The sequence below is a fragment of the Varroa destructor genome, unplaced genomic scaffold (genome assembly GCF_002443255.2).
Source record: "Varroa destructor unplaced genomic scaffold, Vdes_3.0 BEIS01000003.1, whole genome shotgun sequence".
Taxonomy (NCBI): Eukaryota; Metazoa; Arthropoda; class Arachnida; order Mesostigmata; family Varroidae; genus Varroa; species Varroa destructor.
The window spans coordinates 1,407,745-1,683,557 of NW_019211456.1; the positions used below are offsets into that span (position 1 = coordinate 1,407,745).

General features: G+C 40.3%; 7 protein-coding genes and 7 long non-coding RNA genes across 44 annotated transcripts in view; 7 read left to right on the top strand and 7 right to left on the bottom strand.

Moving 5' to 3' along the window:
- The window catches only part of LOC111248384 (prestin-like), a 50,954-nt gene extending 46,840 nt beyond the window's left edge, over positions 1 to 4,114 (top strand). Inside the window, exons 16-20 of the mRNA XM_086984318.1 lie at positions 1 to 445; positions 992 to 2,948; positions 3,290 to 3,382; positions 3,480 to 3,643; positions 3,953 to 4,114. The exon at positions 1 to 445 is cut by the window's left edge and continues 2,459 nt beyond it. The gene's annotated coding sequence lies outside the window, so the exon portion shown is untranslated. The remainder of the gene's footprint in view (positions 446 to 991; positions 2,949 to 3,289; positions 3,383 to 3,479; positions 3,644 to 3,952) is intronic.
- LOC147756366 (uncharacterized) overlaps positions 1 to 10,782 on the bottom strand; it is a 15,678-nt gene extending 4,896 nt beyond the window's left edge. The window contains exon 1 of the long non-coding RNA XR_015324323.1: positions 10,676 to 10,782. This is a non-coding gene — a long non-coding RNA (uncharacterized LOC147756366). The remainder of the gene's footprint in view (positions 1 to 10,675) is intronic.
- Positions 4,769 to 10,437, bottom strand: LOC147756367 (uncharacterized). The gene is made up of 2 exons (XR_015324330.1): positions 10,281 to 10,437; positions 4,769 to 5,389 (listed from the first exon to the last, which is right to left on the bottom strand). It is a non-coding gene; the product is annotated as an uncharacterized LOC147756367 (long non-coding RNA).
- LOC147756368 (uncharacterized) lies at positions 9,377 to 15,739 on the top strand. Of its 5 annotated transcripts, none has more exons than XR_015324321.1 (3): positions 9,377 to 9,581; positions 13,102 to 13,323; positions 14,324 to 15,739. It is a non-coding gene; the product is annotated as an uncharacterized LOC147756368 (long non-coding RNA). The 5 variants fall into 5 exon arrangements; XR_015324318.1 differs by having other exon boundaries at positions 9,422 to 9,581; positions 13,102 to 13,235; positions 14,314 to 14,622; XR_015324320.1 differs by having other exon boundaries at positions 9,424 to 9,581; positions 13,102 to 13,235; positions 14,324 to 14,622.
- A 38,115-nt stretch (positions 15,740 to 53,854) lies between these two features.
- LOC147756369 (uncharacterized) lies at positions 53,855 to 109,270 on the bottom strand. 3 transcript variants are annotated; one of them, XR_015324837.1, is made up of 4 exons: positions 109,018 to 109,270; positions 97,286 to 97,387; positions 55,050 to 55,098; positions 53,855 to 54,793 (listed from the first exon to the last, which is right to left on the bottom strand). It is a non-coding gene; the product is annotated as an uncharacterized LOC147756369 (long non-coding RNA). The 3 variants fall into 3 exon arrangements; XR_015324836.1 differs by lacking the exon at positions 109,018 to 109,270 and having other exon boundaries at positions 97,286 to 97,528; XR_015324835.1 differs by lacking the exons at positions 97,286 to 97,387; positions 109,018 to 109,270 and adding an exon at positions 56,304 to 56,770.
- Positions 56,968 to 92,758, top strand: LOC111247336 (uncharacterized). Its single transcript, XM_022798133.2, has 5 exons — positions 56,968 to 57,459; positions 57,583 to 57,876; positions 77,709 to 77,810; positions 86,606 to 86,882; positions 87,689 to 92,758. The coding sequence occupies exons 3-5, from the start codon at positions 77,709 to 77,711 to the stop codon at positions 90,865 to 90,867; spliced, it is 3,558 nt and encodes a 1,185-aa protein (XP_022653868.1). The 5' UTR covers positions 56,968 to 57,459; positions 57,583 to 57,876; the 3' UTR covers positions 90,868 to 92,758.
- Positions 109,271 to 118,408: 9,138 nt separating the features above from the next.
- On the bottom strand, positions 118,409 to 122,295 carry LOC111247905 (uncharacterized). 2 transcript variants are annotated; one of them, XR_015324834.1, is made up of 4 exons: positions 122,092 to 122,295; positions 121,047 to 121,216; positions 119,441 to 119,499; positions 118,409 to 118,839 (listed from the first exon to the last, which is right to left on the bottom strand). It is a non-coding gene; the product is annotated as an uncharacterized LOC111247905 (long non-coding RNA). The 2 variants fall into 2 exon arrangements; XR_002672309.2 differs by lacking the exon at positions 119,441 to 119,499.
- Positions 122,296 to 122,313: 18 nt separating this feature from the next.
- On the top strand, positions 122,314 to 129,145 carry ash2 (Set1/Ash2 histone methyltransferase complex subunit ash2). Of its 4 annotated transcripts, none has more exons than XM_086985013.1 (16): positions 122,314 to 122,476; positions 123,047 to 123,168; positions 123,684 to 123,786; positions 124,096 to 124,183; positions 124,440 to 124,551; positions 124,698 to 124,782; positions 125,008 to 125,110; positions 125,572 to 125,736; positions 125,841 to 125,936; positions 126,163 to 126,366; positions 126,495 to 126,571; positions 126,759 to 126,885; positions 127,049 to 127,210; positions 127,474 to 127,611; positions 127,720 to 127,893; positions 128,221 to 129,145. In XM_086985013.1, the coding sequence occupies exons 2-16, from the start codon at positions 123,102 to 123,104 to the stop codon at positions 128,323 to 128,325; spliced, it is 1,806 nt and encodes a 601-aa protein (XP_086841139.1). In that variant the 5' UTR covers positions 122,314 to 122,476; positions 123,047 to 123,101; the 3' UTR covers positions 128,326 to 129,145. The 4 variants fall into 4 exon arrangements, with proteins under 4 accessions (XP_086841139.1, XP_022655173.1, XP_086841140.1 ...); XM_022799438.2 differs by having other exon boundaries at positions 122,317 to 122,476; positions 127,474 to 127,596; XM_086985014.1 differs by lacking the exons at positions 122,314 to 122,476; positions 123,047 to 123,168 and adding an exon at positions 123,331 to 123,349.
- A 119-nt stretch (positions 129,146 to 129,264) lies between these two features.
- LOC111247234 (uncharacterized) lies at positions 129,265 to 137,703 on the top strand. Of its 2 annotated transcripts, none has more exons than XM_086985016.1 (5): positions 129,265 to 135,052; positions 135,404 to 135,539; positions 136,216 to 136,418; positions 136,567 to 136,738; positions 137,072 to 137,703. In XM_086985016.1, the coding sequence occupies exons 2-5, from the start codon at positions 135,443 to 135,445 to the stop codon at positions 137,113 to 137,115; spliced, it is 516 nt and encodes a 171-aa protein (XP_086841142.1). In that variant the 5' UTR covers positions 129,265 to 135,052; positions 135,404 to 135,442; the 3' UTR covers positions 137,116 to 137,703. The 2 variants fall into 2 exon arrangements, with proteins under 2 accessions (XP_086841142.1, XP_022653646.1); XM_022797911.2 differs by having other exon boundaries at positions 129,265 to 133,892; positions 137,072 to 137,702.
- Positions 137,704 to 145,062: 7,359 nt separating this feature from the next.
- On the bottom strand, positions 145,063 to 149,715 carry LOC147756370 (uncharacterized). Of its 4 annotated transcripts, XR_015324833.1 has the most exons (5): positions 149,638 to 149,697; positions 147,774 to 147,873; positions 147,498 to 147,532; positions 146,150 to 146,693; positions 145,063 to 146,037 (listed from the first exon to the last, which is right to left on the bottom strand). It is a non-coding gene; the product is annotated as an uncharacterized LOC147756370 (long non-coding RNA). The 4 variants fall into 4 exon arrangements; XR_015324831.1 differs by having other exon boundaries at positions 145,063 to 146,693; positions 147,774 to 147,853; positions 149,638 to 149,715; XR_015324829.1 differs by having other exon boundaries at positions 145,063 to 146,693.
- Positions 146,593 to 161,079, top strand: LOC111246904 (putative extracellular sulfatase Sulf-1 homolog). Its single transcript, XM_022797275.2, has 10 exons — positions 146,593 to 146,733; positions 153,605 to 153,964; positions 154,255 to 154,476; positions 155,634 to 155,822; positions 156,023 to 156,099; positions 156,245 to 156,482; positions 156,704 to 156,905; positions 157,278 to 158,509; positions 158,733 to 158,968; positions 159,096 to 161,079. Exons 2-10 carry the CDS (start codon positions 153,725 to 153,727, stop codon positions 159,580 to 159,582), a joined length of 3,123 nt encoding a protein of 1,040 aa, XP_022653010.1. The 5' UTR covers positions 146,593 to 146,733; positions 153,605 to 153,724; the 3' UTR covers positions 159,583 to 161,079.
- A 297-nt stretch (positions 161,080 to 161,376) lies between these two features.
- On the bottom strand, positions 161,377 to 166,902 carry LOC147756371 (uncharacterized). 2 transcript variants are annotated; one of them, XR_015324828.1, is made up of 3 exons: positions 165,138 to 166,902; positions 162,376 to 162,462; positions 161,377 to 161,998 (listed from the first exon to the last, which is right to left on the bottom strand). XR_015324828.1 is itself a non-coding variant. In XM_086985017.1 (3 exons), exons 1-3 carry the CDS (start codon positions 163,605 to 163,607, stop codon positions 161,752 to 161,754), a joined length of 348 nt encoding a protein of 115 aa, XP_086841143.1. In that variant the 5' UTR covers positions 163,608 to 164,393; the 3' UTR covers positions 161,377 to 161,751. The 2 variants fall into 2 exon arrangements, 1 of the variants encoding a protein (XP_086841143.1); XM_086985017.1 differs by lacking the exon at positions 165,138 to 166,902 and adding an exon at positions 163,594 to 164,393.
- Positions 166,903 to 167,264: 362 nt separating this feature from the next.
- LOC111246428 (uncharacterized) lies at positions 167,265 to 225,913 on the top strand. Of its 16 annotated transcripts, XM_022795992.2 has the most exons (19): positions 167,265 to 169,578; positions 172,215 to 172,418; positions 189,606 to 190,059; positions 203,391 to 203,756; positions 204,143 to 204,461; positions 206,051 to 206,267; positions 208,796 to 209,057; positions 209,325 to 209,459; positions 211,296 to 211,446; positions 212,689 to 212,866; positions 212,975 to 213,281; positions 214,175 to 214,717; positions 214,889 to 215,408; positions 216,225 to 216,319; positions 216,646 to 216,804; positions 217,202 to 217,445; positions 217,663 to 217,845; positions 221,360 to 221,961; positions 222,203 to 225,913. In XM_022795992.2, the coding sequence occupies exons 3-19, from the start codon at positions 189,607 to 189,609 to the stop codon at positions 222,401 to 222,403; spliced, it is 4,935 nt and encodes a 1,644-aa protein (XP_022651727.1). In that variant the 5' UTR covers positions 167,265 to 169,578; positions 172,215 to 172,418; position 189,606; the 3' UTR covers positions 222,404 to 225,913. The 16 variants fall into 16 exon arrangements, 14 of the variants coding, with proteins under 14 accessions (XP_022651727.1, XP_022651726.1, XP_086841136.1 ...); XM_022795991.2 differs by lacking the exon at positions 172,215 to 172,418; XR_002671668.2 differs by lacking the exons at positions 167,265 to 169,578; positions 172,215 to 172,418; positions 221,360 to 221,961 and adding exons at positions 179,088 to 179,440; positions 220,460 to 220,921 and having other exon boundaries at positions 222,203 to 222,341.
- Positions 225,914 to 266,482: 40,569 nt separating this feature from the next.
- LOC147756372 (uncharacterized) overlaps positions 266,483 to 275,813 on the bottom strand; it is a 10,487-nt gene continuing 1,156 nt past the window's right edge. Inside the window, exons 1-3 of the long non-coding RNA XR_015324492.1 lie at positions 275,724 to 275,813; positions 269,205 to 269,399; positions 266,483 to 268,992 (exon numbers count right to left, since the gene is read on the bottom strand). The exon at positions 275,724 to 275,813 is cut by the window's right edge and continues 1,156 nt beyond it. This is a non-coding gene — a long non-coding RNA (uncharacterized LOC147756372). The remainder of the gene's footprint in view (positions 268,993 to 269,204; positions 269,400 to 275,723) is intronic.

Genomic DNA, 275,813 nt, shown 5'->3' on the forward strand with positions numbered 1-275,813 from the left:
AATGCACAGACTAAAAGGCTACCATTTTTCTGCTGTCGAGTACAGCTGGCACTAGTTAGTTTGTTAATTTGATTGACAATTTTGCCTCCCGCGATAAGATAACGGATCGAGTTTTTGAGACAACGAAGATACTCATTTTCAATGGAATAAGGTGCTTTATCGGTAAACAACAGGCCCACTTTGCGTGTGCGCTTAACTACTAACTAACACTACACGGTCAACCCAGCGAGCTAGAAACACCTCTGGAAGGTTGATATAAAAGGTGATCACATCTTCTCCTTATCTGATAACGACTCATTTCACCGATGACAATTCCGTTCCTGACATGGCTGTTGCCGTTCTCACCGATCCCCCTTAACAATTTTACCCTGGCTTTCGTGTTTACTGTCATCAGCTGTTTTTGGTGTCGTTTCCAAGTTAAAGAGATCTCCGTTAACCAAAAAAGGTAAAATCGTATCAACCAATTTTATGTTAAAGACTTAGAACCCTATCAATATACCCGTTTCAGTACCACAGCATGGCACACACAGATCTCATGTGGTGAAATTAGATAGTGCGACGCAATGAATTCTAGCAAAATGCTCCATTATTTCTCAATCGATAGCCGATTACTTTTCGAAGTACGAAGACACTGAGCATCTTGGGTTTTAACGATCTAAAATACAAGGATACTATTCAACTCATCAGCCGGGCTATTAAGTGTGGTTTTATGGATAAAAAATTAGTAGGGTTCGACCCAGTTTTTGTGTATATATACATACATGATCAATCGTGTGATTAAATGTATCTATCTATGGGTTTGATAAGAAAATTGCTGAAAAGCATGAAATTTTCTAAAAAATTCTCGAGTACTTTTCCCAGTTCAAATATTAGACTATGTAAACGACCGAAATTAGCTTCGTCTATTCATCAGTTGTCGCCTGTACAATAGTGCGCTTTAGGCTAATAGAAAAGGGATATTACCCGGTTTGTTGTTGGCTGATTGTTTCAGACTTCTGAAATTGCTGCAAAACAGGAATTCAATGGAGAAACCTGCACAGGGTTATTCACCTACTACCTCGCGGAACAGGAACCCATAAACAACTGGACAATAAACTTACCAATAAATAAACCATTTAGTCATTGAGTTAATAAAGTTAAACAAAAAAAATAGAACTTCAGTCATAGCCGAAACGACCGCATCTATTGAATGATAGGGACAATTTCTGTGAAGGCTGGGACGCCTCCTTCGATTTCAACAAGTTGTTCTGCGTTATCTTCTCCATATGGATCCTATACGAGGTACGGCGTCGAAGATGCATTTCTACAGGGAATCTAAGCGGGTGTTTTTTTGCCGCAATTCTCCGATCAAATAAGAAAATCGACAAAAGCAGATGATTAAATTTGGCCTACTACTTACTTTTCAAAGCTCTCAGGTTGATTTGTATAGTCTACTGGATGAGGATCTGAAGTATATGTAGTATATGTCCAGCTGGATTTTCGCGTGCCTGTGAGATAGTACAGTTTCAAAACCAGACGCAAGCACGTAAAATTTGTTGTTGAAAGCCAGCCAGCTGTGTAAAGCAGTACCTAATGTCGATAGTGGATGTAAAATTAATTATTTAGGCACCCATTTGCCAGCTTCGCTTGTCAGGACTTCTATAGCGATAAAAAGCGATTTAAGTTGGGGTTTCTCACAAAAAAAGTGGCCAGCTAGTGCCATCTCAAAGCTAGAGAAGCGACACCCTTGTTTACCAAACGCCAACCCCCCATCTTTCCAATGATGATAATACAACAAACAGCTTTCGCGTAACATTGATTGTTGGTAGGCATCTACGAGAACAACGCAAGCAATGAAAAAATAAATCGTTCTTGAAGCCCAAATGGAGTATCCGTGTTGTACTGGGCATCTCAGGCGCTAGTAACGCAAGTTTGTCGAATTTATTTGAAATATTTAGGAGATTGCCAGCGTTCATAACTGACCGGTGTCCTATGCTTGACGCAATGAAATTTGTCGATAGAGATAGTCCTTTAGTTGGATTGTTATTTTTTCGAGCATTCGAAATTATGCTGCCTTTGCTTTGTACCGAAAAAGTAGAAGCTCGATAAGGTGCATCATCATCATACTACAAATATGCAAAGCTATTGCTAAATCAAACCAAAAAAAAATCATAGCAATATTGTAGCGTACTTCATAATAATATATAGAAAATAATAATAATAGAAAATAAGGTATCGAGTCCGACTGGGTTGTTTGTCGCTAGGTGTAAAATGAAGATTGAACACAACGGAAAGCTCAGCGTTTTTGCGTGCGTAGAGCGAGACCAGCCACAGCTGCGTACATGCCAAAGCTAACACAGATAAAATGGATCAGCCCGGTGTGCCGTGTATCGTAATTCTGTCCTATTCGATTTGATACGCAATAGCAATTGTCACGGAACCAACCCATAGCGGCTAGCAACCTATTATGTACTCCAATATGGCATAATGCAGACTGTCACATCCAACTTGATCTATCGAAAACTGCATAAAATGTTATAGGGTGCAAATGCATACACTAAGCGCCATGCCGAGATTCTAAAGCTCGTTGAATAATAAACAATCGTTTCTGTTTCTCCATTGCGTTCCCTAGTAAGCGTCAAGAGATTCGTATATCTAAACGCTACGTATATAGCAAAAACTTCTTGTGACCTTGCTAGTGTCACCTTATTGGAAATTCAGAATTACAAGTCAACCACTCAGCTGGCATCAGACACAAAAAACGTCTGGTCGGAAATGATCTACCGACGTGCGTCTTCAGATTTTTCTCTAACAATATGTTCATCTTATCCTACGAACCGCTTGGTCGAGTCTATATATTGAGTGCATATGCCGATGTGGCTCTATTACGAGCAACTGTAATGCGCTACCCGTTTGTACCATGAAGTTTTTGGTCTTGTCCTTTAGTATTGTTCTTGCTGTGGCACAGTGTAAGTAGTGAAATTTTTTTCAAAATATACTAGTAAGTGAAAACAGGCAGGATATAGTGGCGCACTCCCAAAACGGATATCTTTTACCAAATATAGGTTCAGTTTACAAAAATCCATCTCGATGTATACTGAGATGTAGCATCGCTGCCTGACGCAATAGAAAAAAAGCACGTTTTGTAGCGAAACTTCATTTTTCAATTTCAACATGTGTGAGTGTTAGTTTGCTTTCTGGGCCTCTTTGACCCTATGCTGCGTAATCCAGTCGATGATCGAACGAAGGAATACCGTGTTTCTTTACTATAATAACGATTCATTGATGCATTGAATAACAAATGTTTAAGGCGAAGATGACGCCCGGACAGCTGACCAGGCTTATGTTCGGTTCAGGGACCTAACCAACGTGACGAGCTCACACAGGCCTGAAGCCGTGACTAGTAAGTTGAAACTTTTAGTCAGCTTCTTTAACATTTCAACAGCCCGTAGTCGAATCGTGAACAGTGATTTAAGGGTAATATATTGATATATATGTAGGTGAATCGATAGGGACTACAACAGGTGGTCCAGCACCTCGTTGCAACGGACACAAGTTCCTCAAAGAAGACGGATGTAATGATATTTGCTACCGCAAATATGAGTCTGGCAACCGTACTGTCGAACATGTTTACTCCGAGTTTGTTGAGAACAGGCCTTGCCAGGTACGGTAATGATTTATAGATTCAATATTTTAATTTTGCTCTAATGCTACGTACATCTAAACATATGTATTTTTATCTAGTTCTCATAAACAACTCGAACTACGTAAATATTTATCTGTAAAGCAACGACAGTAATTTCAACGCTGAAAATGATGAACGTGCTGGAAAAAGATGCAAATAAGATATCCTTAGCCATGTGTCTTCACTGATAGCTCAATCCAGAAGCATCAACATTACCTTAGTATCATTATTGAACCTTTACGTGACTTTTCTAGATATCTTCCATTTTTTTATGATCTTGTTCATTAGATTCGCAGCGGATGGTGGAGTTTCTTCTCGTCCCGTCCTGGAGTCTGTACGGTTACCGTCATCAAGGTCGGGACGCGCGAAGCCCAAGTGAAGGGCTGCACGGCAAGGTTGTCATAACCAACTCGTAAACGATGAATAAATCGAAATTGCATCATTCTCATATTGAAGTCCATATTCATTTTTAATGAAGTAACAAAGGTTCTACAGTAGCGAAATGAACTGTCTTTCATACCGATGTTTACTATCTCTATATATATATGTATACTATCTCTACTCTAAATCAGCGGTTTGATTTTTCTAGTAGTTAGTATATACAGGCCATGAGACTGGACGAACAATCGGCTGTTCGGTGGGCACCTCGGTGTAGCTACCAGTCTTTTGCTTCGAGTACGTTTGTTTTTAGATAAGATTTATTTATGTGGCAGTATGAGACACGGCTTGGATTTCGTCGGTTAGGCTGTTGCAAGATTTCAACAATGGCACAAATAAAGCCCTTCTTCCCAAATTGTGAGCCTCCAGCAGACTGCGTAGACGTACTGCATAGGTACAAGCTCTTGTCTAAATGATAATTATTGTCAGCGCTGGATGACTTGCAGGTTTCAGACCCTTAGATTGACATTGTAGCTATCAACCTACTTTCAGTTAACTCACTAGGAAGCAACAAGATCAAAGGATCAAGCTTTCTTTCATAAAATTTCTGTCCGGATTACAGACCCTGATATTGGAAATGAAAGACTGGATTTCTCTAAAGTAAAGAGTAATGCGATGGCTGCTAACCTGTCCAGGGAGGGGATAACTTGAACAAGTCAAAGTAAATTATATTTATGATAGTTTTATAGAATGCTCGATTTATTTGAACGAACTTTTGTAGGGTTGACGAGCTGACGTCCAGATGCTAGGTCTAAGATATGAGACAGTAAATAAACCGATGGCGAATAACAGACACAGCAGCATATTGTGTTTAAGTTGCGAGGAACACGAGCGTCTTGAGGCTTCACGAATCCCCAATGTATTGTAGCGTAGAAGATGACCTAGAGCATGCGTTATGGCCCTTAATCTCATTCTCGTGAGTCCAGCCTCTTAGCCGTTCTGCGCCGTGGCGACAGTTCGTAGATGATCTCCGATCAATGAGGCAGTGTATTTTCTCAAATTTAGAATTTTTCTTTGTTTTCGACGAAGACCCGATTACGCCGGAATTATTTGTGGGGAGACGTTCGATGCATCTCTGTGACATCCGTTCGTAATTTTATGGGCTCGGAAAAGTAACAAAGAAGAAATGCTCGATACGATGCGATTTAGCAATGATACAGGTTATAGATCCTAGGATGCACACCTTCAATAAGCTAGCCTCTGACCGATCGACTGGCTCTTCAAACTTTTCATGATAACTACTGACCGTGGGGCGTAGCATGAGCTATACGAAGAACGCTGCAATGCCTAAAATCAAAGGACAATAAATCCTAATGTTACTTACTAATGAATTCAGATTATTATGTCGACACTTGCTCGCTCATACAGATAAAACCGGTCCATCTTAATATATCTTAGTTGCGGTACCCGTTGTTAATTTGTTGAACCTATTTTACAGCTAGGAAAATTATTTAATTCAGTGTAAATATTCGTCTATGCCGTATCATCTAGTGATCATATATCTGTAATCGGTAGTCGTCTAACAAATGCGAATTATTCGAACAAGTATCATTCAGTCCTTGATTTGTCCTTGAGAGCAGTAATAGGGCCATGAGGTGACTCGTATCGATTTACAATAAAACTTGTCCTGCAGTACTGCAATTTCCTAGAAAGCTTTTTGCCAAAAGTTAGTATTAATCTGCGCACATCGCTTTTTGACTGTATGATAATCTTATCTCATTGGCATCTTTAGGAAACTATTAAAATTTTATAGGACCGACTCGAAATGCATTTGATGACTTTTTTCATGGACACACAGCGCGCGTGCATAATGAATGTACTCTGCTCACCTCTGGTCATAAATCTTGATAAACATGTCAACCACACTGCTCCTGTCGTGGTTTCTATACAAGTAGTACTAGAAATGGCCACAAATAGGAGGACGCAAATTCTAGGAACTTGTTTTTAAAACAGCGGATAAAGCCGGACTCCTTTTACTAATTGCTAGCCGCTTCACGAACGTATTTGTTCGAAACCGATACCACTGGAGGAAAGCCCGTTTCAAGGACGATATAAATAAATTTGCAACTATGGGGGAACATTGTGCTTGCCGGAAATTAAGCGAAGATCGCCAATGAGTCAATTGCTTCAGGTGCAGCCAACCCGCGCTAAGACTGAAGACTTTTTGTTGCTTGAAGGCGAAGAAAAACACTATTGCCAATTGTGACTCGTGAGATTTTGGCATTAACAAAAACATTTCTGATAAGTACTGTTCGCCTTTAAAGCAATTTATACATATTTGCATCCGGTAGGTAAATGGTCGAGGTACAACTGAGGGAAATCTGAACACGTCATAGGACTAAGCTGAGGACTTAGCAAGATGTTCGAAACTCACTTTTAACACGCGTCCTGACATAGTGAACAAAAATGTACGGAGGACTCGCGCAAGATGCGATATTTCCGAAGAATTCAGTGTGCTCACGCTCATATCTAAATTAAGCGAGGAAGTTGATGTCAAGATTATTGAGAAACTGCAAAAAACTTGATTTGATAAATAAGGCCAACAAGGACAAGGTAATCTATTAATTGAAATACCGGGACGACCATCTTGACGGCCAACTTCGGAAGAACGCCAGCAAGAAAAAAAGTGAATATATCTACTAGAAATATTTTCTATCACAACATTTGTGCATCTGAAGCTTTACGTAAAAACAATATCTGTGAAGTGGGCTTCTTTAACTTGCTTCCTGGTAATTATTCGTCTCACCCAGTTTTTAGCCATTTTTTAGTACATCTAGTCCTGTTTCTGAAATTTATTTTCGGTGGCACAGACTTAAATTCGCGCATTGGTTTGGTGCACCTTTATTTCCTCATACCCTTTTAGATGGAAACTGAGGGGAATTAAATCATATGATCCATTATCTTTTTCCCATATGCTGATGAACTCCGAATAGGCATCACTCTATAGAATGGAGTGAGCGGGAATTTGCATATCGGATTTTCTACGAACGGCAATGCGTCGCGTAAGGGGTGCAGGAATGAAAGTTTCAATTAGCAAAGTCTAAGCTTCTCCGATGAGCGCTGTTCCCGTACAACTCGACCTTCGCTCGGGGAAAGCAATCGGGACCACATTCACTCTTTCCTCTATACTCGCGATCGTCGCTCGCCGCACTCAGTCCATGACATGCTTCATGTAGGTTAAAACTGTTTGCAGGAACGACCACCCGGACGTGTTTGGAAACACACAATGAATTCATTTGTTGCAACATTTAAGTTAGGACGTTGCATCCTTGATAAGTGAGAAAACCTTCATTACTTACGTTCCAATCCAATCTATAAAAGTATTCGTTGACGTTTAAAGCTAATATCAATATCTAAGTAATGCATTACTAGTAAAAATGTAAGAAATGGGTACTTTGTGTAAGTAATACACCGCAGTACTTCCTGTTGCATTCAACATGTACCTCTTTTGTGGCCACGCTAAGGCTATTGAATTGAGTAAGTTTGAACGTTACTGATTACACCTAGCGAAGTCATTTGGCTCCGATGGTAATTCGCTCACAAAACTTTACCATACCGGAAGCGCTCCCACAAACCAGCCTGAGAAAGTTTTTGTACATGGAGCCTTTATTTCTACTGATTTTGCTGTACCTACCCTTGCTGAAGATTTATCTGAACCGTATGCACGAAAAGATGCGCCTGAAATAGGCGCATACTGTCCTATATCAGTACTGCAATTCGCTGATCCGCATTTTGGGAGATGATAAGACTAACCAATAATAACCAGCTTATCAGGATACAATCCTAATACCAAAATGGAAAATCAGGCCTGCTTTTGGATTGGTTTACTTATTATAAGTTGTTGAATGGGGAATTGAATGGATGCAGCACAAATTTCATTCGTGGCTCTTCGATGAAAAATTAAAAAAAAACGATTTCTAAGTACTACCCCGAACAGTATACTAAAGAGATCACTTAGAAACTCTGCTCCGTCAATGAACTTAGGTAATGCAGTTTGAGGACAAACGATAACTTAGCACGAGACCGGTTCTTGGTTTTTCGTTGTAATCGGACTACATGCACGCGTAGGACTCAACTACAAAGTCTTTAATATACTCCTTTTTTTTTTTTTTGATGATTTTCAAAATTCTTCTGTATAGATGTTTGTGTACAGCCAAGCTGTAGAAGTGTAAATGTCTCGATGCGATAGACGGTTCTTATGTTATTGCTCATCGTAATGGTCTACATATATACATACTTCCTGTTGTAAGCTCCAATGGCTATTTTATTTATCAAATAAGGATTTAAATTACCAAAGGTTCTTGACCGTCAGGATCGCTGACACATCATGGAGCATTAGAACTAAAAAAAGAAATCATCAGTATCCAAATTTAGTGAATTGCAACGCTATGGCAAGAATATCTATCCAGATAGGTGTGAAGGGCAGCTTTAACAAGAAGTATTTCTTCTTATTAACAGAATTACACAGAAAAAGTAGTTTGTTTGAGAATTAGAAAGATCGCTTCAGAACTAAGCATGTAAATAATTATATATTTTCAGGCCGAACGCCTTACTAGCTGAAAACTTAGCGTCCTTCATGAAGGCAAATTATGAGATTCAAAAACATCGCTTCAGAAATCTTCGTGTTTCTCGAGCACGATTCAGGCTATTGACCGTGCGCTTGTTTGTATGCTGGAATGTATCATTGTATCTGCATCTCTTCTATGCCGCGATTTCGGCTGCTGTACCCGCAAACGTGATGCACTAATTGGCAAAAAGGGAACCTCGTAAGATCAATGCTTTGTGTTAATTTTATCGCTCAAGTAATATAAAGATTGATATCGGCGCTTGTGTAGTGATTGTTTATCCGAAGTATATTCTCGCTAGTTTACATTTGTGTTTTTCAGCCTTTCGCTAGCAAGGAAGCGTTTTGGCTTATCTTTTCTCGTTAGTCTAGCATTGTAATATCACTGTATAAAGTCCCTTCAAGTAAAAAAAACAATTAAAAAAAATAAGCAGCATATATATATATATATATATATATGTAGTAGACAATCAAATACGTACATATTCTTTCGCATGTGATCAAGTTCGAAATCAGATAGTGTGCACTTTACATCAGCTAAAAAAATTTAAAAGACTAATTAATACTGAAAGTGAAATAATAGGGATGAACATCTAGTAAATAAATTTTATTTGATGCCATGTAATTAGGCCATCTCTTATCATATCAGAGATTTTGTATCACGCGATCTTTTATATTCTTTTACAGAATAGAAATGAACATGCGTTGATAACTCGCGGGCCTTAAATGATGAATGCATGTTAAATAACAACCGCAAACTTGCACACCTACGAGTGTCTCTGTAAAATAAACAACAAATGCTGCTCGGGTGCTGTAGAAACGTGGTACGAGCTGTCAACAAAAGACAGTATGACGCTACGGGCGAAACGAATGGATGTGATGCAACCGGAACATAGAACCCAATTCGGTGTCACCGTAAGTGCTCAGACTCAGCTAAATACTAATAGAGCCCTGCCTTTGGTCTTTGTTATGACAAAAGTATTGATGCACATTTGCCCATAGGACTAGGAATAAGGGCTCTGCTCAGTAAGTATAATGCATCGCACTGAAACCAGTGAATAGTGCTAATAGTAGTTAGAGAAATCTAAAGCAATTCAAAGTTGCGTATGCTTATTTATCTCTACGCCTGCGCGTGTATTATGTGTAAATATTATAAATACAGGAATGGAAAAGTGATTTATAGTAGTACATACGTTGAAGACATAACTTAGCATATAAAACGACTCATATACCATATGAGTCGGCTCTAAAATTCGGTAATAAAGAAAGAAATGGCCGTATATGCCTGCCCGATCTTCGCAATTCAGTGCTGAAATATTTTGACAATTCCGTAAACATGCAAAGGCAGAATGCCGATTTCACATGATTATTGAAGGGAAACCATATGAAGTCCCATGTCGATGATATGTGTAGCTTCTTCGGTCCATTGACGAATAAATGTATCGCTTCACGTTTTGAAATATCGTCTGCATGTCGTTTTTTATCAGTCATTAAATTTAGTGAAAACAAAATATTACATAAATAAGGACTTTGTATTTAATTAAGCCTACGCTGCTATCCTAAACGTTTGAACGCGCATTAATTTCGAATACCATAATTGCTAAATATATTCACCCGTTTCTGTCGTAGCCTGTCCAAGTTGCATAAATACGAATAAGATAGTCATTACACAATAAATATTAAGTCACAGATTTGATTCTCTCGTGGCCTAACATTAATCTATAATACGTACACATCATAGGGGCAAGATTAGTTCACATAACAGTTCGAATTTTTGGACGAACGGAGAAATTTTGAAATTATTCTAAGTAACCGCTTCGTGTTTATACCGCGTGTTTTGTAAATTGTGCTAACAATGGTAGATGATGGTACATTTTCAAAAAGAGCTTTCTTGTGTGTAATTGTTGTTGACAATCTTCATTTAGTTATTCTGACTAGAATATGCTTAATCTACGAGCATATGGATCACCTATCTATAATATATAAATAGAACAATTATGATAACTTACCAAGCTCCTGTTCAATCATTGTAAGCACCAACCGCGGTGTCGAGCACACATCTGGCAACAGCCAATGACAGATAGGGAACACACGCCCACGACACGCACATACGTATGTATAATGTGGTGCGTAGGCGTCTCCGATCATTAATTACATTCGCTACAATGTCATACGCTGTAATGATTTGTCGTTTCGCTAAAGTCAATCAGCAATGACATCTCACGTGGGCCCTTTTAGCTATTATTATACTCGTTTCTAGTTCCTTGTTTCTGTCTTTTGACGATGTTAATGATCGTAGATTTATTTGATATTCATGATTGTTTTCTTTCTGCTATACCCTACCATTTTGTGGTTATTGAATGATCGAAAGGCCACACGTATTAGGCTGAGACTATCCCAGAAGAATCTGTACAAACTAATCGCAGACACGGTCTACAAACTAGTAAGAAAAAAGTTTGCAAGTCAGTCATTCCAAACAGTATATGTCGCTTGTGATTATATATTTCGAAGAAGGAGCTTGTATGTTACGTGCATGGCAGCGATAACGGTAGACCGTTTACGTGCATAAATTAATTAATGAAAGCCAATATTCGTGTAGGGTTTCGAGTGGCAGTGTAAAACTCTGTGAAGCGTACCGTGATTCACGTACGTCACTCCTAAGACTTTCTTACGATTCTCAAAATATGCTTAGTCCTTAATTATACCCACCAGTATATAATCACCCTTATCGAATTACTTGCTACATTCTATGCTGCATTGGCAACCGTTTCGAATAATTTTATAAAATACTATTAGATTTCCTGCTAATTAACTTCATGTATAAGCTTTTAATGCATAGAGGTCACGTATTTTATCATTCAGCTCTGATCTTTCTACCTGGCTATCCTCCCTGATCGTGTTTACTCAGATAGATGCAAAGACGGCGCGGCAAATATGGCCTTGTCGTCTCATGTAACAGCTCAATAAGCAGGCACTATTACGGTTTACAACTGGAGCAATTTACGGTTTACATGGCAAATGGATGAAAGTGTATATTGTACCGACAAAGTGCATTGTTTTTAAGAAACTTCATGGGTACAGATGCGAAATTCTTTATTTTTCTATATATATATATATATATATATATATATATATTATAGGTCAAACTGCTTTTGAAATGTGTTTTAAAGTCGTAAGATCCATTTAATAAAGAGCACACAAAAGCTATTAACGTCTTTTGCAGTTGTGGACCTACAAATAAATAATGATGCTTCACGTTCTCAAGACGGTTTTCACCCTCTTCATCATACGCATTTAACTTTAGCAATAATACTACTACTACTACTACTACTACTACTTTACAGCACAAACTAGAGTAGACTATCATTCGAAGAAAAATACCTATTTCTAATCTTTATATATATATATATATATATATATATATGGGGTGAAGTATCTATGATGAATGAGATCTATGGTGAATGTGGGCTCTTCTGCACAGTCACTTCTAAAACTGTGCTCAGAATACAGTGGATATTTATACGAAATTTTTCGCATGACCTAGGAGTGTCATTCTTAACAGTTATGTGTATTTGAAATAACCCTAATTAATCCCGATTATAGTTTTAATTCGGTACTTAAAGCGCTAACCCATCTTCTTAAAAATATCCTTTCTTTAATCAGCAAATAACTTTTTAGTAGTAACCATGAGCCCAGCGATGTTGTTACGGGTAAGCTTGGGCAAATGCTCCTCATACGGAAAATTTCAGCGGAATTAAAATTGGGGCCGATCGCAAACCAAAATTCCCAAAGATGCAAGGGCTCAAAATGAAGAGCTCAAAAAAATGTAGAAGGACGTAACGAGCCTAACGTAGGCTATCCGTCGAAGCTTATCAGGACAGTCAATTCGACTGTTGATATTCTCCTTTATAAAATGACCGTCAATTATTGTATGAAAAATGCTCCTATGGACCATTTTCACGCATTTTTAAGCCTTTTAAAGCTGAAATCTACTAAGGGTCTTTTCGTTTGATTCGAGCAACTCTTCGAATAATATAGACCATCGATTGCGGGCAATGGTCTCAGTGCGGAAAGACTAAATAACGAAATGGCGTTTTTTTGTTTTGTTCTAAGAAAAACTAATTTTTTGTCTGTACCAAGAGTAATGAATGGATGGATGGATGAATACTTGCTGCAATAAACAACCCGCTAAAGTTGGTTCGAATTTAAATATAAAGTCAGTTGTTATTCAGTCGATTTGCATTAGCATCTGAATAAATCTATAAAAGCAGCATAAAAGATGGCGGAGCTTCGACTGATTTCGTCTTCTGTTTTGGCTATGCGATACATTTCTGGGATCATTATAATCAATGAAATGATTACGTTGTTTTTTTGTAGAAGCTATCTTATTCTGTTGCTTATCTTTTAACAGCGAGTATTGCGTTTCGTTTTTCAGCGTCAACTTGAATCTGTAATGATAAGTGGAGATAAGCTGGAAACGAGTATAACCATTGCCCTACATACAACAACGCAAGAGAGTGGCAAATGATGCCATGCAAGACTAACTCAAAGCGGGAATCACGGTGAACGGTGATTGTGTTAAATAAGCGTAATCGTTATGAACGACACTGCTAGAACAACTTCGAAAAGAAGATGGAGCCTTAGTCCGTGACAATAAGTTAGGATTTAGAAGTACATCTATATTGATAGATAGACAGTAGTGTTTCGTATCTTACAATGGGTACTCAGCCTTTAGGTTTCCACTACGAGCACCCGTGATAGTTTAGCGAGTAACGTATTTACCCGCTAATCATATTGAATACTTGAATTATCGTATGCTGCAGCCAATCTTCTCGTCGGGCCATACCGTACGTAAGGCCCGATTCGGAAGCAGCCGAACGAATCTTTCATTAACAATTCAACCGTTCTAATGGCATACTCAAGCGAAATTATGCTAATTTTCAGTGTAGAAAAACAGGACAAAAGGTAGGCTTATAATACCTATACGACGTATGTCCTTCGCTGCTTCCGATTTTATGAAATACCTCCTGGTTTTTGGAATTCATGCGAACGGCGTTGCCAGGTCCACAGCAGTGAACGTTAAGCAATTATTGCTGAAAATTTGTTGACACTGTTCCAATCAAATTAAAAAAGTGAGCTTTTTTTGAAGTCAAGATAGTATCAAGGGATGGGCAGACGAAATTTCCGAAAGCCGGTACCGTAGTCAAGTGCCAAACGTAAAGGTATTGCCGGGTTGACGCAATTAATAATAGGGTTATTTTAATTTAGTGAATTTAAAATTGGATTCTACTGATATTCTGGATGGACACGATCTGACGGTCATAGGCGGTCCATTGTTGATAGTGTTTTAAGTTCGTATTTCACTAAGTAAAAAACTTGCTCTTCTTCCATGTGCAAGATAATTTGAGCATTGCCAAGCGTTTACCAAGGTCTTAATTATTAATTAACGTTTTAATTTATTCAAACAGCTATCCCTTTGCAGTATATTGGTTAAATTTTAGCTAGTAAGACGCTGCTGACCTTTGGTTTTGAATCTTGGAAAACGATGTTCTCCGACTTAACAAAAAAAAAAAAAAAAAAAACCAAAAAACATCATAGTTTTTTTACATAGTATTAAGTAAAAGAATTACTAATGTTATTGATCCAGTACGTTTCAGATAACACTACTCTGCGGGAGCATGACGTTTCCAGTTCCAGAAGTGCTGAAGAACAGCTTCGAGCTAGATGACTGCGGTCTTCTAGGCAAGTGCGTCCTGTAAAAGGAAAAGTCCTAACATGAAAAACATGCATCATACCTTAGGATATCAAAGAAGAATCGACGATATAGCTGAAGGTATGCACGTAGATGCCGAAATTTGGCTCGCTTTAACCGTGATTTTCAGGCCATACTGACATCTGCATGATCATTAAAGTGACCGATCTTTAAAACAAATAAACTGAACGTAGACCTTTGGAATGTCGGATGTAATAATGTTTAGATATGTGAACCTTTGAAAAAAATGCAAACGAACATATGGGTCACTAGTGATAGATTTAGTATAAATAGCCGGCCCATAGAAAGCGTATCGAAACATGTACCCTGTTTGCCCCCATACCCCTCACAATTGCGGGGACAAACGTGCGTAGTAGCAACATCTCGCCTGATTAAGTTTTTGGGTATGTTATCAGATCTAAAAACTGCATCTGTGTTCAATCAGGGTATGGAGAAATTAGATTAGAATTAGTATGAAAAACCGTCTCTCGCTTTATAGTCACCTCATGTTTGTGTTTGTATCACTATATGTTAGTATAGAAAAACAATCGGCCGGAAATACTGCTATCGGATGAAGCAAAATTCCTCTCAGAAAGATCATAAGTGGCACAGTATGACAAACTGAAGATCTAAGTTTACGTCCATGGCATGAGCAAGATCATAATGAGGCACAAGCTAATCGCAAGACTAAGGCAATCCAGCTTAACTAGGTTTAGCGCGGTGGACGAAAGAAAAAAAAGTTTGTATAAACAAAATCTTCAATTAGTAAGCTTCAACTTTATATACACAATTCGGCGAAACCGATTACGTGCCAGCTATTTAATAATAACTATTGACTAACTCGTTTTGAGACTGCGTGTGCCAATCTGATCCTGACCCGGAAGGCTACTCAAGCCCGACAGGATAAGCCCACATCTCAGAAATGTCGATTACAAAGCACGACGTTAATTAGTGCTTAAACCAGTAACAAATTTTCCTTGATGATAATTGTCATACGGAATCAAATACGGTATGTCTAACACTAGTCAAAGCGTATCCTTTTTTTGCTTTTCCCATCATCGAAAAAAGTCGATTTTGAACCGCAGACAGAAATTCCGACTTTTCGAACATTCTCCCAATAGCTTAATAGCACACCTAACTCTTCATCTAGGCTATACAGTAAGCCTAGTCATCACTGCTGAATATTGATAAACTATGATGAAAAGTAGGACGATCCTTAATAGTTATTTTGCTTGTACTCTCAGCCGCTAAACCCTGGACCCTGTATGCTCATATTTTGATTCAGAACCTATTCAAATTCCAAATAAAAGCTTTTAAACAATCCCTCTTTGTCTTAAGTTACTATTTGTTAAAAATTGAAATTACTGTTCTAATTTCTGCTGGCAGCTTGCTTAACCCAGCTGATATTTCATTTGAGAAGACGCACCTGATTACGACGCCGTCATTGACAGTCACTATTCAGCGTTCCAGATACGTCAAAGTAGAGAGCAATATAGTGGTCCAAATGTAAAGATTTCTATTTACAGGAATACAATACTGGGAACAATATTGCGTACCCTATGGAAGCTAGCTTAGTTCGGCTAACACAACGAAGTTTTTTTACAGTACGTTATTAAGACATCAGGTTATAATTGTTTTTGCATGCAAAGTATAATTTTGTAGAATTTATAGCCGCTTAAGGAGAAGATTGCATCCTGCGACCCAGACCGAGATAAGAAGATTTGTACGTATAAAGACGAACCTATAATCGACAGTGTATTTCAACCTACCTAAGCTAGTCAGTGCCAGATACTCCTCAGATAAGGATCAGGACATGTTTGTCAATAACTGTAGTTCGGGAGAAACAACCCGTAACTGGGGACAGAACCGAGCCCTGAAATGTTCCCTTAGTAACAGCGTTTGAACTAGCCGCGCGAAATTAACTCACCAAAGTCGCATAGTAACTTACGTGCTGAATATCTAATTCGCTTTTTGCTCGCTCTGCCGTAAGTTCAATTCGATAAATATATACACAGTTATTTAGAACGTCATTGATTACAGTAGTTTACTAGCAGCGATTTCGTGCGGAGTGATATTAGTCGTTAACGAGTTATTCGGTCGTCGACAAACCACCTTATCGAAGCATGATTAGTAAGAAAGCGTAATATACATGATATGGTAATAAGTGAGCAATTATTCGTTTATAAATGGGCCTGAAGACATGATAAAAGTAAACCTGGCACAGGACATTTCTATATCAGGGCAGCTGGCTTCGCCTGCAGTGCATAGTTTTTGGGGAATTTAAATGCTTCAGAAAGATCGGCTGGCGACCAACGAACAAACAATATGATATTTTGTTTATGATATTAACTTAATGTCTTTTTTCATGGACAAAGAGCGTAGAGTTTTTACGGTTTCGTTAAGTTAGACGTCTGTTGTAGATGGGCTTATCTGATTGCGGAAAGCTTCAAATCTAGTGAGATTATAAAAAGGGTTAATCTGCCATAGTTAGACACAAATTGTCCTTTTCTGCTGATCAGTTTTAGCTTGATGTTTGCCTTTAGGATGCCCTTCATTCATCTTATAAGCCAGATTTCAGTAGGGCTGTGGTCGCATACTGCCTGCTGTACTTATCGTCAAACTCTTATTCCTAGTTGCCGCAAATACCTTTAGTAATATGTCAGATTCTCCATCTAGAAGTTCTCCATCTAGAAATTCACCATATCAACTTATACGACACTGTTCACAACAAACCTCTGATGCGTATGATCAACTTGAACTATAATAAAAAAGTTCGATCGTAATCTGGAACCTGTAGGATCATCCTGCAGTAGACATTTTTGTAGTCCATCCAATTATAGCGTGCGTAATGTACGCTACGGAGAGTTAGTTAAGTGATGATTGTATGTTCGAACGAAGTTATTATGATTATGGAAATAGCTCGAAAAAAAATCGGTCCCCATAATGATCCTCCAAACGGGCTCCTTAATTCTAGCCGTACGCTAGCTATATATGTACTTGATCTTCAGTAGTAGAGCTTGCACTCGGCTCCAGATCAGTTGTAACTGTTGTCAATTACTTGATAAAAAAAAAAAGTGATAAATAATTTTTTGTGTAAGAAAGATTAGTGGCTAGTGTTCAAAAGAACACTGAACGCCAAATCCCGATTTGTTTCTTCAGCGATCAGTTTTGTCAATAAGCTTATAACCAATGTTCGGCGATGTCAACTTTCTCTAATGCGATCGTGTATTTTAATGTGAGTAAGTTTAACTTCCAGCTCTAAGATAGGTTCCTGTCATACGCGATTGCCTTATTCGCACCATAAAACACTATTACTATTAAAAATACTGAAAGTTCGGACTAAAAAGCAATTCTCACTATACGATCGCCATTATGAGAAACAAAAGCCATACGGTCGTTCCATCTACAAGTTTTAACACTGTTTGTATGTATTTACTTAGGTACCCCTCAACGAAGATAGACGAGGCACTGTCTGCGTTTGGTTGAATACGATTTGCTCAACTGAAAAAAAGTTTGTATTGTATATTTTTTCCCCAGCGAACCACTGTTCGCCACGTCTGATACATATACACATCCTTATTGGTTTTTGAGTGGCACACACGTTGTGAAGCACGCCATATAACGCGTACGTAGTTATAATGTGACGATCTGAGCTGCTCAGTACCATAGCTCCAGCTTCACAGAGCTCCATATTTAGTTTTGCGCGAGACGTTGCCCTAGGTTTTCGACGACTAGAAATGTCAAGTGATGGAATCCAAGAATACGTTCAACAGAGGCTGTTTTGAGGTGACTTAGTCGACCCAAGATTGACAGAAGAGAGAGAGATCCCTGATGGTGGACAACGCTACCATTGCCCTGGAGTTTATTTCTTGGTGACGTGCGACGGAAAACCCCTATCGTCGGAAAATGTGGCCGGAGATAGGGGAACTCTTTTACATAAATGAGGGGCAATCTTGCGATAAACAACACGTTTTTGGAGGCAATCCGCCACCTCTTCTCAAAGTCCGTCGTCACAGTTCCACAGTTAAATTGAGCTCTACTGAAGCTACATACACCCTAGCTAAAACCTGCTGAACTTGGAAACGGCCACCTTCATAGTTTACAAGGTCGTCAACGAACACGACTATCTTTACGAGGTTTCTGAGGCTGAGGTTATACCTTTGTATCGAACCCATGATTATGAGAAGTGTGCCACGCCATTACTAATACTTATCTCCATTATAAACTTTACAATCTCTTTGAAGGCTCCATCCTCCATTAGCAGTTCCTGGGTGTCGGATATTAAGCACAGTCTTACATGCCATTATGGTTGATCGGTTATATCGAAAGCCGTGTTGCTCGTCCGGGATCATACTGACGGTTTCCAGACACAGAGTTGGTCTCCTTACCAGGGCGGCGAGCAGTTTGTGGCAAGCAGTCTTCTATACAATACCATGTCAAGAGACTGGCTAATGAGGGTTTCTTTTACCTTTAAGAACGATTGGGACTTAAGATATAGGAAGGTATAGTACTAATAATTGGGCGGGATTAAACAGCGCGATTTAGCAAAGGGCCTTCTTTAGATGCCCGTTCTGCCGCTTGATTAAAATGCACATCTAAGCAAGCCGAACGGTGTCTATCATTAAGAAATAAGCTCCAATATGGTCTCTCTCCTCATGACCATCTGCTACGAAGCGAGCGAGATAACAGTAGCGTTCAGCTTCACGAATCAAGTATATTTCTACCTGTCTAAGCTAACTTCGTCGTTGCGAGGTTCAGGTCTCTCTGTACGCAATCTTCAAATGGACTAGTCTTCATCAGCTCGACAAGCTGGTGGTTCGACAGGTACTAAGGACAAAGCAAAACAAAAAAAAAGCTTATTGCATTTAGCAACGTAATAGTGTAATGAAGTATTTTTTTTTTTTAATTCTATCTATTGCTTTTCAAATTCGTAAACACATCCGTTAGTCTCTTTGCTTATTGCCAAATATGTGTATACGCGCCTAAGTAAACAGATCCATAACTCCGACTATGTACTTGTTCGACTCTTCAATTTGGCTAGTACGTGTCACCAGTGAACGGTAGGAAGTGAAGGAATAGCAGTTGAAGCAAACTGTCGAAGCTCTATTTCTATTTAGAACAAAAAGCGCAATAAGCAAAAAAAAAGAAAAGATTTCAAATTAATTTGAAGTCATTTTTGTCTTATATCATACGAATTTCGGATCGTAATAGCGTCAGGATTGAAAATGATGGGTACCAAAATTGTGAGCTGCCAGCCCCAAGCTCAAAATCAGCTCACCGTAATAACCAGATAACCCGTTTTTAAATCATGAGCAATTTTTGTTTTATAGTGATTATGTAATAACGTTAAAGTGGCTTGCATCTATGATATATCCATTTTCCGGCGCAGCCCTGCTAGAGCCCGTCGGCAATAATTTACTACACGCTATGACGGCAAAAAACTCTTTTCAATGAAATAAAAATCGAGCATCGACCTGTTTTGAAGATGCGCCGTTTGCAGCCACCACGATCGGTGCACTTGGCTCGTAGCAGGACAAGAAAGGCTCGTGATACCTGAAGGTTCTCCCCAACTCCCTCCTGAAGTACCCCATAAGTTTTGGGTCTAGCCACGATCAAGTAACATTTAGCTGGTACATTCGCTGTCCCAGTTTAGATGTCGAAAATCTGTAGGTGTCGCACCTCTCAATACTAAGCATTAGTTTTCCTGAATTGATGATGGACTAACAATACACCGAACGAACCGCTGAAGGAATGAGTACAGAAAATATCGACATTTAAATAATCGTAGTCGCAATACTCAGTGCTAGCTTTATTATCGAAAGAGTAAGACTATAGGCTATACGACACAGAAGCCTAGGGATGCTGGGTTCATGAATGAAGCTCAGTTGGCAAACGGAAAAAGAGTCTTGAGAGCTTTGTCGCCACCTCCTTTCCAAATAAAAGCAGCGTCGGCAGCGTAAAGAATCGTGTTAAAAATAGCCATTGCCCCTGCAGCTATAGCATAGCCTCGGCCACGGCAATGAACAAGAGTGGCAAGCGTGCCACATAAATATAAGAAAACGGCAATTACGTGAAAGACGAGACCTATCGGCGAGTTAACGTATTGCTCCGATGCCGGCCGTACGAGAACAGCGATGAAGTGCACCGAGGTAAAAACGAGAAAAGAGAAGGAAGTCATTTCTAGGAACGATGCGGACTCACATAGGCATTCTTCCCCCCCGGCTAAGATAATCAATATGATAATGAGCGCAAGAAACATTTCACCCATTTTTAACCCTGCACTGATGGTGCGAAGGTACGCAGTGTTACATCCGCACCTTTCTGCTGCGTTTAGCTCGTTCATAGACCCCCGCTGGTTTTTTTTAACGAGCAAAAGTTTTTACATAAGAACAGGACAACTGATGGGGAGGTCCAAAGAGCCGTGGCGAGAGGTCAGACGTCTTGTTTGTGCGTGAACGAGTACAGAAATTCCGTGTAAAGTCAATTGGCTGGATGATTATTCATCGGATGCGATTTGCATCGGGAGCGGTCAATCCAATATCAGCTTAGCAAAAACGGGTACGCAGACGCTCGAGTCTGTTTACTTACTATGACGCAGAAGAAATACACCGTCGTGGCTCAGATTTGGCTTCATGGTGCAAAATGCCATGTTGTATACTACAGATTGGAGAATGAGGTCATTTGCTAATGTAAACGCGCCCAGATACATTGTCTTGCCATCCACACGTGTCCTATTGAATTGTTTGTGCTGTCATCGTCCTCCTCTCCGCCAAAATGTAATTCCGATAGGCACGTTTTGTTGCAAAAAGGGAAGAGCCCTTGTTCGCTAGGCCTGAGTGGGCCTGATCAGTACAGGTGTCCTGCAAAAGTTAACACAATGACTTTTGCTAACACAATCAGTCTGTGTGAAGCATACCGAGCACATAGATGGCCGCTGTCACTACGTCAGCTTTCGAGTCGCTGCCAAGCTACATGTACTATAATAATAATAATAATAATGGTGGTAAATGCTGAACGACAAGCACCACTTCATTTCCCCTTCAATCAGCTTAGGCCGCAACTGATGTTTCAGGCAGATTTCGTATAATGCACATAGACAGCAAGAATGATTTGATATAGTTAAACTTTTATGAATTTTCTAGTGTCATCATTAGCATCAATGATCTGTACCCTTTTACAGCCTCAAAACATTCTACTATGTTGAGTCTCTTTCTCGTAGTTCTACCGGGTAAGGATGGTCCAATTATCCAATAATCGCGGCCTTTAACAATTTTACAAATATGGTCTGTTCTTACATGGTAGAGAAAAAGAGTGCATCATAAGATCCATACAGTTGCACATTAGTACTTGTCATCCGAAGACATGTTTAGTAATCGATCATATATCGCCTGTGTTTGCGCACGAGATTTTACATTATTTATTTTGAGTCGTCTATTAACATTTGAAATGATCGCTTGATCTGCGACTTCGATGAAGGCCGATTGTTTTACGGATAGGACATGAACTAATAGAAGCACAAAAGATCGCGAAAACTGGGCTTCGCAGCCATTGTTGGACTATTTGCAATTGTATTCTTTGTAATCACATCACAATTTGATATGGGCTTCATGTGAATTGGAATCGAACATGCACGAAAGCGGAGATTCATGTTAACGAACTTGCCAAAGCCATCATTTTTTCGTGCCTGTTAAGGCTGCACACAGAGATCTATCGAATCGGTCACACCACTCAAAAAAGGCCCTTGAAAAGTTGGATTCTACACAGTTTTCCGAACGTTGGCTCCGAGCAAAGGGTGTCATCTTAATGTACTAATAGGTTGATTAAAGCTATCTTTACTTAAATACCACTTTAAACCCTAGTTTAGACATACCTTATCCGGAAATCTGAGTCAAATGCAGGTGGATCGTGTTATCCTACGGTTCGGTATGTGGTCCTTATTTTAGGAACAACATTTTTTTGTCTTGTAGAATGGGCTCCAATCGAGTTTCATTGCCGGCTAACTTCCTCCTGTCAACAACTATGATCAATTACGTCGTCCGTACTTGCGTTAACCGTTTATTGCAGATGCTCGCTATGTTGAGAGTTTCGATCAGCTACAATCGAAAAGCGTGAATGCATTATCACGAAAATCGTTAAACAATAATCCTCAACGTTTACTAGAAAAGCAGCTCGGAATAAGATGATGTCAGATTAGGGATTGGTGTCGTCTGCTTTTGTAAAGCGCTTCGCGGAGAAGTTAAGTTGGCCGGCCAGTTTTCTCCCCTGAAATATTTGCCCTACATTACTCTGGAATCGAACTACGTAAAAGCACTTCCTGGTTTTTTAATATTTCCCGCGCGATTGACCGAACCGCTTTACCTCCGTAAAATTTACATCCGTTCGAAATTATGCATCGAGAGCACGGTGCCCCTATAAACGTCCAACTGGTCGTCGGTCTCAACAAGTGATAATTATAGGGAACGGTTGCTGGACGTATAGCCACTGAACCGATAATACGTCCATAACAAACATAAATGTAAGTGATTTTAATACGTTCACTTATATTTGACACAGCTACAAGGTGGCTACAATTCACCTTGCCTGTATTTAACACCTCTATAGGTCATACGGATAGCTATACGACATACAGCATCTAACGTGTGTTGATTCCTCCCAAGAACCTATAGCAAAACAAAGTAACACCGCTTTCCAGCTTTGAAAAACCTGTCAGATGTTTTATGTCTTTTCGTTTGCAAATTTATTAGTAAGCACGATAGACTCGACGTCCGTTATGCCGCGATTTTTATATATCACTATCACGTCAACCAAGTATATTACAGTGGTCATAAAGCCCAATAATCCGATTCCAATACCAACCACTGTGCCAACAGCTCCTGATTGAACGATTGTGCCAAGGAATCCGCAGAAGTAGAAGATGACCGCCACGATATGATAGATGAGATTCAACGAAGTGTTCATATACTTTTCTGCAGACGGTCGTATCAGCACGGCTATAAAGTGCACCGATGTGTAAACAAGGAACGTAAATGACGTTAAGTGCAAGAATCGGGCGGAAGAAATCGTGCATGAGTCGTTCCAGGCCGTCAGAAGCAACGATACTATGAAGCCGAGAAGCATCTCTGCCATCTTTAGCCATGCGCTAAGAGTGCTAAGATACTTTGTGCTACCTTTACCTCCAGCGGGTGCAACGATCATCATAACGTTAAAATCAATAGTGAGAAACAATTAATTGTAATCGGCAATTAAGCAGCTTCGTGCACTGCGAGCACAATCGGAACTATATGGTAGACACTGCGAGGGCATGCCATTCTTTACTTTCGGTTGAGCAACGCCGTTCTCTTTGGTGCGCGCTGTTTTGGGGGGGGGCACCATATTAACTCATGAGCCGCGCAGACGAACTTCCTTACGGTATGACCTACATCGACTTTTGCGTTGGGTGAAAATTTGCTTGTCATCAAAAATGTTTCGATGATACTCACCCGTGCCTTCAGCGCTTAGTCTTCTTTACAACCAGCTGAAGTTGATTTATCTGGTTTAGAAAGTAAGGGTTTGTTTTACCTGTCCGCAGAGCAAAGTTGCTTTAAGGCAAATGCAATGAGAATAGGTCTACATCATGGCCCACTTACTCTTATTGTTCTGTGCGTGCCTCTTTCATCTTTTTCGATAACTACCAAGCCTACTCGCCGACGACCTTCACAGAGAAGCCGTGGGCCTATTGACTTTTGGGAAAAATTCAACCCTTACGAGTGTATAACTTCGTTGTAGCCTACTATATTGCTCTGCTGCACGGATCCGATCCAAATTTGCGAATCGTAATCAACGTTTCCCCAAACTCTATCTACTCAAAGTCGATATTTGAAGTTTTACGTTTGGCACCCCATCAGACGCATTCGAATCAGGTGTCTTTAAACAAAGCACCCATTAAGCTATCACGCCTATCAGATACTTGCCCTTATATGTTCAGGGAGTTGCATAACGACATGTGTCTTAAATGGGCAAATGCATACAATGTTTATATACGTGTGTGAACAATGTAACCGAATTCATTTGTATTAGTTTTGGAGTAATGCAAAGCCCATATGGCAATCTACATAATCAATTTAGGCGTCATTTAACTTTTGTTTTCGATTATACGTTTATGGGGTACACCGTCGCCCATCGAGAAGCTTTTGGAACATGTGGGTGTGTGGATACGACGTATAGGTTGACACAGCTTGCCCCAACCTGAGGCAAACGTGCTATTAATTTCATGCCAGGATGTATTGCACGTTGCGCTGTTCCATCGGATTTCAGTGATCTTTGCCCCCGTGATAGATTAGTGCGTAACGTTTCTGCCTGCAATTTCCTTTGGGACTCGTTGTCCTTCGGGTTCGAATCCGGGCGTATACACAGGGCGCCAGCCGGTCATCTGTCAGATGGCATATCTAATAGCTCGAAATAGGGAGGTTATCTAGTTTATTAGTGTGGTGGAAAACAAAAGAGGACCATTTGTTGACATATAAAATTTACCTTACGCAAATATGGCGTCATCGCAACGGTTATATTGAACATACCCAAAATAATTGCTGTTTGCAATTTTTGGCCGTGATGAAGTAGAAAAACTGACTTACGTACTTATCTTGTCTGCGACAATAGTGGATGACGGATCAAAACAGAGTAGTTGTCATCGCCCGACCTATACAGAAATGCAGGGGAGCGTCCATAAAAGGGTGTTTCGTATCTTGGAACCTCGCTGCCATATTTTCTTTTTTGCGCTACTCTTTCGTCGAAACACAGAAATCTGTTCAAAAAAATAAAAGAAAAACCATGTTGGCGTGATTTGCCAATTGGTTCGGACGTACTTAATCGCTCGTTCGACAAGCCTTACATTTTCGCAGTGTTAAGTGTAGTGTATGTATCCTTCTAACGTCCCTAACAATCCCCAATTGGGTAAGAAGCGGACAAGCAGGTGCTGGTGATTTTAGGATGTTTCGGACAAAGGGGCTTAGGTTCTTTCCAGTACAGTGTTGGACCGTAAAAACTACAAAGGCCAAGCCTGCCGAACTCACACTACAAATACAAATCAACTTCCTTTTCATAAAAAAAAAAAACGACGATTTCCCTGATTTTAGCCCTCGCTCCTGTCGTTCATCCATATATATCCATATGCATATATAGACCACAAAAGGCATGAACAAACTTAGGGACGAACTCTAAATTTGTAGTTGAAACACATGTACAATCTACCAATCCTTTACAGTCAAGCAAGCATGTGCAGAAAATGTTTATTTGAATAAGTAAACTATTCTGCTATCATGGAAAGAAAAAGTGATTTAGCACAGCTGTGTATAATTACAAGATGCGGCGTATAAATTGGGCCGAACCTTGGCGGGTTATTCATCGCAACCGGCATGCGTTCATTCGCCGTTGTTGGTACTAGAGAAAGCCTACTTCTAGAACAAAGTACCGAATTTGCCATAATGAAAAAACATTGCGTCGTTTTTGCAATTTGAAAGAAAGGAAGCGGTTATCGAAGATCTCCGCGTTGATGAAGATGGCCTTTTTTGGCCGAAATGGACGGTTGACGTTGTTGGGCGACTTTTCGAGTTTAAGGAAGATTTCCGTGAGATCCTCAACGAGTTTTATGATACAAAAAGCTCAAAAAAACAATTAAATGAAATGGCTCAAACAGCCATTTTTGATATACCTAGATTTTTTTATATAGGCTATAACGGCCGTTTTGAAGAGGAAAATATTAGGAAAGAGCTTGAGACGTCTCGAGTTTTTTGAACCATTGCAGTTTTGAGACTTTTGATCTACTGTGAGCCCAATTTCCTTGAATTTTTACAGATTGTATATTTGAACGACATTATTAAAGACATTGTATTTACTAGAATCGGTCGACGTACGATTATTATTCTTTCAAAATGACTTATGTCCCGAATAGGGGTTTTAATTGTGGTTATAATACATAAACGTGATCGTCAGGAACAACATCTCTAGTACCTGTAAAAAGCTTGTCAGTATATCTGCTTTTAGTTAATCGATATATTTCAGCATGAGAAATGAGTCTTTAGTTGCGGTACCCTGTACAATTGGTCGGATTTAAAATCCACAGGATCTCATTCGCGTTGGTAAATAAGCTGATCGTTTCCTTAAGCTGATAAGCTGAGCGTTCGTTTTGATTTGTGCCTATACGTTACATTATTTATTACGATATTTACCGAGTTTATTACCGTTATTATAGGTTATTTAAAATTAATGTATACGTTACGTTAATATAAGCTGCCAGATGCTTTCAAATAAAAAACAAAAGTTAAGCTAGTCTTACGTTAGCCTAGCTCAGCCTAGTCTTGCCAGAGACTACACTTGTACGTTTCATCCTATTTTCGTGTAGTTCGACGTCCGTTTCACACTTCCTTGATTCAGGACTCTGTTTTTCATATAGCTTCAAAAAATCAGCCTGTTCCTTTAGATTAGGTGAGCTGGAAGCGCGGATTTAACCAGGATACTTGCGTTCGTGGAGGGTTGCTCTATCCGATGTAAGCAACGGTCTACGAATAGGTTTGCAAGATGTTACGGCAGAGGTCGCCGTGATGATAAAGGGCCTATCTTTTCGCTCCATACAATGACTTTTTGTGAGACATTTTCTCTCAGGATTTCTTCATCCCGATGAGTAACAGTATTGAAATTGAGCCATAATTATTCAGTGGTGTGCGATCGTAATCTGTTCTGTTTATTTCGACATTAAATTTTAATCGAAAACAGAGATTACTTTAAAGCACTGTTTTTTGTCAATGCAAACCTGATACACACTATTGAGTTTATCCCTTGACGATCTGCTTATTTTTGCACGTTTACATGAACTTACTGGCTGGCAACTTCTTACGTACCCCAAATATATCAGAGTCTATTGAATTGGACATATTTCCCGCGTTGACTTGGTGTATATATATACACATATTGAATAGAGAAAACAGTATTGACGGTTTTTCTAGCTAAATTGCTCTAAGGTAACATGTCTCAGCTAATATGAATCGTATCGGGTCGGGTCGGGTCGGGTCGGGTCGGGTCGGCGCTAGTGTCATTTGAAAGCTGATTTGACAGCAGTAGATGGACATGATAAAATTGTTAAAATCTCTTCATTTAGACAGTAAATCTCCTTGAAGACAAATGTATTTTTTGCGAAAACCTACTATAGTTTACAATTTGATTATAATAGAAGTATAAATGCTGGCCAGGCTCATAAAAAAATATCTGCTGTTTACGCTTAAAATGCGTTATTAGAAGAAGTGGCCTAAAAATGATCTTGTCACTTCTAGCTCCGATGTAAAGGGCGCTCTTAATAATAATAATAATAGTAGACTAAGAATGAAGCAAGCTGATGAAATTATTGGTAAAATTGACCAAGACCAACACTTCAGTGCACCACGACACCGCCAAGTCGTTTGAAGAAGGCTGGTTACAAGAGCCAGCGCGACGTTTGGGTGCCACACGAATCTATGCCACATAATTTACTCGATCTTACTTCTATCTGCGAAACTCTGCCGAACGCAACGAAATCGAAGGCTCATGAAAAGTCAATGTGCTAAAAAAGATCATAGCCAGTGTGAGGGAAAGCTTTACAATTTGGTAAAGCCCTAACGAATGCCTACGAGGAAAACTTGGTGTGTTTGGCGGGATCGGAAAGGAATCGTGCTTTATGAGTTCCTATTCCTCTTAAAGACTATTAAAAACTAACAAGACTATAATTATCAATTGGAAAAAATCGACCGGTATCGGTAAGCAAAAAAGGTGTCGTTGCCTACCACGATAATGCCAGACCATGTGCAGCTAGACGGCAGAAGTTAATAAAAACTTGAATGAAATATGTGAATGCATCGAATCTTCTACCATCGGACTATCATGCGCCTCTTTGTTGATAGTGTTAATTTAGCTTTAATAGAAAGATGCAGAAGTCATTTGCTACATGTTTCGTCTATATGTAAGTTCTATAGGTGACTGATGTTGTTACCAGAAAAATGACGGACGGTTACCGATCAGTGGTACATGTTCCGTTTAGCAATACTGCTTTCAGGTATAGATGATGTTTGCTTCAATGCTGATCGAAAGACAGTGGATACGTCTCCGGCTCCCTCGATATATAGATGAAATTTCGTAGTCTGGACTATGTATACGCATTGTACAATTTCGCTGATATGCTATTGTAGAGATTATAAAATGTCACCTCGAGCGCACGTTCCTATGCGGAGAACATTTTCCTCAAGAGACGTCGGTCTTGTCAGTTTAGTAACCACAACGTCCGCACCCCTGTTGGTTAGAATATCAAACAGACACAAACACGAAGGTACAACCCCTTTGGGAAATGGAACAAAGAAAAGATTTAGAGATAACGCTTTATTAGATACCTAATTAAGAGATTAATTAGTGTCTTTGTTACTTGTCAGACATTATTTTTTCATAAATAAGATTGTGATCCTTTTGATTTTTTATGGCTTTTTTATTTTGTAGCTATTTTAAATGCGGCTCTCATTTTGAAGTGTGATTGTTATCTTCATACAAATAGATTCTGTTGAACTATTAGTTAGAAGAATGTAATCTTTTAATAGTCCCTATGGAAAGACGTCATTTACGGTACAATCGTCTGTGTTACTCAGCTTCGAAGGGAATATGCTTTTATCGCTCGAGCTGGCTGATATTTGTGTTTTTATTGTTATTATTATCGTTGCGGTCGTAGGTGAACTCATGCGACCGCAACATGTCGCATGAAAAATGTGCCTTTCAGGTGCCTTTCAACACCTGAAAGGCACATACCGCTTCGTATGTGCCTTTCAGGTGTTGAATTTTTGTGGTGAAGTTGATTCCAGTTATGTCGAAAGAGGACAATACACACAAATCTAGAAAGTGCCTAGACCACCTCTTTATTGTTTCAACGAATGGTCCTTAAAGTGGTATCGTACTATCCTAGACAAGCACAACGCAAATTACTGTATCGATATAGGTCCAAACGCTCATCGAAATTATATTTACTACTACTATTATTATTATTACTCGTTTAGGCCATTTAGCGAGAAGCTAGTAATTTGCTTATCTGGGAAATATGTTTTTGTACTTCCTGGCTAGACGGACCAGCATATAATTGGAGTCACGTGTGAAACACGCCAGGCAAACGAATGTGACAGAAAATGTAACATTAGATAGCACGTACAGCATGAATCACCTCGTTCAACGGAAAAATGTATACACGCCAGCTAAGATTTACATAACCCCCTAGATATACCACCTTTGAAGAATTCACTACTCGCTACGGCGGGACACAAGAGAAACGAATGAGTGAATTAAGTCATCCCGCCGAGGAGATTCTTCGCCTAAGTCAGCTTCTGGATGGCATGTTTTTGATGCGTTTTGGTGTTATTGTTACTGCAATGGCCGCTGTCTTCAATTATCTCGCTGTTCTCATCGCTACTCGTCGGTGCTCACGTCTGTATAACTGATATATCAAAATGAAGCTAGAGATCGCTCGGCATTTTTCAGCTCTACATTATCACTGAATAGATATTAGTATTTGAACGGCTCAATTATTATCTGTAAACAATTTGATCCAATTCAATGCCAAACAAACAGAAAGAAGAGTCCCTGTTTATTTGACAGAGTTGAGGTATACGTAAACATGCGTCTGCCCCATCTGTACGTGTGCTCACAGCCTAGAGACGATCGTCGATCAATTTAGGCCCACTCGTCAAATCTACGTAAGGCTATCTTGATGCTACCCTTGCTATATTTATTCAGGAAGCAAATATCTTTTCCTGCACACTTTTACCTACCGAGTAATCGACTGTGGCGCAAATTAATTTCGATCAAACTCGATAATATAAACTAAAGCAAATTATAATCTCCGGTCTAGTAAGAACAAGTACGTAGCGATGTCCCTCCATTATTTGTTGTAGTAATGATTTTGTTGAACACTAATAAAGGTGAGCTCTGCTTTCGTTTAGAACTGTCCCATTAATATGTCCGTAAAGATAATAGAATTAAAATTTCCGTGATGAACGGCCGATATGGGGTCCTATGGCGGCAAGCAAACGGCATTGCCGTTACTACTGTTGTTATAGTTTCCCCGTATATATGTGAAGGGCGCTAGTCTTCGTCCCTTCAAAATTCACGGACAATTCATTTAGCCATCTATCCCTACCGTGGCTAGATCAACTGCGAGTGAAAATGATTTGTCCTGGAGCAACGGTCGCAGCAGCATAGGCTTTTAGCTCAACGTAAGAAGCACTCTCATCCCCTCTGTTACGTGCGACCACAATGACCCCAATGAAATCGCAGCGAATCTTCCACTGTCGATGCTTGCAACCGTATGACGGAGCGCATAATTGTCACAAATGACCCCCATTAACAAGTTTTTGTGAATTACGTTGTTCAGACGATCCGGTCGTGTTCGTCCACCCGAGCGGCGTCGACGATACCGACTGGAACCGACCGCTATAGACCGCGCGTTACGACATGCGCGTCCTCGTGCGAGCTTCCCAGAGACCTCTGAACGAAGACACAGATAACCCTACAACAAATCGCTATATTATTATTTCAGCTGTCGGTATATATATATATATATATATATATAACAATGTCGTTCTATATACACATCGTAAGGGAGATGAGTTTTCCCAAACGCAAAATAACGAACGCCATAATGCTTTCGTAGCGAATGTTTAATTTTTCTTTATAAAATAATTGATATTGGTGTTATAGACTCTAACACGAATACCAGTAGCTTCGAAGTCTGGTCGAAACTTGGCAGATAGCTCCGGATACTTTTATGGAAGGACCGACGTATGTAGAATTTAAACTGAAGACCAATATAATTAAATATTAATCTGATGCGTTTTGTTGATCCGATATTTGCTAGACGTTTTAGTCTAGTTCGGATCGAGTAACTGCTAAGTACACACTCACCTGTGTGGTCACGAAGCGCACCAACTTGCATGGGAGTCTATACAGACGCTTTGAACTCTTTCACCTAAAGTACTTCCTAGACATCGTGTACACGTAGTAAATACGTAAAAGATCTCGCCAGATTAGGTGTGTATAGGTTAATTTTTTCAGAGAGTCATCTTGAAGGCGTTGAAGAATCGGTATATAGACGTGGGCAAATCTACGAAAAGGCATCACGTCAGAACTCAGTCCCTATCTTTTACCTGCGCTCAGTTGTTTTATTAGCTGTTGTTGCCATTTTTAGCCTTCCTGGATAACACTGAGAACGTTGCTTTTCGCTATAAATTAGCATTGGCAAAATGCGGAAAGATCGTTGATCGAGGGTGATGAAAAGCACCCTTTATACTTTACATTTTACCGTCTGTAAGATGACACAATGGTAAAAAGTAATTGAGCTATTTCGTAGATTTAAGGACTTTTACCTTGATCTAGAAAGGAGTATCTTCTGTGTCGTTGCAAAATAAAGGATCAGATTTGAAAGGAACACGTGGTTTTACATAATCGCTGAGAATGATTAGCCGTTACAATCTGCTGATATCCTGCTGTCTCCTTACGAAATGTTAACTTAAGCCACAGAAGTGATTCGAAATAAACGTAAATTGCTAAAGTTAATTTTTTCAAACTTGAAATACGGATATGTTTTCATTGAACGCATCGTCTGCGATGTTAGTAATGTTTTGCACCGATTACATGACATGTTATTGAGCAGAGCTAGGTCTGGATAAAGTACACCGGTGATGGTACACTCGCAGAAGCTTTCTACTGTACCCCGTCACAAACGCGTGCCTCAAACTTAGCGAATACTTTCCGCTGTTGCTATATAATTTTCAGGCACAACTATTAGGATCATTTCCAACTAGGATTGCGCCGGACAAAATTTATATGCAATCCTGGAAACCTACTTTTGCATGTTTTTACTTTTTACAGACAAAAAAAGCCAAAGCTTTTCACCTCTAGGTGTGATTTAGATATCGTATTAATTCGAGGAAATTATTGAAGAAGCCTTACCATGGATGGCCTATCAACAACACTCGAGCAGACATGGATTTTTGCAGACGTATCGAGATTAGATCCTAAAGGTCCGACGATAGCGTACTTAAATGAAAGTTAGCCATCGGTTTTCGCTATTCCCAAAAGTATGCTGTGCAAAGGAGTATCACGCTATTCTGCCCGGACAACTATTTAAGGCTGAAAAAAAAACACGTATAATTAGAAGATTTCCCTACACAAAAAATAATAATGTATAAGTACATAATAATATAAGATTTTTGGGTATAGTTTACTTTTCCCATGTCGCTCGGAAAACTTGCAAGGCCGACTTCGTCAATTGCTTGTTTCTATACCTATTGAACGCAATTCAGGCAAAGGAGGGACGAAAGCTTGCTCTCCACATCTAATAAAAACAAGCCCGAATGACTGCTGATTTTTCTCGCATTCGTATCTTTACGTATGATATGCTCGCCTAAATACAGAAGGAAAACAAAGGTAGGCCTGCAGGTTAACCGAAACTAGGGTAATTATTTATAAACAATGCTGATAGAGACTGTTGTTTTTCGTCATCGTTATTTTTATGTTACTATTGTAATCGATGACGACGTTGCAGATCGGCCACTTAGTCACAAAGTAAATATTCAAAATGGCTAACTTCATTTTTACGCACATACACTATATTTTTGGTTGTGATCTCCTTCTCTCGCAATGTGTCTCGTTGATATCGTTCACACGTTACAGACATATAGGCCGCTCAAATATTTTACTAGGTTTGTTCTCGCATGTCTTATTTTCAAGATCTTGTTACGGAATAAGATACATAAGTATCTGATGAAGTTCAAATGGTCAAGAGTCAGGAAGTTCCGCGCCATCATAAGACTATATACACATTCTAGCGGTCGCTATTGGTTTAACTTTTAAATATAACGACGTCCCTCCTTTCTAACTATAGATCTCCTTTTCTCCAACATAAGTCGGCTTTAGTCTGTTACCTAAGCTTACACACACCCTTTTTCAAGAGCTTTGCCCCTCTGCACGGATCGAAATCACGCATTCCTAACCTAAGAGTGAACATGTATCCATACTTACTTAAATGAATTACCTTCCATTGAAAGCTTCTCAATAGACGCCTAGTTACAGATTACTTTAACATAGCTTATATACTGCTTCCTAACGCGAACCAGCGACGGCATAACGTCGTACGCCAAATAAAAGAGATCAAATTATATAGACCCCCAATGCAAGGAGTATTATTAATTTGAGGACGTCTTGTACAACCAAAGCTTCATTGGATTTCCAGGTTTGTTTGTCAATTGATTTAAGATTTTCTCAGTCAAGTCAGACGATTTACTCAGTTTAAACAAACTAAAGTCAAGAACTGGCAAAATAGATGGTAGCACTTCAAGTAAACTTTGGCGTAAAAGCCAAGCCCCTCTATGTAGATATATCAAGCGAAAAGTGTTTTTGAAGCGTATTATATAGTCGACCGCAATAGTACCGATTGCGAGTCAACTGTAAATACAATTATACAATCGTCTTAGCTCATCACGTATATCGGTTATGGGCAGAAATGCGCTCAAACAAACTCAAAAAAAAATACCTGAAAGCCATCATCCACACATTGGCCGCTGTATATTTTCTATAAAATGAAAACATTAGAAGCCTTAAAAGCATGATACTGTTATTAGTACCAATTACTTAGGGTTTTTTTTTTTGTTTATATTGTCCCGATTCGGCCATGAGCTTGACGTACTGCGTTCGGTTGTTGTGTACTTAATGCAAGAACGTATTGAATATACAGATGTATCAAAGGACAATAATGGGGTCGTATATAGCAGTTGAACACTCAATTAATCAAAGATTTTCTGCGTCATCAGTAATGACTTTATCCGTTAGTCCATATAAACAAACTGCTACCTATTGCGGGAGCTTCGGCGAATAGGATAGTGCAGTCAGACCTCGACCGGTTTTTAGCTATCCGTCTGCTTGTCCATTTGTAATGACACTGATGTTTTCCCCTCGAGCGATCTATAGGGAAAAGATTTAATTGTAGGTGGCACGACTGGAAGTAGTATTGAAGGCTCCGGTGACGGGGATGGTGGGGACGAGCAATGATTCACTGCTCCATAATAAGATCGAGGAAATAGCATCCGCTGTATCTGATCGCGTCGGGCAGCTTGCTTTTTTGCCGCGTTTTTGGTTATCCGTCTACGACAGCTAACAGAAATTGACTTTATCACTACCTCGTTACCCTGGCGGATTTCCGTACAAGGTAACATTGCTCGCATCATATAACTTCGAATCGCATACCTCATAGGTTGTCCATAGCGATTGATAGTTAAGTTACTTGGCGAAGAAAAAAGTTAGCCACGTAATCCAGGATCGGCGTCTAATCTCAATTGAATATTTTTCCGCTAATTACGTCATTGTATGTATGTATGTATGTATGTATGTATTTGAAAAAAACGATAGCTGTTGACCAAATTCTATGCATTCACCTCGGAGTGAGTACAACTATAACTAATTAAAGGGATTTTCCAAATGTCTCAACAAATAGAGAGCAATAAACGACGTGATATTCTCCCGTATCTAGGGCGTTTACGTGGGCGACTAGCTTCGCGGAAACCTAGTTTCGTGCAGATCGTATGATGGAAGCCATGCACGACAGCACGACTTGCGACATACACATTTCCTTACTTAGTTGACATCTTTCCACGCACGAAAGAAGATAGAGGTACATGCGAGGTAGTACAACTCCATTATGTAGCTAAAAATGAATTAAGTCTAGTCATAAAGGGGGGAACACCTGCTCCAAAGCTGTGTCTTTAGATTGTTTTCGTATCGTTGGTGTAAAGAAATTGCACTTCCCAAGCGTTCAACTAATGTAATGTACTCTATTATAGAAGACTAGAAGTCTGACCAACCGTAAAATAAACATGTTTTTATACACGTTGTTTGTATGCGTATAGCCAGTTGTTATCCGTGCCGTCGGTATGCAGACGCCGTCCCTGAGTTGTTTAAAGCGTCCCCTTATATATTGGCGTTATTCCGTGTTTTAGGTCCCCTACTTGAATCGTTAGCTATTACTTCAGAGTGGTGACTTTTAGCGCTACTGCTTATAATGTCTAATAATTGAGCTATAGCACAGATGGCTAGGTGCAGCTTCATGTCCTATGAAACTAGGCGGGCATAATGTCATGACCACGGTGCTTTGTATCTCGGGCGGCTCAATAACAATCGTGAATAAGAATAGTTACTTTTCTTACAATATAAACTTATACATACATATGTAAACAATTTGCAATCCCAAAGCTGACGTAACTACAAAGTCCAATGTAAAAATTGTTCGTTTTTACTTCTGTAGATCAGAGGGTTTCTTGAAATATCGAAATAACTGAATAGGTAAATGCTGTTATCAGCGTCAATTGCGGTAACAACACAGATTCTAAACATGAATCGAGACGTACTTTGCGTCGATATACTAGGCGCGTTGGAACAGTGTAGCTCGACAGATTTCATCTTCTCCTGATCAGCTTTGTTTGGGACAAAGATCAACGTACAAATCCTCACCCATTGGTCGGGTTTAACCCAATTCGTTGCGGAGTCTACGTAACGGCGCTTGTTTATGCTCGTTACTACTCTTCTACTGCAATTTGTTAAACATCTTTTAGATAAGTTCCCATGTGAAATCTATGATCATCATATTATACGTTACGCTTTGGATCATTGATTACAGAAAAGATGTAACCAACTGTGACCTAAGTAAAGCCACTTTTTTTCTATCGATTTCTGATTATCGTTGAGCGATATTATGAGACACTGCGAACGTTCGAAGGATGTTTTTATTTAAAAGGATCAACCGTACAAAGATTAATTGCTTTTGGCATCAAGTATCTTCAATTGAAAATTAAAATTTATCATATCGCAATATTTCCTATGATGAGTAACTTTGGAACTACCTATCGGTATTCATACCCGTTCATCGTTGAGCAAAAGTCACTTCCTTTCTAAGCTTCTTCGAAAGCCTGGCTACCGTGACGGATCGTTTCCCGCGCACCCACATTCTGTTTCGGCGTGAGCATTAAGGAACGAATTTTCCAATAGATTTATCTCTTATGTAGCGCAACATACGTCAGCCGCACACATGTACGTAATAGTTACACGACTTTTTACGTATGTATAGCCTAAGGGAAGCCCTACAACTCGGAAATTATCTCAGAAAATATAATATGGAAACAGTAATCAATTACAAAATCCCTCATCGAAAGAACAAAACCGCTCGAACTACGATCACTGTTTTCTATAGTACATTTGTCGCCGTCATCGAGGATTGCGTTCACATATTGTTCTATTGTTTTATATGCATCTTGCTGATACATGTGGACTGTGTACTAAATGTTGCAATATATATGTAAGTGTTTATTATACTTCAGCCGGAGGTAAAGAATTCATGCCCCCACACACAACTGGAAGCCGTACATGCTGGGTCCGTATTAATCGCCAAAGGCCAGAGCTGGAAGTTCCACAATGGCTGTTATACATGTCGTGTCAACATTCGAGCTATCGACGATGACTGAAGGCTAAAATATGTAGTGGTGGCAAACACATTCACTGTTTCGGCAACTCGATGTGTGAAAATCAACGGCATTGAAGTTGTATTGAAGGCTTGTTGAACTATTTTTGGTTGAGTTGATCGGGTAGGTACTTTAGGAACATCGAGCAACACTAGCGAGTTTCGCTGATGTGTTCGGGGGGTTTAAAGCAGAAGGTCATAGTGTTCGAACACCAAACAGCGCGCTATTAGGAAACCCAAAAAGCCGGTTCGGCAAAGGATCAATTTAGCCCAGACGCCAGGCTAATCCATTGCTGAACGATAGTAGCTAATTTTAAGCTTCTTCCACAGAATTGGGTTTTTTTTTATTATTTTTGATCATAGTACGTACCGTTATGATCTACAATCTTCTGCTGTTTGGGTAGGAACGTATTTATCGAGCTGCTGTGGAAATTTAGGGTACGAAAGTTTAGGAGATCTTAAAACGAAATTTCGACATCATATATTGAGGCTTGCTTAATTCTCCTATTAAGAAAAAGCAGAATCTGAACAAAATGGTAATCTGTAATAGCAATGTCTGCCGATTATGGTGGAACACAGAAAGTTTTCAGCGAAAACTCCTGCATTTATGCCACTTTTATTCTTGCTATGTGAAATCTAAGCGTTTTAGGACTGATTTATTTCTGCTCGTTAGCGCTGCAAAATGTTCATTGTGCCTTTCAGCTGTTGACAATCTACTACGTTAGCCATCAGTAACGGAATTACACCTCATGAAGCTGTGATCACCTCTACTAAAAGTCGCATCGACATTATGGTATTGCAGCTATACATTTTCTTAGAGCGATGTCCCGCTGGTTCATCCACCGATCTATGACAGCCCGCTATTATCGTAGAAGGTCTATTTTGGTCAGAAGTTACAGTTCGGTATATGAATAGGTAACTGTAGTAGCGTGAGCGCAAGGAAAGAGCAGGGATCTACGTTTCTATTCTTGATGCTCGCTTAAATAATGCAGCAACCCCTGTATTTATCCCCTTTTTTCACCTTTGAGCGAGGTAAACAACTGGAACTTTTACATACACCAAACCTCAATGCTCGCCTCACCGCAGCTCTCAGCTGTTCATTATTAATTTCCACAGGCAGTCTTCCATGAAATCTATTTTCGAATACAAAATTTCCGTCCTGGAGTTTGTTAGAGTAAAAACTCACGGTGGCCGTACTAGTAAAACGTTCCGGAGCTACAGTGGTGGAGACAGTTTGCTATATGGACCCATATTTGATGACCATTAGAACATGCTGTTTTTCAGTGCCTCACTACAATGACTTGTTTGCTAGAAGACCGAGTGACGGTATCCGAGTGAACCGTCTCAGACTTCGAAGAGTACCGAGGAGGGGCATCTCAGACTCAAGAGACGGTCGCAAAATATTGCCCCGTAATAAAATGGCGCCATTTCGAAATAGGAGACTGATGTTTGCCATGTTTTATACGAAACGATGTAAAAAAAGGTCTTCTTCTTTATATTCTCCTGCTTCTTATTTCAGTTATTGGCGGGACACGTGAGTAGCGGGCGCGTAATCAACATAAAATGGCTAGAATGTCAATAGCTTCTATTCTAGTATACCGATACATACCGACTGTATGCATATTTGAATGAACCCGTAACCATCAAGGGAAGCAGCCTTGTTCCATGCTGGCTACTAAACAGAATACAGCATATCTAAACCACTAGTGCTTTAAGCTATTCTCTCGACCTAAGTTCGTGTGATTACGCTGCTTTCCACGCCCTAGAAGAAACGACTGCTAGCTAAGACCACTATTGACTTATTTCGAACAAACATATAAAAACCTGCTGTCAGAGCGCTGGGACATGCGTATAGAAATTAAGGAGGGTACATCATTCTCGTCCAAGTAGCTCAAAGGTAGCCCAACATATACAGGTAGAGCGGCTTAAATTAGGAAATCGACTCAATTTTTTCTGAAGTTGCATTTGAACGAATCCTTTATGCGCTAGGCGTGTTAGTTCTGACGGCCATGCTTGTTCGATACACCCTCCGTTTCGGCTTAAGATCTACATAAATCTATCACAAATAGTCTGAAACTTTTCGCAATGGTACGAAGGTTTGCTTGTCAGCAGGAGTAGGTAGGCCATGTAGTTGTTGGACCCATATACAATAATGTGGGCTATACTGCGGCCGCGTATGATCACACGACCATACGGAGACATACTCAAGAGTTTCAAGTAGACAATTCAATATTTGTCAGCTGGCCGTCAATTCTAAAGAATTCATGGCCGTGTTTAAGATAATTTATCTATCCACGATCGTACAATTAACTGATGGTTGTGCCCTTTCGGAAAGGCTACTGAGTCACGACGCCTTCAACATTAGATACCATACTCAAAACATGGACAGTGGGCTCTCTAGCCATTAGATGTACTGACTAATTTGTGAACAATCGTTCCTGAGGCATCGATGAAAATCCAAGACGAAGCACTGTTCAATACGTGAGAAGACAGGAGAACACACGTCTCGTGAGACTCCTTCAAAGCCTGGCGTTTATGGTAAATGACGTATACCAGAGATCTGACTTATCTAGTCATACATGAGAGATGCACTTGTCAACAGCGTCGATCATCTGCAGAATCTTCACTATTTTTTCTTGTCGTGAATTTTCGATACTGTTACTTGTAGTAGATTTGCTGCGATGCTGGATACTGTCGATTTTCGTTGCTTTCAAAAAAAAAAAAAATGTAAGTTAATTGTCCCGATGCAGCATGCTCAGATATGAACATTTCTTCATTTTCGTTTAATGATGCTAAAGTGTTTGTGTGTGTGTGTGTACTGGAAAGGTTTTGTACTCAAATCGACGGCACATACCGCTAACTTAGCTGTGACATATCAGTGAAAAGTAAAACAAGTCGCAAAGAAGCTATATAACAACGAGCGAATAGATGAAAACGAAGTGAATCGTAAAAGAAAAGCCATTGAAATATATTGTTGAGTAAAGCCAGTATTAAAAACTGTTTTGGAATAAAGGAAAAGCTGGATTTATCATCTCTACAGAGCGATGAAAATATGTTTAAGCGAAGCATAACAATTGGCGCGTAGCTGGGAAGTTATAAACAGAAACGATAACCAATTAACTATTAGTCCTATAGATTACGCCCATGTAACGTCAAAAAGGGGCTTAAGTTATGCATCACATGCATAGGGCAACCGCGAATCTTTGTGCTGTTAAGTTTAATGTCAGTGAGGCATTAATTAATGTTTTTTTTTTTTATCTTTGCAAATAACATATCACGAATACATACTTTGTAAGTAGAAGAGCTAATTAGTTTTATTTGTCAAATGCTCATTAAGCGTACGTCAAAAAACAGCTCCGATATAATGCGGTTCGATAAATCGATATTGAAAAATACCCTCATACCAGCGAAAGCCATTTCCAGTATTATCCAGTCCTATTTCTGGCCTAATTATGCTTACAGAACAAAAAATGCCGGCACAAACTCTTCTATTACAACTATCGCTGACTGACCACAATGTTGGTACGTAACAAAGAACAGAGATATAGCCATCTGCTATACAATCTTGTTGTGTTTTCTTTATTGAGGTGCTTGACAAACGATTTTTTTTAAAAATTTGCATTGGGTTAGGTGGTTTACGAACTTTCAAACGTTATGGCGCCAAATGAATTGTTGATTGTCGGACTCATTCGAAATATAACAGATTGCAGGGTTTGATTTAGTCTTTAGTTGCTTTGCGTGTCGTCCGTATTTTCCAAGTTTGTTTTTGAATAAGTGCAAAGGTCAACCTAGACTCAATCATTGATCCTTCGCATACAAAAGGCGTTTAGCGTAAAATTATTTTGGTTTTACTACATTGTGACCATTGAAGTAGCGTCTATGATTTCAGTTTTATAAGTGCCTACCTTAACAGGTCGGGCATCGTTCTGAGCTCTCATTTTAGCTGCGGGAGTATTTACATCCTCACTGGGGGTACTCATCGAACCTTCCCATTTAGCTGTCTAACTAACTGTGTATGACATCGAGACCCAACAATTTGCAATGCTCCTTGAACTCATCAGCTGTAGGATAGAATTAACTTTTGAACACCATGGTCTTCGCATGCCAAAACAAACGAAAATACGTCTTGAAGAACATTTGGTAATTATGACTGTAGATGCGTTCATTACATACACTTCATTTGGCCAGTTACAATCATAATCGACGAGAATGTTCTATCCTAGAATGGTTTAGCAAAATCGGTGTGTAATCTCTCAAGAGCAACCTTGCAAATGAGCCAAGGTCGTGCGGGCGCCGTTTAAGGCTTTTCGCTGTATTTGCGCTCAGCTGCGGAAAAGACGGTCGATATCTCGATAGATACATAATCATACGCTCTTGTGCACCAGGATACGTCTGACGCAGTTTTTTCTGGATTGTTTGACAACATTCTGCAGGAATGACAACCCGCTTACTCTTTAGTGGGCATTTATTTCTTTCATTGAGTGATTCGAATCGCATGGTAAGCTGGCAGGCAATTTATTAAGCCATCTGCCGATTGGAACTATCCAGAAAATTTGTTATGGATACTTAATGCTGAAAGTGTTGCATCAGTATTCGAGTATATCCAATCGGCTAGAGAAAGCCATTTTTATGTCTTCTTCGGAATTAACGAAGTGAGGCATCAGCTTCTTCGAGCTTCGTGGTTTGTTTATACTTCATTTGAAAGTCATAATGTAATAACGTTGTAGACTCTCCGCTGTATACATTAAGACGTTCTTCTACCTCCGAAAAAAAAGTCTAATGATGACCCAATTCTGTATATGAACTTCCTGAGCCGTCACTAATACAAATGTCTTCTTTCTTTGATCAAAAACTTCCTCAGTGTCATCTAATCAATTGTACGAAATCACAGCACCAAGATTGCGCTGGTAAGCATCGATTACAAAACCCTTTATACTCGTGGGTACATTCGAGCGGGAATCGAAGACTTCTTGCGTCTCACTTAGACTCCTCTGACATCGTCCTCTTCTATAAATAATTATCTAGCTGCCAACCCTTTTAATGTTCGATTGCCTGCTTTCTACTTTAACCAATGAGCCTAGATCTCATTTTTGTGTGCAGAAAGAACCATTTGTACAAAGCGATTTTTAGGTTCTAATTTTCAGTACTGTTCCTCTCTTGCCTTTACCGTCATCAAGGTAACCGTAAGCATCTTCCATAGCTGACATGACTGTTTCTTAGTTGTTGCAATTTAATGGACGCAGGTTTCACACCGTACAGTACCTATCGTACTAACTGCCTTCGTCTAAAATACTTCTTTACTGAATCCGCTTTCGAGAAGCATCGACTGTCGGTAAATTCTGGGAGTATGTCGTCAGTAGACAATAAAGTTCATAAAGTATCATTTAGGTTTATTGAAAAATTGGCGCAACGTCTCACGATAGTTTCTTTACGAATCGGTGCTGGCCACTCGGTAACACGGCTTAGGACACCGTAGAAGTTCGTTCACCTTTAACCCATAAAGGAACATGAAGTACAGAATGTGTCTTAATAAAACCCAGGTGTTCACTAAGAAAATAAAACGGTCATTTTCTGTAGATGTTCTGCTAATCACATTGCTGGCCACCGTGACCATGCTGCTGAGCATTGAACTGGGAGGTTGGATATCACCCGCAAAGATCCGTTAATTCCAGGCCTCGAAAAAAAGTTCAAGCACAATTTTGAGACCACTTTACCCATGATATGCCCTAAAGATTCTCCTGATTGTTAGCAACGAAACAATCGCCGCGGTGTATCTCCTCCAAGTTCTCGAAGAGATATTCGAGGTTTCCAATAGCAGTTGCCTTGAGCCGTAGTGCGGATCTCATTAGAGACAGTCAACGTCTTCAGACCGTCTTAGAATCGTTTGGACACACTCAGTTTTGTCCTCTAACCCTCCTTCTATCACGCCCGGGAACCTGCATTCATGCAATTGCATTTTCGGCGGCAATTGGATGTTTAGGATTGTGCATAGGAATATGTAATCTAGGTCATGAGTCTAGAATTCGAGTTTTAGAAGCATTTGATTGCGCATTTATAAATCGAACGAGCCTCCTCTTCAGCAAATACGCGAGGACGGGCCTGATATGCATAAATGTGGTTCTTCAAGGTTTCGTTCGTTTCAGAACTCTTAGAATCTGAGACACTTATTTATCCTCCTCATTTTCAGACTTAGTTAGATCATATATCCAAAATGTCACTGATTTCGGCAATATTGTCGACAACTTTGCAATATTTGCTGTACATCAATCTGCTGTCCTCACTCTTCTGTACTCCCATATAATTCTATCGACCACGTCTTAAAGATATGCTCTACTGCCGAGTCGTCCATGGCATTGCGTTCTTGGGAGTAATCCAAACGGGAGTACATATTGCTCACAATCAGTTTTGTAGGCAAGATTCTCGCCTCCTTCCATCGTTCGCTGCCAATAGTTTCTACGCTTACCTTATCGTCTCGTAGATATGCGTGCGTAACCTACACTCTCACGAAGCAGGTTTCGAAGAGTCTTTGTTCTCATTTTGTCTGGGCTCATTTTCTCTTGCAGACTCAAAAGGGTTTTTGTCGTCAGTTCAGAGTAATTTAAAGAAGGACTTCGTTTTAATTTTGGACTAGATCAGTATTGCAACATTTCTTTCAATGGTCTGCTTTCATTAATTTTTCCAGCAGTATTATGCATTTGTCTTCACTTTTCCTTTCACTTCTTAACATATTTAATTATTTTTGACGGAAACTTTTGAGGCCAGGCATTAAAGAGCTTGCTCTGGCGACCAGGCTTCTTTTTTTTAGATACTCTCGTTCGATCGCCAACGTATTTTCTGTGTTCAAAATCCTTACACTCTCACTGAATACAAAGGATAATTTTATTCGGGCAGGATCTGGTTTAATTCTCGGAGCTACTTTTTTCTCTCGTTTACATTGATGTGAAAACACCACTTACTGCTCCGTTATAAATCCGTCTAGAAGCCCGTTACTGGCTTCCTATTAGCCGCTGTTTGATAAGAGGCTGTGGGTGGGTAAGAAGCCGTGTTTCCACATGCGCTTCTCCCAGTGTAGACTACCTGAATCATTTTTAACTCACGACCAATTCTAGTGGAGTACATCCTTTAGGCCCAAGATCCGTCCAAACAACTCCGAGTAGTCCTCTCGACTATAGAGCCCCGCTGTACACGGCACGACTGCCTCGATCTGTTACGGCACGTTTTGACTTTGGAGGACGGAGGAGGGAAAGGAAATCTTAGAAGAGAGAGGAGCATTATTTATGGTCCAATCTAATACCCTAGAGGATTTTCACTTACCTTATTACTACTTCAAGTTGATTAGTGGATATTGAATTATCGTCAGTCCGCATCACAACTCCTCGTGTATTCTCGGAGTTTCTGTCCGACTAGTTCCTCGTATTACATGTTTATTACATTATTATATTTACCCGTGATCTTGTTTTTAAGGCCAAACATTGTACCATCTAGATCAGTATTTATCAGTCTATTTTTCAAAAATAGGTCAGTTTCTTAGTTAGGGAATCTAAGTCGCCGAAAGTTTTTTGTCGAACCGAGTGTATAAGCAAATATATTAATTATCGCTAATTGTCCGAAACGTGTGTCTCGATTGATGAGGAATACCGTTTATGAGTACCAATAGATACAGACTTGTAGCTCGAGCTCAATCAATTTACCGCCAAACTGAGGACGTGGCATCCACTACTCCGCTCGAGTAGACCAGATCTGTTCTAACAATAAAGGTCCTTGAAGCTGGCCAGCACTTCGAAAGTTGCAGCAAAAAGTACATCATTCGCTTGTCGCTCTTAAGCATTGCTAATTCCCCAAAAGAGAACTTCAAATCCGTTCAAAAGCCTGTCGTTATCAATGGTGTACGAACGAGCAGATACGACCGTGCCCCATAAGACCGCATCACGCCCGAAGCGGTCTGCTTCTAATGCTATTCCAGGAGAGCAAAGCGTTTTTCATGCAAAAAGCCCGAAAGCATCAATAACACCGTTTTGTGCGCGAAAGAAAGAGGTTATTAGCATCACAATATCTATGCTGCTCCAATCTACATATATTTAGCACTTAATTTCTAATGTAGTTGCTAACAATTAATAGTGATAACGGCTTTCTTGTCGAAAATCACTGATCATCGGCTAGGGACCTACAGCGCCATTCTGGGGTCAGCCACGGTGCTACTTTCAATTTTCATTCGACTTACGTAGTTTTTCGAGTACCATGAGTTGGTAATATGAATTTTCATCCATATCTTCATGCATATAAAAAATAGACAAAAAGAAAGCACTCTTAGGCTTCGATCATGGACGGCTGGCGCGAGAGGCACTCTTGTGTTCGATAAGAACTTGTTCTTCATTCAGTTTAAGTGAAATGCTACTTCTTAGCTTTGAAACAATCAACATTTGCAACGAGTGCTACCCGATATTTAACATCGGGTAACATGTTATGGAAGCTTTGTTTCCATAACATGACCAATAGTGAGCTTATTTGACTTGAGATAGCCGTGAAAACGTAATAGTTCCATCTATTACAGAAAAAAAACGCTAAATGGAAGATTTCAGGTCAGAAATCTTAAACGTCATTTACGTCACAGTGTTATCCTGGGGAAACACCACTCCCGTGGTGTTTCCCGTGTAATCGGAGCTACCCTGAAAAACATTGTTAACTTCCCAGGCCGTAGTGTCGTTCGCAAGTTGTCTCACCAATGCTATCGTCCCTATAGACCTTCGAGTCCGTATTGGGGGTGTGTGTGTGCGGGTGTGCGTGTGCGCGTGTGCGTGTGTGTGCGTGCGCGTGTGTGTGCGTGCGCGTGTGTGTGTGTGCGTGTGTGTGTGTGTGTGTGTGTGTGTGTGTGTGTGTGTGTGTGTGTGTGTGTGTGTGTGTGTGTGTGTGTGTGTGTGTGTGTGTGTGTGTGTGTGTGTGTGTGTGTGTGTGTGTGTGTGCCACTGCGCCCGCTGCAGTACGATCGGAGCTGCTAGCGGTTGCGGATGGAACAGTATCATCGGCAAGCACTCAAATACATGTTAAAATCGTGTAGAGGTGTTGTTTGATACTACTTTAGAGTTATCGGGTTAACTGTATAAGTTATTCATAACAAATACTTCAATGACGGCACAATATGGCTGCGGGAGATCCTGATGACAGGTATGAGACAACTACGCAAGCCTCAGCATATTAGAATAGCGAAGTAACGTCACTTAACACACTTAATATTTTTTTAAACCATAAATACGTCCGGGTAGAACACTGGTTTCAGCATTTATGCAACGGTTTCAAACAGCTAAAAATTACGTCAGATTATCTTTGTGACAGATAGATGGCTTTCTCATTCAGGCCTTCCTGGATGAATGGCGGCCTCTGTCTTGATTCGGCTGTCAATGTAAAGAACAAGTTTTGAAATTCAAAAAAAAGGCTACATTTATTCCTCAGACACAAACTTGGCCTGCTTAACATGAATGTCTTGGCAGAGAGGAACAGTCTTAGACGAAGATGTGGAAATAGATGCACAAAAAAAATTCACACCGAGATGCTTCTATTGCATTGCAAATTAAGCAGAGAGCATAGCTAGACTCCTTTTGTGTAACTCGCAAATGGGATTATACATCAACAGACATGACCGTTAATTGTTCAGTGCTTAGCCTCACTTTCATTGTTTAGGAAGCATTTGAAGTAGTCGGCGATATCGATCGACTGCTAAATCGGGATATCGATCTCAGTCCTGAAGGTGACTCCGACTTCGTAGGCGAAGTTTCTGGATGTGCAATCGACTGTCTCGTTGGAGCAGTCTCTGATTTCACTGCGGGCTTTGCCATGGCATCGAATGCTTCGATCTTCGCTTCCTGCTTAATCCTGCCAATCAGTAGCCCTGCAAGGACAACCGTCATCACCTCAAAAATGATTGAGCCAAAAGCTATCGTGCCCATTAAAGTCGTATTGTGGCTAAACCAGCTATTGATGGCTACCGTACATCCCTCTAGATATAACTCTTCCTGCTTTCCTTTCTTGCATAAGTACTTGTAGCTCTGTAAGTTGAACTTATCATAATCTTCTATACTGTTCGCGCCGCAACATCTGAGCCTCGACTGAATAACGCTCAACACGGTTAAGCACATCAAACCTGCTTCATTCCCATACTGTTTATCTGCTGTAGCCAGCAACCCGTTCATTAGGTCGTCCGCAACCTTGGCCAGTACCTTTTTATTTGTAAAAATCCATAAGAGACCGATAGGGACTACTTCGGCCATGACCAGAAGTACCATTAGGATCATATAGGACACGAGCACCAGACGGGCTCCAAAGCATACCCCATAGAAGCCCCATAAAATCACGAATACAACAAGGCAGCTTATTATAAGAACGAGGATTGCAGTGGTATTAATTAACGAGAGTTCATCCCTGATCTGCGCTTGACCTAACTTCGTACTGATGAACATGACTGCTCCCGCACCGCAGGCAACTGCGACGGCGATCACTATGATGAGCGAACTCAGCAAAAAAAACCAGTACAGCAGATAGCAGTTGTAACAATTCATTCTGGCAGTAACTTGGCAAACATTGGTCCGATAGCGCACCTAGCAATCTCGCTATCGTTGCTGTTTTATTTTCGCCAACTAAATAAAATTTTAGGCAATACTTCTGTGACGGAGGCCGTGTCAGTACCCACAGGATGCTCGATAATAGAAACGATTACGAGTCGCACGCGTGATATTTACTCAAACCCCCTAAGCGAAGTCGCTGCAGGTAAAGACGTAATTGCCTTAGTACACGGTTGCCAATATGCAAGTACCTCGTCTAGCCTATTCGTTCGATATTTCTTCGACAAGGTCCATTAAATATGATGTATTCAAAACGTACCAGATAATAGTGGAAGTTTATGTGAGTTTAGACACCATGTCATCTAAGCCAAACAAAGACAGCAAAGTAATACATAAGGAAGTCTTAGCGTATCAATTTCTTCGGTATTACAGCACCTGCATTCTGATCGAGCTATTCTACTGCTCGTCGGTTTAACGCTTCGTCGTTTCCTCATTGAAGTAGCGGCCTGAGTAGACTTAGTGCGTCGCGGCCTAAGGCTGGCTGACTGGCTGGCCGGCTGGCTATTGTCTGGGTATATCTAAAATGGCGTCAAAATAGATGTATACCAATCGCCACTGGCCATTGAAGGCGCTGTTCGTATGGATTAATTTCTACTGTGTACTGAATAGCATTGGTATTTCGCTGCATATCATTGTATTCGTTAGCACTGATAGGGCCAGCGAACGCGACCCCTCTCCTAGAGAATGACCTATAGTTCTACCGATTTAGAATGAGAATGGACGGTAGAATCCACCTTAAATACAAATATAATATTTTTCATAGTGTACCGCCACGCTTGGCACAACGCGTGTCTTAATCTAACCCGCTCAATAAACTTGAAGAAGAAGAACACGTTTCATGAGAACATACCTCCACTACAAAAAATGTCTTCACATTGATGCCTAAGCTCTTAATAGAAAAGGTCGCTTTGGGTCTTATACGGTAACGCTGTACGTCTGCTTGATGTCGTGATATACACAGCCTGCCTCAATGAGTATATATGAATTGGCCGTTTTTATAGATAGAATATTTTAACGGGAGTTATAGAGACGGCGGCGTAGCGGTTCATTATCTGACAGTTTGCAACATGATGAGCTCGACTTTCTTTCCGCTTGCCACATTTTAATCCAAGATGTGCATATACAAATAAAGTCTCACGGTTTCCCGACTCGTTTAGGTCCTTTAAGATATAAGACAGGAAAGGTACACTAAACAGTTGAGCCGTGGCAGAATCTAGGGTAGCTAATGCTGCGCAGCGTACAAAAACCGTGATAAAGCTATACAGAAATTAGTGAATATTCGTATAGCTACAACGGCAGTGGCCAATACACGAACATGGTTATTCGGTTCACTCACATATATATATATATATATATATAGGCTTGTGTAGTTCTGTGCCACACAGCATTCTCTTCCATCAGATTACTTTTAACTTTACCTTTTCAATGCAAAGGCAGCAAACATGGGAGCACATGGGCATATCTTATATAGAGCTATTGATCTTTCTCTGTTTGCTCGTTTCGATATTAAGTGCACGTAAATACGTGTATCTGTCGTACTGGTTTGCGTATGAATGTGGTGTCCGAATTGAGTGAAACACACCCATTTATCAGTCCATCGATGTTCCTGCTGATCCGTGAGGAGCACCACTAACCGGCGGTAGTCATGCTCTGCTCGACAGCGGATAACCCCGCAGATTAGTATGTCACAGACGAGCTGCGTGCTGCCCTTTTCATATTTATTTTATAACACCGTACCACTCGCTAGTCCTAGCAGCGGCAAAACAAGAGGGGGCGTAAGAACAGGCTGTGGACTGCGACTGGCTGGCCCTAGTAGACAAATGGCACAGGCCGCCTTATCGCTTTGCTCGTTTCTGACGCCGTTGTAATAACGGTTCTCGTAGTGATCGTTGCGGGGGTCGCCGGTTCTCGGACTGCTGCTACGACAACGGTTACGACACTCCGGGACGCGATTCCCGCACCGTTGTCGCCATCAGCGAGTAAAGATGCTGGCAAATGGATCTATGAATGATGTGCTTATTACCAGTATCTGAGCGCGTCAAAAATGCCAAAATTTCAGCGAGGGCCACTCTATGTATAAGCGATAGATATTGTATTCTGTAGCATAGCAGTATTATGCGCCTAAATATGCAACATTATACTGAAATATACCACCCGACCAAGTTGTAGCGCAATAATTAAAGTCTAGAAATCGGCTATTTGTGTCTTTGCGAATCATACCACCTTTTACGTCCAGTGATGGTAACTGCATGAACTATTGCCTACAGGTTAGGTAGAGAGACAGTGTGGCAAGTAGAAGGGCCATCGTTAACCTGCAGCTGTGTGTTGTGAAGACTCATTTGAAGTTACTCCGTTGCTTTGTGGAGGCTTTGTATGCCAGTCTGTTATATTCAAATAGCGACCAGTCTCGCGTACGCCTAGAGCAGACGATGGATTGAGTAACTGCGCGATCCGGACCCAGGCCACCTGTATCGTCACTACTAGTGGCTTTTGTTTAGCTGTTCTTTCCGCCATTCCCGCGCTGAGAAGAGTAGCCACGGCTATCAGTATTACCTATTCTGCGGCCGCACTCACTAAATCACGTCGCAGTTGTTATGTAACAGCCTCAATCTCTATGCCCCTGTATCCCTTCCGGCAGTGAAGATTTCCGAACCCGTCTTAAAAGTCTCCACGGCAGTAACTGTCCTTACTCTTTTCTGTTGCTATTTAGTTTCCTGCTACCGCTGCCATTACAGCTAGCTAGGAAGGTCCAGCTTTACTATATGCAGCTTAGGTCGCTGCTTACCCTGCTGCTATGTCAAAGGTCCATAGCCTGGTTGGAAGTTCCAGTGCTCTCACGTATTATGCTAACGGCTTTACTGTTCAAACCAAGTTTTCCCTTGCGGCAAATCTTACCGCTCGTGCTATTGCTTCAGTTTCTGTGTACGCCATTTCTTATAACACGAGACTAGCTTCTCCCATATATTCTATGCCCGTTACAGCGTTCACCGCCGCTCCTACATCACGAACATATTCAACCCTATACGTTCACCGTTAGCATTCATAATCGGTCTATTTAACGCTTTCAGTTACCAGCGTCCGTACCATCCATGGACCCACCTACTTCATTCCTGTCGGTGTACTCAAGTAAATACGTTAAGATCGCGATAAGAAACGCCAAAACATTGCAGTAGCTATAATGTGAGCCTGAATGAAGTGAGCGAAGGTCTCCAAATCCCTTACTTATGTGTACCGTCTAAATGGCGAATAGACTACAGCCATAACTAGAATTCTTATGGCTTGTATCTCCAAACATTAAATAAACGAACCGCGCCGCAATATCATTATCATAGACGCTGCTGGAATGAATCTGCCATTTCAGTTAGGACTGATTTACCTACAGTCTAGCAGGACATAACAGGTACAACAAGTATTCGTTGCGAAAAATTATTTCATTAGCAGAATTTGGCAGTGGCGTTAACGTTGCACCGGTGCTGCTATTCTTCTGTAACAGGCTGCGACGTTTAGTTCATAAGAAATGCGATATCAAATGAATGAGTAAAGATTCTGGACGGTCAAAAAATTAGAAAAATAAAAATGTTTTTCTAACCAAACGAGATAATATTTTTCGATAAAAGTATCTGACACGAAGCATGCACACTTTAAGCTCTAGGGGGTACAATATGATATCGAACTAGTTAACATGAAATCGACGTATTCGACACAAAGCCAAACGGTACCTCAGAAGAGACTGCGTTTCGTTGGTTGACATCATTGCACTCCCTGAAACCTAACCTAAGACAGGCACGAGTTTAGCAGACTAATAAACATTGTTTTATAGTAGCTCATATCTGTGGTCGGCGCTATGCTTTCATATAGCTCCCAAGTTATAAGATATGAAGTCGTGAACTGCATATTAAATGATAGTGAGGACTTCATAATCAAGTTAACCTATGATGTAAGTTAATTTGAGATAAACACTATCTCTATCTGTTAACTTGTACATTGACTGTATTCTGTCAGGGGCCTACACACCGAAGTTTTAAACTGAAATATCCTACGGTATTTTACGGCGCTTGAAGGGGTCAAAAGTTATCTCAGTTAACTATTTCCATCTACTCTGATGATAATGCACACATAATAGTGCTAATTAGTGAATAAAAAAACGTTACGACTAGCTGAGCGTAGAGCGAACGACAGCCCAACGCTCGTTGTTAATAACAGCGACAAGCCGACTTGTTGCATGATAGTCGAACGATTAGACGGCATCGCTGGAATTGATCCTCTACTAGGCAAGAGACGAGGTGGCTAGAGGAATTCGTGCACCTCATTTAGAATCGCAGCAGTCGGCTGAACTGGCAATAACAAAAGCGTCGCTATTTACGGCGACGTCCAAAATGGACGGCCTCGAGAGTTCTAAGACTGATTCCGTGTCGTCCGAACGATTCGTTCGCTTCTACAGGAGAAACAGACATCGAGGTCGGCTTTTTTCAAGAACCTCATCACAACCCCAGAATCGATTCGTAGACGAAGTTAGTTGGAGTGGTCCAAAACATTGCCAAAATCACACCTAACAGAGACAGAGTACTCGTTGCTATTCCAAAAGGATACATTCAACAAGCGGTTTTTGCAATTTGCAGTTGCCTAGGCAAATTATACGAGGCATACGTTAAGCGTCGTGGCAGCCTGTCAAGCCGTGGTAATGTATCCGCTGACCTGTATGCCTGTGATCAAAATTTTACTTTAGCGTATCGATCCTCACGCAACAATTAGCTAGGCCACAGTGGGCGGCGGTCATACGGTGGTTGCATGAAGGATTTATTGGTTCACTTCCAACTTCCTATTGTGACGATTAGCGATATCACAGACAAAACCTCAAGAGTACTGCTTCACGTAGACTACAACCTAGACGAAGAACGACAACCCGCTTCCAACAATGTAAGGTAAAATCTCAATCTTAATAAAAGTATTACCGACGATACGGTAGTAGCTGTACGAACTCTCACGGTGCGCATACGTATCCGTAGGCACCTAAATAGCTCCGAAACAAATACAACAAACGCGTCGGTCTGCCTTGAGTTTTTGGTCCTTTCGTCTCTGCCTTTGCCATTACCTTTCTCAACTTTTTCACTCTGTTGATGACCCCCCGCGGGGGAAATTGTCGGCGGGTATGTGACACACGCCGATCTTCTGCTGGCGTGCGTTCCGTGAAGAAAAGGTAAACAAGGGTAAGATAAGGTAAAAACATTTAGCCACACTATAATGTTGTATAATAAGAAAGTATATCGACAGCAAAACAAACCTATGGAGGCCGAGGTCGACTTCAGGTAACCGATAAATACAGATTTTAAGGTTGGATAGCTTAAATGAGGTGATGGGATTGTAGCGGCGGCGATGATATCATATAGGAAAACCGTATTCCTGATTTTCATCCTAAATATCACGCATTTGAGAACCATTAGACTAAATCTAGCGCGTATAGTAGGTATGAATTGTACATTCGCTAGTATAATCAAATGAATATTTTTTGATTGACGGATGCTACCACCGGCATCGGTTACTTGTTTTCTTCAAATTTAGCTAAATATCCATAATAAGCTATATTTCTCAACGCGATATATGTATATTGTCTGAAAAGGTTCTATCATTTTTTAACTAATTAATTATCTACTAAGTAATTAAAAATCCGTTTACGTTCTTGTAGGCCTAAACGTAGTTCCAATGCTAAAGGAATTACTGGAAGGTGTCACACAACGTCGTGGCAAGGGTTGACTATCTAAGCGTGCCTATAGCTGACTATAGGTTGTGTACATCTATTTAAAAGTGAGGGAAACACGTAACAGTGCAATCATCGTACGTCTCGCTTGAGTTATGTCTGCCAGTTTGCGCCTTAAAAATTACGAGATATTTTTGTCTAGGCGTCTCGCCATTGTTCGGCCTGCGGCCGAAAAGTCTATGTGGTACAACAACTTAACAACCTCAGGCCCAATAGTAAAGAAGATTTGTTACATTTAAAGGGAAAACTTTCAAAAGTGATTGGTTCGACAAAAGACACATATTGAAAAGTTAATGTTTGACTTGAAAGTGATTTTTTTCCGCACTGAATTAAATATAAATGTGTTTGCTGATAACCTAGTAACACTCGTGCACTGGGACTAATTTCTAAAGTATTATAGTACGAACTAATCCCTATACACGGGCAGCTGATAAAGCTGTCAAAACAAACACGAAATACGTTAACAGCGTTAGTTTATGGTCCCACCACAGGGAAGGACAACTTTTGCAAGGATATTCTAATAGAGCTACGTAATCATAAAAAACATCGATTTTTTAAGATAGGCTTTATTGGATTACGAATAGAAGAGTACAAATCCAATCAGCAGTCCCGCCAATAATCATGCTATCGCTAAGAGTATACTTAAGATTCCCTGCCGGGAGACACTAAAGGTACGATCAGTATAGATACACGCGAGCATATCTATCCTATGTAGGCGGATTCACGGAAGCGTTCGTCAACAGGTACGGTAAAACGCTTTAACTCTGCTTTTTGTACGCTGTGTCTTTGTCTATCCTTCAGGCTCAGTATCGTGCCAAATTCAATTATGGGCTAGTGGTACGAAATCTCTAGGCAGAAAGAGTTGCGAAAATGCTTTCTTCCTATGTTCCCCTCCCGTGCGCATACTTGATCTATTAAAGATTTTTATGATCTCAAAAAAAATAATGGCGTCACAATAAACGGATGGTAAACAAATTAAAAAACATACGCGTATTCTCAACGTACCAATCTGGAGCATAATCAGATTCCGATTCGGAATTTAGTATTCTTCAAAGAGATTTCCTCTTAAATAACTGAGGCATACTCGAGAACATTTAGAAAATCAGGTGACAATTAAATACCGGGGTTCTCATAAATTGTGAACTTAGTTAAGATTTTTTTTGCTCTGGGCTGCTAGGTAAGTCCTTCACTAAATCAGCTCCTACCTAGTTATTTCTTTACTTAACATTGAATGTATCTGATGGATCTTGTATTCATACTACAAATGCTAGACCCAAGAGCTGCTGATGAAGTGTACCAGTTAGCAAATTGAGCAATAAAGCAAATGGAGTCGCTCTTCAAGGATTATCGCAGGTTTAACGTACGACCACGATGTCGCCTGGTGATGGCACCTTCGATGCTAGTCGCAACCTCGTACACCCGACAGGCAGAAGGACGCCGACGCATCTGAACAAGCAATTTTCAATGCCGCTTTTTGAGCAGCGTAAACATAATATACAGGTAAGTGAGTTAGATATTGAAATGAAAATAAGTAGAACATTTTTTTACTTTAAAACGTGGATCCGGAAAAAAATGTACGTATTACATGGCTTGGATGGCTACGGGCTTAGGCAGAGCAAAGACCTTATGCTGAATGCATCACTTTGAGCCAGGTGGAGCAGAACTACCCTAGCTCACTACGATACACCCAACTCTGATTTCTCAATTGATTTCGAAAGGAACTTACCATAGATCAGCCTGCTGGACTCGTTTGTCTGTCAGTTTCATAATGGAACCTGTGAGAATATTGCACGCCATGAACATGATGTCTATTGGACTGACCGAAATCGCCAGCTCCCCTCTCCTACATTAGTTTACGATGTTGAAAGTCTATTTAGAAAGCTCAATTAAACTTAGCTGTACCTACTGTATGTCGTTTATATATAGTTTTTGTTGCAGGCTCGAAAATTTGTCCCTTAGCCTCTTCTTATCAGCTCAATAGAAAACTTCTATAGTTCATTTCAGTGAATACAAATGCATGTTCCTGTATAAAATAGAGAAAATTTTTATTACCTATGTAAGCGTTTAATTAGCATCTCAATTTACCAATCTGTTTGCTTTATAATATTATATGTATGCGGTTAAAAATATAGTGGCCTAACGCTATAACACCACGTTGTCCACATCGTATATTGATAAATACGATATATAAGGTAATATCGTGGTGTCATTCTGATTGGTCTTTTCTATTACGAAGCAATGCTGCTAGATACTGTTAGTATCATTACGGTGATAATCGTAAAATAACAAACCGTATTACAGATTTCACTCTGTTGCCATTATCGATACCGTCATTGTAAGCGCGTATCTGAAGTGCGCTATATATGATGGCTTATGGCGGCGGGTTGAATACGGCCATCATTTGTGAAGACGTTTATAATGGCAGTAAGAGCTGGGTTGCTTTAGCGTTGACGGCTTATGTACCAGAGACAGACCCATTCATGTGAAAACCCACAAGAGCTGCCTAGGCGATGCTTAGTTAAGACTGCAGGACCGGACGTAAAAGCTCGAGACATTTGTCGCTAAAGCGCATGACGTAACTAACGGTTTTAGCGGCTCCTGCGGGCAAACCACAGTTTCCGAATGAATTTGCAAAAAAAAGTATGTACAAAGTTACCTGCCAAGGCCATCAACGCTTCTCAGCTCGTCATCAGCAATGGTTTGTGAAGAAAAATACAGATACAGGCCAATACATATAATTTACTGAAGACTTTTACTAACTCGATTAAGATTACTTTAGAAGATCAATGGTGACGATATATTATATCCCTTTGAGATCAGTAATTATTCTGTAAAAATTGGTTTCTTTAGTTCACTTTTCAAAACACTCACATTCTATCTATGAGTAGAATCGATGAGCGCTTCAAGTGGCGATAAGTAGCGAAACGTTTACTATACATTCAGGTTGACGATAGAGATTAGTCTGTTTATAGTTACTCACCTAGGTTCGAAAAAAATTGTTATCTGTATAACATTCGATCGTTTACGTTCATTGACTAGATGTGTGCAGAGTCAATGTCTTAGGAATCGATCGCCGTTGGCCTCCAAGTATTTTTCTGAAACGGTCTTGCTGCTTTCATTGCCTTCTGCGCATCTTTCCCCTCACGACTGTGGTCGTCGTTTCGTTGGCCGCATCAGAGGCTGTCCGACCTGAGCAGCAATTGGCCGAAACGGCTCCGTTTTTCAGGAAGGAACAGCAGCGGCTCTCAGCATTTCGTCTCCGCACACCGGACGCTTCTGGCGTTGCTAACGGAGTCAGCTATCAAATCGTCGTTAACTATCGGGTTAGATGGCGCTGTCGTCGGCAAGTGGCGCGAACTGTTGTACAGCTCACGCCAGGGTGAGCGGGTTACCTCTGTCGCCAGTGCAAGGAACAGCAGCAGCGGACGGCAAAGACGAAGGGATGCCTGTTCGTCGTGGCACGTAACGCTGCTGCTGTCGGCCGAGCTGTTGTTGTTGGCGTTCTCCTGACGAATGGACAACAACAACAATGCAGGCAAGGGCTGGCACTGGCTTCTTTTCAAGGCCGGCCCTTCCCGTCGTGGCGCAGAAAACTCGCTCCTGGGGTGACCTGCACTTGCCCGCTTTAAACATCAACGCTTCTCAAACACAAACGATAAAGTAGTCAGCGAATGGACAGCTATTGTTCGACATGAACATCAGCATCTGGGAAAGCGCGCACTGACGTATAAAGTATTGTTGCAACTGTCTTGCTACTGATGCCCGGCGCGTTTTCAATTTATGCGAATGCTGAGTACGAACCCTCTGTCCCAGAGTTCGATTGTTTCATAAGCAACGCCGCCAACTGTACAGCCAACCTAAATGCCCTTTAAATCTTACGATTGCAATCGAACAGCGCTCAGGTCCCTAGGATCGTACACAGGAGGGCATAGGACGGACGGCAGTTAACTGCATCAAACAGAGCCGACCACAATGCGATTTTGAGGGATCACAAAAAGGGTTTCGTGCTGCAGCCTCTCATCAGTGACTGATGAAGTGGCCTGCGTCCTAATGAGTTCCCCAAATTGAGACAAAGGATTAGTACTATTGGCATAGTTACGGTTGCAGAAAATCTAAGGCACTGCCTACCTCAGCCTGTAAGTGCTTACTTTTATACAATGGTATCTCTAAGCTTCTCACCTTTACAGAGATTTAAAGAAGTCCTACTTTTAAATATCTATTAATTCTAATAAATTCCAATACGTAATTATTGCCGCCAGACCAAAAGTGCAACCAGGAAAGCTTCCTTCGGAATACCTCTCAGTGAAACATGGACTGAAGTAATACCGCCGCGATGATCTTACCTTTTGTGGACACTTTGTCCTATTAAGAGGACGTACAACGGGCGATCTTGTGCATGTCAATCGGCGCTTTATATTGCAAAAGAGAGCCTTTCTGGCGGAAATTGGAAATCAGAGGACTGAACCTGTTATCGCTACTGTGCAGTGTGTCTGTGTTAGGCGTTGCTGGATTCTTACGAGATTTTATTTACTCAGGATTCAATAGCGCAGAAGGTAAGTTCAAGGAGTATCTTTAAAAAATCCACATATAAACATATCTAAAAAATGTCCCTGTACAGGAGCCGAAATTCGTGTTTTTTCTGTTGAATGTATAGGTGCTTTTGAGATCTATCTGTATTTAGGATAGGATTTGAGACTGTTCACTAGGACATGGTCGTTCCAGCTTTTAGCAGGTCATGAAGAACTGGAAAATCCAGCGGGTGTCCTAATTTAAGTTCCACATTGAAACGCTACCAGCCGGTTGCGCAAAATTCGTATTCGATAAAAGATCTACTATAGAAAGCATCTGAGCCGTTGATTTGAAAAGTGGCTGGAAAAAATTTCGAAGTGGAAGATGTGTCTCGTGGGAGGCTCTATAAAAAGACGAATAACGTATTGTGCTGGAGCTTCTAAATGGAAGCCTTTCCATGTCAAAGCCTGCGGGTTATTAAAGAAACAGGGTAAACATATTGGACAATGTGTGTCCCATGATCTAATTGCTTTTCTACGATAACCGCACATGATTCTGTCAATGGGTAGATGCAACGATGGCAATAGAACATCATTTAGAATAGTTTGGTCACTTGGTGGTCTAGTGCAGCTCTTATCCATTGCAGCCCTATGATTCCCAGTCGGGCACTCACAATCATTGAACGAGGCAATAACTAATTTAATAGAGAATCGCTCATGTTACGTGGAGAACGTTGATTTTTACACCTCTGGTAGAAGTGCAGCAGATAAGGTTGAAGGCTCCCGGTAATCCACCATACTCACCAGACATTACTCCTATAAATTACCATTTTTTTCAGAAGTTGCCATAATCGCTTAACAGAAAAATTGTCTAAACATAAAATCGAGGTTTGACTTCCGTACGATAGACGCCTACAGCAACAAAGTTACCATCCAAAGGCCAGAAGGTCATAGATAATAACAACAGTAGATATTTTAACATAAAAAGGGGTTGAAACGTTAGAGTTTGAACACCTTCCATAAGATAGTAATCATCTCAACATAAAAAACAAACTCGTATTGTAATTACAAAAAAATCAAATCTATACTCGAGGCATTTTAATTTCTCAAAAAATCACACCTTTTTGAAAAGATACTACCATTGTTATGAATAAAGATAAAATAAACCAACTTAATAACATACTAATATCTTCTAAAGTATGTTAACGCTGTAAACAATCAGAGACATCCTGAGTGTCCTGAAAAATTAGGCGCACTCAAAGTCGGCCGGTACGATGCCAAACGTGGGCAAATTAAGAGGAAAAGCGTTCAAGTCTATTTCAATATGCGCTGTCACTGCAAGAACAAGATTTGCCGAATCTGGCCTAAAAAACGATTCAAATCTATTAATAGCTTTAGCTCACAAAAGCTAGCAAAATCTATTATTTATCTTTCACTTAGAAAAGCACTCGTTTCCATTTAAAATAAATGAACTTTGACCCTTTCCTACAATCCCCAACAGTTAACGTATTGCCCGTTAATCTTAGGTACACATCGTAATCTATGTCAAAGCCCAGACGCACGGTTCGTTTCGGGCTGGGAGCCAATCGTCTGATAGAATGCCTAATAGTAACGTAAAACTCGAAACGTAGAGGCCCTTCAATATTAAAGCCCTTTGTATCCAAAGTATGCCAATCCCGACGGCAAACTACTGAAATTGTAAGGTATGTTCTTACAATTTCAATAGTAAAGAGATTAACTTACGCTTTCAATTTTTTCTTATATTTCAAGAGATAATAAAAAGCAAGCTTGTGCTATTCTAATAAACTGATCAAACTAAGGCCACTACAGCTTTACCAAGAAAAACATTCGTCGTATGGTCGTTTGAAAATTGTTTTACATAGCATCGGTTCGTCAGTACTTCAATTAACCTACTAATCTTCACCATATATACATGTATATATATATATATATACATGTATATATATATATATATACATGTATATATATATATATATACATGTATATATATATATATATATGTGCCAATTAACGCTTCGTATGTTTGCGTTTCTTCATTTCGTACGTTTATAAAGCGTATTACTGATCTAAATGTAGTTACGATGTGCAGCATTCTTCTAGAACTCTTCGTTGTTACTTTTTTATAGAAAATCCCAATGTTGACATTAACTATTTCCGTACCTCTTCAATGATTGTATTAGCAATCTGCTGTCGACGGTGAAGAAAGATCCAGACGTACATTTTCGGCAGAAAGATTTGATTGTTTTGTTCAGAGATCGAAGATGCGCCGCAGGCAGTTTCTTCCAATGTAACTGGATGCCATAGAATCCAACTATGGTGTTATCTTGACCAGAAAAAGCCTTAGTGCCGTTTTCGTTGAAAAACTATATCGATCTTCAATAAATGCAGCAGGCACGAGGCCTTCACATACACCGAACGATTTCGTGCTTAGCACCTCCTCACATATGGACATCTGCTCCTGTCTTTGAAGGTATAGTTATTTTTTGCAAAGCCTTTGCTGATCGATCGCCGTGGCCAATTTTAATCGTTTTAGCCTCTTGTGTGTTAATTTCCAGGCCAACATTTGTGACCCAAGCCCTAATAGTACAATTTGATGAAATCGACTACCGCTATACCGTTCAATGTTATCCGCGTACATAATGCTTTTGACTTGTTGTGGGATTATTAATAAATTTCTATTAAGCCAAAAAATAGTAATAACAATAATGGACTTAGATTGTTCCCTTGAATAGTTTCCCTATTTGTTAGGGTAAAAGACCGCTGCCATTATATCATAGTATTGTTATGAGATCTAGTATTTTCGCCAAGACTCTGTGGCCACTTAGCTTTTCGAGTAGCTGAGTTCCCGAACCGAATCTGAAGGCATAAACATACCTTCAAAAGTGATATTTCAACGCCATTTAAGGATGCCGAGCAAGCCGACATCATGGTGGAGCGTTACGCGTGCACTGCTTTTCTTATGATCGACGAGCGAATGTACTAGACAATTACTTTAACGGTGAAGTTTAGTTTATACTATAACTCTTAACTTAATTTATGTATATTCAACTTTCGCTTCATCGAAACCGGCTTAGCTCCTAGCTGGCGTTGAAGAGCTGCAGAACAATTAAATGAACCTTGCTACGTAAACATTATCTCATCTGGCAAGTTTACGTACGTAAGCATAATAATGGGGTGATAGAGATGGTTGACCATTTAGATTTTCTCCGTGTACTTTATCATCGCTGATACTTGAAAACTTTTCCTTCCTAATTAGTTAGGTTTTTTTTAGATGTCCAAAACGTTATTTTTAGGTACCATCGTAGGAGTTTATCTATATAAAGTGGCACATCTAAATTTCTCCCTGACTTGCATCTCTTACGAAAGGAGTGTATTTAAACAAAAACAGATACTTCGACAAAGTGTTTTGCATGCACCAGTAGAGTTATTGTTAACAGTCACACACGACCATTGTAAACGCGATTACATCTTCAGTTCACTACCTACTTACTAGTTATTTTTAAGTTCTTAAGAAGTTTTTTTAAACTATTTTAATACATTTTCAAGCTCTTTTTAGCATTTAAAGGTTATTAAAGATCTTTCAGTTTGCCTGATGGAAATATGGTGCGCATTTTTCAGGAGAACAAAAACGGTTTTCGGTCCTGACAGGGATTTGTTTAAGAAAAAAAAACATTCGATAGTAACAGTTCTTCGTTAAAATTGCAACCACGAAACGGTATTTTCCGTCGCAGGGAAAAAGGAAGAACTCGTTTTTTTCTAGTGTGATAAACAGCGCTCCAAGATATGTCCCAAATGTCATTTTGTATATATATGTATATATTGTAAAGATGCTTATCGCGACCATTAATATCATATATCATAATCCCAAGGTAAATGCGGTACCAAAAAGCATTATGAAAATTACTGGCAATAATGTAGATCGTTGATTTCGGGCAGGAACGTTTTGATAGGGTTTTTCCAATGTTTAGTAAATATAAAGCTAAGTCGAATGAACCGTAGTAGCAGTTTGTTATTTTGGCAGCTGCAGCAGATCGAATCCTGGACGCCAGTCAGACAACAGTGTTTGCCGCTCATTATGAACGAGGCTAGAGCGCCGATCGACTTTTGACAAACGCATAAATGCCGCTAACTGGGAAGCAGACCCTACGCTCGAAGCTCTCGTTGCCTGCCTGTACGCGGACATCATGATCATATCTGCTCCAGCGCCGGTCCTTCCACACGGCAGCTAAAATGCTCGGCGTTCGATAGATGGTCTCTACTATTGTCTTCGCATGTCTAGCAGAATCGACAAACTTGTTGCTGACTTTTCGAACGGCCATGGGGCAGACGGCGTTCAGCAACGTTAGCATAGTTCTAGACAGAGCTGTTTGAGGGCTTCCCATAAGATTATACGTTCTGGTCAACGTGAAAGACTTTGTTGCGGCTGTTGTAGTCCAAGATTACGGACAGCTCCATTGTACGCCACTTTCGCCAGGACCTGGAACCGCGTTAGAGAAACTAAAAAGAAAAGGGGCATTGGGGCTTACATTAGCCCCCATTTGAGTGATGCCACTTTTCCAAGGCCTAGTACTGTGCAGCGATCTGGGCCGTCGAGTGTACCGCTCGTACAAAGCGGCCTCCTTGAATTAGAGAAGGCTCAAAAAGCGCGGAACTTTCGCCTAGGCAAGATAATAGCTAAAATTGAAGAAGAATCCCGCATTCAAACGTATGTGTTCAGCAGTAGCCCGGTCTACCGGGTCCACATTGGACGAGCTCCACATTCCATCGCCTCAGATGAAAAAACCAGAAGAAGACGGCGGGGCGTTTCGAAACCGCAAGACGTTGCAACGCCTTCTTTCTAGAGGGCAAGCTTGCAATGCGGATTCGGAAGATGCTGGTCCGGTGTGAGGTCTGCTAGCGGTGTAACCGTGACTCAGGGAAACGTGATGTCCTCACCCGGTGCCAACTCTGGAACGCCCCTTTTATAGGGTTGCGGTAGACTTCGTGGGCCCCTCAAAATCTCAGCCGATAAAGCTAACCGATACTAAAATGTGCAATTTTAGTGATGGTCGATTACTGTGCCAGCCTTATCCAGCTCGTGCCGGTCCGAGAGGCGGTTGTCGTGATCTGGGTGACGAAATCACATCGAACACGTTAAGACGGCTCTAGGATACCGACAGTGCAAAACGCTGGTCGAGCGTGTGATCCGAGTTGTCTTAGAAGGGCTAAAAGCGAACAGACTTTACGGGTTTCTACAACAAAACAGTTGTATATCACTAACAAATACAGTGAATGGACAACCTTTGATCATCTGTTCATCAATTCAAATGTTGCAAATGAGCAAAAAAAAATCCAGTGTACACGTCTTATCGGAAACGTTTCGTTGGTTTTATTCGAGGTATTACTGGAATAGGTTCCTAAAGTTGCAATGAAAAAAAGAGCCAGTTTAACGTGGACGATTAATCTAAAATGTTAATGATGTATATTTATTTTTCTCATTTGTTGATGAATGTACGCAGTATTTGACGTATCGACAAATCCCACCTGGACCACTTTGTACACTTATATATCTGTTGCATCCTACAGCGCCATATCGGCCCGTAACTGTGAGTGAGTTTGAATGTACTACATAATAGTTAACGAGCTCAACGACAAAAACACTGGAGATTGTGTAACTCATTGTAATATATATATATATATATATATCGTATAGTGTTTATGCGACAGCAGAAGAAAAACCAATCTTATGAAGAAGTTCTGGAAGCTGGAATCACACAAAAGTGAACTAGTCACCGAGCCGGGTCGTTCGCAGCCGAACCAGTTCCTTGGGTACTTCTGTTCTTATGCCATACTATCAAATCTGTCAAGGTTCGCCCATTAAGTAGTAACAATCGCTCCAATGGTACCTGCTGCATCGCAAAGAAGACTCTAACAGTGATGTAACCGATAATAGCGAGTTTAACTTCATTCAAGTTCATCTATACAAGCCTTATAAAACGAACGAAGTCAATTATTCTTAGTACTAGCGCTACGGGCGACGCTATTCACATGTGAGCTTTCATTGAAACACGGCCTCCTCAATTTCTATATGCGGCTCATCGTCGACACCGAAGAATAACGAGGAACTTGGCAGCTACGGTATGTTTGGTCTTTTTTTTTTTACTGCTGCTGGTGCTGCTAATCAATCAGCCCCGCAGAGCAGACGAAACAGCAATCACAATAACAACAAAAATAAAAACGTTCCTTCATCACGACATTGTCAAGCACACTAAGACATATTCTCACATAAATGGGCTTGCACTATTACATTAAGCATCCTTATTTTTACTGTTGTTGTTGTTGATGATGCTGTGTGCAACATCTGTTGCGCAATGCAGAGCGGCGACAATCGCAGCGGTCAGCAACAACAAAACAGGAAAGATACGACGACGACGACGACGACATTTGGCAAAGGCACACGCAGCGGCAGGATAGTGGGCAACGGGCGGTTACGGTAGCGCTATGCTACGACTCTAACCGATAAAGACGACATAAAGGCCACGTCTTTGGCCAGAAGATAAAAGCAACTGTTTTATTTTATGTCGCTGCTTATAAAGCTTTCATCTACTATTCCGTTCGTCCATTATTTATTGGTTTGCCTCTGTCGATTTTTTGTATAATATTACGTGCGATACGCCCTCTGATGCGGTGTGCCGCAGCATCATCGACCGACGGGGGTTACTTACTATGACTTTACTATTATCTCATACGTTACACGTTAACGCAATTTAGTGACGCACATGTGTCGAGTGTGCATGAACTGGGGGAAGAATATTCTGTATTACGGTAGTAGCTGTGCAAACGAACATTATCGAATAGCTTCTTGCCATTTAATTGTTGGGACTGTTTACACAACCAAAATGTTTTTTAGACGACTTTACCTTTAAACGGCTATTGACACACATTCAGATGGGTATCATGGCCATAAGCACGAAAAAAAAAATGTAAAAGCATAGCATAGTACAATACTTAATAGCAGGGAATCAATGTAGGGGTTCAAATCGAATTTTCCATTGCTTGGGGTCTAGATGGAGAAGTATGATTCAACGCTTCCGGCTAGAAAACGCCATATCTTATGTGGAAGCACAGCATTACGTATACGAAAGCTTCAGCAATTGTACATGTACCTAACTACATACTTAGAAGTAGTTAGGCCTAAAGAACGATGTTTAGATCGAGGGCGGGTAGAAAAATGTAAGCAAAGCTTAACTAATTCAATATTAATGACTAGATCCGAATGCATGGAAGATCCGTTAGTTGTCAAATGTTGCGTAATTTGCAGACGACAAAAGTAAGCCGTTCAGGTGTAGCCAGTCATGCTTATGTTAAGCAAGGTGTTAATGGGTTTCGTAATGAACTTCCCGATTCACGCTAGGACTCTGAAAAGACCTCATGCGTAACCGTCACTTCGTAGTAAATCTTAAGCAGACCTGGGCTCCATATCTAAATTGGGGCAACGGTAATTAAACGATTCATACTGGCTGGAAAAATCCGGTGCATTCGGTGTTGGATCCAATCGTATAGACTCACGCGTATGTCAACGCGCGGATATAGAACTGCTAAGACAAAAACGAAATCTCTGCAACTTATGTGAATATACCAGCAACGATCATATTTTCTAACGGATTTTTCAATAGGAACTTACGAGTAATGAGCAATCATCGTTCACAGAATGTGAGAATCTATGGTAAGATCATTCCCTTTTTTCTACTCTATGATAGCCCCTTTTGAGGAAACGAAGTTACAGAACGATCACTTTCGATTGTCGCAAAGGGGACGGAAGATCGACAATAAATGAACTATACCACCAACAGGCTCCACGCCTTTAGACCTGGCACTATAATATTGCACGAACCTTTTGAATCTTATTATTCAATATATTTTATAATATTTCGAGTCCAGCTGATTGATTAAAAATGAAAAAATATACGGCATAGTGATGCACGACGCAGTGTGCGTGCGTAACGTCTGTTAACTCTGAGTAAATGGTAGCCTACGGATAAGCCATATAGTTGGATCCACTTTGTAGCACAATGTGGCAAAGTTCTCGTACGTTCATTTGAAAGCTTCACCTTTGAATGCGACTGCTAGCTAGAACAGTGTTACTAAAGCTATTAGTAAGCTTGACGTCTAGGGACGACGCGCCTAAAAAAACAGCTTGTAGTTACGAATGGCAAATAACTTGCATTTGAGTAGGCACAACTTGAGCCGTATTTGAAGACACGGGTCTGTTGTCTCAAGGACTGTACTCGTCCTAGAATAATTTACGGGTGCTCTTTTACGTCTTCATGATTAGTGTTCTTGTGTCCAGATTACAGTATGCCTCAAAGAAGCACAAGCAAGACATAATCTTACAGCATGGCGTCTTTTAGGAAGCGTCCGAGCTGCTTTTTTGCGCTGTTATTATGATTTACTGATCGTGTAGCAGCAGTAGTAACCGCAAACAGAGGTAAAATTGGAAAAAGATTAAAACAGCACAAATACAATTGCTTCACCATCCTGCTCTTGAAATATGTTACGCCAAACATACTTATTCAGCCAAAAATTTTTTTCCAATTCAGCTTTTTTCATACATGTATATTGTACAAGAAATTTCTAAATAGAAGCAATCACTAAGTTGCTTACTTAAAGTCGCTGACTCGGCTGATAACATTCTGGGGTAACTGGCGTTCCCCCTAAGCTCATTTTACGTACTATGTCCGGTCAACATCAATTTGAAACATCCCAAAGATGAACTTTTAAACTTTTCTGCCTTACGCAGAACGAATGTGTACATGCGGAAATAGTGTACACGTCATCATATGTATACATGATGAGTTCAATTCTAATAGATTGCTTATATATGGATATTTACAACAGTTGTTGCTGAGGCACGGGGCTGTTGCACAAGAAACATTTGTGATGATCTAGGCCGATGTGCCTAGACGGTGTTATTTTCGAGCTGTATGATTCTGCGCGACAAAGGAGAGAAAAACGAAAACGTGTTGTAAATCTTAAACAAGACTATATTGTTGTGAAGCATGTACAAAGAATCATTCAAAGATTCAATGAAACCGCAGGATTTACGTGACCGCGAGGCTTTCGAAGATCGGCAGGCGAAAGATGCGTAATTTGTGTTGGTTAGATTTGAATAAAACGTGTATTTGGCGTACGACGTAGATTGAAATAGTTCAGAAGCCAAAAACTACAGAATCCTATAATCTACAAGAGCTTCTAAGGGTAAACGTTTGCAAAGGTTAAATATTAACTTTAATAATAATAAATAATAGAAAGAATAATAAATTAAAGATAAGATTGCTCATGCCTTTACTTAATTGCTAAAGGGCATGGCAACTGAAAAAAACAGCATCACAAAAACATTTTGCCACCATACTTTGTCATTTGCTGTTAAATTTAGAGGAGCTTCCAATGGAACCAAACATCGAAATTACTCAATTAATCAAGCCTCCTATTGTAGAGTTTTAATTAAAAAACTCACCATAAAATTATAGAAGCAGGTGCACACAGATTTCTAGAAAAGAACTCCATCTGAAGACTTTAGTGGACCGACTGTTATTATGACGCCACCACTAGCCGCTTTCCTTCTGGTAAACGTTATCTTTCACGTTCTTCTTTAACCCACTTCTGCGTTTAGAAAATATTGCATATAGGATATTTAAATTAAGTTGTTTAAATAAAATAGGTATGAATACTTATTTATAAGCTACATAACGTGTGAAATAACATGTTGTACACGTGCCGTCAATCCGCACTTTATGGGCTCGTAGATCCCCGTCACGTGCGTCCTATCCATTATAAGTGCGACTTGCTTCGATCACGAATCTCTGTCAAAACCTGCATCGGTCCCAAGTCCTTAAGCAGAAAATTCCCGGAGCGTAAGTAAAGCGATATTGCTTTACCTAGGCCTATTGATATACCGCTCAAACGTAACGCACAATAAAGAAATCCTGCAAACTCCAATCTAGGGCTAGCGATAGACAAAGATCACAAACATCTACGGGACCTCAAGCAATGAAAAAAAACTTGTTCTTTCGAAAGTAGTTCTTGTTTTGTGCGTCAAAATTCTACACTAATAACAAATGTTTTTTTAATAAATACCCCAGTTCATTGTGAGTCTTCTGCTTTGCCTCGTGAAAATCTTAGAAATTATATTTCGACAGCCCCATGAAGACGAGTAAAGATTATTTACTGAAGGCCTTATCAACACTAACATTGATCGTCGATTGCAGGCAATGAAGGCAAATTTATATTCGTCTGGCATAAACGCTTGACGTAAATAGCAAATCTTGTTGATACTCCGTAAATTAACCTCCTACCTCTTCCATAATGAGTTCTAGGGAAAGGTGACTCTCTTCTGGTACCGATGATATTGAACGAGCGGGTATTCGATACGACAAACAGGCCGTGAAAATAGGCCCTGATTTCTGCATATTTACTTCTGGCGTTATTAAAATTAGACCAGTCTGCATAAATATACGTTACACACGCGTCACTAGTTGACATAGGCTACTTGACATGCTATAGAATCAATACGGCGGTCGAATAGACTGTATAATTATATAACAGACAAGGTTGTGATACAGTAATTGAAGTCAACGATAATTACTTCACCAGGTCATGAAGCGTTTGCCGTTGTAGCAAGTTTTGTATCCTAGTTATAGAATGGCAGTGTTATAATTCTTTTAATATACCATATCAATAACCGATAATAGAAATACTCTTAATATACAATCTAAAGTAATTAATGCAACATGACTGAGTCACGGTCATGCATCTTGGTTTGACCTCTCGACACAGATGTCGATGCATTTCTGGGCGTTATTGCCTTTAATCCGATTTTCATTTGCCAAAAGCCGTAAGTTACTAAAGCCGTAAGTTTTAAAGTACTTGTTGACCTAACTGTGTTGATGTGGCACTCACAGCTAAAACTTCTGAAACGCGGTCGATCCATGCCTTCGATCACTCAATTGGCATACCATTATGCCGGAGTAGATAAATTGAATTGTTCTTTTTTCAATATTTATATTCGAGCTTTGTAACATTCATTCGAAAGGTATATTGATAACTGAACTCAGCTGATACAGATTGACCTATCTCGAAAGCTTCAGATAGGTTTAAACAGGCCGTCGATAGGCTGACTGACCAACCACTCTCACGTTTCGTGACCTAGAATAGGTTTTCTTAGATAAAGAAACCAAGACGAAGAAAAAAAAAGTTACATTTTAAGTCCAACTAGGCGAGATGAAACTGAAATAATATAATACAGAGAAATCTGAAAACAAAGAGTTGTTGCCCATCGTACTGTATTGTATCTACGAAAAAGTGATTGCGGGTTTGCTAAGGGCAGCTTGTCAACGGTGACTGAAATCTAAGCTAAGTTCTTGTGTTTTCCAGTATGTACTCTATGTATACCCTACGGCTGCTTCCACGGCTGTCAGACATTAAGAGACCGGCATGTGTTAGCTATGGAGAAAACGATACAACTATAATTCTACTTTTGTTACTAAGTTTTCCGGCCACACTTTGTTGCAGCTGTTTCGTACCCTACGGGCAAAATCTACCTATGAACAACAAACGAAGCTATGCAAGTTACACAGAAAAGACATTGTTTATAGGGGTAGGCTCGTATTCTAGCTTTTCGATCCGCCGTAATAATGAGAAGTATATTGGGATGAAATCCGCAGCTAGAAGCTGCTGCTGATTATTATTACGATACGACGACGAAAGCAAGACACAAGACGACACGCCCACGTACACAAAGCTTGATATTGCACAAAAAAAAACGAGCTGCTGATGCCGCTGCCCCCGCCGGGGTGGCATCGTAAGTAGCTTCATGGTATACCGATCGGTTTTATACTTTATGTACATGTTTATACCAGCAACGTGTATGTGTGTTGTTCCCGTTACACGTCGACCTGTTCGACAAGCAGACGAACGAACGAACGAACGAACGAATGAGAAAGTGAATTTGTTTGTTTGCGAAGCTTTCATTTCTGCCCATAGAATCATTGTCGTATCGTTATCATCATAGGTCCTTCTCGTTGATGGCTAGATCTTGCTTTGTTTCGCTATCATACACTAGATGCCAACCACATAGCCACTGATTGGCTACGATTTATTATGAATACATAAATTCTATTATCAAACTATATCGGGTCAGACTGCGGTCGTACAGAGAATTAAACGATGTAAAATTTTGCCTTAAGGTTCGTGGCTTGTTTTCATTCAGGTGCAGATGTACTCTATGGGTGATTGATCTAAATGCCCAAAATCAGTCAGGTAAACTACTTAACAGAATCGAAAAACCCAGTGTCTGATAGTTCAGAGCAATCGACCCCCTATTTTACAACATATAGTGTGTTTTTAAACATTTTTAATAAGGTAAACTTGAACAAAGCAATTTTGGAAATGAAGTTTTGCGGCATACCCCCCCCTTTTACCGAAATATTGTATTCGTTCAATTCCATTTATGTGTTGCTACAGCGAAACCCGTACGTTAAGTGCCTTTTCAATCAATGGCCCGAGTGAAGTTAACAAAAATTGTAACATCTGATATTTCCGAAGGCATATTGTACCGAGCGATTTAAAGCTGCCGTCAAAGTACGAGCCAAAACATGAAAAGAAACTTATCGGGACCGATATCGCCTTTCAGCGTTCATGATAATATCATCTGCAATGAATTGTGGCTCTATGAAATTTTCATCAAATTTTACGTTTGTCTTTAAATCATAAAGCTTTGCAAAACTTTTCTGTCAGCTAAAGTTTCTATATGTTTTTTTTTTGTAGGCCTTGCAAATTCGACCGAAAGTCGTCCCGAAGTTAGAGCCAATAAAAAGCTATGAACAGAAACGAAAAACAGTGGTTTGAACCCCGATTTTTGTGAAAATAAGTTGAACAATATTATTGTACCACGGGCGAAGGATCTTGCAAGTTTTACTTTGAGCGAGTGCGGCTTTACGAATCGAATGGTATATTTATAGTGATATCAAAAAAAGTATTAGTCGTTATCTACTTTGGCTACAGTTGGAGAACAATATAGCCTAGAGTCAAAAACAATATAGCCGAGAAATAAAAGTAGAAAATTGCGCATTGAAATTTGGCTCGATAGCATCTTTTCATGGACTTTTTATTGGTACGTAAAGATACAGTTTTTTCAGGATAAAGATCAGTCGCTGAAAGGAACTCCTAATAAGTTAAGACCGTGTGTTAAGGCTGTTCGTGCTGAGTGGGTCGTTTACATTGAACCCGTGATAGCTCAATGGATAACGTATTGGCCTGCCAATGTTTGAGACGTGTTGTGGTCCGGGTTTGAATCGAGGCGTAACAAACAAATCTTGTGTCATGCTGGCATCCAGCCGCCTGTTCGAATACGTAATGGTGACGCCGAACGTAAAACTCTAAACAATTAAAAGCATTCACCGAACTATCTACGAAGCGCAATCACGGTTTTACGGCAAGAAACGGCATCGAAGTTCGAAAGTTGAAATGGCAGTTACCTGGAATAAACAGTTTGTCCTAGACTGACATTAGATTTTTTTTGGCTGGGCTTTTTTTCTTTTCACTAAAGTCAAAAAAATCTCGTAAAAAATGAACTGAGTTTTCGAATGAAATATTTCTCAACAAACTCAACAAACAAGACAACAAAACTGTCTGATTTTTTTGTCCGATGCTAAAATTCATATGATCCGAACTAATACTTCGAGAGAAATTTAGCAGAGAGCAATTATATTTAAGTTTTTTTTTCGGGATTCACAGTAATATCAAGGTGCTATAGTTTCAAGAGCAGTTTTTTTCATTTTATTACAAGAATAATAAAATACTCAGTGATGTTACGGATTGCTCGCGCACACAGACATTAGTCATCAGTCTTATCGCTCAGAGGTAATACCACTGTATCAGTTCTTCGTACGATAAGCAGTGAGCATGCCTTGAAAGTATGGCCTAAAGCATGTCTCTCAGCATTGGGCAGGAAACTCAAGAAGAAGGACTCACTTCAACGAATGACGAACAAACATAGCTATTAGAAGCCAGCGTTTGAGTGCAGGCGCGTGTTAGGGTGAAACGTACGTCATACAAAGACAGATAGGCCCGTCACCGTAAATCGCAAACGTGATTGTAGCCATAGGAACAGGGTGGTCGTGACAGGGAATGCTTGTTTATTTGTTCAAGAAGTATTTATCTATCTATCTATCTATCTATATAGGGTCAACTCTGGATCGTCCGGCGACGAAACACGGAGGCGATAGCCTTGTGTCAGCTAGATTTTCTTCATAGGACTACGATGATTATCATCGGTGTGATTATCTTTACTACTATTACAACTAGACTGCTCTTTATTTTCATGGTTTTCTTCCATTCTCTGATTTTGTATTATTCGTATAATAACATTTATTGCTGAAATTTTTACGTAGTTTTATTACGTAATGGTTGTATCATTGGTACGTCGCTTTTTGCAATTGGCGCTGCTATAATAATGTGCGTTGGTGTACAAACATGGCACCCACACTTCTAATCACTATTCCGCTATTGTCGCAATATAATTGTTGTTTGCCTGCCAGAACGCTGTGAAGTTGTCCGGCTATCTCCCTCAGAGACAAAACGCAGTGAAATAATCGCAGGATTATTCTATAGAACAGATAACCTATAGGCTGGCATTAATAATTAACACAATGTCGCGAAATTGTTAAATGGGTCCCAATTAGACCAGCGCTCCATGTAGTTAAAGAGCAAATTCTTGCGTATTAACCGTTTTATACGCGGTGCCTGAACAACGAGTCAAAGTTCAACATAAAAAGTAAACTTCTTTCGCGATACTACCGTCACATGGACGGCCCTTATTCGACAGACCTCGGAGTTACTTGGAACTCTAGAAGGATTTTCTCCGATTTATTTGAATTACGCTAAAAAAAAGAACAACACTTGACGGAAATGCAGAAGGGGCAACACATTTGATAAATAGACGACTATATTTCCAGCCGGAATCGTAGACGGTTTCGGGAGTCACAACGACGATTACTGGTCTATTTTGTCTACGCTGGCCCTCAGCTGCCCCCTGCCGCAAGAAGGAACAGCTCGCTTTTTCGGAAGAGCTTTTCCTCAAAATAAGGTTACATGGTTTGACCGCATCCTACTCCTAAAAGGCTCTGAAGCCACTGGTACTTCATTTTTGTTACAATCGATGCCGTTGGAACATCGATTCGTGAGCAAGGCATTATGTAACAATATCCCTACGTCCTGGTAAATGTCATGTCTTCAAAAACAGTCCGCGTTTCGACTGCGTCTCGTGGGCCGTACTCAGAAGTGCTTACATGCGTTAGCTAAATAGTACAAAAGCGGCTCTTCAAGTAACGACACTAGAAAGATTTCCTTTTTTCTTACGGAGCTTAGAAAAGCTGGCATGCAATCCATTTTTGAGTTGTCATCGTCATCGTCAAATGAGGCCTTTCTAAAGATCAAAAGAAACCATTGATGATGAGGCATCTTTATTGCAACAGAGACAAATGCTAACAAGACTACACAAAATTGCCAGCTTATATTTGTAGACATCACTAGTCGCAGCCGTCTTCCATTATGTACGGTAGAGACAAATGATTCATTGGCCACGCAACTATGATAAAGGAAGCTTTGAAAGTTAATATCAATAATGAGAATAGTACTACTCGAGTGCATGCGATAAGGGCGCGCTCATTTCTTGAATCGGTGCATAGATATACCTAAACATCTCACCAACACTCACTCGATAATGAGAAACTTACCGTATGTAGATACAGTAATGATATTATCATGAAGAGAAAGTGAAATGTACCTCTGTAAACGGTGCCCAAAGAATTAGCTATTCTTTATTAGAATTTGATGGGAGCTCTGCGCCTCCCTGTACCCCGTAGTGGCCCTCCTGTCGCGATCCCCTTCCACTATGTAAAATGTGAAAATCTTACTGTGGCAATGTAATGCATTCGATGTTTCAGAGCCTCATTACCATCGTTACATGCACATATATACTGGACTCATGCTGATAGACTTATAAGTGCGCACATGGATGTTATTTACATATACTACAACACACTATAAACACTAGTCACAACAGAGACTAGTCAACGACATCTCAAGGAAGCACTGAAAAAATGAGCGGATCGATTTAATACGCAGACCCGACGGTGACGGATAATCGATAACGAACGACTGCTTATTTATCGTCAGGTGAAACTTCTTGTACTTTCGTTACTAAGTTATGTTACACATTCGGCAAATCTGCAAACAGAGAAAGGAAGCGCCGGATATAAGTGGACTAGGAGATGGCCCACTCGACCTATTGTGGTAGGACGTGATTGGCCCGAACGATCTTCAAGGCTGAGCCTTATGAGCTTAATCGTTGCTTTTCATAAAAAGCAAGTGTTACTTAATATGGCTGAGATCCTTAATAGTTTGTAGGAGTTATGCGAACATTACCCGATGAGCTGGGATCGGCATTCAGTATTTGAATAGTGTGTCTTATTGACTGACTCTGTCGCCGGAGGGGCTGGGTGTTGCCCGAGGAAGCCAAAAAGGCGCATTGAGCAAAAAGCAACCACCTTTTGCTATCCTGACATTAAAACAATGTCCTATTCGATATTCGGTATGAATCCGCCGACGCAACTAGCGAACTAACTTTGCCAGTCTCTGGATACGCGATTCTGCCCACAGAGGTTAAGGACGGCAAAAAACAATGCCGATTTCATTAGAAGGGCGTCGTACTGCGACGTAGCAAGCAACCGTCACGCTGTCGACGGCCATCTTCAATTTAAGTGTGTACAAAGCGGCGAAGTTTTTTTGGGTGGGGCACGCATTTTGTGGCGTTCCTCATAGGGGGGTGCTGCGCACCGCCTACCAGCCAGCTGAATCTATTCATTTTAGTAATATTTTAAGGTTTCCGTAGATAAAGGAATAGTAAGCGTCTCATTTATAATACCAAGGTTTATTGTTTTGACGATGTCATTCAGCACGCATGGGTTATTGACACTTCGTGTCTACCTATCAGCTGCAATTTTAAGTAGTCACATTTATCTATTACTCGTTTGTAAATGTTTGTAACTGTATTTTCTGTCCGATCAGCGTAATTTACGATAGATTATCTTGGATTTCGATCAGTGCGGTTTACCAACAGATTACTAAGACAGGTAGAATCTGAATAATCCTTGAAGGGTCGTTATGGGTACAGGTGCTATGCTGTGTACACAGCAAAGGCACTGATCAATCGGTCATCATAATTTATTTAATATATAATTTAATAAAAAGCTAAATCATAAAATCTGACCGCAGATGGCAAGTAAAACTAGCCAAGTTAACAGCTCTAGTTGAAGTTCCGAATCTCATCAAATTGAAAATAGTGAGACCTAGCAAACATAGTCACTCACAGCAGCTACAGCCGTACTTAAGATGACAAGCTGCGGCTTATTGTACGTAAAATCCAGAATGTCAAATAGGATTTTCTTTGAAAACTTTGATACACGCACAGCGAAGCTGAAGACACATGCGTTTCTTACTTTTACCACCTCAATCAAGATACCCATAGAGCCCTTTATTATTACTTAGTGTGAAGGCGTTGATTACTAAAAAGCTTATTGTTTTTATAGGAAAAAGGCTGTTTCAGCGGGGAAAGGGGGCTATCGAGTGCATTACGCGAACTATAACGTGACATGGCTTACTTGTCCATGCAGTGATCTACCAATAAACTTAATAGTGAGCTTAGCATGGCGTGTATCGGTGTCCATTGCGTTTACAGAGAACATATTTCGTTCACTACGCAGCGCAATTAAAAATTCACGTCTCTAGACCATTTTTGGCTGGGAACTAACGATTGATCTCGTTATAGACGTTTAAACTATTAAATAAGCAGTAAGACTGCCATGTCCAAGGGACTCCATTACATTCGCTAGTTGTTTCCGCATCGAAGAGGGAAAAGAGTCGTAATTTAATTGGCTACAGTGAAGAACTTCCGCCCATTAGCAATATCGGTAAGCCGAGATAATGAAATAGAGAAAAAAATATGGTAATAATAATAAAAATAAGATGCAATGGTCCGATGGAGATAAGCATCGACATTTTAATAGGGCAATCTAAAATGTATAATTTATAATATTCCGACTCGATTCAGCCAACGCAGCTTGGGGAGAGGGGTACGAGGTGGGGGGTCGAAACGCTCACAGGTGGTCCGTCTGATGATCTTCGTCACTTCTACACGTGCTGTTACAACAGGTTATGACCGCGCAACGTACCACCACTGGTTTATTCTACTGTGAACGTTAACAAGTGAAGGCGTCAATAACCGCTTATCGACAGCTCAGAAAACGTTGAAGGAACAATTATGTGACTACCTACGAAAATAAAAAAAAACTTCCTGCTCTTTTATTGATTCCATATACGCTCCTGGTTGTATTATATAGTACATTTGAAAGTGGAAAGTTTGATAGCAGTGAGCGAAACGTAGTGAGTGCGGTTAGGGTCGAACCGTTCGTTATTCAATGAAACAACGACAGGTACAAAAGAAGATAAATGTGTCAACTGATTTTAACATTGAAAGTATAAAACGACTTTCGAATCCTCGTACAAATGTATTTCAATATAGCGTTCAGCAAGGGAGATTTGATTTTGCAACTCCCATATGCGCCAAGTAATACAGATATATCTATCTATCTCATTGCGATGGTCCACTTTAGCGTAAGACGAGCAAGATATGTCGATTACTGTGATGATCGAGCTGCTCATCAAAAAAAGCAGTTTTTTTACCATCATTTTTCCATGAACTAACGAGTTTTGAGCGGTTTAGCACTGCCAGGCATATTCCGTCGCTATTTATTTAATGCGTATGGCAACAGGAGTATCTTACCTGCAGCTCTTAATATCTTCTAATACATACAAAGTTATATTTATTAGTAATTATACAGAACTGGTCATCTAATTGTCGGCAGATAATGTTAAGAATAAACAGTTGTGATTTAATCTATGGAAATAATTGTGCGTTTTGACGATGATTTTATCTTCCGCATTTTAGCGTATATACGATGCCAAGTAGCTACTATATCTACCCAAACATTGCCACTACTTGGAGCTGGTTCGTCTCACCGATGATGTGAAGAATGGTCGTAGGAGTGCTGTGACGTTTCGTGCGAAAGGACAATTCATAATGGAAGGTTTCCATGAGTTTTTTTTTTGCCTGGCACTAGGTCATTATCATTTCCTTTTCCTTGGTCCTTATTTTAAGCCGTTTGCTCCTGCTTAAATCAGTTTCATGCGATCCGTGTAGACATGAAACTGTCGGCAGTAAATAGATGATGCGACATTTTCAAATAAATTTCGTACAATTGCCCTCTGGCTAATTAATCAATGAGTCTACCATGACTTAGTAATTAACAGAGGCCATATTGCCGCGGTAGGTCGACCAGGCAGGTCGATTCCGATATGACCTGATTCCGAACCGAAAAAGTCGTACGGTTCGTTACCCGTTCGTCATACTCAAATACATCAAATAATAAACACAGCGAGCCCAACAATTTACTTTCACAGTTAGTTTCGCGGGTACTAAGATATCCTCATATTTATATATTTCATGCTAAAGTTGGTAACGTGGGGCCTTGATCAGCAGAAATGAATAGCAGAATGTACACGTACAAATTGCAACCTGCAATTTTTTAAAGCTACTTTTTCGAAAATGCCACAAAGTTATATTGGCGGTAATCTCATCTTTACTCAATTGTTTACCTCTAATTTTCGATATCTGATTTGAACATTATTGTTCTACGCATAGATCCGTTTGGACTATTCGTTTGTAATCCGGTAATAATATAAAATTTATTTTGTTTCAGATGAGATTAAAACTATTGTTGTTACTGCTTTACGTGAAAACATCATTAGCGGATGACATTCAAAGCTTACCGCCAACAGCAACAGGGAAAGAAGGAAAAAAGGTAATATTTTGTATGCTCCTCGACATAACAAATCCTGTATCCATGTCAGTGGAATGCGCTTTACGCTTTAATCATAATATACATATATATATATATATATATAGACAATACGTTTATATGCTCCGCCTGAGCAACTCTGTGTTAATGGTGTTGACTGCGTACTTTAAAAAATTTCACCACAGACTTCTATTGAATTGTTTGTTATATAACAGATTACTTGACATCTTAACTGTAACGTAATCTTTTTATTAAAAAATAAATGAATCGCTTATTGCAAATTGCTAGGTATTTTTTTTCTTTTCATTTTTGTCCAACCCTCAAAGCACTATTCAAATTCGATCCTCGGATCAGCGATTTTTTGTTCCTTTTCCCCGAAACGCTTTCCCTTCACACTCCTCTTACGTTTCAAAAATCAGAACTGGGGAAAACAAAAAAAAAAAGGGTTGGATCTGGTAAATACGAGACTCAAGGCCGAGCTTTTGCTTCTGCCTAAAAGCTGCTGTAAGGGTACTGAAATATATTCCGGCACGCTGTCCTAATGGAGGATCCAGGACTTGTTAAGCTACAGTTCTGGTCTCTTGCATCAGACACAGCCGTGTCATCTTTTTAGAGCTTCTTGATAGTACTTTTTGGTAACCATGGAGCTGGACAGCGTGCATGCTGATAGGGTAACCCTCGATAGTCAAAGGAAGCCGAGAGGAGCACCTTTATTTTAAACTCGGATCGTGTAGCTTCCTTTGTTGAGGTCCGCTTTTGAACCGATACTGGAAGAATGAGGTCTCGGTCGCCTCATCATTGCGTCCCTTGCGTCCACGTCTGGTCAATCGTGATGACGTGTTCAAGCGAGTTTAGCCTCTCTAGAAGTGTCTGAACATTTTTCCCTGACACTGTTCTTCACGGGCATTCAGTTGTTTTGGCATTAGCTTTACCATAAGCCGTTTGGCGTTAACGACAGGCCAAAATGATATGACAAAGCCAATTGAGGTCCGTTATGACTATTTAGCGGTTGACACACAACTGTGCGCGATCACATCTGTGTCACAGTCTTTCTAATGGATGCGGACGTACTCGATGCACTCCTGTCCGTTTTCGAAGTGTTTGAACTAGCTACCTTACTCAGTGTTTAGTTTCTTTACACGTAGAACTTCCAACCTATCCAGCTATAAAACGGTCTGAACATTTCGACAAGTTTTGTTTCACAATAGTTACGCGGTTATTCGCTCACACTGATTCGTCCCTATGCATATTTCATTAACAACACTTTTCGTTAACTTAATTGAATTATTAATTATAAAAGTTCGTCTCAATAAGGTGATGTCACAATGGGCACAGATGTTCGGGAGGAGCCCTGGGCCTGGTAAATGTTCAGGCGTTCTTATCATTTTCATAAAACGTACGCACGTACGTCGATGTAGACTGTTTGTTTCGCTTTCAAGTTTCATATTAACATCGCCGGTCCGTTTGATTTTGTTGCTACTCAGAAAATCACGGTGTACGTATGTACATAAAAATGTGTGTCTAAGCTATCGAAAGCGGTGTGTTAAGCACACAAACAACACAGATCGCTTTTCAGAATTTTCCTGAATCGTACGTAATTTCGAAATGCCACGAGAAAGTTTGCCAGGAAATATTTTTTCTGTAGAATCACGGAAATCTGAGGCTCAAAAAGTTGTATTGGTTATGTCAGCAAATGTAAAACGAATAAAGTATGCGCAGTCCGGCATTTGTCACAGTGGCGTTTGGGTGGGGTAAAGCAGATATTGAAGCAGACCGATCCAAGGTGACGGAAGATTGCCGTAACGGAAGTATAAGCGATACTCGGACCGGTCACCGGACGTTACGGGGCGATGCATCCAGCGAGGCCGAGAATCAAATCATTGTCTAATTTTCGTCGAAGTCAGAAAAAGGTCGCTCGAAGATACGAAGAAATACAATTGAACGAAAAAAAAAAACATTTCTGACCCTGTGGTCTTATTTCTGATATAGGATGTGCCGTTTAAAGTGGTCTTCATCCTGTAGTTACGTATTGTGTCTCTATAGTATCGAAATTCTATCCTTAGCCGCTAGATACATTCTGTGAATCAACGTACAATACGTAAAAATGCTGTAAATCGAGGAGATAGGTTATGTCGCTGATAACAGCCGCAGTTCCTATGTTTCAAAGCCATGCTCCTAAATCCTGTATGTATGTTATTCATCACACTGATACATTGATATCTCTTTGATTGATTGATACGGCCAAGTTGACCGTGGCCAATATCTGATACGTTAGATTTCTTCGAAAAAGATTGGAAAAATGAAAGCTTATTTTATCGTACTTTATATCCATCGATTTAAGGTATGCGAAGCCAAGATAATGAGCAATCGCATATAAATAGCGAGGAGTCGTAGGTAAAATATCTTTTCCAGCCGCCGCTTGATGCAATTGCTCGCTACTGCTATTCTCCATTGTTTACGCGTCTTCGAGTAGCGTCATAAAGGATATTTTGCAGTGGCTCGTGCTGCATGTATTGTATACGTGGTGGAAATTAGTGCGGTCTGTACGTGGGCAATCGTATGTCGTTTAACCTCGATCATAACGTTTGCTCAGATGTGCATGTGCGTGCACTGAGGCGAAGAGGAACGGACTGACGAAAGCGGCACTGAGAAGTTCCAGTTTGGCGTACGAAGATTCAACGCAACGACAGAATTTCATTCGTAGATACGAAACGATCATGGCACTCATTCACTGATTCATCTACACCTAAGAAACCTATTTATTGTCACTTTTTAGAAAATAGAATTTCATTTTTTACTAATTCTTCGTGAAGAGCGTTACGGCTTATCCGTGAAATAGACACTTCGATAGAACATCTAATGATATAGTCCTATTTAATACAAATAGCTGTGGCATGTATGAATGAGCATTAGTCAGTAGAAGAGTCATAGTTTCCCTGACGAACAGTTTCCAGCAGTAAGCAAAACTTGCAATTTCAGCGTAGTCGCCGATACTATAGTCCACTTTAGTGCCTATATAGCACCTTATTTTATATTATATATATATATCTGGATATGCTTATATGGGGTCGAGTATTTCAAGTGAAGGCTTAATTTCAGTTCAATGTCTGAAGTATTCAGTCGCAAGTGAAAACAAGTACAACATTGGAGCGCAGTAGTCGGTACCTATAATAGTGATAATAACTTACGCTATGTAGCGTCTTTATATAATAAATCACACTGCACCATATCTGCTAAATCGGTTACAAGACCTGATGAATGAACAACAACGAAGATGGCAGTTTTCGGTGTGTTACAGGTATGATGTCCACAAAGACACTCCATCATCGGAGCACACGCAGAAATTACTAATCACTAAGATACTGGACCATTTTAGGCGATAACCCAAAATAAAATCGTACCCAAAAGTACAATCAACGTATGCTAGAAATTTTGATACGATTAAAAAATGATAATAATTCTAATCAATTTTTCTCTAATCTGCAAAATCTCTTTCAAAGCCGGGCTCGGTATGGTTTTTTTGGCCGAAGTTTGTTTCGTGATCTTGACCCCTGTTGCGATGCACATATAATAGCTGATCGCTAGAGAATTCTTTACCATAATAGCCGGGACTATTTCAACAAAGTCGACTTCATACTTCGGAAGCGTGTGGCAGCACGTAGCAAGGAGTTCGTCATTCACCCAGAAGCCATAATAAAAATGCGTTCACGTCAAGCATTTTAGTTCGACGGTCTCTTGCAGCCATTGAAGGGAGGGTAGGCTAAGTCAAGTGAGCTCGTACAATACATATCAGACCGGCCAGTCGGTCTTTGTTGATGATTTTCTGATAACGAAAAATTTTCTGGACTATTCCCCACTTCTAGGACCTTCTAGCTCATGTTCCAAGACGATTTTCTTGGTGTGTCTTCGGGCGTTGATTTTCGTCTGGACGTACAGCAAATATATGCCTATTATATACTACTATTGAATAAATTGCCCAGGATATATATCAGCCGCCTGTGGTGCCGCTAATGGTTCCCTATACATACATAGCCAGGCGTACCGTATATCACTCGAATTGGTATAGCGATTAGCTTATAGGCCTCCCGAATGATGGTGCAATCTCATCTGACGGTTCTAACCGTTATCATATATCGCCTGGTCGCCGTCATATATACATGTCCAGCTGTGAGGGTTATCCTACTACTTCTGCAGTCCTAGCTGCGTTTAGAATAACCGTTAATTCCCGTTTCTAAGGGCAAAAACCTAACAAATAAAAGTACGCCTTATTTTTCATAGAAATATTAAGTCATATCCATATACCTAACCAGCTACAATCTCGCCTTGAAGAGCAACTTTTTCATCACACCCTCATGGGATTTTATGAAACACGTCCTTAGAACGATATTCGAACGCACGTTATCGGTGGCCCTGCAAAGGCCGAGATGATCCCCGACGTGTCTAAAGCCTTTGAGCGCCTTAATCCAACTGCTATCGTACAGCCTACCGTAGATTCTCTAACAATAGATATTTTATTGATTTAATTTATATAATACCGGACCGTTACCAATACTTCCGCTAACCTGCTCATAACACTAAAAAGAAAGTTTATTTCTTCCTCTCTCTAAGTGTTTTGACACTGAATAATCATCTCTCCGCCCTCTCGCTTTAGGTAACCGTTCATTACAGTCTAGCCGCTTTATTTATATTTGCAGTATAATTTCTCTTGGCAACCCTACATCGCTCGTTTTCTTTCTAGGTGTCTGCGTGTAATTTTGGTTCTCTCCAAGCCTTTGATTTTTCTTTTCAAATTATGCTACGTGAACGGTTCTACTGTTTCTTTTCCTTGGGGTTTTCACACCATTATTTGCTACCATGAATCACATAACATTAGGAACAGGATGCTATATGCTGTATCAGAATCTTATTATGATGTGTTTTTGAACTGACCCCAGTCCGCGAATTAGCGAAAGCAAATAACAAAAAAACTATAACTTAAATCCTGTTTATTTGCCTGAAGCCATATAGGATCATGTTGTCGTTAATAGTTGCGCTATAATAAACAGTGCAATAACTATGACCCTTTATTCAATATACATGCTTTTGACCTGGCATGAAAGAAGCGGACTATTAGCCATTTACGTCAAATTTAAGACGCAATTTACCTATTGACAAATGAAGAACTTTGAAGGAAGAACTTGAATGAAGGATTATACACTATGTTTACACGATATTGAGAATAGTGAAGGAAGGTATCATTTCCGGTAATATCAATAGGTCCGTTATATTATTTTTAGCCTCAGAGTTCTGCAAATCTTACTCGAAGCTTCAATTCTCCGAATAGAAACTCACACACGCCATTAATCAGCGTAAATCATCTGTTCATCGTGGCTGCGCTTTAAAAAGCGTGTTGCCGTCAGCATCATCGACATCTATGTCTTGCCGTTGTTTCAAATATCGGTAGGTCTTGAATGAAAGAAAAGTTGGCCGCTGTTCTAGAAGACTACACAGTAGTGGTAAACGAATCGTGCAGCTTTGCTAGAGGTAATGTATAGACGTTTTTACTAACACAAAAGATAGTAAAAAGATATGCTTGTTTCTATTTGAAGCTTTGTAGGGCAGTGTAAGGCCCTTCTCCTCCTACTGCACAGGTGAACGGACGAATGATGGCCGCCGTCAACAAGGGGTGGCCCATGCAATGGGCAATTCTTTTTTGGCTCTTATAATACATAGAAAAATGAATTTTCCTCCTAAGACACAGCCTGCACAACCGTCCATGGTGCGTGTATTGTACTGCTTACTTACACTTCTACCAATGCGAATCCAAAACAATAATACAAATAAGGCGAAGCATTCTACCGGAACTCAACTCGGCTGATGGAAAAGAAGATAGCACCTATTTAAGTCTCAGGTTGACCACACATTAGACGAAGATACAGCAGCAGCCGCATCAGACGCAATTGTCAAATATTACGTGTGCTATGACTGCCAGAGATACAGGACTAAACATTGAAACGTTGTCATCTTATATATAACGTGCTGGATAGAATGCACAGGCTGATGATCATCGTAATGCCAATGATAGCAATACTGAGTGACAATGTAGTTACCGCGCCTTCACGACACGCCGGGCACAGCCGCACCAAACAACTTCTCCACAACAATGTACGTCATCTTCGCCGCATAAGCTGGCTCGGTTTAGACGTAGGTATGCATTAGCTGTCTTAACTCATAGAAAAACACAGTCTATTTCAACATGGATGAAACAGACCACTTTGTAATAATGCATCCATATGATTGAAATATCTATGCTGTTGGCGTCGCGCTACACTTATGCGTTAGGTCGGAGGCATGGCCTGTAGCGAAGACTGCCCTTGTTTCGCCTCGCAGAAGGAGCGGCGAGGTACATCGTTCTCTTGTAAATAGAAGGATTCGGAACTACACAGTTTGGCTTTTGTCGAAAGTAAGTTCGAACTTTAATATAGCTCAGGCTTTCAATCGTATACATGCTCTCGTATCACTGTATAACGAAATGTGCATTTGACTGATCGATTGAGGTGCCCATGTTTTTTTTGTTAAGAACTGTCCCTCAAATCAATCGATCGATCAGGTTATCAGCAGATGTCACTTCGAGATGCTGATATTTATTCGTATTTATTTTTACACATAACTGCCCGAAATTTATAAAGCTCTATTTATATATGTACACCAGCAATAACTTAATCTGATAGTCACTATAACGGTTAAAGAAGCGGCGATAATCATCCCATAACAACAGCATCAACGAGAAAAAGGCACCGCGTGCAAAGCATTGTGGCCGTTGTTACAAAAAATCCGCCAAGATATAGCCTATATCGGTCGGATACAAGTCATCGAAAAAGACCGATTTCAGAATGAACCCTAGAATTGAACAGATGGACAAGCATCACCCGTGGTGATAAATCTATTAACGACAGGGATAGATATGACTTCTTTTGTTTAAGCTGATGCGTTCCCAGATGCGGTACATGCGTCATGTCCTTTGGCCACAGCCATTATTTTATATTCTGAAGTGAAAGAAGGTAGGGAAGTAACAATGGCTAAAGCAACAGCCGCCGACGACAATTACGAGAAGACGACCAAATATATGAACTAGTAGAATTATTTATTATAATAATTGCACGTATACTGGGGCCACTAGTGCCCTTGTAATACGGTGGACCAGACAACGACACTGAAATGAAACGGAGACAAAATCACAGCAACATACATTGTAAGAGTAGCCTCGAAACTCTGATGAGCCCTGTATTCGGTCCATCCATTTTCTCTGTTCTGTATTATGTTTCTTATCAAAAATAATTGTTGGCCATCACTTTTTTAGACTGCTTATATGAAGTACATATTTTTTGTGATTAAAAAGCAAATTGCTTTGTTACTAAAAAGCAGACCACCTTCATTCCTACTCCCTACACATTGAAACTTACTTTTCGATGATACTCACAGCCCAAAGAGAATTCAATGGCGGAGTAATTTTCGCTCCTTTATTTGATGACTTAAGGCCTCAGTTATACAATGTTATTAAGTCAATAAGTCTAGTCTAGAATGATGGTTCGCATTGCGAAGCTTAAACTAACTCTCCTTAATTTTCCAAGGGAGGATTCGACGGTCGAAAAAAACGTTTCCTTCGATTGCATCTTCGGGACTTCTATTGTCAAGTATCCGTTCGATTGCACCTTCTTTAGCCCCATTCTATCACCCCTCGCTTACATGACTGCGTTCCGTTAAATTAATTCTCCCATTCTTTTTTTATAAGCACTCATATTTTAAACAGTTATCGTCGAACTGCTAAAGTTAGTATTTTTGCAATTTTTCTGTCTACCTGTTCCGTCAGGGCCTGTTACAAGAGCATGTTGATTGAATTAAAATTTAGAAATTCTGTCACTGGTACCTTTGTAAGGTTTAGAACCTCTTAGAGCCCATGCTGTTGCAATAAACAGTACAGTTCCTATGATTTAGTAACAGTCGGTTTTTGAATACATTATGGGTACATTTTTACGGGTTACTAGGCAATATATAGTCAATTTTAATAGGGCATTAAGTCGTTACAAGCTGATCCGGCTGTCTCAGCAGTTTCTCAGCAGCCTACCATTTGTGTCTCCATATGTAATTTCTTTCACTCTATGGTTTCTCGGAGAGGGATATGCCGGATAACGGGATATGCTTGGCCTATATAGTGATTTAAGCTGTGCAACGTGTAACACACCATACACATTTCTAACTGTCTTGGAGTCAATTCACGAAAAAATAATTTTTTACTCAATTCCCGATTTTTTTTTTGTAAAATGAGTAGTAATTTTAGAACACGGTACATGTGAAATGCCAATATTGGCCGATAGGGCCCTTAGACTCCAAGCTCTGCCTACGTGAAAAGCCTTCTCGATTTCGGCAACGCGCTCTCGTCCTCCGGGTCATCTCTTCGATGGTATTTACACTACAAGCTCCGTTCTTGAAGCGGTTGGTGATTCATGTACTTTGCTTTCGCTTAAGGCCTTTTTACCTAGTGTCTTCGCTGAATTTCTACAACGTTGTGGCCTTCGAGAAACAAAAACTTGATCACTAAACGTTGATTTTCGAGACTAAAACATGTAATTGCTTCCGAACTCATTTCGTCTAAGGTATTTTCAATCAGTTTTCACTTACAAGATTAAAGTGTTCACCAGCCACATTCCGTCTGCTAACGGCGCGTAGTTCAAAAGTTATTCAGTATCAAGGTTTATCGGATTTATCCGTAACAGCCTAGTAGAATCGACTGACAAAGTGATTTTTTCATATTTCAACAGAAAATTGTTAGGAACCGGCCAGAAACACTTCCTGCTGCCTCTGCACCATCACCTGTAAATGGTGATAACTACAATTTTGGCTATGAAATCGGAGATGGAGATAAGTCGCACAAGTTTCACAAAGAAGTTGGCGATGGAAACGGACGAAAAATTGGCTCTTACGGATTCACTGATGCCGACGGCCGCCAGCGCGTTGTCCAATACGTTGCTGATGAAAATGGGTTTCGTGTACAAATCAAAACGAACGAACCCGGTACTAACTCGCATCAGACTGCAGGTAAATTATTGAATTAGGCGTGAGAAGAGATCATTCGTACAAGTTTCTTATAGCGGTAATGCAACAGCTTGCTTATTAATTGAATAGATAGCACGGAAGCGATTTGAGCGTAGACACATGTTGACCTTTCAGCAGAGTGATAGTTCCTAGATAACGTCTGCTTACTGGAAAATAATAGATTAAGCAACAGCCTTTAACCACCAAAATTTATAGGCGCAAGTTAAAATGAGTGCGTTCAGCAAAGTTTCTATATAGTCCATCTCTGATCCTTAGTCATATTTTCCAACACTGAGTATGGACGTTCACTTTCCTGAATACTCACGAGACATATTTTTGGTTAAGTTCGATCATGGATATACTCGAAGGTAATAATCAATGAATGCCCCTCACAATCACAACGCAATCAAGACGATCAAAAGAGAGGTTATTATTATTTTATAAAATTGTCCCTTTTGCGCCGAAGGCAGTACTACGTTTCTAACTTCTAAACTATCATCTATGTTATGTTTGATATTTCATCGCTAATGTTAGCTTTGAACTAACTGTTACTTATGTGCTCTGATAAAGCACTAATCTGAGCTCTCAAGTAGCCAGCCACCAAGTGATGCAACAGGGATAACTTTAATATGAAAGTATTCCACAGGCAAATAAACAATCAAAACACATACTAGATTAGATGCTTTGATTTGCAGCCATAATTAAGTTATTAGGACTCATTCAAAAAACATTGTTAGAGGTTGATGAAATTCAATTGATATTCGCCATGAATTAAATCAAACCTGTCACAATTTTCATTTTGTTTGCAGCTTCACTTGTGCAAAAACGGCCAACGATCGTACTCCTCGATGACAAGGATTCGCCTATGACTCTTCCTGTCAAGACTTCAGTGAAGCTACGCGAGCCTTCAGTGAAGCTTAAGGGCTCTCTGTTTACAGCGTCGTCCTTTCATGCACCTGTGTTACCGAACGGCCCGGTGAGGATGTATGAAACAGGAAAATCAGTTTACTTTTCAAGCCCGGCTTCTCAAAGTATTGAGTACAAGCCACATCCAAAGGCTATTCAGATCGGGCCTCTTCTTAATATAATCGGAACTCCAATCACAATGCCGATGCAAAGCCCGATTCTTCCTTTGGGGCCAGTGAAGGTGGCACGCTATGATCCAACAGGACCTTTGGTGGTACCACTGAAGTATCAAGCACCCATCCCGATTCCTAACAACTACCTGGAACAAACACCTTTAACTGTCGTACAGCACTCTTCGCCAACCTTCGAACCGCTGCGAATTAGCTCCACTAAGAAGCAGTCCGAAGGTCACCCGTCAATAATCCGCAAAGAGAACTTTCAAGCTAATTCCCCCAAATTTGACCCCTCAAAATTTAACATTCTTTCTTCTATGTATCAAACTACGCTTCTACCAAATGGTCCAAAAATGTATGATGGGCCTGTACATGCATACGTTCGAGCACCTCTTAAAAGCCCGCCGCCCAATCGATTGATTTATGATGATCCACCGAAAAAGTCACTGCCACGAAGAAAAGTCCTTCGCAAAAAAAAACTAAACCTAAACTCTGATGAAGGTCTCCAGACCACGGAAAACGGACTGGAATTAAGTCAGACCATTCGTGATCAATCTACTGTTTTTTACGTACCTGCAGAACACGCTCCTCCCGTAAGGCGAAGATTGGCGAAACCAATCTTTAAAAAGAAGCGCCAGCCTCTTCAGCATGGCGATGGAACACCGGCAAGGGAACTTAACTCACCACTCACTGGTTCTAAACCTGTTGTATACGACGATCCAGTTGGTGATCTTAAACCAGTGCCGCTATTCGAAGGCTCGTCAGTTACTGGGTTTCTACCCCCACCAGGAAAGCTGGCTGGTCCTTCTGAAGCCTACAAGCTAGTTCGGCCACCAAAAACTGCATCTCCAGAGCCTAGCCCTCTTAGCCAACCGGTGGTGCATTCCGTAGTGGCAGTCCAGGCTTCCCTTCATGACCAAGCTACGCCTGTAGCTCCGCCACGTCGGACGCCAACTGCTGTTGTTGTCCATAAGCCCACCCCTCAATTATCACCAAGTGGTTCTCAGACTGGTTTAATAGGTCAGAGTTACCCGTCAGCGCCGTCTCATTTACAACCTAAACCTCTTTACCAAACACGTCTTAAACAGCCCGCAACGCCTCAGTTTCAATCCGTTCTTCAAGCAACTCCAGGCACGGAAACCCTGAAGATTCCCTTATATCCCAAGCTGACTGAGATTGAACGGGCTGCGGCATTGAAGCTTGCTCAGCAACCGCTTCATATCCAACTACCTTTGAAAGAGGTGCCATTGCAAGCAATCGATCAGCAGAGGCGTCCGGAGTTAAAAATCGTGCCTCAACAGCGAGAATTTCCTCGACACCACGTAGAACCTGAAACTATTCACGACGCACCAGCACCTAACCTTGGATATTATCGCCAGTCAGAACCCGTACAGTTTCCTCAAGCTAGCTCTCCTTCAGGTCTTCCGCAAACTCCTTTGCAAGAATATTTCGCTAAGCAAGCGCCAACATTTCTCCAAAATCAAGAGGCAATCGTTAGCAAATTCACCAATACAGCTCTGACTGTCCCAGCGCCACGTTTTGAACAGTACAAGACTACGGAGGCTAGTTTTAAACATGCCGAGGCCAACGTACATCATCAGCCCCAACATGACCGCCACCACCAAGCGCCACTTTATACGAGACCCCCGCAAGTATCGCAACAACTCCCTAGCGGCCATGCAGCATTTATTCCTACACAGTTAGCTTCGCAGCATTTACATAGCCAGTCAGCGCTTCAAATTGCAGCTCGCGTACATCCTAGACCCCATATCGCTTACCATCAAGGAACATCCCCAGACAACATCCAGGGACCCTCGCCTCAAGCTTCACTGTCTCCAGAAACGTTTAATGATCCTCCAACTGCGGTCCCTCCCCCTTCGCTGCAACCCTTTTCCCTAACCAATCAAGGACCAGGCGTCTTCCAAGAGCCACAAACTCTTCAGGATGCGCCACCTTCCAATCATCAACAGCGTTCTCCTTCTATCGTTCCACCTTCGCAGCCACCACATATTCACACCACTCCAGAGCGCTATGCGAAATCTCCTCAAATTCCGCAATCGCCATTTCCAGCAGCTCCAGTTTCCTCTACACAACATGCACCCTCACATCCATCGCAACACCTTCCTTCGCAGGTTCTTCCCCCACACTACCAACAGCCACCTGTGGCCACGTTTCAGCCACAGCATCAGACTCAACAGCACCCACCCACTCAGTTACTTCAAACAACCCCGCAGCACCTGTCGGCTCCGCAGCAGGTTGCAAGAGCCCATGGCCTACAAGAGGAACATTCGCAGACGCTACAGACACCGCTGACTCAACAATTGTCGCATACTTCTTTACAGCATTTGCAAGGCGGTGCGCCGAGCTTGCAGCATTTACTTCCACCCAACTTGCAGCAACCTCTACAGGCCCTGAACATTGGCTCTCAACAACACCTGCTAACCCATGGTCGATCATCGCAATACCAAGTTCTCGCCCAACCTATTCCGCAGCATATCGAAACGCGTTCGCCTCCCCAGTTTCGGTCTATCCCACAAACTCAATTGTTTCATTCAACCCCTTCACCATCAGCGGTGTCGCAACTCGGACCACATGTAATTCGGTCGACCCAGTTGCAACATCAACCAGCTCAACTTCTTCAGTCACAGCCCCTTCTTCACCCCCAGCTGCAGGAGCAGCCAGTGCAGTTCAGACCACTACCCCTGCACTTCGAAGCTCAGCAAGGGCACATCTCGCTACAGCCGCAGGCGTCTTCGCAAGAGGACGTCGTCAAGACGACGAATACGCAGGCTCTTCAAGCATCCGTGGGTGATTTTCAAGCTCAAACCTTTGTCGCTGAGCCATCACGAAGACCGAAATCGTTGGCAGATCATTCTCCATTCGAGTATATCAAAAAGTCTTCTAGATAGAATAAAATGCTGATGACCCTCATTCATGCTAATCAATTAATCGACAATTCAATCACACCTTTACACCATTTGCCATAGCCGTGGTATAATACTGCACCGCAGAAGGCAAATGTAATAGATACATAATAGATGGCGACAATGACCTAATACGAAGTCGACGACGCTAATAGACCTGCGACGTATAACGCTCATTAGGCTGAGGCCTCATTAACGAGCTAAATCTATCTATTATACAAATACCTACGTAGAACATCTATGTATAGTAGCTCTATAGATTAGATAAAATACAGAATGTCAATCAGGCCAAGAGCGCCTCCAGTTTTGCCTAACTTTTCACTTGTATTTACGAAACGTCAGATTTACTCTACTTCACAAGTATAGCTCTACCTTTTCTAGACCAGCTGAAGGACTGACCGCTAGATAAACTATTGAGGAAAAGGGTAAATACATTGGTTAATTAGGACACCGACCGTTCCATTTGTAACACTGCAAGTATACTAGCCGCTCGAAAATTATTTATTTACCAACGTTATGCGGCGACCATACAAACGGCTTTTTTGGTTTTTATGAAATTGTCACGCGATGGTCTGAGTGGTTTTCGACCAGCAGGGAGGTCAATGGCCGTCTGCTGCCATGCGATATCTAGTCCGGTTGCCGTTTATCGAACGATGAAGATACTACCATCTGACAAAGTATCACTCCTTGTTTCGACGAGCTGAACACCATAAGCATTGTCGTAAAGCGTTACAACTTTTTAGGGGTCCGCTGCCATGTGCATAACGCTTAGAATAGATCACGCTTCCGATCAAATCGTTCGTTGCTGAGGCGCTGATGGCACAACATCAGACTGCGTGTAGATATTCCCTTTTGACTAGCCAGCAGAAAGGTACAACCATTCCGAAGCCTTCAATGAGAGCTTAATTGCTGCTTTCCACCAGGCAGTCAGTCATCCTTTGAACGTGCCCCGATAGTCGGAACCCACAATGCCGATTAAGTGCCGATAATTTGTGATTTTGTCATCGATCGACGGCCAAGTAGCCGAACGGAGGGACACTAGGGAGTTAGTGAACTCGACACACCCATGCGATGACCGCCATTGTCAACGAACCCGTCTCTGGTTATCGACTATTATTACGTCCGGGTGACGCTCCTAATGGAGAGGTTATGCCTGAGCTAGGAACTTCATTGATCCATAAACGCCGAGAAATTCGGACCGCAGTGACATCATCGCCGATTACTTTAGGTGCTTTCAGGAAAAAAGCGAGGCGTTCGAACGAAGTTACATTGAGCGATCTGGAATATACAATGCGTGGAACGGTGGTGCCGAAATTCGCGTTCTAGGTAGATTCATAAGCCAGATAGATCTATTGGAACATGCTTTTATAGTCGTACAAGCCAGTAGCTGTCATCAGGTCCAGTACCGCACACAGTGACAACAATGGAAAACAAACATTTAAAAAAACATCCTTGGCCATGATGTGGTCATAATCGCTATTCATCGATCAACAGCGCCACTCAACATAAGCCTTAAACGCAACGCCTATGAACCATCAGCCTAAGTATATGCCACCTGCTTACGCCACACTGACCAATCAATCGAAAGCGTAACGGTACGTATGTTGGCGATGTCAACTGTCATCACTTCCTGTGAACCGTAGATGATTTGTCTGCTATCACTGCGGTGCGCGTTCGACAGTTACCCGTCCATCGTTTTCGAACACATTTTATCAACACTCTATACAGACAGGTCGGCAGACAATAGGACAGACGATGGTACACTTAATGATAAAGCATCTTTATGTACGATGGTATCAATGAAGAGTCTCAGCAGTGCCAACGGCTCATTCACATTTAAAGGTTAAATAAAGCGTATCTTGAATATATCTCTCAACGCCATGGTTTATTTAGTTCTCTCCTATCTCGTTTCGGCTTCGTGGGTGAACATTCTCCTCGAGCTGATTTTTCGGTTACTGAAAAGTTTTAACTATACTAAGTAAACAGATGCTTTGAGCAGCAAAAATGCTAATCGCAGTCGATAGTAGCAGAGACAATGCCATCAAATAAAGCTTAACTAGTAGTTAACTTACTTCCGATCTGCTTGGGACAATCGAACTTACACAAAGTTAAAGCTTGGAAGCGGTTCTCACTGAACAGTACCCTAGCTTAGCTTTAATCAATCGTATTCTACCGAGACCCCAATATGGCTTTTGTGCCCAGTACATGAGACGGCTTTTCGAGCCAACGCTTTCTTTCGAAACCGTAAACGAGCCAGCGCCACGTACATTTAGAACTAAAAGACTATTTCTCGCTTTATTTTTTTATGGAGTTGCCACTTGAGACCAGCAATCGTTTCGTTCAAATGTCCCTCTTATATATATATATATATATATACTTATATATATATGGCTCCCATGAGTAGAGGAACAGGTGTAGGTAGTATTATTGCGTTATAGTGAGAACGATCAGATGCGACCTTGAGCATGTAGAAGCAAGTTTTAATATATTCAAAAGCTTCCGTACAGAATCCAAGAACCATTATCGAACAAATTCACTTGACCCCCCGAAATTTATCGCCCCCCACGCCTAAACTCTCTGTTCTTGTAAGGTTCTGCTCACAGTAGTATACAGTAATTTCTCGTCTTGCCTTTCGTCCTTTTTTTACCTTTCCAACATGTATATATATATATATATATATGTATGTATATACATATATATGTTGAAAGCGAAGTGACAAAATAAATGTTACCGATTAAAAAAATCGTAAAAATGTTGATAAATACACCTATATATATATATATATATATATATATATATATATAGCTTGTATTTTACTGAGAACAGTGTTGATTATAAGCAGATAAATAAATATATCCGTAACTATATTGTTTGTTGTTTTTTATATTATGAAATCAAACATTCGTTCGAATTTGAAACAATGCTGAGTAATAATATTAACTAATATATTTATGCTTATTAGTACTATATTGATGCGCGGAACGTTCAAGCGGTGGCCATCAATAAGGGTCGAACCGAAGGATTTCGACAAAGGTGGTAAAGCTTTCGTCTAGCCCTTGAAGAGGGCTATACGCTAATAGCCCTAGCAAAAAATGGGTATGTGCGGAGCACTCGTAGATCGTTGAACCCATTTTTTTTTCTAATTCGGCATACTTCTCATTCAGTATGATGCGTTTGTAGTGTGGCGCCATGCTGCAGTATTGCTATGGATGAACTAGGTGGCTAGCTAGATGAGTAAAACGCTTACTCCCTCCTTTTGATATATTTATGCGCTGTTAAGGAAAGTGCCCTTTTATAGTACTGTCAATGTTATCGAGAAAACAAAATACCCATTAATAGCAATGCACAGTGTACATTTCATCTATAACTGTGTGATATTATCGTGCTGATCTGGGTAAGGCTTCTAGCGGTCCGGAGGCAGTGATCTTTCATGACGACAGCGGCATTATGTCACCGATGCCTGGCCTGTGGTACGCTACGTGTTCGGCCGATATAGAACAGGAAAACTAGCGACAAAAGCGACCATGGCAGACTAAACTGGAGGTATGACGGTGCCCATTGTGCTACTGTTTTAACTGTTGCCTGCAAAGACAACAGTCTGACATCTGCTTTCATAACCTTCTGCATGCATCAGCAGCACGTGCGGCATCGCCACAGGCCTTCTCCCCTTTCAAACGTCTTCTTCTTCGTGGCCGTTGTCGTCCTCTTGTTCCAAGAACATTATTATCCTCATCCTTATCGTCGTTCTATTGTTGTTACTGCACAGAAGATGACAATCTTGTTGTTTTTCGTTAAAATATTGTACTGTTATCATCAGAGTCTGTGTGGCGAATTGTTAATTACTAGCCTTGTCCAAATTATGATACCGCGTCAGCAAATATGTGTACCGTTTACACCGTTACTCGCTGGTTCCGCTCGCCGTCGTTCGGCCGCCACTGCTGCTGCTGTCGTAGTCATCATCATTGTCGCCATTGAAAGCTGCTGACCCGATGACCGACCCCTGATGTCGGCGGGGCCTCGGGATGAAATGTTGGCACTTCATCCCACTGCTGTTCGTCCAGCACAAGTGTAATGTAAGGGTAGAGGAAAGCGGGCGGCACAAACAGGAATTCATAGATGAAATGCGGCCGGGGATGCGACTACAACTCATGAAGCGTTGTATTGAGTTAAGGCTAGACCATATACACGTATACGTGGCTTGGCGGGTATCTGTCGAAGTTGGTGCGTTATGATGTGGATATTACTATATATGTTGAGCCTACATTCACCAAGGAGAAGGGATCTGGTACCGTCAACTGGCAGTTACGTAGCAACGCACGATTATTCTGTTCTTCTGTTTTTACGTTTGACGCCTGTGCGACGAGCGGTCGCCATGGTCCATCTCTGGCACTTGAACGTGGCAGACTACTTTAGATTAAAAGCGGCGTGCTAGGAGCTTCTTTGGTGGAATGTATTTTTATCGATCTTCTCTGTGCTACCGTAGCTTCTGTTTAAGGTTGCTTCCTTTAGCTCTGCTCACACACTGGCACTGGCATTTTCATGCTTAGCATATTATCGATCCTTAACTGCACGTAAAAAACACGGGTCTGTAAATTATCTAACTAACTAACTAAGCAGTAAAATGGTTTACGTATCCAATGGCTGGATGAGACGAAATCACTGACTGACTATGATTCCACCCAAGTGACGGAAGGTCACAGAGGGGATGTTGGCCTCACATCAGGAGATCTAAAACAGCGAGCTGCTAGCGCGAATATTATTTCGATGTATCTAGAAGAGGGCCAAAGAAGGTGTACCATGTCCCGCTGAGGGCATATGACTGGGTACAGGTTATGAATGCTGGCAGATCCCTAAATTTATTGCAGCACAGTTCTGTGCTGTGCTATATATCTACATGGTCTATCCTACAGTCCACGATTTCCCTGAGACACTTGTTACTGAATACAAAAGAGTCACTACAAAGGTACATCCGCATCTTTGGCAGATAGACTTGCTTGCTTGTGTGCTTAGCATATGTAGTTTGGATAGCGCTTTATCATCGTAAATTATTAAATGTGACACAAACCTAGCTGCTTATTCATTTTCTTCGTTCAGTGATGCCATATCGAAACAGATAGGCAAACTGCTCGCTTTGCAGGGTCGTTTGAGCTTGACTCAACTGTAGATTTACGCGTGGCTCACACTCTATGAGCCGTAGAAAGCCTCTTTGATGTTTATTATCTAACTTTATTCAATGCATGGTAGGTTCGTTTTCGTAACCGTATCGCAGGTTACGATACCAACCTTGTTCCGAGTGATATAAGCTAGCCTCTAAATTTTCTCGACATTTTAAGCCGGAAAGAAATTAAGTTTCCCAACGAGACAGCTGGACGATTTGACGGTTATTACCAGCGGCGGCTCGAACAAGATATTTCTGTAAATTGGAAAGATCTTCTCCTCAAATTATATTCGACTCAAAAAAGCTGGCTGCCCGAATGCTTGTGTGCCTCACAATTTCAAGGAGTGTTTTTGTTTACTAAAATAAACACAATCTTGTGCTATAAGCATTTCTAAAGATGGGAATGTGTTAAATCTTAGCAGCGTTCCTCGTTCGAGCCCGAAGTCAACTTGTGATGAAACGGGTGCCCATATAACGGACAGGTTTTCGGCAACATTCTACGAAAACAAGCGCTCAATGACAAGTTCATTCGATTCTTATGGATCGAGCAGGATCGGATGAGCCAGAATATCCTATGAGAGCTCGTCAAAAAGACGGCATAAGCTAGCTCCGTTATATAGAGCATTCAAAGCGCAGCAACTTCAGCCGCGTTCAGCGTCGAAACCTTCCAGTTCTTTTTTCTGCTATTGACAGATAGCAGCCGCTAACCACTGAACATACGCAATATCACAAAGTATTGATAGATAAACTTCGTCCAGTATCAATACACATTATATAGATTTCACATTAAGATTCATTGTAGCATAGTTCCTGTTTTCTATAGCTAGTGCAGTGAAACGAAGTTGATTATGTCTGGGCTTAAACTAAGCAGTTCATAATGGCCAACGAGTATATGATCTGGTGTACGTACATACGTCTGCCAGTTATCATTTCGCTTTTAGAACATATCTTTCTATTTGTAATCAGGGCTAGTTTTTGGTGTAAACGGTGGCCTTTTTAACTGCTGTCATTACGGGTCCTTATAATTGCTTGAACCTTAGCATCCTAAACATTAGTTCATTCTTTCATCCGAATCGTAATGGCATTCTATTGTTGCGAGGGCTGCTGGTACCCCGATACCCCAGAATAGGGCGGACGCCATTCGTTCATCTATAGAATCAGCTAGCGCTCAGTAGCAGCCCGTCACTTGGATAGAGAGATATAATATGCATAGTGACTGTCTGGCACTAACGCTTTTTTACGTACCGTTTAAGTACAGGCAGACTGATCAAGGTGGCAGCCGTTGATTCGCGTAAAACTACCGGAGCGAAGCAAACCAGCTACGTAGCGACGTCGCAAAATGGGAGTCTGTGAACGAACGTAACAGACGTTCGAATGATCATACTTACAGTATTACTAACAATTTGGCGAGGCCTGTGATTGTTATTAAGTGATTATGTGGCACGATTTCAACCACTGACCGCTAACGAACCGGTAGGACAATTCGTTTAATATTTATATGAAAATTCAAAAATACAAAAGAGAAACGTATTTTTGGAGAGGGGGAGGGGAGAGAGTGGGAAAACTGCATCATATTCTCACACTATATATAGCCCGACAGTTTGGACGTCATTCGTGTGTAATATATATGTGCGCGTAACATTAATTTTTAGCTTCGTGTATGAGCTCGAAGACAGCGGAACGTGAATCTAAAGTTAACAGATCCTAGCTCACATTCGTCGTGGTCGGTAGGGGAGTCAAGGTCACTTTGTGTCCTTGTGCCACACCGCAACTTGAAATACGACGAGTTTTCCATCCAACATCGAGATTATGATGATGAAACTCGTAATTGCAAGGTCAAAGGTGTTGTTACTATTGATGGCGGCTATCGTGGTACGATGTGGCCGACAAGAGAAACTCCCAACTGCCGGTCTCTGTGCGACTCGATTTCTGGGACTCGACCTTTACTTGCTTGATTTAGCCGGCATCTACTAGATACGGCCCAGACATTAAGACTACTTCACAACGCCCGCACTATATGTATATGTCGTAACGACGATGCCGTTTAAAGAACTATTAAATGGTGGAAGGACTTCAAAGCTATTGGGTTTAAAATCTGTTTGATTTCTTTGTTTACATTTTCGTCAGGAAGATCATGTTTAGTATCTCTATTTGGCTAGCTATATTGAACGTTTGACTGAATACCGATATATCTCAATTTTAAGATTATCTTTCGGTTTATTATTCGAAAATATTAGGCGTAAGCTGGATTGCAAAACTATTTTAATAGTTATCTTTTGTTAATCTATGTGTTATTCCACTTTGATTTCAATGCGGGTTCGCTCATGTATCAATGAAGCTCCGGTTCGGCCCGATACCTCCATTGAATTTTTATTAGAAAGCTGTGTTGACTTACAATATGAATTTCAACTTAATTTAGCAAAGTGTCAGTTGGAAACTCTGAAAGCGGCAATGTACGAAGGTAACTTCGTCGATTTTCCAAATGACTGGTAGCGATTTTTTGTAGAAGTTGGTTTTACAAATGGAACTAAGCGTATGTTACTTAGAAGCGATAGCAGGGACGGGGGAGTTGACGATAAATAAAGTCTACATCTTCGGAGGTATTTCTAGGAGCTTTCAGGAGAACATCGAAAGTGACTTTTATCTATTTTTTTTTTTCTGGGCGTTCTCAATAGCAGTAGCTAGTAACTAATTTGGTATGAATAGACAACTTATAATGACCTATATTATGAGTTTTTGTCGCAGGGCTTAAAATGATTGGGAAGTACAACAAGTTTCAATAACACTGCGTGACAGCATCCTGCGCAAGAAATCAGACCTCACACTCCGTGTGTTTTACATGACGATGATGCCTCTAGTACAACACGAAGTTTTTTTTTTATCAAATTTTGGATCACCGTTTGTCGTTTTATTGTACGCCTGGGACATTCGTTCGAGCTGAGCCTTTATGACCCAGCATTATCTGCAGAGCATAAAAAAATCGCAAATCAAAAACGCTGTTCGCGCTTTGAGACATCAAAAAGAAAACCCAAAGGCTTCTATTACGGTGAACGCGTCGAAATCGGAATTATGATGGACCAATTAACGCGTCAACTACTGGCGACGCCGAGTTCTACCCTTCTGTGAGTAATAAAATTTCTCAGTAGCGCTAAGTTTAACGTTTGGTACACCTTTGCCGTTTTTATAGCAGCATATAATTTCTGGCTTGGTAGTATATGGATTTGACCGCTAGACGAATCGGACTGTAGCTTCTCAACGGGTTGCTAATAAAACCCCATCATAGCAAAAAAGTTATACTGCTAGATATTGAGATCTTCTGCTGTTTAGGTACTGTCGGATTTGCCGTTACTATTTCCGTTTCGAGAGAAAAAAAGTGATTTTCGGCCCAATATATAATAAGTAGTAACAACAATATAATAAGTCAAGACACATTGATATGGTAACACGAATGCTACCAATAATACCCACCATCACCAATAGGATAGACACAGAATAGTAGATGGACGCAAAGAATACGTAACTATACGCCTGCCCATCAAAAATTTAACCATGCCCCAGCATCTCGTTAAGTTTATTACTGTGTGTTCAGGCATAACTTAACAGAACTGTCAACAGACACAAAATTTTTTACAATATTCAGCGCACACATATTCATCTACGTAGCGTTTGCTATTCGCAGACGCTCCCAGCTGGACTTGAATCACAATATCCTCATACGCACGCCGTGGGGCAAATACGTACCCTTTCTCGGCAATATTTATTTTTTCATTTAAGTAATGAACTGATTTTTAAGTCAGTTGCCACGACTAAGTTTGTCGTCTTTTCACACGTGAATGGATTTTTCCTTGATTTCTTAAATTTGTAATTTTTGTTGTTGGGACGTAGTCAGATGCTACGGGCTTCAGACTATAGCTGGTCAATACAATTTCCCTAAAGCCGTAACGATGTTGACGAGTTAACGAGTACGTACAACGATAGAGACAAATCAATGATCGTCATAAGCTGGAAGAATGACTCTATAAGACAAATAAAAAGCTCTACTCTTTTCATATCGAGACGACTTTGACCCTTTGCTTTACCTTAGGGCAGATTACAGTGCGCTATTTTATGGCGTTACTTCATCCGCTTACGTAAGTGTGCTTCCTCATACGCTTTCTACATGTATGGCGTAAAGACGCTGTTACATATACGCTCGTACTTGCAGGTTAAATATGGTAAACGAAGGTACCCTTGTCGTTATCTACATTCATTCGGTCCTGGCCAGAGTTGTACGAAGGAATATCTCTAATTAACATTGAACAAAACCGATTTTTAAACAGTAGCGTCTTGAAAGGCTACTCCGAACAGAACGCACGCAAGTCACAAAAGCGTTCTAAAAGATCTGATTAAAAGATGTTTAAACAACTGATTTTTTTTTTCTTATTGATAAAAAAACGTATCGTGTATATGACAATCCCGTTACCAAATAGGCTGCCTGTCAAAAAAAAACACTCGCTTCTGCTGGTTCTAGTATTAACGCCTAGAATATAAACAGTCGTACTTGGCACATTCGAGACATTTGGAAAAAAATGGATATTCCCACTTGGCTCGTAGAAGCCTTTCTAACAAGCTGCTGCCAATTATGGTCATGAGATACGTGATGCTTTATTTTATCCGAAGACTTCTAATGTCAAATAATTCTTTTATCATCTATACATAGTTATAAACAGAAATAAGTGCATAACATTTTCCTTAAGGTCGAGAATTTACCCCCTATTTTCGAAAAATCGGGAGTTCTGAATAATATGAACAATGGATAACGTCGTTATCGTCTAAATAGGTCTTGTCGCTTTGGCGGTACTAAATTGAATTTTTATTTGACTAGCAGACGACAGAAGAAGCGTTGATTAATGGTTACAGTACAATCGATGACGATACGTGCCTTTGCGCGTAGAATGAACAAATGAACGCAACTGTAATGTTTTCTGTTCGCTGTACACATCGCCAATGGCAGTAAAGCGTATAACGTATTGATACGTGCTCAGATTTACATGCGTCCCTATTTAAAAGTATAGAAGACGCTTGTTACCTTAAGTATGTCATGCATCGATCGAACATGCCCCTCTTCTATATACATACATATATATGTATGGCCAGAATCCATAAGCGACCGTTTCCTAGATTCAGTAAGTTGCTTCTGGCTACGAAGAGACAGGCTTACGTACCGGTCCAGGCGGTCAGCAGCGGCCATAGCAATAGCACATGAAGCATGTAAGTAGTAGTGTACAGTTCTCTTGCCGACATTACAACTCTGTTGCTGTATCGGTAAGTGACGACGTCGAGTTCAAGGGGATTTTGTATCTTTACGTTTCGTGCATACGGAAAGCCAATAGTCGTATTATACGCATGCGAATAAAAGATGCGCCGTTTATATCGTGGAGTAGGCGGCGGTCCGGAATGAGTCAAGCAGTTGAACGAAAGCCACAGATCGATCCGTAGTTCAACTGCGACTATTTAGGAGAAGCGAAGAACGCCTAGGCGATGGTGTCGATCGTCCTAACTCTGGCTGCAAACCCAAGTACAGCCGTAACAATGATCTCGTATGTGGCTTAGGCCTTGAAAGTTGCTAGACCTCGACAGATGAGTCGACTGTTTTTTATTTTTGTCCTCGTAGAGGCAATCGTCCTTCTCGAGAAGTTGTTAATAAGAAGCGGGCCGCTGGAAATTTCAAGGTCCCATGGCATTGTTTATAAGCCATCTTACGTGGCACGAATTAACTGCGTACGGTGACAACTTGTCTCATTTAGTCATGGCAAATTTAAGTTATTTTAAATGTCTGGATCGAATGGTAACGAAATGCGCTGATTTTATTAAAATATATGGTTATTTTTTTATATTTGAGTATAAGTTGAAGGCCTCCTTAGGTACCTGCTGGTAAGGCCAAATTCACCTTCGCGCTTTCGGAGTGTGTCGGAAATATCTATAATAAACGCTCATGAATATTGCACTTAGCAGACCAGGTCTAGCCGTAGGGCAACTTAAATCCACGCAACTAACACGCTTCAAGTTATTTCTTCTTAATAAACAAATAATTATATTGTATCGTAATAAATACAGAGACGAGGAGCTACTGAAATTCAGGCATTGTATTGAGAAAGTATCTATCGCCGGTATATTCACTGGGTCAATTTAAATACAATGCTTTAAAAAGGAAAAAACGATACGATTGCCAGAAACGGCCAAGCCATTGTCTTATGTTGTTTTATAGCGCAAGTTGTCTTCAAGGCCTCTTTGTCGACGTTTTTGGTCACAAATAGTGAAAGCTATTGTCGTCAGCTGCCCTAATTGCTACCCGGAACGTATCGTACTCTAAATATATAAGTGCAGCTCACGGCGTGGAAGTTCGGCAAGCAATGTTCACTTGTCAATAGAGATAGATACTGCCTTCTCGAGAAGGTGTTGACCGTTTTCTAACTAGATTGCTTTAAAAGGTAACATAGGTCGCATTAGGTCGGCGTCGGAGATTTTAAGGTATGTACTAACATCGTTGAAATGCCTTTATTACGAGGGTAAGTAAAATTTATGATTTATGATAACATTTATATAATTTAAATATTTAAAAGCACAAATGCTGCGTAGGCCTGTGAAAAAAAACACTCGTGGCTTCTACGACCAAAATGCGCTAGCGGAAAAACCGTCCGAAAGACAATTCTGAAAATTTCGATGTAGGAAACGCTCATTATAGCGGTCGACCAGTTGGCCAAGAAGCTAAACACTTTTGAACCATTTGAAAAAACTGGCTACAAAAAAAGAGTGCCACATTGGTCAAGTCATGTTAACCCTAGCCATTTCTAAAGTAGTTGATCATGGATGACCAAAAGGACATTAAATGTAACAAAAATATGGACCAAATACTTCACAATCGGTAGCCAAAAGAGGTGACTCGTTGTACTTTATGGGATTGGAACTGAAAAATTCGTACATTATGAGTTGCCAATGCATTGCAATATGATTGATTAGGGCCAGCAATGAAGAAGATTACAACAAGCCATTGGGAAAGATCGACCGCAACTAGGGTGGCCATCGTTTTCCACCGGGACAATGCCCCCCCCCCCCCCCCACAAAAACTGAGCGAACTTTGGCATGACATTTTAAAGCTATTACCTGTTTCGATCTCTGCATAATTTTCTTAATAGTGTTCATTTAGTTGTAATGTACGGATGCAAAAATCATAATCTTGTTCCCGAAAACGTTGTACTCTGATGCGATTATAGTATTGCCAAAAATAGTATATATAATATAGTTTAGTAATATTATGTTATATGTTTTTCCTTTTCACCAAAAAAAAAACACCTAAAACTAACTAGTAAACAAAAAATCTAATACTAACAGACATACGCCGCCCTTGACGCTAAGCGACCGCCTTGTACATTATACCCGAATAAAGGCACACTAGAAAAAATTAAGGATGCAAGAGGTTTGAAACCGTACTCAGTAATTAGGCTATGTGCCGATGAACGCCAATACTGTGCGGTGTTGCCAGGAGGGAAGGATGGACATGCTAGAATATTCAATTGAATGAATTAGAAGAAAGATATCAAAAAAAAAGCGTAATTTATGCTTATTACCACAATCAGGTAGTCAGAGATCCCAAGCAAGTCAAATGCTATTTAGGCCTTTGATTGTGGTATTCACACTTAAAAATTAATCTAATACGTAGTACAGGTAGTCGCAAAACTAGATAGTGATGACCTGTGTCAATCTTAACTTTGTATCCTTAATTATATGTGTTCTGCAAATCTGCGATAGTAACAATCTGCTATTGTGCCTGTTACTCCATATAACGTTTATATATATAACGCACTAAGTAATAACGTAATGCAGGTTGGCCAGCTAATAAAAATATTGATAGTTCTACAAGCGTTCATTTAGGCCCATGTCAGAAGTGTGGTCAGTTAAACACTCCTACCACAGCTGTCAACGAAAGCGTTGGCAGCTTTCGAAGTATTTACTAGGGTTGTATTAGATGAAGCGATTTGTTGGCTTTAAAATTGTGGTGCTGGCAGGTAAATTTGTAACGGACCGTCAAGGTGAAATGGCTCGACACGGGCGACGCCGTATATAGCCTAGTTTCTCTCTGCATGCCGTTTTGTAATATATGAATTCAGCATGAAAAGTTAGAACTCACAATTGAACGCAACACTTGAATGCATTCTATTCTAATTGAACATTGCACAGCGACCCGGTGGGCGGTAGCTGGGCCTGTGGGCGATGACTGAACTCAGCACTTACTGGATCATACGCTGTTTTTGTTCACTGTTAGTCGATAACGTTACACCGCACGAGGCGACGCCGTCCATACAGCCAAAAGCAAAAGAAACGCCACCACGCATTATCGACTAGCAGCAGAACGATTCCTTTAGGCGCAATTCCGGTCAACAATGGAAAAAATAGCTATAAATGATTAGGTTGAATTAAAAAGGGGCGGTGCTATGAGGAGAGGTAGCTCTGCCTCGTCTATCGGGCCTTCGTCGTTAGATGGCCTCGTTAGGTCGACGCAGTCGAAGCACATTAGTGATCGTTTCCTACATGTTTACCAGGATTTCCCACTGTACAAGACCGCTGCAGAGCCCCGAAACGCAATCATGGTCTGTTCGGAATCTCTGGCCTTAGCTATGTCCTACAGAGTTAAGCATAGCCCTTGCTGCTCTCAAGAGAAGACACATTTTTTCGACCCTCACAACGAACCAGGCTTTTAAATTTTCGTAAAGTTCCATACATTCACAACGTCTAACAATGGGCTCATTTCTAAAACTAACCTTCTTGCTTAGTTAACAGGTTGTTTGCTATCTTGGGCCTTTAACTACATTGCATGGCCGGCCAGGGCTGTGTCCATCTGCCGTGTCCGGGATTTCATGTTTAAGCTGAGCAAGCTTTTTCGACCAGCACTTCTAACTACCCCTGTGCACGATAAAGTGGAGGGCTAAAAGAATAACATAAAAAAAGCTAACATTTTGTTATCTATACAGCATACAACAACTCACTTCTAGGGGTTTACTTACACACGATCCCATATGGTCTCTGGTCATATTAATACGAGGTTAGTAGCCTCGTAAATATGGGCTCTGAAACATTGCTCCTGAGACCACTTTATCCGCATATGATTGTTTGTTGATTACACGTAGAAACTTAATACGGCTTACGGTAATTATCTATATATTACTCATTGGCCGTTACGCTAATCGTAAGTTAATCATTATACCGCACTATATAATAACGGTGATAATTTCCATCAGCAATAGTCTAAATAGCCACATAGATCTCCAGTCTGCGTTGCCACATGTCAACTGAAAGCTAGTTTGAGTACCAGAATTGAATTCGTCTTAACCATCCGGCTCCTTATAAAAACTGTGTTCGCCATGTTTTTAGATGTATGCCTTCTATACCGCAGCGAAACTGTTATTAGAAACGAATCATCCTGGTACATTTATCTATGACACACAGCGAAGTTCTCGACCAAGCCACCGACATATAGACTGATCGAGCCCCCTTTACTGGATGTGCTTGCTACTGTGTGTCACTCATCAGTTACTTATCTGCTGTTGTTGCGGTAGATCAGGGCAAGGTACACTATCTATACCACCCGCAATACACTTAACAACACAGAAACGGGTTATTATTATTTGACTGTCATTCCGTTTTAGTAAGCTGGCCAGTTGTTGCTCATTGCTTGTTTCACAGAATCATCAGGTCGGTCTCAGATAGCCGTTGAATGCGACAACTTAAACTTTTGCTGGTGACTAGCGATTTTTGAGACAGGGCAGATGTTGCCTGTTCATTGATTCGGTCGAGTCGCCGTTGCTACGGCTAGCTTTTTCCCCGCTGTAGGTAACTGCAGTGTGAAACTTCTTCTTTTTGCGCAATGGTAACTACTGTATCTATATAGAGACGAAGGAGTCTATAATGGCCTTACACAGCTAACGTAGCAATGAGTAAAATCGCTTTTGGTAGCAAGATCTGTTGCAGAGCTTTCGTGTGTATCGACGAAAAATCGCACCTGGCCTCTACCTGTACTCGAATTCGTTTATTTGAAGAAAGATTTGCTACACCCCGTTTAGTTCTACGGACCCGATTTTGGGGAAGAGACTTTCAAAGTTTGAGAAGGCTTCTCTCTGGAAAACTCAGATCATTTGCTACAGGCGATTTAGATATGGCGGATTTGTTCATCGAAGAATAAAGATTTGATCGGTGCGTACGTTGCTGTCGCTATAAGTTGAACCCCTTTCACCTTGAACGACTAGCGTCCAAGCACGAAATCCATTGTGGTTCCTATTTAACTTCCATTTATCTGCGTGATTCCGGACCTCGGATTTGTTAGGAAGGCGATTTCTGATAGGTTAGGCTTCGTCTAAGAAAACCAGAACGTGATCGTACTGTTCGGCAACATATTGTACAGATTAATACTAATCATAATAATACGAAAGCCTTAAACGCATTACCGAACCCCCTATTCACTTAGTCACCCCATCGGCTGACTGATGCGACCCCCAGCGACTGATTCAGCTTGTTTCACATAGCCGCGTCCTGAAGCGCCTAAACAACTGCGCTACAACCATTATCGCTATCTGTACTGGTTGACATGATTTCTGCGAAAGACTCACGCACAAGTCGCACTTTTCTGAAGGCTACGTGCTACTATCGAATATTAGACAAGCGATTTTAATGCTTGTTACCATGAGAGCCGATGATGATGATGGTAAACAGCGTCTACGACAGGACGGCGACTATATTGGTCTTCCACATAGACACCCACTGTGGGTACAAATGTGATCACCATGTGTGAACTGTAATCGTCTATGGTTTAGCTATAAACGATCCCAAAGATTACAATTGCTTTTATATAGAAGCGAAAATTGTACTGCGTACGATTTTCGAAGGAAAGAAACAAAGCGATATTTGTATTTCAGGCTAAGTTAGCAAGTTTCATCAATTTTATCATCATTTGTTGTTCGAATCGGTGCACTAGAATCATTTCAGCCAATAAATCAACGAAGGAAGATATGATTTCCTTTACAGAACGCAAGCATCTTCACTAGTTTATGGTTGAAAGAGGGACTTTGAAGGAAATACTATACCGGACAACCGGCTCATACGCTTTAAATGCCCAGAGTTATGATTAGATGCTTCAGGTGCATCCTGGCTTTGCTATTTCCCGCAAAAAAAGTACACATCTCTGTGAGTGCGCAACGATCGTGTGTTTGTTCACTAGACATAGGAATGCCTGAGCTGGGTTAGGGACCCAGTACAAAAGCGCGCCGGTCAGCTAGTTGAGAAACGCGAGGATAAATCCGTCGTTTGAAGCGCTGCTTAACTGAGGAACGGACATCACAGATTCGAGAACTGCTGAAGCGACCGCGTAACCTTAACGTGATTCTGTATACGTTGCCTTTGCCGGGACCCATCTCTTAATTACGACTATTTTGTTTAGATTCGACTAATCTTCACAGATTCATAGACATATTTAAGCATAATTGTAAGCTGAGAAGATATGCATACCGATGAAGTGAGCCGTTGACGCTTTTCAAATGCTCCTCAATAAAGACAATCAATCGAAATGAGTTAGGTCTAATATTTACAAAAGTTTCTTTCATGTAATTGGCGCGATCAAATTGAATTATCTTAGTCACTTTTTTGCCTGCTACATTACATAGAACAGGTCAGAAAATCGAAACGAGGTGAGAACGGGAAAATGGCCGATCAGGCCGATTTATAGCGTCTATGCAGCAATATAAAATTACCGTAAAGCGCTGTAGCACGTAACGGAACCGGTTCCGAGAATACAGAGTACATAGCAAGAGATACTTCCTCAATCTGGGCCCTATTTCTCGACAGCAAAGGCATACTTATGGGTCGACCACAAACATCGCGATCCAGAACGTTATAACGATACGCAATTGTAGGTATATACAATTGTAACAATGATCACAGTAGCAGAAGTGACAACGACAACCATAATCAAGATAAACTACCATACCTGTATGACATATTGGCGGTAAATTCTGAAACAGCGCGGCTGCACGGTGACGCTCTAACGTTCTACTACTTATCTATATAATCAGCCAACGAAGTGGTAACAAGATAAAACAGGTTGGATTTAAGAAGGACAAAAAAAAATAAGGACACCGACGTATTATGCAAACGGGAAGTAAAATAATCCTGAGACGTCGTGCGGAAGCAGAGTTCTTGAAAGAATCATCGATAGTTCATGAATGAACGGTTCGACAAGATGTGCTGATACAAATACTTTTTCCACTCTCATAGTTTAGACTGTCCTTCGAAATATGCCCAGCTTCGCTCGATTATCACCAATATATATAAATTAAATATGTATAAATAACACCAATATATATATAAATTAAATCACCGATATAAAATTAATAATAATATGGGGCAGGGCAAAGTAATTAAAATCAAACGAACGAAACACATTTTACGTTAATGCGTACATACATGTTATTATGTTATTATGCAAAAATAAATTGATCCCATTACATACCACTTGATTAAGTGGCGTTAGTATATTGAATAGTGTTGCCTTCTACAAAGGCAAAAAAATTGCATGCATCCGATCCGTATGCGCTACAAAGTCAATTGTCCTACTATTTGCTTTGGTAATACTGCCTTACGATAGATAAATAGCCTTTCACTAAAAAAAAAAAATAGAGACATTAGCTACTTTATTTAATCTGATATGATTGAAAATTATATAACTGATCATACCAATCATAGTGAATACAGGGCGCATGTCCATTTTTTTAATAATAAGAGTGCTAGTAGAAACATAACACGTGGCCTTTGCCTCAAAACCGGATAGTCAATTTGTCGGTCTACAGGAACCTAGGCGTCCAATGACATTTCGTGGTTACTGCACACGATGTGTTACTCAGACGCTGGGGAGCTTGACCTCTCAGGCACTTACGTTTGCAGACTCTGCTCACCTGTAAGTCCTCGAAATAAATTCGACCGCACCAGAAATAGTCGCGGACACTCCTATAGCCGCATTCGAAGTACGCATGGCTTACCTTCGAAGTAACTATTGAATTAAACCATAGACAGAAAGGGTAAATCTTCACCTGGAGCAGCGGCCAGCAAAATTCTCCCCACCACCAGCCCGATGACAAACCAATCGCTGTAAGCAATGGAAGTCTTTCTTGAGCAATGAAATTCTTTCTTTCTTTTAACGTTATCGTACCCCTGATAAGATTATCCTAGCTGTTAAGGATCATTGGTGACGGTTGTAACGTTTAGTGGTTTATGCATTAGGTGGTACGAGGGAAAACGGTAAAATGTGCAGGGATCGCGGGCGTAAAGACGACTCCAACTTTGGAAGAAAGCAATGGCCCAGCCGATACGTCAGCTTAACAGGGAGACAATTGCAACCAACACCCCAGTTAGACATAAGTTCTATATTATGCCAATTCCCAAAAACTGATTTCTAGTAATAACGTTCTGCTCAGCTTGACGTACGTTTCCCAAATACGAATTCTATTCTGTGTGGACGGTTGAGCTTATATTGGTATGTAAAGGTAGCAATTGTAAGCCCCACGCTCCATTGGATTCCCTCTTCGTTTTCTATGTACATTTTAATTAGTCAACTTGGTAGACTTTTCGTAATTATTGCATTGGCCGAGCTGTAGTGTCGATCGCGATCGTGTAACTTAATATTCGACCCTCCCTTAACGACTCTGCTATTCAAAAGTGCCCAATTTCCAGAGAGAAGTATATGATTGTAGAAATATTTCTACACCAGAAAAAAAGCCATGTCACTGTTTATTGATTTATTATAACTTGATCTCTAGCTCTAGCCGAATCAACCCCCCTATGTAGGCATTGTTGTGATTCAGTAGTTCATGCATGTAAACACTCGTACACACACATATATATATATATATATATATATATATATATATATATATATATATATATGTGTTTTGAATGAAATTTTTCATTATTGTGTATTGTGCACCACAAAAGAGTGAAGGCTTTGCGGTAAATTTTCGGTTGGCTACTCAACTGCGACGAACGTTTTGGCGTAGTTATCCAGATATCGTAGCTTTTCTCCTTTTTAAGTTTAGCTACACCGTTGATCTCCCATATCTTGATGAGATATAGGATTGGCTTTTATATATTCTAGAATTTTTGTGGATAGCGTAAAGGACTTATTTGTAGCACGCACACCCACACAGATATACGCAAAAGTAATACCTCCGTTTTTTTCGTATGCTTTCATGTCTGAAGTAGTGATTCGAAGTTATTCGTACATTATACCGATACATATCTTATACGGAAAACTTTGGGGCTCGGTTTGCTCTGCAAATCCCTAGTGCACGAGAAAGTTGTCTTGCTAAGGAGTGTGGCTACATTTTTGTAAAAAACTAAAACACCTTCGCAACCTGAAATAAGAAACAAACTAACTTATTAAAAATATCTAAATATAAACTATCTGTGCAGTAAAAAACGCTATGTTATTCGAGCACAGTTATCATTTTTTACCGAATTATGTTTGACCGCTAGTAGAAAGTATCGAACGTAATGTCGAGTATTATTATTATTATTCTTACCCAAATGAATTGGTGCCAAAATTCTAATCAGGAAGGAAAAGCCATTCTACGAAATTAACTATATTTTCCTTATTAAATAGGGTTCTAAATTTTTCGTGGATTTGCGTTAGAAATTTATCAGTGCTTTATCCTATTAGAAGTAAAGTTTAAATTCGTTCCCGAACTTACCGTTAAACGAAATTTCTCGAAGAAAGCTTTTCAAATCACTCAAAATCTAATGAGCGTTCAGATTCTATCATGAGGACGCGCATTCTATAAACGTGCTCAATAACAAACGGAAGAAGCTTTTTAACACACGACTGTGTGTACTTGATTTTCTACTGACATTTCCATTGTATCTCTTCAGCAACCTTTGTTTAGAGCGAAAAGACAAGCTGAGATCTGTGCCCGACGCCCGCTGAAATAGTAATGTAATATGACTAGCACAGAACGTTTACCGAATCCAACAGATTTCTTTGGTGCAGATAATATTAATCAAGGTGAAAAGTCCGCTAAGAGGAAGCATGTTTAGCTACGCGTCTTTTAGAACGCGTATGCAAACTATGGTTACAAGCTAAGTTTAGCATAGTTAGCTCGGAAACTGTGGCAAAAGCTTTTTCTAGCGATCTTCATAGAAGTTAACAAGACGACCATGTCTTAGAGGTCTAGAGTGGATCCGTTGTACTAGTCTAGGTATTAACATAAGAATGGTGAGTTTAGGCGAAGAAGAACATAAACAACTAGCTTTCAAATGAATAGATTATATTAGTGGTGATCTCGGGACACATAGCGGTGGCAAAGTGCATCTTCATAGATTTGTAAATACGCAGTCATCATATAGCATCGGCGATCTGAAGCATGGGAAAAAGAAGACGATCATTTTGAACATAACTCAAAATAGAAATTATATACAATTCTCCAGCCGTTCTCAGATAATAAAATACAACAGTGGACAAGGAAAATGATTTCTCTTTAATCAGGAAAGTCGCGCCTCAGTCGCAAGTAGGGATAGCATCGTTGCTTACAATTCTGATATGACAAGACTTTCGCTCATTTGGCCGTATGGGAAACAATAAATATCATGGCAACCGTTCAGCTGTGATGCTATGAACAAATAATGAAATTTCAAACTATTTTATATTGACGAGATAGAGCTTATCACTTGTTTGATTACCGATGTTGATCTTCGATTCCAGGGCAATAATATTTATGCTACAACAACCGTAGAACATTGAGCGCAATCCGCCAGGTATTTGCTAAATCTTTTTAATGATCGAATCTGCTGTATTCCGCAGTAGAAGAGAAAAACGAGAAACGTAGAAACGAAAAAAAGATAGCTTTTACTATGCAAATAATTAGGAAATTAGGAAAATTAGGAAAAAACAAGACAGATTTGTGTCTACTAGAGCTGCAATAACCCGCTGCTAATAAGTACGTATACACTGTGCAAGACTCTTTAATCAGTATCCCTCAACATGACCTGCAACAAGGAAATGGTTTATTCTGCACAAGTAAACTTTATAAAATAGGCTGCAATTAGAATACTTTAAACTCTACGCAGGAACAATTTAGAAATACATCTAACCTTGACGATCGAAACAAACCGCATAGTCAGCAGTAGCTGAACGTTCTACTCAGTTATGCGTTAGATCCTAAACCGGATTACCCAGTTTTGCCCTGTAGACCCTATTCTCTGTTCTTCCTGCAGCACATGCATTCAATAGACTGAACGATCGTTTACCGGACATCGTTTTCTATACAACAAATGTCCGTGTTCCAAAAGGATGTGTCAAGTCACCGACCATCGAATTAGCAGAGTTCGAACACTTCGACAGATCAAACACCTACATATGTCCGATCAATGTTGATGTGAGCTGATGACCTAAATAGTTACCCAGTTTGGGGGCATCATTGGAATACATGAACGAAACTATTCGTACTAATTACTCCGCGAATGATCAGTCTGCAGCTAAATGGCTTTCTTAACGATCGAGCAATGTACCACGAGAACATGTTGTTCAGTAATCCGTGCATGCAAATATGTGCTTTGTGGATATATTTAATAAAACGTATGTCACGATATGGCTCAACTGATGCTTGTTGCATCCAAATGAGAGATTATCTTTTTTTTTTACGGTTGTAGCTGTTTTCACTGCCAATCTAGTCACCGCAACGGTAAAAAAGACATAGAGGGTATGTTGAATCTAAATTTTTTTCCTTGATAACACATTAACAATGATGAGCGCAAGTCTGTTAGGCGAAACTCGAAAGCTCCGTCATCTAACTTTTTGCCAATCAGCTATTGTTCGTCGCTTCGCTATTATTGTTTTGAATCCTTTTCGTGTTATCCTTTGATAAAAAACAAAAAAGAACTTCATAACTTTCCTTCTGATCGTAGCTTTTACTTTCGTTCGTTTACCATCAATTTTTTTTTAATAACTTTACACATTTTATCTTGTTTGTATTATTGTTTGGCATGAATTAAAAAGAAATAGTATTCTCTTTTGCTTATTTTTTCTATTAGATTTTAATATTTCATCACTTAGCAATGTTTTTACATTGTTTCAGTGTTATATTGTTTCACTCAGGACGGATTCTCTAGAAAGCCACGCTCCTACCTTCGACGTGTCATGGATTTTTACAGTTTGACGTTGACCATGCCGAGTCAGATGCAAATCTTGCAATTCAAATTAAGATTCAACAATTATGTAAATGGTGGTACTCTAAAAAATAATCTTTACGATAGTTTAGTATTACGTTGATTTTAAGTTCCCGCGGTTTTTTCAAAAATTGCCTTTCTCACTTCCCCTATTTATTGTTTACTTCTGATACACGGCTCGAAAGCGCTCTTCCAGCTCTATTATGACGGTCTTGTGTTGTAGTTGCTGCCTGAAACAATCCAAATTCGATCCAGCGAAACGAACTCCATTTTGCACATTTTCTATACTATGCACATGCATGTTGAGGCCAAAACGTGCGAAAATAACCAGAAATTTTACGCGCCTATTTGATTCAGCGGACTTTGCATTTACAAACCTTTTTCGATCACTGATAAGTGGAATTATTAAACGTATATCGGACAATGACCAGGGAATTAGCATCTGGCAGAATGAATTACTCGACAAAAGTCCTAAAATGTCTGCCGAGAGGAAACACCCAAGCTGGTTGAAAAATAGGTATAAATAGTAAAGAATGATGGCAAATACTTAATAAATTTGTTACTAGGATTAGAACCATTTAACAACAGGCATTATATACCTGTATGTCGCAGCTGGAATTGAGGTGGCGTAATATTTTACGCATCACCAATGCATCACTTGAGGCTGATATCTCAGGTTTTATTAGTTTTATCTATAGAACTAGCATTTACGATTATGCATTAATGATCCTTGGTCCTATATATATCAGCACTGCCTAGCCGAAAACGAATGATGATGGTTCATGGCTTTACAGGAAAAACTAGGTACTTGATTATATGCTTTACTATCATTAGCTGTTTGTAGATGACATCCCTTGACAGTTTTGGCTGTTCGTTTTCGTTTTCTGTCGCATCTCAGCAGCAGACGAACATTAATCTATATGTACGTGGCACCAGCGCGCAGCCTTTTCTACGAAATAGCTTTAGGTCAACCTATTAACCAGTTAATTAATATGTACCATTTTAGGCCGGTAAATTTAATGTTACAGTGAAAGTCTTCTCGTCTTAACAATGCTCTAAAATGGAGGTAGAGCGCATAGATCTATACCATGTTATCTACAGATCATTGGTGCACTTAAATAGGGAATTGTCTTCTTTCTCGCAGACTGCTTTCAAGTACGATACATAGATGGCGATAATTTTATTAAATAACGACACGTAACGTTACACCTGACTGAAGCGCCTATTATGGCTAAAGAAGATTCTAATATAATTTTACGAAGCATTTTGCAAAAACTAAGCTGTCGATGTTAGGAGACTATATATTTATCCCATTTATTTAAAAAACAGCAATTTAATTAGTGCGTCATTTCTTTTTAGGCAAGAAGAGATCGGTAGACTATTCAGGAGGCCAAAAGGCACCCTGTTGCTTTGCAATGAAGTATTTTCGCACAAGCTACAAGAATAGCTAAAAAGTTTCGTCTTTTAGACGGAGCCGTTTGAAGAGTGTCAACAATTTTTTGATTTGTAGATGCTTAATATATGTTTTTTTCACGCCAGATCGTTAGGGTATTTGACGAACCTTAACAGCACCTTTTAGTGCCTATGACACTCGAACTATTAGCCCAGTTAAAAGTAGTAAATGGTTTCTTTAGTGGTTAGAGCTAAATAGATCCACAGTTCGTATATTTTCACGAGGACATGTAAAAGGGAACAGTTAAAAATAATCAGTTTCATGCTAGGCTTGTTGCACTTGGTATAGAATCTGGATTAGGATGTTAAATTATATCCTTCTTCCAGCTTTCGAGTTGCGGACCAATATCGGGTTTTTTCTTTATTTACCAGTTCACTTAATAAAGCTAGCTAGAGGTCAGCGATTTAGGCTATCCACATTTGTTAGCGTTAAGTTCGTTACCGCTGATTTAGCTAAGCATTTCTATTGTCTACTGAAAACTGAAACTGACGAGGTACCCACTAATATCAGTTCCATAAAAATTCCAGATGTTTAAATGGTGACTACTTCATTTTGACCGAAGTGCACCGAGTCGTTAGGGCGCTAGTGTACATTTTAACTGCGAGCGTATTAGAAACTTCCGGCGTCCTCGATGTGGCTTTATTGGCGAACAACACCTTCGATCTTTTCTTGCTAAAGTCTGCAACCTAAAAACATTGGATTGTAAGTTCTCACGACGTGTTTCACAGAGAAAGTCTGTTCGAACGGCGCGGACTTTGCACAAAATTTCAACACAGTATAGCGGGCCGTAGACAACACTGGGTTAGAATACCACTGGCAATTAATATCTGCTATCGGACTTTTTGAGGATAATGACTGCGAAAACGAGCTTCAAGTCACGAGCACGAACAGAAGACTACTGACACTCAATCTCTAATACAAGCTTCTAGTGGGTAGGTTAAAACTGTCAAATTCGTCATTAGATTTATTGTCTCTATTGTACCTACGGTTTGAGATTCCATACAGTGCTCCATGGGTTAATTTCTCACGAACGACAGCGCTTACTTTTCCGTTTGCACGTCGTTTCTAGCCTTTCCACTGCTCATGCCAAAAGCGGCTTTCTTAGTTCCCCTATCGGTCTTAAATCTCATTCGAAAGTCTAGGATCACCAGCCATCCCGATATGGTGAGTCAGCTGGTGTTTTCGATCTATTAAATACTTCATGTTATTTAATTGACTGTATTCTATAAGAAATTATTAATTCTATAACAAATATTGGGAGTCACATTTCAGTTCCTTTTTGTAAGTTATGTCTGTTTTGTTTGCCCCAACTTCTTCAGTGAACCATTATCATTCAACTCAGTTTCGCAGTTTAATACAATAATAATAGTAGTAATTGTGCAGTGAAGCCCCTGCGGTTATCGGGAAAAATCTACGATCATTTAGCGATCGGAGTAGCCCAAAGTGCCCTCGAAATGAATAGCCGTTGCTCTAAAACCCTTACATTACCGACACTACAACCTTGGTAATGATTACCCGTCTGATCATGCAACAGAAGTTTCTTAAGGAGGCTTTTGGCTAAAACCAAATTTTTTCACTACGCGATCGACCACTGCGTAAAAGCAAGCTAACCTCTACGCAACGCTTCGATAAGCGATTAACAAGTGCATAACTAGTGCAAAGGGGGCTCGCACAAGAGGTCTTCATCTAAACGAAAACACCAGTCGAATAAATGAAGGGCGGCTCCAGTCTACGACTTCGGTGGGAAGTGGTATCATTTGGCGTTTCTCAATGAAGGAATATTTTGGTAAACAGAGTACAGGAAAATACCGAATCGTATTTACTATTTATCTAAAATCACGATTGCGCGCCCGCTAAAAAATCACTTCTAATGGCAAATCACTATTTAAAGCGTTTTGATGACTTAATTGGGCAGTTGCACTATTGTTGCCTTTCATGCTCTACGAGCGCCAAGATACATTTAAAGAAGATCTTAGACATATTGGCAAACAATATTAACAGATAACAGAAGCCTTTACATAGTCAATGTATTGTACGTTTACCATTTTGTTATACCAAGAAGAGATGCCATCGGCATTCCGGCATATTGTGTGCCACAAATTTTAAGTCTCTCTGTCTGGCCGACGGTTGTCAAAGACTGTTTGCGATTTCATATTGCGGCCGAAAACTGAAAATAGGACATGCCCACGGTGAACTGTGGTAAGCTCACGCGAAGCAAATAAACAAAGGTTTATTAGTGAATTGAAGATCGGATCGCCGAACTGGAGTGCTACGACCAATGATGAGAATGGATCACCTTTGTTACGAAGCTTTTGAAATAAGTTGTCAAACCTGAACCGAATTATGTAATTCGTAGGCATATAGAATGCTAACCGAACTCAGGCTCGCCGTTATAAATGACCTCTAGTTAATTCTCTAAACATTTATCGTTTGCCAGACATGGTCAGTCAATTCGTTTGTCCTTAGACAGTTCATATAAATTGTACAGCATTGTTAGTACCATCAGCGTTGTTGACGTCATAATAGCTCTGCCAAAAGATATGTATTTGCTTATGCACCATACTCAATGTTTTCCTTAAGATTTCAGTAACTTCATAGATGGAGGGAGTAAGCTTACGGAGGAATGATAGCAGATTTCAGCAATATCCGTTGACTCGCAGTTTTATTCTATCATAATCAGTCACGAGCGAAATTTATGACCGCGCGAACCAGCCAGCTTTAGGCTGGAAATGGCGTTAACTAGCGGAACATTTGTACAAAGGACCACGTAAGGCTATTGTATTTTCACAGTTGTACTATAGTCGAAAGCGCTATTACTGCTGTGTTAATGAAGATCCGCAATGGCTACAGTCGAAGGGGGGCGACCGCAGGCCTACTATTAAGTGCAGGTGCACCGTGAACGGATGGCTTAAACTTATTGAAATAGTGTTTCGTTTAGTCATACTGTTGCTTTTGTATTCTGCGTGTATGGATGCGTTTACGTATGGTCGTATTTCTTGTGAACGATGATGACGTTGATTTCTGTATCCGTCATTTTTTCGTCATGTGCTGCTCAAGCGTTTCTTACCTCAGTGATGTATATATATATCAAAGCGCTCGCTACAATTCTCTATGCTAGCGACCCGGCTGCGAAAGTAGCTCTGGCCATTGCCGCCGAAGTAATGGGCTTTATAGTGCATGTATTTTACGGAATTGATGCCTTGTTTGAATTCAAAGGCGAAGCTGTTTAGGATCAGCTTTACAAGTTCGTATCACATTTCTAGTGAGCAGACAGGAAGTTTTAACACACCATCCGTGGCTTCCGTATACTGCCCATCGCAAGAAACTCGGTTGGCATTGGCTTTCGACGACGTCCCACATATGAACGCAATAGGATATTATTATTGTCATTGTCTTATCTGCTAAAGTCGATTGCGTTTTATATGAAATACATTCTTTGTGTTCGAATTTTATAAAAGTATCAACCAATTCCCACATGTCGCAATGGTTTTTACTCAATGCGTTTAAGATCTCAGCGATTGAAATGTGTTTTACTTTATTCATTCATTGTAAAATGAGTGTTTATGTCAATATTTCTTTTCGGATACTGCTTTCGTTTGTTATCACTCGAATTATAATAAAACGCTGTGTTCCTCAACAAACTGAAAAGCTAAAAGCATCTGAAAACACTTTTGAAGTCAATGACTGGCTTACATGCTTTATTCTTTTTTTTTAAGCTTATTTAGCCATAATTAGTGAATAGGTCATGTTATAAGCATAAGTTACGTTTGCCACCAGGTTCAGTTCTGAAAGCCTTTTGTAGCTGATTATCTCCATTGCGGGTACTTTGCTTGCTGTGTCTAACAGCAAAGCCATATGTAGCACAAAAGCAACGATGTAGAAACTGATTTTTTTCTAAAATTATTCACCCCACTGATCTCACCGTATACACATGAAAGTGGTACAATTGCAAATGTAACTTTCGAAATAGCTTCGAATATCGTGTAAACAACGAGATATGATATAAACGCATGTTGTTGCATCTTGAACCTGTCACGTTTCAGCACGATGGCGTTGCAACAAGATACTGCAGCGTTGGCGCTTGGTATTTGCTCTCTTTCCGTTTCGCCTGTGTAAGAGAAAGAGCAATATCTTATCGACGAGCGGCTGAAATTGACCATCGGTACAGAACACCTAAGATCAGGGAAGAAAGAATAGGCTAACTCTATCTTTGGTTATAGGACATCACTTTAAATTACACGTAGTTATGCAGCCTTCGTGGTGGACGTGTAGTTAACAAAAGTGACCGTACTCAGTGCATTCGAATAAAAAATGGCCTTTCAATAGAAAATAGCATATACGGATGCAAATTATAAGTCGACGTGCACTACCAATTACAAAGCTTTTTACCTATCTTCTTAAACTATCGCCTTTTAAATGGCTGTGGACGCTATAAAAGAAGCCCTGTATAAGAAATTCTGTTCTGAAATCGTTTTTTCACGGGGCCCTACATATATGTGACAAATTGCGGTTAGCCGTGTGCGTTGGCTTATAAATAATGAGATATTATCATCAATTGAAGTGGGCCGTCGGAGTTCGTTGTCGCTTTGAATTTTCTACTTTGTCTTAATCATAGTTAAGCCTCGAGACACAAGATATTATCACGGCTATTACTCCAAGAATAGATGATGGGGGCGACGTTATAACGTTAAGATTAGACATCTATTTACCGTGAACGGGTGCTTCAAAGCTGGCCAAATAATATCCAGTCCTAGAGCTCTTGCTGATTCTGTTGATACAAGCAGCATATTATTATATTGTGATCTAGGGTAGAGGAAATATGTCGTTCATTTTTTTCTTAATGATGTTATTGATGCTGATCTGCGTCCGCCTATCGACTGGCTATGGATTTCTTGGATCAACCATGTACACAAATAATTATTGCATACTAAGATTTCCTTTTTATTTAATAGGCTCAATCAATGTTTTTTTTTTTATTGTGGATCCTCGCTATGATATATTGTTACTTTTACAACCGTCAGGGCTGCAAGGGCTCATCAAAAGGCGGCCATTCGCGATAATGATTTTTTTTTGGTTAATCGTTTTGTATCGTTACGGTCATTACAGGACGAGACTCTATCCATCCGCCCAAAACGCTTCTGCATAACGACGACTGTGATCATCTAAATGGCTTTTTAACGCACAGCAATGAAATTGAACAAAAAAACGTGAAAATTTACCCAAAAGTACTGTAAAAAGAGAACTAGTAAAGAAAAAGAAGTGAATGGTCCTGAAGAAAAAAAAAAACTCTTGTATATCAGATACAGGACTTCGATAGGCACTTTCAAAATCCTTGTTTTGTTAACCAAATTCAGTTACCTAGCTGAATTCGTTCTTATCAAGTTACATCAGCGATTACGGTTTTTAACAGTTTTATGGAAGGAACAGTGTCTCTTACGCAAGACCATTGACGCTTCATAAAATTTAAGAGTAGCAGGGCGATTTAGGACTTGGTCTGCAGGTCAAATGAAGTTAAAGTAGACACGCACTGCTGAGAAGTAGCAGCAATCAAAACGTTTTATTAAAAGTGGGATCGTAATTATTTTTCCTCTCCAAAACGGCGCTTAATTTTTCTATCGAAAACAATTCTAATAAATTTTCGAGCATTTTAAATCTAAATCTCATTGAAAATGTTATGGTTTGCCTCACGAAAATCTTGGTCGGATTGTGCGGAGGTTGTGTGGAAGTGGCAAAAGGATAGACCGTTCGAGTTCGAGACCAACAACTTGCTATCTCAGTGCATAAACGCGCCGCATAACAATAGTTAGCCAACAAACGATATAATAGCAACTCAAGAATAATAAAGGAAATTCATGTGTTTATAAAACATCGTAGATAAAAGGGGACTGTATAAATAAAAACAACGATCCCGCTAGCTTATCTTTACTACTCAACCAATATCACGGCCCCACGCAGTAAAAAAAAGAAACATTGGTAAATCAAACACAGAGAAATATGCAGTGAAATTTAGTGGGGTAGATAGAGTAACCCACATTTTAGCTAGCTTTCTTTGATAACTGGGTCAACTAGCTACCTTGGGGGAAACGTAATGGTGAAGTCGGTGCGGTATGCCTCAGTCGGGATAAACCCATACAGAAGCTGCGTACGATGACATAGACACTGAGCGAGACATTTTGTTTGCGAGTTTTGAAGCCACTGTATATCCAAGTTTTTGTTAATTCGCTAAGAAACACATAATATTAATTAACTTTCCGGAAGAAACCTACCATATTCTGGAGACTAATCTTACAGTAAGTTTATAGAACCGGCTTATACCTTATATAGAAAATGTTGATGTTGTCGATGACTTCTTTTATAGTCACCATCTGACAGCCTCTATTTGGCTTGGTCCTTGATTATAGTTGCCATCATTAAAACAGTACTTCCGTTCCATTTCATGCCTTTTCTAAAACCCCTCTCTGTAGACTGATTCTGGAAACTTCTAGCTGCACATCAGCGTTATCGCATTAGTTATGCATTAGGGGATTTATTTTACTACAATATGTTATCAAATAAAAGAAGATTTTTAAAATACCGTTACACAAGAGATAAACCCAGTTTAAAAGTGATCAGTTGCATCGAGTTACCCTGCACACGTTTACTTACTGATTCCTCTTTAAAGTTATAATGGCCAAATGTGCTCATTCTAGCGTAATTTAAATTCCCATGCGGGAGTTATAAATCAGTTTCATTAAATTAAGGGCAACTCCAAAAAAAGCCACAGCTAGATATTAAATAACCTGTTGCACCTACAGTGCCAGACACGCATCTTCGAAAGTATAAGATAAATAGATAAAGTGTGTACTAGTTTACAATATATACCGTATTTCTTCTGAGGCCAATAGCATGTGTTTGCAATAAACCCACTCAATTTCACCTCACCGATAATTATAACAGCTATTGGTATGACAAAAATGTGAAAACGTGGGGAACGATTAGACCTATGGAAAAGTTTAGTCTACTCTATCAGATATGAAATTTAGGTTTAAGAACAATTAGTTTCTAAGTACAACGCGAGATATGATTATTTACAATATACAATTACAAATAGTGCAATACAAATAAAAGAAGGGAATTTATCCAATCAAAAAATAAATGTTAAAATTATTTACACAGTATTCTTACATAACATAATATTTAAAGTACTCATATGCTACATAGTCTTTATTGTTTTGTTGTTTCATGTTTGTCGTATCCCATGACCAACCGTCGGTGCCTGAACTGCCTCAAATTGTTAGCTGTGGAGTTTCTTTACTACGGCAGCTATGGGATACACGCATTCGGTCTCGTAACCATGCAACCTCCAAAAGTGTGTCCTTACTTTGGCATTGTTGGCATACTCTCCTCATTGCAACTCCAGGCTGCACGTAGTCTACTTTCTTTTTTTTTGATGAAATAAAGACGCGAATTATACAATATAGGTTTGCGATATCACCTTCGTTAACCCCTTAGACATGGGCGTTCTTCGTCGATCCAGCCGCATCACCGTTTGTCTGGCGATTGTTTACATCACCACGGGTATCCTAATTCTTTCTGATCGCATAAGTTCGCTTTCATTTGGGTTTCGCCGGCTAAAATAACAAACTTTTTTAGAGAATAATCGCTGATAAACAAGTGTTCAAATCCAGTTAAGTGCCAGTGTGGTTTTGCATAGCGCTCCTGGTATGACATTCGTGTTCCATGGTGCTGCTTGTGAAAATAATAAGGTAATGTTACATAGAACTTTTTTTTAAATGGAAGAGCACTCAACCTTAGAGACTAGTGCCCGGTACGTTTTGTTTACTTTAAGCTGAAGTGCATTGACTATTTGGCATGTTGCTGCTATACCATAAATCGCAGATTTCGCCATGCCAGAAGTCGCATCGTTAATCAAAACAGGATAAGTCTCTCTTTCTATCCGTCAAGCAAGATATGAACCATAATAAATTGACCTTCAGAAATATTACCACAATTTAAGAATAATATGCGTCGCGGTCTGTGAAATAAATAGACGTGGATACAATTTGTCGTCGCTCAACTAGATTGATATCGAAATACAAATTATGTAGGTAATTACGATAACTGTGGGCTAAACTTAAACTGCATTGTAGGATTCACGTGTCTATTGGTTCTTTTTTTTATAATAATGACTACAGATTTATACTTTATTTCCCTATTAAAAGTAAGATAACCGCTGTCAGTAGCTAAGACGATACCAAGAGAGTAGTATGACAGTAAATTCTTTATTATCTCCAAACAATAATTTTCTCTTTTTTTTTTTGCGATCTTTATTGCAGTATTGCCAGTGAGTTTACTCGGTATTAGATTGAGCATTATTATTATTATTTACTTATGGACGGGTCCAAAGGCAGTGAAGCAAATGATTCGCAGAATGGCGTATCCTCCGCTGCACCTACAGGTAGGTTTTCGTTGAATCTTTACGTATATGTGTTTTCGTATGCGCCTTTTCAAAACATTTACAAGTACCCGCCAAGACATACACATAAGATACATGCGTTGCTATAGCAATGCGCCAAATATATAGTTTTTCATTTACACAAGCTAGTAGTACGTGTCGTTCGGATGGCCGCAGCAAGCATGTAACCATATTTAAGCGAGTTTGATGCGACAAACGGCTATGACTGTCTTTATTGAGTGAATTTGAACTAAAAAATTAAAGAAATTAAAAGAAACAAACAATTGAGGAGACAATTTGCTGAGGTCTCCACCGTTCGATTGTGTCATTTCCAATACCCCCTTTGAAGTGTATAATATAGCAAAACGCCACGTAGCAAATTATGAACTGTTCGTAAGCAAGTCTGAGTAAAAAAACTCGGACTTGATTTTTGAGATGGCAAAAAAATCGAGCACGTTCTAATGGAAGTTGGATAACTATACATCCAAATCAAATAAATAAAGTATGTTCTATTGCAGGAGTAGCTACCAATCGGGATGACGTGGTCACAGAGGAAGGATCCAGCACAGAATCGGATGCCGAGAGGCTTATTAAAGAGGCTGCGCAGACACTGGGAGCCAGGTAGATTATACGAAGCGCTATTATTAGGATAGATTAATGCAACTGCGAACAAAAATTATTAAGTAGATTCTGGTTCATATGGATGCGATTTTCCTATAAAGGTACAAATACAGTTTTGAAGACCACATCTGTCTAGTTTTACGTTTGATGACTAGGTTCCTAGTCTGGAAAAAAAACAATCAGAAATCGTTGTTTCAAACATGGTAATACAAGACATACGTTCAATACAGATAATAAGTTAAGTATAGAAAATCAGCGTATGCTCTCCCTTTGTAACTAGCCAGACGCGCTTTGCTTTATTCGTTCCAGGCAGACGAACCAGTGTTATTGTGGAGGAGAACGAATTCTAGGAAAATTTGAAATGCAATGCGTCGGATGCTATCGCTGGTTTCATGAGGTTGGTACCACCAAAATTATTTTTGTTTTATTTTACTAATTTTTATACTTGAATAGATGATTTTTGCTGACCTGCCTTATTGATTCGCCTTAAGCTCTGATTTACTTTTACAGGTGATATTTAGATATTTTCTATAAAACACGATATCATAAACTATTTCGTAAGATAAAAGAATCAAACAAAAAAATCTTACACAAAACCTTTAACTTGGAATTTTTTATTTGTGTCCATTGGTGTTTGTGCTACAACATTGCAGGCCTGTCTAGATGTGACAATACCCGCCACGCTTCCGTTCACAATCAACTATGCGTTTATTTGCAAAACATGCAATCCCGCCGGAGTAGAGAATTTTCAAAAAAAACAGCCCGGTTAGATATGGTTTTCGAAATGCAAAGTTTCAATTCAAGCGAAAATTACTCTAAGTTCATATCCTGATGACTATGTGAACTATCTATTGATTCGGAATTAAGAAGGCAAGTTTACTGAAACGATACATAATGTACGTATATTGCAGGTTTTAGGGAAATGTGCATAACGGCAGTGGCTAGCCTGCAATTTCGATCGCGCGAAGACGGTACAAATAAGAACATGTTTTCCAGGTAACCTTATTTAGAAACTTCTTTCTGTATTTAGACTACAGTCAACAGACAGACAGTACCGTAAAGCCTCAGTCTTTGCACAAGAGAAACACGTTAGAAGTTGGTTGGACGTTGATTAACGTCCGCAGATTTAGATTGTCTTTGACGATCTCTTGCCATTTATTAGGATGCGCACTACCACGCGTATGTAGTTTCTTATGTGGCTACTCATTGTCGCCTTTTTAGGGATAAGGAGATTATTCCATGGATTGATCGTAACTGGGAGAATCTCACTTCTGTGCCGCGGAGAATTAAACAGACCTGGCACTCCACCATTCTCAAAACAATGGTAAATACTCAATAAACATAACTGAACTATCTTATAAAAATGTTGCTTAGTGATAAGGGCTGTCAATTCTATAGCAATTGATTGTCCATCTAGTGTATAATTTATGCCGTAACGAACAAGACTTATCTGTCTAATATCAGCACACATTGTTAGTATGAATGATGTTATTGCGGAAATCAATTATCATATAGTCTATCGAATTTCATGTTTTGCAGATGTTCACGAAGGATTCAGTCATTATCGAGTCTTTCACATTTTGTTTCTAAGATCTCCGTTCAAAAGACTAAGAATTACTGAATAGTATTAAATGTAGCTCTATAGGTATAACGTTATGATAATTCATATTAATCATGACAATAATAATTCTAGGGATACAATTGAACTAACAATGTTCGACTTTTTGATTTGACGATTTTGCATTTTATCTGTGCTATTCGCTCATTTCCTTTTTCTTCTCTCAGCAAAGAGAGGTGTCCGTTTTCCTGAACCAGGATGACGTGTATTTTGGCTTGGTGGACAGCGACCTGTTCCGCCTAATGCCTCCGTATGATTCACAGTCGAAACTTCAACTTCTCAGGACACAAGATCAACAGATTGCACAGGCAGCAGCTGCTCAACAACAACAGGTTTTATTATTAATAGCACTACTGTAAGTATTATCAATGCATTTGTCTGATTTCGAGAATCTATCTGAAAGTCAATCATATAACATTGTACATTTCTGCTTCAGTCTCAGGCAGGCGCAGGTGGAGCGACTGGACCAGCAAAAAGAGGCCCAAAAAGGAAGCTGCCTGATGGACAAGGGCCTCAGTCTAACTATGGGAGGGTAAGCAAACTGTATACCGCCGAAATCAGTATTGGCATAAATTATGAGATTAGAAAGCAATTTTAATTAGCTTCGGACACATATACACTAATTGATTCTGGTGAATAATTATACATTTCCTTTTAGATGTTTCAGTCTGATGTGTATAGTGACATTGGGGTCAAACACCCTCACAAATATCCAGATACTTGAAATTCACTGGCGTCTCTGTTTTTCTTGACTTCAGAGTAAAGTCAAGTCGGATTTAGTTATGCCACGCCTTCCACCTGGGGGTTATCCTTTAGAACATCCATTTAATAAGGACGGATTTCATTATTTCCTCGCGGAACCCGACCCTCACGCGCCGTTTCGACAAGAGTTTGATGATAGTGTTGACTGGGCTGGAAAACCCATTCCTGGATGGCTCTATAGAAAGCTTGAGCCTGAAAAAGCAAGTATCTTTTTCTAAAAAAAGAGTCTGATAATAGAAATCAAGAATTACGCTTTGGTGAGCCTTTTTTGTCGAAATAAAGCATTATTCATTGACTAATGACTCTTAGTGGCTCTTCACTTCTTCAGGTCCTTTTAGCTATGCATGATCGAGCGCCTCAACTGAAGATATCCGAGGATCGACTGTCGATCACTGGTGAAAAAGGGTAATGTTTCTGTTTTAACTGAAGTTTGCAAGCGCCGGTATAACTTCTTGGAGAAAATAACGCTTGGCCAATTCAGCTAATGATACAACTTAGTATTGTATAGCGAATTCTGTTTAAAAAAGCTATATCTTTGTACACACACTTGATCTTTATTCAACATAGCTGCAATCACTGTTCCCTTTCACAGATACTCTATGGTTCGTGCTACACATGGTGTCTGTTCGGGCTCTTGGTATTTTGAAGCCATCATTCAGGAGATGCCGGATAACTCGGCGTCACGCATTGGGTGGGCTATGCCATCAGCTAATTTACAGGTGCGTTTTGATAAGAATTTTAATAAGATACAACTCGTAATTTTGTTTATTATGTTAAATTTCTGAACAAAGTATGTTTTGAAGCCTGCTTTTTGACGCAGCTAAATAAATAGAACTTTTATTTTAAAATTATTTCGCTCTCTAATACAATCATTAATTACAGGCACCCCTGGGCTATGACAAATTCGGATTCTCATGGCGTAGTCGCAAAGGCACGAAGTTCCACCAGTCGATCGGAAAGCATTTCAGTGACACCGGCTACGGCAGAGGGGATGTCATTGGTTGCCTCATACAGCTCCCAGGCCCTACACATCCTAACGACCTGGTATGTTATAACAGGAAGAGTGTCGCATGCGATGTTTTACTATATTTTACAAAGACATCTGCTTTTTATGGGATACATTTTTAAGCTCTCATATTAATGTTGTGTGTATATGCAAACAACGTCTATATATATTTCAACAAAATATTATTCAAACTTATAAATTGATGACGTCGGGCATGTTAGATGTGCATTTTAGTTTAGTCTTTATCTCGGTCCAGTGTACTTCGGATTTCGTTTATGTTGAATTTGCATTAACGTCACAGGTGAAGCTTCCAACAACTCTGAAGGATCGACCACTGGTTAAATTCAAGCAGTACCTTTACTACGAAGAAGCAGATAAACCACAGCAGGCGGCGAAAACTCTCGAGCCTGTTAAGGATGCTAAGGTCGGCGTTTATATGGTATTATAGCATATTTGATGATTGTTCAAGTATGAATGTAGAATGTTGCTGTCTCCGCCTAAGCATGGTTTCTAATACTGAACTGCGAGGTATTTTGCTGAACTTCAGGTTATGTTTTTTCGTAATGGCCGTTTGGAGGGTGTGGCATACGAAGACATTTTCGGCGGCATATACTACCCAGCGGTGTCGATCTACAAAAATGCAACAATTCGAATGAACTTCGGACCACGATTCCGACATTCACCCCGTGGTCTGCAGGCTAGCTCTGCGAAATACCGTCCGGTCAGTGGTTGCTTATTATTTTGTCCGGCTTGTTCTAGATCCGGCGCTTAACTTAAAAAAATGTTAACTTTTGCTTTAAATATTAACAAACATATGACAATGGGCCACATTATCCATTTCTATTGACATTTTAGTTGTTTGTCATCCTATTAGCTGAAAATCCTGAAAGACTTTAACAATAACATTCTAACTGTAATCGAGAGACACGCAGTCGGATGTTAACTACTTCAGTCCTAGGAGAGCAATTGCGCTTACGTTTTATTCGATAGATAAACAAATAATTGGTAAGGAATTAATTGACAAAGGCTATTTCAATGTTTATCACAGATGTCCGACGCAGTTCATCAAAATATGGTTGAACAAACGATGGCAGACATTATCTACCTGGTTGAAAACGAGCAACACTTCAAGGTGGAAGCACTCAATTTCTAGTCGCCTCTGGAGGCAATAAATCGTGCTCTCGTTTACTCATTGATATCAGAGTGACTTGTTTTTCAGGTGAACCGTTCCATCATCAAAAATGAATCACGACAAATTAAGTAATATAAAGAGTGTATGTTTTTCCCAAAAAGTGGAAAAAAGATTCAAGAACTCTGACCATTACGTACCTGTCGAGTGTTCCATATAGCGATACATTTGCGTAAACTCGGGAACAAAACCAACAAGAACTTTGATGTCATCTAACATCATTACCCCCTGTTTATCACTGTGTCATTATGTATATTAAATAATTATCTCCTTCTGCCTAATAAAACCTCTTCTAGCCACGTGACATTCAGCAATGAACCCGTTGATGGCGCAGATCCGTGTGGGACGGATCTCGCAAGTGGTATTATTGCAAACTAAAATTGATATCTATCATTTGTTTGTGAGTTAATAGTAATGTTTTGTGAAGTTAGAAATGATGTTACATCAACGCGAAACGCGCGAGAGCATCTTGTTTATAATATAAATAACTGCAAATAGTTTGTACCATTTGGTACGTTCGGACTGTGTGCCCGCTGTTAAGCCAAAAACATTTTCGAATCGATAAATGGTCAAAGCTAACGTGGCTGTGGCGCCACATGTACGTGCTGCTTAAATATTTTTTGTTCAGGCTATTGAATACTTTTGCCGCTTTTATAGGAAATGAATAAATATCGACAAAAGCGCACTTTTTCCACTATGGGAACTAACCATGTAAAGACCAAATAGTGTAAATTGATGAAATTTAATAAAGGACAAATGGATAGATATTATTATGCAGAACGAATTGATTTACATTCATTTAACTCAATATTCTCTAATCTTATAGTAGTATTGCCTGCAGTTCTTTTGAAATAACAAGTTTGTTGAAATGTTACACTGGAACCGTCATTATTATTAATTTGAAGCTCGGATTATCGTCATCCTCATACTTGACAGCTATACGAAAGAAATAAATCGTGCTCGCGTAGTGCACCCTCAGCTCAGCTTAGCTCAGCTCATCATAACAACGCTTCATATCATTGTTGTAATGATGGGAAAGCAACAACTTTTTTCGAGTAGCAATTTATTTAGTTGCCATTGAACTTCCGCTTTTGAAATCTAAACTTACTTAAGCTTACCTATTTGAAGTTTCTTTTGAAGTTTACTGGAAATAAGTGAATCTTAGGTTCGGTATCAGTCTTAGAGGGTAGTAGAAACCGATATAAAAACAGACATATTTATTATGAAACGACGTGGTCTGAATGACTCTATGGGATCAATATGCAGAGAAATGAGCACTGACGCGCAAATGATGCAGACAGCGATAATTAATTAAGTGCATGCAGTCACCGTTTAAGGTAAAATTAAAAAGAAGGAAATTAAAGGAAATTAAAAAGGGTATCGGAAAGAAATCATATAGAACGCTGCAAGAAAATAGTTAATGCTTTTCTGCCAGTCTTTATCACGAGATAATATAACAGTGAACGGGACGCACGCTTCCGTGCGCATGAATAGCCAGGATCGGATTAAAATCGAAGTGAACTCAGTAGGAAATCTCGAACAGGCCCTATGCAATGCAACAGAGAAATCATACTGCTTATAAACGCGCTTCTTAATATACGTAGGATCATTTTGAGGTGCTCCCTCAGTTTAGCAAATATGAAATCATAGTTTTTTTTTTTAAATAATCAGAAAGCTGTGCTGTTTATCGAGTGCAATCTAGTAAGTGGTCTCCAAGGGCGCCAATGACAATAACTGAAAATGAAACGAGAAGCTTATACGCAGAATATGAAATATAGACACTTATTGAATGGGCGCAAACTCCAGATAGGTTAGGCTAAATGTATCAGTAGAAACCTTGACAGCTTTGAAAGCCATTTGTAGAAGCTCTCATGTACTTTATCAGGTTTTCATTGGAAATGATTCGGATGTTACCTAGCTCATCAGTCAATAATGGGAGGGCTGCCGCGTTGACTAATTTGAACTATCTTTCTTCACAACCCAACCACCGTGTCTTATCGCATAGTGCACTAAAACCGTAACCGGGATCACAAGAAAAATCTACTGTTGATTGAAAGGCCTCCAGCATCTAGCACCATCTTACAGACGGAAGTAATATGTAGATTGATTTTCATATTATTGGCTATAACAAATTGATAGTGCCCAATAGGCAAGATCGGAAGGTAATCGCATCGGTAAGAACGACAAAAAGGTGATGAAATAGATAAACAGGCTTCAACTCACAATTGTTAAAAGAATAAGGACATACGTTAACGTTTTTATAGAATACTTTTTGGACATCGTAGCGGTGAGTGGTAAAATCGCGCGGAGCTTTAACAAACTATAGAAGATACTGTCATACCCTTTGATCATGCTATCTGCATATTAGTGCTTAGATCAAGTATCGAACTGGAACGGAGCATAAACTGAGTTGTAAACTGATGACAGAGCGAAACAGTGTTGAGTACGATCTTCGTGACAAGATATTTTGAGTTTGGCGCCTGCTGGTGTTGAAAAGTTCTGATCATAATGACTTGGAATTGATGGAGGTTGAAGTCGCAAATTATTCGATTACTTTGAAAGAGTAACAAAAACGTAAACAGACGTCACCAGTATCAACAAACCCATCTCTAGCGGATGCGTAAAAATGGGTAAAAGCTCAAAGGAAGCGAACCTGAATAATTTATTCGCAATAACGTCTATAATATCTAGATAAGATCTACAAAACGTTTTTGGTAAGTTTCAAAATAGCACGAATCAAAATTGTTTTACGTAACTTTACACAGTAGAAGTTTGCCCTCACGCTGGATAGTACGGAATCTGTACGTATTAGCGTGGCTGCACTACATAAAGTGTCACGCAAGCAATAGCATTTGTTATTAAGCAAAGAACACGCGGTGTTTCAATAGAAAATAAATGTGATACTTGAATATGGTAAATCTCTGAATGGGTGAAAAACTGGTGAAGGTGTGTAGGGACGTAGACAAACACTCCAGTAACAATCCGAATAGCAATAGGAAAAGGTAAATGTAGTCATCATAGAGTTATTTCGCCTACTCGGTCATGCAGAATAGTTTGTATGGAGCCATTTTGGCAGGTCATTGAAGTGATTCTAAACAGCTAGACCACTGTAAAAGGGATAGCTGAAGTTCAGCTGAAAAAACTGGGAAAACGTTTTTCTGGTACTAAGCATAACCATAATACATTGGAGCTTCGCTATATTTCACGTGAAACGTTTTAGAACTGAAGTATATATAAAGAAGTGATCTGCTGCCCTTTGGGCAATTTTGATCAGTCTAATTAAATTTTATGAACAATTTGATCTCTAAAGAACAAATGTGGTTGGACCCTACGGTTGCTCGGTACACTAAAGTAATCTTAAGTCGCCCAGACATTACTGCAACAAACTCCGTTGCAATCTTCGTCGAACTTCTTAAGGAGCATTTGTCGATGAAACATCCGGAACGGTAGTTAAAAGCAAGTGCTCACTGCTTCAAACCGCGTCAAAATTCTCATCAGACAGTAGTAACATTATTACAGAAACTACTAGTGAAAGGAGAAGTCTAAATCCTGATTTAACTGTGGTGGGCGTATAGGGAGCGAAAAAAAAAAGTCGACCTGTTACCCGAAATCAACGGTCAAAGCATTGCAGCTCTGAGAGCTATCGCAGAGGATTGCCTCTGGTAGCAACCTGATGGAATTATTTCGATCTACATCGCGAGTGAGTCTTTGGGTAATGCCCATGTAGTAGCTAATGTGTTGGATCACTTGAACAGTCGCTATAGCCTGGTACTTTCAATGAGGACACTTTAATGCCGTTTCGTGTGGTGCTTTAAGCGTGAGAATTGTAAGAAGAGAAGCGCAAGAATCGTCCACGTTATACTGTAGTGGTAACATGTTTGCCTACCAGATTTAAAAACATCTGTTGGTTTGAATTCAACATCGGGTGCACTTGGTTTTATGCTGAGAGCCACCTGTCTAAGACAAGCTTTAACGGCAGCGCAGAACTTGAACTTAAAGACATTCCGTGGAGAAAATGACGATCTCCTCCTCCATTTAATTTGCTTGTTGCTGATTAGGCAATAATATGTTGGGTAATCTTTGAAGAACATGTATTTTCCCCGTGTAAGTAAATACATGGGGAGGCAAATATTTTTTATTAATCGTAATAAAATATAAAGCTGCCACTGAGAAGGGAGACGGTACAAAATGTTCAGAAAGGGTATATACATATTCAGTTTTTGAAGGAGACATGATATCTACCCATTATGATGTTCTCGTTTAATTGCCGATGAAATAATAACCACTTATGATCCGTACTACATGGCACTGAAGGCACCCGTTGAGCAATTTTTACCCGAGTTTATTTCATTCGAACTTCTTCACAAATAGCAAAATGCCATATATCATATGCCGTTGTGAACCTTTCTGTCATTACGCTGGTTACTGCTTATTGTGTTATTGGTGTTGCTGTGAGAAAGAAGACTGCGAATGCGTGAAGCACATTAAATGACATTATCATTGTCGATTGCATCAGTAGTTATTTACAGGACAATTACTTTTCACTTGCGAGCCTCGCTTGGACGAATAGTGTTCCTTTTCTTTTAGGACCACTGAACCCAGTGACAATAATAATTTACGAATCCTCCAACGACGATAGCAACAACGGCATCCGCTTCAACGGTTATAACAGAACCCAATAAAGGATCCGTTACCGCAGACAAGTCACAAGTTCCTTTATAAACTGACCCGTAGAATAATATATACCTATATGAAGTATCTAGGCGTCTGTAATGTTTGTGAGTTACAACTGCTAAGTTGAGTTATTGGTTGGCACAATGTGTCATGATAGGCACCAAAGCTACGTCAGCTTCAGTTCCGATGATGACGACATCGAAATGAAGGCAATAATATTAATATAGGATTTTTTTCGTTCTCGTCTTGCAGAGCAATCAGGTCGCCGTATAGAGTTATCTTTTCGATGATTGGACCATGCTGACTGTGTCGACTATAGCAAATGCCTGGGTGTGGTCTTCTGAAGGAATGACAGACACGCCTTGACGTTGTAGGCACTCAAGCGACTCTATGGTGACAACACCGGCCAACACCCACTCCGTATTTCTCCTTAACAGCTGATCATTACCTTTCGGCTTTTAGTCCTATAGGGGAATGGGCTAACAAGAAAGGAGCAAATAGGAAATCGCTTTAAAAGACATTCATGAGGCGTTCACTGTGGCACATCGTTATATCCCCTGATAGTCGTCCACTACGCTGAGCTTCACTGTTCTTAGAGAACACAGTCACCATAGCTAAATAACCAGAAGTGTTTGTTAAACGTTTTGTTCACCTGTGATAACCAAGCGATCCGTGAGTCTTACTATAAGAAGAAGAAGCTCTAGTTGACTCAAGGAGTTTAAATGTCGTGTTCTCGTTAAAAGTGTCGGGAAAACTACTTGCGTGTACAGTGCTTACAAAAATCTTTCGTCATGAATTTTTTTCAAATTTTCGCGCTTATCCTTATTACATTTATGGCCTCGATGTCCGCCTCTCAGGTACTTAGATTTACTAGGATTCTCCAGGTAGTCCTATTAACTATGCACGTAAAATCCTTTTAAGGCATTCATTGCTCTTGATTAAAGCGTATAATAATCTATTAGTCCAATTTATGGACGCCTAGGTAACTCACTTGATCAGATAATAAAGCCTGTAATGAAGCCAATGCTATACAGTAGCTGGGATCACACAACGCACAAATGTTACTTTTTAGTGCGACATGCCCACTGCAAAATTAAATCGAAGTGTCGAAATATTTGCCAGGTAAAAGCAAGATAATAATGAGCAACAATAAACCTGAGCGGTGTAGTTCCAATCCTCAACTCTGCACCAAAACATGAGAATCCACTACTATAGCACTATAGTAGTACACAATATTCTATATTCCGTTTTAGCAGGTTCGGTATTGCCAAGATCAATATCTAAGAATTGTCGGGATATGCGCCCATTATTGAACATTATTTTGCAGCTTTCTACTTTTTTATTGGAGAGAGAAAATTGTCTTTTCGTAGAAAGTTCGCAACTAAGATATGAATCGGAATAAAATGCATGGTATTTATTTTCTGGCAGGATTTAGAGCCAGATCCCCCTTCTCCCTTATATACGTTTTAGCGTACAAAAACCTTTTGTCCATAGAATTCAAATACAAAATAAATGAGACCTGCACTATTGTTTGGGCGACGAGAAGCGAACGTTAAAAAGATACGAAGCCGTCAAGAAAAAAAAAGTAAAGGTAGATGATTCTAGTTTACTAGTATGGTCCATTGCGTGTAAATACATGTAATATCAACTTTAATCCATTATTCCAAGAGTTGCTTAATTGTCCTCCATTAGTGCGATCATAAATAAAACGACCTGTAAATGCTGGGCCCATTCATTAATCGGATTTTTTCGCTTTGCGCTTTTACATGGATCGAGTGAGCGTTATTTACAAATGTATGGAATATACGCTCCATCATTCATCTTATCGCTATTAGAACTGCCTGTCATGTATTCTGTTTTACTTTGTACAGATTCATGCTACTCTAAGAACAGGTAATGTCAACAAATTACGATCAGTTAAATCTCATGAGCTTTAGATCTGAGCGTGACACATCAATTAAAGACGATTTCTCCCCTCCAACATTCGAAACTCAACGAGGCAACATCTCTCCAAAATGTTAAGTTACTATAGCTATTGTAGCTTAAACAAAGAGCCCACAGTTTTTCTGAAATATCTTCATATGATTCTTTGATACATCATGAACTCGCAATTACAATAGTATAGTTGATAGAACATCGTCATCAGTATCACCATACTCATTTACTTACCTACGAACCTATTTCGGGCTGTATCATGCAGTGTCTATATGTGTGCGCACAGATATGCGCTTATGATATATAACAATGTAATAACTAGATAAGCTATGCTGCGTTGATTTGCTGCTTCTCTATGGCTGTATTATTGGCGTATGTATTGCTGCATTATGTAACAATGCAACCCGATGGGTTCGACGACGTGACTTTTCAGGCCTCTGCAACGACACCTGTAGTCCTTCAGGCGCTCGAGATGCTAAAAGGCGCTGACGAAGTCGTAGGACGAATGGCTCGACTGGGCGGCTTAGGTGGCGGACTCACCATTCTCCTGCCCATTTTCCTCTGTATCGGTAGAATAGTTGTTGGTAGCTAAATTGATACGAATCTATAATGTATAACCTTTCCTGCCTCTCTGAGGTGGAGTCAAATCACGTGAAACCCAGTACAACTTTCTTTAAACATTAAGATTACAGTAATAAGCTATTCGCTTATGTTCGATCTGATTCGATGCAGTGTGGACGATTTGTGCGTATATACTGTATATACATTCTAAGTTCTCGTTAGGAAGGGTTATACATTTGTCTCGGAACCACCTGCCAGTGCCAAGCTAGCTAATGTCAAGCAAAATATATTTTACGCCTAAATCACGCAGTTCCGTCTGACTACGCGATGATACCAATCGATCGACGATATATGTGATGTTAGGCGTGACGTGACATCTTCAAACCATTAGTAAAAAGAAATTACGTTGAATGAGCCACTGCTCTAAGTGTATGAACTTTATACGTCCCATTATAATAGATTTGCATTCTACAGTTGTTAGTTTATCTTTAATGTTTTTCCGTTACACTAACACAACTTACTTTTCATAACTTTGTGACAAATGTGAAAAATCTAGAAAATGTTTCAACTTTTACGTATTTATATGAATAGCTTAAAAATGTTTAAGTAATGCAAACGCAACGGTTGGTTCGATATTGTATCGCTTGCACAACCATTCTAATTGGTTGCTATATATGATTGCAGGTTTTTTTGCGTTTATTATCCCGTTTTTTGCTATTCTGTTTCTCGGTGCTGGTGGCGGTCAGGGATGGGGAGGTGCAGCAGGATTGTATCCAGCTGGACGGAAGGTCGCCGATATGTTCGTGCCGGGTTTGCCACTGACGAATGAACAGCTAGTGCAAGCAATGACATTCCTTGATAAAGCTTTCATCGAATTTGGTTCAAAGGTTAATATGCTAGGTCTTTAGGATATTAAGATTTCGTTTGCGGTACAAGACTAATATAGTTGTAAAATGATTAAATACGATCGGAATTGCGTTCGAAGCACTTGGTATTGGAAATCAATAGTGAAATGAATTGGTTTCTCTTCTCCAGGTGCTTACATCTTCGCTGAAGCCTGCTAGCAGCGCTAAAGCCCGCGGTACTATGAAGAAGAAGTCTGGTAATATCCAGCCGAAGTTTGCTGATAACAGCTTGCAGGGCTTTGATCGGGGGCAAGTATCACCCCCAGCACATTATTCCACGACGACTTCGTCAACCTCTACAGGTACTCGGCCGGAAATGCGTACAGTTGAATAGGCTATTCCAAAATACGATGTCGCCTGCCTCTGAAAACTTTTTATTTTCGTTCATGCACTAGAGTAAATCAAATCACTATGCTCTGCATATCCGCCTTCGCATCCTTGAACGGCAAAAACAGCGTTACAATGTGAAATTTTACAGAATGAAACATAAGCGAGTACATTAAAATAAACATCATTTTCCGTGCTATTACGCATATTTACTCACTCTTTATGCTCTTCACGCATATTTACTAGCTACTAGTACCAAAACGGTAGAAGCAATTACTGTATAATATATAACGTATTGTCGTTATAAGGAGGGAATCCCAACCAGAGTAAGGTAGCGGGAAAGTCGCTGTAACAGCTCCTCGACTGTTGATCGTACCAGAAGGAACTACCTAACGCGGATTAGAGGCAGCTATACATAAAAAGAAAATACGGCAAACGCCTCTTTACGTCTGAATAGAAAAAAGTGGCTTACTCAACAAACAGTCGACCGGATGACAGCAGCATAAAAACAGCCGACAGAGAAGTAAATGCTTGGAAACAGTACACAAGAGAGCATAGGCTGAAAAGTTCTTAGCCATGTTTGCCCAAAAAAGAATAAAGGCTACAACTATATCAACAAATAGGTGTGGAAATGCGAAAATCGTTTAATGGCTGCTCAAAAAATGCTGATACTATGGTTAACAATAAACAGAAATACGAGCAATAAAATGTTTTCAATTTGGCCGCGTTTCTAGGAGGAAAAGTTGCCCCCCTAAAAACGCGTAGGGCCTTGGCTAACTTCTGTCAATTTCTTTCTGAACTCGTTATATTGATATTGCTTTGAACTGAAGTGTTCTTGATTTTTATACAAAACGTGCAGCGATGAGGAGATCCAAACAGTTGTTCAAAAGTGTTATTCGTTAAGGGTTTTTTAGGTAGCTTTCAAATCCAGATAACAAAATAAGCGCAACTTTTCATATAAAAATATCTGCTCGCTTAGTGGTTGATGATCGCAGAAATCGGTGACTGATCATAATCATCAATCTTTGCGACGTACTTCCATCAATAATAACACAATAGTACGATATAGAGTAAATTAGAAGGAGGATGGTTGCTACTTTGGCAACATTAACATTTATATCCATTAACATTTCAAACGAGTTTTGATTTTACACTGAAAATTCAGTGTAATTTTTTCACTAGTTGAGTATTCACATTATTTGTAGAATCCAGTGATATTTTCATATTTAAGTCCATACAATTAAAGTACAAAGAAGATAACAATCACCCACTTACACGAACTGACCAATACTATATACACCAATACAATATGCTACCATTGCTTAACCTTTTTGACTTGTCTTGATTGTTTTATATTAGGTTTAGGCATATTAACTTACTACTGTACTTAACTAAGAAAGAGAAACAGAAGAACAAGAAAGTCTACGCTTTAGTTATGTATCTGTTGAGAAATGGACTAAACCACAATCGCCAAATTTGAATTTAAATAAAGTATGGCAATTAATTAAGGTACTTGGATTGTTTTAAGATTCCTCATAAATTTTTTATTGATTGAATATTGCAACATTAGCTCTCTTTTAACCTCGTGGGTCAATAATTTCCCATAATGTTGTACAACTGTACTTTTTTATTACATAGAAATGTCCAACCCTTTCAACAATTGTTTTCGCAAATGAAGATTCGTTAGTTTACAGTTGAACGTAATTTACAGCTCTTTCAACACTATCAATTGAACAGCATCATAAGGTCTTAATCTACTACTCTAATAGTTGAATGAAGTGTTCTCATTAGATCAACATCAGCTAACTGATACACTGTTTTCCTTAAACCTTAAATGATCTCCGAACAATTTCCGTAACGACTGCCAGAGGGTATATATATATGTATAAGCCAACCTACCTCATATATATATAGTCGTCGATAACATTTTTGTTTTATATGTACTCGAAGTAACATTGGCCCATGCAGTACCTAACTCATATAATGCAACCCAATGTGATGACACCGTTTTGAGATAGGTAAGACTACCGCGGAACGATAAGCTAGTTATTTAGCTTGTTTATTGGTTAATAAAAAATCAATGAAACCGATCTTTTCGTAGTTGTCTCGTACATCCCAATCTTTTTCACGACAGAATTCAGTAACACGAATCGCACCTAATTTCTAACCCGTGAACATATCCAGAATTTTTAAAAATTAATAGTATTGATCTTTCATACCAACTTGCGTTGCTGCAACAAAATGAGATAGCTAATATAAGCCCTGTCATAGTATATATTTCGTTTTCGCTCGCTTTCAATCTCGCCGTCCATCCGAATTTCATATAAAGCCCTACGCACACCAAAGATTTTGCATGAACATAGCAATATTCTTTCCGTTCACAATGCAGTAATGAAGCAAAAAGTGAGTGTTTACACTCAAAAACGTGAAGGCACTTGCGATACGGGCAGTATATATACATTTATATATACGTCGATCGTAAAGAGCAAAGTTTGATGGGCTGTTTGTCGTCGCGTACATGCACTCATCTGCTATTTGTAATATCAGCCAGTTTTTTTTAGAACAAAACAACGCAGTTGTGATGGTGAAAAATAATACGGTATTTTCAAAATTCAACGAAGATTACCTATTATGCAATGTTTTTATACGACACGCGCCTCTCACTAACATTAAAAGCTTATTTTTCCCCGAAATCGACGGTCGACCGTTTTTAAGCCTAAAGCAATTATTTTTTATATTTTAAATAATATTACTAATATGCGCTATTTCGATCTATGACCTTATATAATTTTTCAGGGGACACCGCAACCCTAACTAAATTGACACTATCAAAAGATATAACAAGAACCGAAATAGATTATAATCTGACAGTGCAAGATCCGAACTACACGGCGAATCCATTAACATATCTTATCCAAGTTCTATTAGTCTTTACCAGGTACGTAAGCATGTATGTGTCTGGCAACCTTTTGGTAAAAAGCAATGCCATTCCTGTCTGGTGACTGCGGTCGACTTTTCATTGAATTATTTGTTGCAGTCTCTTTAGTTGTTGACAATAAAGGTCTGAATCAACCGTTTTTCCAGGTGCCAGTAACGCATAACCTCCGATGGTAGAGCGCACACTATTGTGTAACCTGTTGTAAGTTATTTTTCGTATATTCTTGCGAAATCCAGACATCGACATGACAAGATTTATTGGAAGATGTTTAGGACTGCTTGGTGGTATATGTCCTTGGCATCGTCATGACTGCTCACAGATGGGTCAACTTTGACAACACACATTCGTAGTTAGTCGACCACTATGGGGAATATCTTTCTTTGAGTTTTGTTTAACATTGTATGTACATTAAAGCACACTTACATTGATTCATATATTATTGATTTATCTGGTTCTATGGAGAGCATATCACTGAATTTTATTGTAACGAAAATTCGTAGAAATGTATTAAAACGCTGAATATTCGGATGAAACAGTGTTTATTATCATTTATCATAAGCAGGTTAAGATTGCTAGAATGAGATTTTGGTTATTAACGACCCTTATTGTTACATGTTTTGAGCTCTAACACACGTATGTTAAATAGTGTAGCTAGAGATTTCACGTTGGATATGCTGTATTTTAGATTGGTGATTTTAAATAACCTTACTGGGGCTGCAACAAAAAAAAGATTTGAAATCATGTTAGACATTTGTGATAAGAAAAAAAAATCTGAATCAATATATACCTGTAAACAAAGTACTAGTAAAAATTAGGATTTACTCTAAGTGTTCATTGTTACAATGTTTCAAGTAACCTGAAATAATCGAAGACGTAATACTGAATAGAATCAACTCTAAGTCAAACCTATATCAAGAGTACGACGAAATAGGTATCCAGATTTCCGGAAGGTTAAAACATGTAGGGGCTGTCAATATTCTTTTCAGCTGAGCAAATTACAGTAGCAAACTCGATAAGTAATACTTTTTCATGGAGAGTCGCTAGGCAATCATTTAGCTTACGGTAAAGCCTTCGATTGTGCACTAGATAGCTGGTTAGAACTTGGCTATACAAGTATGGTTTCGTTCAAGTGCAAGGAAATTTAATAATTAGGTAAAAAGAAACAATAATTTTCTGACGACTGGATAAGGATAACATAAAAAGCATTTTGAATTGGCTAGAAAGGTCTAATTAAGTAGTTCTGATATATGTGTACAGCATATTGAATAGAACGAAGAACTACTTGTTCTTCAAATAACGCCGAAATCTGGCCGCTTAAGAAATTTCGGAACTCTTCCTTAGAGAGGTTGGTGCTCGGAAGTCGACAATCTTTCACTATAAAAGAATACTAAACATTTATAAATCTGCTACTCTAGGCTAGTTTCGCACAGTTTGGAAGAGACGAATTTAGGTTATTTATATGAACAAGTAGGAGCACGAAAAAATAAAAAGGTATACGAGTTTACATATACACTGAACTTTGTGTATTCGATCTACTACAAATGTTTATCACTATTACATAATGAATGGGTGTGGATTTATTACGGAGCTAGGTCCGTCGAATTAGTATACTAAGACTGACTTCGGCTAAATATAATTCATGACTCAATCAGCCCTAAAAATCATACGGCCTTAAAGACTTCAATGACCGTACTGCAAGAACAAACTCCATTAGCGACAGGTAACCAGCTTTCCTGACCTGATACATACTAAGGACAAAAACCGGTAACAACAGAGGCGTAAAATAACAATAGGAAGCGGCTGCGTACTTTCAACTATCCAGGAAATACAGTTGCGATATAGAACATGAGTACACATCAGGGTGCTTTCTAGCAAATATCGTGGTTTTCGAGATGAGTTCGCGCTTTAAAGAAGCATTCGAGTACCTGCTACTGTAGTACGATAGAATGTTTTTTAGCCTCAAAAGTGAAGAGACAAAGAAGAGTTGTCATAAATGCCAAGCTGGAAATTGTCTGAAATTTCTGCATGTGTGTGCGTGGAAAAGGAAACGGTGGACCATGTTGACAGGGTAAAAGCAAAGCGGTGCTGGTAGGACAAGGAAAGAAACGTAAACCAGCAAAGATAATGGTCGCACTAGTAGCGTCAAATACAATACCAACTATAAAACATCTTCCGTCTTTTCGCGACCGTTGTCTCCTGGACAGATTCCTAATGACGCGAGAAAATGGAGGCATCTAACGTGCCTTATTTTTTCGGGACCAACCCTTTCATTTCGATGGGCACAGGAACCACGTAACACCGCTCAGGGCACAACTCATCGCGTATGCTAGGTCTCTACCGGTTCTACCCGGCCAAAGCCCATGCGTTCAAGCCAATGACTTTGTAGTAGGTGTTAAGCAACGCTTCAAACGGAATCAGTCTCTCAAACAAACAGATGTAGAACACGCAAAAAACGTTTAGATAGATGACAGGTTCAACGCATATACTACTGATCAAATCCTGAAGTAATAGCATTATGATAGTAGTCGACGAAGCGGCAGAAAAGCCTAAAGAAAACATCGCCTTTTGTCATCAAATTGAGCAATTTAATGCGTCATAAACCAGAGATAAACAATTTTTGAAAATTGAGAACAGTTGGCCGATGCAGAAACAGAAGAACATTGATTTCGTGTGAAAAACGTTGATTAAAACGTTACTCCTGTATTTAGCGCCCTCGGTGTATATGAATTCCAAATAAGAGCTTATTTCGTTACTTCAATTCAGCTGTAGTACGAGCCAGCTGAAGGCCTAATCTTGGCTAAAGGTGGCGCTGTCAACTGCAGACTTAACACAGGTACATGTTTTTTCTTACAGAAATGCATAAAACCAAAAGTGTTTTAGTTGAAACGTTTAACGGTTAATAACACTCTTAGTTTTAGAAAATATAAAACAATCTGCTGAGTTTAGCGATTGGTGAACAATAAGGTGAAAGGATGAAATAAGGGGAATAAGCAACTATTTTCATTTCTAAATAATTTACTCGCCACTGATAAATAATAACAAGTTTATGTTTTGAACAGATTAGCAGGACACCTAGTATCTCGTCAAAACTTTATGATATTAGTACGCACTGTCTCAATGAAGATTATCAATCAATTCAAGAGGGACTAAAAACAAAACCTTGAGAGAATTTTCTGATAGCTTTTTGACACTTATCAATTACATATCGTTATAACTCTATTTGTTTAGAATCTGCTAGAAGCAGTCTCCTTGTAGTACTGAGAATAGAGTTGAAGATGCTTTCGGCACAATAAAATAAAAATATTCAAAATTATTAACATTGTAGAGTCTATTACAAAATAAGGCTTGCTCAAATATTCGAGTTTGATTTGAGCTCTGTTACAATCATAATTATTATTAGTATTATTATGATTATTACCACGGGTCCGTTGAGTATCAAACACGGAAACCTCTTTTACAGACAGAATTCTAATCAATGATCTAGTGATAGGTAATCTAAAAAAGCAGTTTAATAGTGATCTTTGAGTTGCTCCGTAAGTAGTTAGCGATGTTTTGATTTTGGTCTTTATGTAAAATAGTAGAAATAGGCCAGCTGTTGTTTTCGGCTTGAAATATGCGAGGACTTATGCTCTTAGAATATGAAACAGGTGCTTTATAAACAACGACGCGGTTTTGTTAGTGTATAACATTTAGAGTATGGAAAGATAATAATAATAATAATGAGATATACAATGACAAGTTGTTATTGATTTTGAGAACTCATACGTTCAAAAAGGAGACCACTGTTGTTAGTTGTTATTACCATAGTGTTTGGCTGGCACTGACGAGCGAAAGTACCATCATCGAGGAGAACAGGGTCGTGTGTAACGATATTTTTAAGATACACGTGCGTTGCGTGCAAGACTATGCCACTATGTCAGACTAGCTTATGTGATTTTTCTGAAAATAGTAGCCATTGTATAATAACTCTTTCAATCGAACCCTTAGCGTTGTGCATGACGCCAATTGTTCTTCATTTAATAACTCCACCAAGCCGATGCCAAGCATCATAGATTCGCGCATTTACTGACACATTCTAAGAATGAAGAGGTAATGGGGGAGAGAGTAGAGCCGAAAGACGTCGGACAGATCTATAATCGTTTGTACGTCTATCCAAATATTTTTGTCGGTATTAATATTATAGGTAAAACTCTGCGGAAGAATATTTTTTTAAACACATTGCATTGGCTGTGAGTGACGTGCTTGTTGCGAAGATTTTCTTTTAGATGAAGAGCTTGGCATTAGAATCTATCTTTCGTTATACGACTCCATATGATGTCCTAGATGCCCTTAAATGAACTGACTAAAAGTAACAGTAAAGTTAATGCCCTGTTACATTTGGCAACAATGGACGAATATCAACGTCATTAACTCTCTTTTCCACGACGAGCCTTCCAATCTACTATTTACTGCAAGAGACTTTTAAAAGCCGTAATAGCTTAGGAGAAGCTGCGAATACACAAGGTTTGCCAACAGAATAGTTAGCTAGATAACCAAGGAAAGCGCCCTGCCGTTGTCAAACAGGATACGTATAAAAGATCATTCGCCGCGAGAATGCTTACATTATATTATAATTGCCTTATAAATGGTATAATTATAGTACGTATCCTATAATGAGAGCAGTGTATTACCGCATGTCACATATCGAGGTAATATTTGTACACGAATAAAAGATATAGTATCAATAATTCATTTACAATATTATTGGCAACATCGTTTCATTTATATCCATATTATATGTGCTATATGCGATGCTGCCTATGCGTAAAAGATGCAGTTGTACAAAAAAGTTTTGCTTTCAAGGGAATTCACATATACTTAGGGATTTAACAATACACAAATTGCATTATTTGGACTTGTTTTATGGTATTTACGTATCAAGAGATTTCTATAAATCAACGTAAGTACCAAAACGAAGAGTATTAACAAACAATTTCCAATATATACGTCAGAATGGTTAATTTATGATGGCTCGGGACAAAGTCTGTGTTCAACAATAATTCGACTCTTTAAATAATTGGTTCATCTTTATCTTCTAAGTTGAGGAATCGCACGTCTATGTGGTATTCACACACGAGCTGAGTGAATTGGCTTCCGCTACACCCACGTTTAAGAGGCTTGATGCACTGCATGATCACAGTGGCGGTCGGATCGACAGAATAACGTGCATAATCTCTGAAGGCGAAACGTGTAGATGATGCTATTAGAAGGATTTTAAAGAGTTTAGCTGAGTGCAGGATCCATTGCGTGGTCACATAATTTACCGCCGTTCACGACTACAAGCTGTCGTGCCTAAAATAATAATTCAATAATGCACAAAGACTTGTTTACACTTTTCTTTAAGAATTTTATTGTAAAAATTTCTTTATTTCTCTTGTAAAAATCACTATTATCTTTGCGTTTATTAATCAACTTAATAACTAATTCTACTTTCTGAATAGAGCTCCATACAGAACTACTAAGCATCGTATGACTATCTCGGAGAATATGAACATTTTCGAATATTTTCTCATATTGCTTCGATTTTGTTCGTCACACCTTATCTCTAAGTGTCAGTCTCACAGCTTGTCTCGTTCAGTGAATGATGATTTGTTTGATCGTTACCATTTTTATGGTCAGCTGTAATCTTGTGCGAGGTACACAAGCAACAAGTCATGGCCATCCCGTACCCTCGTTATCTTCGTGAAAATGGCGGATAATCGTATACCACGCACCTTCAAAAGTCTGATATTGGGCATTTTTATTTCTCATCCTAGAAACGCTTATTATCTTCTTCTCAATAAAAACAGATCAGATGATTAATTACCCGTTACTTAAATATAATATTAAGCGTAGTAAAAAAAAGTCACTAATTTAAAAGCGGAAATTTTTGCCCCGCTTTATATAGTTATAAAATAGTCTATAATAGACTTATTTCTAGGGGATAGTATATATGCACCTGTCCTTGGGCAATGACTTAATACAAAGTGATCGTTAATTCGAATCATAACGGTGTTTGCTTTCTGTCTGCCTAATTAACTTTAGTTCACAAGCTCTAATTTATGAACACTTCTTCGTACACGACCTGGCTGCATAGATCATGTTTGCCGCGCATCTTTCAGCATGATCATATCCCTGTCGTTAGGCCCTCTCCACCTGATGTGACGTTGCCCTCTCCACAGTTAGGGGCTCGGGGCAGGGAAAATCGCGCCTCGGGCTACCAGCATAACAGGCGCAGGCCATCAGCAAACAGCCTCAGCCGACCGAACAATCATATCATAGCTGCACGAACCAAGATGGCTGCCCCCACCACCAGCCCTGCGGCAGTTCAAGCATCAGATTCAGGAGCAGAAACACGGAATCAGAATCGGTCAGATAGGTGGTGCTACTGTTGCTGCATACAGACAAAGCGAGACACAAGCATACGTACACTTAGCGCAACCGGAGACTGCCTTTACAACGGTCATAGGCCCTCTACACACTGACTTCACTAGCCACAACCACTCCACCAAACGTTGGTAGTCTAAACAGGATAATAATAGTGATCTTGGGTTTGCAAATTCATATATTGGGCACATAAGCAGTAGAACGAACCGTCACTAGTATAGTTGGCGATTACGACGTGCATAGTATTCTAGATATTAGAGATTTTGCGAACATTTCAAGTCTTTTAGAGCATTTTGAGCCACTGTACGAGAGCAAGCACAGACGTATTTAGCCAAACCCTGCCACCAGATAGAATGATTTTGAGAAAAGCTGGCTTGGTAAACCTGCTTATTCGATTTACATAATTACCGCAGGCTGTTGGAAAGAGCGATTGTGAAGTGCAGTCGTCCGAGATGCTGTGGTACAAGACGGTGTGATTTTTGCGTTTTGTGTACCCTCAAGAATATAATTTGACATCATCATCGAACACCATATCGTGCACCTGAATGTGAAGTGCTTCGTGATGGCTCGAATTCTAAGTCTGCAATCTGTACGAAAGAAAAATTATTTACACAAGTTACGATCCTGGTTAGTAACTTTTTTGTACCTAATATTAAACAGGCCGTATATAGGTTTTGAATAGCTAGTTTTTCCATGTGTCTTAAAAAACAGCTATATATTCAAAATGACCACACAATTTAGCCTTAGCATGTTCTTTGCTCCATTAGAGTGAAGACATTTATCCTTATTGGTACTATATCTTGCTTTGTCCTAATATAGGTGGATGATAAACTACTGCTCTAACAAAACTGCGTTCCTACTATGAAACAATGCTGTAAGGGATGGTCTTTTGTTGGCTACACCAAGGCATTGCTCCTATTTCTGTTTTCAATAAATTACTAATATTTACTTTAGATAGATAATTTTAAGGAAAAAGTATCTTTCTACACTTTCTGTTACATTGCTAACGAAAAAAAGTTTACCTAAGCTAATACAGCTGATGTTCCTCACGTAAAGTGTACTAATTTGCGTGAGAAAACGTTACATCATAAATTGATATGCATGCCTCTAGTCATGGGCTAAATCTACGCATCCTGACATGATACTAAAAGCTAGACCGGATGATCTGTATGAAGTGCCGCTTAAATTTAAATCGAAAATTTTTAAAACGAAAATTAAAATTTATAAAGACCTACGGCCCATAATATTGTATGGATTTAAGAGACTTTGTGCTTGCGCAGATCAGTGCTACATATCACTCAGTCAGCTTCGAAGTATGAGGGAATCCCTTGTATAACGGGTTAGAGTTCTCTAGTATGCAATACCAGGGTAATTCAGAAGGCTCAACTCACCATCTTAGCTTGGAAGAACGCCGATGTTCATTCACCTGTGGTTTCATGTCACAGTGTTATATCTTAAGATTGAAAACAATGTCAATAACATTGACATATTTCTATATTTTTTGTTTTTGTCGTCACAATGTTTTGTATAATCATTTAGAGTGTGGAAGGGCTTTTATAAATATATACGTGTATGTCCAATGTGCTCAGAATTAGATAATTTTTTTTCATTTTTACAATAAATTTGAATATAGGTTTGTTGCCGAACTAATTAAATTGGCACATTACCTCTTTATTGATTCCTCGAGCGCCCTATATTTAGATGAACCGCAGCCGAGTAGGTGGTTCCGAAAGCAACGTAATGGTTACTTGAAATACAAATACGGAGCTGTCGCGCAAGTGAATTATCAAAAATATGTACATAAACCACATACGGAAATAGACTTTTTCTTGTGCTTCGTCTCTACAATTGTATCCAAGTAGAAACAAATATTTCAATGAAGATGCGCTAAAAGTGTCATTTCTGACGGTCATCTCTGTTCAATATGACTGCCATGAACCGCGATTATGACTTCGATTCGCGACTTGAACGACACAGTAGTCGTTTTCAAATATTCTTTCAGTATCCCGTAAATAACTGCATGTTCACAACAACTGACAAGCATTAACTTGCTAATATCTCTTAAAGACTTAGAAAATATTTAGTTCAGTGACTGAGCGATATTCAAGTTTAGTTTGATAGCGGGCCAGAAGTTCCAAAACTTAGAGATTCAAAAGAGCAATGAAGTCCAAAAGGTGCAAAAAAGCATAAAAAAACTAACCATTGAATATTTTCTGGATGACCCCATGGAGAACTGTTCCCGATATCCAACAATTATTACAATAATCTACTTTTAAAGGGATGAAATAATTCACGTATCGAGGGACTAACCTTATTTGGGTGCAGACACTGTTGTGATCTTTCTAACAATCGTACCCAGAGTATTTCGAGATTATCGTAACTGTATTCATGTTCAGGCATGCCCTCAGTCTTAAAAATCAAATGATGTAACCCGTGTACAGGGTGTCTTTTTATTATACGTATTGATTTGTTCGGTTTACCCCTTCCATCGATCATATAAATCACCGGTCACCGGTATATTTTTTTTTCTCGATTTTTTTCTGATTTTTTGTTTTAACATGTGTGTCTCAGCTTGTGGCAGTACGAATATTAGACAGAGATCTTTGACGAGAAATGGTGGCTCAGCCAGAAAATATATCGTGTGCCGTCTTGTGTAGTCCTAACGCTTGCATTAGAAAATTCAATTCGGTCTGTTGCAAGGTTCGTGAAGCTGAGCTTCTCCGAGATAACAGGACCTCCGCGAGCGACAGGCGCTGCTACCTTTAAATCGGAAAATTCTCCTGGCACTACTAGTGACAGTTATTGGAGTTTTTTTATTAGAACTGTAGGAGGCTATTTGAATCACAATCCGCTGCTGTTCCGAGGTACATGAATGGGAGTGAAGTGGTTCACCGTTTAGTCGAGAGGTGCGTTTTCTAGCGAGTTTTTTTTTGGTCTACACGTCATTTGCCTCTATTTTCGCTTCGTACGTCGATCTCAACCTCAGTTTAACTAAGATAGTTACACAAGCGAAGCAAGGTTACTGAAAACTATGGTCGAACTGCTAAGAATACAATGGGAAAATTTCAACCAGATGATTTTAGTGGAAAAGTAACACCGCGACGGGGTGACGGGCTAAGAATAGGTGCAACGAATTCGAACTTAGGTTTGAGGTGAAATTGGCAAAAGTACCCTTAGTAGTGCGCAGCGTGAGTAGAAAACAGAAGAAACCGCCTTTTAACTACAAATAACTATGAGTAAATCACATGGTGCATTTTATTGCACAGAGATCGAATTGTGCCTCCTAATATTTATGACAGAAAGTATTTAAAAGCAATTGACGCTCAAGTGCATGATCAACAGCGGAAAATAGAGTTAAGGAAAGCTCTAACTTTAGGAGAAAGGAATCAACCTGGTCTAATTAAATAGCGATTGTCATTGGATAATTATCTTGAATTTTTTAAGACATAACCTTTGGTAGAGCAAAGTCAACTGTAGAATGTCATGATCGTTGAAAACTCGTTAAGAGAATAATTTCTGTTAGAACAGTACCTGGCACAGAAATCGTTGTGAGGCTGCCGAAGTCGCTTACTAGCGTTACCCGGCTCTCCGATTGTGACAAAGGCTTTTATTATGCGCGTTTTTTATCATTTGCTGGTGCTTTTAATTATGTTTTCCTTGCCATGCCTTTCCTAAAGCGGATCATTTGTCTAGAGTGGTTAAAACGGATGCCATTAAATCTTCAAAAAACGCGAAAGCCCTACGATACTCAGCAGGAGTGAGGAGTGTGATGTACATAGATCTACTTAGAAAGTCCATGTTCCAAATATTTACAGAAGGCCGTAGAAGCTTCGGTATATTCGTCCATTGCAAAAATATAAAACTGACAATATCCAGATGCCAGTTAAATTTTCGTATACATACACGATAACTTGCAAAAGATTGTCGGCTGGAAATTAAAGAGCTAGCTAGCTAGCTAGCTATGCAGCAGCACTTACATACAGATAACTATGCATAATCCGAAAATTTACATCGTCTTTATGCACTGTTTGTTTAGTTATCCGCTTATGTGATGAGTCATATTTGGTACGATGGCAATTATATGTACGGGCTGCATGAAGCCAAGTAGCTCCGAAGAAAGCTCGGCGCCAACCGCGATATTATTGGAGTCACGTTGTTTTACCTTCCCTATTGAGGAGATGAATTTATGTGAGCACTTATCTGGATCTTCGCGTGAAACGGAAATCCAAGAAAGGTTTTTGATCAATTCATTTTTGGGCTATACGCAGAGCAGATTTGTATAGCATGCGCTTAAGGTCCTTTGAGGTGTCGTTTTAGGTAAGGCCACTAATTCAATGCCCTGTAATATGGACAATGCAGCAAAGTATTTGATAAATATTTAAAAAATAACAAAAGCATTAAAAGTAGTACTACGAACGGGCAGCGGAATGCATCGTTAGTGTAATGCTCAAGTTCTAACTTGAAGCGGACGCTGTAATGATAACAAGATACTTTACTCTTTTAATCATGAAAATAACGAATTCACTAGACATGTACCGATACCTATCTCTTAGGAACAGAACAAAATCAGCACCACTTAGAACCAAAAAGCCATTATCACATATCATATCGTTCGGTATTCGTGCTATCGAGACATATTTATCTATTGCCTTTTATATAATTTATGTTTTCCAATCGATAGTATTGGAGAGTTTATAAATTCGTTAATATTTAATTTGTGCTTGACAGAAGATAAAATCACGTCTCCTGTGTCTGGATCAAAAACAGAAGAGACAGAAAAGAAAGTAGCTTAAGGCAAGAACCCTATAAGTGAAGGAAACAAGTTTTTTCGAAAGAGCTGCGCATCTGTAAAGGTTAAGATGTAATAATCAATTTATTTTTTGGGTGCCTAAAGTACTTTACCGTAACGCATCTAAAAAATTGATATGCATATAAGCTATGCAACACGATCTCATTTTTGTTGGGCAGGATCCACTCTTGTACCATATCTAGTTGCCTTCGATAAACATTATGTCGCTGTTTGCCCAATAAGCCCGTGGATGGTGAGGTATTAAACGTACTTTGAATAACTTTCTCAACCAATTTTCTTCTTATAAAGCTTACATATAGTCAATACTTTATTATAATATTGAGCCATTGACAGCTATGCAAGTGGTCGGTAACTATCAATATTCAACTCAACAGCTTTTCAAAAATAGGTGCAAAGGTAGATTGCCTAAAGAATTTGGATACAATATCGGCTTTGTACGATCTACAAGATAAAAATATATAAAATATTTTAAAATATATAAAAGTTCCGATATTGAAAATCTTACGTTTTTAAAATAAAATATGGGAGTTGTAAAAATGAAGTTTAATCACGCTTATTTGTTTGTCATGAAACTGCTTGATTTTTTTTTTCATCCAAAAACGAACAACGTTGAGCCTGACCTGGGAAAAGGGGAATAGGTGGATGATGCTTCTATGGAAAGTACAAAAATTGCTTATAAGGAAGTTTTAAATTTTTTTGTTTCTTTATAATTAGCGGTTATGCTAATTTTAAATTACTATACTATATTAGCGGTGATTTTGTCATCGGCCTAATCGCTTCCCATTCTCTTCAACGTTCATTTGCATAGTAAAAAAAGATTAAGAATATATAATGGCTCGAGAGCTTATTTTTGTGACGTATCTTGAGTGCTTTTACTTTATTTTTTTTATCCATGACCATACTCAAAAAGTTTGTTACTATGAGGACAAGTGTAGCCTACCTGTCAATGAAACCGCCTACAAGACTCACAATGTTACTGTATATATCGCGGAATAATTTACAAAGATAATGGGCGAAGGCGAGAAGTTCCGCCTTTGGGTTTGCCTTACGTCGTGTTTAGTAATCCGCTTTCCATCCACCGTCATTTCTGTCTGCTGTCATATTTATACCTAGAGCATTTTATATACGAATAATGTTTTCTGATTTGATTAAACCGGTATCAAGATCGATAATAGTTAAATATTCTGTTATGTTCTAGATAGAAGTTAGTGAGAGGTCAATTATAGGGCCGGTTTGATCTTTGCTAAATCTTCAGATTTTCTGCTCGCGAATTGATTATATAAAATCTAGTTAACCCTGCTGGGTTACTATAAAAACATTTGTTATAAACTAGTATAAACACATCAATCTGCAAAAAGAAAAGTTTATTTCTCATTGGAATTTTGAAAATATAGTCGACCAATGGTTTCTGAGGATGTGCGTCAAATGTGACAGATCTTTGCATTAGTATCATTAGCTTTTTCGCTATACTAATTGATTTTTTTTACAAAAATGCGTACAATAACCCCTTCCCTGTAGGTGCGTGCTTACTAGGAACTTCGTATCGACCGTTGCGTATTACGACTTATCGTAGACACTTCCTCCCAAGTATGCCTCCGCTGCTATTACCACGTCAATATTATGTATAAATCTGAAAGCATTCAGTGAATTATAGGAGCTCCTATTGGCAACTAAGCGCATAATTGTAAATATGCATTTTAAAAGCTATTAGAGTTTTGAAAAATTTGGACTAGGTTATTTAGACTTGAACGTTAGGTGAGATAAGGTCACGAGTAATTGGACAACGAAGAGCCATTCTCGTCGCTATATTTCCTCTTTGATAATTGCTTATTTGAAACAGAAAAATATTCATTTTACCGCGAGGTTCTTTCTTGTCCATGACAGTGAGTTTCCTTTTCTCACACAACTATCATAATATATAGTTATGAAGTAGGTTCACGTCTCGCATTAAAATGAAGTGCAAAAAAACCATGAGCAATTAGTATTTCCTTTTTTGCTCAATGTCCACCGATTTCCGTCCGTATTTTAGATCTCAAAGTCATACTCTTACTGCTGATAAAGTGAAGCTACGTCTCAATCTGTTTAAAGAGACTTCCTACGATGACTATCTCACAAACAAGCAACTTAAATTTGCAGAAATAGACGTAAACATTTTAGTGCCGGAGTAATAGAAACTCTCAAAGGACGGCCACGTGGTGACGAAATACACAGTGCACGGTTTTCACCATAAATTATGCACTAGCGTCTTGCACTAGCACTATGAATTTAACTGGCGCGCGGTAGACGTTTCGCTACCTTCGAGCTTACCTTCAGCATCAAGTGCCGGTCCATTGAAAGTAAAGCCCAGTCTGGGTCAATGCGCTGCCCCCTAAGCGGCTTCGTCTTTTACATGTCATAATTTCTCGTTTTCATCTTTATGGTGGTTTTATATTTAATCAACTGAAAACGCAAGCCACACCTCAACTTTCTCTCCTATACGCTACAAAAGTGATCAGCAAATTGCGTTGTGCCCTAGAAGAGAAAACCATCACCGCCCACGTGGTCAAATGTAGGGTTGACCGTAATAATCGAGTATACCTTTAATGAAAGACGGAGCAATCTACGTTCTCGCACGTATGTATCGCTCCAATTACGCTGGCTAGAGTCAAAGTGCACTACTAATACTATACTACTTACGATGTTTCATAGATGGCTGTAACTCATATCGGATGTAGCTTGACGTGAGTGGATTGGGTACTGATTAGTGACCAGTACAGAGCGTTATCGACGGCATCTCAAGTATCGACAAACAGAAAATATCGAGAGCAGATGTGTGAACAGATGTGGTTTAATGCGCCGAAGCTTACCACGAGAAGCTCGTGCCGAAGTATGTGGGAACTCGTGAACTATATTAATAACAACGGATTTTTGTTATATCGGAGGCTCTCAATCCGTTTAATGGCCCAGTGTACGTCCTCTATCGGAATTTTGTTTATTCTGATCGGATTAGCAATAATACTACCAGGAGGACACAGCGCGCCGAAAAGAAAACACCCACATGGAGGAAAGGTAAAAATTAATAGACATGATTCTTGCAACAGATATTTTGTTACAGAGTGAAGGCCAAGTAGGCTTAGGGCTGGCAGCAAATTCGCGGTAAAAATACAAGTAAAAAAAACATGAGCATTTGTTATTAAGGCATTATTTTATTCCATTCGAAATAATAATAATCTTATTATGGTACTATGCACTTGAATGAGATTTCTACAGTCTTAGCAAAAAATTGGCAGAGTTTGTAGTGTACTGAATTTACCACTACTAAAAGCCCTCTCATCGTCTTTTTGTTTATTCTATTCAAGCCTAATATTATTCTGATTGTCACGGACGATCAGGATATCGAACTCGGCTCAATGAATTTCATGCCGCACGTTCGACGTCACCTGGAGCGTGAAGGTGCATATTTTCCTCATGCGTACGTGACTACTCCAATGTGTTGTCCATCACGTAGCAGTCTCCTTACTGGACTTTACGTTCATAATCATAACGTCTATACTAATAATAGAAATTGTAGCTCCCCACAGGTGAGTTCGTCTATTTACAGATCAGGCTATTTTATTAAAGATTTGTTCCTGTTGCTACGACGGATTTGAATAAAACGTTGTATCTACGTTTACAGTACTTCAACTACAACTGCTTAGTGAAATTTAGTGTTTGAAAATTCGGCATTGGATATAGCGTAAAAGATCACGCAACTCACATCTCATAGACCCGCATATTTAAAATTATGATAATTCACTATCCAGTGATGTCATCGGCTTAAATGTGTCCACTTCTTATTTCGAAACTCTTGCAGTTGCTGACGTTCAACCAAATATATGTATATATGTAGGGTGTGTAGAAAATAGCCAACCAAGTTTTTTTTCTGTGTCTATAAACAAGCAAAGGCTGGCATAAATAGATCAGCGTACGCGGTCTGTCACGATGGAAAAAGCTACGATTCGGAGAAGTGTTTATTGTTCGTAAAAACTTTATAAACCTTTTTAGGAGAGCCCATTACATTGGCGCCCTGCATGTTTCATGATAACCTTTAGTTTCAGCAAATGGGAATCTTTCTGCTAACGTTCCCAGCCCAGCGTTAACATGGAGTGCCCGCCCAGATCCTGTAATTTGACCTTTCTCAATTATATATATATAGTCTATAAAAGAATATCTAAAGCAGTTCAGGATTATAAGTATTAAATTTAAGAAGTATTTGGTTAAATTGACGATAACTATTATCGAGCTGTGATCTTAAGTTACGCGAAAAAATTGAGTTATGTAAGCGGTCAGTGGGAGGGCATTTAGTTCACAGTTTTCCATATGTCGTGTAGATTAAACCCCTTCGACTGAGAGTGAAAATAAGCAAAAAAGCACGAATTATGGTGGCTGACAATTTCGTACGTACTTAAAAAAAGATAGCCATTTTTATGATTATATGAAGAAGAGACAAAGAGTGACGTTTGGATCGGCCACCTGTCGAATAGGTTATGACAAATGTTATTGTTAATAATTCAAAAATGTTGTGTTGGCGTAAAGGCAAAAAAGATCGATAATGCGTGCATCTTCCGACCTAACGATACACATTTGACAACGCATAACGATAAAGATAACGTAAATTTTAATCCGGTTTTTAGGTAGATTCTCATTTTGTTATTTAAGGATGTGGTTGAAAAGGGTAACTGTTTTCTCGTTATGACAGTGGCAAAGAGCTTTCGAACCGCGAACATTCGCTGCGGTTTTGCAAAAGTCTGGTTATCAAACGGGCTACTTCGGCAAGTACCTCAACGAATACAATGGCAATCACGTTCCTGTCGGATGGAAGGAATGGTTAGGACTTGTCAGAAATTCAAGGTTCTATAACTACACTGTCAGTGTCAATGGGAATAAGGTTAGTTAATACACGATTTATAAAATATCCGTATTATCAATCTATCAGCGAACCAATCTATCAGTTAGAAGTACGTGTAAGTAAATGTACGTTGGCTTTCTCTACAGATGTGGAAAAATTCTGACTGATCCAAAAGTTATGCCAGTAGAATGTACATATGATTAACATATCATATTATTTTGTATGGAACGTTGCAAAAGGTGAAACATGGTGACTCATATCAGCGAGATTATCTGCCCGACCTTATAACTAATCAGTCACTCTCGTTCCTTCGAAGGTTAGTACATAGGCACCATAACTAATCAGAACTAATAAGAGGTAAATAGATAACAATCAAACTTAATCTAGTCACGAAGGTTCATAAAGGTCACGATGATGATGCCTTTGCTAAAAAAAATAGGCTAATTCTCCCTTTATTGTAGGTCAAAGCAGTTTTATCCGAACAAACCAGTGCTCATGGTGATGGCCTTTCCCGGACCTCACGGACCTGAGGATTCAGCGCCTCAGTACCAACATCTCTTCCTTAATGAAACCAATCATCGAACACCTTCTTGGAATCATGCTCCCAACTATGATAAACAATGGATCCTGCGGCATACGGGCAAGATGCAGAACGTTCATATAAAGTTTACGGATATTCTTAACACAAAACGACTGCAGGTTGGTCAGTGATTTGTCCTGCCAGCGTATTCGAAATTAGAAATAATCCTTAGAATCTATTTTTGTTTGTATGTGGTTATAAGCACGTTTTTTCGCTTGACCTCTTGTAAACACTAAATCGAAAATAGTAAGATACAAACATTAGTCGAACACCTTGTGCTTTCCCGGTAAAACGTACGTATATTATTATTATGTGACTATTATAGAATTCCTTCTTTCAGACCCTACAAACAGTGGACGAGTCTGTAAATCGAGTCATAGAAGAGTTACGTAAGCTCAAGGAATTGGACGACACGTTTATCATATATACGTCTGATCACGGCTATCACCTAGGGCAGTTTGGACTAGTAAAAGGAAAAGCGATGCCGTTCGAATTCGACGTGCGAGTACCTTTCTACGTTCGTGGACCAAAAATCTCTAGAGGTACGCAAACGAATGGACGCTGTTTTCAGTTGTTCCTAACTAAGAATCTTATAGCTGCGCTCGCAGCTTATAGCTGCGCTGATCAGCTGTTCAAAGTCAGTTTTTTAAAAAAGAAAAGTATTTTTTAAGAAAAGATCCCACATATCGCTTATGCACCTATCTATCAGATTTGTAACTATACTGTATTATACAGTAGATACCTACAATCTCTCAGTTGCGACTCCGTAAGCCGTAGCAACGAGTTAGAAACAACATTGGCAAAGATGATATTGGGAGGGGAATGAACGTGCGATCTCGACCATTTTTCTAATTGATTCATAGAAGAAACATACCGAATACGTATTAATCTGGTTCATCTGAATACGTTCGCAGGTATTCAAGTTCCAGAACTAATCGCTAACATTGATATCGCACCGACACTTCTAGAGATCGCAGGCGTCCCGGCCGACGTGTCCATGGATGGCAAGTCAATTCTGCCGCTGCTCATGCAGAAGATGGGGCGACGAGTAACCACCTGGAGGGATTCTCTCCTAATTGAAAAGGGGAAAATCAGCTCTCGGGAGCGCGAGTCATTTTCATTGCGGTCAGTCGAGAGTGCAGGCTTTAACAACAGTGAAGCCAGTTCAAATTCATGGACTGCTATAGATTCCGCCAAACCCTTGCCTATCATCCGGTGCTACCCTGACGGTAAGTTCCCTTCCCCGTGCAGACCTGGACAGAGATTCGAATGCGTCCGACGGACCGGTTTGGGTGCGGCCGACGAACAGCAGTGGACGCTACTTCGATGTGGTCGCCTCAATAGGAGCCGCAAACAACGCTGTCGCTGCAAAAGCAACGGTCGCAACCATAAGAATTTCTCGATTGAAGGCGGCGGCCGAAATAAATTTATTATGGATGACGATCTCCGTCGCTTCCGTAGTGGTAGTGATAGTAGTCGTAGCATTAACTTTCGGCGAGCGGTGGCCACATACCGTCGTCAGTTGTCACGAAACCGTAGGGAGTACCTAATGCAGCGGATGTCGTTGATTCATGGCCCCCCAAGTGCCAGGCTGGGTTTCAGTGGCGAAATTCTCGAGGACGAAACACTGTTAGGCACTACCGGCGATGGCACCAAGGAGCTGGTAAACTGTGTAAAGTTCTCGAACAATCAATCGGTCATCTGCCTCGGAAGTAACGACGAAGCTTACAGAGATCCGCGCCTATGGGAGCAAAAAAAGGAACGCGTTGACGTCCTGATAAATAGGTTTCGCCAAAAACTCAACCAACTCAAGGGGCTACGGACAACGCTCCGACGCTATCGGCCCCCGGGCGTCAAAGGATCATCATCGGGAGCCAGCAGCAGCAGTCAAAGACATGTCAATCCATCGGACAATTATAATAATCATAATACCAAGAACGGCGGTACCGGCCAAGTCTATAACGCAGACGTCGACGATTTTGATTTGGACGATTTGGATAATACTAATGGGAGGTGTTTTTGTCGAGATCGTTCAAAAAAGAAAAGGCAACGAAAAAAAGATAAATTTGCCAATACATCATGCAGTGCGATCGGTCAAGACATTGATAAGATGAATTGCTTCAGCCATGATAATGACCATTGGAAGGTGTGTACTACCTATTTAACTTTATCGCGTAAAACAACGAAGCAGAAAAACATATTCTGAGCAACTTGATTAGACGCTCCTACGGAGCACCCATTCACGCACGAATCTTCTCCAGGGATATAAACATATTTCATCCTTCTCTAAAGATTGCTGGGTGTATTTTATTAGATAACATCATTAAAAGATGTATTCAACCGTTGGTCGTTATCCATTGATTTTTCAGACACCCCCGCTGTGGACAGATGGTCCTTTCTGTTTTTGTCAAAATGCCAACAACAACACATTCTGGTGCGTGCGGACAGTAAATCGAACGCACAATTTCCTCTACTGCGAGTTCATCACCGGATTCGCCAGCTTCTATGATTTACGTACTGATCCCTATCAATTACGGAATACTATCGACCAAGTTCCCCGTCGTGATCTAGAGCAAATGCGTACGTCTTTAAAACGTCTTAGGAGGTAATTCTATTATCTTCATTTCATTCATCTCAGTATTTCGACCAAGATAACATTGTCGTACCCATAGATGTACATCGACCTTCGGTAATCACAACTAAGCTACTAATGAGTGAATTGTTTATTACAGGTGTAACGGTGCTAGAGAGTGCACCGTACGATATCGGCCACCAAAAACTGCGCAGTCGATACACAACGCTGATTCATATTCCGATGTATCACTGCCCAGAAGTTACACTGGACTACGAGGTCCCCATTACCCTTCGTATCATCATTCTGCGCCGTACCTCAATATCAAAAACAATTCCGCCAATAACAACCCAAACGGCAGTGCTTACAATATCACCATAACTACTTGGGATAATCTGCTTCGAAGAAACATTAATAGCTTTTCCCACGAACAACAGGACGACACCAAAAATTACCACCATCGCCGTCCTAACCGTGATGACAATAAAAACCTTGCTGATTATAATTATTATACTGGCAACAACAACGACGACGACGACGACGATGACGACGACGACGACAGCAACAACAACAACAATAACAACAGCAGCAGCAGCGACAACGAAAGTAATGACGCTGGCGGCAGCGATGTGGAAAATGGAGCGTGACGATGGCGCGACCTAAAGGTTACTAGTGAGAGTAGTTTCACAAACAGGCACCGTCGTTATCGACGCGACCCTCGTTCTTCCGTTCAAATTACATCCAAATATATATAGTAGCTTAATACTCAGCCGTCGCAAGAAACAGCGGTGAGATCAGCTGCTGCCAGTTTGAACGCCATCCAGCCAAATTAGTCAGACATCGTCTATTTCGCGTAGCGCCTTCAACGGAACGCGAGTACTAATCTATCATCGTTATAATGCGCTAGTAATCGAAGGTCCGACGTAAATTTTTAACGCCAAATAATCAAACTGCGTATCAATCGGCACGATTCATTCAAAGTAGTGCAAAGTGGCATTCACGTAGTTTTGAAAAAGCGCGCTCAACCAAATATTACACAGTCATATTACTGTAATACTGCCTCAGTAGAGAGGCCGCATTCAGGGCGAATTAAGTGGTAAAAAGAATTGATTCGTACAACGATCTTCAGTGGAAACACGCGAGTGATACCACACACAAACATCAGCACAGCAGTAGAAAATTAGAAAATGGAAACTCGATCTTGGCATAGTCGTGTACTAACGTTTATCCACCTTGATGTCAACGACCTATACCCTCATATTCACAGGTATATGATATACTCGCGTTCAAATGCACGTTAGATGTAAATGGACCCCTTGTGATCGCTTTTAACATGTAGATAATGTTCATTGTTTCATTGGAACAACACATAAAATGAAAAAAAAAAACTAAAATCAATGATCCCAGTTGGGAAAGTACACGGTACAGAGATATAGACATAGTCCTACACAGAGGTACGTTGCAAGCCTTATTCAATTCAAGTGTTACACAGAGGTACGTTGCAAGCCTTATTCAATTCAAGTGTATACGATGTATATTACAGTGTAAATTTAGGAATTTAGATTTAAAAAAATAGCTTTTTTTTTTAATTTTAGATTAGCTACTTTTCTCTCAATAAATCACTACTGGATATTTCGGAACATAATGGTATTGTAAAATGCAGTTGTATACGGACACAATAGATATATCCGCATGTTTTAGAAAAGCATCATTTTGTCTGTGATTAATTACGCTGTTCTGTTCGATGTCGTTTGCCATAATAACCGTTAGTAAGGTGTGTATGTGTGTGTGTGTGGTGTTTTTGTGTGTGTGTATGATATATCAAAATAGCCCACTCAAAATAGCAAGAAAAGCCGCGCCCAGCCAGATATAAAATCATAGTCACAGTACTTTATTGTTAGTACTCCGTAATTGAGCGTGCATTGACCCGTTCGTTTATTATTAATTACTTAGAATTGTTTACAAAGGCTCTTCTTATTTAAGACACATGCCTGTTCTAATATTTGTTTATACGTACATAATTGAAAAATATTTTTCCCAAAAATGTTAAAATTGTCCGTACTCTGATTCAGCGTACATGTATGGAGGCTGAGTTTATTCAGCTATGCTAATTATTGTGCATATAAATAAAACATTATGTTTAATACAGTGATCTCTTTGTAGTATAAGCTTTAATATAAGCTTCAAGAAAACTTACGTTTTCTTGAAAGAATCTTACGAAGTAAATTCATTCTGATTTTAAATTTAATTAAACAGTGCAATTCGGTTACGCAGCTAATTGTACAATTTAATATATATGTACTGTACATATAGTAGGTACAGCGTCGTCGCGAAGACAATAAACAATAATAACTCTGAAAGTGCGACAATCTTTTTACTTTTTATTATTAAACCATCTAGTCTAAAATGTTACAAAATCCTACGTTAATAGTAGACAGCAAGCGACATCGGGTCTAGATGGGATATATTTATGTATTAAAAAAGTTTCGAATTTGATACCTCTTGTTTGATACAAATGAATCGAAAAGAGGAGTGCCACTTTAAATGTGTCTGTCTACGCATAGGCTCTTCTCGTTGGTGTAGACATCGGTGTCGTTGGAACACGCATGCATGTACAAAATATAGCTTCTTTAACGGCTGATCTAACATGGCTAAATTAGACAGTCTTCTGGAGGAATCTCTCGCTTTTCTGCTGTGCAGGCAGAGGCCGAGGGCCTCCGGACACCTGCCACGAAGAAGTTGGGACCTATAAATGCGTAAGCCGAGGCAGGAAACGCAAACGAAGGTTCACCTTATCCTAGCGTGCGTCTTTCTTGTTACAAGGTCAGTGTTGAAATACTAATTGAATTAGGTCTGGAGTTCACTGCCATATGGTAGAAGCATACGAGAGTAGCTCGTTCAACCTGAAGTTGTCCGATATCAGATGTAATCACCATCAGTCCTGAAAGAAAGACCAACAGTAAATATTTTCGCTGCCTGCTACTTCGGTGTCGGTCCATATCCGCAGACACTGCGATGCTGTTGTTATATTTGGCATCGCCATTGTCGTCCTCTGAGCGTTCTCTTGAATTTAGACAAAATTAACAAAAAAAAAAGAAAAGGAGAATACGAGCAAATGTAACGCGTATCAATGTACACAGTAAAGTGGTCCCATATGTCGCTGTTAATCAACCTGAAGCCTTTTTTATCAGGTGTGAATTGTGACTTTGAACGGCGATGTGGATCGTGACGGGCTATAAAATTTGCGAAAGACAAAAGGTGTCCATCGTTTTGCAGAATAATGGAACTTAATTAAACGTTTCTTGGATATATCAGATATTTGTTGATTCATTGATTGGAAAACATCGTAAAGGTTTTGGAAAGTATCGGAAAGTGGGGTAGCCGTCCTCCCCCCTCAGGGGGATTTAGCTTGACTATATCAAAAGATCGAGCAGTGTTACCTTGATGGCAGAATGCAACGTATCCGTTCTACAACTTGACATATGTGCAGCGTTGACAAATTGTTGCTTAGTGCGGAAATTATGACGCTGTAATACATACAACATTTTAACAGTCTTATTAGTGTCATCTAGATATTATGAAACTGAATAGTAAACAGCACTCTACATGTGTACTAGTATAAAGACAAACCACTTGAGTTAACTTCGTAACACTTGTCCTGGTCTGAAGATGGACGGCAAAACATGATGTGTTCAAGGCGCAGTCGACAAAATATGGACATGTCCGAACTAAAGGTTGACGTTGGGTTCAAACAGATCGATATTCTACCGTTTATCGCTATCGGAAACACGCTGACTATTCTCAGAATGATTGCGCAAGTTCTAGAGGACGTTCCGCTCAGGTTATGATCGAAATGAATGATTCTCAAATGCCTCTTTGAAAGAAAAAATCGACACCATAATATGGTCGAACATGACTAGCGTTGCTACTGCAACCAAAACGTTAACGATGAGTGTAAGCGAGATTGGCCGAGTGCGATAAAGAAAGGTCAAGATCGTAACATTTAGTGATGATCTCTCTAGAGAGTACCCCCAAGTAGAGCTCAGCCGTATGCTCGACAAGGTCATCTCAAGAAAATTGACCCGGAATTTTTTGCCACTAATCTTATGGTCGACGGGAAGAAACCATACAGGAAGAACGGGTTGTCCGCTACGCTGTGCATGACGTTCACCATCTGGGGTGTAGTGAGCCACTGTGCCATGAGGTACACGAAGTTGTTTGATGAGGAGGCCCCTGTGAGCGACACCACGTAAACGCATTTTCAAACACGCCTTGCTTAACTAGTGAAGCGCAGGGAAGAAGAGCGGAATTGTAGCGTCCTGTGCTATGTACTTTTATTAAAAGCTTATATCTTTATGTTGTCAAGATGCCTGACAGAAATGAAAATACACAAATGTTAATATTACAGAGATGACGCACATATACGATTTATTTATTCTAGTTCCTCTTTATATAGCAAGAAGGGAATAGTATATTATAGCAATCGGTGGCGCGAGATATGTGTATTTTTTAACACACAGCCCAGGAGAATCCACGTTCTGAGTTAGTTTTCCTTACAAAATGCCAAACCGTTAGGCCTACCTACCTACCTACCTGAATACTAGAAAAGGTTTGCTACGGCTAGATTCTTATGGCGATCATCTACATCATACTCATACCGTCCTTGGAACATTGCGGCTCTTAACTTGTTCGCTCGAACCGAATGTCTATCCTCTGCTGAGTACCCCGATGAGCCTTGGGCGTACGTACTTCGAAATTTTCTGCGGCCGACCGCTATTCTCACAAAGTCTTTAGATGGAGATAAACGAAAGGGGAGAATGCGCGTTTAGGGGTGTTGTGAATAACATCAAAGGCAACGCCACAGTTAAGTACTTTACGAATTCGTCACACAAACACGATCTTTTTCTGAATGCCTTTCAGTAACGTTTTACACTTAAGCGGAAGCCTGATACACTGCGGTAGAAACGTAATTTCCCACGTGAGGTGTTTATTTTTGTAGAAACCGCTCGAGTAAATGAGCCTCGAACTTACATTGCCTTGCCACCCGTAGCGAAACCTAACTTGAACTTAGCAGAAGTCTAGGAACGATCCCGAACATACACTTATACGACTGGTCGTAGATACCTGCTGCTGACTCGAGAGCCCCTATCGATCGCTCAGGCCTCGAGTTGTTAAAGAAATGGTAGCTTCTACAGCAGCACGACTTTTTCCATACTTCGTCAAACATTCCATCACAGACCTGCAGCATGAGCGACCACTCCATCCACCCCTGGTTTGATTAGTCTTTTGACAACTCGGGCTTCACTACCTTGTCATTGCCGCATTACTTCTAAGACACGCTTTACACCTCGTTCGAAATACCAAGAGCTTTCTTTGTACATTATTCGTACACGCCATAACTCAGCATAGGAAGCTATTCTTTGTTCTGATGTATACTATATCGGTATACATGAACGGACTGATTTAAATACATAGTATTATAATAAATATATATATAAATGCACCGAATATAGAATTCGAATCTTATATATTTTATCTCCATCCTAACGAAGAAGTGTTTTCCATTAGCGTCCTTTAGTGCGCGTATGGTGTTCTTTAAAACACATCTCATATGGATTAGAGGTAACTTGAGGAAAGAAACTCCATATATCTGTGGGTTGATGAATGCTGATCCACCAGGAAAACTTCGCACTTCTCTCAGCAGAAGAAATTGCCACACTTTCATTACCCTATAAATTTTCGCCCCTATTCGCACATTGAATGTTTGAGTTTTGTGTCCTGTACATAGGCCATTAGGCATCGCTTCAGACGACTGGCTTTGAGCGTGTGACGAAGTGAGTTTATGCTTGGATTCGAACCTGGATGACCATCACGTGTAAATCAGCGCTTTATATTGCGCTAAAATGTTTGCCTAATATTACCGTCTTCATTATTGTTACACACCACGCCTCACTATTTCGCCTTTTCGTACTTTAAACAAATGTGTGATTTTATGTGCGTTTAAAAGTTTTTGTATGAACAGCGTATTTGTGTGTGTGGCAGAGTTTCATTCTAGTAGGCCTTTAAGTTTAAAGTCGAGGTTATACAAGATATATAAAATAACGTAATATCGATTGTGCTGTGAATGAACTAATACATGGAGGTCATCCCATTCACTTTGGGACGATTAAAAAATTTTGGCACTACCTCTACTTAAACTCACCAAATAAATGAAACACAATGCGGATTACATAGTTCTTGAATAGTCACACGGGCCTGAAATAAGGCATGGTGATATAAAATTAGTAGCCGTTTTTGTCCGCAGGTACGATATTCACACGCTGAGACCTGATTGCAACTGGCTATGCAACTCTGACCACGGTTGGAAAATTCGCACTTATTTTTATAATAATAATAATAGATGTAATATAAGGTTGTTGTATGATGACTTTTTAGACCTTCTTCAAGACTTACTTGTTTTATATTCAATTAAGGCATGCACAGGCATTATTTATTACCTCCCGCCACTTAAACAGTGACATATTTATCCCTCTATTGTAGATGTCCAGACTATCTAGTCTCGAAAATAAATTTCGACATTAAGTTGAGATGCAATTTTTTTATTAAGAGACAACAAGAAGTGAGCAGTGGGTACAATGTGAGTACAGTTGAAGGCGGAGAGTCTCCAATTTTTAGCGCCGCTTTCGTCAAGCGTTGTAGATAGAACTTTTGGAAAATGCTAATTTAAGTAAACTAGTCGAACGGCTTGGTAGCCGTTGACAGATTCGTAAAAAGCTTATACCATAGGGTTTTTTTAGACTCTACAAAATGGGTGCAAAGTCGAATATGGAGAAGAAAAAGCTCAACTTTTCATTTGATTTTTTCTGCTTGAATGGTTCGTAATTCATAATAAATAAACTCAGTTAATTTTCACGGAAGGCAGTTTTTCTCCCAAAAATAAGGATGTACTGTGAATTTAGACAACGGGGTACAGGCACATATAAAGCAAGTTAGCTATTTGCGAGCACAAAAAGCCGTTTGAAGGTCGAAAGCTTAGCATGATCATATGTATGGTGGAGATATTTTACTAGTGATTGGCAGATCTCTGAAAAACAAGTGCAAAGCCTGCCGATCGATAGATTTCGGCGAACTGCATAAACATGCAATGCATATCTTCATATGTAAATTAGGTATATTTTAGTGAAAAACCTTATTAATCGTATTGGTCTATTTATGTAATAATGAAGTAAAAATGCGCTTCGAGCTAGTTTCAACTCTTTTTTTTTGTAATACGAATCGCATGCTTTCATATTAGAACAGATTGATTAATTAATTTCTAAAGGGTGACAGATTAAGTGCGCTAAGTGACTGTAACGGTATAACTGTTCGTGAACACGATAGTTTTTTTCATTTTACATTAACAACATTAAAAACGTCGGACCAAGCTCGCGAGTCCGTCTAGTGCGTTTTCATTAAATTCTAGTTGCTGCGTGGCGGTAATTCGTGATCTATATAATTTGAGTACAGACAATGGGGACTGCTTATCAAACAATTTCTAGCATTCGAAATTTTTCACTGGTGCACAAATTTTGGGTGAGTGGCTTGTTGGCTTCTCGCCAGTCAGTCAGTCAGTCAGTCAGCCAGGTAGCCAGCCGGCGGTGCGACAGCCGTTGAGATTAAGCGGTCACGGGTCCGCCGGCCGGTGAGAGAGTGGAGCCAGAAGCAGCGGAGCTGTTGTTTGTGCCGACTGGTGGCTATGCTCGTGGAGGCTTGCGGAGAGAATCTGTGGCGGAGAGACGAAGTCGGCGGATGAATGGATGAATTCAGCTGTTTACGGCGAAGGGGAAAGGATGAGAGGACACTCGGAACAGTAACAGCAGCAGCAGCAGCAGCCAGAGAGGTACGACGACAACGAGAAAGAGAAAAGGAAAACAATCCTTTCCCCCTTTTTTTCGATTGTTTGGCATGAAAGTGTGCGTTTCTAGTTGGTTCGGCGCTCTACCAGTCAAGCCTCGGTCCAGCGATCAGCCTGCGCTTCTGCGTAGACTCTGCAGCGTCAGCTACGGACTGGAGCAATTAGTGTGTCTGTCAGTATCGGCAACAGCAGGCGGCTGTTGGTTGGCGGCGGCGGCGGCAGCTGCGACGACGTCCAAGTGGGTAGTTGGCTGCCGCTGCCACGTTTGAATAGCGGTAGTGGCAGAGAAGGAAGTAAGCAGTCCTGCTCGCTCGTTCAATTCCTCTTGCCGTTTCTGTCGTCGTTCCCTTTGTGTTGTTTATATATATGAAGCGAGTTTGTGTTCTATTGCTACTGCACGGCGGTTGGTTGTTGAATTTCGGACTGGCAGGGGAGGGAGTCGCGGGCGGGTGAAATGTCGTCGGCTCTATTGGCGCTTGAGAGCGGTGCTGCTGCTAGTTGTCTTGGAGCTTTAGCTACTGCAGTCATCGTCCGTAACCGGGACAGGCTGGTTAGTTACATCAAGCAGGCCGCACGAAGCCTAGACATAGCAACATCCAAGAACAATCTGGCCAACGAACGCCGAATAAAGGGAAGCACTAGTAATACTGCTACTACTAACAGCATTGGCTGGCGGAACTCCGCTGGTCGCTTGTGCGACGACAGTAGCAGCAGTGACAGTTGTTGAATAGACACGGCGGACAGACAAACGGGCAGACCGGTGGTGGTCAGGCCGTTGGTGTCGTTGTCGCCGTCACTGCTGGCCGTGGCCATCTTAACTTACGCTAGACAGACCGCCATCGTAACTGTGGTCGCTGCTAGTTCTCCTGCAACGGGAGCTCTGCGGGGCGGAGTTCAGTAGCGTTCAGTGCTGTGGTCCGATTACTGGCTGACTAATCGTTAGCCAGCACGGGACCTACGTACCGAATATAGGCGGCACGACAAAGACGGAACTGAAAGGTCGCTGAGTGTTGTTATTGTTGTTGTTGTTGTTATTGTTGTTGTTGTTGTTGTCGTCGTCATTTCGAACTCATCTCTTTTTGATCGGCGGCCGCTGTTTTCTGCTGTCGTACTATGCACAGGTGCGATTGCGTGATGTGGACAGTAAGTAACTAGAGTGAAGTAGGCACAAAGCAGTGACGGCTACGACGAGCTAGACAAGGGTAGGGAGATACTGAAATAGCAGAAATGCGGAAGGAGTGAAAGCTACGCTTAGCAGGGAAAGCACAGACTCTGTGTGTGTTCAGTTTGCAGTGGTGTGTAGTTCAGCTGCCGTAAAGAGACTGAGTGAGAAGTACTCGTTACTTGTGGCGACGTTGCCGTCGTTGTACTAGAGTATTGCGCTTGGATGCCTCAGTAAAGTGCTGCAGACACCCAGTAAATGATTTATGCTGCGCAAAAACCGACTGCTGCTGCTGCCGTTGCTCTACTCCGTGGCCTCCGCCTTAGACAGAAATAATCCCGTTTAGCATTAAGCCAGACCGCTTGGATCATCGCGAACATCACTAATTCGCGCCCTAGAAGCAACAGCTAGACGCATTATCGGTTAAACGACTGAACTTGGCACAGAGCCTGTAAGTGCCGCAAATTCTATCCGTTGTTCATAGTGGTCGATTAGTGAATCAGGAATCGAACAGAAAACAGCATCGCTGATCGTATTCTTCCCAAAGGACATGCGTCTGCCCTCCATCCAGCAAAAGCGGGAGCCGCTATAGTTCTAATTCTGCTAGCGTTCAAATATGAGGTATAACGTACACAGTGAGGTGAGGTGATATACTAGGATGTTAGCATTCGAGATTTAATATCGAATTGAGAACGCGCCGATTCGACTCGTCCACTGTAGCCAGGACAGTGGAGCGCAGGAGTCGTACGCAGCACCAAATCGAGACCACACTGCCCCTCTCTCACCGTTGCCTCCTCCCTCTTCAAGACGGAGCAGCACCGATAACTTCAGGAAGATTCATCGAAAACAGTGTATTAGCGAATGGAATACGAATAAGAAAAAGGGTCGTATATCCATCCTACTGCGGAATCTCTGCCAGTCAATAGTGATTGCACGACAATTGCTTGTTCAAGTAGTGGCCAAGGAGCATAAACGCAAAAAAAGAATTGCTACTAGCAACGAATTGCTACATTTGCATGTAGCGGTGTACGTAACAGCTAGCCAGATGGGCATAGTACCGTAAGGGAATAGATTTGTCATTTAAACAGCGCTGAACAACGAGATCTGATTCATCGTCACTTATGCCATATCGTTGCCATTTCTGAGATAACCTTATATTCTACAGCAGCCGGTCTCAAATATCTCAGCGAAATCACACGAAACGAAGATAGACCAGTGGTTAAAAAAGTAACAACGAGAAATAACTTTCCTGTAGTACATGCGTACTTCGTTCTATAACAGGAGCGTATAAAAATATATTTCACCTGTATAATATAACGTTCATATATAGAATGAAATTAGCCATACCTCGACGTTCTTAGTGAAAGTTAACAGTAGAAAAACGTAATAAAAAGCAGTGATCTGCCATCGTCATCATCATCTTTATTCGATGAGAAAATGGCCAGTAACAAGGAGGAAAATCGCTAACCGAAGGAACGACATGCAACGCTCCAGTTCGTGTTTAGGAAGCAACCGATTGAAGCTGTTATTGCTACAAAATTAAGTGTAACACTGTAGATGACTCTGTAAACGTTGCTGCGAAATACCGTAAGTATCCTATAAAGTGTACACCTAGAATAAGGTTCCATTTAGCTCTTTAATTAGGTACGGACTATACTCGAGCCTTGGTTAAAGGGAGTTGCTGCCATGTTGCTTGCTGGGCCTGACATGTCTAAGGATCAAAGTGCTGTTCGCACTCTTAGACAGTCGCTGGCCAATTACTTATAGCCATTCGGTAGCAATTTGGTAGTCTCAATGTCTAGTCCTCTACAGCGCTTTATTCCAGAGATATCTTGATAGAATAGCGAAATAAATACAATCAACTTAGGCGGTCGCTTGTCGCTATCCAGCCTGTTAATGTTCATTCTTCTTACCTCTTTCATTTACTCAATGAGTTGCTTGCTTTCACAATTTTATCTGCCGCTCATATAGCAGAGCCCCCTAGTCATGGACATGCATATACATACATGCACATAGAAGCTATGTATTGTATGAAGCAACAAAGTGCCTAGTTGATCTCTGTGACTATATGAAGTACAATGCCGAACAATTAATTCACTCAGCAGATTTGTTTGGTACCACCTCGATTACTTACCTAAATCTTCCGCTGTAATTATGCCCTTGCGTCAAATCCGAGCCAAATGTTGAGAACTTGCCAATAAGTAAGTATATACAATACTATTATACACTCTTTTTTCAACATAGTTGACCTGCTGCCGAAGTGAGATCTCTATATTGTACTCGCTGTTTAAGACTTAGCTCAGGATGACCATTGATGAAAAGACTTACAACATTACGCGAATCCGATCCGTATTTCCAGATTCGGATATGTTTTTACCGTACTAATAGTCCATCTCAGCTTTATCATTACACGAGTTATAGATATTCCAAAAAAATTTGATGGCGTACGATATGGTAGGCAAGGTTTATCTATTTGGCTTATTATTGTCTCACCTAAGGAATTATTTAGATGTATTAACAATACTGTACAGCCTATCATGATATAATCGGAGCGGTTGGTTCAGTCAGCTCAAAACTATATAAAAGATGGGATGGCGATGCGTTTGCAAATTGAACACGTACTGGTCTGCGTTCGTAACTGCACGTAGATACACTGTGTTTGACGCTGAAAGATAGACGTAACAGCAGTACCGATCGTAAGACATCTATTTGAAACAGTTGACAAAAGAGAAAACAGATGTTATTTTGTTGTTGTTGTTGTTGTTGTGTAGTCGCAAAACCATCTAAAGTTCGTAAAAATGTCCGTCTGTATCTATAGTCAAGTCATTCAACCTGCCTTTATAGATAGCAAAGCTATTTAATTTCACTAAGAATCTTTTTTGGGTTAGGAAAATTTTAAATCTCAAATATTGTTGGAATTTACTTAAGTAAGTAGCAGTAAGTAGATTGTTTGACTCGAAAAGGCAGCCAAACCTCGTGCTAACCCCTGGGTTTTGGCGAGAAAAGAAGTATTGAGTGGTTTTAAGCGAAAATTGAAGCAAAAATTTTAAAATAATATACTGAACTAAATACGCGTCGGCCTGATGAATGAGTGTTTGCCATTTTCTGCTGACACCATAATCTCATCACTACAGAACTTCTGTGACAAGTGAATTTTGTATCTCTTCATTGAAACTCAACTTATACCATTAAAGGAGTTCTCCAGAGATCGAAACAAATGATAGTCTGATGGCAAAAGATGTATTAAAATTTTTTCATCGAAAGTTTCCATTTGAGTAGTCGAAGATGTATCTGGTGGTTTGGCGTTGTTACGGTGTAACACTTTTTTTCTTTGTTCGTTATGGCCAATTATTTTAATAGCCTGCTGTATCAATCTAGTTATTAACAGTAAAGGACGAAGTGAATCGTGTTTTCAGGCGGTAGCAACTGACAATACACGATTCCTTTCCCATCCCATTGAAAATATAGCGTCAGCTTTTTTTTGGGTCAGTCCGGGCTTTGCCGGAGACTGTGGGGCACATTTTTTTTTGTTTGCACATTGTTGTTGGATGTGATCTGTTTTTCACCATTCGAAATTAAATGGTTCAAAATCGTTTAACTTTATTATGTTACTGTAGAGATTCGCAGACAGAAGTGCATTCGGGTCAGTTCGTTTACGTATATTCGTATGACATCAGAAAAGCATTCGTTAGCCAGCAGTCTTCAAATGATTTAGATTCTTTTGGTAATTAGCGCCTAATTTCTTGGCGATATATGATGGCTAGCTAGGGATCAGTCTTGGTCAGCTTTCACAATGATTTTATCAACTTTTTTGTAATTTATCGACGACTACGAAGAGCATATTTCGTTTCAAAATTTCCAGAACAGAGGGCCGCTTCTCATACTAACCATAAATACCATACATTTTTGGTGTACCTGAATAGTGTTTATGGCACTTGTACTGTAATAACTATAGCAAATAGCGAATTGCATTCATATCTAAAAATAAAGTAGGGCGTTTATGATATAATTTGGAGTAAGGCATTCCAATCGTTGCTAAATTACAGCCTTCCAGTGATATTAGTGTTAACTTGAAACCGCTCGACTTATCTGAAATGGGTGATTTTAAAGCCAATTTAATTAGAAGAACAGTCGATATTTTTTTAACAATCTAGTATACACATTAGGACATAAGAATAACGCTTTTTTTCCTTGTATCTATTTCATTTCATGAATGAATGTAGAATGAAACGGTCGATGAACTTGAGTTTTTCTGCATAGGACGTGTGGCGAAGAATGAAGTTCTGTAACTTATGGATAGTGAAGCAATAACATAAATGTGCAGGCGGCAAGGCTTGTTTTTTACTGCAAGGAAGCGCAGATGTATGCTTTGCTGTCAGCAAGCTGTATCTACCCCGGGGCAGTAACATTGAGTTCACCTCCATAAGGTTTGTGCATTTATATCCGCTGAAAAAGGTCATTACGATTCCTTTGCAGGAGTCGGCTTGCGTCCAGATTATGATAAATACTTCAATAGTTGAGCAGGCCGTTTTGTTCGTCGTCAGTACTGTTAAACATCATCAACTAGGTAATGTTGTCTCAGGATAGTGATAGAATCAATATTTATCGTCTCATGATGTCTTATAATGTGGGTATTGTCTGGATCATGCTACGTATGCACCGTTGTGAGGTGTTGTCCTGGTAAACAAAAGTTGGCCGTCTAAAAATTAGCTGATTTTGCCCTACAGCGTTTTGAAATTTCTAGCTGAGAAATGCTGTGAAGAGCGTTCAGGTGTCTGTCTAAGATGTTCTCTATATGTGTTTATTGTTGTCGTGCTGGTAACCATTACAAGTTTGTTGACACTAACTGACAAGGGCACAAAAACATGAAACTAAGAAAAGCAACAAAAGGAGTTAGAATCGTGGGGTTTCAGCGTTCACTTACGGCACACAATGACAAACACTAACTCACTTAGATGGAACACCATTTTTCGTTTTTCAGAGATATGTGATTGAAATAGTCGTTACCTATATACAGAAGGAAAATGTTGTAGCTGGATTTTACGAAAGACTGCTGAATAAATCATTGAAACTAGATTGCCATCACCAGTTCATTTGTATGCGAAAAATTGCGACCACCATATATATATATATATATATTAGTGGCCGCACAATTGTAACACAAGTAGAGGCCGTTCTTTTTGTACTCTTTTCTGTTACTTTGTACTCTTCACGTGTGAGCTCCATATCAAGGAAAGGGGATTTCTCGAAAGTAATTCGTAAAAAAAGTTCAAAGATGGCGTCTTGGGAAACTAGACCGTGCATCCCACCCGAGTGAGCTAGACGCACCCCAGCATGACTTCTTTTTTGCTCAAGGTCGAAGATATATATTATTGCTAGTTTCTATGCAGCTTCCGAGAAACCTGTGGAAACTTCCATGGGGCGAGCCGAAAGATCCTCAATCGGGTTTAAATTTCAGGACTTTGAAAATGCATTGAAATGTCTCAGAAAGCTATTTATACGGATCCTGAATTTTTTAATAGAAAAATTATCAGCTGTTTTTTCGGTAATGTATTTATTGTCAATGAGCCGCCCAGGTAAGTGTTAGCGATTAATATTTTTAAAATTTCTTGCACTTTTCAAACGTTTTTGCCGTATCAACCCTTGCCATTGCTTGCTTTTTCATCAGCTTAAAGCTTGATTCCGCTATACTTTTCCATATGCAGCATACTTGAACAACACTTTAACTATAGTCCGTACGTACCAGTTTGTGTATCGCTTGACATATGGTTAAATAGTCATTAGGGAGAAGGATTATCTCGAAAATGGCTAGTAAAGGTTTCCGTAACGTTCCGAGTCGAAGATGTAATCAAGGTAATAATTAGTGGTTACTCTGAGTGAGACGTGAGTGGCGGAAATGCCACTTTTAGCACATACGAAATGATGCTGCCAGGTGTACGCCCACAGTTCAATGCAACGGATTTGTCAATTGTGTAGAAGTCTATCTTGGCGTGTTTAACAGTGAATTCAGTGCGTTCAAAAGGCGATCATTTAACCGTCTCCTCAGAGCATTACCTTGTTGGGCTCAACCCATGTACTACAATATGTACAAGCTAGTTTCTGATAAATCGGCAAAATAGCGAAATTGCGAGCTATCTGTTTGATAAGCAAACTAAATTGTTATTAAAGCAATTTATTGTTAAGAAGTAGACTGTGGACTAAATTTGCGATCAAAACAGAACCGTGGCGGACTGTAATGAAGGCGTTAAGTGAAGTACTAACGAATCTTAAGGGTGACTTGAAATAAGAGTCAGTGTGATTTGAATATTTGAAATAGTGCGTCGCATACGTTACGCCATTGTTGAATTTGTTATTCGGTGGCACAACCGCCACAACAGCATCTGTTCTTGATGGCAAAAGGCAGAGAGATAGCTAAGGGCGAAAAGGCTCCGCCCATGTGATCGCTTTAGTGCAGTTTTGTGGTACATATTCATAGTATCTATTACAAATACAGACACCGATAGGTGTTTTTATGCGAGCTCGTTATTGGAAAATGATTGCAAAGTCACGAAATCAGAAAGCTGCTTTAAAATCAATTGGTTTTTAATGCAAAATCATCATAATGTATTGGAAGATAGAGATGATATGATTGACAGAATTCAGCACAGCCATGGAGGCAAGCAAAGCGAATCAAACTGGGCACAATTTACGCAGCGACCCTGCACCACACAGCACTGGTGCTTCATATTGGATCGAGGTCATCAGAGTACAATATACTGGACGCCTAGCGGTGTAAGCGAACGTCCTTCTCGAACTCTCCTGCCAGCGCTACCGGCCCCAAGAAGCAGTCCAGTCAATTTGCACTTAAATTAGCCGCGCTGAAAACTGTCGTTCCGCAGAGAAACGTTAATTGACGGAAACGGATTAGTCTAGAACGGTCAATGTATTTGCAGCCCCGTCAGCCTAGTTTTATTCGTTGACGCTAAGCGTGCTAACAACAGCGACGAAATAGAATACAGCTGCGCTCTCTGTGAACAAACGCTCGGTTTTACCTTTCCGAAGTATGGCCGTTGCGGTAGAATAATACAGAGTATGTTAGGATGTCCGACTGATGGGATATCTGGTGCAGCAGCAGACGCAGATGGACATTGTTCTGCATGTTTCGTATCTGCTTTTCGAGTAAGCGATTATCAGTTATGTGATCGACCAGATTCTCGCAGAGACAATAAACTTGGTAACTGTGCGACTCACCGCCACACACGACTAGAAAAAGAGTGTCCAGCAGAAGAAATAGCTGCTATAGTATGTCTGTGGCTACGCTGATCGAACATTGAATAACGGGCAATAATAATAATCACAATAACAGTTCATGGTTCGTACGAGAAATTTGCCACATGAATCAGTCGGTGACGGAACACCAAAATAGTTTAAAGGAAAGATACTTTAACGTATGGCAGAGAATAACCAAGCAGCGATGCTCATTATGTTAAAGGCTCACACTAGACCTGTTTTTTGATCCATTATAGTTTCTTTTCTTAAAAACAATCCCCATCCCGTGAACATAAAACTCAAAGGTCGTGTGAGAAGATTTCAAGAGCTAAATTTCGTTTAAAGGTAAAGGAATTCACTGCTTCATTGTAGCAACATGAATACGATTTACCCATTTTTTCTTATTTAACCACTCTCCAGTTTCACCTAGAATATAACGTTAATCCGATGCAACTTCGAAGCTATCGATGCAGCAAAGCCTCTACTTTTACCAGAGGAACTTCAAGGCCAGAGACGCCTGTTTCAAAGCCAGTTCTTATTGAGCCCATTCCTTTTTAGGAACTAGACATACAGAACTCGCGAGTCTATCAATACGGAAGCAAAAGGGACGCTAAGAGTCAAGAGAAGCGGTAACATTGGGCAGCAAAAAGGCCAGCAAGTGGTACTTGTTCGCCTAGATTTTCCGAAGCCGGGGTACCTTAGTAAGCTCTAATTAGCAGCACTAGCCATCAATTGGCAGGTGCTATTAGGAACAAAACGGTAGCCTCAGGCCAAACAAGGCGCACAAAACGGATCAAGAGTTCGGAGAGCGCGACGACAGTAAGTACAGGGCAATGTTGACAGAAGCTCTACTTGGCCATTTCCTCGCTGCGGTACAATTAAGGCAACAGTCAGGTAAATGAGCTAGCTCTTCTGTGAAAATTAGAAAACGTCAACTGTCGAGCTACAAAGCCATGGGGGTGTCCGCTTTCTGGACCTTCTATCGTTCTTGGTCTTTCAAGGCGTCGATGTAATAGTCCTGTATTAAATCTGGATCGACGCGCCGTTTAGCATACCGTGTTTCCATAAAGGACTTGCACGATAAGACCAAATGACAAAGGGTGGATATACTAGAATCAGCGCCAGATCGATATGAAAACGCTCACACCGTAAAACAACCTTGCTATTTTAGAAAGTCACAAGCTCCGCATAAGAGCAGGACAAGGTATGTTTGACCAGACCCTGCCGAACGATCAACAGAACTGGTGGAAATGTTAACGTGGCGCCTCAATGCGGAGCAGACTATAAGCAATCGTGGCAGACGACTTCAACTCAAAATTAGGGAGGCCAAAAGGGACTTGAAGAAGCTTGTTGATTAATACCTGGCTGGACTCTGAATGTTAGATTGTACCCGACAGAAGGGTGCTGACATCCACTGACGCGACGGGTCTTTCATTATCGACCTATATACTCTCGACCAGTTTACCTGTCTTTCGAGTAGCATATCTTGAACCAAAGGATCTCTTACATACTGGGGCACCGTTACTTTCCTGTGACTACGCACACCTCCACGCTAATACATACAGCAGCCTCAAAGTAACAGCTTGGGCAAAGATACAGAATACCGTGGATGTTTTTCATTCTAGACTTATCTTACGTCAACGAGTGCAACGCCAACTTTCTATATCAAACCTCATCCCAATAGCCCATGAATCAGCGATATCTATATATAGTCAAAAAAGAAGGCCGATCCAGACCAGATCAGGCCAGAACATCGCAAGAGCACAGTAGTGTCAGCCCTATACCGGACTGCTTTCTGACACTTGTCTACATGACGGCGAAGTACCGGACAACTTATAAAATAGAAAGGAACTCGTGAAAAGGAATTACTAATGCTCCAAGGCAAGGCGCTTTCAGACTTATCCTTTGAGCGCCTTTCCGTTTTTCTGAAAACGTGAGGCAAATCCCAAAAGAACAATACGGCTTCTCTAAAGAAGAATTAACAATGACTACCTGCTAAATCTCACTCACCAAGATAAAAGCACAAGGAGATTAAACAGTTCATCGATGCTGTGTTTATCAATTTCGAATTTGGCATTCGACAAAGTGTCAAAGGGATTTTTGTTCAAGCTCGCGAAGACAAAAATTCCGTACAAGCTTATCCAGCTCTTTGTTTTGGTTTTACAGGAGAGTTCGATTTTGAAATGAGATGGTGTCGCGGAACTGGGCGCCTCTCAACAGGTGGCAAAAGTGTTTCACGGCGACAACTTTGAGATTCAGCAATATTGGCCCGTTTTCAGCAGATGTAACAGATACCAACCTAGAAATCAACTTGTATAAGGCCAAAGGCATGCATTTTAGAAAAAACAGGGCCACTAGTACCAAATGGCAGTCACCCGTTCTACTCCACGCCTGTAGCACTTTATTATCTAGACTTGGCTTTGTTCAGCTGTCGAACTTGTCAGAGCGAGTATGTTACGGAATGCGTTATAGAAACTAGTAGCAACGGCTTTCATAGGAAAGCGATCGTCCTTATGGTAAACACAGCGATACGCCTTTTCAGTACGTTCACGCCAATATGGCATACAACTTACCTAGAGGGACCTTCGCGTAGTCCAAATGTATAGCCTAGACCGCATAAAGCCTGCTTTTCTTAAAGCGCTGGGCCTGCATACGCCCTGCTACGTGTCTTTGCTAGGAGATACGTTGCTATTCGATGAGGTCGGCGCTGATTCTTTTGCCGCTGGTGCTACGGTGGACAGAAAATGGAAAAAACCCACAAAGAAAATCGACATGTGGCGGTGCCCACACACAGTTGAAGGCTTCCGCGATGTTGCGTGTCCTAATAAACTGTAGCATGAACAAAACGAAAGCTGCACTTGTGTCTGCTGTGGAGCCTTTGTAAGCGATACCTCGCAGGCCCATGTCCAAGGATTTCTTTTCTGAATAGCGTGGCACATGGAAGAACAGCGCAGACGTAGCGCTCCGTGTTATGTATCTTATCCCTTTTCCTATTTCAGTATCTAAAAAAAGATTCGAAACGTTTATGTGTTGTATAGAAAGACACGGGTAAAGATGAGTGATGATTTGATAATATCGGCATCATGACACACCATCAATACATTACCACGTTGAGAAAGAAATGGCCACTTAATGGCCTTAAATATTTTAGTATATATAAAAAAAATTTTCTTCGAAAAATTTAGTTTTCATGAAAAAGTGGCTTTTTATCACATCTAGTCCAATACAAGTTCCTCAAATGTTGAAAGCATTTTTCCCAGCGAAAGGCCCTCTGAATAATTGCATTTGGTCCTGAATGCTTCGCTAATTTGCCTGGAGTGTTATGACAATTAAGTAGATGTAAGCCATCGTTGGTCGCCGCGACGTTACATTTAAATACAAAATTACATTAGAGCAACGAGCTTTAATCATAACGAGAAAACCATACGGACTAAGTTGCAGTCCCGCAATGACGTCCGTAGCTGTCCAAAGGGATAGCCCTGGCCAGTAACCACTGGAAAAATCGCGTAAAAGTCGAAACATTGATTCTTTATTCCTTCTCTTAAAGTGGATCTAATCGAAACAAACATTTTGTTTTAACTTCTATAACCATCAGGAGAATGTTTACCCGCATGTATATCTAAAAGACCGTGATCCATCTATGACCTTAACTTGTTCGCAGTATCATCTTTTGCCTTGCTTATGCCTGGACGGATATCTTGCATAAACCTAATGTTCAATCAATGGCAATAGGAGCTCTGTTGTTACTATTATATCATGTTCTGTAACAGACGGGCTTTCTCCCTTCCACTTATAATGTCTGTGAGATTGACGTCGACTAATTCGCTGAGGATGGCTGGTGTCGCCGTTATCATTAGGCGCTTGGAGATCATCAGGGCACTCTGTAACCGCGTGAGTGCGTGCAATGTGTAAATATAGTTAGGTGACCCTAGGCAGCATCATCTCTGGATTAATACTGCCTTTGGGTGTCTAGCCGTCAAACAAAGGCGTATCTGTGGTAACACTTCACATTTACCTGGACACGTTTGGTATATCCTATGCATACGGCAAGCTGTCGCATAGACTTTCAGATGTTCTCCAGGGAAGTTTCCAAAGACGGGTCAACCTGATCTCTGGAAGTCTCGCTGTTGCAGCACCATACACTTCTTCCTCTACCAAAGTTGCGCCAACTTCAGTGACCTTTGCATGGAGTAATGTGGAGGTATGGACCACTTGGATTATATTTAACACATTGGCAGCGGTTGCATTATTCAGGAATACACATTGAAGGGAATCCGTAATGTGACAATCGCGTTTCAGTTTATCAAAGCTAAATACGGGTGGTCTTAGCAATGGTCCTACTGCGTGCCCAAACGAAGTTGGTCTATCACATCTCAGAATAAGGTCTTTGTGGCTCTATCACACTACCAGGAATGAGGCCAGTATTTGTTGTCTAAAAGTTGTTGGTGCGTCACATCTGTTCCATCTCTACCTTTATATGTCACGCCAACCTTCTTAGGTGTAATAACTTTTCAAAGTAAATCCGCGTGATTATGGTTACGTGACGCCGTATGCTATTGACTTTATTGAGCCATCTTTGTTCTTAAAAGGTTGCAGATTTGCACTGTAAGAAACGGGTGGACGGTATCGTACTAACCTGATATTTGTCGAAATTGTTGGAGTTCTAACAATACGGGGTAAACATGTTAAGAATAGCTCTTGCAACGTTGTTATACATTGTCGGTTTGAGGTTATTATTAATTATCGGGCAGAAGTTAGAGTCCTTTACAGTAAATTTGGGGCTATTCACAGCAAAGCTAACAGCCTAAGATATGATTTAGGCTTTTCTTCGCGCTAAAGTTCTATAAAGGTGTCGCGTGGGCTGAGGTATGAGCATCTTTTACTCCATTTTCCTCGACCTAAATGGTTTGCAACTCATCCAATTGTGACAGTATTGTTTAACATTGCTTATATGAGTTGGGTGTGACCCGACTGACTGCTGGATTCATCCGACTTGTGTCCTGAAAGTTAATTGTTTGAGGTATAGAAGATCCGAGCTAAATCGATTATATTTTAAGAATCTCTTTTTCTCATGTGACCAACAAGAGGAGATTTAAGACATAAGCCGGCAATAGGACGTATCTTCTACCTAAAGCCATTCCATTATTGCGTCATAGAAAGTTTCTTTTTATTTACGATTACAGATTAATGCTTTAGCAATGAGACATATCGCTCATATTATAATAATCATTGACCCTAGAGTATGTAACCGTATTTTTTATCGTTACAAAATGCATCCTTCTGAGAATGGATTGCCTAATATACGAAGAATATGTTTCAATAGTTTGTTTTGGCAGAAATTCTGAGAGAAAGGGATGCCTCAACCCTCACAACTATCTTCTCAATAATTTTTGTTTTTGGCGTTGTTCATGTACCTAAAAATTTTTCCAACCCTCATGGCCTTATAGAAGCACAAAGTAAATGGAAGAGAGAGTTAATGATACACAATAGCACAAATGATATTCTTGTCAGAAACGTGGTAAAACTGTTTCTTTTCTGTTACAGGAAAATCAAAAGAAATATAGTATTCAGTTTCAGATAATATATAAAACAGGTGCTATAGAGCGCATTTGATTGAAGTTGATTCCTTTTGGCGGTTTACATTCGAAAAGTGGGATCTTCTATGTTAAGGAATCTACATATATCGAAAACCGCTCCGCGCACGCTAATTTTGAAGGCAATGTAAACAAAACTCTAACTCCTAATGTAAATAATTAAACTATCCTTGATTCCCCTCATCTGGGGCTCTGATTTAGAAGTAAACTTATTTAAGAATCTAGATGAAGAGTGTACTGGTCTTGCTGACTAAGAGCATTTACTTGTCGGTCGGTGGGGGCGTACGAGTGTTCTTTCAAGTTGAATTTTCGTGACATTATAGTATGGTGATACATGACATTGCAGCAATGTTACGGCTAGAAAAAAGGACTCTACAAAGATACACTTCTTACCATATTTCGTAGTATAGACATTTATCACTTCAAATAATAATTAACATTTAAATATGCATAAATATAAAGCTATGTCCGATTGCTTCAAAGCTCTTATGGCCCCTAAAATTCAGAGCAGAGTATTTGTATGAAGTATGTATGTCATTTACTGTTATTGTCTCATCTTGAATGCTTGTTTGTTTTGTTCTCTCATAGAATTACTATTACCAATGAAGCCTACCAAAATTCGACGAGCCATTAAGTCTTTCCCAATGCGGTGGGTAATTCGTCACGGCTTGCCAACTAAGTACTTGCTTTTCTTCCTACAAAACGTAAAGTAACGAGTTATTTTTCTACAAGTTTGAAAAAGCAGCACAAAAGACACTTACGCATTTAGGATCAATCTTGTTTTATATTGAGACCGTGTAAATTGTTCTTTGACGCTGTTTGTTCAAGTTACATGTTCTTAATTCGTTAACACTAAAGAAGCGGCAAGAAAAGAAACAAATTCAAATTCAGATGAATAGAACAAAAAAAACACTATTATTTACATCGCTTGCATTTGTTTTTATTAGTGCGAAGGTGGCATGCTCGGCCTGAAAAAACGGTTACACACAAACATTCTACGAGATTGACGTGTAGAAGGATGTCGAAAGCCAGACAAGAATTCCGAAAAGCAGTCATGTCAGAGATAGAACCTGTATACTTTAGTTGAATAATTCAATGAATCTAATTGACCTACGTGATCCTTTGTCGGGTAACACGAAGTTGACAAAAAAATACACACATTTTTTAAACAAGTAATCTGTAAGATTTGCTCTCTGTTTAAACTGATTTAAAGGATTTTCTATTTTTTGATAATGTAATGTAACCAGTCCACAAATCTCTATCCAAAACTGTCAACACTAAGGTATTTTGCAAAAGCATGATCCACACCTAAAAACCGGAATATCTTTGTGTCGTGGGAGCAGCTATAACGGAGATCAATGACCGAGGACAACAGTATTGATTTTTCTGTTACCGGCATCGCTTGTTTTTTCATCGTCTTTGTTCCTCGGTTAAGCTCAGTTACAATTTTTGGATATTTTGGATATTGAGAGAGATAAAGATACATGTATGTCAAGTATGCGACACATTGGACCTTCGAACATTGCGTTGTAAGCTATACAAAGATAAGGTAAGGATATTTGTTATTTTAACCGGCTAATAATTTATGAGACATTCTATATATGACATACGACAACAACGGGAGTTGAACAGGTAAGTTCGACAAAGGATTCTCATTATGTCCTATTCTCAGAAGTACGTATAGTTATACTATAATTAATAAGGACTTGTCATTTATAGTCTTAAGCATCCTAACCATAAGCTATCATCGGGAAAGAGCTAGATATTATATAGTACCAGCGGATTTGAGGTGCGGAGGAAACGATATACGTCGACTATTTGATAAGAGGGTTTTCTTTTACACTATCTCCCTATTGCGTCTGTTGATGTAAATATACGTTTTAATAGATTATCGGGGATGTAGGTGCCTTGTAGTCATAATGTAAAAAGCAAATTTTCAGCAGCTGACTGGATTGGCCATTAACCGACGCTTTCCTTTCGTTTTTAGCCCATTCTGTAAAAATCGTGTAGCTAAACGGTAGCATAACTAATTATATGTATATATCCGTTCGTTTTTTAAACTCCATAACAAAATTGCATATTGATCATTTGCCCTTTTTCGTGACTACAACCTGCATTTATGAGTCATCGTTGTCGTCCTGCGTATACCTCATTTTGATAAACGCAGCCGTTGTCTCTTTCAGCAGTGTTGAGCTTCTAACTGAAAGGATTAGAGCGAAAAAGGCAAGTCAAGTTAATCTAGTAAACTTACAACATAATCATCATCAGGTCAGCTGCACCCCCTCCTCCTTAATTCAGGAAATTTCGTTGCACGTTCATCGTTTACACGTGGAGGGATGGCACGTTCCGACAGAAACTTTCCTCAACAAAAACATCATCAGGATATACGACTGGTTAGATACGAGTGTTTTTTTTTACCGACTGCGTTTTCCACAGTTGAAAGAGCTACTATTCGACAGAGTCAGCCATTGCTGAGAAATAAGGAACCAATAAGCTGATAGTAATCAGACAAGCAGCACCAGTTATTGACCACTGTCAAATCGGTTTCTGCCGTCTGGCTACTGTCACTAGCGTCGTCGTTGTCGGTGTTGTTTGTCATCATTTTCTCATGCCTTGCCGTTATTGTCTCGTCCCAGTTAGCGGGCTGGCTACCCGTCTACGAAGGCGGATGCAACGGGGGGGGGGGGAGATCAACCCCAGTCAATCGATGGATCAACGAATGATGGCCGCTACGGCCATTATGGCAACCATCGCTGCTAGAAGACGCACTGCGATGCTACCGAAAGTATGAAAATATGGAACGATGCTAGCAACGACAGCTGCAATGCGGTCACTAATAGCCATTGTTTAAACGTTTGAACAGATCCCAGCCGCCAGCTGGCAGCAGGAATCCCACTGCTGCCACTAATCACTCTCTGAGCTGAAAATAACAATAACAATGATAATACATTCAAACGTGCCAATCTCTTATTGCTACAGACGTGTTTACCCCGCACCCTATTGTTGTACTGAAATAATTTAAATGAAAGTATTGCTCTGTTCTATGTTGTAACCGCAATTGCAGTTGTAGTTGGTGGTCCTTACGCAGTTTAAACGGAGAGTTATTGGCTGCCACCATCACTTGTTGATAACTATTTTTTTTTTTTGTTTAGCACCGGAACTGTTCATATGTGTAATCTACCGAACTGTTATAGAATCACGAAAAACTTCCGCTGAATAACGTATTACTTTGCGGCCCTAACAACAGCGCCACCGGTTGGTACTCAGCCATTGATACTGAGTGTCGTATAAGTTTTGCCTTACGTTGTGCCTTTTCATTTTTATAAAGCATAGGGCAACGTCAATTAAAGAAGATAACGGGGGAAGCGCGATGAGTCGAGAACACGCCTACATCCCAAGCAACCGTCTACAATAATAGGACAAGCATTCATTTCTTTGTTAAAAGTCAATAGTAGAAAATCGCCGTATCAGCAATGGCGTTAGCTCATTTAATGGTCGTGCTGCTGTAGTAATGGTCTGCCGCACTTTTGCCGTTGTTATTACGCAGAATAGCCATAGCGTTCGTCCCCGTATCAAAGAAAAAATTTGAAGTTGTTGTTATTGTCGTCGTCGACTACTTGATTCAATTATCGGAATAAACAGGTGACAGGAAGTAGGGGTTGGTGATCTGCGTGTGTAGGGTGCTGCTGGCCGGATATAACCGCTTTGCAGTATTTTAAGGAATTTTATTACTTTTGTGTAAGCAATGCTAGTAGAAGTGGACATGGACATTACATAGTAAATCTCTACGCTTTATTGTTGTTTCATGCTTGTTTCATGTTGCGTTTATGAAACTGAATGAATGAAATGAAGTATGAAAATAAATTATTTCAAACTAACACAAAACGTTTTCTTGAGGGCCAGGACGTTCCCAGTACCTCACCTGGAATAAAAGCTAAAAGTGCTTTCCTATTGAACGGCCTTTGAACAAGGGGACGCTAAATGCTGGGTAGGAACCGAGCATCACACAGTTAGATATATTAATAGAAATTACGGTGACACGATATAACTATAGTAGGATGATAACGTTTTCTCTACACATACACAAATACACCCATTGTAGATGTTACTCTTATCACGACCACCGTTAAATTCGTAGAGAAAATCTAGTGTTTGTTTCGCATTAATAATACTAGTTTTCTTATACTGGAGGTGAACAAAGTAAACAAGTAGTCTTGTAAGTAAAAACCCACGGCAAAAAGGCTATATTTGCTTGGACCTTACGTTCTCGGTTTCTTCCTATTGTAATCATTATGTCAAAACGTGTACTGCTGCAAATCTGTGAAGTAATATGCAGGTGGGATGAATACGATTCAATGGGTGAATACAATTTACGATGATAGCCTATTTCAGCTATCGCATAAAAACGAAGCCATGTTCTTGTTAGGTTTTCCGTTCATTTTTGCGCATAGAACTGTTTGTGCGTTATGGTAAGTTACGGCAAGGGTACGCAGAACCACTTTTGATAAGTTTCATAATTGCGCTAAGTTGTTCAGTAAAATCCATTGGAGCGTATACAATAATATGTAGCAAGGTAAGCGTAAAAAAAAACTCCATGTCTTTCTTCGAAATAAATATCAAGATGCTTATTACGTCCTGTTCAATCCCTCTGAGCTGTGCTACTGCACAGGGCCCTGGGATGAAAATACGCTTTTCGGAAGAGATCGTTTTTCTCTTGAACTTTTTTTTTGTGAACTTACTTAGTAACCTTTTGCGAGTCGAAGCACGGTAGTTTCAATATTTCCTAGAGGATTAAAGAAAGCTATTAATGTATAGGAAATAGTGCTACGGATATGTTGTATATGATCGTTAGCCTACATTGGGAATCGTATTGTGAAACTTTGCGGTAATTTGCTAAACTTATCAGTCCTAAGTTTTTCACACTTAATTCAGACAACGAGACTTAACACTTAATAATATTTAATAATTGCTTTTCTAGACACATAGACCGTACCACCACCAGCTTCACCTATGTATAATTTGCTGTCTCTTTGTATTGTTATTATTGTACATATCAAGTCTAAAGGTCTGATGGCAAAACCTTGTGCTAACTAGTATAGCTGAAGGGTCGCCTTGCCAACGACACATATGTGTATAGTTAAGTAAGGAAAATTGTAACATCAAATCTAACCGCAGCTGTACAATAAGAATGGCAAAAATACATTCCCATATGTTTATTTTTTATCTGGTGTTAATGACACCTAAAGGTTTCGACTGTGCATCAGTCGTGGAGGTGCTTCCCAATCCGATCGACTTGGACCTTCCTTTGGTGAAGTTTGTCGTATTTGGGTATACACATAATATTAAAGCTATCCTCAAGTACTCAACTACTGTTATAGAAATTATGCTGCAATAAAACCTGATCTGAACCTGGATTGGCTGGAAGATTCTCTTCATCAACTGCGACAGTGATAATGGCAAGTAATTCGTCTCCCCGTTGACAAAGACGTCTCATACAATCGATAAACAAAGTCGCTGATTAACAAACATATCTTAGCTGCATCCATCTACAGAAAAAGAAAGCCTGTGATCGACATAAGATCGCCTGCCTACAGAAAGAAATTAATAAAGCGATCAGAAGTGCGAGACCCAAAAAGGGATTCAGAGTTAAAAGAATAACTGTGTGAGATCCACTAAATTTGAATAGGAACCCACACAGTGCACTACTAACAGGTAATTGCGGAAAAATTTCAACTACTTAGCGCCTTCTCAAATTCTCTACTTCTTCCTGAAGGTCCCATCCAAGTTGCCAGCTCCATAGAGATACACTAAGCCTCTAGTGAATGAAAATATGAGACTAAAATGGTGAAGACAGATTTTCGTTCTACTCATTTAGAAGGCTTAACCTAATCTTAATTTGTGTGACCCTCTCACGAAATTTAAGCGTTATATGGAAACTGCTTGAATGTGAGACATATTCCGAACCACTATTGCGTGCCGGCTACACAAAAGATATTAAGCCTACCAGGACAAGACCAGTTTTACTGACTGTACTAGCATGTAAGCTGCTAAAAGACATTGCCTATGCATACAAGGGTACTAGTGAGCAAGAATTGATATCCGATACTCGATTCCTACACAAACCGGGACGAAACACCGATCTGCCTTTATTCAAATGAATAGAGTTCATCAACATGCCCCTGTGTTTCGATGTCGTATACTTCGCCCTCAAGTGAGCGCTTGAACGAGTCATTCATTCCAAGTTTCTCGAGATGCTTCTTTAATTCGGTGTTGATAATCGCCCGATGGAATGAATTCAAACTTTCTAGGCGACTGTAGTTTCGCGGTAATTAATAGAATACTTCTAGAGTTGTCTAGAGCAGTCTTCAAGGTATAATCAACAAAGGACCTTTCATGTGTATAAATTCAATAATGCGCATATTATCCAATCAGTATTTGTAAAGCTAGACACGAACACAACAAACCAATACCATCAAGTGAAAAATGTATCATACCATGAAAATCTTAATTGTGTCTATTCAAATGGCGAACTTAACTTACAATTAGATTTAGGGGTTGCTACGATAGTTACTCTAAAATACAAAAAATAAGCGAGAATTTTCAAATTAATTAAAAAGACTCAGTTTTGTTTACCAGGATTTTGAACTACTTGACCTAAGAAAAGGAAGTTGGAATCGAAAGGCAAGAAAGTTCGCGCTGCGTTTCAATACCAGTATAAGAAAGAACTAAAGATCTTCGATAGGCTTAACGTCATTTATGTTCAAGCGTATCAACAAGCATCTCTTAAATTTAAAAAAAGCAATGTTCTACAAGATCGAGACGAGTATCAGATCTCACACATTTCCAAAACTGATCATTAAAAAGCGTTGCGTAAATGAGGTATACCCATGGACAATGTGCCCTGTCAGCAGTATTCGCAAGACAATGTATAAAAAGCGACAAGCCGCTTCTACGGGTATGGGTGTGATTGTAATGAAGCGCTTGAATATATGATGATTATATGAGACGACACCCAAAGGCTTTGACACGCCCAAGTCAAGCTATAACATTTACGACCAAACAGCTTACATAGATAATTCAGTTGCAGACCTGTCTGTCTGCTCGTAGCTATTCACACTTTAAAGCTTCCACAATCTCCTTCCCTCTTTATTTTGATCTGTTTTTCACAATTTGCTTTAATTTATGTTACTATATTAATATATTATTTTGCATTACTATAATTCATAATTACATGAGTAGGTAATAGAGAAGCCACTAGTAGAATTAGTTTTTTGAAATTAATGAAATATGTAGGTTGTTGTTATACACGTGTATGGAAAAAATGTCTACCCCACCCTATTGGCTGGCACGTCGATGAATAAGGATGCTATTTATATAGAATTATAGTAATATCATTTATATATAATTTTAACTACCTCTACTAACTTTAAATTCATTGCCATTTAAAATGTCTACTATTACAAGCGAATCCGGTGGACTTCGACGGTTAAATAATTTTCAAAGTACGGGCTGCCAGCAGACGAAACCTGGTTAATAAATACTCATATTTTACACAATTTTGTCAATAAAAGCCGGTTAAGTTTACTCCAATGTTGAAATAGATTTAGAGTAAGAACGTTTTTTAGTCTTGAAAATCGACACTCTATCATTGGGTTTTTGCTTCTTCAGAAGAGAGAAAATTCATCAAAGATTGATGAAAACATTAGGCAGAGAGGCCTTAGGCGATCCTCCTTCGAAGATGTAAGTCGTGATACGTGAATAGTGCAATACTTTCAGAAGTGAAGATTTGAACGCCGAAGAGCAGCGCGCAGGTAATCAGATGTCGCGTCCGAGAGACAACACGCATGGCCGAGCAGCCTTTACGCAAAAGCAAAGCCTGGAGCCGAAGGACTCTGTCTAGGTTTTACATGCAATATGAAAATGCGAAAACTAAGTAAAAAATGAGTCCCTCGTGAATGGACTCAGAAAGTCAGTTGGAAATACGTGTGGCGCATTTTTATGCAGTTTGTGAAACATGAATAAAAAGCTCACCTGGACCATATGGTCTCGAGAAATCAAGTTCAGTGACAGTGTTGGCTAGGATAGTACGTAAGTCGATGGTAGTACCTACGGTGAACATTATAGGCAGCTGAAAATTAGACAGTGAATTCAGCCGGTATCTCGGGTTTCTCGAGAGACTCGTAAAGCATTGGTACGGCGCTCGGAAGCATGCAGTTCCGTTACTCGATGGCAACGTCAAACCTCATCGCCATGATTCAACTATTTTTTAAATTAAGCAAAAAAAAATATCCAACCTTGGCTTCAATCCGCTAGTTTCTCCAATCCAAGTCCGTGTGATTATGGGGCTTTCTGCACTTTAAAAAGGGCAACCGGTAGGCGAACATATCCATCATGGACTTATTTTAAGAAACTAAGACAGAGGAAGTATCGATGGAAAGATTAACAGTAGGTGTATAGCTGCCCAAAAGCTACTAGAGCGCTGGAATATGTGTGTGAAAACCAAAGGAGAGAACCTCTGATTTTGTTGACTAGTTTAAAAGTCCGCTAGATTTACTCGTAAAAGCCTAATATTAAGCGAAAGCCGGTCTTCTGTTTCGAACTTTCATCACATGGATGGACAGTCATGACTCATCGTTTTAGCTTTTGCACATCTATATTTACAATTGGAGTATGATCTTTATTATGTATTCTATGTTTATCAGGTATATTATTGCAATACCTTCTAATAAGAAATCGATTATTTCTGTTTTTCATATTGATTGTTCCGCTTAGCATGGCCGATGTTCGATCTTCGATAGTGGCTGCATCCAGATCGCGAACCGGCTGGATTCAACATCAGCAGCAGCAGCAGCAGCAGCAGCAGCAGACTTCTTCCCCAGCCACGACTCCAGCACTGGAAGCAGGCGGTCCAGATATTCCGGGCAGTGGTTTAGTAGTATCTGACAAGGAGATTGTCTTACATTCGGCAGCAGTTATCGTCGTTACTGCTGCGGGCAGTAATAACCCCAGCCAAGGATCACTGGACAGCCAAACAGCAAATACAGTTTCAAATCCTCGGCCCAATTCCGCGCCCAGTTGTACGACGACGTCACCGAAACAGCTTATACAGTCAACATCAGTTCAGCTTAACGGAAGTTCGTGTAGCACCGGCGCAACAATGGTCCATCCCCCGCCCAAAAAGCTAGGCTCGAAAGTTAGCTCCATCGCTAGTTTATTTCAGCAACAGGTATGCATAACATCAATACTATACGCCTAGCCAATAAATGATAGCTAAGCTCTTGTTGGCCAACCGACCGACCAACCGTCCGTCAGTCATTTTTACCTGAAGCTATTGGTAGTGAAGAATGAAAATGTCCTCTTTTAGCATTGTACTAACTACTGGAACAGCTGAAGGCAGTTATGGCTACAAAAGCGATACGAAAGATAGTCTCAAATATAACCTCAAAATAAAGCTCATTTTTCAGAGATTATTATCTTTTAATAGGCTTGTTTGATCGTCGTAGTGCTCCTGAATATATGTCCTGAACTCGTAGTCTCAAATATAAGCTCAAAATAAAGCTCATTTTTCAGAGATTATTATCTTTTAATAGGCTTGTTTGATCCTCGTAGTGCTCCTGAATATATGTCCTGAACTCGAGACTTGCTGACCAAACATAACACGCGCCCTATTTAAAAGTGTTGAGGTTTTGCAAATAAAGATAAATTACAGTTTAAGAAACGTATCTGTTTCTGGCTATAGTTGACAACGGTAGTCACTCGAAGGAGCTGTGTCGTTGGTAGCCAAGAGAGATGAGACAACTCACTAAATCTGAGGATTAGATGAACGATGTTTTTTGTAGGGGCCTAAGATGGCCGCTGCACGATGGAATCAAGCAGGGGCAAGTACAAGATATTTTACTAAACGAAAATGGAAACCGGTCGGGCGGATAAACAAGCTTTAAAAAGGAAAACCGTTGTGGAGTGTTTGCTTACAAAGATTCTGTCTACTTAGAGCAATGCGTCATACAAACAACTGACAAAGAATTGACTTAATTCGATTAGATTGATTATAACATGGTCCTTTGTTATATATATATGTTATATATATATATATATATATATATTTTTTTTTTTTTCGTCTTTGTGCGTGTTTCAGCGAAGTTTCAATGGAATAAGTGTCATACGTGTTGAAAGCCCAACGCTAACATAAGGTTTCGTTTAGTCTTTTTGCTATGAATATAAAGACTATTTTTCAAAATAGCGTGCAGGTTGCAGCAGATGTTTTACTAAGTAAATCATGTTTAATTAAGACAGTGAAATTTTGTGATCGATTTACTTCAAAGACGGATTTAACTCGCACATTACTGAATGCATCCCGCACCCGAGGGATCGAGATTGAAGCTTTTAACGGGGTCTTCGCGAGTGAGTTACATTGAAGAGTTAATCTAAGATAAAGATATAATTCGTCGCTATTCGGACATGGTTGCCAAAAAAAACTATTTAAGTACAGAATGCACCCAAAGGATCAATGCGGTTGCTGCCAGTATTGACGACGACAGCTGTAGTTGTCTCAAGGATAAATACAACTGAGTGAACCCGTCTATAGACAGATATCCAGAAAAAAAAACACAACGCATTCAATTTTTCGTTCTACGTCAGCTGGTACTATAAAATTTCAATAAGAAGCATATAATCCATGTCACTTCCATTATTCAGTGGCTACTAGATTATTTATTTGCTTTACAGAAACCAACGTCTTTTTACGAAAGACACATTCTCTGTCTGACTGTTCGTTAAATGGCCCAATCATCGTCTTTTGAATAGACTATTGAAATGCCTAATTTTTTACGTAATTGGCTGAAAGTAATATTCTAATCGGTTTTGGACGGATATTCAAGAATACGTTTAGAATCTAGTGGACGAGAGGCCCGCGGTAACGTCCTTAAAAAAAAAGATGTATTGATTAAGACATCCGCTTAAGGGTACATAAGTCAATAATGTATTCACACTTTTTTAATCGCAGTGCTATAAAAAAAAAAAAAAAAAGAAAGAAAAAAGGTCATCTAGGTATGCTCTTAAGTTATATCAATAACACCATTTTCGATCAAATGTGAACTTACCAAGAGAATTCTTAGTAGGCTTGTTCGTGAAGAAATAGTCCGGTCGGTCAGTCAAATTAGCCATTTGGTATGTTAATACAGTTGTTACAGAACGAAACATTAGTTAAATATGTCAGATAAGTTAGAATCTAAGGTAGCCAGGTAGCCACTTTAATTATTTCAACGCTGTTTGTACAGGGCTGGCATCGCTATCTGCGTGATTCTGGACAACACTTCCTTTAAAAGCACGTTGTTGACATAAAAAAAAAATTTAGTTCGAGGATATGAAAATACATTGTTCATTAAATATGACATGTCCTAAACGAGCTAAAAAATGACAAAAGTGCCACTGTCTGAAAGCCAATTGTTCTTATACATAGCCTATAGATAGATCATAATGGCCTCACGGTCCTTGATCATCAACATTTAGCAACTGTTTCGAGGAGGGAAATAATTGTATGGTGTTGAATATTTCTAACATAAGCAGTGCCAGCTGCTGCTAATCACGGTATCTTTCATCGAGGGTAAGCTTAAAAAATATGCCACTGTCCAAGAACCGGTTGTATTTCGTTGTGTTTCTGGGAATCGGTTTGACCATGCACCGCGAAAGTTCGTACTCGCCTGCCATTGGTAATTCAGATATCGTTAACTCGTCTTGTGTGAAACGATTAACGTATCGCAAAGCCGTGTCATCTATGTTAGAGAAGTGGACACTATGTGTACTATGCACATTTCTATGAAACATGGATCGAATATTCAACGTGAAAAACCCTGACGATTTTTTACGAAATATGAGGCGGGTTGAGGTGCTTGTTTGATACGATATACTTTGTTCATAAAGTTGCTTGCATAATAAAGAAGACCTTGAAACCATTTTAGGAGTGATGCGTTCTCCGCTGATGTGATTCTCTCCTTTAGCTAAATTTGTCTAAAAACGCGTTCGTGCAGGATATTTTTCGGTAATTCATACATAGGCGTTACTTGGTAAGTGGCAATCGCAATGCCCATTTGTGAAAAATCGAAATTTTATCCATTTAGTGCTAACTTAGCTGATCCAGCTATAAAATCGAACTGATAATGCGAGTATAATATTGCACGTAGGACCTGAATAATTAATCAATCAGCAACAACTGCATTGTTAATTAAGTAAAGAAAAACATTTAACAAACGTGAATATTTCCGTAAAACGTGAGCGTTACGTCCGACACAGCCATTAAGCACTGCCTGATAATACGTGTATTACTGCTACAGACATTGTTTGCATTGTCTGTCTTTTCCTTTATCCTATTCGTCAATACAAGGCCTCAGGTAATGTCGATATATATACCTGTAGTCAACAAGGCGTTATTAACACAATACCGTCTTTTTCATAACTCAGTTCATATTGAAAAGCTATCTGAAACGCAGATGTGGATGACAGACAGAGCTGGATGCTTCAAAGTCACAGGAAACGGATTATTATTGGTAAATAATAACTTGTTTTCACTTTCTTCATTTCAATACATATCTGTATGAATGTACATATACATATAAACTTTTCTATTCTTAAAGTGTTGTACACCGACATTGCATTTGAAAAGTAAGAAGTCTGCGGTGGACTCGGAATACAATGTCCCATCGTCTAGTAGATATATGCACACATGGATATGCCCTTCTGGTAAAAAATACTTTTTTTCCCTATTTTACTGTCCAGCTCGTAATTGATTTTATTGAAATTTTTAAATACGTCACTATGAACTTATTAAACGCTTAGTGATTTTTCCTCGTGTTTTTTATAGGCTTATGTTTCATAATAGAAAATGCATTATGAACTATCTCACGACATTTAAAACCGACCTAGATTTGTTTAAACACCAACAGCCTTATAATGATAAATATAGCAAGCAACGAAACTGTGGCTTTTTTTCTGGACGAAGATTTTACGTTATGGTTGCACCAGTGATCTGTTTGTGTGTCAGTCTCTGCGGTTTGCAAGTTTTCGCAGATTTCTTACCTCTTACGTTTACAGGTTACCTTGTTTGCCGTATCGGTAGCCCTTAAGGGAAGAAGTATCATATTTAGCAGTGATATAGGGACACCTGGGATGACTATAGAAAACCTATGTGTTGCTGGTGAAGTGCTTCAAATAAAAATATCCGGAGTTGATTTTTTATTTCAAGCGCCTAGAAAGCTCATTTTCTCTCTGTGACAAGTATTTACATATGTTTGCATAGAATATATGAAGAACATCACGGGGCAGCGATTAATGAAAGTAAATGATACACTTCGTTGGTCCACATAAAATTTGTAAAAGTTTACGTTTATACGCACGAGCATAGTAAGTACCATTGGACGTTTTCATTAGAGCATTTATTTAAACAATTATTCCTAACTACACGGAAATGTATTTCAAAGAAACAAGTTAACTTGGGCCGTACAGTGTACACTGGATCTATATTTCCACATAATGGATCGTCAAAGGGGTCATAAATTTATGAGTCTGTCACCGTAAATGAATATTCCTTTGTAGTAAATGAAAGATTTTACGACGTCAATAGAAAAGGACAATAGCCATTGATGATATAATGTCGCTGCTTTGTGACCTGCATCAAGGTACTTTGCTCATGTTTCCATTGAAGTGCCATAAAGTTTGTTGCTACTTTCCCACGTTGTGATAAAGCGTGCATTGACTTAAATATATATATATATATATATATATATAAATCCATTCCATTACATTGATTGCACATGGAGCATCGATTGTGTGTATAGCGTTTGACAAGAAACGCGCCGCGCAAAAAATCTCCTTTAGATGGGTAGTTTGTTTGCAAGCAGATCCTTCTGCTTTTGTAACTTCTGCTACACAGACTCAACGGTTTCATTCTGTTCACTGTTACTACCACCACTCCACTGATTTGCAATATGAGAAAGTTGTAAGGTGCTTTAATAATAAGCGAAAACAGTTCTATTTCATTTTTATGGTACGATAGCAATATTTTGTAAAAACAATAAAACATAATACAGTTCCATTTTCGAGAACTGGAGAATGGGAATTGGTGCTGAATTTTTGGAATCTATTATACAGCTTAATAGTTTTCTATAATGGGGTCTAGAAATTATTGCGATGCCATAGGCGAGCATCAGGCTAACGAAAATCGACCTAAATCGTATGTCTTATACCAGCAGCAATAGTATAGAAAGTTGTTCACTCAACAGGAACGCGCTATATTGAATATATATATTGCCACTAGCAGTTTATATGAGTCCTGTTTTTTTTTATTCTTATATATTTAAGTCAAATTTAAGTTAGTCTATAATCTTTTGTTAATGTGTCGGTGAACAGGGTAAATCGCTTCTCCATAACGCACAAGCTTTCGTCTTTGGTCGACCGGGCTGTCCATTGCCGTATTGTTATTACACCCATCCGATTAACCCTTTGTCTTTTGACATGGTCGCGGAGTCCTAGATCTGTCCCGCTGTGGCTCGACTGCATTATTTATTGTGAATCTTTTTCTTAAATATCGCCGTGGAAATGTTGTTTACATTTATATGTTTATCTTTATTTACGCTGTTTATATTTACGTATTGTGAAAAATCAATTTGTGCGTAGGAAAATATCAACAGATAATTTCGAAATAGAAAAAAATAGCGCAAAACATCTCTTTGACGATCTTATCAAACGGCAGCTATCGATTGCAATCTTCCGACATCAACGGAAGCCTTTCTGTACTAGCTAATTAAGATTATCATTTGTTGATTTTTCCCAACAGTCCCAAATTTTCCCTAATTTTTTGCTGTTTCATTTTAATCGTCATAATAGTGTTTACCAGTTTTAAAGTCGTGGGTGCTTATTCACCTCAGTATGTCAAAAGTGACCACTTCTAAAGCTTGTTTAGTAAAAAAAAGCGGGCGTAGCTTTCTAGATGTAATCTTTGTGGGCGCTGTGTGCGCACGTGGGTACATAATTTCCGGGCTATCACCGCTAGCCAAAATGCAGATAGAAACAGCGCATTTAACTGATGGTGATGGCTTTTGTTGTAGACGGAAGTACGTTAGAAATTTTAAAATTTGAACACTGCGTTCATCACTCGGGCCGAAATCCACTTATGAACGTGGGAAATTCTCAAGTCAGTCGAAAATTCAGCTCGAAAATATGACATGACTGTACTTTCGATTCAAATCATGATATATCATTGTCGTGTATCGATTCATTGACGATTGTGTAGCCTGAAGATAATCAGTTGATAACTTATAGATAGCACTTGAATGCGTGCAGGTACACTGAGGCTAGACAAAGGACATTTTGTCTATGACTATATTACCATGCATGTTTTTTTCTGGAACAGTATTTTGCAAAGTAGACAAAAGCATACCACACAGATTATTGAAATTTGTTGCTCGTCGTTGTAGTGTAAATTATATAAACAATATTTCTGTCAAACACAGCAGCAGATAAATTAAATAGTTACCTTCAAACACGGTGTCTACTGACGTCATGTTTTGATTTTTTTTGCAAGTACCGAGTAAACCGTTAATATATTTTGATGATCATTGCTGGTGGGTATAACCTTGGCGAAACTTATTGACAGATACTAACTTACACTTTCTGACAGTCGCTTGATCATGGGACAGGATAAACTTCATGGATGGTACTTTTGCAACACTTAAGGTTTTTTTCTACTGTGAGAACGACACATGTTATAATCACGTAGTAATGGTCAAGGTACGAAAAGTGTTTTTTTGTGGACAAAATGGTGTCCCGATATGCATACGTTGATGTGCATTTACCTATACAGCTATGATTATTCAGCTATCTACCGCCAGCCTTGTCTTCCGAGTGCCTGACCGGTTGATACACAAAAACATTAAAAAACAAATCACCGAAGAAGGTCAATATACAACCTATCCCAAGCCAAACATATATATCTTAAATCTATGCGTTGTAAGTAAACGTCGCTAATGTGTGTCTTTCTTTAGCAATGGATGATGAGCATGCCGTTGCCTGGTCGAGTTATTCTTCACTATGTATGCTTTTTTAGGAAAAATAAGAGTTCTGGGTAGCTAGTAAATAATCATTACTATAATGCGAACATCATGGTGGTGTCAATAGTGATGAATCTATAGTGCTGCTTACCATGTATTATTTACTTTACTATTATATATACTTTATTATGGATTTTAATAGTGTGCGTAATCTGTTGCCAATGATTTAGGTAACGACCTATGGCTCAGAAAAGGATATAAATAAATTACTTTATTCCTGAATGAAATCATTGATTCTACTCTCATGAATTTACATTCATCCAAGACCTTTGGTAGGATAATCGGAGACCTTGCAAAACCTTCATATTCCTCTAAAAGTTGTTCTGATCACGATGTTAAGTGAGGGGCCAAAGCTAGCAATTTTTTTTTTTGTCTTTTATTGTCCTTCAAAATCATTTGTCATTAGTTCCATTTTAAATTCGTTAAATCGAGGATCCCTTAATAATGGATGGGTTAATATTCCGCTAAAGCGCAGATATCATAAAAAAAGATATCGTAAACCTCAAATCACGTGCGTATCTTCATAATGTGTTACATATTTTATTTATTGGCTCTTTGCTGAAAGCATATTACACACATGACGCCATTAAATGGTCAACTAATTCTTGGCTAAATACGCTGAAAGAACCCATCACGAGTGTGGTTTGTTCTTCTACGTTCGATGAGCGGCGTTCCTGGTTGGAACTAAGCGTCGTATTCATAATAAGCATCCATTTGCGGATATTTTAGATCGCTCTCTGTGCTTATTCTTCCTTATGAGGCACACACACCTGTTGCCAAGAATGTCACATTGTGGATACATGAGAAATTGGAGAAGGTTCGATTCGATAACTGTGGAAGATGTACCGGGGGGACGCGCAAGTTCCACGTCAATATGACCGATATCACAAAGAAGGACAGAAGAACCAGGCGCAATTTTGAGAGTCCTCAGAGCTGTCGCAGTACCTGCATTGTCGTCTATCATTCATAGTATCGAAGCAGACAAAGTGTAAGATCTTTGACTATCAGAAAAATGTCAGGACTAACGAGCAGAATATAATCTTTAAAGTCAATGTAACTACGAAAGAAGAAACCTACTTGAGTATAAACAACATGAAATTAACATATTTTGCTCTAGTTTTTTTCCTGTGGAAATGTAGAAACGACAGATAAGCTTTAGCTTGTATTTAAAAAAAATTAAGAATTCTCTTTTTGAAAATTATTTCGTTTGTTTAGCGGCGGTCGAATTATATGAGGGGTATAGATGTGGGTTAAATCTGACACAACTGGCCTTCCGATCGCGGTTCTGCAAAAATCATACGTCTCCTATTTGATGGAGTGGTATTATTGCCAATTTAGAAGAGTAAATGATGCTATTCATAGGCGTTGGCGACTTTTTGTTTATTTTATTCAAGAAGATATTACATTTTTACAAAAAAAATAAAACGACGGGCACGCGCAGGGACGGGGATTAGTACGGGCAGCGGCGGCGCTCGCCGCGCCGCCGCCGCCACCGCTGCTGCTGTGATCTCCGTTGTTGCTATTTTATGCGTTTACGATGCTGATGATAATAACGCTAACATTATGAAGGCAAAAGGTGTAAAACTTTTTTTATTACATATTACTGTCAACTTGTCACTCGACCGGCAAACGGGGATAGACGGAAACGCAGCTGCTACTATTACGAGTTCGTCACATGTTACTGGCGATGTGATTACCGGCCAAGAGCCCAGAGGTAGGCGTCAATCCACTTTCAAGGCAAGCGCTTGCTCGAATCTCATCGAATATTATTATAGTATATGTATACTTAAGTATATGACGATTGTTACAGAGAAATAACTGTTATGTAGAGTATGTCAGCTGGTGCTATTGCCTCTGATAACTGATTGGCCAGCCGCAGTACGGGTTTTAACAGCAGCGGTAACTGGATATAGGAGTAACAAGCAGGCGAGCAAATAGCTGTGAAGTTACCCGTAAATATGTTGCTATTTTATTAATTCACTAACAGTCATTTTGGCTGGTTCCTGTTTAGTTGATTGTCGACATTTCGTATCCAGATCTACTTCATAGCCGCTTCATTTAGGTAGACAATTCCAGTCTAAACCAGACGTGCAAGTGGAGTCTGGAAAGCAAAAACACCTGCATTCGTACGAGGCTCATTTAGCCCATCTGTATCTAATTGCGGCAGCAACGGTAGTTATTCAGCTGTTGGGTGAGCGAAAGTGTATTCAATGATTGAATATCAGTTTGTAACAAAAAAATACGGATTCGAACGATTAGGTCAACATACGCATATAGTCCTCCATACAATTTTGCTAAACAACTAATCTCGGCAAAATTGATTTGTTTTGTACAGACGACAAGAGAGAGCTAAAACGTAACGGCTACTTTTAATGCGTTTATCGACTAATTGCATTTTGTTACCAAAATTTCAACGAGGATCAACGACGTTTACCAAGGCTTCTCATAGGCATCGCTTTGACAGAAAGAAAAACCATGGACATTCCGGTAGTGAATGTACGTTAGTGAACACGTTCTGTCAGTGCCTATATATCAATATTATATACATATGCGTCTTTTGCCACATTACACATTATATGATATTACCATCACTATTGAAAATCGGGATCTTTCTATTGATTTGTCCCCCATAGAAATTTTGCACATAACGGTGGCTTTGGCCCAAATTTTTGTGGGCTGCTAAAGTTTCGCTCGGAGGTATACTGGGTAATATTTTACCAATTGACTGAATATAGATTTTCACGGTATTGCAACGGGTGTGTTTCTTTATTTCCTGCCAATTCATTGTCGCTTAACGTCAATCGAGTGCTGCGATGGTTTGTTTCTCTTGCGGAGCGTTACATTCCGAGTAAAGCGAGCATGGTTTGTGGATGTTAGTGTTTGTAACTCGGCAAAAACCTAAGTCTATTCAGTACATCTGGCGCGTACATTGCGACATAATTATATAATTATTGTTATTAATATTATTATTAAGTGGTTGCTTCGTGTCTTTTGAGCCCCGTCGCAACAGTCGGACCGTATCAGCACTGCTTCACAGTAACGCGTCCTGCATAGAGATATTAGCGCGTTTTCAGCAAGAAAACGAGAAAAATTACCTGCGCATGACTGTATGACAACTTGATATTCGCTCCTGTTGACATCATCATTGTTTGTCTTTTTAAATATCATCCGCTAGTTTTATGACCATCTATGGCGTTTTGCCTTTGATCGCTTCTAGCATGCTGTCTTTCTTATATCGAGTGGTCACCTTAATTAAGAAATGTGTGTCTGCGCGTATGTACGCACGTATGTGTGTGTGTGTGCGTGTTTATATCTACGATAAAAGAATGAATGTTTATTAAACATTAAATAGTCAGCGACAGACCGATATTCTATGGGGGTAACACCAAGTATTTATAGTGACAACAAGAATCAAACTCCCAATATGTTCGGCACGTGAAAAACACTAATAATTTTCATAAAAAAACAGTAGTGACCACGGTATATTCAAGATATATCTGCCACATTCCAATTATTCTATAATGTTTATTTTCGTTTTTTTTATTTTTTTCTCATAACTGCTCTTCCTTACTGGTCATTGTTCATTACCATTATCCATCGAGTTGCTAAAGGCCAATGGTGCGGATTCGGAATCTTAAAATCCGGAACACAGAACATCTTGAATTGATGCATCTTGTATTTGCACATTTGAAGACAAAGCTCGCTATGGTTATCAGTACCACTAACTAGAAAAGCGTCGGAACGTTACACACCAACGAAAAATGCACAAATGGGGAATGTATGGGGATATGATGCACGGTCAGTTTTTCGTATCTACATACTTGAAATCGTCTTTTGAGGCTTGGTCATTCTAAAAGTCATGAAAGATCTCATAGGGAAAAAATCGAAGGAAGTACGCTGCAGCTTCGTCGGTTTTATTTAGGCAAAGAATACCGCTGGAATCGAAATGGGACAATGACGATTATACGAATACTTATCTCCGAGCCTAATAACTACATGAGTAATGGAGTTAGATTGTAGACCATAGCGTTTTTAATGACAAAACCATTTTTTATAGCTGCCGTTGTGCTATTGAAACTATTTCTATCGGATAGATGGGACGCTTATGGGTAACTGTGGATTTACTTACTGCCTCAGAGACGGAGGCGTCTATTTTGGCTGACCTTTGGAAATCAATCTCAGATGCACCATCAATTGTCTAGCCCCAGTAAACTCTATGATAGGCCACATCAGTAATGAGACAGTGGAATATAAGTGGGATGTTTTGTAAAGGAGCTATGCAGCAAACATTGATTTTCGGAGTGACCTGATTATACAATTGGCTGGTTCTAGGAGGCTACATTCGAGCTTCTAGTATATTTTATTAACGTTCGAAATGACTTTTGAAAGCAAATAGATATAGTAACACATTATAAAGATGTTTCATTGAATGTTACAGTTAGTCAGACACAATTGATTTATGGTTTTCATGTAAAACTGTTGTTACCGGAATGCATGATCATCTGTGTTTATCAGGTTGAATGCGCTTGATGTGAAAACGTATTGCAAAATATTTATTTTAACGTTCTATATATATTTTTATGATAGGTGAAAACATAGAACACAGCATAGATTTGCTAGATATTTAAATATATTTTTCTGTAAGATGGTGATAGTCACCATATACCATAAAACTTTGGTAATCGAATTCGGTGAACTTTTATTACTTCTTCGACAGGCAATATTAAAAAACTACTGCGTCTGCAACACAATATTAGCGGTAGGGGAAGGTCAAGGCGATTGGTTCAAGTTACTTTCGAAGTCTGGGCTTTAGTTGAAGTTGCTCGAGGGTACAGATACCGTACTTTCTGGCCGGCTTCCTGCCGTGCCGCCCACGTACCTTAATTGCTTATATAAATGAGTATATGTGTATATCGTTAAGCTAACCTGCTATCTGTTATACCTAAGTAAATGGGGCTTTCCACTTATGCAAAAAGATGGAGCCGACGTCTTTAAGCTATCGGTATTAGCTGGACGATAAAATGGATTTTCATGAAGAGTCTACATAGAAACAGAGCCGATATCAGCAACTTGCCTATGCTTTGTTGGTCACATTTTAATTTATGGGAAGTACTAAACGTTTTATTCATCATTCTGTATTTTCTCTGGTCTTTAAAACATTTCGATTTAACTCGAATCGTATGAATTTGTTTGTTCGTGACACCTCTTAGCATGGATATTTATATTGATTCTATGTGGAGTAAACCTAAACTGGGGTAGGAAAGGAGCGTAATTACTAGCCAGCTGCTCTAGAACGAAAAATCAAACCACTTTTTGCCAGTAGCTCAGATGGTAGCAGTGAATTTCATTTAATAGAAGAACAATCGTTCAACTCATACATATAAGTACGATACCACGTTTTTTTTGACTTACGGGGAGGAAGATATGCATGTTGAGGGAATTGACGTTTTACACCACTTTTTCTTATGGTTATGTCAAGTGCTGGTCCGAGGCTGAATCAGAGAGGATGCTTTCCAACCGATAAGTGCTAAAGTGGACCACTGAGGCTCCCTTAATGCCTCTCAGCCCCTATCGTATCGGATATCGCGTCTACTGCTGAAATTTGGTTCTAATCGGAGGAGGAGGAGGAGGAGGAGGAGGAGGCGGGGAGAGGGGAGGGTACTTGATGAGTACGAAGTACTTAAGCAATTAGAAATGGATGTTCGTTCGGGTCACCCCACAGTGTACAGCATTCAGTAGCCTGTACCCTGTAATCTGAACCTTTGCTCCATATAAATACTGGACGCTAGAGCACAACTATTGTACGTAATGGCGTTGTGTTAATCAGTTGTTATTAGTGAACTGTGATTAATGGCGCCTGCACAGAAGAGTCATTAGGCAGCTATGCCCATTTTCAATAGACGGACCGTAGAAGTTGTAGCTTGTGTCAGACCAACTGGGCGATCAGCGACCACAGTCTCCTGAAAGCTGTGATGGAATAGCGACGTATTTGCCTTTTAGTGAGTGAGCGAATGATAAATCCGAGCAATAAAAGATGTTTTGTCTCGTCGAAGTAAATAATGCCAAGTTATGTTTCATAAAAATGCAGTTTTTTTTTTTTTTTTTTACTATCTACGCTTATCTTGGTGTAAATCTATTTCTATCTATCGATAAGAACTCCAAGGGGTGGCAACCAAAGTATAATATAGCGGTCTCGCTGCATAATGGTTTTACTGCTTACTAGATATAGAAAGAAGAAACTAAATATGATTTTTAAGTTGGATGGCTTTACCAATGCGCCGATACTCGGTTACTGTTATAAGTTTCCAAGGTACACTATTTCGAAAAAAATTATCCACATATGACACAGCTTTTGCTGTATTAGATGGTAATTCGATAGTTTTCTGTTTCGAATTTTAAAATGTTAAATCTGAATTGGGTAGCGCGTTTGACATTCTCATTTCTTCTGTCTTTGCAGGGCCAAGCTAGCCAATCGTTGTCGCCGGAGAAGTCCCGACCTTCGGTCCGTAGCAGTAGTAGCAGCGAGAAGGTCCTGGAGCACTCGCTAGCAGCCTGTGGCAGTCCCCTAAATCTACAAAATCGTATAATTCCAAGCCCCAAAGGTTCTGGGGCCTCAGATGAGGTGACGCCCCCAAGGAGTTATGGCCGTGGTTCGCATCAGGCTGGCGGTACTCCTGCAGCACTGCCTGGCAAACTTTCCATGACGTCCCTCAACGGCTATGCGCTATCTACCAGCGGGAGTGGGGGAGGAGGGATTAGCGCTCAGGCCAATGGAGGCGGCAGTCCTCTCCATAGGAGCGACAGCCACGTCTCGAGGTTCCAGGTACCTAGATGTTCATCAACCACTCATTGACTAGCTATAATATGTAACACTAATATCATAAGCCCTGTACTTACGTATAAAGAATTTTAGAACCGTCCAATGATGGTACCATCACAAAGTGCCAATTAATTGTAAATGTCCACCACTTTTTATTGGTAAAACATTAATTAACGAGAGCGGACTGGTTCGCGATTTTTATCACGAGGAATAATTAGCATCCGTAACTATCTATCCACAACTTTGAAGGCGAACAATACGTACAGTCTAGCTTTGAAAAGCTCTCTGCTGCAAGAGGACCAAAGAACATCTATATACTACTAGACGTTGTTGTTTTCATTGTGCAAAACACATGACTATTTTATCATTTGTTTCTGCTGGATGCACAGGATGCTCGAGCAATGTTTGCTAAATTAGAAAGCGAACAGAAGCGATCGTCGCCACTGTCCCTCGATCGTTCATTTTCGGCCTCCAGCTCAAGGCCGACGTCCGGCAGGACAACTCCCGAAGATTTTCTGGAACGCCAGACCCTGCGGGATTCTCTAGTGCTCCAGAAGTCACAGTCGGAGGATAAAAACACAGGCGGGACGCGATCCGGCCCCTGCTCAGCAAGCTCGGGAGGGAGGGGCGGTAAACCTCCTCTCCCAACAAAGCCCAAAAGCCTTCAACAACAGCTACAACATGTAGCCTCAGACAGTAGTTGCAACAGTAAGTAATGTATATATAATTTTATATCAGTATGCGAATATTCTTCATTTTGCGCTACGTATACTCATATATACAGGGAACAACACTTAAATGATGACCACCGTTAGCCGTTTATCGTAACGGGTATGCGCTCCAGCTAGCTGTAGACAAAAGTCATTTGTTCCCACAAGTAAACAGGAAATCTGTTATGGGAGACAACAGAGAGCCGTTTCTAGAGTATAAGCGAAGATCTTATTGGACCAGGACTAAAATTTTATTCCCAAGTCGATGATCTACCTTATTGTCGGTGTTCAGGCAACTTTTGAAAAATATTAAAAAAAAAAAACACTATGACCCAAATAAAAAATCATATCAACTGATTTAAATTTAACGAGCCTAAAGAATAATCGAAATTGCTTAAAAAGCCATGTTTCACAAACAGTTTTTGTCAAAAAGAATATCAGTTGTCAATTAGGTCGTCTACGTAAACTTCAACAATTAGACTTTTAATGACTTTTTTCACTTTCTTAACCCCTTGACCATTTTTTTTGCCCATTTGTGGACGTCTGGCCTGCTATCAGGTAAACTATAATTTCGTTACAATTTCTACGTAGTGTATTTAAGCGGCACGTCACCGATTGAACGCTTCCTAATATGGCTTGACGTATGAACACTATTGAAAATTTATATGCAGGTGAATTAAGGAACATTTTTAAAACGACTAGTCAATGGCCTGGGTCCTGAATTACGGCTGTAATTGGCATGAATAACGGTTATATCGATTAAACATAACCGTTAGAAACAACCCTTCCAGCGGGACATATTTTCATTACAGCCTTAGAAACAAAGCGTAAAAAATAGACCTAAATCAGATAAAATAGTAAGCCGTAATCGACTTTAAAAGTCAACACACTGTAATATTAGCCTTACGAAGAGCTATTTGGAAGACCATGTTATAATAAATGACTAGTAATAAAATAATAGTAAATAATAATAATTATAATAAAAAGGACATTTATGGAGGCGTCCCTCACCTTAGCAAACTGATAGATCAAATTTGACGTTGTGGTCGCTCTCATTTAAAGACCTCCTGCTGACCTCACGAATCAATGTACGTTATCCTTAAAATGGCCACTTACTTATATTAAATGACCCGAGCAAATGTACTTTACTTTCATCTAACAAAAGCGTTATTGGTGATAGATCTCGATCTGGCTACAAGTTTGAAAAGATCATTCAGGTTATAAAAATTGAAATACGCCAGTATATCGATTGCACCAGCCCGTAGCATCTTCGGTGCAACTACGAACGTACCGTTTCGCTGAGTAAGGCAAGAGCAAAATTAATTTAGTCTCGTAAATATCTAAGAATTTCATTGAGCACCGCCCTTTGATCTTTATTTTGGAGCCCTGAATCCTGTATAGCCCCAAAATGCCCGAAGGCAATTTGACGTGAGAGCTATTCGTTCCTCTGCTCGGTTTAGCCTTGCATATTGTTGCACAATCACAGGTTTCTCTGACATTCATAATAAATAAAATGTATTTTATTTTCCTACCGTTTTGGTTACCGACCATTTATTTACTGACACTTTTGACATTTTATTATTTCAGCCCCGCAGTTATACTCGCGCTTACAACAGATGCAGAGCGTTGCTCAGCAGAATGGAGCTTTACACGCCGATGGCAATCGGAGGCCACAAGAATCTTGTCATTACCAGGAGGGTGTGAGTCACTCAGAACTGGGCAGGACATCGTTTAATGCCCAGGACAGCAGGACAGCTACAGATATAGCAAATCGCCGAAACAATGTGCATCAGCTGGACGATAGGTAAGTGGGGTTGGCAAGTGTCAGGATCGTGACAAAACTCTATGTAAAATTAATCAAAGCTTTTAACAATAACTTTTTTAAGAATAAATCATCAAATGAATCTCGCTGCGAACAGAAACGGAAAAATATATCAATATGTTCATAAAATACTTTTCTATTATTTGAGCCAAATAGGCTTACCACAATGAATTCTGCTTTTGGATAATGCAAATTGAGCACATCTACGGCGTCGGCTCATATAGTTCAAAGAATGATACGTTACGTCAACAGAATCATCAATTATTTTGTAATAACAATAATGACATGTGGTACAATGAGTGCATTCAAAAGTACAATATGTCAGTTTCATCCAGTTAATTTCGTAAGTTAGACTTTCAGACTACCTAGTTGTCGACCTAAGTTCGATTGTAAAGTTCACATCGATGGCCTCCGATTGTCCATATATTCTCTAAACTCTATGTCTAATAACCGCTAGTGCCGCTAGCTATAACCCTTAAGACAACCATGTACTATAACTTAACGTAATAAGTATAAAAAACTTCGCTGGCTTTCAGTCTTGGGATCGAAGAAAAATGGAATGCTTATTTGCTGTTTCTTTATTGTCCAATAAGAGTTCGGTGACATACAAATATATATAAATTCTTTTTTTCTATTTGCAAAAATATATATATATATTATACAGCTAAGTATATCTTCCGTTTTGCACCGAACTTCTGTTGAACGACAAAGAGGCCAAAGCAAAATTTTCAAAGGCAAAATGAAAGCACGCTTTTCTTAGAAATCATTATTACAGGAGAAGTTTGAGGGTGGTTATATGGACCAGGGCAAATAACGTTATGCGGGCCACGAACAGACCCACAACCGAATTGTATCGTTGCTAATTTTACGAAGAAATTAAGTTGATTCGGAGCATAACTTGGCTAGCACAAATGCGGATGTACATCATAATTAAGGCCATGCAGTAATTGTTGTCAACAACAATGTTTTAGATGTAGTTGCTTTTAAAACAATTGTTAAGGCTGTTAATACGATGGCATCGTTTGAACAGGACTATTGATATTGCACCATGCTACAAAAGGATCATGGTCATAGATCAGAATTCACCGTAGGTATTTCGCTATACCGGAGTCGTGCGTAACTACGATAGGTAGACGGGGTTCCTTATTTTCAAGTTGGCTTCAAACAAAGGCTCTCAAACAGCGAATGTGCCAATACCTGGGTTATTCAAAAGCCGACTCTACACCGCAAAGCAAAATGTCATATCGACCCACAGTAGACAGATTATTATTACCTTTGACCTACCTGACTTGGCAGTGAAAGACTAAAAAGACAAAATATTTTTGCACTAGGTGTGTTAGATATCAGACTTTTCCGTAGTAAATCATCAGCAGTTTACGTAGCCGTTTCCCAGGGCGATGTATATTCATTAAATAATTGTATTATTTATATCTATATATATATATATATATATATCTATATATATATATCCATATATAAATAGGTTGTACAAAGTCCACCTCGGCCACATGATAGGAAAATTTACAAATACCCTGGTATAATTTTTCTCTCTCTCACTCTAAAGTTTCCAACGGTAAATTTTGGCTCATATTATCCCAATCTCCCGTATGTGTTTTCAAACAGGCATCTGAATCTGGACTTTTTACTTTGAATTGTTTTTAAGACTATATCTAAAGAAAAACAGACATCTGTTATATGCTGTAAAAATGTTCTTCCTTCTTGGTGGTCATATCATCTAACACAACCACTATTCACCACGATTTCACCTTCAATTTGAGACTTAAGCCACGTATTTTTCATGTAACAGTCTGTCTCAGAATATGCCTCATTTGATCCGAAAATAACCTTTTATTAGTAAAGCATGCGTCAAGCGATGTTGATAACTGTAAGCTTGTTCAGGTGTTAATTCTAATACCAACGACTCAAGGATGCAACGATTCAAAATGGCCAAGAAGCTTGAAATGTGTGACAGGCTTGAAAAAGTCTAACCATTAAAACCTAGAACCAAATTGGCTATTAATATTCTGGTCTCTGAGACGGTCGTTAATTTCGATATGATAAATCCAGGCGTATCAACGATGACCTTTTGGTCACTTTTCGACCTTTCTAAATTATCACACGTTTTCCTCGGATTTTTCAGTAGCCATGTGCAAATTGGCAATAACGTAGAGCATCGAGTTCATGTGAACCTGCGTAGGTACTCGTTTAGCCTAAAAAGGCTGTATAATAGCTGGTCATCACACAGACTGTGAAACGACGCACTGTCTTTTTTAAATAAAAAAATTTAAGAATTCATCGTTCAACAAACCGGTTCTCTGGTGGTAATTAAAAATATAGAATGAATACATTTCCGCAACGTTTGTTTATCAGAGTTTCAACGCCGCGTGTGTTCTACAGAATAGCCGAGGTCGCAGATAGCATCTGTTACTTCAACTTCAACTAACGACATAGTTCGCATGAATCGTTTTTTTGTCCAAATGAACATATTAATTGGGCCTTTGCGCTTATAGATGCCAAGGGCGAGATTTAATCGATCAACCAGACTCGTTGACATCTACGGGAGAACTGCTCAATCCTCAAAGGCTAGATTCGGGCTTTACCTCAATTGAAGATGAGCTCGATGATGTCTGTTCTGGCAGGGACACATTATCGCAGCGTCTTGAAGGACTGGGGTCGTCAACGATACGGAAAAAAGCGGACTCCGAGCAAACGCGACGCCCACCGCCTCCAGATGATATGCTCAGGACAGGGACGATAGGAGCCTCTGAGGGGGTAAGTAAGCTTGCCAGCTACCTTTTTGTATTGGCGACGTTATTCTCTTGTTGTAAAAATCCACACAATTGCTTTTGTCACTGTAGGCAGTCAAGTGAGCCTTTCGTCACTATCAGCTGGAATGATTGCTGATGTGAATTTTTTTCCCTGTCGGAAAGGTACGACAGCAGCATGTAGATATCAGGTCGATAAATCAATGCCCAGCGGGAAAAAAAAGCAAAAACAGGGAACTATAGAAATTTATGTTTGCTATGTAATTGGTTACAGTTAAGTGCAGTTAACGCAAGTGGGCGTACGTGTCAATTTGAAGATGAAAACTGCGGTGTTAATGAAACAGCTATAATTATAGGGGCAATAATGGCCCCGTCCGATTTAAGTCCACTTACAGAGCAATCAGAACAGGTATCATCAATGGCTGAAGGAGGCCAAAAACTGCCGCGGCGAATGCGTTTCACTTATCACAATGCATGCACCCCTAACTCCTCGCGTATTCCTCGAAACCTTACTAATTGCTTCCTATAAACGTCGTATAACTACTGTTCTATAATTACTACCATTATCATCATTTGGCGAGTCGAAAGAGCTGCATAATTCATAGATCGTATACGCTAGAACGATATATATATATATATATATATATATATATATTATATATATATATATGTGGTATGTACTCCTGTTCGTTGTACACAGGTCGAAGGCACTACTCGAGACTTTTGGAACGATATGTAAGCATATCGAATCTTGTTAGCATACCCCTTATAGCATAAAGGCACGGATTTAATTCTGGAGGGCATGGGACCAAATCTGTTGTTCGATCGTATCTTTATTGGCCGCGACTGGAACGAAGCAATGAAGTCTAACATTATTGCCGAACACCATTGTGTTGTTAGTCTTCACCCCATAGATCATCTGGGCTTCTTAACTTTCATTAACCTATGGCCGAACTCGTGCGGCGTCCTCAACGAAATGATTTGATTTTTCGTTTTTCCGTAGTGGGCACCGCGGAGCTCTCGTCTAAGACGATGATGCGCCCTTGAGCATGTTTTCTGCTAGCAGTAGTAGCGTGAATCGTTATCAGAGTATGCACGCGTTTCCATATCTTTTGTACCTAATTTATGAAGCACAAATTTTTCGCTTTGCTTTATTTACCATCTGTTATATTGTCGTTATAACTCGATAACAGGTGCTTCAAAAAAGTTCCTATTGAGTGGACAGGGAGTTGGATACGCTAGGAAAACACTGACCGTACTCTGTATTGCTTAGATGTTTGCGCGGCCACAACAACGCGTCTTTCCCATTGGAGTCGTAAGATATGGTCACTTTCCTCAACCTCCCAATTTTTATTCTTGAAATAAATAGACCAGTAACGAATTGTTCGTTCACTGAAGAATATCTTCGCCTAATCCGCTTAATCATTTTTCAATAGACTCTAGCAAAGCTTTTATTCTCAAGAAACAAAAACCTGTTGTTTGATGTTTGGCTTTCCCCTTAGCACGGAACGAGACCTTCATTATTTTCTGATTTCACTTAACAAGCTTTGAGTAATACTTCAGGCAAATATTTACCCAGTTCTGTTTGCTAATGGGGCATATTTTTCGACTCGCTAAATAGCTCCGAAAAAGCTTATATATAAAAATATATATATATTATATAAAATAGCATTTTAATACCTAATTGAAAACAATATACCTATGTCCAGTACTGATGTAATGCGTTCTAACCCCTGCTTTGTTAAGATATAGCCCACTTTGTAAAGTTACCTCATGTCAAGATAATTTCGACAGATCGAGGCTATCGAAATTCCTGTTTACACGAAAAACTTAACTTTTAGTGAGCTGTTAGTGTCCATCTCAAAAGTCATGCTGGTTGCCCTTACATTTTCAAGCAGAATATTAAATGGTTTGACAGCACTAATACACCACTTATAAATTCGAATACATCGTAGATAAGCTTTTGCGCTTAGAAATTATGTTTGTAGTCGTACTGCTAAGTTGAAGAAGCTTGATGTGGACGTTCTCTAACCACTCAAAAAAAAAATGCATGCCTGATTTCGCTATTGTTTACAACAATCTCACATATATGGGTGTACGGAAGAGCTACGTTAGCCCAGAGACCCACTGAGCGCGTGATGTTCCATTCAATAATGTCGAATTTTCCTCAGCTATAGCCCACAATTTTCTTCGGTCACCTTTTACACACTAACAACGCGGCACTCCGTACACGTTTGATCACTAGGTGTCGTCGGAAAGTTCTGTCAGCGTTCGAGAGTCGAAACGAGAATGCGTGCAGCATGCAGAAGAGATTCACGTTACTTCTACTTCTTCGACATCTAACAGCGACCCCAGATCGAGCCACGCGGGATTGCCGGAAGAGAAGACCCTGGAAGGTGCGTCCGATAACGTAAATCAACAGCTAATAGAAATGAAACCGTTATAACGTAATGCGATTCAGTTCCCGCGCATTGGATCGGGTCACCAATGGCTAGAGTAAACTTCATGGTACTATATGGGGCCGACTGTGTACGAGTGCTTAAACGTTGCTGCTTTTCGAGCTGACCCACATCTATCCCTCTATGTGGATAGGTCGTCAAAGTCACTTTTGGCACCGCCAAAAGTAATCTTGCTGGCTTTTTCAATAGACCGATAAGGCTACGAAACAACCATATCGTTGTTTCATTCATTTTTTTGTCATGTCCCAACGCTGGGATTTGGACTTTCGACGGCCGGAATACTGCTGCGGCTTCTTCACCGCAGCGCTAGAGCACTGCACGCCGAAAAATGCCTACTAGTCATCCAGATGACGCCAGCGCACGTGAAATTGATGTACGTCACTGTGTATGTGTGGGTGTGTCTGTTTATGTTCATGCTTATCCGTGCACGCTTTTCAATGCCAGCTTTATTATGCTGGCCATCTATGAGATGTTTATATACGTTTTCTCTTCCTATTTTACCCTACGCCTACTCGTTTGAGTCTTCACACACGAACGGCGCGATCAACTGAACGAAGTATGATCATTTGCTCACAGTGTTGTTAAAATATAAACGTTTTACTCTTATTCAAGTGCCAGATAGTCTACGAAAAGGCGTTGCTATACCCTCGACTACGCAAAAGAAGAGCAGTCTATAGAGTGCGGCTATAGTTAAAATATATTAAAATATAGTTAAAAAAAAGGAAGAAATCAAAAGTGTAGACCTGGGATAAACAATTGTAGTAGTATTTCATTACTTGAAATTTAGAAATAAAGCGAAAGGAGTGGACCCTCTTCAATAAGGAAATAAATTTATTACAATCTTGAAAGCCATCTCACTGTTTGCGCCATCGGCGATAGTATGATGAAATTGTTGTAGTAATTCGTTAACCTCGTGACGCGCGCGTATGATGAACACAAAAGATCAATTACGAAAATGTATATTTCCCGCATTTCTAAAGAACTGTTCTAGATCCTATGCAAGTTCTGTTTAGAGCAGCAGCGATCTTCGTTTTTCTATGATAGGACGATTGGTTAATTTAGAAATCGATATCTGTCACGAACAGTAACACCGTCCTCGTATAGATAATTGTCCAGCTTCATCTAAAACTCGGAACTGTTTACTAGAGGATCGTTCTTTGGTCTTCTCTATATCTGCAGGCAAAGGCGGTTCTTCAAGCGGAGATTCGACTCTTAAAGAGGAGCAACTCGATGAGAAGCTTAACGAGGTAGGCCAGCCAGAACACGACGCCGCAATAGGCGATCAGTTGATGACCAAAGATGAACACGTTACGTTGCTCAGCTACAGACAAGGCCGAACCAGTAGCTGCACGCACAGGTAAATACAAGCCGCTTCTGACAAATGATCTGGTATCTAACTGGGCTTCATTTCGAAGTACACTGACAGCCTCACAAAGTACATATGAACTGCTGCCTATTTATTTAGTCCGTCAGCGGCCGGGGATCAACGAAGTCCATCTGCCGTCGGAGGCGACATGGAGTTCGACGAGTGTGAGGAGATTCTAACAGATGAACAGGCTCATGAGGTATGCCAAATACTCAAGGACAACTCATTCGAAAAAAACGAACAGCTCATCCAGGAGGAGATGGAGCTCGAGGAGGCGATGGAGCGCACGAAGCGACAGCAACAAGTAACTTGTCCAGATGCCGTAGCTGAACGACAAACCGCCAAAGAACAGTGGGTCGCTCCTGTTTTACCACCTTCAGCCGACGCTGATGACTTAGCTAGCCCGGTAAGGACTTTGCTATTTCGTATCAATAATTTGCAATATTAATGAATATGGGATACCGTATTAGTATTGCCGTGGACTATATGTATGGATATATACAATCATAAACAGTTCCCGAGATAATATAGGGGAGAAACAACTTAAGGCAACGAGCGAGTTTGATCGCATATTAGGTCAACCTGTGCCCAGGCTAGTCTGGCTGGTCACAAGGTTACAGACATACATACGAGACTATCGTGTTTCTCACAAGAACCCGCGTAGACTCGGCAGCTTCTAGGGCTGACACCGACCATGAAGCTATTGTTTTTGCACGGTAACAACAGGATGAAATATGAAATTTTGTTCACATAGGTGAGTAGGGGGGTCTCATATCTGAAACAGTCTTTCGAAACAATGTGTAGAAAGAAGAGTATCCTGGGGCACTGAATTCAAGGCCGCTTTGAAATACAACAACACTTTATTGAGAATTTTCCAGATTCTGTTTGATGTCATCTAGTAGAGCCAAGCGCTTTGCCATGGTAGAACAGTGTCATCTAAAGCCATGTTGTTCCCTTTAGAAACTGACTAAGCTTCGTTAAAAAAAGCAACGACAACGCTTTATAGTAAGTGCCTTTATTTAGTATGCCTAGCCAGCAGGCCGACTGTTCAGCGATCACCGACATCACTATAGGCGTGTGGAGAATATTTTTAACCTGTGTGAGGCATATACCAGCATAGAATGCCTGTTTCGGTGTATTGTGTGCTAGAGTTTATCTACTCGTTAATTATTATTACGTAATCGTTATAATTAGGAGAACTTACATTACAATCGAATATTTGTAATCTAAGTTAGTAGTCAACATCAATAGCGATACACGTCAAGGGCCACTGAGACGAAGTTTGTCTGTATCTGACAGGTGACCGAATCTGCGCCCGCCGGCCCGGCTGGCGCGAATAATAACACGTACTCGGTAGGCGCTGCCAGTCCAGGCGCAGGAAACACGTACAATTATGAAGATTCGATGGAAGAAGATGCCGATCTAGATGGCGACGTTCTCGATCGAACTTTGCCTGCCTCGCCAGAGCCCGACTCATTGGGTTCATTGCACGTTGATGAAGACGGGCATTATTATGTAGAGCGACCCGGATTAACCGAGGACGATGAGAACGACCCATTTGAATGCGATGAAAACGAGTTTGACCATGAGCAGCAGCGGCAGCATGAGTATAATACTAGCGACGATTTTACAGCACATAATAAAACGGCAACGCAGCCGATGTCCTATGATACGGAGAAAAGGAAAGCTTTCATCAAGATTCGGTTTTCCCATGCGCCTATACGCGTCTATTTGACGTACTCAGTTGACGAGTACGATCGGCGCAACGACGAAATTGACCCAGTCTCTGCCTCAGCCGAGTACGAACTCGAGAAACGTATCGAAAAGATGGATGTATTTGGGGTAAATTTTTAGATTAACACGACGAAAGTTGCCTTTTTGATACTGCATGACGTATATGTTATTATGACGCTGTACAATTTAATATGCATTGTAACTATGACTAGAACTCAGTTCTACCTGCCATATCGCTCTACCGACTATCTTTATCATACGTTATAATGGTTCATTCAGGTGCAACTAATGAAAGGTCCGGAGGGTCTCGGTTTATCGATAATCGGCATGGGTGTCGGCGCGGATGCGGGACTTGAAAAGCTCGGCATTTTTGTGAAAACAATTACACCTCATGGGGCCGCGTCTCGAGACGGGCATATTGAAGTAAACGACCAGATCATCGAGGTTGACGGAAAATCACTCGTAGGCGTAACGCAAGCGTATGCCGCTTCAGTTCTCAAGAATACGTCCGGACTCGTACGCTTCGTTATCGGCCGCGAGAGGGACCAAAGCAATAGCGAGATTGCGGCACTAATCGCTCAGTCTATTCAGGCTGATCGGGATCGAGAACAGCATCTGCAGCGCATACAGCAAGGAGCACAACATCACCATCACGGAGATGTTATGGTTGGAGGGGTGCCCGGAGACCATAGCAGTGGCACTACTGGCCTTGGCGGATTACACCGAAGGGGCTCCCCCGAGCCTCACTCCACGAGCGGCCCTTCCACTCCCGAGGAGGGTGAGGACCTGCCCATCATTGGTCAGTTTTGTTCAGCGTTACCTTTCAGTTTATTATTTCTGTATATGTATTCAGCTGTTGTCTCAAGCCATCTTGTACGCTGTCGTCATCACTGTTTGTTTTGGTTAAAAGAAAGAAATATTAATACTAATGATAAGTATAGTAGTAAATGTCCTAATCAGGTTAGTTGAGCTCGGAACGGTTTCGTTGTACTAGACGTACGAGGTGTACTGTCTGATTGAAACGTTTTCTAATTTGGTGGCTCAATAATTATGCAGCATTTTTAGTTAGTCAGTCTCCATTTTTCGATACGAATTGCGGACACTCATTTCTTAGGAGCCTTTTTTTTCAACAGCAGAGTAAATGGTCAGGAAAAATAAAGAAATGTTCACGTAAGTGCGAAGGTTGGATGCTCGATGTATATCTAAGATTTTGAATACAACGAGAGCTCTAGCAGAAGCCGATCTGCGGACCCGGCAAACGGTAATATAAGGCAGCAGAGCGAACAAAGTAAAAGACCAGCAATGTCAATATCCTATATCCTTTTCTAAACGTTGAGCTGACGATCATCGCAACGGTAATGTTTACTGTTGCAGTGTTCGGTTCTTTTTAACTCTTTTTAATTTTACATTAGGAAATGTTCTTTCAATAGGAGTAAACACTTAGGACGCTTTAGAATGACGTTTGACTATCGTCGTAGCTACTGAAACGTTTACCGATATAATTAGTTAATAAAAAAAAAAGTCTACGAGTAAGCCAAATTGACCTTGCCGTTGTGGCAGTGGAAAGTTTTGACTTCTAACCGTAATCGCATAACTTCTATACACGTAATTGCAGACGCTACCCACGATCCTTTGTCTGAGGACGGTGGAGGAGCGGACGACGCGGCTGGTAACCATGGGACGCTTGTAGCGCGCTACCGAGATCTTCAGGTTAGTTTCGTTTTAAAAAAAACTAAGGCGTAAGTTGGCCTATGCAGGTTAAGTAGCCTGGAAGCCAGTTGGTCTGCGAGTTATGCCCCTCATTGTTAACGTTAACTAATGTTCTGGCTAGTTATACGCACTTACAAATGACGTACTAATGCACAACGACTGACAACAGAATTTTCGTTGACCTAAAGTCACACGCTAACGCCATGCTAAAAAAAGGAAATATGAGCTTTTTCAAAAAGAATATAGATGTGTTCGCAGACGTGCCCTACTCATGTTCCTAACTAAAATACGGCAACATCAAATCGGCCTTATTTCTGCATTTGTAGTATCAGGTCCGGGCGCTTCGTGACCGCCTGGACGCGTCAGAGGAGGAGAGAGTTCGTCTCGGCCAGCAATTGCACATTACGCAGCGACGCTTGGAGGAGGCCCAGAGGAGCGCACAAGAGGCCAACCAGCGATATGCAGAGGAGACCAGAGCACTCAAGGTAAGCCAAGGCTTTCAAGTGGTTCTACTAATATTTAAAAATTCTTAATTCTTCTCTACTAATACTTAAAATCATGTACACGTTAGCAGCAAGGCTTCGAAACGCTTCCGATGAAACTACGTTCTCTGTGATCACTCGAATTGTTAAATTGTGGAGATAGCGTGACTAAGGCTCGGTTATAGTGCTCGATCGATCCTGTCAGCTCTTTGGTTAACACATGAATCTGGTCGTTCAGCATTCAAGAACGTACGAGACGCAATACTTTAAGGAGACAGATTTAGATCTAACTTTGTCTGATCATAGAAATTCCTTCTAAATATATTCCTTCGACTAGAAGTTACTCTCATAATCGACTACTATATAAGTATTTGGTAGAGTAATTGCATTCTGCTCACAGGAACAACTGGAACAGAGTGAATCGATCTGTATGCGGCTGAAGAGAGGCCTTCAAGAGCGGGATGATGACCAGATTAAGTTAAAGTTAGAGTTAGAAAAAGAACAGCATTATAACGAGGTTGTGAAGAGCCTCAAGGATCGCGTAATCGAGTTGGAAGGAATGCTAGAAGAGACTCAACGCTCGGCTGGGCTGCCGGTCGCGATCCCACGACCCCGCGAGAATCGCGCACAAAGCCTAGATGAATGTAAGTTAATATGCGCACATGCATCAAACCAGTACTTGTAGCGACTTTGTATACTTAGTGGCTTATTAGCAATATTGCTACATAGATAAGTTGTAGACAATCGAGATGTTGCATTCGCAAACTGGAACTATCTCTCAAACATCGCTAGGTTTTCGGGGGCTTTTACAAGCGGGCATTTGACACAAACGTTCATAATTGCTGATGCGCTATATTGCAGCTATGATACTTTTGAGCAGTATGATGCCAGCTACTGAATTTTTGGACACTTCGGCCGCACGTGCCAAAGCTGAGCTTGGACGAAACCTGCGTGGACTACGACAACCTCCAAAAAACATGCGCAAGTCCCGATCGTCGGAAGAAGCAGAAGCACAATCGCCAAAACAACTCAATACTTCAAGTGGTATTAATTTGTTCATTACGAACTAATCTAGCAATTGAATACGGAAATTTTAAATATAATACTCTGCGTGGATAATGCGTGAAGCATCTATAACGTCAACATCATTCGTTGTTAAGGGTTGTAAAGTTAGGTGGTAAATATGGTTGGCGGAAAGTAGGTACGTACAAACCTGATCATCGATTGCACACTATCACCACACCTATATTCCTAGGCGAGACTACAGTCTTCTTGAAGAGGACGCTCTTGTTTGCCGTAAAACGTGCAAAATACGCTTGCTATCCTCTGCGGAATAATCTTCGCTGACTTAATATGGCGGCTGTAACCTCGTCAGTTAGACAACTTTGAATTTTGACTGAAAAGAAATCTAACCGCTGTATGCACTCTGTCCTGCTTCCTTTTCCAATCCAAGCTCAATCTGCCGAGTAACAAGTGACACATCCAGGTAAGGGAAATCATGTAACCCCGCATGAGTGGCTGCTTCTGGAAATGGCTAGATGTTGGATGACTTTGTTTCATTGAGCTTTTGCTACAGCGAACTCTGACTGTGAGTGATTCTAAAGACTGGGGAAGATTAGCGGAAAGCTTATGGACCGGGTCCTCATAGACGTTAGTGGAGACTTGAAAGTTTGCAGGCTCGGTTGCTCGTTTACAGAATTGGAATGCTATATAACCAAATGTCTATGCTTCTGCTGTGTATCGCAAATGGATTTTACTCTATTATTACTGATATATAGTAAAAGCGGTGCCCGCAATGAACTGGGAAGACTATTCCAGCTTTGTTTCAGAAAGAGCTGCATGGTTGAGCTGCGTAGTCTTCTGTTAGAGCACTGATGCTGCTACACCTAATAACAATTAACGACACTAGTTTTGATGTGATTCAAGCATGATTGCAGTGCTCAATTAGATACAAAAGAGGGCCTAAATCTTCCTAAGTCAGCGCGCGCAGACAGGGGATGCTATTGTTGTCACTGTTGGCACTCTCGATGTTCTTCGCAAGCATCTTCTCGTACTCTTATAACAATAATTATTATTAGTGTATTACAACGGAATCCGGGGGACTTTGGAATTTCATAACTTTTGAACCAGCGTTCGTAGCAGATGAAGTTTACCCTAGTATTTCACAAACTTGTGCGTGGAAAGCCGTTCAAAAAGGAAGGACATCTTCTAGCCTCAGAAGACACCGTTGAACAGTAAAGTTTTTATCGCTCGAAGGCCGCAAAGATGCAAATATTCATCAAAAATTGGTGAAGGCATTAGGAAAGGGGGCCTTAAGCGAATGAATGATGCGGAGGTTCTGAGAATTGACGACTGAAAGCCCGTGAAGAAGCGGTGGATGTCGGGACACGAAGGGCAAGAATGCACTGCCACAACCGAGAAGAAGCTTGGAAGATTAGGGCTCTGTCAGTCAAAACTAGGACTCTAACATGTTAGGCGTTACAAAACTATCATCCAAATAACCTAGACGCGAAAACTGGATTAGAAATTAGTTTCCCATAAATTCACTCTAGACCAGTTGAAAATGCGTGTAATATACTTCGCGTGCGATTCGCCGAACCTTGATCAACAGAAAACCCATCTAGAGCACATGATCATTATGGACGATTTCTGCCCCCAGCCCATGGAAGATCGGGTAAGGGAGTCTCCCTGGAAAGAAGTTTGGTGGCAGTGTCGAGTAAGCTCGGACGTAAGGTTATGGTAATATTTGCGATGGACATCAACCTACATGAGATACTCGCTGAAAGTCAAACAATTAATCGTGAAATTCTCATGGACCGCTGGTGACCCGCGAATCGAAAGTTAGTTGATGACAATGATAGACCTTATTGCCAAGCCTCAATGACTTTTGGTACGAGTGAGCAACGTTCGTTCGAATTTACTTACTCTCTTACTCTAAACAGATGTAACTTTTCATGTTTCCGAGAGCGTAATTGGTCGGCTAGCATATCCTAGTATTGATTTACTTCGAGAAGTCTATCTATGACTATATAAGAAATTACATATGGGAACGCGATTGGTAGGTATGTAGTTGTTCCTCCTGAGCGCTGGTGAAAGAGTGTAAAAAGTAAAAGGAAGCATATTCTATAGCCCCCAACTTTAATTTCAAAGTCTGCCAGATTCGCTTGTGATAGCCTAATATATCTTATTATTGTTGTTATAACGGTGACATCTAAAAACCGCCAATAACTAAGGAAAACATACAGTCTAGTTCTGTTAAAGTCGTCGATTTATGCTGTAATTTCAAATCTGGCGGTTATAAAAAAGACAACACGTTCGACACCCGACGTGTTGTTTGACGACGTTGGACGATTTATTTTTGCATGATTCAGTCTTCAATGCTTGATAATTAAACTAGGTAGCTAGGCAGTTACAAGCTAGAGTCGTAAACCAAAGGAAGTTTGTGCATGTGTGAACATTGCTTTCATGAGCACATCGTTCCTCATGAATACGCTTCAAACGCCTTAAGCTTTACAGCTTAGGTAACTAGAAATTCAAAAATTCTCATAACGCTTTACTTTCTCTTACTGCCTGTTCTTTCCTCGCTGTTTTCCTGCCATTTTGATGTATTGTTTTGTTGCGTCACTTTTTCGGCCCTACTTTGTCCTTATTCCTACAGGCCTGACGGAGAACACGGCCGAATATACGCCTTTAACGCGCCCGAGTAACAGCAATGCAACGCCATATAATTGTGACCTCCTCTCTGTGTCTTCAACAACCACACCTCGATCACCAGCAACAACAACAACAGTAGCATCTTTACGCAGAAACTTTGCACCGGGTCTCGTATCGCCAAAGCACAAAAGTGGTGCTAGTTCAAACGGTGCAATCTATGACTGTTAATAGTGTCAGTTCCTCCTAGCAACAGTCGCCGGTAGCCATTTGTCATGTCAAAGCCGTTTCTGCTATCGCCATTTACCAAACACTCAATATGGATTAGACAGTGTCAATAATTGAACTAGCGCTAGTGTTTCACCACAACAAGCGAAACACCCGTCCAGATAGAGGGATCCTACTATTCCGGATGGGATGTTACCTCTCTAAAATCACAAAGCGCTGCCTGGGCTGGTTTTCAATGGAGGTAAGCTGGTGCATTACTGAAAGCGATACGGACATAAGATTTTGATACACAAAGCATAATGCACTACCGTCGTCAAGGTGATTGACTACGAGGTCCAGAGATGTGCTGCTATTTATTAAGTGGGGTGGTATGCAGACTGATTTCGGTATGAGATAATTTCATTTTCGTACGATATAAATAGATTGGCTTATACTTTCTATATAGACTGTAGGTCCAACAAGTGTCCCCCCATGAACAAGCATTATCCTTGCAAGAGTGTTGTTGTTGTTGTTGCTGTTGTTGTTGTTGTTGTTGTTGTTGCTGTTGTTGTTGTTGTTGCCGCCGCCGCCGCCGCCGCCGCCGCCGCCGCCGCCTTTTTGAAAGCGAAGTTTGCGAGCGAAGGGTTAGGGACTCCTGGTTGTGTAGATTTTCAAGTCGATTGTATACGTTGCATTTCAGGAATTCGACTAATTTCCGCTCGATTAAATACGTCATCTCTAGGACGCAACGGCAGTCTCCCAACTAGTGTTCATAGTTCAAGTATCCAAAGCTTTACTCAAACCCAATCGCATGGCCAAATAAATAGCGCCAGTTCAATAACTGGTGATCATTTTGGCTCACCTCAACAAACGTATAACACGTCTAGTACATTAAATCTTCAAGTGGCTCAGACGAACCAGTCGACGCAACCACTAGGAACTGGGTCAACCGAAAAGAGTTATCTGGGCGATGTGACCATTTCTCAAAATGGAGTTTCACGGATAGTTCGTTCATCGATGCCCATGTCACCCAGTGGGGACACTGGCTGTTCAGACGTCGTAGGCTGTTTTGATGTAAGTTCCCTTCTATTGGGGCACGGCACACATCAATACTACGGTAGCAAGTCGGCCATTGATTCCGTGTCAACGACAAGATCTATGCGAGGAGAAGACGTGATCCAACAACAACAGCAGCAGCAGCAACAGCAACAACAACAACAACAACAACGAGACGTTATGTCCTGGGGGCCTCGCGATGTTTGCAAATGGTTAACCGAGCACGGTCTAAAGGCCTACAGAGAGGTTCGTGTTGAAGCCATCGCATTTTTTGGAAAAGTGCTTTCTTTTCACAGCTTTCTTAATTCGCTAAATGCAATGACTTCAATCATACGTACGTACATATCAATAAACAATCTATTGAGTGCGCGTTTTTGGCGCCGTATATATATATATATATATATATATACCAACCTCAAGGTATCAAGGGTAATCGAAATAAACTTTGTACCCATCGTGTTTGTTTGTGCGTGGTTTATATTCCCAGACATTTATTTCGAACGGCATAACCGGTGAACAACTGTTGGAGTTAGGAAAGAGTGGTAGCAAGCTCAAGGAGTTTGGAGTTCGTGAAGAAGCGGATCGTGCTCTGCTTAAGAAGAAGATCAAAGAACTCAAAAGGGGAATGGAACGCGAGCGAAAGGCTGCACGCAAAGGGGTGGAAACCGCAAGTACTAATAAACGCTGAGACTGATGCTGCATGCGCACGGGGAGGGGAACACAGTCGCATGTTTTCTGTCTCTAGTTCCCTCACAACGATGAAGCCCCAGCCGTCGGCAGGAAGCTCTTGAGAAAGCCCCAGGACAGCGAATCGGCCCCTCGCATCTATGCCTGCATTTCAATCGCCGAAGATAATCTTCGATTTACTATTGCCCCTATTTTAGTTTTAGCGATAAATAGGGGGCTACTCTGATGGAGGATAAAAATTGAAACCCTTATTGAATACGTTGAGAAAAAACTCAAGTACCAAAAAACGCGAAAGAAAGTCGTTGTTGATCTGAGCTTCTTTAGCAGAGCATAACATCGCGGGCATGATATCACGAACGAAGACGGTCTTAGACCACCAACACGCTGAGACGAAACAATGAATCTATTTATTCTTCCTTAACTAAGAGCATTGATTGTTGATGCTAAAATACAGAGGTGATTGTAACGCTCCGCGGCGGTAGTGGAATACATGGACTATATATATAATCTGTCGAATAAACATGATGGCGCTAGTATACATGTGTGCAGGTCGAAACACATCTCCCTTGTGCCAATCGGCTTGCAAGTGAGCGAGCATATTATACGCTCCATGTGCATAATGTTTGCAAACATTTTTAGTTGTTGGGACTTTCTCCGCTTGTGTATTTGACTTGCACCGTATAAAGATGATCTTCAGTGTTATCGTGAGTTGCTGCTCCTGAGCGGCTTCTGTTGCAATGTATGGCCCTCGCGATATAGCCGTACCGAGGGCGACGGTAACAGGAAGAGAATAGAAAAGAGAACGCCTCCCTCCGCAATAGCGTTTCGCGTCTGTTGGCAAAGCTTGTACCCTCTGGTGGATCTGGCGCGGTAAACGCTGGTGATGACGATATGTGACTATTTTCGATCTCTCATTTTTGTAAATCAGCTATCAGTACTAAAATTACAGTAATGCCATATACATATATAAAGCTATATATGAGTAAAACGAACAGCGAATAATGGAAACAAATCCATTAATGAATAATGTTATTATTAATAACAAACAAGAGCAGTATGAGCATTAATAGTAAGAAAAGCAAGTAGGGTATATTATACAACATCTTCTACCGTCATAAACTATACGGTGGTGCCACACACACACACACACACACACACGCACACACACACACACACACACACACACACACGCACGTATATATACGTGATTCCCATATTGATAAAGACAACTATAAAGCTGAGGACAAAGATATTGCCGGTGGCGCTAATTAATGGTAAAAATGGAAAAGCAATTATGGAGAAAAACTGATACGTGTGGCTGTAGGGTTGAGCAGTTGCTATCGGGAAGAACTAAATACGCGGTGAGAGACGCAGACAGAGTTTGGACAGAGATAGCCCACAATTGATTTTTCCTGCCTTATTTAATTTAAGCTACTATATACAACACAGCAGGCACAAATCAGTTAATTGATCAGAAGGCTGAGCTCACATACACATGCGTGAGTAGCACAGGTAGATATAAAGGTTGATGAAAAAACGAATGTTCCGTTCAATCAGGTTAGGCAGATTTAGTGAAAGGCTTAAGCAAGACTGCGCTGACCTGTTTATTCCAACAGATGGCCTTAGTTCGGCCATGTCAGGGCAGATGATGCCTCAGCCGTAGAATGATACTCGATTTTTGCGCTGCATAAATTCTCGAGACGCATCGCTGTCACTTGCTCTATTGGGAGCGATTTCTCGACTCCAGGTTGTTTGTATTTCCGTTGACATCTCTATTCAGCGTTTTTTTGTGGTCTTCTGCAAACATTTAATTATGACTACTGTATAGATATTGTGCTGTGTGCGCGTAGTTTCTCCAGTGATACCCCAGCGACGTCCCTCAGCCATCGTGGTGCCCGGGTATTTTAGATGCGCTTCACCCCTACGCCGTTCAACACTGACGCACGTATTTAAGTGTACGATTAAAACAAAGAGCCCTTGTCTGTTACGCTGAAATTAAAAAGTATGCAAAATTATATTTGCACTATAATAGCGCCTTAATAAATACTTGATCGTCATTACCCTTATTAGAACGACACCGAAATTGGCTTGTACCGACAAGCATCACGGCAAACAATCATTCTGGGATTATCTTTAAGACAGAACGAAGATAAAAGTGTTTCTGTGGGTTCCTGCTATCTATTTCTCTCCCATTTTTCTCGTCCAAAAATTTCGCAAACAATAAATTGTAAAGAGAAACCTGTTAATAGTTTTTTTGCTTCATTCAATTCATATTCAATCAAAAATATGATAAGACGTTGTTTAGCTGCTGACACTGAGCTCCCTCGTATTTAAGAATTTCGCGTTAGCTCTTACTGTGTTTCACCTACGATGTTTCAATATGTTTTCGTCCAGGTACCGATCGTCATACACGCGTCTATCTAGTGGAAATCTATTGTTTCTCTATGTGTAAAAAAAAATTGATTTAACTGAAATTTAGCACACCAACGCGCCATCTAAAACTGTAGCTCGGTCATATTTTTTTTCTAGTTAGCGGTGGCGGCATGTACTAGTAATTGATTGATCGACAAGTGGCTGAACGCTACTTCTAAGGCTGTAATGACAAAGTACTGCTGTAACTAGTATTGTAAATGTCAGTGCGTTTATTGGGATTGTTCTTATTGTAGGAACCATGCGACATCAAGCCGCCGACGCGCCACAACAAACGACATCTTTAGGTAGTTAGTGTCAAACGGTTTTGTTGCGTCCTTTTACGGAGACATGTTAATTTCACGTCTGATAAAAACACGCAGCATAAATACTTTATAGTTGTATTACCGATATACAGGTAAATGAAGTATCCGAGTGAAGTACATCAAAAGGCGTCAGCTGACGTTCAGAAGATTGTTCCGCATATATAGACGAACGTATTAAAGATATTCTGATGCATACACGTATGTAGTTTGTAAGGATTATACTGATAAAAAATCTTCCATTTATGGTAACATTATTAGTGGTAGCGTTGCTAATAATAATAGTGATACAAATGGCATAGCAATGGTAAGGAAAAGGCAACACTTTAACTTACTTAATTACTGTTTCGGTACGTGTGGCTGGTAGCGAGCTAGCAGGGCCTCACGTGCAACAACAAGGATCTCTGTGAAAGAACTATGAATACATTTAATATGCCGCTATTTTCCCTCCTGTGATTGACCAATGCAACACATGAGTTATCGGACAGAATTTACAGATACAAACAAATAGCAGACACCTCGAGGTAATATAGAGAGAGAGTCCAACGTACAAAACAGGCGTACGTGTAATGATATGGAAAAGGAAAGAGTAATTCGCGATTTTGAGTGATTCGGAAGAGTTCGAACATTCTGACATGATAGCAAGCCTTTATAATAATGGATCATAGTTTTGCCGTCATCTTGAACACCGACAGCCACACATGCGATACCTTATATAGACATGTGTGTAATAGTACGAAATATGAAGGAAACAATAAATCATACAAAGTCTAAACTGAGATTCAGGTATTGTATTATTTCAGCTCAGTAGTTTCTGTACCAGCCACATAGGCAATATACGGAATCGGACAAAATAATACAGAAACCATCGTATAATTAAGTGTAGTCTAGCTAATATATATTTGTTCGATTATTAATCTATCTGTGAACCTTTTTTTTATTCACCGCAAAACCAAATCTCAAACCATCTGGTCCCCACAGAGGTTGTCTATGGAGAGAACTTCTTCAAATCGAACGCCACGCTGCCTGACCTGGTGGCCATTTTTGTCTTTCTTTTGCGAGCCACTCATATTTCTCTGACTTTCCCTCGTCGAACTTTGCTTGGCCATTCATTCGGCTATTGCCACGGAAACGACTCACTTTTGTCGTTGACTGGCGGGAACGAGTCCTTCGCTATCATTTGCTTTGGCGTGTATTTGTTAACAATATTTATATCATAGCATAGGTGAGCGTTTCGTTTTCATATTTGCTATCCTTTTGATAGCTTGCCTAAATTAGAGCAGAAGTCTTTTTGAATAACTTTCGGACTGGAGTGCTTCACAAGTTTTGCCGGTGACATCTTCATGGAGACTACCATTAACTAGCGCAAAGAACACCGTGGGGTAAGTGAAGGGTTCTTGCATGCTATTTAGGTGGGACATCAGTAACTGTCGTTCGTCTAAATGGTATTTTTACTATTTGTTCATATACCATTCGAGAGCCCTCTCTCGTCGGAACTTCACTGTGCAGTGAATGTAACTTTATCACTTTCGAATTCAGGCTTCAATCGTGGTAAAAAAAAAAGTGCAGTTTGGACACGTGTCCTTCATTTATCTGAAGTTGAAGTTCCGTCCACAGCGGCATGCGATATTCTTATCAACTCATCGATAAAAACTGCGAAAATTTATAGACTGTTCGGAACAGGCCTACAAAGTTAGTAATGGCATCTTGGAAGCGGAGCGTGCACACTGCCCTGGTCGACATCCCTGAGGCCACTTGTGAAGGTAAACGGCTAGCGAGCAATCCGTAGATTGGCCGAGAAGACGAATTGCAATCAAATGAGTATCGACAAGCACCTTACGCAAAATTAAAAGCTTGCGTGCCTCATGCACTGAATGGATATCATGAAGAATCACACTGCCCCTCATTGCCTTCTACCACCCTGTCCGGCACCGAAGATATCCTAGCCAAAATGACAGCGTTTTACGCAGAATTGACATCAGAGAGGAGAATTGGTGTTTCCATTCCGATATAAAGCAGCAATCCAATGAGTACTTCCAGCATATAAGCCCGGACCCAAAGTTGAGCTAAATCTCCCGTTCAACGAGCGGACGGTTTATGAAATATTTGAAGGACACGACTATCAACAAGGAAAAAAAAAATATATATATATATATATATATATATATAGGTGCAACGAGTCGACGGGATTATCCAGATGATACAAGGTCGTCCTTCTCAACAAATAGCATGACGCACATAATAACGATTATAAAAGCCGCGCTACAAGGACATGAGTAAGAGGTTGGTGAACATCTGCTTCCATATTCCGTAGACCTCGCGGGCACGAATTACCACTTTTTCCGATCAATATAAGATACGATTAGTAACGAAGCTGACTGGACACATACCTGCAACACTAGACCTGAAAATTAATTGCCCGTGAGGAGGAATAATCAGTTCCGTTTATAGGGAAGGTCGTGAATAGCGAAGGGAAATATATAGTAACTATTGCTACTGAAATTAGATTGGAACCGAGCAGATTTTTTTTGTTGTTAAGTGTAAAAACAGCCATCGCTCGTAGCCAAGCTAGAACATAATCAAATAAATACTGTATATTGTGTCTCCTATTATTATTATTATTATTTCTAGTATTATTGTGTTGTGCTGACAAAAAAACCCCCTAGGATTTCGTTTTGGTGAAGTGGCGCGCTGTCATTATTGTTATTATCTTGTGATAATAAATCGTCCCTTTACGAACAGCTGTGCCGGGAATAGGGTCGGCCTAACACACACGCTCTGCTATCTCGCTGCTCATAATTATGTTTGCTGTTTGTGAGACGCGCGAGTCTTCCTTCGTCGAAGAATCGCGACTGACGACGACGCTTCACTTAACTTTGCTACGACATCATCCCTTTGCTTTGCTCTTGTTGAGTGCCGCAAACGTCTGTAAACACCTGAGCTGTTCAATGGAACTATGTACACAAATGGGACTGTCTCCGACAACTTTGACATTAACGGAGCTGGTCGTCAGAGTACTGTGAAATGCCGGATATGATCGTATCGGTGATGACTTTGTAAAACTGGCAGTCAACGCCAATCGTTCTTTCGTCAGTCAAGCAGAAGAAGAGGGAAAGAGACTAGAGGAAAAGTAGGCTTCTTCCATCTAATGGCTCAAGCTGTTGATTTCGCTTAGCATTTGCTTTGGGCCTACAAAAATTTATCGAACAATAGAGAAGTAGGCGTTACTACGAAACCTTGTGTGTGTCCTAGAATCATTATAAAGATACTCGATGCTGATTAACACGCTATGTATGTTATGACGAAACGAAATTTTACGGAAGTTCTTTGACCGATGTGTTTGCGTTGGCATGCTTTGAAGTTCCGTTACGCGTAGTTGGTGTCGTCTACAGGCTGCAGTATAATCGGGCCCCTATTACTCTTGTTGTTGTATTATCGTTACTACTATTATAACGATGACCCTTGTTTTTTTTATATTACAAATTATTAGAGATAATAGGCACGTTTTCGATGCGTTGTCTAAGTGTATAGGTCTGTCGGACTCGACGCTTACTCGATTGTAACGTGGGCAAGTATTCGACTCGTGAATGCATTTTAGGCGTGCACTAGTGAAGGCCCTTACGAGTGAATCGTACAAGAAGGGTAATCTAGGCGACACAGCGGGAAGCTCCAGCAAAGCCCGTTCTCTCTCGTTGATTTGTACTATGCATATCGTTTGTCTGCTTTTGAAATCGAACGCTAGCCACTGAGAATGAAGGGTTTAGAGCGACCGACCAGGTCACCATCTGAGCCGGCAACAACAAGCTCATCGTTCTTGGCGAAGTCTCGCAGTTTATATTCGTGTTTTTAGTAGTAGCGTCGTTTATTCCGTAACGGGCTGTGAGATGACTGGCCATTGACTCTGAGACAGCCTAAGTGTCCGCACCCCATCATGAATCGAATCTGACACATGCTTTGTTGACGCAACCGGCAGTTATTTTACATAGAAATAATTTAGGTCCACGTAATGTGTTTACTGAAAAAAGTTGATTAAGTTATATACACGCATTGTACTTGTCATGATCATGCATGACGTCTGGAAGCGACCTTATGTAGAGGGCTTCTGACTAATTTAGCTCTTGGAAGAATCCGCACAGAACGGTGCTGCGGCGACGGTAGCTCGTGAGGTCTCATAGTGTTAAAGCCGAATGAAACGAAATGAAGAGTGGCTGCGTTTTAACTGGGTTCTGACAATTGCAAGTTGGGACCCGTACGAAGTCCTCTTTTGCATCTCAAATCGAAAGCCGATTTGCACTTTTTATTAGCTGTTGTACGTACGCTTTCTTGTTATTTTGATTAGTTTTTCGTATAAAGTGGGTTCGCAACCTTTGTCAGATCGGTTTGGTTGCTTTTGACAAATAGACCATAGTCCCTGGGCTTACAGAGGTTCAGTTGGTGAAGAAAAAACATATCACATAGTGCTCTTACCATGAACAATGAGCGTGCGCTTGTGCTAAAGAGTATTCGTTTCATCCTAAAATAGATGGTACAATTACGAAAATAGATATAGACTAGTAATCGATACTGTGCGTCAGCTCCCTGAAAGCCACAAGCGGCGTCGCTTGTACCTTTAGCCTATAAATAAAAAGGGAAAAGGTACCCTTTATTGCCTCAGCCGTCCATTACCGCACCCTCATGAAGTCATATGAACTTGCTGAGACAGAAACCGGTCTCGTTATTAGCTCTATGTAAGTGTTTGCCGGACTAATAATGCATGATACGTATAACGAATTTTCATTCGTGTTTTGCTGCATTTGAAGCCCAACTTTTCCAATGTGTATAATTGTGCAATAAACAACTTCTACCTTATATATACAGGACACGCCTTATTTTTGCCTTATTAGATCATGCCTTATTTTTGAGAGTGTATTCGAACGAAATCTGTTACTGGAAGTGTAATTTGTTACGGTTTCTATTGAATTCACCACACTGACAATTTCAATTCGGGACCCAAACCATTTACCACTCATTTTAGAATACCCCTTCTGTAATTCGCAAATTACTTTCTAATAATAACCGTGCGTCCAGCTATGTTGGTAGGTTTAAACTTGTTACAATGCCACTTAAATATACTATATTCAGATAATGGCAGCATCAAGGTTTGGGCTGGTCGCAGGCCAAAAGTTCCAGAAATGCAAGGTCCTAAAAGTGCGAAAAAGGTCGGAAAAAAAATTTCGGAGCTGATCTGGATGACCCGGCTGACAGCTGACATCTTTTTCTTTGAAACCTTGAAATTTTCCCACCAAAAATTCAAATGTCTCAAAAACAGCTGTTTCGATTAATTTGTTAGCTATTTGAACCCATAACGTATCGAGAATCTTCCGTTCGCCTCATAGAAGATAAGTAAAGTAGACTGTTGAACTCAGGGAAAAAGTTTTCAATCTTGCTGGGATTAGCCCAGTACGAAAAGGTTGTATAATAGCTCGTTTTCGGTCAACGAACGTTTATTATTTTGTCCTAAAAAGAACAAGCTTTTTCCGCGACGACGAACGGCGGATGAACCTATGCCCGTTGCAACAACCTGCCAAAGCTAGGTCTCCGTCGCTCGTCTATAAATATATACAGGGTGTTCCACAAAAATATGTACACAGTTTCTTGGCTCTAAACACTATAATCGTACTATCCGTTCAGAATTATCAACTGCAAATATATATAGGTGACCAAAATTAGCTTTTGAATGTAATTGATTTTTTAAATGCTATTCAAAGTATGAGAATGCGGTAGGCACAAAAAGTTCTGACAATTCATCAGATAACAAATAAGATTTTTCATGTTTATTTGCTATAAACATACTCAGGATGTTCAGCGGTAGGTAAAAAAAGTCAACGAATTTCACTGAGCAAAAAGGAGATATGGAAAAACAACATCCTGACAAAAGCGCATCCTATCGATGAACATTATCTAGAAAATTTTGCGGAGGACACGTTAACAACTGTGAATAAGGTGCACGGTTTTTTTCGAAATGATTGTGTACAATGATGAAACTGCATTAAAATAAATGGTACAGTTGATGAACTACTAGGCAACTGTAAATCCACATGTTACACAGGAACAGCACGTAAATTTACCTGGACTTTGAGTTTCGAGACAAAGAATTAATTGGACTAGCTATCGTTGACAGTAGAGTGACTTGAATTTACTACAGGAATCTGGCTCCAGGAAAACCACAGGACGGAGGACCAACAGGACATCATCATTTCTTGAGGCAAGCCGCTATCATCACCGTACACGCACTACACTGTTCGTAATATTGCGGTCGTGCATTGGCCCACATCGTGAATGAACCGAATATAGAAATACACGAAATTGTGCTACTCGTTGCTCAGAGACTATGCTTCATGCGTATTTTCACTCGTCACGACCTGTCACTGGCATGTCGTAGCACTATCAGCATCTCAACTTATTTCTCCATATAAAACACCAGGGCCGAAAGCGCCGCCATATCAAATACGCTGGCACGATGACGATGGTTCTTTCCAAAATTTTGCCGTAAATTTCGCCAATCAATAAGCGCTAGAGGGACATGCTTTCTTTTCTTTCTTACTTTCTTTTCTTCTTTCTTTCAGCTTACACTCATAATCGAAATATACAATTAACGAGAGCTTGCTTCAACTCGTCTAAACGTTCAGCTGAAATAAGGCCCTTTTTGATTTTCGCAGAATTTAACATGGTGATTTTTCATCAATCGTGTGACAATCTAAATGACAGGGCATAAGTTCCACATAATGTTTGCTTCGTAGAGCAGAGAAAAAGTGTCTCATCGCAGGGTACTTTCCCTCCCCTATATATTCAGGGTACGGTATTTAAATCGAAACAGACCCTGGCGAGCCCTCTACTGTAATGGGTATGCATCTATAATCCGTCCTCGGCACTCGAACAAAGTTTATTCATTTCATTCAAACTCATCACGGTGGAAAATAGTTTCATACATGGACCTGTTTTCAGGGCGAAAGTGGTAGATTTAAAGGGCTTAAAAATTCATAAATATGGCTCAAAATTTCATACATCTATATTTTTGGTGCAGACCTTAACGACTGTGTTGGAGAGAAGAATATCAATGATCCCCAACAATCAACTTTTTTGAAATCTTTTTATCCCTTTTTGCTTCGTTCGGCTCTTTGGCCATTTTAAGCTTCAGAGTCAGACCCAAATTAAATGAATGAAATTTTTTGGTGCGTGTGACACAATTAAGTTATACGTTAGCAAGTTTATACCTAGCAATGTTATTTGACGCACGGTTACTGTAAAAAGTTAGAAATTAGAAAGAAATTTTCCCAAAGCGACCGTTGGGTCTTAGACCATGAATCGAAACTGCAGTTTCGGTGGGTGGCCGTTATATTGAATAAGCGTGACCGTCAAAAGTCACACTTCTAGCACATGTAACAGATTTCGTTGAAATACCTTGTTTTTGAAATACAGCCTTAGAAACGTCAAAAAGGTAGCACTGCAGGTGCGCTGTGTATATATATGTAATAGATTTGTCGGAGGAGTTTGTTTGGCTAGAAGTCACATTCCTTGGGTGTTACACGAGTTGCATCGGGCCAGCGTTGCTGTCTTTTGAAGGCCAGTAGATGTGCTAAAATTGCCGGAATGCTTTTATTCCAAGTTCAGAGACGGCGTCTTAAGGACAAGCGAAATTTCTACAAGAATTCGCTTTATTTTACGATCCTATTGCAATCGAGGTATATATTCTGGCCAGGCCTATAAAAAAAAATCGCGCCATTTAAATTCAACATGCGCTATTAGAAGAAACGGCTCAACTAAAGTTGCTTTTGTACTAGAAATTTCGGTGTAAAATAAGTTCTTCGTAGTGGGCAACCATCTTTAAAAATAAAGAAGACAAAATCATCGAGAAAGCTAAGCAAAACCATTAAGTTACCATTAGTATTATTGTTAACCAACTAAACATCGACTAACAAACAGTGTCAAGTTATTTGAAGATAGAAGAAGCTTGATGTTCCGGTGCCACACGAACTGACACAAGACAATTGATCAGATTTCCATCTGGGAGGCTCTACAGAAACCCAACCCAGAAATCAAGCGCAAATAAAATGTGCTCCTCCAGCAAAACCCACATTAATGCAAAAAGAGGTAATATTGTGTGTTTGGTAGGACTGGAAAGAAATTGAACTGCTGCTGCTGCTGCTGCTGCCCGACAGAACGATTGTATTACAGTAGATAGTAGAGTCGTAGCTCTAACATTAACAGTGAACAAAGTCATTATCACAAGACATCGGTAAAAATCAACCAGAATTAGAGAAGAAAAGAGGTCACATACATCCTTAGCTATCCGGAAAAAACTAGGAAAATTTGGATGGGAAATTTTCCGTCGTATAGCTTGAACCTTACACCATCAAACTATCGTCTGTGTCGGTCCCTGCAGGTCTCCCTTAATAGCGTTAATGTCGGAAGGCGGAGCCGTAGACACACGCCGACAGACAAAAGAAGCCATGTAAACGCTGTCGGTATTAAAAGGCTTCTACGAAGTGGAATAACTCAACTGGAGGAGTACTGCGTTGAAGATAAAGGCATAAAATGCCTATAACAAGGTCGCAGTGTGAACAACCTCTTGACCTGGACAAGAATCGTACAAGCGTCAAGCAGGATTCACTTATAGGCACCGCCGTTGTGACAATGAGCTTCGAAAATATGCACAGATAAATCACTCGTTACCACACCGTGAGCATTTATCTTCGAAATTAACAAATGAATGTAGCTCAGTGTGCTTTTAACTCGTGGAGTTTACTTGCTCAGAAGTACTCATGGCCACCGACGAACTTCTTTTGTGCTTATGGTACTCGCGCGAAAAGTGGAACGTGTTTTCTACATCTATTATTGTCCTTATTGTTATTATAGCGCTCATTCTGTCGCTCACTGCTAGCTGAGTATTACTTGTGCTTGAACAGAGAGAGATATGTGGATATTCATGGCCCCTAAATCTAGTCCTACAGTGTTGCCTGCCTGAGATCCGCGAAGCGTTGATCGAGAAATTTTTTGCCACAAGCAAAAGATGCTTCATTCGCCTGATCAGTACCACGTATTTTTTCCGAATATTCGTTCTAAGCTGGCCTTCGCGGAGACACAAATTTCCAAAATGGGTGTCACAGCATAATTTGAAAACAAGCTGAAGGCATTGGTTAGATGGCTGATTACTTGTGTTTCTTACTTGGGACGCTGGTTTGGATACAGCATTATTAATACCAATTGCGCATTCATAACGTAAACGGGGTTACTTTTTACGTGAATATTACGTTCGCTTTTACCTCTTCGCTAATAATTGATCACAACGGTCTCATAGAAATTTTTGAACGTTTAATAAATTTTCAGAGCGTACCAATGATCACGCATTTAATAGAAATCATTTACTTTCTTTGTAGATAATGATCAATAAATGTCTTCTTTATATTTTAGCATTGATTTAACATTATTTAAGAAGATATAGGTTTATAGTGATTGATAAACCGACCAGAAACACCTGTTGGTATATGCACAGAACTTTCATTTGCCGAATTTGAGGAACTTGTTCCAAATGGTCGCGAAGCAAGCCTAAATAGTAAATAGTCTGCCTAGTGGAGCGCTGATCCTTATAAAGGGCTATTGCTTCCAAAACCTCAATAACCCGCTCACATATAATTTAAAATCGATTACATACCAATCCTGTGTGAGGCGCATCGGCGTATAAGCTCTCTGGGAAACCTTTTCCACAACAAGTATCCATTGAAACAGCAAAGATATATCTGAAGTATTAGATATTTAAAGGCCAACGCTTGGGAAGGACGTGGGTAGCCTAGGCTGATAGTCTGTCGAAAGAAAGAAGTCTGAAACTGAGTGTAGGCATATTTGCTTCCGGCTAGCCATCTAAGGTATCGCTTAATGAAGGCAGTACTGGAAGATAAAAATTCTTTGTTAGTAATATTAAAATGTCGATGAACGAATTGTTGATTTGTGTAAATAGGGTAAGTAAAGCAAGCTTATCTGTTATTGCTAATGTAAGTTAAGCAAAGGCAAAAGAAGCATAATAATAGCAAACAAAAGTTCAAAAGAGTTAGAAAAGATTACTTTAAATGATCCTGAACGGAAGTCATGTATGAAGAGCTCGGTTTTGAACTTTGTTGCATTGTACACTACCACAATGTTGAAACCACAAGGTGTCGAAACACGCCCGACAAGTGCATAGCACGTATTTACGTTTATACACTGTTTATGACAGTCGAAATACGTATTGCTCGTTGTATTAAGCGTCATTTATTACATTAGCTAGTATTGTAGATGATTTTTTCTGTTAATTTTTATATGTAGCGAAAATTAGGAAGTTAAGCCAAGATGTATGAATTCAAAGCAATAGCACATAGATCTAATAAGTACCTAGTGAACGAAAATAAACAAAAATAACTTGATTTACAGTGTTGAGATGAGTCTGGAAGGTTTAACGGGGTGGGTAAGCAAAGAGCACGATGCAAATACGCTGGAAACGAATGGCTTGTGACCGATTGATGTTGCACCTAGACGCAGTAGGCCGCTAAGTAACTAGATCCTGTGTAAAAAAACATTATGACATGGCGAGTCGGCGTATTCGAATCTACGGTACATAAAGGGGCCACCGGACAGAGTAATCAAGTTAAACAACAAGTATCGCAGCAGTCCACCTGCGACAGGACCTGAGACCTCGCTAAGTGGCCTTGTGCACCCATATAACTAATAGAATATTTAAAAGCTGTCGTTTACATACGATAAATACAACAACAAAAAGCAATACTTTTCGAAAATGAGGACGTAAACATTTCACACTTCATATATACCGCTTTTTTTCCGCTAAGGAAAATTGGCCCCAATAGTGCACACCTAAAATTAATGCAGCGATAGGGTTCGTCTGAAGGCCTTCCACATTATTACTATTTGAATGGTTTCGAAGTAACATCAAACGTATCCCGAACCATGGCCCAAGGGGTCCAGGGTTTAGTGGGTGAGAGTCCCACAGTACCGGACAAAACAAATTTAGTGATGTCCGGTCTGCATAATGTATTTGCCCTTAACCTCCAAAGAAAAAAATTGTTACTATTTGGACCTCTTTTTTGGCCGCAAGCGCTCTTTGAACACGCACGTGAGTTCTGATAGGCCATACCTACATATCTACTTATGTTTGTCGCTTTCGAAGCGAAAACTTATCTCAGTTATTCAGCAAAGCCTTGAGCTAACAAGCATTCGTTAATAAACTTGAACAATTTCCATGGCGTACTCATTTTGCTGATATAATATGAAATCTATTAGTGAAAGCTGAAACATACGTCTGGTTTACGAGTATGCTTCGGGGTTCTGTGTCCTGCATTGATACTATTCCAATATTTAGGGACAATTTTCTGGGAATAGTTTCCGCGCAAAGGCAAAGTTCCCTTGCCAAGTGTCTACGACAGCTGTAGAGATAAATCGAACGGCTACTGGCCGTTCTTAACTTATATATACTCTTACATATGTACTAGGGCCTCCAGTAGGATAACCTAAGATATGTCCTTTTAGTGTGTTTTGGTATTCATTAATGTTTTGGTTGTCCGTGCAGCCATGTCTCTTTCGGCTTCGCAAGCGTGTTTTTGTTTCGTTAGAGAATAAATAGGAACAAATGGCGTCTTTTTTCTAAATAGAGATTACCACACGTTTCACTGCTGTAACTATAAGTCATTAAATTATGTATCCCTCGTCACTAGCCACGACGTTCTTTCGTCGTTCTACAAACTGACGTATGCTAATCAGAAACCAGAAATCACAGAGCGGGGACTATGTTTTTCTGTACGTTTTCTGTTCTTGAGCCGTATCTGAGGTAAGGCTACAAACGTGATTTTTCAGTGACCAAAGAGGTGCAAATCCAAGAATGCAATGTCTGAAAATCGCTAAAATCGGCCACTGTGACTGCGTAACGTCTGTAGTAGACTACAAACGTAGCTGCTCATTGAATACACAGGGTTCGTGAAATACCTAAACTCCAAGTTTTTTTGTGAACCCAAAGGACTTGGGAGTGGTTACAGCAGTATGAATGCAGCCTATCTAAGAAGCCAATTCCCGAGTTGTCTGTCTGTTGTTTTTCTTCAAAAATGCCTTCAGGTAGCCGTCGTCAAACTCAGACGGTCTTACAGAGAGGGGGCATCCTCTAGGCCCTGGATACTTTTCGAAATTTAGAAAACGACCCCGTTGAGCAATTCTTTTTGCGATAGCTTCGTTTCCGTACACAAGGCAAATGATCCGGCATTGTTTTTGCGTCGACGAAATGCATCGTATAGAAGGTGCCGAAAATCCACTTTTTTCCACCTCGAACATCCATCTTGGAAAAGTTCTTTCAAGTTGAAGTTGCGCTTATAATACAATACCACTACAGCGCGTTGATTGCGCTCTCGAACGGTATATCGAAAGTAAACAAATGAAAGAAAGAAAGCAGGGAAAACTTTTTGAGTTTGCTTTCCAGCTCGATGTAATTGGTCAGAGTTAATCAGTATGGAAAAAGATGATCTTTACTGGACGACAAAAATTAGGTTAGCTATAATAGACTAGCATATTGCATTGGATGGTTTACTCGTGTTAGATACTTGATTTATACTGACAACATTTATCGCAGAGGCTACAAGCTAGATATATAGACGTAAGTATGAGAAAAGAGTGGGCAGCAAAGCATGACACGGATGGGCTGGTCAAAGCTTTACTGAAAGTACAGACGTACCAATCTGTATTGTATATATACAATAAAACTCAGATTTTCTACGTCGTTTTGCTCTGCTTTGATGGCAATGCAATAACGTTTAAAAAGATCTAGGAAAGTCGTCAGTTTGACTATCGTCTATCGTTAAGTATTCAAAACCCAATTTTATACTAAGACGGTTATATACAAAACCTTTATCGTCATAAGCTTTTTGTTATGGAATTGATGCAACCCTAATGTTACTCGTTAGAACATGATCTGAATTAAATATATAGCTTATACAGTGGCAACAATGGGGCAAATTCACGATCTCTACAATACGAATCACTATTTGTACATATCTCTTGTCTATATATATACATTGTCCGTATATACAATTTATATACCTGTTTGCTTTATGATCATTTTTTTCGAACGTCTAATTTATACCATTGTCCACTTCCTCTCTTGCGATGAAGCAGACATACCGTAACATACGAAAATAGAATAACACCAGCAATTATTTGGAATTGAACTTCGCCCCCACGGGAACAACCGTACCGCGATAATATCATAAAGATCTATACGTTACCTGTTTTTGTTGTATTTCGATTGAAGATCAGTACGTTCTTCAGCTTTAGTTCCCGAACCTAAACTATTATCGTTTCACTATATCTCTTTAGTGATTTATTTTTTTTTTCATTAACGTTTCATCGCAAGACTCAGTCTCATATTTTAAATTTCATTTTAATTAAGTTTATAATTACTAAAATCTCGATGAAGTTTGGTTGTTGAACGGTACTAATCGAAGAAAAAACGAGGCTTTAAGAACAACGACTAACACTTACTTTGTTGAAAAGCCCTTCCGCAGCGCGAAAACAACTTCAAATTGCAGCTACCGATGCTTTCTCTTGAAACAAATCGGTCAGCACCCATTTCATTAACCTTCCCCATTGTCCCGCCTTTCGTCCAGGATGGTACTCTTCGTTCGTAGGTCTATCATATAGGCACATATTGGTCTCAACGAATCCACCCCCATACGAAAATCCATTAAATACATTTGTATCGAACAAAACAGATATTTGTTCTATACATAATTCTATGTTCATTTATCTACAAAGTGCATAAAGTTCACATGCCGAAGAACTTTTCTGTCAATTACGATGGTCTGACAAGTATAGCTCCTCGGATCGCTATATGCCCTACACCTGTCGCCCTTGTCAACATCTGAGGTGTCAGCATGCAGCTGCTTCGTTCAACGATTCCAAAAGACCAACACGGGCCTTAAAAGAAAGAAGGAATCTTGTGTTGTCAAACATTAGTCTGAAATGTTCAACACCAGTCAGGCCCTCGTTAGCCAAAGCCTGGTGACGTTGTACATGCACATCAGACGTGTGCCTTATTTTGGCATTTTTTAATAGAAAATCGATATCGATAGGAGAGGGGCTAACTTAGGACTCGTAAATGTTTTTTTTTATGCAGAAGCTTTCAAATAATAATCACGAAACTAAAATTTATTAACAATCGGTCTACAAATGCAAAATCACATACCGTTAAAAGTCTCAAATTTTACGCTTATTACTACCGCGGAGCATTGCTGCGGACCACTGACTCCCAGCATGAGACAAAGTGAGTCTACACCCGGTTTCAAACCTAGACTACCACCTATCTTTAACTTAGGTAAACGAACATGTTACCATTGCATTATCGCAGAAACAAAATCGCAAAGGTGTATACAGACAAACATCGAAGGCATAATCGCGTCGGAAACAATCTTGTTGCGGCATTTGAGGAATACACATATACATATGTATTAAAAAACAAAAAAAATGCATTTAATGAGTTAGGTATGGTATATGTATCGTTTGAAACCTTGTACCAATCTCGTGTTTGAGATTATTAATATGACGAAGTGGAAACCGGTGTATGGCCACGTAACAGGTGCATCGAAACGAAGATACCACTCAATCGTATCAAGTGTGGATGATTAACTCACGTGTTGATAGTGGATTCACGGGCACATGGCCAGCTAGAGCTAAAAAAACAATATTTCAGTCCGAGTTTGTGTTTGTTGTCACCCTTCTTACGCGCATTATACGATAGTCTATTAAGCCTGCTAGGACGTTGTCTCTGAGTTCAAAACAGAAGCTGCAAGACCTGATTGGCCAAAGACGATCGAGAGAGTGTAAAAGACCGAATCCTTCGATAACAGAATGGACCGCTACGAAACTGTTCAACGTACCTCTTGCGAGTCATATACGTCTTCCATCACAGAGAGAAAGCTATCCCTTCTCCAGCTCCTTCAGTAAACAACAAAAGCTTCAACTGTGAACGCTGAGAGCTTGGGTGTGGAAGACAGGGACGTTCCAGGAGATCTGGCGGAAAGTATGCCTTCTATGCATGCGCGAACAACCTCTCTCTTTTCTACGGGATTGAAGGGGGCGTGCCTGTAGGCGTGTCCCCTTCTGCAACCGCTTCGTTTGGCAGCGCGGCTGTCTAGCGAGACAGACACAATTTTAGAAATCCGTAAAGCATCTGCAGCGTTGCTGTAATGTCAAAACGTGAAAGCAAGCGTCTAGCCAGCTACAAAAGGCGTGAGAAACCTATCATGTTCGCAGTGCACAGCGTGATCAATTTTTGTAGATTGTATCAACATTTAATTGAAACGTCGCAATGAGTATATGCGCGCGATAATTTGAAAACTTCGCGGATGGCCTCGTAGGATAATGTCATTGGTACACAATATTAAAGTGAAGCTTGAAATATCAGGAAAGTCATGAACTGAAGTTCCGCAGTTGGTCATAACCAAATCAGTTTTAATTGATTTTTATCTATCCAGACGGGTGTAATGTATATCGCTTAATTGTATTTGTGTAGAGAAGCCGTCGTATATCAGGTATATAAAAACGCTATGCGAGCTCCACTTTAGCATTGATGTTCAGAGAGTCATAACGAACTAAGGTGTATATTAGTCTGTCTTTTAGGATATTTTAGTTAAATGTTTGAAGGATTTCTAGGATATGGCCTTTTTGATGCTATATACTACAGTGCAATGAAAACAATTTCATCAAATACATGTTTACATGATTTTTGCCTGTTGAAATAATATTTACATAAATCATCCTTTTATTGAAACTAAAGTTGCATGTTTTCTACTTCAGACAGTAAACACGTTACCACTATTTCACCGTCATTGAGGCGGGAACACGGCCTGTGTACGACAGCGATATGACGTGGCGGTCCAACTTCATAGTTACCGTGTTGAATGAGTCGCTTAGCAATGTTACTTGGCCTGTGGCACATATATGAACGAGGGTAACAGAGGCAGGCAGTGAAGTAAGCACCTTGCGGGTCTTCTCACTATAGTCAAAACACTAAATAGCCGATGGTATCCTAGCAATTCTAGGAGCAGAACAGCGTTGCCAAAACTCAGATACATTTGAGACTTTCTGTACATCGATTTATCTAGAGTGAAACAAATAAAAACGTAATTAAACACATGCGGTCTGCTCGACGACAGATAGGACCATAGTAACGCGGATATTTGCCTTGAGAACGTAAAAGCACACCTCCATTTTTATTCTGCATAATCTTGTTATGATAAGTGGATGACGTAGAGGCAGCTAGCGACATAGCGCTGTGCTATGATCCAAACGGCCGGCCGGTCGATCGGTCGGTCTTTTACCCTTTTGCTTTTAAGCTGAGCTTAAATAAATAGATAAAAGTCCATAACTTCTTTCCTCTGCCTTGCCCTTAAACTGGCCGCTGCGTTTTATCACTAAATGAAATGCTTTCAATGAGCGTATCGCTCACGTTCGGCGTTCGGCAAGATACGTTGGGCCAGCAATAATGGCCTGAGCTAGCTTGACCTTCGCCCTGTTGCATGCTGCAGGCGTCGAAATGTTATTGTACTGTCAGCCGTAGAAAAACGAAAATGCGTGCATATTAGCGGCTCTTTTGATGCTCTGCCATTTTTAGCGACACTGCAGGGTACGTTAAAAGCGCGATTTACCTGTCAGAAAGCATAAGAAGACATTGATGTCGCCCGCAGGGCCTCGTTCAATCGAGCGGACCAAACAACGCCTCCCTCCCTCCATCTGTAGATTAGCACGACAGGCAGATTCCAGTTGTACTTGTTTAGGAGGATAGACAACTATATTAAATTGTCAGTTTAATGTTGTCCATGCACTGTTGTGTATAGACAGTATTATTTTTGAGGTATTCATGTTGCTAGGACAGCATTTTTATCATAGTCCCTTATCGCCATATGATACGCTCCTCTAGATACGATTGTTGTCACCGTTACTATCGTTTGGCCTTTTGTATGCCTAGTATCAGCCCGTGGACAGCTCTGGCCAGAATAGGTAAGGGTGCATTTGAGATAAATTATTGCATTTCTAGAAATCGGCGATATTCGCATCGACGTACCTAGGGACTCGCTTACGGTGTCCTAAACCTTACTCAGAACAATTTTTTAATCGTAGTGTGTAAAGAAGAACATCGTTGCTGCAATCCGCTATTACGTCAAACGCAAAGTACAGAACGCCTCTAGGATGGGCTAAGTAACTGTCTATCGGTCTGGGTGGGTGGCTGGTTCTGCTTTATGAGATGCAGCGTCTCTCTGTGCAGGGCTGCTTGCCATAGCAACTATGGCCTGATCAGTGAAGTAACGATCGAGTACGGGGAGCAAAATGGCAACCGGTCCTGCCAGAAGGCGCCAACAAATTCTCCAGCTGTTACAGTTACATTACACAGCAAGAGAGACTATTACAAGGAGAATTCTACGTGAATTACTTAATTTGTAAGGAATTCGAGCAATTCGCACCATGCCTGAAGCGGACATATGACATCCGATGTTGCCCCGAGTTTCTTGACTGGTGGTGCCTTTTTTTTGTCCTAGTCTGATCCTTTATCAACATCATCGGATAGCTAAACGTGAATCCGACGGACGAGCGTAGTTGACTGGCTGGTTTTAGCACGAAGCTCCACATACAGACGCCACCGTCATTTGTAGCTTTTTTTTACATTTCGCAAGCGATTATTTCAGATAATCTTCGACAACAAGCAAAATCAACCCTGTTTCAAAGCGTACTAATCCGTATAGATAGCTTTCGCTAGAAATCGCTACGTAGCAGTTATTGAAATGAATTGCACGAATGATTTCGGAATGAATTTTCGTCTTGAAGACCTGATGAGACAGTGAAAATTAGATACGCGTAAGCGTCTTGCTTGCTTTACCTAGACGTATCGCATTAATATAGAACTGTATAGGAATCAGTTAGAACGCATAGTTAGATCAATGGAGAGATCTTCGGAAGCCGACATTGCTTGACCTCCGGATCATGATGTTCTCATACTGTTTCATCGCCGTCTTCTTACTTACACCTGCTGATCTAGCCCGTCTTCACTGATCCGACTGCGTATGGTTGCCGTCTCTTATTCAATCGTGACTAGCCTTTATAGTCAACCCATTCATCTGTGAAATAGATCAGACGCCGTTTGTTGCTACAATCGAAATTTCTTCTATGCGGTCCCTGCGTAATATTCACCGTAGTCAGGAATTTTAATACCTGATATTTTTAAAGCTCTGATTAGCGGGACATTATTGTGGGTATTTATTGCCTGATTGGAGTCGCTTCATTGAAACTAGTGAGCTACCTTAACGAAAGTTAAACGATATCGTTATCTCTATGTGTAAAGAGAATCGCAGACCATTTACCAATATATCTGCATTTACTTATCGAGCACACATGGAATAGCGTGTTTTATGTACATGGTAAAATAATAAGCGAGGTTGTATTTCGGATTAAGTGTCCTTGTCTCGAATGCTAGAATACATCGCGAACGAAGTAAAGCTCTTTGTACGACTCTACCTTGTTGATTTGCATATTAAAAGGACCCTTCTTATTTCCTCGTCTTCGAAGTGTGAAAGTGGCGTCCAGGCGGAAGACTCGATGATAACAGGAATACATGGAGAATTGTTGGAAAGGGGAGAGATCCAATTGAGTGAGCTGACTACTGGAGGTGAGACATCTAAATTGATCAGATAAAGCAACCTAAGTAGCTTAAGTATTATAAAGTGTTTTCATAAAAACAGAGTAATGACGCAAAGCTAATGATGCTACGCTCAGTCACGATACTGAACACTGTCGGACTTGACTTTTGATTTTTTTAAAAATACGGTGCGATAATCACGGTTCGATATTTTAGCTATTTGGCTACTTGTAGTTATGTAGTTCCTTCGGATCTGTGAGAGAAAGGTCGACGAAGTCGTATTATCAGCGGCTTCGGTCACTTTGGTTTCTTGTTCTTCATGAAGAACGACGCTTGGTTTGTGTTGCTGATAGAGTTAGGTAGCTGCACTCAACAGAGTTCGTAATCCGTAACAAAAGTTGACAACCATTTCACAACAAGCTTCCGGTTCCAAAGCAGGTTTTAGTCGAGAATCGGGAAGCTCGTAGTCTAAGTCTAAATCTCCAAAATCTGTAAGACGTACTAGTAATCAGCTATCTGCTTAATCGACTCTTCGTGGCAACCTTATCGAGGCATGGTAGACCTGTATACCATTACATTTATCAATCGAAGCTTAGATATACATTAGAGAACGAACATTTCACAGCTGTTCGCGTCGTGTTTCTATAGCTGTGACAATGTGTTTACTTATATCTTTATACTATAATATGTGCTTGACTAGAGCTCGGCCACGTTTATCCAGCCAAACGTGCTCATCCCATTGCCGGTACCTTCTAGGACCCAATAAGTTTAACCTCCTCGTGCGCGTTTCAAATTGGACTCCGTTCCAGGGCATACTTTGCTGTCACGGCAATTTTCGTTGTGATCGCGACTATGCGATTTACCCAATAAAGCCGATTCCTATCTTCCTCATGAGACGGATTCGCAGTTCCGATTCAGCACGGAGACAGCAAAAACATACTTTTTTTGGTTATAAACCACAAACCGACACAAGTTACACAATACAAACTTAAGCGCCTATTCTAACTTAAATCCCCTGTCTGAGAACTGGTTAGTTGATGCGCTATTACCGATGCAATGGGCGTAATATCTTTGACTGTGGACCCGCAGTACAACCTTCGAGCCTCGCAGTGGCGGCTTATCTGGAGCCTGAAACTCTAATTTGCCTTACGCTGAGCGTTGATATATCCTCTCTCGATACAATAACAAAGACCTGTATCCTCTCTTGGATGGATGTGACTTCAGATTCGGTTTTCTTTAGCGTATACTTTTGGAGCGCCTGAACTAACTCTTCTGTATGAACTGGCTCGAGTCGTTTGATGAAGTTCGCGAATGTGGCCAACCTCACGGTTCTTCAAACAATGGCCAGGAACACGCTGAATATGAGCTTGACCCGTAGCTCATCTCGTAGTACTCATCTATCGTACACAAACCGTTTAAACACAAATCTCGTTCCTTCCGTTGCGGCAAAAGGAGCCGGTTGATTGACTCGGCCTCGTTTAGAAGGAAACGGTCGTAAAACCTTTCTTTGAAGTTGTTTCAGGTGGTAATGTACTCCCGACACGAGTCAATTTACATTCGGCACATTTCCCGCAAGTACGGTCGCGCTTTTGGCATTATCTGGTCGGCCGACCACCCTTAACCTTCAGCCAGGGGCTCAGATTCCGCCAGCCGGTATCTGTGGCTACGCCTTGTCGATCGTCAATTTCTGCAACGTCTTTAGTCACGCAAAGACTCGATGAGTCGGCTCATTAGCGTGTCCATATTGTCCGCCATCTCGCCGCTGCTGCCGACATAAAGCGGGCCGGTCTGGCCCTAGTAAAGCTAAACCCATGGAACTAATTTACACAACGTAACACCTTTTTGCTTTGTTAATCCTTAAATATAGATAGAAGCAGCGTCCAAGTTTTTGCCAGAATTTTCGTCTTTAGATACGTGAACAAACCTCTAACCAACATATCCAGATTTATTAATCTTACTCAATTATGCCTCGCACGCGAAGATCTAAAATGTTTGGAATCATATTGATCTATGGCTTCAACACAGTTTGTTGAACACACAAATACACCTCCGTTCTAACGGCTTCACCTTTACGTACCCTTAATTTGCCCAGCAGTCATAACGTCAACAGCACACTTACAGGGACTATCAATAGCAAGCTGTCTGGCAACGATACGTGCAGGAACGCTATACGTCCAGCGATACTTTGCGTTCGTTATACGGGTACATCGTGTCAAGTATGAAATAAAGTTAAGAAGCACATAACGTGTTGTTTTTACTGAAAAGTAACACCGCTCACCTAAGTTATCACTTAAGTTAAGGATTATCAGACGAGATAGACGATACCACTATCAGATGATAAAAAAAAAATACTAGGAACGTAGGAGTCTGGTACCCAAAACAACTTCGGAGGCAATAGCCTTTTCAACTTAAGTGGTATACGGCACGTCAAAAATAGGCGAGATGCTTTCATATGATAGATTACATATGAAAATAGCTGAAGATACAGGCCCTTTTTCGCCCATTAACCATAATGTCGTTTGGAAAAAAGTATGATTTTCTTAGCCTGGACATGTATTGAGATTTTCTGAAAACGTTTTTTTTTTCTAATATAAAAACTGTTTAATACCGAAATTAACGTAACTTAAATTATTTTTTGTTGTTATTCTTGACAGTGAATGAAAAACGAATTGAGTTTTTATGCAAGTATTTCTAAAAAACCAGCATGGAGAGACAGCGCAACGGATTAATTTCAGTGAAATTAGGAAATAACTGGAACAGACCCGGGCTAGTGATTTGGCTGAAGTGAGTGCAATGTCAACTTACTTACGAAGTTAGTTAAACGGAATATTTGAGATCGGGAACGTAGAACCATTGCAGCAAAGGAACGGGATTAATATTGAGACATAACACTAGGTAGACTATACTAAGCTAATGGAATAAGTGGAATCGCCTCAGCTGATATTATGTAGATTAGGCTGAGTATTAATTGATTATTGGAGTACGATGATGTAGAAACTAGCTAGATAGCCTAAATATTTCAATAGGAAAACGAGGTAAAACGACATGGATTAATGCAGCACGATAACCGCAACGGGATTCATGTTGGTGTGCACTTTAGCCGTAACCTACATTAGGATGTCTGTGTGTTGGAGCAAAGCCTTCTCGTCATTCCAGTAATGTTCACCAGTCTCCAAATAAGTTTCTACTTATCACCAGCCGCCTAGTAATTAAATCCTATAAAAAAATTCGTTTGATTATTTGAAACGTTTTCTTTTGAATTTTTTGACACATGTAGTCATTTCGATCTCCACGGGCCTGACGTTCTATTTTCTGCTTCTACTGCTTTTCTAGATAATGGTAGTGCATTGGCGAGGCTCGTTGCAAATACTCCCCCACCCTTCAAGCCCCCGCCCCATTTGTAAAACCTTTCTACCGAAGAATAACTTCGGTGCCTGTTCTTCTCTATTTAGCCACCCTCCACTGCTTGGGCAGCCGAACCTTTCTGCTTCGTGTTCCCAGCCGTCGTTGTGCCATTGCTACTACCAGTACATGTGGTACGACATAGTCCTATAGCATCTAAAACCGCTCCATGGCCCGTAGTCCGTTGTAGTCACGAATCCCACAAGGGCCTGTGATCACTCACACTTCCGGTATTCAACTAACTCACTCGCTGGTCCAACCCCCACTATCAACTCCCCTTCCCCTAGCTTGGGTGTGGACCGTTTTAGGAAGCATATTTCAAATCTGATAAGTATTATTATTATCAGCCTATCATCAGAAGTACAATGAGGTACTGTTGGTCCTTAGATTCGCTGGCGACACGCAAACACGAAATGTCTTGGTTCTGGGATTGTTCACAAGATCTATTTTGACCAAATGGGCATTTCGACGCTCCCCTAGAGGTTACAGACTTATCAACGTTTCACATACCCCCGGAGTAATACTTAACGCAGAGAGCTCAATTGCCTTCTTTTTTCCACTCTTAAATATTCGTTCCCGCCAGCGCTGTCATCGGCAAAGAAGGACTTTTCCCCCAGTTTCCAACGGCTGTCGATTCACTTGTATTCCCATAGCGCTGAAGAAGAGCTGGCGACTAGCCCGATTAGGGCAAGGCAAATTGGACAGCGAAATATGTCTAAATTATCAATTGACTTTACTGGTGCTAAGTTTTAGCGAATTTCTGCCGGTGTCAGCATTTATCGGAGCAGGTAACACACACCGTGTGATACACCTCGTCCTGGGAGAAACCATTGCTTAAGCAATATTCAAGCTTCTCTATGGATGACTTTCTGGTAACACTCAGGGTCAAATATTCATGTTTCCCCTTTTGCCTTTTCCCCCTTGATTTCCCCACGGAACACTTATTTCTCCTGCTGCATGTTGTATATACGCATGTATATGGACGTATCACTTTGGCTGCGTCTGCCATCTATCTGCATACATATCACCATCTCCTTAAACATTTCAGCGCTGTCGATGTGGCCACTGGGCGGGGTCTTATTTCATTGGGCAAATTTTGTCAGGTACTGGACGTGCGTATATCAGCATGCCGTCCGTAGAAAAGCATGTAAATAAATGGTTTAATTAACTGCATGTATAAGATCATGGTTGAAATACAACATTTAAAAGTATGCCTGCCACGTATCGTGTACGCGGTATAGTCTACGATAATGCGGTGATGGATACGAGCCAAAAGAGGATGAAAAAGTACACTTCTACGAAGAATACACTTTCTCTAAGATAAGTTAGTTACTTTTAGGGATGTATTTTAGGTTATTTTGTAGAAAAATAATTTTCATAAAATATGTACTCGTGATTCGTTAGGGCTATGCGAAAGACGGGTCGTTTAGTGAACTTTCGCATCGCATGAAAGCACAACTTAGTCTCTTCAGAAGCACATACGCCACTGTTTCAATCGGGGATTTAGTTCGCGTCCAATCATATATTTCTCTAGATAGAGATCTGTAATCATTTTAACATTTAACTGTGAGAAGACACACCAGCGCCACATAGTCCTGTAAGAAAAATATAGCATTGTAACTAAAGCTACAAGTTTTGTATGGTACATCATTTCTTGGTACGGCCGAATATCTCAAATAGATGTATAAAGCGTAGGTTTGTCGTAATGTCATAGTGTGCGGCCCTTCAATTTTTTTCTTCAAATCGCGTAGGAGCGAAATGTCAAAGAGAAGTCGTCTGAGGTCATCCTATTGCTCATTCATTCATATAGTTTGTGGACATTAACTGTTGTTTTTTTGCAAGCGAAAAGCTGACTGATGAGCGATCCAGAGCTATACATGCTGCCGACTGACACGAAACGGCCAAGGATGTTCAATCCAAGCGGTTACTATTTTAACACGTCAGTAGGAAATCATCTCCATCTCTCTCTCCATCTGTTTGTCGGTCTGTAATTTCTCACGTTAGTGGTATACTCAGTCTGCTGTCGGGCTTAAACGGTACCGGCGACGCGGTCGACCGTCACTGAACCGGAATAAACCGCTGAGTAAAGGAGCTATCGAGATATGCAGAAAGACGCTGCTGTAGAAACGGCAGATGCAGTGATCCCGAAATTCCCCATTTCCCACCTCTTAGTACTTGAATCACCGCCCGCCGCCTGTGGACGCTGTGTATTCCCGCTCCTCCATCTCATCCTATTGCGTCCCACCAGAGGATTATTTTCCTACCAAAATATTTTTGCCCTCTTTTCCTACCTTCTTTCTAAAGCCATATTTCCGTGGTTGCTCTGAATGAGCAGGCGACCAACCAACTAAATATCCTTCGTCGTCTGGTTTGGCCGAGATAAGACCAGGCAGAAGGCCCACCACGGACCCCCATCTGCTTCTCCTTCTTCGTTGTCGGCGACCGCGGCTAGCCCTCCATCGTTCCTGAATTCCGACGGCCGCATACAAATTTGACCACAGCCTGGTCCTAACACAGTGGATGACGGCCTTGGCGATCAATTGAGGTCGCTAGCAGTTAGCCTAGAAAATGCGCTCATACTAACTAGATACACAACCTACCAGCTCTGTGTTTTATTCGGGAGTAGAAATTTTACCACTTGCAAATGTCATCAAAGAAGATAACGTCGTAGCGTCGCGTAACACCGCTTGGATTCTGTGTTGACTTTTGCTTTAGTTTTTGACCAATAAAATTACATTTCTATGAAAAGGTATCAGGCAGACACGTTGAAGCGCATTTCTTCTTCACATACTTCAGGCTACTTCTCACATACTTCAGGCTAATTTTTTAGAAAATCACTTGTAACGAAGCATTGCCAGTGTCCTGATGGACTGATGCATTCTGTTGTGAGCAAACGTGGTGGCGGTGGGAAATCGACCTGGTATCTGTGGCAGGACCATACATAACCCAATGGCAGGTGGAAACGATGGAAAGCCACGAAGGATTATTCACTACTCTGCTGCGCTTCATGAATCCGTGACCAACGAATTTTACGAGAGGATGCTCCGACAGAAGCTAAAACTCTTTGAAAAGAAGTAATATATTCTATTTATTGGTATATTCTGTAGCATTAATATAGTCGAAGTAGCTTGCCTCTTTCTTACAAATGCGCCACACTTCACTTTTGAAACGTTATAGAAAATTTATAGTTATAGTAAACACAATATAAAATTGTATCTGCTTTTGGGACCTTATGGTATCGTTTTTGAAAGGCGTTTCGAAATTATCTACGCAGTGCGGCTGCGCAACGTCCAACTAATGCCACTGAAAAAAGCGACGTCTTCATTCTGAGGTGAGCAGCTCTGGTCTGCAAACAATCATAGATTACTATATACACGAACGGCGGGCAACTTTATTTCACCAATCGGTATATGAGTTTGAAAATCAATTGAAAAATATTTGGGGGAGGTCAACGTCCTTCGATTAGAGAATGTGTCGTGCCACCGCTCTCCAATCGAACGTAGCATTTTCCAGCTGAGTGATTCTCCTTCACTGAGGCGGAAGTCCGCAGCCCCTTTTCAAGTTCGTCTGTTAGAATCTTTGTGGCTGCCGGTGGCCTCAGTGGTATCTTTTGGGACTCAGCCAAAAGAGCTGTTGATTCAGGTAGCCCTCTGATTGGAATACGTTCAATCGTGTCAGTAGTACTCAGCTTATTTTGTTGGACTTACTCAGTGTGGAAGATTAGGTTGATACTTTTAAATAAAGATCTACTGTATATAAAGTTCGTTTTGGTTATTTACAGCGGCATTGGTTAGGTCAAAAAATCGTGTTCAGTTTTAGGTCTGAATTAAAATCAACTGCTACGACAAAATGTCCGCTTTCCTACAGCAGAAACGGGCACAGAATATTGACAAGCAGAGATTTGATAATGTCGTTATCGCCTATGTTTGTTACTTGTTGCTAACGAGACTAACTGGGTACGCCGAACACCCACACTATGTAACACCAGGTTCACTTTCGCCAGGCTCTCGTCGTACTACTATTTGCTAAGAGTCGTCTTCGTGTCTATTGGCTAAGCCAGTCGAGCTGTTGATTTAGATAGCTTATCATGTGAGCGCGAGCTCATACGGAGTTCTGAAGTGACGGCGCTCCCGATGTCCCAGGACGCCTAGTAGCATACTACACTGTCAGAATATCGGGCGAAAAAAGATGTGTCGTCCAACGAATTTAGTTAAGCAGTTCTTTTAACAATACCTATCTTTCAGTTTATATCACGAAAGTTCTGACGTGGAAGGGATGACAAAACGATGCAGAAGGTTCCCGGAGTATCGCTTTGTGAAGTTTGAACTTATATAAAGTTCCATTCACCTTACACCCGATCACGATGGGCTTGATGAACTAAGGAGTGTTTTTAATTAGTAGAAACCTTCTGAGCCTTCTAAGCAAGATAAGTAGAATCACAGTGCGCCTAGCGTTAAACTTAGACAATGGCAGAGGAAAGGATAAAAAAAAAAAAAAAAAAAGTTAATAACTTAGCTACATGTAGACAAGTCTGCTTGACAAGACCATGTGCCATTTGCGCCGTTAATCTTCAAGCTAACCGTATACCCCAATAAAAATGCATCCATAAAATTTTCAAAAAGTAATTCATTATAATTGAAATTAGCCTAAAAGGTCATATTACTTTATCCAAAACGTATCAATAAAAGGCTAAGTTTAGGCCGATTAAAGGCCAACTCATGCTTTTTATGCTGCACGCAATTAAGCAAACGGCAGACCTTCAACCGTGTTCCATACGAACAGGCACGAAAACACTAAAAAATTCGAACAAATCATGATGGAGGACAGTCTAATCAGTTACTCGAAACTCGCAAAAGGTCAGAGATATATCTCACCAGTAATATAGGGCCATTTTAGAAGTTCACTTCAAGGCAGAACCTCATAGAAAGAATAGTATCGAGGAATCTCGCGCGAGTGCAGACCAGCCAACAGCCGTCTCAGAAAAAAGCTGCTCTATACTTCTCACGAAGCACCTCAATGGAAAAATAATTCAGACGATCTGTATAGCTCAAGAAAGATAGCTAATGTCTTATTTTTTAAACAGTGGTCCAAAACTATCTTGGTGATTGGAAGACAACGATAACTTGAAGCAGTTGTCGACATCAAATTCGACAGTCGAAGAAGCCAACTGGAACTTGGAGCAAATTATCGATTCCTCTAGGATATAGTCACGTTGGTGGGCAACATAACAATATAATCCTAAATAAAGATATGTTGCCAAGAGGCTTATAGTTGGGACAACAGTGACTCCAGAGCTGGAAGAGGAGGATTATAAGAAAAGCCGGCTTTTCACTGACCTCTGTTGGACAATAAACAACATCTTCTTCTGAACATAGACTTACTCGTATCGTAACAATATACAAACAAAAAAATTTTGTATATCAATCTTGTATACATAGAACATTCTTACATACAAAACACTTAAGACCGACAACCACCGGTAATTACAATAAGGAAATAAACCAAATTTTTATTGACAAATATACAGTGTAAAGCCTACTTATTATATATCTTAGAGTAAAGCAATGTTTAGTGAATATATATTTATTTATTATGTCTGCACAGGGAACTGTTCGTGTGAAAATTTATAAGTAATATTCTCTTGTCCTCTAGCAGTGGCAAAAATCACCAATGCAAGATGTCCGCATATGCTCCCAATGAATGCCATTTTATTGAATTGAGGCATAAGTAAAGGCCGTCTCTTAATTAAATTATTTTTTTTTCGTCAGAAATGCTTAGGTTTGATGTTAAGGAAGTTGTCCAGCCAGATTTCCAGATTTTCGTTACTGTCAAATGTAGGGTTACTAATTTCATTTGGCAGCAATGAAAAAGGTCGGCAGTTCGCAGGCGCTAGGATAGGGCGAGTACAAAAGAATCGCTATTTTAGCTTTTGCAAGGTTGCCTTCACAATCTTTGTCACGTGCGGCCTAACATTGTCGCGGAGAACAATGACATCGCCTCGTCTATGAGGTCTTTTTTGTTTGATAGCCTCCCTCAATCACTGTAACTGGGCCGTACACGAATTTTCTTGACCGCTTCATTCTTGCCAGGCGTTTCTCGGCGTATAGAATCCCTCCGGGTCCAGCAAGCACAAATTTAGTATAGCTTTATTAAAATAAAGATCCGGTTCAACTCTTGGTCATAAGCTTATGCTTCTAAGCTATCTATTTTTTTCTTTTGTACATCAACCTGTAGACACCTTATAACCCATAACAATCCGGTGTAAAAGCCTGTCGTTGCGGCTATACGTTGCCCGGTGCTAAGTTAGATATTGAGGGTCAATAAAAAGACGTATGTTATGTGCGTAATCGGTGGCACAACCCAGACTCCTAATATCTTACACCCTATACATTCAAAATACCTGACAATAGTCTGGCATTCGCAGTTTACCCTCGATGATAATTAACGAGTTCTTTGCAATCGACTAGCGAGGGACGGAATCGATCAGCGGACGGCCGATCGGGGTGGAAAACACCCTCCGCGTCTAAGATTCTATGTTGAAGCATACTTAAACGATTTAAGCAGTATTCTCTGTACAATTCTCGCTGTAACGACGTAAATATCGCATACGGCTTCGGCAAACTTTCGCCTCGGTAAAAGGCAACGTAGGATGGACAACTTGTTTGCCCGCCATCTTCTCAAGTTCGCATCGATTTTTTTTACTCAATGAACTTTCAAATGACTCCTAGAGCGTGTTGTCTCGATCAGCAGATAGAAGCAAACAGACAGTGGAAAGAAACTACAGCAGCCTACGATAATACTGAAATTAGTCATGCCTTACAAAAGAGAAATTTGTATATCCAGCATTATCTAGGTGTAATACGTTGATACTTCCAAACTTTATCTATGATGAAATTAGCTCCCGTATAATAAAGTATACAAAAAAACTATGTAGACAATTTTACTTACGTATTGGCTAATATGGGCTGTCAGCTCCCACAGGGAATTCTGGCCTCTAAGTTAGTCCTTGACTTATTGCGTATTGAAAAGAGACGGCACCCTAAACAGGTGTGACTTGGCTATCGGGCAAAAATACTGGCTGATGAAAAGAAATGGGGCGGAAGGGGCTCTATTTGTACTGCAATATTGTACACAGGTCGGTTTCCGATTCATCATAGTCTAATTGACCATCGCTACGTGAAAGTAGTGCGATTGAATGACTAGACTTGACCCCAGCCATTGCGACTGATAGTAGGAATGGAACAGCGTATGTCCTATAGGTACATGAAAAACTGTGTTTTCGTATAGGTAATCTTATGGCGCTTCCATAATTCTTTGCAAGTTGCACCGGATCCATTTCAATCTGTGGTTGCACAAAACGCTGTTTGTACAGAAAAAATCAATTCGCCCGGGAAGCTGGAGCCCACCTATCTTGTCAAGGGCTATCGGTCAGGTATCGCGTACCGTAAAGCTTTCCGTTGAATCTTCTTACTAGCAAATCAACATTCCGATGAAGCCGTGCAACTATAATGCCGATTTATACTACATAATCGCATGGTGGTGGAGACACGAAATGCGCGCCCGCATAACCGAAACCAACCAGCTGTACCCTCACTGTGAACATCAATTACGTTAAATAGTATTAACCGCTGATCGAGAAGTTGAACTTCTACAGTTGAGACGGTTTCGTCAGTTAGAAGAGCGCATAGCCTTGCCAACAAGATTAGGCAGCTTTAGGCCCATCAGTTGTATTCGATGTCTGTTGTATCTGACTCAGATCGCTCGTGTTGACAATAGGTCGTCTTCGCACCACAGCGGAACCTCTTCATTTTGTACCATTAACAACGAATTAATGGAAATACCTATGGCGAATACTGACGTAAACATCAATTGATACAGTTAAAGCTTGTCTTTCGGCCGCCGCCATCTTATTTTATTTACACCCCTCGCGAAGCTCTCGGTGGGAGTCCCAATACATGATACAACGAAGTATCAGTGGACGCGGCGCATTCGTGCAAAAGACATGATCTTCGCATTATTATCCCACAGTGCGTCTAGACTGAAAGCCGGACAATGCCTGCATTGAACGTAGCAGAGGAACAACACTGATGCAGCAGGTACGAACATGTTGCCGAAGCGATCGATGAGCCACTTCGTGAAAATCAGTCCTATTTTAGACGTAAACCTAGCACGAACCAGGCCATTCTCAAATGAATAAAGGCTACTCGCAGTAAGCTATATGATGGCATACTCTGTACTGTCAATTTCGAGCCCACTTTCGCCAGCGCCTATCCGAATTTCTCCTGGTCAAGTTTCTACAACTCTGTTAGTGGAGACATGGGCGTTTTCAAAGGTATCGCGTGCTCACCGTGACAGGTGACGATCACCACGTTCACATTGGCGAAGTAGCGTCAAACGAGTTAGCTGTACGCCGACCAGCTTATATCTCCTGCAGTGGATGGCTAGTTTTCCCGCATAGACATTTGCAATCACGAACAGCGTCAAAGGATCTTCGCTTTTTGAAAGATGACGAATAAGCTAGCCATGATGTAATACCGATCAGATAGCCATCTGTGCGAAGAGGTCATTGCATAGAGGCAGTCTACAGTAGGAAGAGCCTTTTCAGTTACGCCTGATGTCAGTAAGTCGACCTGCAAATAGCCTCCTGTCCATGAAAACCATTGTTGTCTCTTTTCCGAAGATATCAAATCCTGTATAACGGTTTCTTCTAGCCGCACTCTGACTGGACTAGCGTGAGGCGGCCTGGTCCGGTACGACCTATTAAAATCAACGGTTCACTTGTCTTCAGAGAAGACAAAATAGATCCTATATTACGATAGAGTTAAGGAAAAGAAACCTTAGGAAGGAAATCGTCCTTTTATCACAGAGCAAGTAATCAAGCATTTTTCATGTATTAAAGTTGCAATTCAAAAGCTTCACTTTAAATAGAGCGGAGATCTATTTTATATTCCAATTGTACTTCGGTGCATAGAGATTGATCTGTCCTCTGATGTAAACGTTGCAGCCTAGGCTGAGTCTTCCAAGTTGATAACGATCGTTTAATGTACTGATTCATTTGAATCTGTTGATCAAGTGAGCAAGGTCGGACATCTCAACAGCGTGTTCCGCGCTTGAGTAAGATAAAGTTTTCTTATTGTTTTTATGTTAATTTGTCATTGTCAAGTCGCAGATGTCGGTAACGCTCTAAAAGGGATATTTACTTTGTGGGCGATGCGAAACGATTTAATTTAGTAGTTGTTTATGCCTCGAAATAACTGCGGGGCGGCCATGAAAGAGGAAGTACACGTAATTGAGCCCGACTTGAGGTAGCAACAAGAAAAAAAGTTAGATAATAAATGCACGACAATTCGTAATAGTTCAATAAAGATTAGGAATGGAGCGGGTGGCATAATGTACAGTTTGTCTAATTGCCCACCCTATCTTTATCAAGCGTCAAAAATTATCTCAACATATTCGGCAATTCAGAAATGTGCCGAACTCCATCTGATGTAAAGCCCGAAATGCTTTAAGATAAGAAGAACAATCGACGGTAAGCAGCTGTGATAAATCTTTCTAAGCATTGGATGAGGTTCTAATTTTCTAGTGGCTATTTATTTAATCTACATGTTTTGGTACTAGACACGCAACCTATTGGACGTCTATCTGACATCAGATGACTTCGGATTTACTACAATGTACCGTGCAGTTGCTAAATAACAATATCATACAGCCAAACAGGCACCGATTTATGCTTATGCGTACCAGATGAAGTAGGGACAAAGGGAGCAGCATGACGACTAATACCAGCATACACACCGTAATCATTCCTAGTCTTTTTACCCATTACTCGATTAGAAAATAATAGAATAACCCATAATTAGACCGACTACGTACACAAGTCACTTAGCCAGCCATATAAGACGTAGCTGATTGCTTGGAGCTTCCCCGCCAAATTATACGTTACACATATATACAATCGTATACCCACATACAGACACAGATACAGAAACTCACACTCATTAAACAAGTAAACCTCACAAATGCCTCGACGTAGACAGCCTATAGGAGCCAAGGATCGTCGATGCCCTTTGGCTACAGCGGACAAAAATACCACGAAAGTGTTTCATGTAATTGATGACGAGTAAATAGTTCGAATAACAACAAAATTCGTTAAAAAACACCGGCAGAACGAGACTACTACTACTACTAGGGGGTAGAATTTACAATTTTCGGCTACGGCTTGTTCTACAATTCAGCAGGAAATCCCAGCAGCTTTATGCGAAACTGTTCCTTCTTCAAGGTGTAATAACTTACCGATTAAGTACGCATATGCAGTACTTCAGAGAAGGTGCATGTACAGTTGTAAACAATGCAACGTGTTCTGTCTGCTCCTATATACAGCAGACTATAGCAAGCTATAAGTTTTAGTAATTTGTATGCTTTAGATTGATTTTGGTCGTATACGCTGCTATGGCCAATCTGGACCTTACGCGGAGGCTCAGCTCATTTCGTTATAGTGAGAAAACAAATGGTTTATCCTAGACTGCTGCTATCGTTGTTGTTGATGCTGAGGTAGTTTCGTCGAAGAACCCAGCAGAGGGCGTGGAAGCTGTTTGCTGTACACGGTTCGGTAGACGCGATGAGGCTATTATTAGCCGAGAATGTTGTTGTTTACGCGCGTCGCCATAGACAGGGCCGCTTCTCCTTTCGTTGGAACCTTTGCAACTACAGAAGCTATTGTCGCAGTAGCAGTATAAGTACTTTTGTCTTTCTTTTCTGTTTAACTAATTCTTGATTCGTTTTCCTTCCTTCGAGCTGTTCATCAGTGCTCGCGGCGCACGGCCGGACCAACAAGAACGACGGCGATAGTGGTGACGTCGGCACTCTTTTTTGCTCCTTTCAGGCACCTATCAGCACTGCATCGTACGAGACCACGGCGGCAGCAGGGATCCCCACCTGCGTACAATGAAATTCCGTCTAGCACATAAATATACCTATGACAGGTAGAAGAGAAGTCTTTGATAGGGTCTAGAGTTCACCTGAAGTTTTCCTTGCTGGGATTTGTCTTTCCAGAGACAGTAGACGGGCGGGTAGATAAACAAGAGGACATATTCTAGTCATCGTAAAAGAGGTTACTAGGGAAAAACGATACTTACATAGGATAAACGTTGTTCCTTGCTCGCCAGTCTAACACTGAACGATCTCAAATTGCGATGGGTACTGGCTTGTAGTTGGAATGTTGTTGCTTGATATGCTTATAAATAAAAGTACCTTTGCGTCATTGAAATGGCAGCAAAAAATCTTCTGTTCTGATAAAGGCCTTGTTTCTATTCAATACTACACATATGTCGGACCGTTGGTAGCAACCTAAGTGTTTCCAATTTGTCGTGAGATACTTAACACCGTTCAAGGAATAGACCCAGCGCCACTTCCTACCCAGTTAGCTGGTGTTTCAAAACCGCGAGAGAACCTTTGTTGTTGCTATTCCAGATGATTCCGCAGGCTCACTGTGCCAAGCTAGAACAGACGGCAAAGGGTCGTTTGCGAGGAGCAACATTAGTGGCTCGCGTGGCCACACGGGGAAAGGGAAATGCGGCCGAGCACAAAAGAATACTCCACCCCCCTTCCCCCCCCCCCCCGTAATAGTAATAGCAGTAGCATAGAAGGCTCGGTAATAGCTGTCCCTAAGCACTATCATAGAAACCTTGATCATGCATTCAGACGATGGGCAGGCAGTCCGCCGACGGTATCAAAGGCACATTACGTACGGGCGTACACATATCAGCACACGCACACATCCCGCCGACAGCTAATTGGTGGAACTCGGATCGACACGACCGTCCTTACTGCTCGTCCATACTTAGCCGATAGCAACCAATAGGCTCACAGTATCACATAGACACCTTCCACGCTCTCCTGGCATTCAGAGCATGGATCTCGCCGACAACAATAACGCCACGGTCGCTCGAACAAACGCGACTTCAAACGACAGGGCAAATACAACGCCGTCGTTACAGCTGCTACGGGCGTTACTTCACGCTATCTGCTAATGGCCCTTACACGACAACAAAAAGAACGCTCATAAAATAGATTTGTCCGACTTCCTCTATCGTGATTTTCAAAGAAAAGCAATATCATTTTTGCGCAGCCCAAACCAGAACTCTATTACAAGATGAAGCTTTCGAACAGACTAATTATCATAAACTTTATCGATTTAACTGTAGAAACTATGGCCATTTAATGGTGATTTGAAGTTATTACTTTGCTTCACTGTGCGGTAAGCTGAGTGGCTTCTAATTTGAAACTTCGGGCAGGTGCCATTTTTTTCATACAAACACTGAGAACTTGTACTTTGACTCGGCAAAACAAGACTATTTAGATGATCTTAAATGTTTGGAAATTCGATTATTTCTCGCAGAGAAATTATTTCCCTGCCTAAATTTGGAAATTCCTAGACTGATGTAGGTGGGTCCAACTAGGTATTATTAAGAGGCATATTTTCTAAGCAAACAAAGCTTCATTGCTATTGGAGTCTCGGATCAAATGTTCATTCAGTAATAAGCTAATATCAGACTGATCAAGGTATCAGGTGGACCACAGAAGATAAAAGCTGGCTGACCCGCAGCGCTCGCGACGGCTGAAACATCAAACGAAATCATACCAGGAGGATGACACTGCATGGCAGAAAAAGCAGAACGCTGAGCCACCAAGTACACACTAAACAGCTGCCCACAAGTGGAGAGCATCTTTATCTGTGTTTTTTTCCCCTTTATCAGTTAATGACGGGAGGATGCAGCAAGTAGCTCCGACTTTCAACTTCAGCTTCATAACTCATGAACTTCCGTGGTTGTCGTAGCCGGTATCAGCAGTAGTAAACGCCTTGAATTAATTAACGTTAAACTTGAGTTGACTGAAATAAATAACGATCACCGCTAGAGATTTCAGCGCCAGTATTTACCCCGCAGGACCTTTGCCCATATGATCTAAATTGATCGGGACATTAGATTAAAATGTGTTGATATAGCAACAACGGCCAGCAAAACGCACGCATGTAATTTTATGTTTGATGAAATAGAGACAGATGTTAGAAAACAATGCCTACAATAGGTTAATATTAGGTTGTTGCAGGCGAATCCGAGAGGGACTTTGAAGTTTTCAAACTGATTAGGCTTTAATGACGACTTAATATGTGCTAAACGTACTTGCCTTAATTTTTTAAAAACTCGCCCCAGCGCTGTGGCAAATCGTGGAGAGCCACATATCCGCCAATCACTTTCCCATCCGTAATTCATCATAGATAGACTCTTCGAAGTACTGCCGTAACCTTACGTCTAAACCTACTCGACACTGGCGCCAAACCACATCATTCTAGAGCAATGCCATTCCCTCTCCCAACCTCTGCCCGCCCAGTGTTAGGTATTTAGCGACCTCGTCTACGGCGATCGTATATATAGAAGGGACTTACTTTTTAATCAGGTTCCGCACTTCCGGTATTTGGGTTGTAATTCTGTAATATATTACATGTGAATCCATGAGAATGAAGGTTTTCTTCATTCTCATGGATTCTTCAACTTCAAGATCGGCCTTCGTGAAAAGCACTTACTGCGGCAATTTTTTTTAAGCCCAACATTTGGCCGTCTTCTCAACATTTCAGTATCGGTTTTTCGAGCTTTTACACCATTGACGCACTGTGCTTTAATGTTTGAGGCCTTTTCGCTTAACGCCTTCACCATTCTTCGATGAACTTCCGCAGCTCTGTGGCCTTCGAGTGGCCCTGTGGCGACCACGAAGCCTTGATTTTCCAGCCTGGAAGATATTTTTATTCTGAACTAATTTTCCCATGACTAAACTCAATCAATTCTTGGAAAGCTAGAGTATTTACCAGTTAAATTTCGTTTGCTAGCGATGCGTAAGTCCTCAAACTTCGTTTATAATGACTGTAGACTTAATGACAACAAGGGACTGAGCACATCTTACAGACAACATATGACAACTATGTGGCTGAAAGACGATAAATGTTGTGACACCATTATTCACTAGTAATAAGTACATGCTTATAGCCATTATATTTACTGCCAATGAATGGCCTCTAGTCTGCTTACCTCCCAGTCCTGATCTAGCTGCTATATAATATCGTTTTTACACATGATTTACCGAACAAACCGTACAACAGCAAGCAATCGATTAATAGGTAGAAGATCCTAAGTTAGCAAATTAATAAATGATAAGTTGAAAGCCTATTTATATCTGTACTAATCTGGCCCGACGAATGATAATATGCGGCTGTATTTAAATATGGCAGCGCTATATTGATTTTTGACAAAATCCGAAAGCCTGTAACTTCTCCGCTACCCTTAAAGGCTATGTTCCGCTATACGGTAAAGGCCATTTAGAGTCCATGTTCCTTTCGCAGACTGTTCCCCTCATGTGAATACTGTGCGTAATAATAATGGCATTAAACTATACGCGTTGAGGTGCAGTAATACAGAGAAAAAAAAAAAAAAAAAAAACAGAAATGCAGTAAAATTACTACCTGAAAAAAAAAAGAGTTGTCTATTTGAGAAGATTTATTAAGAGAGATTATCACGAGACAGTTATCTTGCACGTTAGCTAAATAATCGGAACATGACATTAAGGTTAAAAAAAAAAATTATATATTCATCAACTTATGTAGTATCACCTATATTCGGTGGCTAAAGAGCGACCAATACATTTCGCTTTAATTCTGCTTTCTCAGACTTTTTAACTGCTGTCGGCGGATACTCGTATTGGTGTAAGGTATTCATTCACCTTACACTTATATCGTTAAACTTCTACATATGAACAGTTAAATGGGCCAGTACGTGGACCAACAAATCGCATCAGCCTTGAGTCAGACCAGCACGATTCTAAGCACTGAATCTGAAAGCTTACAGATTTCAGGCCATGGTTTCTCTTCATTGCAACCCGCATCAGGTTGAAAGCAGCGTGAACTATGGTAAGTAGTCGTCATACATAACAGGGCTTTTTTCGCAGGTTCGTAATCAGACAATTAATAATCTTCAAAGATAAGCCTAACATAGACCCGGTCCTGAATTAAGGGTATATGAGGCAAGGTGCTGAAGCTAATAAAATCTGGCCTCCAACTATTTTGTTCATCTCTGGTACTCCCTTCCGGTAGACTGTCGGCCCTGTTTTTAATTGCCAGTGCTTGACGTAAGTCAAGTCTACGTCCTTTGGTCTCAGACTACAGTTCATAGCAGCTAGTATACGGGCGCTTTCACTGCAGAGCTGTCTTAATAAAACCGATGTTCTACACAATAGAGAAGGGCAATTCTGCGTAAATAAATGAGAAAGATTTGACCAAGTCTCCTTTTACACCATATATGAGAGAAGAATCACAGTGGTTCGACCGTTTTTCCACAAGCACACTCTTTTGCTTTAAGCAGGAATGTTTTTAATGTTGCCTCTGTTGCAGTTCGCCGCACCTTTTCTTCGTACACTGATGAGGTCATTAGTGGTGGTGATGGTGGTGGCCACTACCACCGACTCCATCCCCGCAGATGGAAACCTCCGCCTCCTCTTCCTCGTGGGTTTGAAAATTCTCTTTCTCGTTTTTCTCCTTTTAAACAAGTATTAATGGCACCTCTCAACGCTGGTTCTGCTGCCGGTGTCCCGTCTTTTTAACTCCTCCAACCATTTCCCCGTTTTCTCCATAGCCATATCCCTCTGCGCTTCCCCTTGGCCGGCCTGAGGCAGCCCTGAGGGGAGTGCAGTGCAGGTCACGCCAAAGGAAGTCAACGACAGGTCAATCGTCGCCGCCGAGCGCCCCCCTCTCTCCCTTCTCACTCCCCGCAATCCAGATCCAGCAAGATTTAAATTTTTCCTAGCCAACTGCAATGATCCGACAATATCAGTTAACTTGTATTACAAATAAAGGTTCCGCATCTGAAAACAGAACTCTACAATAATTCCAGTCGTGCATGGTTTTTCACAGGGTATCCGCGGAAGGACTACATACAGTTGAGACGTCCACGCACACGAATAAATGTCGTTGAAACGGTTATTTTTTGGTGAACTTGATGCTATGCCCCCGCATGTCCACTGCATAGAGTAGGGGATGCGGGTACGAAACGAGATGCTATAATAATGGTAGCCCCCACGAAAGCGACTTAAAGGACAGAGTCTAATTTGAAGTGGAAAGGAAAACTATGCAATGGTCGGCGGTTAGCGTCGCAACAGCAGCAGCAGCAGTTGTAGCACTACTAGCAAAAGAAAGTGGCCGAAAGCTGTCCTAGAGAAGTGCCTAGAGGCAGCAGGAACGCTAACCCACGATAGGAGTAGCGGGCAAAATTCAGGAAAGGACAGTAGGGGTCAAGAAAGTCTCCAAGAGTCAGTGGGTCGTCGGTCAGAGGGGCAGCGACGGCAGTGCGCATTTGCTCGCTTTGCTGGCAGCTCAAGCACCACCATCTCGTCGGGTCTTGCACCGCTGGCTGGCTGCCTCTACTTTAGCTGCTGCTATTGTTACCGCTACCGCCGCCTCTCCATGCTGCTATTGCTGGCGCTTTGTCTCGCACAGTTTTCGTCCTCTCGTTGACTGGCTAGCCACGCTTCTTCTCTGCTCAGGACGACAGCTCGACAGGTCACATATGTTAATTATAAGAGATCACTCCCAAGGGGAAAGCGCGGGCGAACAGGAGACAGCGCTCGCTCGTTCGCCCGCCGGTCCGTGCCTTCTCTCTCCCCTTGCCGCTGTCGTCGTCCTTTTCGTCGCCAGCGGGGGCTCGGACTCATGGAAAGAGGCGCCAACTCAGCCAGTAGCGGCCAGTGGGAGCTAGTAGGGCCGTCATGACACCAGCAAGAGTGACACCACCATCTCAACGCTTCTCTTGATTCGAGAAAGATAAGCGGAAGGCGATCGCATCGAGAAAATCGCCGTAGTCTTCACGTTCGATCTGTCGTGAGCCGTCGTTCGAACTGATAGAGGTAGCTTTACACAAGTTCAATTTTTATTGGGTTGCATATAGTGAACTAGTCGGTTATTCGGACATATATAAATATACAGTTTCATAACTTCAAGGTCCTATGGAATACGTTGTTACTGCGCTCAAACGTCCACCTATTGCAACCTACCCTTTAGACCTAGTAAAGCAAAAGCTTCAAGATCAAAATTGGGTTTGATGCCCTTGAAATCATGACCGTAGTAATAATTAAGAGGGATTCTCAGGAGAGTTCTAACAACACGCACACTTTGAGAGATTCAGCTGACAGCCAACGAGCGTACCCACAGCGGTCGCTTCTCTGTGGCATACGTAGAGAGGAATTGAAAATCCCGTTCATCCCTTTTAACTGTTTCGTTGCCAGCAAATTCTGTTACTCCAACGCAGTCCCAGTCAGCACGACCTGATGAACGACGTATCCGGATAGAGACTCCTGAGACATCAAAGAAAGAACACCCCTCCGAGATAACTTTCTACCGCTCGCTTTCAGAATCCGAGCGGGTTATCGCTGCTATACAATCAACGTCTCGGCCATGGTGTTCATTCACATCGCAAAGAAACGAATGCTCTATTTTAGACGCGTAACGCAGAGGTCATAATACACTAACGCTATAAACAAGTTTCATCTGCTTAATTAACACTCTAAATCCAACTCTTAAAATAAACCTAAAAATATATTATGCACCTAAAATATATGTCAATGTACGGTGGCCCTATTAATCGACTGATCTTTCACACCGGCATGGAACACGACTTAACCAAAATAAACAAAAGGGCGAACACAAGTAAAAAATCCCGTTACATCATTTCCCCTCTCCCTCCCTCTCTCTCTCTCTCTCTCTATATATATATATATATATATATATATACATAGACTAAGCAGTGATAGTTTCTCGGAACGTTTATTGCTCCACTAGCATGCAAAAGAGGCAGCCTCACGCAGCAAGTGAAGTTAACTCGCTGAAGGTGATCAAAGATACCAAAAGCTGATGAAGACAAAACGAGTTTCCCATATAAAAGTCCGATGAACAAGATCATCTGAGAGCTTTTCCGACGGAGACACGTTGATACATCTGTTCGTGCTGGTGCGACAACAAAAAGCAATCCGAAAGACAAAACAATAACAACAGGAACAATCTTCTCGACAAGGAAAAATAGCTGAGCACTTATTTGATGTACGTCCCGTCCTTCGCGGAAGTCGAAATTTTTTTCATCGGATAACACAACCCATTACATCGCTAATGGTTCAACCGTGGCCAAGTGTTCTGTGAGAAAGCTGCGGCATACGATGATTGTGCACCATTCGAAACGGGCCTGTTCTTCCATAGGACGAAAATCTATTTTCGTTGTTGTAATAAAGGCCGCGGAGCGTTAGGGCCGCCAACTTCCTGTTGCAATTCGTTTTGTCGCTTCCACTATCTATACGTAACCGCTATGATAATCTGATTTTACTACGTGTCATAGTAATAACATGCAGACAGAACAAAAAAAATTGGTTATGACCAACAGCAGAGATTTTGCGATGGAATGGAATCGCATCGTACGTCCCATATAGCCATCGTCTCACCCATGGACCAGCTAATAAACGTAATAACGTAATTGACTGTCAATGCAAAATATGAGGTACAGGAGTCTAGGGATCCTATACGTTGTCATGAACTCTAACCTACCCTATTCCACCTGATCAACACATATACTTTATCTTATTTACAACACGATTTACTTTAGCGTTGTATTTCTTAACACCAGCCACCATTACAGAGACACAGACTATCCGTATGCGTTTCTTTGTGGCCTCACGATAAACCTATTTGTTTTTATTATGGTTAATAGGACGTTCTAGCGTTGAGTGAAACTGCTCCTTATTATTATACTTCTCATTCACTGACAGCGCCACTTGATCGATTATAGCGTTTTGCAAACAACTCCTGTTCGTACGATGATTAAGTGTAATGACGCTTTTTTTTTTTTTTAATAAAATTAGCAATAACCGCAGACGATCTTGCTGAGCTCAGACGTAGGATAAACTAGACATAAAAAACAAAACAAAAAAAAAAAGATGCTAGTTTACTGAACAGAAGAGAATAAGCCAGGCGGTTTCTGTGATTACCCAAGTCAGGCTAATTTGAAGATGTAAAATGTTCAAAGCTTATTTAGGATGTGCAAGGAGAACACGTTTTCGTTATGAAACAAAAAGAAAAACAAGTGAAGGTATTAAAAAAAAAACGAACTGTTTATAGTAATTCTTAATTTTATTATCTTTAATAATTTAATTAAAAAGTTTATTAGTGGTAGTAGTAGTAAAAAGTGGTGCTAGTTAGCGAGAACGTGTTGGTTAGGCAGCCAGCTCCTCGTCGACATCCAAGTCTTGATATGCAACACAGGGATCGTACGTTTTTCGTCAAAACGCACGGTACAGAGTAATAATATCGTGCTTGTAGTGGGTACTAGAGTTGTGGTCCATATAAATGAGAGGGGTGTTCTTCGTGAAACAAGCAAATGCTACCATTTGCCGATAGTGCCTGAAGGAGCAATGTGAAGGTTGCGTGGCCACGAGGCTGAGTGCGCACATATCCTGGTGGTAGTAGCATCAATTGTGGTGAAGTCTAAATGAGTTTAAAGCCGGAAGCTGCGAGGCGTTCCAGGCAACCGAGACTTGGTCGAAAGCATATTTGTCCGGTCTTTATTCATTTGTCCGTACGCGGAGAATCTCGTTATGATAGGCGAATTGCAATGTACAGGTACAGTGGTCGACATACGTAACACACGTAATTGAAGTAAGTTGATAACTTTTTCAGCGGCGTCGTTATTGTTATTTGTGTGTGTGTGTGTGTGTATCAGTCTTTATTTACATGGACGTTTTTACGTCAGCGAAGTCGGGCAGCGTTGTCTGCAAAATTCGACACGATTACGGCATGGCCTACGCTCGAGGACTTAATTAGCCAAGGCATCTGATGATAGGAACTGTGGATTATCCCTATATGTAACTACGCTAACTATACTATATCGAAATATACGAATTTTGTTGCCAGCCAAAGTTAGCCGTCAGATACGCCAATTGGATGCATGGATCTTGTTTAATAGTCTCGCAAAACGATGGACGATGATATGATTTCGCTATTTTCTGGCACGCGACCTACCATAATATAATGGACCCTATTGATTGTTAGACCTTCAGGCTTTTTTTACACACGGGACCGTTTAGATAGAGTTAGTGAGTTGCCAGCTATGATAGTAAAGTTCCTGTCGGCAGGTAACACGAGTGTCATACCTTCCACGATTAGCAGCAGTACTAAATGAAAACTATCGTTGGAAAACGTTCAGGAATATTGAGCTGCAGGAGAAACAGACCATATTCTATCGCTTTGCTAATACAAAAAATACTGGGTTTAACTATAAACAAACTACGCGTATACACTGCCGATCACTGAACATCGCAAGCTGAATTTTCGAGTGAAAACAAGTACGTACATGTATTATATAGTCAATGCAAAACGCTAAATCAGGTAGGTTTTTGGAAAAAAAAAAATAATTTTCAACCGTGAAGGCAAATAAGATATTTTCTTTAGAAGATAATTGACGATTTTTGGAAAAGAATACTTTCCAATGGCGTGCCTAGGTGTTCACACGTACGATTTTGAGGTTTGGGACAGTTAAATTTTGCGATAATTGCGTAAGTACAAGGGCGTCACCGCTTAACGGCAGCACGGTGATGACCTAATTTTAATGTATAGGTTAACCGAAAAAAGACACCTTAGAGTATCAGGATAAGTGCCTAATCGAGGCTGGCTAACGGAATTACCGAAGCAATATGATTTGAACAAGATTATGGTATGACACCGAACGAAGTGGTATAATATTAACCAGTGCGGTAAATATGTCCAACTAGAAGATTCTGGTGTGGTAATAAAACTCATTGCAACTCTGTAGTGAGAAGGGCGTCAGTGGGCGATAGAACAGGCACAGCGTAAAACAACATATCCATTGAACTATACTATTGTGGTGACACTTGCCTGTCTAAAAGAAAATCGGCCAGTCGTTTTGCTTTTCCGACTGAGGCCGAGGATTGAGTGCCCCCCGCCCCTGTTTGAGCCTACCTCCCTAGGGCGCCATAGGCTGTTAACCGGCCTGGAAGCTTCCCGCTGAAGCCCGGTGGCATGTATAACCCAGCTAACCAGATTGTGGCCACGCTATGGCCAGTCAACCCACGTCTTCAGCAGCAGCCTATTCTTACCTGAGCAGGGAAGGGACATCGTTGACATAAACCCACTCAATATGAGAACTGGAATTAGCTCTCAAATAAAGGCTACCTTTTTTTTAAGGAGCTCAGTAACTGGGTCTTACAGCAAACATTGGTACAAGATGATACTTGCTATGTGGTTATATCGAACTGTGCCTCGTTGTTGATCCCTTGTTTAAAGTGCCGTACTCTAATGTGCCTACCTGAACAGAGTAAATCTACTCGACCATATCTGGTTTAGCCGTGTCGTCACGCTAGATTCAGTCTGGCTTGTACTTCTTATGTTTTTGGGGTAGAGGCGCCCTGTTCGGCCATAAAGGGAGTCATCGTGTCCCTCCTTTAGAGTTGAGTAAGGTAAACTTGGGGGAGGCTCGTCGCGACCAGCAAAGCCGGGCCATCGTCCTCGCCGATAGTCGGAGCAGTAGTTTGTTGTTGTGCCATCTGTAGCTACAGCGTCTTGCACTCACCATAATTTGGTGGTGACTAGGTTGTTTGGAGGTATTTTCACTACTGCGTGTTAGTTATCTTCCCAGGCTATCGTCCGGCTGAACGCATCGGTACAATCTAAAACAAAGAACAACGACATTTTAAGCAGTTCCTTTAGCATAAAATCTTGCCAAGTTCTGCTCGGTATTTACATATCATTTCTGTTTTTTTAGGGCAACTGTATTAGACGATTATATCCCTATGCAAGCAACAAGAAGGTAACAACTGCCTAGAAATTTAACGCTCACTTGTTAGGCGAAGTAAGTATGAACGCACTTCGCGTTGCTTACATTGAGAATTCGATGTTTACCCCGACGTGGACTGTTGGTGGTGCTCATTGCTTTAGCGCTGCACGTTATGCCACGGGGGCATAGCACGGGCTCAGCCATCGTACGCTCCAGTGCAACCGTCGATTCCGTTGTGCGGCGCGGTATGCTTCGACCGGTTCTCCTGTACTGCTACCGCCCGGGGCTTCAACTACGCTCCTGTAACAATAACGTTCTTGGTGGGTCCTCAAAGGAAGTTTGTTCTGTAATACATACAGGCGAGATGAATGCGACTATGAAATAATTCGAATGCGTTTTACTATTCTTTACATTTCGCGAGAGTAAACCGGCCAGGTCCTCCTCCATTCTCAGTGATTTCAAATCCTTTTTGGGTCCGAAAAGGGCTTAAAAGACTATTACGCCCCACCTCTTTCATATCCAATTTCTGCATTCATCATTTGCTGAAGGGGTCGCTATGCAATCGAAGTCCCAGAAAGGCCATTTGAAAAGTTCGAAACAAATTGATACGGTTTGCTCTTTCTATTCAAGGCAACATAACAGAGCAGCTATGGCTTCAACAAACAGATGAACAGAGCGCTGTTATTTCATTGGCGGCAGCGGTAAAAATCCAAAGGGAGTTTACAACCAACGTGCGCTGTCAACCTGACACAAGCTTTCGAAGAGAAGCTAGTCAATGTTCCCCAACGTCTCGTTTTCGAGACTACCAACGGACAACAAGCTATTTCGATACGATTATAGTACTTACTGGTACTGCTGCTGCCGTTGTTTTGCTGTGTTATAGGACGGACGGTACGATTGTAAGGAGCTGCTTGAAGGGAGTCGTCTATGTTCTGCTGCTAGCCCTTTCGTTGACAGCAGCCGATGCTAAAGGAGTGGGTCATCATGGCTTACAATGTGCTGACATAAAGGGTAAACGGATCTCTTTGCATCTTTGCTCTACCTGAATCTCTTCTTTCTGCTTTTTTCCTGCTCTTCTAGCGACAAAGTTGTACGAGTGACTGAACTTTTACCGGGATTTTAGTGGACGGCTACGGCTGTGACATGTCGTCGTACAATGCGACCGGCGAACAGGCAAACAGAGATAGACTCGCCGGCCTCCATGACGCGGCAGATACGCGGCTGAGTATCGTATGGGTACCTAGCTAGGTGGGTGGACTGAGCTTCATAGGAAAGTTACGCCTTGGCGATGACTACCCGACCTTCTCCTCTCCTTCGCCTCTACCAGTTTTCTTTTCTTTTTCTCGTATTCATCGTCTAGTCTTCCTGGTCCCGTCGGTCTGTACATCTGTGTTCGCGTATGCACGTCACCATGGCCGTTCGTGTGTCTGGGTACGCGGGCTGTCTGCTCCTAAAACTCATTCTTCGCATGCTCTCCGTTCATCGCCTGCACAGTCGTCGTCATCACCATCCCACCTTCCTGTACCTCGTCTCCCCATTCCCGACAGCTTTGTTACTCTGATCGTGACTTGTTCGACCTCGTGTTATCCTTTCCTCTGCCTCTTCCCTTATCTGTCTTCCCTTTGATGTTAATCCAGTTACAACTCACTCCGCAGTCGGCAGTCGTCGCCCCCGCCGTATTCCTCCTCCTCCGGGGCAGTGGGGGCCATAGCATCGGCTAACACTGCCCCCAATACTAGACACGCTGACGTTCCTTTTGCTCCTGCTGCTGCTGCTGCTGCTGCTGCTGCTGCTGCTGCTGCTGCTGCTGCTGCTGCTGCTGCTGCTGCTACTTCTACAGCGTCTGATATCCATCGGTTTCGGTTCGTTCATAGCAGCGAATGCTTCATCCCCCCCTCGACGCCCCGCCGATGGCGATTTTTCCTCCACCCACTTAGGGAGAAAAAGTCTAAATGATCCATCACTGTTTTCAAACCACACCTGAAGCTATTTCGAGTACATGTGTCGCCTTCGGTTCGGGCGAACAGGATGTCAAGACTGATTGCGATCATTGAGGCATACATGGTGGCGCTCCATAGGAGAACCAGTAATCAAATGCTAAAGTGATGGTCAATGCAAGCTATACTCTGGAAGAACTAAAAGATCCGAGCATCTGATATGTCAGTTCAATCAAGGAGCAGCGAACAAAATTGAGAACTAATTAGTTGTTAGTGCAGAAGCAAGGTATGGACAGTAATAGTGGCTTGCGCTCTGAAACGCAGCTCCAATTAGTTGGCGACTAAATGCCCCAGTCCACGATCATGTAATTGGGTTTAGAGTCTTTTCTATTTTGTTTCGCTTTCCAAGACACAGAAATCCGATTGAGCGTCAGTACAGTTGTTACCTGTGCAAAATATTTGTACATTCCAATGTCGCTCGTGACTTTGGCGAACGGTTCTTTCTGACCAGGCCCTTTTCGCGGCCATTTGGAGGCCTTCCTTGTTCCCTCTAGATGGCTAGGACCAAGTACATCTGCACCTTGCCGATGCGCCGAGGGCCTTTGATGTCGCCCACTCATCGATGCCGACGCCGACGCGTTCGGCACCGTTGAGCTAAGCTGAGGTTCTCCTGCTTCTCCACCGGCCGGTCTCTTTCGATTCTCAGTCCTTTTGCGATCACGCAGTTGTACCCCAGTCAACCAGTCAGCAGTCTGTCATCGGGACCTTTGCTCCCACCCCGCCTATCTACACCCGATCGACATGGCTGATTCTATCGTTCCATTTCTCTCTCCCTGTGTCGTATCTTCTTTTTCTACGCGTCGACTCTTCCTACCCCAGCAGCTCAAGCGCCCCCCCCCCCCCCCCCCCCCCCCGCGTTTCCTCTTTTTCTCCATTCCGCCGTGCCGTTGCACATTACTTTTACTCATGTCTTCGCGCGCTCTCTCTCTCTCTCTCTCTCTCTCTCTCTCTCTCTCTCACTCTCTCTCTCACTCAACTAAGACTTGTATTTGTCGTTCCACGACGAACTGAAGGAAAAATTAAATTTGCGTTTTACCAGCGCAAGCGGCGGCGACGGCGCGGCCTCAAGAGGCATTGCAAGCGAGCGAGCGAGCGAGCAGTCGGCCGATTGCTGCCTGCATTGGTAAGAGTACCGAAGAGACCGTGGGCTCGAGTTTCAGAGGAAGTTGCACAGGAAAATGAGGTGCTTCTCCAAAAGGCACGATAAACCAATAGGAAACGATCTCTTCTCCATCACGGTAGCGTTCAAGTCTACTTTAGAATATCAGTTTGTCTGATCTGGCTATATAATAATAACTGGACGTTACCTCTTCCCAGTATACGTTCGCGCTAATTCAAAATAACTGCTAAGATTCACCGTTTTATAGTAAATAAGCGCTTCAAATACCTCACAGAGTTCGCCTAGGTTGATTCGACTATTTTATTGAGTGTTACAGATGGCATATAGTTCCGGTCATATTTTTAAAGCAATTGTATATCAAATATAGCAGACATTTTATTACACCAAAACATACAAGTACACGTGTATGAAACAGGCATAAGAGACCAGCGCTCTAAAGCGCTTAAGAAGCATAGAGTTAGCACAGCCTTTATTAACATATTGGCAGATCTAAGGATACGTTATTTTGCCTATAGCCCAGTGAAAATTCGTGCTCTTTATCTTTAGATAGGTGAATAAGTAATCCCAGTCAACGAACTAACTTGAGCAGAAGATACCGCTTACAGCTTCTTTTTAATGGATGGACGGAGCCTTTCTGAAACTTATGAGCAAAGCCACGTAAGTTTGTTCGTACAATATAAACTGGAATTATAAACAGATTGCCAACATAATCTGCTGCGAATCGTCCCGTGATACTCTCATAGGAAGACGTATACCTTCCAGAAACTTCAAGTATCACTCCAGCATTGTAAAGTAATAATGATGATACATATTGACAGATCTCGTGCTCTTGCCTTAGCTTTCGATAGGACGGGTTATAACAACCGAACGAAGTAGAAGTTACGTGAACAGTGACGAATACCACTCTATTAGGTAGCTAGTAAGTTAACATTGAAATACGAAGACTATTGTAGAATGTTGGTATTTCCATATGCCTTGGAGATTTCCACTTGAGCTCCTCAAGGATTGACAAGTTGGCCTTCCAGCGAACACAAAAGCTTCATCTACAATTCGCTTGTAATAGGTTGTAGCATAAATAATGTTTGTTTGTTCGTTCTGTTTATTGCTGATAATTAAGAATTACGTATTATTGGCAAGCTCTATTTTTGCTCTGAAAAGTTTGTCGCCTCTTAATCCAGATCAGAAATATTAACCGTACCTCAAACTTGTGCGTGTATATATGTCAATTGGTTAAAACAGTATTTTCAATCCGCGGTTCAGCAACGTCAAAAACAGCCGAACTCACCAATGACACTTACCGTGCGCTGTTCCCGAATTCATCTACACCTTTAAAGGAGATAAAGAGACATACCTTAGCTGCAGGATATTGACCTCCGGGTCCCCGTGATGGCCTAGTGAGTAATGTATTTGGCCTACTAGTCTCGAGGACACGTCGTGGTCTAGACCGACTTCCTTTCGTGTCGAAAATTAGACGTGTGACGGAATGCGTAATAGGGATATCGGACTTAAAACTCGAAATATGGAAATTACTTCGGTAGTTTTTTTTTTGCGTAAAAAAAAAATTTAAACAAAGCGTAATGAACAAGGACTCCAAAATACAGTTTTTCCTTCGTTATCATATTTGAAATTCGAACTAAAAATAAATTTTGTGGGGTAGACGAAGCAATGAAGTAACAATAGCCTTGTAGAATATTCGCTCAAAAAAGACAGAAACACTACGTATGAAGCAACACTATAGTTATATATAGCTCAAATTGAATAAGCAGCATTATTAAGGTACATGAATAGAAAATTCTGCTTCTTTATAAACTGTATTTGCTAATTGACTGTTTTTTTCTTTTTAAAGTTTTTATTTAAAAATGTAAATGTATATAATTAATAGTGAAGATTAAATATAAAATAAAAAATTAAATTAAAAAATAATTTAGCATAGATGTGTCAATACTCCGCTCAGAGACCGAATAGCCCGTCCCAGTCAATCTCTGTCTGGTCACAAATAGAATAACACCTCTACAACAGCCGCGTAATTTTTGCCTGTAAGCATTCAAGCTGGTCCATTTTCTCATCCTCGTATGTGTATCATCCATACTATATACTATGCCTATAGTTCGACTACGATTTTCTCACTCAGATCATTCAAATCGCTCCGTTATGATTTCGTTGACACGTTTTAAGGACTCAAGAGTATTACTTCAACACTTCACTCAGCTTGCTTCAAATGTTCAACGACATATCCCAGTATCAAGCTCTAGTTATGCTGTGGCGTGTGGCTGGTTTTCTTTTCCTAGGTCGGGTCTCTTGCGCACCTTCTGTGATGAACCCGTCTCCATATTATTGTTTATTTATTTGTCTTAAGGTGACCAGTTTGGAAGAAGGCCATTGTCTCTTCCGATTGACGTACAATTTAATAGAAAAACCTCCTTGTATTTTTCTCTTTTATTTGATTTTTCCTAAACGTATAGGTTCTCTATTGCGTTTTATCGTGAAACTAAAAGCTGACACGCAACACATCAAAGAAATCGTTTCTGAACTCCTACCGTGCAATAACCTGAAAGTAATAGACGAGTTATCAGTCTATCCGGTAATACGTTATTTCCATGTTAAATGTATCTAACTAACATTCAGCTACGATACGGTGGTACTGTTGATGCTTATGTAAACGGTCTCGATGACTCACAAGGATATAAAAATGTTGCGCATGAGTCAAGCTAGTACTAAGTTAATCTGGACAAGCATCGCAAAGCTATCGACCTGAAACTAGCTTCGAGGCCTACGGCCACAATTCTGGCCATGTCTCAACTTCACATTCGCGGTCATCGAATCAACGAGAGTGGGCCGAGAACCGATTTACAAGATGGACGTCGACGTACCTGTTGCCCTTTCGTGGAATATATTTAGCCACAGGCCAATAGATCCGAACAAAGCCGACGGGAGCAACCAAATAAAGTGGGTAATTGCCGTAGCCATCCAGCGACGCTTTACCGTCGTGCTGCTTTTGCAATTCGTACGTGAAACCGAAAATAACGGAGAAGAACAAACCGCGTGACTCCAATACAGTATTGCTAGCTAAGGTGGATCGCTGGCCTATCTAACCTGGTAACCAGTTGATTTTCAACTGACGAAAATTAAAGTTCAAGACGATACCCGTTTCGCTTGTCTAAGTTCACAGAGCTAAACCCTCGAACGAATACGATAGTTCCCAATAAATGGAAATGAAAAATACGATAATAAACCGACGCGGGTTTACGTAAAATAACAACTATAGGTCGCCCATTTAAACACGAACGTACGATTTTTTAAGACTGAATCTGAGCAAATATAGATAATTCAATCAAATTTTCCCATGTATTTGAATTCCCATTCCCAGTGATTCAATATTGCCTACGCTCACCTTGACTGCGTCACGTTATATAGACTCTAATCGCTTATTAGCCATTTTCAAAGCACGGTCATGATTGCAAGCTTGCCTATGTCCTTCCCGGACTGAGTTTTTTTTACCAGTGGTACCTGTTTCAGATGAACGTATTCGTGAACCCGCTGGCGAATTTAATTGATGGATCTTGTATGCTTTCCGTCGCCGTACAACATATGTAACAT

Bases quoted from the DNA above. Each gene is read 5' to 3' on its own strand.
- LOC111247336 (XM_022798133.2), top strand. From the start codon at position 77,709: ATGAGATTAAAACTATTGTTGTTACTGCTTTACGTGAAAACATCATTA. The intron at 77,811-86,605 runs GTAATATTTTGT...ATATTTCAACAG, and splicing joins CAGGGAAAGAAGGAAAAAAG to AAAATTGTTAGGAACCGGCC. The intron at 86,883-87,688 runs GTAAATTATTGA...TTTTGTTTGCAG, and splicing joins TAACTCGCATCAGACTGCAG to CTTCACTTGTGCAAAAACGG.
- ash2 (XM_086985013.1), top strand. From the start codon at position 123,102: ATGGACGGGTCCAAAGGCAGTGAAGCAAATGATTCGCAGAATGGCGTA. The intron at 123,169-123,683 runs GTAGGTTTTCGT...GTTCTATTGCAG, and splicing joins ATCCTCCGCTGCACCTACAG to GAGTAGCTACCAATCGGGAT. The intron at 127,211-127,473 runs GTATGTTATAAC...TTAACGTCACAG, and splicing joins CTACACATCCTAACGACCTG to GTGAAGCTTCCAACAACTCT.
- LOC111247234 (XM_022797911.2), top strand. From the start codon at position 133,827: ATGAATTTTTTTCAAATTTTCGCGCTTATCCTTATTACATTTATGGCC. The intron at 133,893-135,403 runs GTACTTAGATTT...GTGACTTTTCAG, and splicing joins CCTCGATGTCCGCCTCTCAG to GCCTCTGCAACGACACCTGT. The intron at 136,739-137,071 runs GTACTCGGCCGG...TGTCGTTATAAG, and splicing joins GACTTCGTCAACCTCTACAG to GAGGGAATCCCAACCAGAGT.
- LOC111246904 (XM_022797275.2), top strand. From the start codon at position 153,725: ATGTGTGAACAGATGTGGTTTAATGCGCCGAAGCTTACCACGAGAAGC. The intron at 154,477-155,633 runs GTGAGTTCGTCT...TCGTTATGACAG, and splicing joins GAAATTGTAGCTCCCCACAG to TGGCAAAGAGCTTTCGAACC. The intron at 156,100-156,244 runs GTTAGTACATAG...CCTTTATTGTAG, and splicing joins TCACTCTCGTTCCTTCGAAG to GTCAAAGCAGTTTTATCCGA.
- LOC147756371 (XM_086985017.1), bottom strand. The intron at 161,999-162,375 runs GTAACACTGCTC...TCTAAATTCAAG, and splicing joins CGTTGCATTCTGCCATCAAG to AGAACGCTCAGAGGACGACA.
- LOC111246428 (XM_022795989.2), top strand. The intron at 216,320-216,645 runs GTTAGTTTCGTT...CTGCATTTGTAG, and splicing joins CGCGCTACCGAGATCTTCAG to TATCAGGTCCGGGCGCTTCG. The intron at 217,446-217,662 runs GTAAGTTAATAT...GCTATATTGCAG, and splicing joins CGCACAAAGCCTAGATGAAT to CTATGATACTTTTGAGCAGT.